Below are 288,358 nucleotides of genomic sequence, written 5' to 3'. Positions count from 1 at the left end.
GAATAAACAAGGATGAAAATGTATACATATTGTGTAATGAGATGCCTAATACGTGAACCTTATTTTGGTAACTGCTGGATGAAACATCTAAGGGTAATTTTTTGTTTACTTCTGTACAAAACATAAAAATCAAATGCTAGGCACTTTCCTGAAGAAAGGATATCAGCATTCGAAAATGCAATGAGTACACAGCCTTTATTAAATTTCCATTGAGGAACGCTTTAAATAAGAAAAATTTAAAAGCACTTTAGTGGATTATACATAGAAAATATTAAAAATCACATGAAAAGAGGGGTATGGGTGTGGTTTGATAACTGACAAAAGTTGGTTTGATGGAACTAGCATTTTTATTTTAAAAAGGTGCTTTCTGTATTTTTTTAGTGACTCAGTTTAGATAACTTTCTTTACCACATAACAGTGATGAATTATGCGAAGAGCAGAGATCCTTTGCAGCCACAGCATCAGACAATAGGAAATGGAATAGGAAGAAGGTCAAGTGCTGCCATATTGAAAGCAGGCACTCTGGATAGTGTGAGTTGCCATTTGCACCCTCTAGTGCCACTTCAAGCCTCTTAAGCGTCCAGGAGAGATGAAGAAGCCAGGAGAAGAATATCCATACATCAAGGTCATGCACCCATACGGTCCCTACATACTGGATCCAGGCAGCAAACCATTATTAGGGTTCACCCTCAGGGTGTCTAGCCCAGGCATTGCTGTAAAAGACCCCAAGCTGACAAGGGGCATAGCTAGTTCAACCTGTTAAGGCTAAGAAGAACCTAGACCTTAACCATCTAAATCTATTACCAGTCAGGCCCTTCACATACATCTATTTAAGTACCATGGCCAAGCAAATTTCACGCCACTACAGGCCAGAGGTAACTTATCACTAATTAAAATGCGTTCTCCTCCACCCAACTCCTAGAAACATTCAATGTAGTTATCTCCAGTGTAGTAGACATATGCACCCCACTCCACAGTAGCAAAAGCACTCTTAGCAACAATACATGGTTTGCAGAAACTCTGAAGAAACTAAAAAAGGATGTTGCTCCCAAGAAAGAGCATGGACAATTCCCCATCCCTTAAATTAGGGCTTACTCTTAGACACAAGGGCACTTACCAGAAATGAATCTTTAATTAAAAGAAACACACTTCTGTCAAAAGTGCCGGATGCCATAAATAGTCCTTAAGAAGTCTGCAAGGAAGTCCACACATTCACCAAACCCCAAATGCAGCCATACCACAGACACAAGAACTCTGTAACTTCCTAGACACCTTTTTCACTACAAAACAAGAAGGTCAAGCATTGCATTGACCGACCTCATATTTTCAAACAACAATGAGCCACAAAAGCAGATACCCACCTGCCACTTCATGTTCATGTACACCAATCCTGAAATTTTCTTTCCATTTGTATGCGTCATTCACAGTTTCACTGTACCGGCCGTGTGTAGTTACACATGCATGGCTTAATCTTTGAGACAAGCATATGCTAGTGGCAGGATCAACCAGGTATACAAACCTGCTGGATGGGGTGGTTAAGAGCCGCGTTCACGTCGTCCGACTGACCTTCGCACTGGAGTTTCTATCACAAACATTTAGAACAAGACAAAATGACTGGGGGATTAGGGTTGGCAGCACCACACATGCAATAGCACAATATGCAGGTGGCACACTAACACATTTAAACAATCCCACAGAGTTGGAGCCAAATATACTTCAGATATTGGAGGAATTAGAACAGTTTTGAGGATGGTCACCAAGTAGAACAAATCTAGCTGGTTCCCACAAGGGCAATGGGCACACGGAATTGACAATATCTGCTCACAACAGAGAATACAATGACACGATGCATCTCTAGAATACCTGGAAATCATTATGACATATGAACCAGAGAAAAGCGTTTTAGTAAATATAAACAGAATAATCATGAATACACACGACCTGGTCAAGATCTAGATGAACTAACCACTCTATTTGATAGGTAGAGTGAAACTGATAAAAGTTATAATAATCCAAAGGTGCCTTAATGAATTCCAGCAGTTTTTGTCCTAGTACCCAATAGAATATTCTAAGAACCTGTAGGGATTTTTAGATCATTGATCCGGGCAGATAAGAAGTAAACATAAAACAACTCAGCTGCCATATGATAAAAGGGGACTGTGTGTGCCAGGTATGGAAACCTACTATCTTGCCTTACAACTACTGCACTTACCACAATGGTGTACAGAATCAGAACATAAAGAAAAGGGCTGTTGAGAGAGCACCAGGGCGGGTCACAACTAAAATACATGTGCCCATCCAGATCGAAAACACTCCACACACAATTTAGCTGATAACACAAAAAATATGGAACTGACTCACTAGAGCAGTCAAAATAAAGACACCTTTATCTGAAGGATGTAAATAATTTAGGCCGATGCTCCCAGAGGCTCTGGCTGCGAACTGGATAGGCTTAGGATACAACTGATCACAGAGATATACAATGGCAAGACATTGTGCACATTTCTAATGCCAAGGACACACTGTTAAATCGATAGCAGGCAATTCCTACTACTACAGGCATAAAATACATGGGAGGAGTTCTGGGAAGGACCCTGGACCAAACAGACTATTGGCACTAACTCTAATATAGAGACCACTGACATCACTCTACCGGGCTATTTGCATGGAACACCCAAACTAGGGACTGAAAATAAAATAAATATGGAACGGAAACTGTAACATTCCTTGGATGGATGCAGAATAGAGGAGTCCTCAAAAATACAGCTCAAAGTATGAAGTAATCCAGGGTTTAGTCTTATTCATATAAAATACCTACACAGAGAATACCTAATGTCAGTAGTCATCAGTAAATTATGTATCACTGACAGAATATCAGAAACAACAATATCGAGATACAGAAATATTGTGTCAAAAATATTGATTACAAATATATTGTATACCTTTACATATAATGGTAAGTACATAAATATGGAAAAAAGATATTGATACAGGGGAGAGTCACATCTTTTATTTGGGCCAGTAAGGGGGTTAGGCTCTCTTGGAAGAAGTTGAGAAGGAGTGTAAGGAGGGTGGATTAGGGATCGCGGACTTTCAACAGTATTTTTGGGCATACCAACGGAAGAATAAGAGGATACTACTTCTTTGGCCAGACAGGTCATCAGTGGGTCTTATGTAAAGTGCCATGCTGAATAAATCACCTGAGGATTTCTTTATGTACAAGTTTGGGACTCCCAATTTTTTTTTAAAGGTGAATCTGAATTGCCTGAGGGCAGTACCCAAAGATTGGTATGGGGTTGCATCATTCCAGGAGATTCCATATTACAGAAAATTGTCACCGGTGTGGGACTCACCTGGGACCCTGGAGTGCCTATTGGATAACTTGGCAAGACCCCTGAGGGAATCCGGAATTATGCACTGGGGACAGTTGCTGGAAGGGGGAAAGGGCCTTTCTTGGGATGCTTGGAAGGATTTGACTATTAAGGCGCTCTCCAAGTTTAAGTTTTATCAGTTAAGCGTTTGGCTTTGAACCCAGGGGTGGACTGAGACTAGCTGAGCTCCATGGATAATGATCTTCAGGATCCCAAGGACAGAAAGAAGGAGGTATCAGGTTGGTACCATCATCAAGTGACAGCTGCAGAAGACAGCATGAAACCTCCTCACTTGGTCTGCAATGGATACTTGCCAAACGCACAATTGGAAGAAATATGGCAAGTATCTATGAGCATGCTTTATTCCATGATTACATCAGCGGCATTAAGGAGAAATCACTTCTTCATTTCACACAGAGCCTACTGGATCCTGTTGAAGCTGGCCAAGATAAGAGGAGACGAGGAATCCAAATGTAAGCAATGTGGAGTCAGGGAAGTGAATGATGTCCATATGTTTGCTAGCTGCCCTGCCTTGGAAGGGTTTTTGTGGAATGTGGATTAGACAATTTCTGATATCTTGGAATTGCACATGGAGGTAAGATTCTCCTTGATCATGTTTGGCATAGTGCAGAGAGAGTCTGGAATTGTGGGCCCCTCGAAATTACAAAGTATACTCATTTTGTACTTCATTCTCCTGGCAAGGAGGGAGATATGTAAAGTGTGGTGTCAACCCTCACCCCTAACTTGGTGGGACTGGCGGAAGTCAGTGAGATATTTTAGAGAATTGGATAATAAGATTAATCAGAGTAAATGCAAGGCATGTGATGGGAAATTTTGGAACTTGTTTGAAATTGGTTGAAGACCATTATGTCTAATGATTATACCTCTTGATCAGTTTTGGCTGGTGCGGTGCCAGTAAGGAGCCTCGGGACACGAAAAAGACTGAAAATCGACCCGACATAAACACAAGGGGTAGATCAAGAGGGTGCTTTTCTGCAGTGATATGAGGACAAAAAATAAAGACACCCGATTCTGAAGAATGTCAAGAATTTAGACAGATGCTCCCAAAACCTATGGCTACAAACTGGATAGACATAGGAATGCAACTGATGGCAGACATATATGATGGTGAGGCATTGCACACACTTCTAAAGGCAAGGACCCACTGTTAAATCTACAGCAATCAATTCCTATTACTAAAGGCTAACTATGGTGGCATAAAATGAATGGGAGAAGCTCGGGGAAGGATCCAGGTTCAAACACACTATTTGCACTACCTCTAGTAGAGAGACCACTGACAGCACTCTATCAGGCTATTTGTGTGGAACTCCCAAACAAGGGACTGAAGAAACAAAATATGGGACAGAAACTGTGGCATCCCTTTGAGAGATGCAAAATGGAAGATTCCTCAAGAATACACCCCAAAGTATCAGGTTGCCCAGGGTTTAGTCTTATTCATATAAAATACCCACACAGAGTATACCTAATGTAAATAGTCCTCAGAAAATTATGGATCACAGACAGAATATTGGAAACTGAAGAACCAGGGCCTTATGGGCCTGGCGGCGCAGGGCACGCCTTAATCTCCTGAGTTCACCTGCTTTGTTGAACAGAGACACAGGACATTCTGTTGAGCGTAGAAGATCAGGTTTATTAGCTGCAGCTAAGTACAGTTGTCCCAGAAGTACACTCAGTATGTTCTTAGGAGACTGCCACTTTACTCCGTAGCGCACAATCTTTTATAGTACATAGATTCACCAAGAACACTCCCAATGCATACAGGGTTATCCAATGAGAAGAGTTCGAAAACAAGATATAACCAATGAGAAAAGTTTGCAAAACAAGATATCAAGTAACCCAAATAAACCTCTCTTACAACTGTTTTGTCACCCCTCCCCACAAGTTAATCAGTGGTAGTGTCTACAACTCAACTTGCAGGTGGCAGGACATTTGTATGCTTTGGAGGACAGTTGTGAAATGAGAGAATACAAGTAGAGAATAGCGAAGGCCAGAAGATAAGATAAAGTCAGGAAAGAATGGTGTCAACCGACAGACAGTTGAGACAGGGTTTAGTCAAACCAGATGAGGATTAGTGGACTCAGCCAGTCCCTGACATCAGTCTCGTAAACAGAGGCAGAAGGTTATTTGACACGTTGCAGTAAGATCAGCAGAAAAACTTCGTTCATTGTGCTGCCTGAGTGAGGGCAACACAAAATGGCGGTGGAACACAACTGAATACAAGCGAGATCGAAAATCGAATTTCCTCAGATCCTCCTTTTGCCATAACTCAGGCAAAACACACAGATTCATGTTAATCTGAATCAATGTCAATAGCCATGAGGTCGTCAAACTGTTGCTGCAACATCATTTTAACCCCTTCCATGCTGGGCGGATTCCCCTGCTGTGCTGATCTTTTCCTGCGCGGGCGTGGTCATGACGGAACGGTTCCGTCATGAGCACAGCTCAACCGTGGCTCATGACGGAACCGTTCCGTCATGAGCACCGAAGGGGTTAATGTTCTCTGTTTTCTGTGACTCAGGTCTTGGGACACACAGAGTGGCACAAAGACCGCAGATGGCGGGGCCACACTGCATACAGAGACAACAGGAAAAAATGATGGCCCAAACCACTACAATGAAGGTTAGTACCTTCCATCCCCATTTAGATAGTAATCCCCAAACCATCTTAATAAAGACCAATCTCCTTCGTCTTGATGAATCGATTCGGAGATCATGTGTAATTTGGAGATGGCTTGGTATACCGTAGGGGCGTCGTCAGGTATATAAATACAACAGCTAGATCCGATCAATTTACAGACTCCACCACGATCTGCAAGAATAACATCTAGTGCAATCCGGTTCTTCAAAGTCATGAGACGATCCACCTGAAGTTCAGCTGTGAGATTACTCAAGGCTCCCACAGTGACATCTATGGTAGTCTCAACAACACGAACCAGCTGTCTCATGTTTCTGCTGTTGGCCATTGGGCCCCAAAAAGGAAGAAATCCTTTGAGGAAATCGCTTCCCTCTTGTCCTGCTGTGTCTTTAGAATCAATATTCCCTCTGCCATATCTGTTTCTATGATGACCTGAAGGAGCAGTGTATGTAGGAGGGAGAAGAAAAGCTATATAGCATGTTCCTGAAAAATACGTTGGTAGCCACGTGTAAGCTCTATCGTGGCAGACAAAATATGTGCCCTGGGATGGCACTAACGGCGGTGAATTCTGAGCCGTGTAGATGTATGTATGGGAACAAAAGCTTTTTCTTTGTCCAGTGTCAGTAGTCTGGCCATTCATTTGTAAACAGAAATTACCTTGATGAGGGATAGTCCAAATTGGTAGAGATTTTCCCTGTTTAGTTTTATCTGTAAGGCTAGTAATGTAACGAGAAAGAAAAACAAAGAGGGGAGTAGAGAGGTACCACTCAACGAGTGGTGGAGGTGGATACTTCCTCCCAGTAAAGCGTACATAAACAAAAAGGATCCACCCGCAGGTACAGTAAATCAAGAGTCTCCCGTTTATACAATATGTATCCCACGGTCGTGGAGAATACACATCAGTTGTTAAAATACCCCTCACACACCAAAAGGGCCCTTGGTGTCATGCTTCATCATAGGGGTCTTCCCGCCCCTCTACGGGACGGGGCGTGCTACAACCTACGTATGCGTGGGAGCACTGTTCTTAATGAGACTACTATGTGTAGTGCAGGGGTGTGTAAGGAAGGGTCAGGAGTGGATGGAGAGTGATTTAAAAAATACCTGGCTCTCTGGACTAGGAAAATTTATTCTGCCGTCTAAGCTGGTATTAGTAAAAAGGTGGGGGGGAGGAGGGTGTATGCCTCAATGAGCTAGGCCTCCTGGTGTCGACATGTTTTGAAGCTTCCCCATGCTTCTTCGTCAGGACCTTAAGGATCCCTTCCTACGACGCACTGTGATGTGTTAAAAATCAAAATAGTGAGTGAAAAAAAAAAAATTCAGAATGGAAGTAAATAGCCTCCAAAAGTTGGTAATGCCCCAATGGGTCTTAGATACTCCTATTAACCTAAAAGGAAAAAAAGGTATAAAAGAGAGCTACACAAGACATTTAATCACGTTGGTAGAAGTTCATTCCGTCGTGTTAGAACAGTGATCTGAAAAAGGAGGTGAACGATGGTCATCTCTTAACGCTATCCATAACGTTATCACGTGATCTGTGATGAAAATACTGTGTGACACACTACATAAAGACATAACACAACAGAACACGCACTCTACTCAGAAAGGAACAAAGTTCCTGCAAGGCAGATATATCAGTGGTTATTTACATGCCAAGCCCAACAAAGCAATAGTAAAACATACTTGCTGCAAAAAGAACAGTATCCTCATGAGCTCAAATACCGAGTGGTAGGAGTGCCAAATAGGCTGCCTGGATGAAGGGAGAGAGGCGACTGTAGTCCAATCATCAATAATAAAAACTCCCAGGATACATCTTCGACCTGCCGGCTATGCCGTACTTACGCCTCCAAGGATCAATGTCCTGCCCAAATAACCACCCCGGTGGGCTCCGTCGATGGAGCTAGACTGGAGATATCGGAGTTTAAGTACCTGCACCAATCAGGGATTACGCGCCAGTGAGCCACGTCTGATAGGCCAATGGAAAGAGGCCCGCTGGCATTGCTTACCAGGACCCGCAGGCACTGCTTAACGGGACCCGGAACCGGAAGGTGGAACGGTCAGGTCACCGTGGTTGAATGGCGAAGGACCCCCAGAGAGAAAGAGGTGTCTATGTTAGATGCCTGTATTGAAATATGACGAAGTTAAAAATGAAAGACTGGTAGGTGATATGTCCGAACCTGCGTGACAGACAGGTTTACTAAAGGGTAGGCACAGTCACCTGGATTGAGGGGGGGGGGGTTAAGATCAAAACCAGCTAGGAAAGGACTCCTCAACCTGATACAATACAAATACACCGGCAGGGCAATGTCTCTAAGTACATGATGACAACCAGCTGGTACACGGCTTAACCAACCAAGAATACATACACATCAGATAGGCTATGCCTACATGAATGAAAAAACCACTTAAGGGGGGTCCTCTGCTGTGGTCTAGGTAGAGTATTCATAGGTGCATGAAAGAGTAAGAAGGAAAATTAACCACACAATTGTAACGGGGTGTTGCTACACTGGTTCAGGACAGGTCCTGGGGGCATATAAAGTAGAAGGAATCGCCTCACTAGGTTAGATGCCCATGGCAAAAAGACAGATAGCTGAACAGTATACAGTCAGGTATTATGTTATCAGACACGGAACTGATTCCATGGTATATCCTCGTTTAATCCATGGATATGAGTCTTTAGACGGAAAACCCATCGTTGTTCTTTCTCGAGGAGGCCATGTTCGTTACCCAATTGTTCTATCACTGTCCATTGTAAATCGTCTATGCCATGTCTATTGGAGATATAGTGATTAGACATTTTGGTAGTGCTCCTACCGCATCTGACATTGCTGCGATGTTCGCCAATACGTACCTTGATTGGTCTGGATGTCATCCCCACATACTCAAGGCCGCAAGGACAGGTGATTAAATAGACAACATTTTTGCTATTACAGTTGGTGAAACTCCTCTGGTCCCACTCATCGCCATTCCGGAATGTAATGTGTTTACTTTTTTTCGTCAGATGACAGGTGCTACAGTTACCACAGGGGTGATGCCCCTGTACTGGGGGTAGTAAACCAACGGGTCTGGGTCGGGACGTGTTCTTGGGTCTCGTATGAACAAGCATGTCTCTCAGGTTGTGACCCCTCTTGTGAGCAAACATAGGTTTAGTTATGTTCAAGCCACAGCAATTAAGAAGACGCCAGTGTTTATTCACTATCTTAGTGATCTGGTTAGAATGTGTATTGTAAGTTGTTACACATATAGGTCTCTCATCGATCTGGTTAACCACTTTATCTTCCAAAAGGGCCTCTCTGTTATTATTCCTCGCTCTCTTCAGGGCCTTATCAACGACTTTCTCAGGGTAATTCCGTTTGATCAGTTTAGTACGTAGTTCAGATGCTTGTTGTTTAAAATCACTTAATTCAGTGCAGTTTCTTCGGAGACGGAGGAACTGACCGTACGGTAAGTTTTCCCTCAGGTGACGGGGGTGGAAACTGTCAAACAAAAGTAAACAATTCTTTGCTGTTGCCTTAAAGTGTGTGGTGGTTTTGAGTTTCCCCTGTTCAGGGTAGATATTAAGGTCCAAGAATACCAGGTTTTGTGCTGACACACTATGTGTAAATTTCAGAAATGCGTTCTGTTGATTGAGCCACAGCATGAATGCCTCAGTTGATTCGATGTCGCCTTCCCACACGACCAGGACATCGTCAATATACCTTTTCCAAACTTTGATGTGGGCAAGGTATGGGTTCATCGTATGCAGGATCCTGTTAGTTTCCAGATGGTGTACATACAAACCTGCTAGACTAGGAGCGAAGGTACTCCCCATGCTGGTACCGTGACGTTGCTCATAAATATCTTCAGCATACATGAAGAAATTACGGGTGAGTGCCAGTGAAACACATTCCATCACTAGATTACGAGGTGTCTGATATTCCCAGGGAGTAGAGAACAATACCTCCTCAATGATTAACAATGTTTCGTCGTGTGGGAGGCTGGTATAAAGGCTCTCCACATCTAGGCCCATGAGCAGGTTTTTAGTGGGGTCAAAATCAATACCCTGCAGAATTTGCAGGACGTTCTTGGTATCACGCAAGTAAGTGCTAGTACTTTGAAGCAATGGTCGAAGGAACGCATCCGCGAACCTAGACAGAGGTTCCAAAATAGAGTTCACACCAGAGACGATGGGTCTGCCTGGGGGGAAGCCAAGTTCTTATGGATTTTTGGTATGGTGTAGAAATAGGGGATCCTGGGACTGGTATTAACCAGAAATTCAGCCTCCTTCTTGGAGATCCAGTCGTTTGCTAAGGCTTCCTCTACCATTGTAACAATACTGACCCTGATCGACTCAGTAGGATCTACCTGTAGGATTCCATAGTTTCTGCGATCATCCAAAAGTTTTCTACATTCAATGTCATAGTTTACAGTGGTTTGCAAAACAATGGCTCCTCTCTCCCTTCATTCAGGCAGCCTATTTGGCACTCCTACCACTCGGTATTTGAGCTCATGAGGATACTGTTCTTTTTGCAGCAAGTATGTTTTACTATTGCTTTGTTGGGCTTGGCATGTAAATAACCACTGATATATCTGCCTTGCAGGAACTTTGTTCCTTTCTGAGTAGAGTGTGTGTTTTCTGTTGTGTTATGTCTTTATGTAGTGTGTCACACAGTATTTTCATCACAGATCACGTGATAACGTTATGGATAGCGTTAAGAGACGACCATCGTTCACCTCCTTTTTCAGATCACTGTTCTAACACGACGAAATGAACTTCTACCAACGTGATTAAATGTCTTGTGTATCTCTCTTTTATACCTTTTTTTCCTTTTAGGTTAATAGGAGTATCTAAGACCCATTGGGGCATTACCAACTTTTGGAGGCTATTTACTTCCATTCTGAATTTTTTTTTTTTCACTCACTATTTTGATTTTTAACACATCACAGTGCGTCGTAGGAAGGGATCCTTAAGGTCCTGACGAAGAAGCATGGGGAAGCTTCGAAACATGTCGACACCAGAAGGCCTAGCTCATTGAGGCATACACCCTCCTCCCCCCCACCTTTTTACTAATACCAGCTTAGACGGCAGAATAAATTTTCCTAGTCCAGAGAGCCAGGTATTTTTTAAATCACTCTCCATCCACTCCTGACCCTTCCTTACACACCCCTGCACTACACATAGTAGTCTCATTAAGAACAGTGCTCCCACGCATACGTAGGTTGTAGCACGCCCCATCCCGTAGAGGGGCGGGAAGACCCCTATGATGAAGCATGACACCAAGGGCCCTTTTGGTGTGTGAGGGGTATTTTAACAACTGATGTGTATTCTCCACGACCGTGGGATACATATTGTATAAACGGGAGACTCTTGATTTACTGTACCTGCGGGTGGATCCTTTTTGTTTATGTACGCTTTACTGGGAGGAAGTATCCACCTCCACCACTCGTTGAGTGGTACCTCTCTACTCCCCTCTTTGTTTTTCTTTCTATGATAGACAGCGTACAGCTGTGGGAGTTTTGTTTCTCCTAAATTCTAGGTGTTCTGGTACCGGTGCTGTAAATGATAGCACTGCGTCCTTCCTTTATTTGAGACCAGAGGCTATCTACCTCTGTTACACATACGTTTTCTGTAGACTACTATATCACTAACATTAGATACATGACATTTCTAGACTGACACACCCTCTCTATTCAGTATTACTACACATACATCTCCGTAATATCAAGATGGCGGACAACATGGGATTGACCTTCGCAGACGACGAAGTGGAAAGGATCCTGGCGGCTATTAACCCCTTTGAAGGATTAAGCAATACCGATCCAGGTCCCAATAATGCTGACTGGGATGAGCTAGCTAATCTGAGGAGTAATCAGATCAGAACTGCTCTACATGGTCTATTGATGACAGAATACCTACGGGCAAATGCAGCCCCCCAAGGTTTGATCGTCCGTAATGAACCCTTTATCTTTCAACAAGATAAGACTTTCAAACGTGACTGTTCACTGATCTTGTGGCATTGCACTCGGGACTGGCTGGTCCTGATTATAAAAACAGCCACCAGGCTTACACAAGAACTTAAAGTTGAGATTGTTAATCTAGAAGTCCGTTTGAAGGCCTACATATCCCCCAGTGTCCTCAAGAAACGTTTGGAGGAACTCAATCAGGAAATGACCGAGTTTGAAATGACATTAAAACAAAGTAAATATAACAAACTCAAGAAGGACACTACACGGTTCAGTCATGAACGAGTGTACCCCTATACACGAGACGACTATGTTCCTAAGAATCAAGACCAGAGTGATGATGGAGACTCCTCTGACACTGGTTCAGATAATTCGAATTCCAGCAGGGGCAGTGGCAAACGTTTCTATAGAGGTAGAGGTAATTACAACCAGCGCCCTTCGTATCAGAGGGGTGGGAGATGGGATGGCTATCAAGGACCCCCAATGTATCCCCCATATGCTTATGGTCCACCCATGATGGGACCCTTTCCACAGTGGATACCTCCCCCTCAAGAATATGAATACAACTATACCCCACAACCTTTTTTAGGGGCACGCCAAGGCCCACGGAGGGCCCGAAACAGAGGAGGGTACAACGTCCATTGGTCTGCACCAGAGACCGAGACCCCTCGAATGTCAACCAGGAGTATGACCAACAACATACCTCCCCAACCATCAACGAGCCGGAAGTAAACCTGGTGGTCAATCTCACCAATGTGGTCCTCACACCGACACAAAGCAGGGTCCTTGAGAGAGGACTGGGCTTTGTACCCACCAATCGGTTGGATAAATTTAAGATCCTCACTGAGATCACCGAGTTCATCCGGAAATTGAAATTGAAAGTGTTTTTTAACAACAACCCATCAACCACTGAGATGGGGAGACAGGATACAGGCCTCCGCAACAAATCCACTTTTGTACCCCCCAATTCCACACTACCGGTGGAGATCCTTGCATTTGAAAAAGCTGTGATGGGGGAAATACAAGATATCCCGACAGTAATTGGTAACACATTTCACAATACATCAAGGGAGGAAAAGGAGGCGATACACGAATTATCTATGAACCAGGACATTACCATCAAACCTGCAGATAAGGGGGGAGCCATTGTTTTGCAAACCACTGTAAACTATGACATTGAATGTAGAAAACTTTTGGATGATCGCAGAAACTATGGAATCCTACAGGTAGATCCTACTGAGTCGATCAGGGTCAGTATTGTTACAATGGTAGAGGAAGCCTTAGCAAACGACTGGATCTCCAAGAAGGAGGCTGAATTTCTGGTTAATACCAGTCCCAGGATCCCCTATTTCTACACCATACCAAAAATCCATAAGAACTTGGCTTCCCCCCCAGGCAGACCCATCGTCTCTGGTGTGAACTCTATTTTGGAACCTCTGTCTAGGTTTGCGGATGCGTTCCTTCGACCATTGGTTCAAAGTACTAGCACTTACTTGCGTGATACCAAGAACGTCCTGCAAATTCTGCAGGGTATTGATTTTGACCCCACTAAAAACCTGCTCATGGGCCTAGATGTGGAGAGCCTTTATACCAGCCTCCCACACGACGAAACATTGTTAATCATTGAGGAGGTATTGTTCTCTACTCCCTGGGAATATCAGACACCTCGTAATCTAGTGATGGAATGTGTTTCACTGGCACTCACCCGTAATTTCTTCATGTATGCTGAAGATATTTATGAGCAACGTCACGGTACCAGCATGGGGAGTACCTTCGCTCCTAGTCTAGCAGGTTTGTATGTACACCATCTGGAAACTAACAGGATCCTGCATACGATGAACCCATACCTTGCCCACATCAAAGTTTGGAAAAGGTATATTGACGATGTCCTGGTCGTGTGGGAAGGCGACATCGAATCAACTGAGGCATTCATGCTGTGGCTCAATCAACAGAACGCATTTCTGAAATTTACACATAGTGTGTCAGCACAAAACCTGGTATTCTTGGACCTTAATATCTACCCTGAACAGGGGAAACTCAAAACCACCACACACTTTAAGGCAACAGCAAAGAATTGTTTACTTTTGTTTGACAGTTTCCACCCCCGTCACCTGAGGGAAAACTTACCGTACGGTCAGTTCCTCCGTCTCCGAAGAAACTGCACTGAATTAAGTGATTTTAAACAACAAGCATCTGAACTACGTACTAAACTGATCAAACGGAATTACCCTGAGAAAGTCGTTGATAAGGCCCTGAAGAGAGCGAGGAATAATAACAGAGAGGCCCTTTTGGAAGATAAAGTGGTTAACCAGATCGATGAGAGACCTATATGTGTAACAACTTACAATACACATTCTAACCAGATCACTAAGATAGTGAATAAACACTGGCGTCTTCTTAATTGCTGTGGCTTGAACATAACTAAACCTATGTTTGCTCACAAGAGGGGTCGCAACCTGAGAGACATGCTTGTTCATACGAGACCCAAGAACACGTCCCGACCCAGACCCGTTGGTTTACTACCCCCAGTACAGGGGCATCACCCCTGTGGTAACTGTAGCACCTGTCATCTGACGAAAAAAAGTAAACACATTACATTCCGGAATGGCGATGAGTGGGACCAGAGGAGTTTCACCAACTGTAATAGCAAAAATGTTGTCTATTTAATCACCTGTCCTTGCGGCCTTGAGTATGTGGGGATGACATCCAGACCAATCAAGGTACGTATTGGCGAACATCGCAGCAATGTCAGATGCGGTAGGAGCACTACCAAAATGTCTAATCACTATATCTCCAATAGACATGGCATAGACGATTTACAATGGACAGTGATAGAACAATTGGGTAACGAACATGGCCTCCTCGAGAAAGAACAACAATGGGTTTTCCGTCTAAAGACTCATATCCATGGATTAAACGAGGATATACCATGGAATCAGTTCCGTGTCTGATAACATAATACCTGACTGTATACTGTTCAGCTATCTGTCTTTTTGCCATGGGCATCTAACCTAGTGAGGCGATTCCTTCTACTTTATATGCCCCCAGGACCTGTCCTGAACCAGTGTAGCAACACCCCGTTACAATTGTGTGGTTAATTTTCCTTCTTACTCTTTCATGCACCTATGAATACTCTACCTAGACCACAGCAGAGGACCCCCCTTAAGTGGCTTTTTCATTCATGTAGGCATTGCCTATCTGATGTGTATGTATTCTTGGTTGGTTAAGCCGTGTACCAGCTGGTTGTCATCATGTACTTAGAGACATTGCCCTGCCGGTGTATTTGTATTGTATCAGGTTGAGGAGTCCTTTCCTAGCTGGTTTTGATCTTAACCCCCCCCCCCCCCTTAATCCAGGTGACTGTGCCTACCCTTTAGTAAACCTGTCTGTCACGCAGGTTCGGACATATCACCTACCAGTCTTTCATTTTTAACTTCGTCATATTTCAATACAGGCATCTAACATAGACACCTCTTTCTCTCTGGGGGTCCTTCGCCATTCAACCACGGTGACCCGACCGTTCCACCTTCCGGTTCCGGGTCCCGTTAAGCAGTGCCTGCGGGTCCTGGTAAGCAATGCCAGCGGGCCTCTTTCCATTGGCCTATCAGACGTGGCTCACTGGCGCGTAATCCCTGATTGGTGCAGGTACTTAAACTCCGATATCTCCAGTCTAGCTCCATCGACGGAGCCGACCGGGGTGGTTATTTGGGCAGGACATTGATCCTTGGAGGCGTAAGTACGGCATAGCCGGCAGGTCGAAGATGTATCCTGGGAGTTTTTATTATTGATGATTGGACTACAGCCTCCTCTCTCCCTTCATTCAGGCAGCCTATTTGGCACTCCTACCACTCGGTATTTGAGCTCATGAGGATACTGTTCTTTTTGCAGCAAGTATGTTTTACTATTGCTTTGTTGGGCTTGGCATGTAAATAACCACTGATATATCTGCCTTGCAGGAACTTTGTTCCTTTCTGAGTAGAGTGTGTGTTTTCTGTTGTGTTATGTCTTTATGTAGTGTGCCACACAGTATTTTCATCACAGATCACGTGATAACGTTATGGATAGCGTTAAGAGACGACCATCGTTCACCTCCTTTTTCAGATCACTGTTCTAACACGACGGAATGAACTTCTACCAACGTGATTAAATGTCTTGTGTATCTCTCTTTTATACCTTTTTTTCCTTTTAGGTTAATAGGAGTATCTAAGACCCATTGGGGCATTACCAACTTTTGGAGGCTATTTACTTCCATTCTGAATTTTTTTTTTTTTCACTCACTATTTAGATTTTTAACACATCACAGTGCGTCGTAGGAAGGGATCCTTAAGGTCCTGACGAAGAAGCATGGGGAAGCTTCGAAACATGTCGACACCAGGAGTCCTAGCTCAATGAGGCATACACCCTCCTCCCCCCCACCTTTTTACTAATACCAGCTTAGACGGCAGAATAAATGTTCCTAGTCCAGAGAGCCAGGTATTTTTTAAATCACTCTCCATCCACTCCTGACCCTTCCTTACACACCCCTGCACTACACATAGTAGTCTCATTAAGAACAGTGCTCCCACGCATAGGTAGGTTGTAGCACGCCCCGTCCCGTAGAGGGGCGGGAAGACCCCTATGATGAAGCATGACACCAAGGGCCCTTTTGGTGTGTGAGGGGTATTTTAACAACTGATGTGTATTCTCCACGACTGTGGGATACATATTGTATAAACGGGAGACTCTTGATTTACTGTACCTGCGGGTAGTAATGTAACGAGTCACGTTCCAATTAGTATATGTTTGTCTCTCGTCAACAGGAACCCTATTATTCTCCACAATCTTAGTCATAGCCACCATTCCCTTTATCAGAGAATTATGACTAAAATCTGGCTTACTACCATAGGAACCAACTGGACGTCTAAATCGGCTCTGATATGCATTTGAAAATATTACAAAATAGGCCCAAGCGGAACCTTCATAAGAAATGGAAGGACTAAATATGGCATCCCTTTATCTGTGGTATGAGGCATAAGTCCACACACCCAACAGTCGGTTGTGTTGACTACCAATTGGTGTTGGTGCAACAATTGGGTAAATGAATTATTAAAATATTCTGTTCTCCTGATTAGTTCATTTTGGGGAAGTGTATATAATTGATGTGGGGAGATAGTAGAATGAAGAGGCAAGGAGATAGAATTAGGGACAACTTTTTGCTGCATAGCATGAATAACCCAACCTACACAAGCCAATAAGATACACACAAATATAGAAACACACAATGTTACGCCACATCGACTGTACAATATTTTACAATATTTCTTTCTCATCTCTTCCTTATTATCCTTCTTTCCTAATTTAACATCCATCCTCTAAAATTGTTGCTCACGGCAAACTTCCTTACTCACTTGGCTGTGATTATTAGCCGTCCAATGACACTGCAAGTCCTGGGGGCCTAGCCATTATACAGGTCACAAACCAAGACTCCTACCGTGACCCTGCAACCTGGACAGATGATAAATGTAGCAGAAGAGTTGGAAATCTCAGGTGTCCTTGACCAATCTAGGTCTTAAATTGTATCTAGTCCTTGTTGGTACAGTCTGGTCTTGAAATAGGGTCTGTGGCTCTGTAGTGTTTAATCGGAGATGGGAAGGTACGGCTTCTTGTAGAATGTCGTCATCTTCTTTCTCCGATCGAGTTCCATCCAGGTGTGCACTACTGAAAGGTATGAATCGGGGGACTTTTTCTCCTTCAGAATCACCTATACCCTTACGAACCCACTGATCAAAAGGCAAGGGCAAGGGCACTTTCTTGCAGTGCACGCCGTGGATCCAGTTCTTTTTCCCTTCAACTTTTACTGCTGTGCGAGTTGTCAGGAGAACTTTTCGAGGCGCCTTCCAGCGAGGTTCCAAATTCTTTGTCCTCTGAAAATTTTTCACACAGACCCAGTCTCCAGGTTGGATAGAATGACCTGGGTCTGTGGAGGCTTCTGGTAAAGCGTTTTGAACCTGTTGGTGAAGAACACGTAATTTAGTGGCGAGGTCATGTAAATAGTCAATCAGCATTGGATACTGTATATCAGAATACTTTCTAGGGTGAGGGACTCCCCATACATTAGCTGGGCACCCGAAAACAATCTCGTATGGGCTGAGTCCCAAACGAGAATGTACAGCTGTTCTAGTGGACAGGAGAGCCAAAGGTAAAGCATCGGGCCAATTAAGACCTGTGCTGGCTTGTACTTTTGCAAGCTTAAGTTTGAGAGTGCCGTTGTAGCACTCTACCAAACTCGCGGACTGAGGATGATTTGCCGCATGAGACTTCTGCCTTATACCAAGACCGGTACACACCTTTTGCATAATTTGGCCTACAAATTCACTTCCATTGTCACTCCAGACAATGCGCGGCAAACCAAACCTAGTGAAGAACTATTTTAGAAGAACCTTGGCAGTGGACAAAGCAGTGTTGTCTTTCAGGGGGTAAGCCTCTATCCATCTGGAAAAGGCACATACCACTACCAAAACATAATTAAGATTGTTACATCGATCCATGTGAATGTAGTCGATTTGCAACACCTCAAAAGGATATGTTGGGGGAGCAAAATGACCTGCCGGAGTTGGGGTTCCTTTTCCCGGATTGTACATCAAGCAAATGATACAATGCTTCACCACATTATCTGCACATTTTGGAATCCCTTCGTTCAACCAGACTGGAACCAGAAGTTTACATATTCCTTTTGCACTGATGTGGGCTGGACCATGCGCCATAGTAACTACAGGCAGTACGTAGGCGTCTGGTAACAGCCAACGCTGGTGTTCTGACAATTCTATCCAACATCCTGTTGCGTCTAACATTCCTGTACTCTCTTTCCACTTTCGCAACTCTTTCTCTGTAGCATCTCCCTAAATCGATCTCACACTTTCTATTGTGTCCTCACACATCCCTCTTTCCCTGACCCAATTCGCAGGGCCCGCAACATACATGCGACTTGTAGCATCTCTGGCTGTCCTTTTTGCTACCTCATCCGCAAAAGCATTTCCGCGACCAACATCATCAGTAATCTTCTTATGGGCACTACATTTCACAATTGCTATCTGGGTAGGCAAAACAAGTGACTCAAGAAGATCAGTTACCAATTGACCATGCTGTATTTTAGTACCGTGGGATTTAAGGAATCCTCTTTCCTTCCACAAACGACCGAAGCTATGCGCCACACCGAACGCATACTGGCTGTCGGTATACACATTCACTCTCTTTCCTTTAGATAACACACACACTCTGGTCAAAGCTATCAGTTCAGCTGCCTGAGCTGAATTATGTCTGATGCGTGCTGTCTCCACGATTGTATACAAGGTGGTAACAGCATAAGCTGAAGTTGTCTCACCATTTGGGAGTTTGAAACAAGACCCATCCACCCATAGGATCCCATCCGGATCCACTAACAGCGTATCTTTCAAATCAATCCTGCCTTTTGTCTCCTCCTCAGTATGGAGAAAACAATCATGTTGTTTCCGAATATCTTTCTCTTCTGGAAGAGGTAACAATGTGGCTGGATTTAAAGTGTTACATCGTTTGATGTGCACGTGACTAGCCAAGAGCGTCAGCTCATATCCAGACAATCGAGCACTTGTAAGATGTTGTGTTTTTATCCTATTTAGCAAGGTATCCACTGCATGTGGTACCATAACAATGAGAGTATTATCTAGCACCACTCCGGCAGACTGACGAATAGAAATCGCTGCTGCTGCTGTAGCTTTGAGACAACTAGGCAATGCCTTGGCTACTGGGTCTAACGTAGCTGAAAAATAGGCACATGGCTGCTGTTTGTCTCCAAATCGTTGTGTTAAGAATGACAACGCACAACCCTCTCTTTCATGGACATAGAGCGTGAAGGGCTTCCTGTAATCTGGAGTACCCAACACAGGAGCAGAACACAGAGCAGTACGTAAATCAGAAAAACTCTTCTGACATTCGTCAGTCCAAGGAAGGGGTTGGGGTGTGTCTTTCAAAGTGAGTGCTAACAGAGGTTTGGCCAACAAAGAAAAATTCGGAATCCATTGTCTACAATAAGAAGTGATGCCCAGAAAGGCGCGCACCTCTCTTTGTGTAGATGGCACAGACAATTGCGCAATTGCTTGAATTCGTTCTGGGGTTAATCGCCTTCCCTCCTTTGATAAGAGATGACCCAAATAGGTAACCTCTCGACGGACATATTGTAGTTTGTAAAGGCGAAACCTTATGATTAAGATCAGACAAGTGACGTAACAGTGCAACAGTCACATTCTTACAGACATCCTCTGAATCAGCAGCAATCAACAAATCATCCATATATTGAATAAGAGTAGCACCTGGGGGCAAAGGAAAAACATCGAGCTGACATTTCAGAGCTTGACTATAAATGGAGGGTCTTTCACAATAGCCTTGGGGTGCGCGCTTGAACCGGAAACTTCGGCCTCCTAGAGAGAAACCAAAAATATCCCTACTCTCTTTGGCAATGGGAATACTGAAGAAAGCATTTTTCAGATCAATAACAGAAAACCAAGCCGCTGAGGCAGGTATCATAGTTAACAGGGCACTGATATCTGGAACAACAGGAAACTGTGGTACAACAATTTTATTGACCTCCCGAAGATCAATCACAAAACGATAAACAGGAGGCTTAGAAGGATCAGTACGTTTAAGAACAGGAAGAATAGGACTATTACATACATTTCCTCTCGTTTCCTCAATCACACCCTTCTGAACCAAATCATAAATGATATCCAAAAGCGCTCTTTCACCTTCATTGGAAATTCTGTATTGAGGAATGCGTGGCAATTTAGCATTGGGCTTGAGAGTAACAACATAAGGCGGGATCTCAAGACAACCAACATCATTTGGACCCGTAGCCCAGAGCGTTGCAGGAAGAGAGAGCAATTCAGGTGGGAATTGATCTTTAGACAAATACATTGAAGAAGTCAATTTCTGCCCTAAAGTAAGATTCACACCAGAAGGAGAACAATATATCCTTGCATGCATTCTTTTCAATAGATCCAAACCCAACAGATTCTCGCCGCAACCAGTCGTTAAAAGAAGAGGAGCTTCCATATCATAAGGGCCAATTGAAATAGGCAAAGGACAGGAGACCGGGTTACGAACTGGGGCGCCAGAAAATCCTACCGATACATTTGTTAAGCCAGACAAAGGTGCCCCAGGGAGTTTAGAGTGAATGATAGAACTTCTCATCGCACCAGTATCTAAAAGAAATGGCTCTGAAACACCCATTGTAGTGACATTGACATAAGGCCCAACCTGATTTACTGGAATCGATACAACTCCCTCACTTTGTCTATGGCTGTCCTAGTTAGCGTGAAGGCTTTCATTTTCACCTTCAACATGATAATCATCATTGTAATACTGTGTAGACTGAGTATTCTGCTGATCGAAGTAGTTCGTAGAATTTGGAGGGAGTAAGGAACGCTGTTCTTGAGGCATCACACTTCGACCTCTACCCCTGTATATTATCTGGAAACCACCACGGCCTCGTGGAGCAGATAGTTCTCCCTTACGTTGCAATAAAACCGGGCAGCTATTCTTAAAATGACCTTCCTCTCTACAATAGGCACATTGGTTAGGACCTAATAAAGGTCGCGGAATAAAGGGCTCAGGCTTTTGATACACCCTCTGAAACTGTGGAGGCTGTTGAAACTGGCGCTGAGTATAACGAGGAGGATAAGCTTGTTGCAGAAGAACCTTCGTTTTTAATTCTTTCGTCTTCTTCTCTTGCTTATCTTCCTCCTCTTTATCCCTGTTCTCATAATATTGAGCAGTAGCCAATATCTGGGCAGAAGAAGAAACAGCCCATGAACTCTCGGAGTCTTTCAACTTATGTGACAGTTCGGGAAGCAAATTAAATACGAATTTATCTACAAATAATCGCTGTCTACCCTCCGTAGTCATATCCTGACCACTGTGATCAATAAACATCTCCTCAAAACGAGTGAAGAAATCAGAGACACTCTCATCTTTCTTCTGCTTACACGCAGCTAATTTATCCCAATTAACTCGCAAGGTGGGCATCATCGTTTTCATTAAAGTAATAATCCTACCAGGGAGTTCTGAAATCAAAACATCAGGCTTAGCACCACCCACTTGGGCTGCATCCGCGGCAGTTATAGAAGCCCAATCGCCACCCAATGCTTGGGCGTGATCCTCTCTACGAATCCAAGCCCATAATGCTTGTGGGACTACATTTCCCATCAACATATCAATATTGGCTAAATTCATAATACAGGCATCAACAGTCTGGGACAACTCCTTATAATAGCCAGCAGGGTTTTTACGGGGATCCGGTAGAGACTGTTTAAGAGCCAAAACTTCAGATCTCTTCCAGGGGACATGTACCCATATGCTCTGGAAGTGCGTGGGAACAGCTGGATTAGCACCTGCTTGTGCAACCGCTTCTCTCCACACTGGAGGAACCTCTCTCATGGGATAATGTTTGGATGTCAGCCTAACAGCAGGATCGGAATCAAAAAAAGTCTGTGAGGAAAATAAGGACCTAAAAGTGACAAGTGTCCTTACGGCATCCTCAACCTTAGAACCCACAATGAGTCCCTTATCGAAATTAGCCTGAACATATAACAAACCCTGAGGAAGTAAACCCAAATCCATATCCTCCCATTCTTTAGCGAGAGTGTCACACAACATTAAATACATATCTCTGCGTGGGCGCTTCCCACTGATGAAAGGTGGTCATGATATCTTTCACACTATACTGGGGACCCTTCTCGATCCATTTGCGAGTGAGAGAGTCCAATATCACCCGTTTGTCGGAACCTGGGAGTTGACTACGAGACTGTCTTCGAGAAAAAGCCGGAGACATATTCAAAGTCTCAAAGAAAGGAGACAGAAACCCAGAGACAGTATCTGTTATTCGTTTGCGCACAGTAGGAGAATTAGACATAAGAACAGGGGACAAGGTATTAGGTGAACTAACAGTTATAAGGGGAGCCGAAGGCAAAGGAGATTGATGTTTAGGAAACGGAGGCAAAGAAGTCGGTGGTGTAAGAGGTGGGGGTGGCACGACCGGAAGGGGCAAATGCGGAAGAGCCGGAGCAGGCGGAGGCGCAACTAATGGCTGAACTGGTTGTAACAATGGGGGTGCATTAGCACCTTGTACATAGGGAGGAGGCAATCTCAATAAGTGAGACATCAAAGGGTCTTCCTCCGGATCCTTACTTTTATCAGAAGGGGAAATAGGTAACACCGGATAGCATTTATCTATCGCCATACGATGCTGTCTCTCTGAAATTTCCATTTCATGATTGATCTCATTATCTTTAAACTGCTGGGCAGCCTGTATAATCGTCATACTTTGTGTTTTCTTATCTCGTTTTGCCTGTTTAATTTCTCTCTGTTTGGCATCCTTACGTCAGAGGCGGAAAGAGTCAAACATTGCAGGCCGGGCTTTTCTTTTAAACAAAATTGCTTCCAAATTATCTAATATATCAGGCTCAAAGCTACCATTCTGTGGCCACTGTAGAACACCATCGTTCTTCGTGTATCGGATCCATGCCTCATTAAAGGCAATGGGGTCAACACCATGTTTAGAATAAAGCTCATAAGTGGGAGTTCCAACCGGAGGAATTGGACAAGTGTCCTCCAGCCGGGAATGCCTATCAGAACCAAAACAACAAAACTTTCTAAACTTACTCAGACCAGGCATCGTTATTTCACTGGACTGTTCACAAACATCAAGGGGTTAAATCAAATAACACAGCACAAACGTATTCACCCCTCGGCTTCGGCTTTTGCAATAGCCGAATCAAAGACCCAAATCAGAACAAAATAGTGGGAGCTACCCACCAATACTTAACTAAGTGTCTTCTTACGCCAACAGAGGCCCGTCTAACGTCTCACGATACCATAAATCACCAAAAGAGGCCAAAGCAAGGCGGCAGTCAGGGCAGCTGTCAGGAAGGAGAAACCGCGCTGAAAAAGACCTTCGGACCACTTCGACATACACGGGTCGCTTGACGTGGTTCGCGATTCCTCCAGAATTTTCTTGCGCGGTTCCTCACGATCCTCGGGCAAAATCGCTACCTCTGAAGCCGCCTCACAGAGGGCACCAATTGAAGAACCAGGGCCTTATGGGCCTGGCGGCGCAGGGCACGCCTTAATCTCCTGAGTTCACCTGCTTTGTTGAACAGAGACACAGGACATTCTGTTGAGCGTAGAAGATCAGGTTTATTAGCTGCAGCTAAGTACAGTTGTCCCAGAAGTACACTCAGTATGTTCTTAGGAGACTGCCACTTTACTCCGTGGCGCACAATCTTTTATAGTACATAGATTCACCAAGAACACTCCCAATGCATACAGGGTTATCCAATGAGAAGAGTTCGAAAACAAGATATAACCAATGAGAAAAGTTTGAAAACAAGATATCAAGTAACCCAAATAAACCTCTCTTCCAACTGTTTTTGTCACCCCTCCCCACAAGTTAATCAGTGGTAGTGTCTACAACTCAACTTGCAGGTGGCAGGACATTTGTATGCTTTGGAGGACAGTTGTGAAATGAGAGAATACAAGTAGAGAATAGCGAAGGCCAGAAGATAAGATAAAGTCAGGAAAGAATGGTGTGAACCGACAGACAGTTGAGACAGGGTTTAGTCAAACAAGACGAGGATTAGTGGACTCAGCCAGTCCCCGACATCAGTCTCGTAAACAGAGGCAGAAGGTTATTTGACACGTTGCAGTAAGATCAGCAGAAAAACTTCGTTCATTGTGCTGCCTGAGTGAGGGCAACACAAAATGGCAGTGGACCACAACTGAATACAAGCGAGATCGAAAATCGAATTTCCTCAAAACAACGATTGAGATACAGAAATATTGTGCCAAAAATATTGATTACAAATATATTATATACCTATACTTATAATGGTAAGTACAAAAATATTGAAAACAAATATCTTTTCTCTCTAATATCGTTGAAAAACATAGATAAATATATATTTTACATTTTTATATATATATATATATATATATATATATATATATATATATATATATGTTGAAAGCAGATTACCCCTAAAGTGGTGCCAGACCGTGACCAAGGGCTGGTCACTATTTTGTTGAAAGCAGATTACCCCTAAAGTGGTCGGCACGCCCAGGATTCACTCCTCTGTACAGGTAGGTAAAGGACAATCCTCCTCAGACCTCAGCCAACGCGTTTCGGGCGATGGAAGCCTTTCATCATGGGCTAACGTGAAGTGATGACAAACGGAAGCAGCTTCCAGCATGATCCCTTTAATTTAAACAATCTGCATGTGAATCATACAATGAAGCATTCTGGGACTGGTAGTGCTAATATTCCACCCTGATGGGCGCCATCAAAGTCACGTAAAAAACAATCATCAAGGGATTAGAGAGTCACTTCAACCCCGCTGTTAATTTCACTCTGTATTTCCTGTTCCACTCAAACTGCTTAATGAAGACAGCAAGCGGACCCGCATGATTCCGAGGGCGGGACTCCTCATGGCAGAAGCAACGTAGGAATCACCTGCTCCGAGACCTGACGGTGCCAGACCGTGACCAAGGGCTGGTCACTATTTTGTTGAAAGCAGATTACCCCTAAAGTGGCACCACCGTCGGAATTTCGAGGGTCCGAGTGTCTCTGGATGAGTTGGCACTCAGAGCAGGTGATTCCTACGTTGCTTCTGCCGTGAGGAGTCCCGCCCTCGGAATCATGCGGGTCCGCTTGCTGTCAAATTATAATATATACAGTATCCCTCTAGAGGATTTAGACTCAGTTCTACCAAGGTATACATGGCATATGCAAGACTGGGACACATAGGACAACAATACAGCCAGTAAGCACATGTCAAATAATATGCGTAATCACTGACAATTTGTATTCCTTTACAGTACCAGTCAGACCAGGATTACAGAAAGTGACTATATGAAAACAACTATAGAAAGCAAGTACTGCCATCAAAATATCGATATACAACAGGTAGACAACATTGCCTTTATCATTTTTCAGACTTAGTATTAATAAAGATATGTTAGTTAAAACCAGTAGAGAGAACAATAATAATTCGTATAGAGTGATAATGTCTTCAGACATACATGAGAACTGTTGTAGAACTGTGGATGTCAGGAATCTATGTCTCTTTTCCTTCTCATTTTTCTACTATTTTCTTGATGATTTTTTCTTATACAATTCAGCGAGAGCAGAAAACTCAGTGGCACAACTGGTATCTTGACAGTATAGAAAACTCTCTTTAGTCATATATATTGGAGATAAATAGTAAATTCTCCTGTGGGATACAGACATGGAAATATTAAGCCATAAACAATAACTTTAACATTATTTAATTCATTTTCAGAAAACCAGTTCCCCATCTTTGTCCATGATAAAAACACGTAGTAACAGGTCCTGAGGAAGATGGCATGTAAAGAAGATTAAGCCATCGAAACGTGCGTCGACCAGTTTGTGTGACACACCCCAGCGTTCAGCACAGCATCAGAGGGTTGAGCGGCTTACCCCTGTTTGGCTTGTTCTGTGCATGCTGGTTGGTTCTGGGGTGGATAGTATGAATGTTATGTATGAGAGTGACATGTATGTAGTATGCTCAGAGGCGTAAATGGTGTGGGGATATCTTTCGAATCAATGTCAAGAATTGTATGTTTTTGATAAAAATGTCTTCTTTTCATTTTGTATTAACTTTGGTTCTCTTATGCCAAAGCATATGTAAAAACTTGCTATACATTTTTGCACAGTGAAAATAGTTTTGTATATACACAAATGAGAAATATTCATTTTTGTATGGTCTGTTTTTTCAAAAATAAGAGATGAATTTTACCCATATGTGAGAATAATGTAAAAAGAAATTAAAAAATGAATAAAATAGAAAAACAAATATACATATAAAGTTGTATTTTTTCCATGCGAACCCACACACATTAAAAGAAATTTAGGTCTAGAGGGATACTGTAGATTATAATTTGTTGTTCCTTGCTCCCCCTGTTCCCTGACCTTAAGTTAATTCATTAGGGGGTTACCTTATCTCATTTGGTCCGCTTGCTGTCTTCATTAATCAGTTTGAGTGGAACAGGAAATGCCGAGTGAAATTAACAGCGGGGTTGAAGTGACTCTCTAATCCCTTGATGATTGTTTTTTACGTGACTTTGATGGCGCCCATCAGGGTGGAATATTAGCACTACCAGTCCCAGAATGCTTCATTGTATGATTCACATGCAGATTGTTTAAATTAAAGGGATCATGCTGGAAACTGCTTCCGTTTGTCATCACTTCACGTTAGCCCATGATGAAGGGCGTCCATCGCCCGAAAGGCTGAGGTCTGAGGAGGATTGTCCTTTACCTACCTGTACAGAGGAGTGAATCCTGGGCGTGCCGACCACTTTAGGGGAAATCTGCTTTCAACAAAAGAGTGACCAGCCCTTGGTCACGGTCTGGCACCACCGTCGGAATTTCGAGGGTCCGAGTGTCTCTGGATGAGTTGGCACTCGGAGCAGGTGATGCCTAGGTTGCTTCTGCCGTGAGGAGTCCCGCCCTCGGAATCATGCGGGTCCGCTTGCTGTCTTCATTAATCAGTTTGAGTGGAACAGGAAATACCGAGTGAAATTAACAGCGGGGTTGAAGTGACTCTCTAATCCCTTGATGATTGTTTTTTACGTGAATTTGATGGCGCCCATCAGGGTGGAATATTAGCACTACCAGTCCCAGAATGCTTCATTGTATGATTCACATGCAGATTGTTTAAATTAAAGGGATCATGCTGGAAACTTCTTCTGTTTATCATCACTTCACGTTAGCCCATGATGAAGGGCGTCCATCGCCCGAAAGGCTGAGGTCTGAGGAGGATTGTCCTTTACCTACCTGTACAGAGGACTGAATACTGGGCGTGCCGGCCACTTTAGGGGTAATCTGCTTTCAACAAAATAGTGACCAGCCCTTGGTCACGGTCTGGCACCACCGTCGGAATTTCGAGGGTCCGAGTGTCTCTGGATGAGTTGGCACTCGGAGCAGGTGATTCCTACGTTGCTTCTGCCGTGAGGAGTCCCGCCCTCAGAATCATGCGGGTCCGCTTGCTGTCTTCATTAATCAGTTTGAGTGGAACAGGAAATACCGAGTGAAATTAACAGCGGGGTTGAAGTGACTCTCTAATCCCTTGATGATTGTTTTTTACGTGACTTTGATGGCGCCCATCAGGGTGGAATATTAGCACTACCAGTCCCAGAATGCTTCATTGTATGATTCACATGCAGATTGTGTAAATTAAAGGGATCATGTTGGAAACTGCTTCCGTTTGTCATCACTTCACGTTAGCCCATGATGAAGGGCGTCCATCGCCCGAAAGGCTGAGGTCTGAGGAGGATTGTCCTTTACCTACCTGTACAGAGGAGTGAATCCTGGGCGTGCCGACCACTTTAGGGGTAATCTGCTTTCAACATATATATATATATATATATATATATATATATATATATATATATATATATAGTTTAAAATATTTAATTTTAAATATTTAATATATAAGATTAACATAACGTAAATTAAATACATTGAATAATATTTAATACTATATATAAATACATACTTATATAAACTCACATATATTTATATATATATATTCACTGAAAAAACCAAAGGTTTCAGGGGCGTTATAGTTAGGAATTGGCATTTAAAAAACCTTAGAAATTCACTGAAAAAACCATAGGTTTCAGGGGCGTTATAGTTAGCTGGACATTTCCCTCGTACAAGACCCTAGAAATTCCCCTGTTATAGTTAGTTCAGCTAACTATAACTCGCGCCCCCGCAATGCACTGCTGATGACGTCACATATTACATCACTCATGACATGGTCAGTGACATCACTGATGACATCACTGATGACATCTCAAATGACATCACTGATGACATCACTGATGATGTCATCCATTGAGTATGTGTTTCTGAACAGTTTTAATATGTTTAATATATATAGGGAAAGGCCGGTGGAAGAATGAGTGGGTGTACAAGTGTGTGAATGTATGATTTTCTAGGTGCGTAACTGACTCTATAAGTGAGTCATTAAATGTATCTTACTGCAGACTAGTGACTAAACTGGGTGAATGTCTGTATCTGTCTATCTGTTGGTGTGTAAACGGCTGCATGGTTTTGTGAATAGCAACATGAGTGTCTCTATGGGTTATTGGTTGGTTGTCTGAGTATCTGTATGGGTGCCTGAGTGTATGTGTGTTTGGGGTGTGTGTGACTGTGCATAGATGTGTGAGTGGGTGATTCTATGGGTGCATGGTTTTAAGAGTGCAACTGTGATGGACTGTATGGTTGGGTGAGTGTATGTAAGGGTGTGTTAGTGATTGAATGTACATCTCAGTTGTACATCTGACAGTAACTACATATGTGAAACACAGTGTATATGTGTATAAGAGTAAATAACTATCTATATGTGAGAGTGTGTGATGCGGGACTGGCTTTATGGATGAGTGTGTGCTTGTACTAGTAATTGAATAAGAGCGTCAACATTTTTTAGTATTTTTATGAGTAAGTGAACTTGAGTGTGTTTAACTGTATAGGTGAGTCAATTGGACTGTGTTTAATTATTTGCACAACTGACTAGGTGTGTCAGTACCTCAATGGATGATTGGCAGTGTGTGAGTGTCTATATATCTGTATAAATGCATATGATAGTCTTGTACGGAGTGACTGTAAGTATGAGTGACTGTACAGGTGAGTGAGTGGAGGTGCATGTAGACCTAAGAGTCAATGACTGGGTATGTAGTTATTGGTATTGGAGTATTTATGGTCTTCAAAATGGCCGTCTGAAATTTTGAGTTGGTGTATCAAAAGTTATATTAGGGTGTGAGAAGGTGTACTAATTTATCACATAGATGACGTCATCAGTGATGTCATCAATGATGTCATTTGATATGTCATCAGTGATGTCATCAGTGATGTCACTGACCATGTCATGAGTGATGTAATATGTGACGTCATCAGCAGTGCATTGCGGGGGCGCGAGTTATAGTTAGCTGAACTAACTATAACAGGGGAATTTCTAAGGTTTTGTACGAGGGAAATGTCCAGCTAACTATAACGCCCCTGAAACCTATGGTTTTTTCAGTGAATTTCTAAGGTTTTTTAAATGCCAATTCCTAACTATAACGCCCCTGAAACCTTTGGTTTTTTCAGTGAATTTCAAAGGTTTTTAAATGCCAATTCCTAACTATAACGTGCATGAAATCTATGTTTTTTTCAGTGAATTTCAAAGGTTTTTTCAATGCTAATTCCTATCTATAACTTATCTTTGAAGATATCATAAAAAGCATTCTTTTTTAAAAGTAGGGTGCACATTAGTTTTGTAGAAAAGCATCTTTGTGATTGGTTAAGAAAAAGCAGTTTCAACGTGGAGTACATATCAAAGGATAAAATTTGCTCAGATCAACCACACCTGCTACTTGGATTTGGAAGGCACTGTTCGAACTTAAAACAATCGTCAACTTTTAACCTGCACGTGTCGTTAAATATTCAAGAAAATGTTACAAAAAAATATTGTTAAGTTTTAAAAAATTGATTAACTTTTAACCTGCACGTGTTGTAGAATGTTCTAGAAAGTGTGTTTATAGAATACATTGCACTTCTGACTTCTATGTGTTGTTGAATATTAAAAAAACGGTTCATATAGAAAATTAAAAAGAAACCAAGAGAGAAGTTTTGAAACCTAAAAGAATCAAGGAGCTATTCTAATTTATTCTGTACATGTATTTATGTGTGCAGCAACAAAATTATAGACACAACAGCACTAGGAAGAGGAAGAAGCAGGGAGTGGGGGGAGGGCGGGAGATGGGCAGAATGGCACACATGCACAATTAAGTACAACACACATATAGACTAACAATGGCCAAAATGAAACACACCAACAAGCAGCACAAGTCACACAACCCGCCAACATCACACCACTGAACGAGCATAGAAGTGAAAACCACGCTGCATTCATACAGGATGTGTACAAAGGCCAGTCGTTGGTGTTGTGGGATGTCTGCGACTGTGGTCATCATGGATGAGATGCCCAGTGTAGGAAGGTGGATATCTGACTATGGTTACCCCCAAATTTTTGCCTAGTGTCTAGCTGGTTTTTCGACTTAGTTGGCCTGAGATCCTGCCATTCAGGATCTCAGCCTGGCTGCTCTCTCTTTAAAATGGACTCCATGTACCCTAGGTACATACCCAATTGGTTGGATCACCCGGTGAGCCCCTGTACCAGTGTACACTAGGTACCCAGGGCATTGGTGTATCTAAGGCCTGCCAGGGGCTGAAGCATGTATTATGCCACCCCAGGCTTGGCCTAACAAATTTGACACAACTGGCTGATCACTCAGCTGGGGTAAGTTGGTGTAACCACCTCTTACTTAGGTGTAGTATACCTATACCTAACCTTAACCCCTTCGCTGCTGCGGACATTCCGCTGCAGCGCTGGGGGGGGCAGGGGGGCAGCGCGGTGGGCCTGTGCTCATGACGGAGCCGCTCCGTCATGAGCCACAGTTGAGCTGTGCTCATGACGGAACGGTTCCGTCATGACTCCGCCCATTTGCGTTGTCGCCCCGCACAGGCGGGGAAACAGCGCCGCGCAGGCGGAGCGGCCGCCAACAGGATTGTCATGACGGAACCGTTCCGTCATGAGCACACGCCAACCGTGGCTCATGACGGAACGGTTCCGTCATGAGCGGGGAAGGGGTTAAATGGGACACATGTTAACCTATAAGTCACTCCTATGGCAGGCCTTAACAATCCTGAAGGCAGAGTGCTTGGTTCCATGTGAGATGGTGCTCTGGCATGAGCTGAGCCTGTCTGCAGTGGTCAGAACAACTTCCTTCTACCGTTTCCAGATATCGTCATACCATATACTCTTAAGTGCATTATGAACCTCGCGGTTAAATGCTATCTTTGGTTTGGCTTTATCAAAACATGTCGAGTAAGGTGTCATACGAATTGGAATACTAACCCCTCGCCAATTCTGGCGACGGGGTTAGCATTCCACCCTTCTAGAGGGACACGACATGTACAGTACCTGAAACCCGGGTAAAATCAGACATAGCCTCAGCTCCACAAAATGGATGCTGCCACCACAGACACAAGTCTGCCCTCCTGCTGCTGGGAGTCCTTCCAGCTTGGGAGACGTGGACAAAGGGTTTCCTGCCAGGGGAGGTGCGAGCACCACCCCAGACAGGATTTTGTGTATTGGTCAGGTAGGGCTTGAAAGAAACCAGACATGCCTGAGGCTCACAAGGAGCCTCGGTGCATATGCCAGTTCAATCCGGTCCTGGGGCACACCAGCCCCGGACCTGGGGCGAGCTGGACAAAGGATTGGGGGTGTAACCACCCCCCTTCCTGGTCCCACCCTTAGGGAGGGACCTAGCAGGTAGTCCGGCCCCTAGAATCCGCTTAAAGGTAGGAGCTGTGTCCTAAGACTTCAGACATCCTGGAATCAACTTAGCTACAAGAAGAAGACGGGAACTTCGACGCTCTGCCGCACAGAGGACTGAAGGAAATCTCCCCTGTGGTCAGGGAGTGACCACCTTGCTAACGCAAGCACCATCCAGCGAATCAACGTCTGCTTTGCCGCCACCTCCCGCCGGAGCCCGAGCCCAGAGACTGACAAGACCTGGACCTCCAGACCTCTCACCGCCCGATCCACAGTCCCTGAAAAGAAGGAACCCGTGGAGGCACCAAGACACGTGGAGCCAGCCATCTTGAAAAGACCACGACAAGCTGCAAGCGCGACAACCGAGGCTCCCTCCAAGTTGTGCTTTGGGTCCTGAGAAGCCCAACACCCGAGCAGCATCTGCACCAAAGGTGAGCCCTCCAGCATCTCCACGATCTGCGTGGGGCCCCTCTGCATTTTGCCACTCAACGCGCCTAACCGGTTGCTGGCCCGTTGGCTAGTGGCCATCTTGGCGACGAACTTCAAGAACTACACCACTGGTCTGGTTGCTCCAGACTGGCCCTTGCTCCCCTCCAAAGGAGCAGTCCCTCTGACCTTGCTGGTCAGAGCCATCAGCCTATTTCGTTTTCCACAACAATTGCTTTGCCAAGGCTTGTTTGCTTCGATCAAGTCGCCGACACCGCCGACAGCGAGAGCCTGCGTGGGACAGCTCGTGACCCGACTCCTGGACGTCGTTGACCTTCAGGGACCACGTGGCTGCAGAGACAAGCTGTACCTTTCCTCCTGTTTGCACCCGACATCGCCTGGTACCCACCTGGTGCCACGCTGGTCACTGGCTAGTGACTGTGAACACTGTCCCCTCTGCTTACAGGTCTTCTACAACTCCGATCCACCCTTGGATCCACCGCTTCTCTTCCGGGCCGACCGCCTGCAGCACCTTTGTCTTCAGGCTCCATTGAACATATAGAAGAAACCCGACGCACTTCGAGACCTATGCACCCGCTTCCTGTGGGTGAGGTAAAGCTGGCACTCCGGTGCCCAAGTGTAGAGTATCATCTCTAGTGTCTGTGTTTCCAATCTTGAGTTCATAGTCCATCCGGAAGATCCTTTTTGCAGTAACTTTGTAACTTTTACGCACCCATTGAAAACCTATGGGAGCTCACGTGTGACTATTTGCTCTGCACACGCAACCCGTGGACCTCCTGGTCACTAACTAAAGTTAGCTCCTTGTAGGCCCAGCGATTCTAGAGGCCCTAGGCCTTTTCCCTTTTCTGTTCGTGGTACTTATACCACTATTTTAGTATATGGTTCGAGTGGCCACCAGGGCCTATCCATATAAAGTGCAACTTCTGTGTATTCTAACGAATTCTTGTTTAACGATTTGTGCTCCTGTGCTCATAAAGAGTCTAGGGGTTACTTTGAGAAATAAATACATATATATTTTGAATATATATCTGTGTGGTGTCCTTTCATTGGTATAAAAGGGGGTTACATTTGGTAAAACAGCCGGCTTAACACGCTTTAACGAGTTTAGCCTCAAAGACTGCTTAGCCTACGCTACCACTAGGGCAGCTAGTCCGAAAAGGTTGACTTACAACCACACCATAAGGGTTGCTTGGCATGGTACAGGGTGGTCACTTTAACTAGTGAACATCATATACCAGGCCAACTTCTCACATTGGTGGCAGCGGTGGGATTTGAGCTTGCTGTGTTTTACCATTGTAATCTCTCGGTTACCAATTGAAAGATCACATAGGTACCTGTAGGTACATATAAAACAAGATAGATATACTTAAGTTCTACTGAACTTAGTTGTTGTAGAGAAAAGGGAGTAGCACACCCTGACTACAACTACTAGATAGGTTTAGTAGGTAAACCCAAGTGTAGGTAGATTGCAACACATCCACCCACACTTAAGAGCAATGGAGGGGGCAGAGGGGTCTAAGGTACCCATCTCTGTCGAGAGTGACCCCCAGAGGGCACCAACTCTCTTTGCTACCCTAAATCAAAATGAGCTCAGGCAGTTGGCAAATATCATGGGCCTTAAACAGCCCAAGAACCCTACTTCTGCTGAACTCAGGGAGCTTTTACAAGCTGATGAAGATCAGAGAGCTCTCAAGAAAACCTCCCAGTTAGGCCCCTTAGGGACTGGAACAGGAGGCCCCCCTTCTGAAGATGCTACTGAGGTACCCCTTTCCAATAGTCACCCCTTAGATGAGATTCATACTACAGAGGATGAAAGTGAGAAGGGTACTGATACAGAAGGTAGTGAGGATGAAGGGAGAACTAGCCCAGTGCCAAGTGTTATACGTGGCCCAGCTAACCTAAGGCTATTGGGAACTGACAATGGGATCATCCCATTGGATCTCCCCAGTGGACTTAACCAGGGGCTTGGGAGGCAAAGGAATCACTCAGGTGAATCTAATGCTTCTCATGCCTCTAGAGGCTCTCAAGGTCACTCCAGGAGAAGGATGACCACCCCTCAGAGGAGGGAGCATGAGGCCAGAATGCAGGAAGCCCAGCTGAGAATCAGGAAGCAGGAGCTAGAGGTAGCCCTGATGGAAGAGAAACTGAACAAGGCTAGGCAACCTAGAGAGAGTGGGTCTATACCCACTGGTGGTAGCACTGTCCCTAGGGACAAAGATAGGGTCTTTGACAATAGGAACCTGTCCAAGGTTGTGCCCCCCTACAAAAGTGGGGATGATATCCACAAGTGGATGACTGCTCTTGAGAGAGCCTGCAAAGTACAGCAGGTTCCTGAAGACCAGTGGGCAGCAATCTTATGGCTCTCCTTTGAAGGTATTGGCAGAGATAGACTCCTCACTGTTAGGGAGGAGGATGTCAGAAACTACAGAGCCCTGAAGAGTGTCCTGGTTGATGGGTTAGGCTTAACCACTGAACAGTAAAGGTTAATGTTCAGAGATACCCAGAAGACACAGACTCAGGACTGGTCTGAATATGTGGAATGTGCCACTAAGGCTTTGGAGGGTTGGTTGCTGGGAAGTAAGGTGTCTGATTATACAGGATTGTACAATTTGATGATGAGAGAGCAGATTTTAAGTAATTGTCAAAACTAGCTTCTCCATCAACACCTGGTAGACTCAGATTTGACCTCTCCCCAAGAATTGGGAAAGAGGGCAGATAAATGGGTCAGGACCAGGATCAGGCCTAAAAACCAGGGTGGTGACCAAAAGAAAGTTACCACCAAGCCTCAAGAGAAGGGTGGGGATAAAGCAAAAGAGAAATCTTCCTCAGGGCCCCAAAACTCCACACAGGGTGGTGGGTCCCAAGCTCCCTCCTCTACCACAGCTAAAATGCCTTACTGCCATGAATGTAAAATTCCTGGGCATTGGAAAACTGACAGCAGTTGCCCAAAGGCTAAAAACAAAACTGTTCCTCCAATTACTCCTGTCACACCACCTATTACTGTCAGCAGTAATCCCCCAGGTGGTGGGAGTGCCCCCAGAAATTTGGGTCTGTTTACTTGGGGAACACGGGGACCCTGGCTTAGCCAATTCCCCTACAGCAACTACTCTTGTCTGTGATGGTGGCATGGGGTTTGCCAACTTCACTGCCTGTCCCAACACTTTGGGTAGGTACAGACAGGAGCCCTACATCAATGGTACAAAAGCTGAGGCCTACAGAGACACTGGAGCTAGCATCACGATGGTGGCCCATTGGCTAGTTCCCTCTGAGCAGCTTTTGCCTGGTTTCTCCTACCAGGTAACAAACATTGATGGCAAACAAAACAGTCATCCCATGGCAGAGGTATGTCTCAGCTGGGGAGGTGTCACTAGCCCTAAAAGGGTGGCAGTGTCCCCAACCTTGCCTGTAGACTGCTTACTGGGGAATGACTTAGAACTCTCAGCTTGGGCTGGAGTTGAACAAGACACCCATTCTAAAATGGTAGGCCTTTCACAAAAGGGTAGTGGGGTTGTGCCATTCACAACCCCTGTCCAAATAGATTTCCTCCCTGGAAAGGTTGGAAGGGCAGTGGTAGCCACAGCCCAGGCACAGACAGACTTCCCTGTAGAGACTGGCAGAGCTGTGACAGTCACAGCTCAAACACAAACTGAGTGCCCCCCTGAAAAGGTTGGCAAGGCTGTAATGGTCTCAGCCTATACTCAGACTGACATAGGTGTAGTGAAGCCTGAAACAATGGATCACTCCACACAAACAGAGAGTAGTGGGGAGGAAGAAAAGTCTCCCTCTCCCCAGACATTAGGAAAAGGACAGCCTCCTCAGGGATCTGACCTCACCCCTTGTGAAGGAACTGCCCCAGAGGTAGCCAGGCCTGGCCTGGCAGAGCCTCTGATGTCAGTGGCCCCTTCCAAGGTGGGACCCAGTCTGGTGCAGGTAGCCTGCCTCTCTCTACCCTGCCTCAGTCAGCCCAGGGCTGCAGAGGTCAGGGAGGCCAGGGGACCCCAAGAGGGCCCCTGTCCACAAGAACCCCCCATCAAAAGAATGAGGATTGCCTGGCTAGTAGCCCTAGCCAGGTGATGGGTAAAAACATTCCTGAGGGATCTCCTTTTCAGGTAGTTAGGGACCTCCCCCAGAGGGATTCTGTTGGGCACAGGCCAACATGGGACCTCAGGGCCCCAAACCTGACCTGTCCCTCCAGTAAGCCCACAAAAGGGACCCAGCCTCCAGCTTTAGGTAGCCAGAGGCTGACCCTGAGAGCACAGTGCAACTCAGCTAAAGAGAGAAAGGCATCCATGGTGGAGGATGATTGGAGGAAGCTGAGGCCTCACCTTGAGGACCCTCACTCCAGTACTCCATCTCCACACCAGCCTTTTACTTTGCAAAGACACACCAAAGGTAGAGATTCCCTATGGTGGAGACCCTATGATACCTTTAGGGTGAGGGATTGCTTAGTGGACCATGAGACAGGGGGTAACCATGCCAGTGCTGGTTCTTCCTTATATGGCCACTTGGGCAATAGAGGCTTACCTGGTCAAGGACAGCCTTATCTCCCTTCGTTTGGGGGGGGGGGGGGTTGTGTAGGAAGGTGGATATCTGACTATGGTTACCCCCAAATTTTTGCCTAGTGTCTAGCTGGTTTTTCGACTTAGTTGGCCTGAGATCCTGCCATTCAGGATCTCAGCCTGGCTGCTCTCTCTTTAAAATGGACTCCATGTACCCTAGGTACATACCCAATTGGTTGGATCACCCTGTGAGCCCCTGTACCAGTGTACACTAGGTACCCAGGGCATTGGTGTATCTAAGGCCTGCCAGGGGCTGAAGCATGTATTATGCCACCCCAGGCTTGGCCTAACAAATTTGACACAACTGGCTGATCACTCAGCTGGGGTAAGTTGGTGTAACCACCTCTTACTTAGGTGTAGTATACCTATACCTAACCTTAAATGGGACACATGTTAACCTATAAGTCACTCCTATGTCAGGCCTTAACAATCCTGAAGGCAGAGTGCTTGGTTCCATGTGAGATGGTGCTCTGGCATGAGCTGAGCCTGTCTGCAGTGGTCGGAACAACTTCCTTCTACCGTTTCCAGATATCGTCATACCATATACTCTTAAGTGCATTATGAACCTCGCGGTTAAATGCTATCTTTGGTTTGGCTTTATCAAAACATGTCGAGTAAGGTGTCATATGAATTGGAATACTAACCCCTCGCCAATTCTGGCGACGGGGTTAGCATTCCACCCTTCTAGAGGGACACGACATGTACAGTACCTGAAACCCGGGTAAAATCAGACATAGCCTCAGCTCCACAAAATGGATGCTGCCACCACAGACACAAGTCTGCCCTCCTGCTGCTGGGAGTCCTTCCAGCTTGGGAGACGTGGACAAAGGGTTTCCTGCCAGGGGAGGTGCGAGCACCACCCCAGACAGGATTTTGTGTATTGGTCAGGTAGGGCTTGAAAGAAACCAGACATGCCTGAGGCTCACAAGGAGCCTCGGTGCATATGCCAGTTCAATCCGGTCCTGGGGCACACCAGCCCCGGACCTGGGGCGAGCTGGACAAAGGATTGGGGGTGTAACCACCCCCCTTCCTGGTCCCACCCTTAGGGAGGGACCTAGCAGGTAGTCCGGCCCCTAGAATCCGCTTAAAGGTAGGAGCTGTGTCCTAAGACTTCAGACATCCTGGAATCAACTTAGCTACAAGAAGAAGACGGGAACTTCGACGCTCTGCCGCACAGAGGACTGAAGGAAATCTCCCCTGTGGTCAGGGAGTGACCACCTTGCTAACGCAAGCACCATCCAGCAAATCAACGTATGCTTTGCCGCCACCTCCTGCCGGAGCCCGAGCCCAGAGACTGACAAGACCTGGACCTCCAGACCTCTCACCGCCCGATCCACAGTCCCTGAAAAGAAGGAACCCGTGGAGGCACCGAGACACGTGGAGCCAGCCTTCTTGAAAAGACCACGACAAGCTGCAAGCGCGACAACCAAGGCTTCCTCCAAGTTGTGCTTTGGGTCCTGAGAAGCCCAACACCCGAGCAGCATCTGCACCAAAGGTGAGCCCTCCAGCATCTCCACGATCTGCGTGGGGCCCCTCTGCATTTTGCCACTCGACGCGCCTAACCGGTTGCTGGCCCGTTGGCTAGTGGCCATCTTGGCGATGAACTTCAAGAACTACACCGCTGGTCTGGTTGCTCCAGACTGGCCCTTGCTCCCCTCCAAAGGAGCAGTCCCTCTGACCTTGCTGGTCAGAGCCATCAGCCTATTTGGTTTTCCACAACAATTGCTTTGCCAAGGCTTGTTTGCTTTGATCAAGTCGCCGACACCGCCGACAGCGAGAGCCTGCGTGGGACAGCTCGTGACCCGACTCCTGGACATCGTCGACCTTCAGGGACCACGTGGCTGCAGAGACAAGCTGTACCTTTCCTCCTGTTTGCACCCGACATCGCCTGGTACCCACCTGGTGCCACGCTGGTCACTGGCTAGTGACTGTGAACACTGTCCCCTCTGCTTACAGGTCTTCTACAACTTCGATCCACCCTTGGATCCACCGCATCTCATCCGGGCTGACCGCCTGCAGCACCTTTGTCTTCAGGCTCCATTGAACATATAGAAGAAACCCGACGCACTTCGGGACCTATGCACCCGCTTCCTGTGGGTGAGGTAAAGCTGGCACTCCGGTGCCCAAGTGTAGAGTATCATCTCTAGTGTCTGTTTTTCCAATCTTGAGTTCATAGTCCATCCGGAAGATCCTTTTTGCAGTAACTTTGTAACTTTTACGCACCCATTGAAAACCTATGGGAGCTCGCGTGTGACTATTTGCTCTGCACACGCAACCCGTGGACCTCCTGGTCACTAACTAAAGTTAGCTCCTTGTAGGCCCAGCGATTCTAGAGGCCCTAGGCCTTTTCCCTTTTCTGTTCGTGGTACTTATACCACTATTTTAGTATATGGTTCGAGTGGCCACCAGGGCCTATCCATATAAAGTGCAACTTCTGTGTATTCTAACGAATTCTTGTTTAACGATTTGTGCTCCTGTGCTCATAAAGAGTCTAGGGGTTACTTTGAGAAATAAATACATATATATTTTGAATATATATCTGTGTGGTGTCCTTTCATTGGTATAAAAGGGGGTTACATTTGGTAAAACAGCCGGCTTAACACGCTTTAACGAGTTTAGCCTCAAAGACTGCTTAGCCTACGCTACCACTAGGGCAGCTAGTCCGAAAAGGTTGACTTACAACCACACCATAAGGGTTGCTTGGCATGGTACAGGGTGGTCACTTTAACTAGTGAACATCATATACCAGGCCAACTTCTCACACCCAGCATGTGGCACATGGTCGAGTTCACTGTGTGTTATGTTGCCAAACGGCTGCACCTCCCTCCCACGAGCCCCCACACTTTTGTACGGTGCGCTGCTGAATCTTGTGCACTCGTACGGCACACCATTGTAATGCCTATTTGCGCATGTCCTGCTACATTCCAACTACAACATCACAGTGCCATTTGGAGGTGGTGCATTCCAGTTTACAACATCAACTGCTGCAGCTCTTGTAGCAGGCCACACCAGAACACAGAGACACACTTACCGCACTTCATGCATACGGACATGTCCGAGACACCCCGTTCCCCTTGCCGGATAGGCACACCCCTGCACTGACCTGTGAACGCCAGACCAGCACACGCCAGTTGTGCATGCAGGAGGATGCGTGCGTAGCTACACATCCAGGCTCACTGCCAACGCTGAGGTGACATCACACTGTGATGTTGCAGGGCTCGTGCCTATCATGCTAAGACAATGACCACAGGGACACACTTACTAAGATGTGGGTTTGGGGGGCATTGGCGGTCCTGGAGTTGTTGAGATGAGTCTTCTGGCCCTCATGGGTATCCCTGTATTATGCTCATTGACTCTATGGTACCTGTGGGTGTTCTGGTGTGGCTCTTGGCTGTGTTCCCTTTCATGGTGCAGGTAGTTGTCCTGTTTAACACCAGCAGAAAGCAGGTGTAAAATTCCTGGTGCTAACGTGTCTTATCGCCGGAATTTGTTTCGCATTGCAATTGGTGTGAAAGTTGTGATGTGATTTTTTTCGTGTGCAGAAAAATATACAAACTGAGCAGTGTATCTCATCAAGATCCAGCACCTGACGCACTATTCCCAATCAATATAAATACAATGAGATTTCTTAATAGATTTTGTGTGTACACTGTAAGTGCAGCCAATACCTCAGTGCAATTCAATACAGGATTTAAATGGGAAAGGTGCACCTCGTGTCTTTTTGCACGGGAACGGCTACTCTCCATTTCATTATCAGCACTTTAACGGAAGTAAAGTTGAGATAAATCTAACACACTATTCAGAAGTTAGTGCAAACTGCAGATATCACCAGTATTCCAGCGATAAGTGCCCCAAAATTTAACACCATGGTGGACTCCATCAAATAACAGTAATAAGAACAAGAAAGAGTCACACTGCAGTTAAGAGAACAACCAAAAACGTTATTAATTTTTTTTTCAATCTTTATTTTTTATAATAATAAATATATAAACAAAAAACTATTTTCAAACTTTATTTTTTTATTAACATATATATGAACAATAAACTAATAAACAAAATGTAACAAAAAAAATTAAAAACAACAAGGCGGAACACTACTTTAGGGACAATGAATGTCGACGACAGACCTGGAAAATAAGAAAGATTGTTAAAAAAAAAACAACATGGTATTCTCAACAAAATACCACAAGAAACAAATCACAGATATATAAAATGCATACAGCTAACAATATTTTATAAGTTTAACTTACAAAAACTGTAAATGTTGCCGCTTTAAAATATTTACCGAATCTGAAGAAAATGTTTTGCAGAAGGCACCACACCGACAACGTTTTTCTTCAGTGGTGAGGAAATGTTTTACTTTTTCCAAGGAGCAAACAAAGACCAATGCCACCTTCGTCACTCGCAAGATTTGCCAAAGAGTTCTGTTACTAGGAGATCCTAACAAAAAATACTCGTGCGGCACAGCAAGTATGATGAAACACCTAAGGACCCTTCATCTAAACAATCTTGCACGAGAAGAGTGCAAACAGATGAGAAACACTCCTGTTCTGTATCTGTAAAAAAGAATCACAAATAAATGTATATTAATAACTTTCACATTTATACTATTCCATTACTGTACAAACACATTTTATATAAAAACTGACTATGAAACTATAGCCCTGAACCACAAGTGTGACGATCATTAAAACACTACATGCATAGTGCATACTAATTTTGAAGCAGTTCATGCCCTAAAGCCTACCTCACTAAAAGACTACATTCTAACTGACTAAATGATTACATTACTATAAGGAGACACACTGGGTGACTCACAGGGTGTTTGCTAGAAGAGTATGAATACTAACTAGGGAATAGAAGGTGTGAAACACAACTGTGTAGGTGACTAGAGGACTGCATCCATACTGCATAGGCATTTATAGCAGTCCATGTGCTAAGGCCTGGCTCACTGCATGACTACTTGGGTACTGACTGAATGATTATCGTACAGCAAGGAGAGTGCCTAGGTGAATTTATAAGTGCTAGGCTTTTCGCACAGGGAATGGTTTAGTACTTGGTACTGAATGGGTCACTAGAGGAGTGCAAAGGCAGTGACAAGTGCTGGACTGTATGGATACTGACTAGGAAATTGAAAGTGTGAAAGGCAAGTGTCTAGGTGGTTGGAAGACTGCATGCATAGTGCATAGGGGTTTGAAGCAGTCCGTGTGCTAAGGCCTGGCTCGGTGTATGAATACTTAGGCACTGACTGAATGATTAGAGTACTGCAAAGATAGTATCTTGGTGAATTTATAAGTGTTTGGGTTTTAGCACAGTGAATGGATTAGTACATGGTGCTTAATGGGTCACTAGAGGACTGCAAAGAGAGTGACAGGGTATATCCTGGAAGTGTATGGATACTGACTAGGGAATTGAAGGTGTGAAAGACAATTGTGTAGGTGGTTAGAGGACTGCATACATAGAGGATAAGGGTTTGAAGCAGTCCATATACTAAGGCCTGGGTCACTGGATGAGTACTTGGGTACTGACTGAATGATTAGAGTACTGCAAGGAGAGTGCCTGGGTGAATTTATTAGGGTTTGGCGCTGTGAATGGATTAGTACATGATGCTGAATGGGTCACTAGAGGAGTGCAACGGCAGTGACAGGGTGTTTGCTGGAAGTGAACGGATACTGACTGGGGAATTGAAGGTGTGAAAGACAAGTGTGTAGGTGGTTAGAGGACTGCATGCATAGTGGATATGGGTTTGACGTAGTCCATGTGCTAAGACCTGGCTCAGTGCATGAATACTTAGGCAGTGACTGAATCATTAGAGTACTGGAAAGAGAGTGTCTAGGTGAATTTATAAGTGTTTGAGTTTTGGCACAGTCAATGGATTAGTACATGCTGTTGAAAGGGTCTCTAGAGGACTGCAAAGGAAGTGACAGGATGTTTCCTGGAAGTGTATGGATACTGACTAGGGAATAGAATGTGTAAAAGACAAGTGTATAGTATGTCAGAACACTTTTATTTGAAGCAATCTATTTGGTACTTAGAAACTGACTAAATAATCAGACTACTTCTAGGACAGTGCTTAGGTAAAACTTTAAAATTTTCAGTTCTGCCACAGTGAACAGAATAGTACATAGTACTGCACCTTAGTGTCAAACCCTGACTCATGTTATCTAACCCTGGGCGTAGTTCACGAAGTAGCACTTCGCGAAGCTACGCAAAGTGCAGTTCGCACTACGCGAGCTATGCGTAGCACTTCGCGAACTGCGTAGTACCTTGTTTGCACTGTGCCAGATGTCATTTTCAATGATTGCACAGTGCGGACAAGCAACCGGCACTGTGCAATCATTGAAAATGGCATCTTGCACAGTGCGAGCTGTAGTTTTCTGCTGCTCGAGTAGATTTTTACTCGAGCGGCAGCTTTCTCAACACGAACTGGTAGTTTCTCATCGCGAGCGGTCGCGAGCATACGCAACCACTCGCAATGAGAAACCTGACCTTCTCGCGTTGGGAATCTCGCCGGGAGGTTTATTTTTCATGCTAGCGATCGCCAACTTGATGTTGCTGATCGCGAACAAGGAAAAAGTCTAGCCGGGATGTCATTTTGCTTGCTCGCGGTCGCCAACTTGACGTTGAGGACCACGAGCAAGCAAAAAATGACCGCAGCACTACGCAACACTACGCTACGCGTGTTCGCACTGTGCTACGTGCAGTTCGCGTAGTGCGAAGTAGCGCGAACTACACAAACTACACGAGCGTAGCGTAGTGCTTTGCCCAGGCTTAATTTTATCAATGCATAAGCAAAGACTAGCTGCTAATGCTACTAAAACTTGACAACATGAGAGGTTTTAAATTAGTTATCTGTCAGCAAATACACGATGTTACCAAATGCTTCTCTCACAGTGGTTCTCAAATGCACACAGACTCACAGTGTAATTCTAGACAACAACCACTATACCTAGGAGTTTACCAAAAATCATTCACTACTGTGGAAGTGGTAAGCGAACTGCACACAATCTTCATATTTCAGGACTGCACTTTTGTGTCAAAGCCTGACTCATTTAATCAAAGCATAAGCAAAGACTGGCTTCTAATGCTACTAAAACTTCACAACATGACCGGGTTTAAAACAGGTATATGTCAGCAAATATACGATGTTACCAAATGCTTCTCTCACAATCCTTACCCAAATGCACACAGACTCACAGTGTGATCTTAGACAAGCAACACTATCCTAGGAGTTTACCAAAACTCATTCACTACTCTGGAAGAGTTAATGGTACTGCACACAATCTACATATTTAAGTACACCACATCAGTGTCAAAGCATGACTCATTTAATCAACGCATAGGCAAAGACTGGATTCTAATCCTACTAAAACTTCACAACATGACAGGTTTTAAAACAGTTATCTGTCAGCAAATACATGATGTTACCAAATGCTTCTCTCACAGTGATCCCAAATACACACTAACTCACAGTGTGATTCTAGACAAGCACCACTATCCCTATGAGTTTACCAAAACTCATTCACTACAGTGCAAGTGGTAAGGGAACTGCACACAATCTACATATTTCACAACTGCAATTTACTGTCAATGCCTCACTCATTTAATGAAAGCATAAGCCATAACTGTCTTCTAATGCTACTAAAACTTGACAACCTGACTGGTTTTAAAACAGTTATCTGTCAGCAAATACACGATATTACCAAATGCTTCTCTCACAGTGGTTCCCAAATGCACACAGACTCACTGTGTGATTCTAGACAAACAACACTATCCCTTGCACTATATCAAAACACATCTAGAAGTAGTACTACATTTTAGTATAGAAACATAACATAACTCATTTCACAAATTCATAAACAATGACTGGTCTCTAATTCTACCAAAATATAAAAACTGCACAGTTATCTGTCTACAAACACATGCAAAACACAAATGCCTCTCACAGAATGGTTTCTACATGCACACACATTGTAGAGAAAAAAAGTACTCCCTACACTTTAGCAGGAAGAATACATTAGTCTGATTAAAATCAAAATAGTCTACATACATCCCCTCACAATTAAATAACTCATCTTTCAAGTTCTTTTGTAGATTAAGGAGTATATCAATCACTCACCATATTTTCTTTTACAGAATCTCTGCACTGTGCACCTCTCAGCAAAAGCAAAGAATGGAAAAGTTTCCCATTCATTTTCCACACATATACATGTAAACATCAAATCACAATCCTTCGCACATAAACTCAAAAACAAACACACATTTCTATTGGTTAAACATTTCAACCCTTTCCAACTGAAATACATTTCAACCCTTCCCCCAATCTGCCTTCTGCCTGTTACCATAGAAACAGGTCATGGAACACTGCACTGAGCTCACAGGTCACAAGTTCAGCTCACAATGTTCCTACACAAGACAGGAAGTGTGCTTGACTTTTCAACATATCAGCTTATCATATATAATGTTCCTTACAATCTGTTTTTGTTAACCAATAACAATCATACCTTTAAAAAACAAAAATATACACCCTACCTTTCAGTGTAGAAAGTTGTTATACAACCAATGATTTCTTGTTGTTTTTCAAAAAACGTTGCCGTGGATCCGCGCACCCACCGCGAGAGAATCCGTGCATCCAACGCAATAGGATGCGCGCACCGTGTGCGCATTTCGCCGCTTTTTTTTTTTTTTAAAAGGGGGGCCACAGGGGGTCCTTCTGGGACCCCCTAAGCAGATCTAGAGGGTCAGAGTATTTCCACTCTGCCCCCTTTATATCTTTTACACACTTATTCCCCTTCCATCTTCAGCCTCGCTTCTACCGAGGCAGAAAATGGCCGCCAACAGTTCCTGGTATCGAATGTAGAGAGACGCTCGACAGCCAATTAGCATTCAGCGCGCGATCGGGAGGGTGCGCGCTTCGTTCGGGGAGGGTGCGCTTACGGTGCGGGTACGGTCCGCGGATCCTCCGCCGCCATAGATATCAGTAACTTTTTTACCCTAATTTTCTCAGGAACTACTGAACAGATTCACACCAAATATGCAAAGGCACGAGTCCGAACTGAGGACTACCTCTTTGCCAAATTTGGTGTCATTCCGTTCAGCGGTTCGGGCTGTAGCTGCGACAACAGATCCTATGGGAAATTGCATGGGGAAAACGTGTTTTGGGACCCCCCTTTTTTCTCGGCCCCCAATTCACGGATCACCGCAAAACTTTCAGGGTAGGAGCGGGGCAGAGCTGGCCAAAAGTTTGGAGAATTTCGCGAAGATTCGTCAATCGGCACTAAAGATATTCCCAATAGAATGTTGCGGATTTCCTATGGAAAATAGGTCCTAACTATCACTATCTACTGGCGACCGCCAGTAGATAATATATATACATATATATATACATATATATATATATATATCTCCAGCTCATAACACCTCGTAATTGCTTTGCGCATAAATGACGAGTGCAGACCTCCAATGGTGCTAATTATTTTTATTTTTCTTAGTCCTCTGCCATAACGCGTTTCGGCCGTTCAGGCGGCCTTGATCACATGACGACGCTCAGCATATTGTCCCGCTATTTAAAGTGCCAATGCATATAGTTCATGAACATAGTAGAAATACTATAGTAATAATACTATACGTTATTGCTTGTACATGTTCTTAATAGACAGCTTTGCATTTCCTACATTTTAGACATGAAATATGTCCACATTTAATAATATAAATATAATTTTTTAGAAATGCACAATCAATGCTGAAAAAACACCTCAAAATTGCGACCTAAATGCCAGGTTGACCCTCTTTATACAGTTCATGAATATTATATTAAGTGAATGGAAAAATGTTAAACGTGCTACAAAGCCGTGAAAATGCTGACTTCAAAAAACCAATAATAAAAAAGAATTTTCTATATATATATGAAACAAAGAAAGAGAAGATTTGTATCATAGCCATATTAAATCCATTATACCTAGTTCTATATGTCGTCTAATTTTCTTCATTGGATTTTACTGTATGGCCATATTCTGACCATATCAGTTGGGGTTGATTCCATGCTGTGCATTTGTACTCGTACCTGGCTAATGCCTATTGGGTATCTCATTGGATTTTATTACTATTCCTATTTTGGATCCACCCACACAAAAGATTAAAGTGACATCGTGCTACAGTACTTTGGATTAAAGTGACTAATGCCCTTAGAGTGCAAATGTACAAAAAAGTCTGAAATTCATAATTTCGCAAATGATCGTAATGTACTGTTAGTATAGACATTGAATTATACCAGTATCTCAGAATTGACCGAATTCCATAGGTCTTGCAGAAAGGCCCTGAAGGAAATTTTGAGGCAATTATGCAGCGACCCGTCTCAAGACCGACGGAATACAAGACAAAAAGATAAAAAGTACCCTATGTCCTAAAAACCATCCATCCGAGACTAGGCCACCTCACAAGAGCTGCCGCATATAGTGTTTAATAAATGAATTCAAGTAGCACTGAGAGGGACCTATCATTTGTCCTCTGTACTAGTATTGTGTAAAAACAATTTCATTTCTTTAGATTCATTCTACTTGTGGTTGAGATATCCCCCGTTACATGCTAGTGAAGACTGAATTGGCTCATTAAAGATAGGTATGAAGATCTTCCGTAATATTGAGCCCTCCTGGTGACATTGAATCAAATTCCAATATGAAACTTGTCTCCAGGCGACGCAGTTTAGCTTTCCTATCCCCCCCTCTTTTTGTTATGGGGATAACTTCAATAGCAAAGTAACTCATATGTCTAGGATTGCTGTCATGAGCCATCTGGAAATGCCTTGTCACAGGGTAGTTCTGATCTTTATTAGTTATTGCCCTGATATGTTGCAAAATGCGTTTAGGGACTGCCAGTTTGGTGCTACCAATATACTTTAAGTGACAGTCATATTCCAAAACATAAACACAATATTCTGTCTTACACGTTAGGTGTTGTTTGATTTCTTTAACGGTTTTGGAAAAAGTAGTGGCACATTTTTTTGTGTTGGTCCCAAACTGGCAGGCTTTACATGACAGACATTTAAAAAAAACTTTTCTTATAGTCAACCACATATCTTTTCGAAAACTCTCATGACTGTTTTTAGCTAACATGTTCCCCATACTCATACATTTTCTGAATGAAATTGCAGGATTGGAAGGCATCAATTCACCTATCACAGGATCATCCTGGATAAAGTGCCAATTGCGTCTAATGATGCTCCTTAGTTCTTTTTCCTGTTTTGAGTATGTTAAAATAAGCCTTACAGGTTGTGGATTTTGCTCTACAGCTGACTGTGATGATTTAGACTTATAGACAAGGAGATCCTCCCTTGCCCTCGCTTGTGATTTTCTCATGGCGGCATCCACAATTTCAGTACTGTAACCCCTGGCTAGAAATCTAGCACGACTTTCCATCTGTTTTGTTCTCGCATCCTCTGGGTTACTGCAGATGCGACGGATACGGAGCATCTCCCCATAGGGGATGCTCTTAATTAAATGAGACGGATGTGCACTCGACGCATGTAAAAGTGTATTACCTGCAGTCGGTTTTCTAAAAAGGATAGTAGCTAAGATATTATTTTCTACTAAAACTTGAACATCTAAAAAGGTCACTGAGTGCCTACTTATGGTAAAAGTGAATTTAAGATTAAAATCATTTTGATTAATTTCATTTATGAATTCCAAGGCACTTTCCTCCCCTCCTCGCCACACAATAAAAGGATCATCAATAAAACGCATCCAGGAAATAACATTGGTGGTATATACACATTCGTATTTTCGCATGAGGACCAGTTCTTCCCACCAGCCCATGAACAGACAGGCATAGCTGGGGGAAAAACTGGCCCCCATCGCGACGCCCTGAATCTGTTGATAAAACTGGCCATTAAAAAGGAATAAGTTGTTCTCCAAGCTGAAAAGCAGCATGTCTAACAGCATTCGGGTGTGTTCTGCATACATCATAGGTCTGGTGTTTAGGAAATACTCCACAGCTCTCAATCCATCCTGGTTTCAAATGCAGGTATAGAGAGAGCATACATCCAATGTTATTAATAATAAATCTTTATCCCAAGACAACTCCTTAATTTTGTTTAAAAAGTCACTTGTGTCCTGGATTTATGACTTTAATTGCTTCATATGTACCTGCAAAAAATAGTCAATGTACCTGGAGAGATTTTCCAGTGGCCCATCACATGCTGCAATGATCGGCCGGCCTGGCGGTGCATCCATGCTTTTGTGAACTTTTGGTATAAAATAAATATATGGCACCAGAGGATGATCTTTCTTGATAAATGTATATTCATCCCAGCTCAAAAGTCCTACACTTTTCCAGGCCAGCAAATTCTTGAACAGAGAGTCTTGAGTGCTTTTATATTTCAATGGAGTACTTTTCCTATAACATTGAGGGTTGTTTAGTTGACTGTATGCTTCCTTTAAATAGTCTTTCATAGGCCAGAGGACAATGTTCCCGCCCTTATCAGAGGTCCGTATTACCACATCCTCCCTTTTTAATTTTGTCATTAGTTGATTATATTTTCTTTCACTGTTGGTATACGTTCTTTTGAATCTGTTGGTGGCGTAGGTCAATTTCTTAATCTGGCCCACCACATGATCACTAAAGGAATCCAGTCCGTCGCGTGTTGCTAGGGGGACAAACTTTGATTTAGTTTTAAAGGGTGTTTCTGGCCTGGTCTGGCCAAATAGGGACATAGTATCCTGACTGTTGAGTTGATCCCCACTCTCAAGTTGACATATATCTCGAAATAAATTGATATCTGCAACCATCAGCCCCGGGGTGTCTTTGTTAAAAACAGTTGCAGCGACTGTGGATTTTGGATCAGTGGATGATCTTTGTAAGTGACATTTTTTAAGTTTGAGTTTAAGTATAAATTGGTAGACATCTGCTCTGGTTCTGGTGTATTGGAAATTAGATTCTGGGCAGAAGGAGAGTCCCAGGGAGAGTAACTGCTTTTCCGCTGTTGACAGGTTGATATTGGATAGGTTTATAATAGTGTTTGCTTCTTGTATTTCCACTACACTGTCAGAGCGTTGTTGTTCATCAATTGAATTGATTAGTTGCGTTTGGCTCTGCCGCGACCCGCTTCCTGAATTCTCCAATTCCTTCGGGCCTGGCGTCTCCCCCTTCTCCTTTGGGATTTTGTTTTGTGACCATTCCTTGGTTGCGTGGCCGCAGGGTATCCCTTCTGCCCTGCTTTAAAATGTCCAGTTCTTCCCCCAATGTAAACTTTATTCCTTGTTCTGCATTTTTTCTGGCATTTTCATTGTCCGAATCACTCTCCGGTGCCGAACTCAACCCCGACTGTGAGGATATTTCAACATGTTGACTATTTGTACTATTTTCCCCCTGCATATGCTTACTGGCTGTTGCTGCCCTTAATGAATCATAGTGACGTGCAAATGTGAAGATTTGACCGTTAGCATAGTCGTCACGGTCTCTCTTGAATTTGTACAATTTGCATATTTTTTTTTTCCTCCTTTTTTGCCAGTCTAGTGGTCATTTCTTCCCTCATTTTTTGTCCTGCCCTGGACTCTCCTTCCTGCTGTTTAATGCTCTCTTCTAGGGACTCAATTTTACTTTGTAATTCAGCCCTATCTATTTCAGCATATTTTACCAGTATTTGTACCAGTATTTTCGATGATTCGAGGTTGCATTCACCCCACTCAGCCATCATCAGGGGGTTCGGCGCCTCGTAGCTGGGTTGCTATCATGATACGCAGCCCCCTAGGAATTCTCCCTGCATCGAGATATCTTTTCAATGAGCGCGCCTCCCACCATTTGGACTGTTCCTGGTGCTTGTATTTCTCCAGCAGCTTGAAATTTTCTTTTAGACCATTCGTCCTGGCATTGGAGTCATTGGATCCCTCTGCTATGGCATTCACTGAATTCGCTATAGAATCTGAAAACATTACATCCGCGGCGAGCTCGCGGTTCCTGAGCGCGTCGGCAGACATTGGACTTGATTTTCAATAGATTTATTGCTCCTAGAATCAATCCCAATGACGTTGCAGAGATAGACTCAAGCAGTGTCCTAGGCTTTCAAGGAGACAAGCACACCTCCCAACCCTCGCTGCACCGTAATAATCGGAATGCGTTAGAGAAAGCGCCAAGACTCCGGAAACACCCCACGTCCTGTACCTGCTCAGCCGAGCGATATCCTCCGGCGGGTGGCGGATTCCTTGCTTGGCGCTCTCACACTTCCTGTTCCTTGATCGATGTGCAGCAGCCGGGGGGCTCCGTCTGTTTTCCTTCCAGAACACTCTTTGGTGCCCCTGGGGTCCCCGCCAAAGCACTATCACGAGCCTGTGATACAGCTGACAGGACACCTTGACGGGCAGACGGACCGCTTGCTACGGAGCCTTCTTCCTGGGAGTGGGTCTGCAGATCGGCAACAGTCTAATGCCGGTAAATATCTCTCCAGCTCGTAACACCTCGTAATTGCTTTGCGCATAAATGACGAGTGCAGACCTCCAATGGTGCTAATTATTTTTATTTTTCTTAGTCCTCTGCCATAACGCGTTTCGGCCGTTCAGGCGGCCTTGATCACATGACGACGCTCAGCATATTGTCCCGCTATTTAAAGTGCCAGTGCATATACTTCATGAACATAGTAGAAATACTATAGTAATAATACTATACGTTATTACAAACCTATTCTCTTAGATGCTTGTATATGTTCTTAATAGACAGCTTTGCATTTCCTACATTTTAGACATGAAATATGTCCACATTTAATAATATAAATATAATTTTTTAGAAATGCACAATCAATGCTGAAAAAACATCTCAAAATTGCGGCCTAAATGCCAGGTTGACCCTCTTTATACAGTTCATGAATATTATATTAAGTGAATGAAAAAATGTTAAACGTGCTACATAACCGTGAAAATGCTGACTTCAAAAAACCAATAATAAAAAAGAATTTTCTATATATATATATATATGAAACAAAGAAAGAGAAGATTTGTATCATAGCCATAGTAAATCCATTATACCTAGTTCTATATGTCGTCTACTTTTCTTCATTGGATTTTACTGTATGGACATATTCTGACCATATAAGTTGGGGTTGATTCCATGCTGTGCATTTGTACTCGTACCTATATTATCTACTGGCGGTCGCCAGTAGATAGTTATAGTTAGGACCGTGTTACCATAGGAAATCCGCAACATTCTATTTGGAATAACTTTGGCGCCGATTGACGAATCCTCGCGAAATTTTCAAAATAGGTGGGGTGCTCCGCTCCGCTCCTTGCATGAAATTCTCGGGGGGATTCGTCAAGCGGGGGCTGAGAAAAAAGGGGGGTCCCCATGCATTTTCCCATAGAACCTTTAGTCCAAGCTACAGCCCGAACGGCTGAACAGAATTTCTTGAAATTTGGCAGAGAGGTAGTCCTCAGGTCAGGGATGTGCCTTTTGCAGGTCTGGTTTAAATGTGTTCGGTATTTCCTGAGAAAATAGCATTTAAATCAATATATATATCTATAGGCGCGCTCCGAGCGCGTACGGTAAGCTTACCGTACGCGTACAATGCCGTGTGCGAGCGCAATTCTGATTGGTGGTTACATGACTGTAAACATTCGAATCGGTCGAAATCAGGAAGTGTCGGCCGCCATTTTGTGTGTCTCACACTGATAAACAAAGGTGGAGAACGTGAAAAGGGGGCAACGAAGAGAGTTGCAGACCCCCTAGCGTTTGTCAGGGGGTCTAAGAAGGACCCAAAAGTATGAAAAATATATTTTATATTTCTAACAAAAAATCGCGGGGTACGCGTACGGTAAGCTTACCGTACGTGCACGGCGGAAAAAAATAATTTAAAAAAAATAGAAAAAAAAATAACATTTAAGTGTTTAGATATTAAAGGGCTCTAAAAAGAGCCGTTGTGTTTATGAAGTGTTTTTTTTGTAGTACCTACAAGTAAGTACCAATGCAGAGTCTAAAGTTCAAGAGGAAGACTCTGTTGCCTTCATCTGTGAAATGAACACCGTCTCCTCTATAAATGCCTTGCATGTTGTAACGCAAGTTGTTGTGGTATATAGAACCCATACCATAGTCTCTGAGGAAAGCAGAAATAGATTTGTTGACGTGCTTTCTTGCTTTGTCAATCTGTGGACAAAATTGGTTGGACCAGTTCCACTTTTGCCTTTGGCATATATTAGAATATACAAAGGCAGTTTGTGGAAAAAGCGCCATCAATTGCACAAAGGTGTCCTTAACAAGCATTTCCAGACCTACCCCAGTTAAAGTGCCTAGGTCATTTCCACCACAGTGCACAATAATAAGGTTAGGCTGCTGGAGGTGTAGAAAAGATTTCACCAAAGGCATTACTTGGTGCCACTTTAACCCTCTCTGACCAATCCATTTAATGTCTACATTTGGCAAAGCAAGGTCTCTCACCATACCTCTTTTTTCTGCATACTTTTCACTCCAGAAGACATAGCTGTGACCTACAATCCACACTGTGAACATCTTCCAAGGAGATCTGGATGCACTCAGGAGGTGTCTTTCAGTAGAATGGCAATATGAAATGAAAGACAGTTGTAAAATGGAGGCATACATATTTTTTTTTAATAAAAATAATTCATTGGCTGATTCAAACTATTTTACAGTTAAAACTAGGCTGCAAGTTTACATTTTTAGAAGCATGTTTTGTATTGGTTCAGAAAAATGTGTGACAAAAGAACATTAGTTTGGATTTGCTGTTAGGTTTGATAGGTCAAGCACTCTTGCTCTTTGGAATAGAAACATTGTGTGCTGAACCTCTGACCTCTTTGCTCACACCAGTGTTCCATGACCTGTTGCTATGGTAGCAGGCAGAAGTCATGTTGGGGGAAGGGTTCATTTGGAAAGGGTTGAAATTTGCAACCAATAGAAATGTGTGTTTCCATTTGAAAAAATGTGGGAAGCACTGAGATTTGTAGATAACATGTATATGTGAGAAAAAATAGAGGGAAACATTGCCATTAACTGGTTCTGCTGAGAGGAGAGAGGTGTACAGCTCTGAGATTCTGGCTCTGATCATCTGCTGTTTGAGTGCCACATTTCTTTCTCAACTAACTAATTATAAAGGTGAGATATGAGTTTGAGAGGGGATGTATGTGGTGAATTTAGATTAAAAAAATAGAACTGTGTTTCTTGTTTAAAAGTTGTGTTTTACATTTTGTGGTTTAGGAGATATTTAATTGTCTTGGACTTGTAAAATATTATGGAGTATGTCTTCACCATAAGTTAAGGTGTACTGGTATCACTGAGGAATACTGTTTTGTGCCTAGAATGAAACCATGAGTCTGTGTGTACAAAGGAATCTGCTCTTTTACGTTTCTGAAAACTGTAAAGAAAATGTGTCAGACTGTTAAAGAATTTATCATTTGCAAAAAAACAGTAGTAAGTGTGCTTTCAAATTGGCAGTCAAATTTAGTTTTCTGCCTAGAATCACAACAAGAGTCTGTGTGCACACAGGAATTGTTGACAGAGATTTATTTCGTGAAACTCTGGTTCTTTTGAAATTGCATTGGGAGGAAAGGGGAAGATTTAATTGTTGTCTGGTTCAGTAAGAATGGTATTTGTAGGAAAGGGACAGCTTTTTTTTTGTAAATGTGATGGTTTGTAATCAGAAAAAATCTGTAACACACAAGTGGGAGGAAAATGCTAACACATTTGAATTTGATATCGTAGATTTTGCATCTAATCATGCAATGGGTGAGCTTGGTCCTACATATACAAAATTCCAATTAACCCTTGCCACACATGTACTTTTACATACATTGCTAGAATGTTTATGCTGTTATGGATGCATCCATGAATTTGTCTGGTGTAAGTGAAAAAACACAGTCTGCAGAAGCAGACTCTTAGCACACACCCAGCTGTTTATCGGGTGGAATCATGCTTAGTATTCACAAGTGAGTGGTGTTTCAGGTAGCAGTGAGTAACACAAATTCATTCAACATCACTAAGGCTGATTTGCTTTGCTGGAGTGTAGTCAGTCAACCAGATTACATATATTCATGGAGTTAAAAAGCTGTTTGGACATGTGCTCTTTTCTGTTTCTGAAAACTGTAATGAAAATGTGTCAGACTGTTAGAGAAATTATCACTTGCAAAAAAAACAGTAGTAAGTGTGCTTTCAAATTGGCAGTCAAATTTCGTTTTCTGCCTAGAATCACAACAAGAGTCTGTGTGCACACAGGAATTGTTGACAGAGATGTATTTCGTGAAACTCTGGTTCTTTTGAAATTTCATTGGGAGGAAAGGGGAAGATTTAATTGTTGTCTGGTTCAGTAAGAATGGCATTTGTAGGAAAGGGACAGCTTTTTTTTGTAAATGTGATGGTTTGTATTCAGAAAAAAAACTGTAACACACAAGTGGGAGGCAAATGCTAACACATTTGAATTTGATATCGTAGATTTTGCATCTAATCATGCAATGGCTGAGCTTGGTGCTACATATACAAAATTCCAATTAACCCTTGCCACACATGTACTTTTACATACATTGCTAGAATGTTTATGCTGTTATGGATGCATCCATGAATTTGTCTGATGTAAGTGAAAAAACACAGTCTGCAGAAGCAGACTCTTAGCACACACCCAGCTGTTTATCTGGTAGAATCATGCTTAGTATTCACAAGTGAGTGGTGTTTCAGGTAGCAGTGAGTAACACAAATTCATTCAACATCACTAAGGCTGATTTGCTTTGCTGGAGTGTAGTCAGTCAACCAGATTACATATATTCATGGAGTTAAAAAGCTGTTTGGACATGTGCTCTTTTCTGTTTCTGAAAACTGTAATGAAAATGTGTCAGACTGTTAGAGAAATTATCACTTGCAAAAAAATCAGTAGTAAGTGTGCTTTCAAATTGGCAGTCAAATTTCGGCCTAGAATCACACCATGAGTCTGTGTGCACACGGGAATTGTTGTCAGAGATTTAATTTGTGTTACTCTGGTTCTTTTAGAATTGCATTCGTAGGAAAGGGGCAGCTTGTTTTCTTCAACTGGGATGGATAGCATTCAGCACAAATCACCATCTCACAGATGAGAGGCAAATGCTAAAACATTTGAAAACAACAGGGTAGATTTTCTTTCACTCCTGCAATGGGTGAGATAGTTCCTACATGTTCAAAACTCCAATTAACCCTTACCACAGGTGATCTTACATACATCTCTGCAGTCTTCTTGCAGTTGTGCAAGCGTCCATTCAGATCTCTCTTGCACCTGACAATACACAGTCTCCAGAAACACACTCTTAGCACACAGGCATCTGCTTCTCCTGCACTCCCATGCTTACTATTCAGCACTGTGTGGTATTTCAGATAGCAGTGTGTAACGCTAACACATTCAACATCACCAAGGCTCATTTCCTTTGCTCTAGTCTAATCACTCACCCAGGTTCCACATGCTCATGGTCTCAAGTAGCTGTTAGGACATGTGCTCTTTTCTGCCGCTCTAAACTATAAGGAAAATGTGTCAGACTGTTATAGTAATTATCACTTGCAAAAAAACAGTAGTAAGTGTGCTTTTGAATTGCAAAACAAATATCTTTTTTTGCCTAGAATCACACCAAGAGTCTGTGTGCACACAGGAATTGTTCTTAGAGATTTAATTTGTGTTGGTTTTATTGTGTTTTTCACTCGTAGGAAAGGGGTAGATAGTATTATAAGATTTGAAAAGCTCATAATAAATATAGTAATATATTTAAATTACATAAAGGTATTTTTTTTAGTTTCTTTCAGGTATTGCTGCAGAGCAGTGAAGCAAATTTAAGATGCCTATAAAATCAAGAAAGAGAAAACAACAGAAAAAACATGTATATTTGAAGACAACTGGAGGACCAAAGTTAGTTGAAGATGCTCATTTTGGAAAAAAGAAAAAGTCTTCTGGTAAGCAGACAAAGGATTTCTTTAAAAATATTTTCAAAAAAAGGAAAAATTAAAAAAATGTGCCCACTGGAAAAAATGTTTCAAGTAGAAAACAACAGGACAAAATTGAGAATTTACGAAATGCTAATGTAGAATCAGAAGCAATAAAGATTGGTTTAAAAAGAAAAACAGCATTTAAAGAGATCCGTAGAAAAATGTTTCAGAGAAGAGTGATGACCAATTTGCTAAAGGATGTGAAAAAATATAAGAAAAAAGCAAAATTTTACAAAAGAAAAAAAGATATTGAAGCCATTGTAGCTAAGGCTTTAGAATTAAAAAGAAAATTATTTTTAATTTTGAACAGGATGCGTACATTAGATAAAATGGTCAATGTAATGAAGTCACAAAGCAAAACGAAAAGAGTAGTGAAAAGAAATAACTTTTGTAAAGTGTTTTTAGGAAAATGGATGCATAGTTCAAGTACTGAACCATTTTTTAATGAAGAGAGTTATTTTCAAAGTAATAGTTTGTTGCATGCAGTTGACACCAGTGGCCGAGCTTATGAAGTGAAAGATGGTTATATAATAGAAAAGGAGAAAATGGTTCCAAGAAATGAGGAAGAAGTGATGGCGGATGAGGTTATGGGGAGACGTCCTAAAGCCCCAGTGTACACTTGGAATTGTAGTAGTATTTGTACTGTGCGACAGGAATCTATTGATAAATTACGTGAGTTTCTAAGAGAATATAGTAAAAAAAAGTGTTAAACAGAAGATTAAGGTGCTTCAAAGACTAGATCCATGCAGAGTGAGAGAGAATACTGGTTTGCAAGGACACTCTCTGGCTTGTCTATCTAGGAAAGTTTGTCAAAGTGTTTTTCACCATTTTAGGATGCTGGCAGTACATCATACTGAAATAAGAAAATTTGTGAGAAGATTGTATTCTGCTAAAAGTCCAGCACTAAAATTAAATGTGTTGAATAGGGCTCTGTTTCGTGGAACTATATCAGATGTTCAGAAGGTTACTGATGAAATTCAGTTTAGTTACTTTGGTCTGGAACAAGAAAGTGCAGATAATGACACAGTTATTGAGGGAAATGTGGAAGAGAATGTAGAACCCTCCGTAAGTAAGAAATTTGAAGATCATATGACAAAATTTGCTATCATCTCTAATGAAACACCAAATATTACTTGTATATGTTGCCGGAGAAGCCATTACAAAAATCAAACAAGGAATGTTGATCTGTATAAAAAAAGTGAAGAAGAAGATAATTATAAGTGGAAGGATTTTGCAACATATATATTTCTTGAAAATTGTTTTGATTTGGGTGAAGATCAGCGTATTTGTAAATACTGTTATAACAAGTTAGAAGAAAATAAAATGCCAGCTAGAGCTGTACATAATAATTTAGAACTGGTTGATATTCCAGCTGAACTTTCTGATTTAAATATGTATGAGTCTATACTCATTCAATGTGTTCATCCGTTCCAGACTATAGTACGTATGGAGCCCAAAACCGGTAAATTACCTCCTTCAGATTTACAGAGAGGTTTAAAAGTAAGAGTGGTCTGCTTGCCGTTGGATTTGAAAAAAAATATGAAAACTATTGATGCAGATACTTTGGAAACTGAACCATTAGTTATTCTGGTTAATGGTGTACCTACAAAGAATAAGAAAATTTGGCAGGAGCTGGTGGATGTACGGAAAGTACAAAGAGCAAATTTATATTTGAAAAGGAATAATAAATGGTATGAATCAATTTATATAAATGAAGATGAAGAAGATGTACTAGGAGACACAGAAACACCAACTGGGCAAATTGAAAAAGTTGACAAGTCAAAAGAAGAAGAAATTTATGAACATTTCAGCATACATCCTCTTCATTCAAAAGAAGTAATGGCAAACACCATTGATCTGTTTCAGATGAAAAAAGCCAAAGGAACTCCCGTGAGTGTATGGGAGGAGAGCTTGGAAGCTCGTTGTTTTCCCCAGCTGTTTCCTACAGGAGAAGGTGGACGATACGATGAACGCCCAGTACAGATTCCTGCTTTTGAGTATCGGACTACAAGATTATATGCAGAAGATCCAAGATTTCGTCAAAGTATTCCATACTTGTTCCATCTGTTATTTTAAAGTGACTTGTCTGCACTATCTTATGCAGTAAATCACATTTTAAAAAGTGGAGTACATCTACATAATGTGTCTGCTAAGGATTTTATGAACAAAGTGCAGCAGCGAGATGATCATTTGGAATCACAATTGATCAATCTGATGGCTTGTCAGCGTGGGGCAAATGAATATTGGTACCGACGCCATGGAGAATTGAAATGTATGTTACGGAATTTAGGAACTCCTACATGGTTCCTTACCCTAAGCTGTGCAGAGTACGCTTGGGATGATTTACTGGATTTTCTACGAGAGGCAAATTCAAACATTAAAAACATTGAATACAAGACAGCAGGAGAACTGTGCTCATTGGATCCGGTTAATGTTTGCAGATATTTCAATCATAGATTTGAGGCTATGATGTCCTTCATCTGCAATAAAAAAAATCCACCTCTTGGAGAAGTTGTGGATTTCTTTTGGAGAAAAGAGTACCAAGCAAGAGGTGCTCCTCATATTCATATGCTGTTGTGGATCAAGGATGCTCCAAAATTTGGAACAGATGCTGGTGAAGCAGTTTTATCTTTCATTGAAGAATATGCAACATGTGCTATACCTAAAAGCACAGAAGAGAAAAAGTTAAAAGAGCAAGTTTTACGTTTCCAAAGTCATCGGTGTGGAAAATACTGTCGACGGAAGTACAAGACCAAAGATAAATTCTACACAAAATGTTGATTTGGATTTCCTAGACCTGTTCTTTCAAAAGGAAGAGTCAACAGTTTTATGTCAGCTGTGCGACATACTATTACAAGAAAATCTCCTAAAAATACATACAACCTAAGAAGAAAAGAAGAGTCAAAATATATAAATGACTACAACCCAGTAATTTTATCCATGTGGAATGCTAACATGGATATTCAGTATGTGGCAGACAATTCTATTGCTGTTGCTCGGTATGTCACATCTTACATCACTAAATCTGAGAAAACGGAATTGAAGGAAATGTGGGAAGAGATTTCTCACGAGAAAACTGTCAGTAAGAAGCTGTACAGTTTCAGTTTAAAGATGTTATCGCATCGAGAAATTGGATCCTACGAATGTTCAGATAGGTTATCATCTGCAAGTCTGTACTCGAAATCAAGAAGAATAATTTGGGTCAGTTTAGGCCTTGCAGCAATGCGAAATCGGGTACTGAAATCTGTTGGAGAAATTGAATATTTGGCCGAGAACAACCCAGAAAGTACAGATATTTTGAAAACAAACATGTTGGACACATATTACCCAAAAAGAAGTCATCATCTTGAGAACATGTGTCTCTATGAAGTGCTGCAGAACTACATTTTTTCACGGAAAGCCACAGAAGACATCAACAATGGAAAATATAAAGTCATTGGTGAGGAAGAATGTTTGGTGAAGCAAACAAAAGGAAGTTTGATTAATCACAGGAAGCTGAGTTGCGACACTACTGACAAAAAGGAATTTTACTACTTGGCACTTTTACAGCTGTTTAAACCATGGCGTTCAGAGGACGAACTACTTGGAGAATTTCAACGCTATGAGGATTCATTTAATGCATGTAAAGATACCATTGAATGCAGTACTTTCAGGAATTATGTCCAAATGTTAAATGAAGAAATTGAACAGGAAGCTACAATTGCAGCTGAAGTAGCTAGAGACAGTTCTCAAGACAGCCAAAGTTCTGGAATGCTCAGTCAAGATCCCCTAGGACAACCAATCGTAGAAAATGAAGCTGCAATAGCTATGACTGAAGTGGAAACGGCTATGAATCAAGCTCAGGAAGATGTAATAGACTTACCAAATTTGGAACAACAACTGAATGAAGAAGAACAACAAATTTATGATGAAGTCAGAAAAAAAATTGATCATGGATTACTACATGAAAATAAAGAGTGCACATGCACATCATTTGAACCAATTAGGTTGTATGTAAGTGGACAAGCTGGAACTGGGAAAAGTTTCTTAATTAAAGTCATCAGAAGCTACCTACAGCAAAAAACAGATTCAACTTTGTCTTGTGTTGTTACTGCTCCAACTGGGTTAGCAGCATAGAACATTATAGGAATTACTCTCCATCGCTTGCTAATGTTACCAGTGGAGCATGAGAACAAAATAGAATATCACAAGCTAACTGGAGAAGCATGCTTGGAAGTTTCAAGAGTGTTGAAGAAGATGCAAGTTCTCATTATTGATGAGGTAAGCATGGTATCAAACTTAATGCTTGCCTTTGTGCATTTAAGAATGCAGCAAATTCTAAAGAGAGACTATGACGTGTTATTTGGTGGAAAACATGTTATAATTTTGGGGATCTTCTACAGCTTACTCCAGTTAAAGGACAACCAGTGTTTAATACTGTGACACATGAGGACACGAAGAAATCATTAGGAAGCATTGGTAATGCGAATATTTGGTCGTTCTTTGAGTACAAAGAACTCACTACCAATATGAGGCAAGCAAACGATGAAGAATATGCAAGTATTCTGAAAGATATCAGAATTGGACTACTCACAGAAGTTGGCAGAAAAGCATTACAGAGTCGGTTGCTACATAATTTATTACCAAATGAAGAAATAGTTGCAGAGAAAATATACAAGAACATTGCAGAAAAAAATACTGTAATCTGCTTAATGCCAACACTACGTGAATGCTCAATATTCAATGAGGAACTTTTAAAATTGGAAAAGGAAGAGATTAAGAAAATGGAAGCAGTGGACAAAATTCAACATGAAAGAATTACTATTACATTAACAGGTGAACTGAAAAATAAATTGGATTCTCTAGAGAAGAACATTTCGAAAACAGCTGGATTAGAAAAAAATCTATATCTTTGCATGAACTGTCGAGTATTTTTAAGGAGAAATTTGGATGTTGAAAAAGGTTTAGTAAATGGAGCTATGGGTAAAGTTGTGGGTTTTGTTAACTACCAGAAAAAAGAAGGAATTGAGTTTTTAAAAATAAAATTTGATCAGATTGAAGAGGTAAAAGACATTAGTCGTTGTTCAGTCCGTTTTTTGCTTGTAAAAGACTTATATGTACGTAGGAAGCAGTTTCCATTTTCTCTAGCATATGCTGTAACTATTCCCAAATCTCAAGGATTAACTGTTGAAAGTGCATTTGTAAACATTGGATCTACTGTGTTCAAAGAAGGTATGGCATATGTTGCTCTGTAACGAGTAAAAACATTATCAGGTTTATTCATGATAGACTTTGATGACACAAAAGTTAGTGCAGATGCAAATTGTGTAAAGGAGTACAATAGATTAAGAAGAACCTATGCTCCTCATTTAGGTCAGTATCCTGTGTTGGAAAAACGTGTTGTTTCTCGGAAAAGGAGATTTGAGAATATCTGTAATGAGGATGTACAGAAGAGAAAAGAAAAAGAGAGTCATGTCATTGCAAGCAAAAAGAAAAAGAACAGTATTGAAGAGGTTGTTGGTTGTCATTTTGAAAATAGCTCTGGTGTCAACTGCTACGCTAATGTAGTGCTGAATGTTGTATTTTATCTTGAAAGTTTGCAAGAGCAGATAATAGAAAATCATGAAAAAAGATTCTGTTCTGTGCTAAGTCTTCTTTATGAGAAGCTGAGTGTTGATAAAGCTAAAATAGAAAGTGCTACTGAAATTAGAAATCTTTTAGATGTATGTTCAGGACAAACACAGTTTTCTCAAAATGTCCAGCAAGATGCACAGGAATTCTTGATGTATATCCTTTTGGTACTGGAAGATGAAGGGATAGAAATTGAAAATGTGTTTGGTCTCTCTTATAAATGGGAACATAGTTGTGAAAACTGTTTCTACACATGCAGCTCTAATGTTGATTCAGAAAGGTTTATCTATTTAACATTGCCAGACACTAAATCAGTGACTTTTAGTAAATTAGTTAAAGATGCCAATCATAGCATGGAATGTTGTGAATGTAAATCTGACATGTTTTCAACCTTACTTTTAAAGAAATATGGACAGTAGGTAATTTTAATGATGCAACGTTGTAGAGCTGATGGTTCAAAATTGGACACTTTAATAAAGAAGTTTACAGGACAGCAATTATCAATTTCTGGAAAAACTTTTGTTACAGTTGCAATAATTTTCCATGATGGGCCTACTGTAACTTCTGGTCATTACACAGTTTTTCTTAAATGTGAAAAAGGCTGGACACTGTGTAATGATTCTCAATTGATTTTCAAGCAACGTTTGCCTTTTGATTTAGCAAATTCCTATTTAATTTTTCTGAAACCAAAATTTTAGACAGAAATTGCAACATCTGTACGAATCATTATTGCAATTTAATTGGATTACCATTGGAAATGTCATCAAAAAAGATTTTAAAAATTACCATTTGGCCTAAAGGAAAGGTAACAATTTGCATTGTGGACTTCTTTGACACAAATTATTTTGGTGATTATGCTTATGCAACAGAATTTTCAGACGATATTTATTGGAATTAGTTATTGTTCTTAGATGATATTTTTATTGCAAATGTTACATTTCTATAAAGGTATGTTTTAGTGAGAAGAGATTCTGGGCTTTTTTTAAACAATCTTTCAGATTGTTTTTTTTTTTTTGCCCGCTGTTAAGTGATGAATGCAATTGCTTTCACGATTTACAGTGAAATGCAATATATTCTGAAAACAGCAAAAAAAAGGGCAAAAAAATGTTTTTTTAAATATGAAAATATGTGTACTTTATTCTAAAATGTATTGTTAAATATTAATACTTTTTTCTTTTTTTCAGATTGACAAAGGAAAAATAGGAAAAAAACAAACCTTCTTTATAGAAAGTTAAATAAATCACTTATTTATAATTAACTTATTTTGATGGGCAGGTAAGTGTGAAATTTCTGGAATTGTCACACATTTACTTTAATGCTCACTTTTTTTCAATTCTCATCTCTATGCTTTTCTCATTTCTGTAGTAGTCCCTCAAGGACCTTGTAGGGTGAAAACATTTTTTTGTTTAAAAAAAAAAAAAAAAAAAAAAATGCGCGTACGGTAAAAAAAAAGTGATTAAAACAATTTAAAAAAAGTTAAGAGGAAAGGTTGGCTCTTAAAAGAACCGTTGTGTTCATACAGGGAAAGAGGAAAGAAAGAATGGGAATACTAACAAGGACCACAGATGTGCTGGTCTATCCTATTGTTTATTAGGGAAACACTCTTTCTCCGCATGAGCAATTAGCCCATAACATCTGGTGCACCTCATTGAAACCCTCCGAAAACGAGGGTTTACATCTAGAGGAGCAGAAGAGGGTGATGCTCCCACCGCAGAGAAAGGGCTGAGCTGAGCTGCCGAAGATGTACTCGGCTGAGCTTCTGCGGGTGTGCTCGTGTGACTTACTGTAGATGTTTCTTCAGTATGTTGAGCATAAGTCCTGGGATGTTTATCCCTAATGTGTCTAACCATAGAGTGATTACCAAAGGAATACTTCTTCCTTGGATTCCCTCTAGATAAGACACGCTCACAAAGTAAGCAGGTGACTAATGGAGCATTGACCTTTTTCTGCCCCTCTGGATATGTAAAATATTCCCATACAAAAGAAGTCTTTTGTTTCCTCCTTCTCTGTCTGATGATGCTGCTACCAGGCTCACTCTCAGAAGAGGACTGCTGCTCTGCCATTTTATCTCAAAGACAATTCAGCTCCTTCTCCTAAGGGATCACAAGCAGTAATGAGGGGAATGGGTGTGGTGTAGGAAGGTTCTAGAACTGAAAGTAGTTTAAACCAATCAAAAGTGTTGTTTCTTGATCACATGACCAACCGTAAGCGCACGTTAAGCTTACCGAGCGCATACGGTAAAAGTACGCATGCGCAAAAGAAAGACACACGCAGCCGCGCCTGCGCATTAGAGGCACGCTCGTCCACTTCCGCGTAACGTGCGCGCTCGCGTTCGCGTAACAAGCATGCGCTTCCGCGTCGCGTAGGAAGTACGGTCGCGGCCGTAAATTGCGTAAGCATGCGTACATGGAGTATAAATATTACGTACACTCACCGTACGTGCGCTTACCGTAAGCTTACGGTAAGCTTACGGTACGCGCACGTTAAAAAACACTATAAAAAAAAAAAAAGGATAAAGGTTTGTTAAAGAGTTTAACTATGTTATACAACTATATCTTACCTTTTTTTTAAAAAAGGTGAAACTTTATATATTGCAGAATGCATTCAATTTATGAATATATATATAGGTAGCATAGTGTTTAAAGGGAAAAAAAGTAAAAAAAAAGATGTAAAAAACCTTGCAAAGTAAAAAAAAACCGATATGTTTCACACACGTTAAATTTAGGAATTAGCATTTAAAAAACTATACAAATTCACTGAAAAAACCATGGGTTTCACACACGTTATAGTTAGGAATTAGCATTTAAAAAACCTTGCAAATTCAATGAAAAAACCATAGGTTTCACATACGTTATAGTTAGCTGGACATTTCTCTCGTAAAAAAACATTGAAATTCCCCCGTTATAGTTAGTTCAGCTAACTATAACTCGCGCGCCCGCAATCCACTGCTGATGACGTCACATATTACATCACTCATGACATGGTCAGTGACATCACTCATGACATCACTGATGACATCTGAAATGACATCACTGATGACATCACTGATGACGTCATCCATGTGATAAATTAGATCATCTTCTCAAACCCTAATATAACCTTTGAAAGACCAACTCAAAATTTCAGAGATCCATTATCAAAACCATACATACTGCAATACCAATAACTACATACCCACTTATTAACTCTTAGGTCTACATACACCTCCACTCATTCACCTGTACAGTCACTCATACTTATAGTCACTCCAAACAAGACTATCATATGCATTTATACACCTATATAAACACTCACACACCACCAATCATCCATAGAGGTACTCTCACACCTAGTCAGTCATGCAAATAATCACACTCCCATTTACTCACCTATGCGGTTATACACACTCAAGATCAATTACTCATAAAAATAGTACCACATTCTTACGCTCTTATAGAATCATTGATACAAGCACACACTCATCCATACAGTCACTCTCACAATCAGAGACTGTCACATCTACCCACTTATATACTCTTACAAGCATATATACTGCCTTTCACATATGTAGTTAGTCACAAATTTACCTCTGAGATATACACTAAATCCCTAACACACCCATACATACACTCACTCAACCATACAGTCCATCACAGATACCCTCTTAAAACCATGCACCCATAGAATCACCCACTCACACATCTATGCATAGAGTCACACACACCCTACGCACACAAACACTCAGGCACCCATACAGATAATGAGACAACCAATCAATAACTCATATAGACACTCATATAGCTACTCATAAAACCATGCAGCCACTTATACACCGACATACAGACACATACAAACATTAACACAGTTTAGTCACTAGTCAGCAGTAAGATACATTTAATGACTCACTTATAGAGTCAGTTACGCACCACAGAAAATCATCCATTTACACACTTGTACACCCACTTATTCTTCAACAGGCCTTTCCCTATATATATTAAACATATTAAAATTGTTCAGAAACACATACTCAATGGATGACGCCATCAGTGATGTCATCAGTGATGTCATTTCAGATGTCATCAGTGATGTCATGAGTGATGTCACTGACCATGTCATGAGTGATGTAATATGTGACGGCATCAGCAGTGGATTGCGGGCGCGCGAGTTATAGTTAGCTGAACTAACTATAACGGGGGAATTTCAATGGTTTTTTATGAGAGAAATGTCCAGGTAACTATAACGTATGTGAAACCTATGGTTTTTTCATTGAATTTGCAAGGTTTTTTAAATGCTAATTCCTAACTATAACGTGTGTGAAACCCATGGTTTTTTCAGTGAATATATATATGTATATCATATAACACTATTAGTAAAAATATATATTTGACATTATTTTACATTTTTTGAGTTATTGTTTTAAATTTACTACTTTTGTGCTGCTCTTTAATTTGTGTTTTTTTTGTTTTTTTTAGGATTTTGATTTTCACTGACTTGCTCTTTCCAAGAGCTGGTGAGCACCAATGGTTCTTAATAATACAGAAGGGGAGTCGAGGAATGTAAAAACATGCTTTGAATCCTTTGTTAACTTTGTTCCTGCTCAACACACGCTCCCTCCACAAACAGGCCGTGGAGATCTGGGACCTACTCAACTCCATCTACCCTGACATCAGCTTCCTCAAAGAAACATGGATGAACTCTACCTGCGCACTGGACATCGCCACTGCCATACCAGACAGCTACAAGATCAGTCACAAGGACCGCATCAACAAACCAGACGGAGGCATCTCCATTGTACACAAAAGCACCATCCACCTCGCCACCCACTCAGACGACCATGCGACCAACATGGAGCATCTCCTCAGATTAACCACCCTCCATGTCACCCTCATCTACAGAGCCCCTGGACCCCATCCACCCTTCAGCAACTCCATCATCGACTTAATTGCACCCCACGCTCTCACCTCCTCAGATTAAATCCTCCTCGGTGACCTCAACTTTCACCTAGACAACCCCAATGACAAAAGCACATCTTCCCTGCTGGAAAACCTTGTCACTGTCGGACTCAGACAACGGGTCACCTCTCCAAACCACTCAACATGACACAAGCTCAACCCTGCCTTCTCTGCCAGCAATAAAGTCTCCTTCAGCCACACCTCCGAGTTGCCTAGGACCGACCCCCGCTGTGTTCGCTTCTCCTTCACCAAATCCATTGTACACCACCACACCCACCACTACCCTCGCAGAAGCTGGAACAAGGTCTCAGAAGAACAGCTCACCACTTCCCTCAGCAAAAACCCAACTTCGACTTCCACAGACGCTAATACCACAGCTCCTAACCTCCACTAATGGATCTCCAACTGCGTCGACAAACTGGTTCCCATCAAGAAATCGCCAGGCAAAGCACACTCCAAAAAAGCCAGCTTGTTCTCTCCCGCACTTCATGAGTCCAGATGCACCTGTAGATGGCTCGAAAACAGATGAAGGAGCAGCAAGACCCCGTAAGACCGTTTAGCCTTCAAAACCGCTGTCACTGCACATCACTAGCTCAACAAAGAAAGTGCCCCTACAAAAAAGGATCAGCACCAAAGCACACACCAGCAAATAACTTTTCGCCGTTGTCAAAGAATTCACCAACCCAGCACAGGGACAGCAGACATCCCACCCTCCCAAGACCTCTGCAACAACCTCAGCACCTTCTTCCACCACAAGAATAAGGAGATCTACAACAGCCTTATTGGCCTCGATACCCAAGACCCTCTCATCCCACTCGCAACCAAAGCACCCAACGACACCAGACCCCAGCAGACCCTGCTCAGCTGGACTCCCCTCACCACTGATGACAAACTTGAGATCTTGAAGAGCATCCACTGAGGGTCACCCTCGGACCCCTGCCCGCACTACATCTTCATCAGAGCCGGCACCACCATCGCCCAAGCTCTGCTGCACCACCAACTGCTCCATCAACTCTGCCACATTCCTGGAAGACTGGAAATACGTAGAGATCAACCTCTTGCTGAAGATACCCTATGCCAACCCGAAGGACCTCAAGAACTTCAGATCCATCTCTCTGCTCTCCTTTCCAGCCAGGTAATCAAGAAGGCCATCTACGCCCAACTTTCCGAGTTCATCGAAGTAAACCACATCCTGGACCTCTCCCAAGAAGGCTTCCGAAGCAATCACAGTACGGAGCCCACCCTCTTCGCCACCACAGACGATGTCCGCACCCTCCTTGACCGAGGTGAAACTGTGGCCCTCATCCTCCTGGACCTGTTGGCCGCCTTCGCCACTGTCTCCCACCGTGTCCTATGCACAAGACACCACAATGCCGGCATCCGCGAAAAAGCCCTGGAATGGTTCCGATCCTTCCTCACAGGCCGAACACAGAGAGTCAGGCTATCACTGTTCCACTCGGAACCCAAAGAGATCAGCTGCGGAGTGCCTTAGGGCTCCTCGTTAAGACACACTCTCTTCGATCTCTACATGACCCCACTTGCAGCCATCATCAGGAACCACAGACTCAACATCGTCTCCTATGCCGATAACATCCAGCTGATGCTCTCACTCTCCAACGAACCCAGAGTCACCAAGAACAACTTCCAGATGGGATGAAGGCTGTTGCCACCTGAATGAGGGACAACTGCCTCAAGCTAAACTCAGAGAAGACTGAAATCCTCATCCTGGGCTCCACCCCCTCTGCCTGAGACGACTCCTGGTGGCCTGCAGATCTTGGATCCTCCCGACAGCCACAGACTACTCACGTAATCTCACCCTCATCTTAGACCTCTCGCTCACCATAAACCGTCAGATCAACTCTGTTTAATCACCCTGCTTCCACATGCTACGCCTGCTCCAAAAGATCTTCAAGAGGATCCCCACAGAGTCCAGAAAGACGGTCACCCACGCACTCATCAGCAGCAGACTCGACTACGGCAATGCACTCTCTGCCGGCATTACTCAGAAACTCCTCAAGAAACTGCATAGCATCCAGAGCACCTCCGCCAGACTAATCCTCTATTTCCCCCACCACAGCCACATCACCAGCCACCTGAGAGACCTCCTCTGGCTCCCAGTCAACAAAAGAATCACCTTCAGGCCTCAGACATGCTTACAGAGCAATACACGTCATGGGACCTGCATGCCTCAACCACCGCCCGCATTCCACCCACCCACCAGAGACCACCGCTCCACCCAACTGACCCTGGCTGTCATCCCATGTATCCACAGCCGGGGGAAGATCCTTCTCCTAGCTCGAAGCAAAGACCTGGAACAGCCTGCCTCTCCACCTAAGGCAATCACTGTCACTTCCTCAATTCAGTAAACGACCTCAAGACCTGTCTCTTCCTCTGAACCACAGTGCTTGCGACAAATCAACAATCCCCCCCCACCCCCAGCACCTTCAACTTAAGACCCTTACGGTTGAGTAGTTGCGCTGTATAAGTCCCTTGATTGATTGATTGATTGATTGAATCGAATATGCACAATTATGAATGTTCTTGTGAAACACGAACAGATTGTTTCTCATTTGGTGCAATGGTATGTGGGCCACTTGGCCGAAATCTGTGTTGTTTAAACTGCAACAAGAGGGATTTGTATTGTACACTTCTGTGTACAGAACATTGGTATATATTGTTTGAAATTGTTTCCTTCTTCTACTCCAATTGTGTGCATTTAGCCACTTGGCAATAATGGGACTGTGTCTGCATTCAATGCTAATAGCATTCATTTTCAAATCACTCCGTTTGCCTTATAATTTAATTTGGCTGTCTATATTTGATATCCGAGTTTTTGCACATTGTTAATTTAATACCATGCAATTAACACATATTAAGTTTGCAAACTGCATTGATTGTGCTAAACAAGAAAATAATTGTTTTGAAAAACTCCTTCTTTCTCTGTGAGAATTGCTGGTAGTATGTTCAACACTTTGTAAAGTTGTTACTATGGGTGATTGGGTACAATATGCAATCAAGGCTGTGACGAAGACATGTTGATGTTGAAAATTCATCTAAAAGTGGAGCACTGTGTGAACTTTTCTTGCCTCATTGATCTGCGAGGCTTGATCTCTTAAAATTCATGAACGGGACCCGCACTCGCTGTTTCGCACCAGCCCCAAGAGGTGGATGGGGATGGGTTGGCTTTGCGGGACACACATGACAGAATATCCAATATCCAGCTCCTGCTGCCATTGTAGTGGAATCACCCATCTGAGGAGAAGGAGGAGGTGAGGTTGTGGCTGCAACTCCCTGTCCCAACATACCGGCAAGGCTGCCTGAAGAGACATGGAGGGAGAGTAGCTTTGTGTGTTAGCGTTGGAGGAAGCACACATTGTGTATGCTCCCCCTCCTCTTTGTTGAGCATGCCTGATAGCTTCACCGCATATATCATGAAATGTCGGCAGGGGTACAGCACCATAAAAGACATAGGGGTCCATTACGATGGCGGGCGGACACCGTAAGGGAGCCAGGGACCGACCGTCAAAGTCGCGGCGGTCCCGCCATGTAAATTAGGATGCGCCCCCCACACTGGCGGGTGCATCCTGGCCCCTTTACATTGCGGGTGGATCTGCTGGCTGCAGACCCACTCTCAGTGTAAATGGACTGGACACGGCATTGCCATGCACTACATGGCAGGCACTATGTGGTGCCTGCCACGTAGTGCATGGCAATGAGGGCGGTACGATAGGTACCCCCCATGTGCACCCCCCCAACACCCTGGGGGCGCGCTACAGGCCCCCAACAGCAAAGACCGCAAGCCTTTCCATGGTGGCAACGCCGCCATGGAAAGGCTCATTTCCGCACTTATCATAATATGGATGGCGGTGTCTCACAGACACCGCCTCCATGTTATGGCCTTTTTCCACCCGGTCGACGAGTCGACCGGCGTAAAACCGGCGGACAGTCTTTCGATCCGCCGGGGTCCCCCCGCCATCGTAATGTGGCGGGGGCGGATGGAAGGCAGGCGGTGGATTTAGGAGGGCGGATCGCCACCGCTATGCGGGTGGTGGCGATCCGCCCGCCATTATAATCGTCCCATAGTGTCTGGAGCGCTGCACTAACTTTCGGAAAGGACTTTTTTAATTTGAGCTCAAATGGCGTCCAGGAGGGGTGTGTAGACGGATGCCTACATTAATTGAAATCGTCTCTGCTACATATTTCACTGAATGTTGGCAGGGGTGCCACAACACAAAAGTGTGTGGAGCGCTAAACTGCATCAATTGAAATTGCACTATGAGTGAGGCATGACGAAGGAGAATTGAGGAGGCCAAAAGTCTCTCTAATGAGAATTATTAAAGTACGAGCGACACCTCTGAAACAGGGACACATGAGAATTTAGGCACAGCCAAAACCCTAATTCAACAATTAAATCTATACAAAAAACTGGTAAGAAAGGAAATTAATAGAACCTGGGAGGAGATGTCGTTAGAGAACTACATTGAAGTGGGAAGGGTCACTCGGGGCCTCAGGATATTGATCAACCCCACTTATCGGAATTCTAATCCCAAACTCTTGGAGTAATGGTCAATGCCAATGGCAGCCACATGCAAGAACATGAGGGCTTATTAGCCAAATATGCCACGCTGGAATTTGATCAAACAATGGACGAAATAGCCAAGTTGAAGGTTATCCTTGAGAAACATTCAGAGCTGGAAGTAAGGCTGGGCAGGTACAAAGAAGAGCTCAAACAGAAGAAGATCACAAATTCTTAAGAGATAAACAAGACTATGCCCAAGGTAGGATTTTGACTTTTGGATGCAAGTTTGATGATGCAATTTGACAATATAAGAAGGTTGGGGCACTGAGGCAGCAGGAGCTCGCTACACCGGAATCAGGACCTGACAAGTATTCATCCGATGCAGATGAACAATACACATCTGGCAAGAATGAATCCTTTTCTTTCACAGCACTAGATGAGTATAGTTTTTTACAGAGGAACCAAACAGGAAGAGGAAGGCCACCCAGAGGAAGAGGAGGAAGCAGTGGAAGAGGGAAGAAAACAAGGAGAGGAGGCAGAAGCATCAAAGGAAACATTGCTGCATGGGAGATTGACAAGGCAAACAAAGAAGAAATGATGGGTGACAGTGCCTTAATTGTTATCAGTCTTTCCTCCCATAACTTGACCTCTCATGAACAATCTGTAATAGAACTTGGATTGACTTTTTGTCCAGCTGCGAAGCTAGACTTCTGCAGAACTAGGATTCACTTATTTCTTTTTCTAAGGAAATTGAAACTGAAGGAAATTTGTCTTCAGAATCCCAAGAACAGACGTCCAGAAAACAGTTCTGCATTAGCCTTGGCTCAGGACACCATCTCCACCAATTCTGATGATCTGATTCTTGGTGATATCAGGGGGCTATCTGCGCTGGTTGAGCTGGAGGATGGGACTACTGATTGAGTCACTGAAAGAGATTTCTTGGAATCTCGCAATTTAGAACATGACAGAATCACCATCACTCCATTCAAACCAAAATCCACATGCAATCTCAATACTCCACATGACACAATTGATACTTTCCATGAAGTGGTGATTAGAGATCTGATCAAAATATCGCAAAAAAACAATGACAATTATGCCTCCAATATAAGTAGATGCGAAAAGAACAATTGATGGACAGAATGCAGAACAATGTCATACATTCACCCCAGTACAGAGATCTGGGCCTAAATCCATAGTTTTTTTGCTCACCCTGCCATTCCAGTTTGGACCTAGCCATATGCAATTCAGTCTTGACCCTGTGCCCAATGGGAACAGTCCAGCCCGAACTGCCAGGCCAGGTCCTCCCTGGACTGGAAGCAAGCATCCTAGGACCGGTTTCAGGGTTTCACCCCTCATCAGCCAGGATAGCTTGACTCCAGTGGCATGGAGAGCATAGCACCCATGTCTGGGCATACCCGTCCCACTTGGGGTGACAAATGCAAAAAGAACAATTGATGGACAGAATGCAGAACAATGTCATACATTCCCCCCAGTACAGAGAACTTGGTCTAAATCCATCGTTTTTTTGCTCACCATGCCATTCTAGTTTGGACCCAGCCATATGCAAATCAGTCTTGGCTCTGTGCCCACAAGGAACAGGGTCAACATTGATTTGCATATGGCTGGGTCCAAACTGGGTGGTGTGGTGAGCAAAAGAATGATGGATTCAACCCAGATCCTTGTGACTGGGGGTGAATTTTTGCATTTCCCAGCATTCCGTCCATCAATTGTTTCTTTTGCATATGTCACCCTAAGTGGGAAGGGTATGCCCAGACGTGGGTCCCGTGCTCACTACACCACTGGATTCAAGCTAGCATGACTGATGAAGGGTGAAGCCCTGAACCCGGTCCCAAGATGCTTGTTTCCGGTTCAGGGAGGACCTGGCTTGGCAGTTCGGGCTGGATTGTTCCCACAAGGAACAGGGTTAAGACTGATTTGCATATGGCTGGGTCCAAAATGGGGTGGTGTGGTGAGCAAAAGAATGATGGATTCAACCCAGATCCTTATGACTGGGGGTGAATGTTTGCATTGTCCAGCATTCCGTCCATCAATTGTTTCTTTTGCACATCCAATATAAGTAGGGCACAAAGGGATGCACTTCGAACCCTACGAGAGACCACAATACTATCATAAAAACCTCAGATAAGGGAGGCAATGTGGTCCTCTGGGACATTAACAAATATACCCAGGAGGCATATAGACAACTTGATCTCAATGGAGACTATGAGAGAACAACATTTGAGGCTTACAATCAGTGTATAGGCACATACTATTCCTTACTTCCAAGATGGAGGGACAGTGGGCTTCTCAACACAGATGACGTTAAGTTTATTTTTGTGAGACATCCAGTGGGCCCTTGTTTCTATATTCTCCCAAAAATACATAAGGACAGGGAAAATCCACCAGGTAGACCCATTGTTTCAGCCACTGAGAGTCTCCTTGAGCACACTTCCATGTAGCTGGGATTTATTTATTTGACCTTATGTCTTAGCTCTTCCATCATATTGCAGGGACAGCCCTGATTTCATCCCTAAGGTCCAGAATATTCCTTGGCAGCCACATTTGCTATTGGTTACCATGGATGTGGCAGCATTATATACTGGAATTGATCATACTTTGGGAATTTAAGCATGTAAATTCTTCTTCAGTGTTAAACCTATTTGAAAGTTTAAACATACTGCAATGTTACTTGAAATGCTAGAATTTTGTCTTAGCAACAACTTTTTTGCTTTTAATGATTTGTGGTTTTGTCATTTCTTCGGCACTGCGATGGGCAGGTGCTTTATGCCGAGCTATACCTGTATCTTCATGGGGTGGTGGGAGGCCAACCATGTTTGGGTGGAGGAGACTGAGAAATGGACAAGGCAAATCACATTATGGACCAGGTACATTGACTACCTTTTTATCATCTGGGAGGGCCCTATATGTGAGCTGGATGAGTTAGTGACACACATTGCACATACTAATTTGAACCTGTCTTTTATCCACAAGGTACACTCCACCAGGATTGATTTTTGGGATGTTTCAGTTGAGATCAGTGAAGGCCAGCTACATACTAAACTGTGTTGCAAAGAGACAGCAGGAAACAGTATTTTACATGCAGGATTTGATCATCCACAGAACCTCAAGTGGAGCATCCCATGTGGGGAGTGGTTACAAGCTACACGCAACTATAGCTCAGATGCAATGTATGAGGAGGAAAAGAGCAGGATGTTCCAAAGGTTCAGAGCAAGAGACTATCCAGCTAAAGTCTTGAGAGCCGCTAGTGAAAAGGCATCACAGGTCACACAGGGCACCATACTCACTAAAAGAAAGAAGAAGGATGAGGGCCAAGATCCAGTTAGACTCATTACGACATTCAATAGTGAGAGCCAGGTCGTTAGAAGGGTAGTCGCCCAACATTGCAACTTATTCAAGAGTGATCCTTTAATAGGCAAGAAGGTTAGCCGATTTCCCCAAATCACGTACCGTAAATCGAAATCTTTACGCGTTATCCTGGTACAAAGCTACACAGGCGCACATAACAGAAGTGAGGGATGGCTACAGGAACAAAAGGTTTTTTTTTTTAAGTGTGGCAGGCGTAAGGGCTGTAAGAAAAGCAGCAACACCAGAACATTCACCACAGCCTCAGGTAAACAGAGATGCATTGACAAATTCATAACTTGTAGGTGTGACTTTTGCATTTATGTTCTTACATGCCCGTGCAGTCTCAGATATGTTGGAAGTACAATTAGCCCCATAAAAAAGAGAATCCATTAAACATTACAGGGCCATAAAGAATCTAGACCACTCCTACCCTGTCGCTAGACATTGGGCGAAAATGCACCAACAAAATGGTTACCTTCTTGTACGGAAGAGACGACTACGGTAGAAGGAATCTGAATATATTGTTCTGCTTGGAATGAAGTTCCCTGGAGGATTGAATGAGAATGAGGAGCTTCATATACACATCGGCTGATGTGGTATTTTACTGAAGTTTTTCCATTTTTCTTCCTCTTACTCCTTTGTCTCTGTACTGAGGTCCCTTTTCCTCCCCCACCTATATCAGGTATTTACCTGTTTATACAAGTCACTAGTCTCCTCCAATTGTTTACAACACATTTTACATATTTTCACGATCCCTTGATCTTTTGAGTGTTACTTCTCACTATGATGATAGGTTCAGTGCCCTTTATCGCTTACCCATGATGGATGGATAGCATCTTCCCCTGCCTCCTCTTTGAGCTTAAAGCGGATACGCTGAATTTGTGCTGCTCTTTAATTTAGGTTTTTTTAGGATTTTAATTTTCACTGACACTGATTTGCTCTAACCAAGAGCTGGTGAGAACCAAGGGCCCTTAATAACACAGAGGGGGAGTCGAGGAATGTAAAACTATGCTTTGAATATGCTCAATTATGAATGTTCTTGTGAAACATGAACGGATTGTTTCTCATTTGGTGCAATAGTATGTGGACCTCTTGGCCGAAATCCATGTGTTGTTTAAACTACAACAAGAGGCATTTATACCGTACACTTCTGTGTACAGAACATTGATTTATATTGTTTGCCAATTGTGTGGATTTAGCCACTTGGCAACAATGGGACCTTATCTGCATTCAATGCTAATAGCATTAATTTTCAAATGACTCTGTTTGCCATATAGTTAAATTTGGCTCTTTATATTTGATATTTGAGTTTTTTCATATTGTTAATGTAATTCCATGCAATTAACACATATTAAATTTGCAAAATGCATTAATTGTGCTAAACAAGAAAATAATTTTTTGTAAAGTTATTTCTATGGGTGATTGGGCACAATATGCAAATGAGGATGTGACGAAGACCTTTTGTGGTTGAAACACGTTGCCGAAAAAATTGCATCTAAAGGTGAAGCACTGTGTGTGAACTCTTTTTGCCTCATTGATCTGTGAGGCTTGTTCTCTACAAATTAGTGAACGGGACCGTACCTGCTGTTTCGCACCAGCCCCGAGAGGTGGATGTGGCCGGGTTGGCTTTGCGGTACACACGTGACCAAATATATATATGTATATATGAGGGTTAGAAAGGAATCCTCTAAAACCTCAGACAATGTATAAAATATTCTGCCATAATACAAAAATAGAGACAACGCATGGGTCGGGGGAAAGAGATAAAATAGTGCCAATCCAAATGCTCACATGGAACATAAATGGGCTTCTTCCAAAGGGGAGGCGGGAAAGCATCCTACAGTATCTAAGGGACTCGTAAGCACACATCATTATTTTACACAAAACCCATTTGATGAGGGTAAAATGCATAGAATTATTTAAGACAAAAAATGGGTACAACATATGACTTGTACAGATCAGAGTTCTAACACTAAAGAAGTGGCTTTCTTGGTAAAAAAGCAAGTAAACGCATCAATCAAAGACAGTGTTATGAATAAATCAGGAAGGTGGATAATTACCAAACAGCAAGTGTATGACTAAACTTGTTCGCTGGTGGGCTATTATGGTCCGAATATTGATAATATTCTGCCCCTAAAAACGATCTTTTTTTATTTGTTAGATTTGACTTTTCCTATGATAATGACCGGAGATTTTAATGTGTTAATAGATAATATCTTGGACAGGTCAGCCAAAAGTAGGTCTCCTCCAAAACGCAAGCATATATCAAAACCATGATGGGACAAATAGGATTTTATGTCAGGACACGGAGGCTAACATTATGCAAAACTCCTTTTCTGCCCTCTCACAGCAGCTACAATACAAAGAATTAAGAACTTTGAGAACTTTCTAATAAGGCATAAAGTCCAGCAACGCACAGCTATCTTCCTTCTTTGTTTCTGCTGCTCACAAGATAAGAACTCTTCATTTAACTTTATCGCATAAACTTTATGATATAGCCTACTAGCCTCCTGTTAACCCCCGCCTCTGTGAAGGGGACATTGTATTAGGCTCATTTATGCTTATTAAGTGTAGCCTGTATGTTTATAATTTGGCATAACTTGCTGTGTGCTTGTGCTGTTATAATTATATTGTTTGTTATATTTTGGCATTCTTATGTTATCCCCTTATGCCCCTGCGCAACCTTCTTTGCTAGCATACCTTTAGAGGCTGCCACTGCTTCGTTTTCATGGGTAATCACCCTGGCTTTTCAGCAGTTGTTCATCTGTTCCAAAGCTGGGGTCCTCTGGACGGCCTTGGCCTCGTGTCCTGTGTGGGCAGCGAAGACACACAGGCCCTGCGGCGGCCACTGCACATCATCTCTGTGTGATTCGGCAGCCCTCTGTGGCTTCAGCCGAATCCCTCCCTTGATTCTTGGGCATCTGGAGCTGCATGTATTTATCTATGTGCTCGCCCCACCAGACCCCACACTTCCTGACTTTTCCAGTGCGGCACGCATTTGTGGGGGCACCAGCATTCCCTTGCTCTTTTTCACCCAACGTGGCATATAAAAAAAGTAAATAACAAAAAAGAAAAGTAGAGAAAAGAAAAGAAAGAGGACAGAAGAGGAAATTAACTTGGCGGTTGACGTGTGCCTCCATTTTAGCAGATTGGGACCACTGTATTGAGGGCAATGGGGTTGGCTATTTTATTGCATTGGCAAATTTGTACTGACGCTTGTTAGCATTGTGGCAGTTGGAGTCTGTTTCTTTGGCCCAGCTGTTTTTTCTCTAATCTGCTGCCTCATCCTCATCCTTTTCATTACCTAAGCAGAGTAACTTAGCTTGGTCTTGGTTTTTTCACCCTGCTTGCTTAGCCCCTTGTCTATTTCTATTTTCTTGCATATCTGGCACTGGCAGAATGACTGAGGAGCAGTTGGATGACAGGATGGAGGGTAAACTAGAGGATATAGTTAATAGGGGCCTTGAGAAAATGAAGGGGTTGCTAGATGACACCATTAATAGGAAGTTGGAGGCTTTTTCTAGGATATGGTTTTATAGGGCACTGAGCAGCCTGAAGGCCCAGGATGGGTAGCTATAACCCAAAGAAAGAGGGCTTAAAGTGATAGCCTGGCTAAAAAGTAAAAAGGTCTACCGGGGAGGATTTGCCACCAGAAGGTGGCAGTGACAAGAACAATGCCTTGGGCACAGTGGATGGGCAAGAGAAAGATCCACATGTTTCCATTTGCATCGACAGCAATGAGGCTTTTTAGACTGAGACTGACCACTCTTATTCTTCTAGTTTTGACTCAGACTCCAACGGCATTGAGGTGAGGAGGAAGGGAACATCAGAGGAGGCATCTAAGGCCTCTGGATCCAAGATGGCCATTGTTGATCCCTTGGGGGAGGATATGTTCGATCCACTCTTAATTAATCACCCCTTGTCCCCTGAATGGGCACTGTTTTAGCATGTTGTTGCATATATTGTTTTCTGGCCCAGAAGGGAGATACCAAAGATCTCATCTGAGATATGAGTGCCCAAGCCTTCCCTCCCTGACAAGATTGCGATGACCTCAGATATGGATGCAAAGCTTGTGTCATTTATTAGCTAAAGTAGCAAGGATTCAAGGAAGGGGCTTGACTAGGGCTTGAAGTCCTGCCAGGACTGTCTGCTAGATGTTAATGGTCCTCTGACCTAAATGTTTGAGGTGGCTGAGGTAGCATATCTCAGCAAGACACTAGTCGACCCCAAGGAACTGCACCAGTGGGCCAAAAGGGCCATCTGTCTCTTGGGGAATGTGAACACGGCTCTCTCCAATGAGAGAAGGAAGTGCATCCTCTTCAATATCGACCCCAAGCCCTTCTTCTCAGGGACACCTCTTTGGGGATGAGTTTTTTAAGGATATGGCCAAGTATGTCGTTTTTAGCTCCATTCAAAAATCATAAAAAGCCATCAAGAGGGTTTTTCAGGACAATGTTTTCAGTCGGGCCGGGACACAGAGGGGTTAGTTCGTCTGACGAGGTCAGGCTTCATCCAGAACCTTCATGGTGCGTGGCAGAAGGTTCACCCAGAGGAGCTTTGGTTTCCACCAGGGCTTGAATCCCCAGAGACAAAGGTTCCTTGGCAGGTCCTCCAGAGAAGATCAAAGACAGGTCTTTCCGCAGGTAAGAGTTTCGAAATACTCTTCAGGTACCCCTATGAAGGGTGTCTGTCATATTCTAGGGCTGCCATGTGGAAACCAGTTGGTAGGAGGACCATTTTCTTAGAACATAGGGGCATATTTAACAGAATTGTGGTTCATGGCAGCGCAGCAAGTTCCCTTGTTGCATTGCCCTGCTTCACAATGAACGGGCAGGAATGCAGGGCAGGAATGCACCGTATTTATCCAATATGGCGCATTCCTGTCTTTTCTCCCTGCACTGGCGCTGTTTTGGCAGCCCACTGCCAACGCAGGCACACTTGCACCATGGTGCACGGGTGCCTGTGTTACATGCAGGATTGTTTATGTGCAGGAAGAGGAACCGTCTTGCACAAAAATAATCCATAGAGGCGTTTCCTGTTTCTATTTGTGCTGCAGAATGCAGTACACATAGAAAGAGGAAAAAACAAGGAGAAATAAAGATATTTCTCCTCGCTACGCTTCACCTGAAGAGGCGTTACTTTTTTGAGCAGTCCTAGGTTTACCAGGTTTGGTGAACCTGGGAATGCGTCCAAAACCATAGGATTGGCATGGAAACACCCACCGCAACGCCCATGGAACATCTCCCTTGGGCAGAGTAATGCAGCACAGCGCTTCGACCTGCATTGCATTTTTCCATATATATGAAGCTATTCAAAGCCAAGCAAAGTTGCCTTGCGTGGCTTCATAAATATGACTTGGGGCTTTGTGCCGTCCACATACCACGTTGCGTGGTGCAAGCGTGACGCAAGGCCCTCATAAATATGCCCCTTAGCGTGATTTAACTGGCATTTTATGAACCTTCCAATGGCAAGTACTGCTGGTCTTGGGTTGTATAACCAAATTGCAATCTATCAGATTTTCAGAACTCATGATTCGAAGGTGTAGTAAGTTTTTCAAAGATTCCATTGTGTGCGGGTAAAAAAAGAAAATCAAATTTTCTGGGATTCGGAGCACAAGCAACTTTGCCAACTACGGCAACCGGGTTAATATTTTAAATTATTTTTTTTGTACAGATTTCCACAAAATGGCCGAATGTCGTGCTTCATTCCTAGTTATCTCTCAATATGCAGTCATCAAATATTAAACTTCAAATACGCCCTCGGGATAGTGCCAGTGCAGAGTACATCTACCCGGAGGTTAGTGCACACACATTTTAATTGCTGATACTGCCTAACAAAGTATGAGTGCTTGTCAAGTAAGGAACATAGTTTGCACTGTGTATTTTGGCAGTCAAGAAATAGCGTGATTTAGCTGAAAATATCAGCTTTAAAATGTGCAAAGCCCTGATCCAAGAAGGCTATTTTTTTAAAGATTATCGAGGCTTGACAGGGGGCCTCTGCCTACCCTGGATTGCACACACAACTATGCACCATTCAACATGCCTGTTGCACACCCTCCTGTGCAGCAATCAAAGCTTATCAGAAAAAAATCAATCTTCCCAATCGGCCTAATTTAAATTCATTGTTTTGTGCCTGAGGCCCCAGTTTGCAGTTGGACAGGTTTTAATTTTAATCAGATGTAACCCATTCCCCTCCATTTCCTCAAAGAAAGGAGAATGCATTGGGTTTTGGAATGACTTATGCATGAAGCGCGCCACAGTGCCTTGCATTGTGTTTGCCAGTGGTTCATCAATACTGTTAAACAATTCACTGGACACCCACAGGTATAGTTTTGTTTACACGCCTAAAGGGAAGCTAAAGAGAGCTGCCTCAATAGGCTGTTGTGAAACAGTGCGTCGAGCTGTCAATAAGCCTCTTGCTGCGGGTAATGAAAGCATAGAAATCCAAAAGCTTGGTGCAGCAGCTGTGCCATATGGGCAGCTTTCAGCATCCAAATGGGTTGGTGAACAACAAAAAGAGAAGAGTGACAACTGTCAGGCCGCCTGCCTCACAACCTGGTAACACCAACATGCTCACCATGTAGCAAACTGCATAATGATGGCTGCACCATTGTTTTAGCTAAAGTTCCAATATGTGTGTCTGCTCCCATGACTCTAGCTCAGATATCAAACAGATTTCATTATTACCACTACATTCCCCAGTCTGCCTCTGTGATGTTGACTACAATGTACATCTTTTAGAAGTTTGTTTTGAGCTTGTTTTGCATTATCCGTGCATTTATATGGGACTTGTGTTTATTTTTCCCCCTCAAAATACATCTTTTGAAAAAAGAAACAAAAATATATCAATCTACATCTATGGAAAAATGCTGTCATTGGTGTATGCAGTAATAATGTGCCAGTCCACAATGATAGAGATGAATGAATAAAAGTGCATGATGCTTTTATTGGTATAGTTTTATGTCCCACTGTTGGATTAAAGATCCGGGTGGTGGCTGGCGAAATTTGCAAGTGGTGTGGCATAAACACAGGTCCCAAACTGCAGTGAGCAAGTTTCCCCAGAGAAATTGGTTAAAAGGCCCCAGGCTTAAGGCATTTCTGAAGAGGTACTGTACAAATATTGAAACACGTGAGAGTTTGACCTTCCTTTTTTGCACCAGTAAAGTCATAGCCACATAAATTATGCAGCCGGGAGGACCAAATTATGTGGCAGAGTTGACTAAATTATGCTGCAATAAAAGGCAAATTGTGCGGTACAATGCAGTACATTTTGTGGTAGTATTATGTCAATATTCAGGCATTCTTGTAATTTATACTCTTGTTACCACTGTCTGGGCATAAGTTTCACCTCATTAGCACTAATTTTACTCCTGAATTTATCAATGTTGCTACTGAACCTGTATGAAATTGCCCCGCGACACGTTTGATCTAAGAACAATTTTTTTTGTTACAGTCTGCATATTATGCAGCAGATGACGGAATACTTGGCAAATGTGTCAAATTCATATTTATGCAGAAAAACACCTCAAAATCTCATAATTCATGTGGCTCTGATAGTATTATATTGCTAAGCAACCATCAAGGGGCCTATTTATGAGTGGTTTGCACCGGCCTTGCATCACGTAGTTTGACGCAACACAAGCGCAAGCAGTAAATCATATTTTAAAAACAGTGCATTTGTAAAAATGCATTGTTTTTTTAGGTATGTGTGGGGCAAAAGCTGCACTGAATCAATCGGCCTCAATCAGAAATGCATATATGCAGTGTAGGCATGCCCCCGCAAAATCAAATGCAACCGTAACACAGTAGTATTTATGAGAATAGCACTGCATCGCGCTTCATGGAGTAAAGCAAGACAAAGCTAGAAATGCACCAGAATGGCATCGCATTGGCAAACCAGGCGTAGTAAATGACCCATTGACTGTAGTATAAAATCCTCAACATCACAGCTCATTTTGGCAAGCTCAGCTACACCACGGAGGTAGTCATACTGCAATTACGAGTACGAGACCACCACCACGTAGACAGCGAAGAAGGAAGGAACATATTTTACGTCAATGGGTATCCCTCATCGACCTAAAGGATGAGGAGGTCATACAGTTTTACAGGTTGAAAAGGGACTGTATCATGGAATTGCTGGAGAAGATAGGGCAAAGTTTCCACACAGCAAACTACAAGGATCCCTACCATTCCAGCACATGTCAAAATGATCCCTGTGCTACACATCTTGGTCTCTGGATCATTCCAAACTACAGCCACAAGATTGGCAGGCATATCACACAAAGCATTATCTGCCTTTGTCCCATCTGTGTTGGATGCCATATATAAACTGACGCCACATCACTTCTCTTCCACAAAACTAATCAACAGCAATTGCAGATGAAGCAAGGTATCTACAATGTTGCAGAATCCCCCCATGTGCTTGGTGCCATAGATTGCACACATAAGCAGTTTGTACCATCCGCTGCCACTGCTCACTTATAGAGGAACCGTAAACATAATTATTCAATAAATGTCCAGGCAATAGTGGACCATCAGGGACTCTACGCAAACATGCTTGCTAAATTCTCTGGAAGTGCCCATGATGACTACATTTTCCGCCACAGTCTCATCAATGAGCAGTTTAAGAATGGCCATTATGGAAATGGCCTACACATTGGTAAGTAAAGCAGAATTATCAATACTTTGCCTATTTTTAAATGAATGCTGAATACCCATCTCTGTGTTTGGATCATGTGTGACATGCATGTAGTGGTAGTATGTCAATGAAACATGTAGCCAATGATGTCCCAATGTGTGAAGACTTCACCGATTCAGAATTCGAAGGGTGAAAACAAGTATAGTGCTAGGTGTTGCGATCTGTCATACTGCGTGAGTTGGCAGAACCACATGTAGTATAATTGCGTTGACAGCAAATGACAAAGCATGTGCCCCACAATTATTTTGAAGCTAACTTTAAAGGAACAACCTAAAATATGTGTGCAATGGATGTGTGCAATGGTGTATCAGGGTGGGAATATATGTTAAATCTCTTGATTTCAAAATGTTGTAGCCAAAATCTTCACATCTAAAGTATCTTTTTCATATGTGGCAGTATAGCTGTTGGCTGATGAATTTCATAGGATCACGAATGTGAAAGGACCATCAAATATCAATGAGTGTCACACACTGAAAGTGTTGGATCAAATAATGTACCAAATATGTACTCTAGGTACATAAGTCACTCTATAAGAACAAATGGCAGGTATACGCCAGCCATTACAACATTTAAAGTAATATAATACACATTCATAATATGGCACAATGACAGTCCTCATCAATGTAATAGAGCATTACATACATTTCACAAGTTGCCTTCATTTTCTGCATCTCAATTAATCAAAGTAATTGTCACACATTGCTTACATAGGCCAATACAGAAGTCATACACTACGAATAAACCTAGGTCAAATAGTGGTGAAGGAAAAGTAGCATAGTGTAATTATCACAAACAGATCTACATACTTGTGATCAAGAAATGGTGTAAGGACCACGGCCTTTAAGTACTGATTCATCAACACTGAAGTCTCACATACATACATTTTCTAACAAAAACTTTACTGTACAGGCCTGTTGGGCCGAGTCAGTATTTCGAAAATAATTAGGTATCATACAGAAAAGGGCCACATTTCTATTGCTATGTGTCAGTCCAAGTTTGTCCAGACAACTTGCCACGGTGAAAACAATACCTAAAGAATGATTATTTCAAAATGAAATATCCATTTCAGATGCCAAACAATGGAAACCATTGATAAGCAGCTGGACATGCACATTTACAAGTAACTATGTAAGGCCATGGCAGACCATGTAGGCAACCAACCACATTATAGTTGAAAATATGTCAAATGTATTTGTGAGTGTCAAATCTACAGTCACTATTCCAGTCATAGATCTCAATATGTCTGCAAAAGACTCACATCTAAAGTTGAAGACATTGTACACACATAGTCTCCAATTTACATTTAGCAGATACAAATTGATGAATTTGCTTATCTTCCCAATCTTCTGTCTAAACATGTTAGCTCTCATGTTGATGATTCGTATCCCTTCCATGCTGTACAGTATATAACAATATTCAAATACTTAGCAACAAACATGTGTAAAGCAATGTTCAACAGTAACTAAAACATATCAGTGTCACTTAAAATGAAATGTGTTCCATAATGCCTACGTACAAATTATACATAGGTAGTTATGTTAAATGCAAAAAGAATACAATCATTGACTTGTGATGCTGTCTGTTTTCACGTGAACAGGGATATGGTTTGCAGCCATGGCTTATGACCTCATTCACTAATCCACAGACAGATGGGCAGAAGAAGTAAAGACAGATGGGCAGAAGAAGTACAACGTAGCTCTGTCCAAAACCTACAATGTGATGGAATGTATGTTTGGGGTGCTAAAGTCTGCTTTAGATGCCTCTACAAGTCAGCTGGCAGACTGCTCTATCCACCTGCCATTGTGCTCTATGCACCTACCATTGTGCAAAATAAGATTATTTTGTGTAATTTGGACCAATGTCCCATGGGACTACGAGGGGGCAATTCCACATGCGCATGAAGAGGCAGAAGACTCTGAGGTAGAGATTGCCTACACAATAGCAGGTCGTCGGAGACGGAACAAAATTGTTGAGAAACATTTTTCACAGTAAAATGGAAATGATGTCAATAATGACAAAAACGATGACAGCTTCTCATCCAATAAATATTTCTTTAAGCCATCTATTGTGTGGTGTATGTGTGAATGTCAATGTACCAATCTAGTGATTCACATCTTGTCAACTAGATGTAGGCCTCAACTTGTTTAATTTGTATTTGTTAGCTGTTGATGAACATAGGGGCATATCCCCAACTCAGAACAAATCAAAGCAGCAAGTCAACTGTATTGCTGTGTTTAGATGCATCAACGTGTGTTAAATGTAGCACTCAGTTTTTCATGAATCACAAATTTCCTAATAAGTCAGTTCCTGAGCCAGTCTTCAAATTGATGTGTGTTTCACATGTGGACTAGCATGCAGAGTGACAGCAAATTGCTGCTACATATGTTGCAGCAGATACCATCACAGATCATGGGAGACATCTGTCATGGCCAAAGGACTAGTCCCAGGTATAGAGGTCAAAATGTAGTTTGTTAAAAAATGCATTCATGCATGTTTGGGGATCAGCAAAACAGCACACATGTGACACCTTTCCAGCACTGATTGATGTAAATACTACACTTGCCCACACTTGATACAATACACATTTACTCTGCTTTGCACAGCAATGCAAAGATGCTCAAAAGCCCGTAACAAAACAAAATAAACTGCTGAAGAAGCAATGTATGGCATTTTTCAGAAAAGTAAGACAAGGGAGATGTTTGCCAACCATCACATTACGCTAGGAAGACAGAGATGGCAAATGTGTGAAGCGTGTCTGTCAAAATGCAAGCACAAGTGGCTGTGGACATACAAAGTTTAATTAAATATGGTGCAATGGTGGTGTTGGGTGGGAATTTTCCCCTACATGGTAAGAGTTGTATACCCCTGGCTTGAGTGCCCAACTGTATTGTGTGGATCTCTAATGCTGGTATATTCCCATTGGGGAGCATTGAACATATGCAAGTGTACAATGACATAGGCCAGTGTCATAGATTGCACTGGTTGGACCAGGAGGGACACCCAAAGATCTACCCTCATAATTGTTGTATGCTACTGCCTTTGCCAGGAATAAAACAGAGCATACATGGGGGTGGTAGCATACTCTGTAGAGATCAGTAGACGTGAACATGAGCATTCAACATTGTGAGTAACTGCCTTGAGGCCTACTGGCTAAGTCACCTCTTCTAAAGTTCTGCTGCTGTGTGTTTCACTCACCCCTGCCAAACATCAGATTGATCTGGAAGTGTGTGCAGGATAAAATCATGGTCCGAATACATGTGATGGTGTAAGACATACACACCAAATAGTTTGAAATGTAGAAAAGTGTGCACATGATTAATGTGTGTGTGCTGGTAGTGTGTGTTCAAAGTGACACACTCTAGTATAGCACAAAGGAACTGTTGTACTGAACAGTGTGCGCAGACTGAGTGTGTATGCCGCATCTCAGTATGAAGGTGATTCATGATACATGTGGATTACAGTACTGGTCACTGAATGTCCTGTGACTGTACAGTGAGTGAAGAGATGCCTGCATCACTATGTAACATGGATTACCTTGGGTTATTTTGTGGGTAAAACATGGCTGCCTGGGGAAAAGATGAGGATTACTGGAATTTCACCAAAAGCTGTAAGCTGGGTGGGACATACACTGGAGTATGGGAGAGCCAGCCTGTCTCTGTGCTTCCACAAGTGTGTGTTGCATCTGTAATACATCACAAGGAAGGGGCATTGACACATCACAGGAAGAGAGAGATTGGGCTGAATAGGGAACCTAAAAGACTGGGGCATCGGGCCCAGGATCAACCTTTTAATGCACATATGACTGTGGCTGACATCCAGGTGTGTACGCTGGTAATACATATGAAAATTGATGTGGGAGAAATCAACTCCAGAGTCCTGCCTAGCTGTGCTGCCCCCTGCCTGCTATTCCCTTGGATTTGTGATAATGTCTACACATTCATCCCTTGAACCCAGGACCTTGAAGACTTCTAACCTCCATGCTTCAGCATGTGAACTCTGCCATCTGTCAGTCTGCCTTGACAAGTGGTGCCATCCCAGTCCTGAACTCATGGAAGTGGGCCTAAGATGTAAGCTCCAGCAGAAGCCATGCTTCATCTGTAGATCAGGTGCATCGCTTCTGTTGCGTGGGTCGAAACTAGTGCATTGCCTCTGTTGAACGAGTCGGAACCGGCACATCGCCCCAGTTGCACAGGTCGGAACCAGCACTTTGCCACCATTGCATGGGCCTTAGCTTAGCTACATAAGTGCAACTGCACAGTGCATAACACAATGTATATTTGTGCAGCACTGCATCAGAAAAATCAACAAAAATGTCAATAACATGGTGTTACACCCGGGAAATGATGGAATGGGTGTGGCAGGCTGCATACTAGGAAATGTGAAAGTTACTTTCACTTTCTGTTACTGTCTGTTGACTGGAACTTGTTTTCGGAGTGGAGAGAGTGTTTTGCCGAGATTTGGCTATTTGTGCTGCAGTAGGTCTTTGGTCTGTCCCTGTTTTCTCTATATTGTGTGCTTTTTATGTCTTCGTGTTGTAAGTTGTAATTGTCTTTGTATTGTCGGTGTTTATCCTTTTTGAGTTTTTTGTAATTTAAGCCTAGTTTGTTGTTTAAAGCGTGTTATTATTTGATTTAGGGTGTTAAGGAGGGATAGGGCCATGCATGGGAAGGGTGAAGGGAAAGATTATTCTGAGAGTGAGGTTGGTGGCTTGATATCACTGTTGATGCACTACCTGCCACAGATGGTGGCTTCTGGGGGTAGGGTGAGCCAAGGATTCCCACCAAAGGATTGAAAAGGCAGATGGGGGAGGTTGCGGTGACACATGGCCCAGGTGTTTGGAGATGATTGGACTGTTTTGCAGCTCAAGCCCTGTTGGGCAGATGTGGCATCCCTAGAGGAAGATGCTGCGGACCTGCTGGGTTTGAAGGTTTGAGGCCTCTTAGCTATGCATTTATGTACCATCAGCATGTAGTATTGTTGCTATATTAGCCATGCTTAAATTATAACACAAAATTGGCTGCAATGTGTGGAGGCCTTGTGGCACACAAGGCAAGAGAGAGTGACACCAAGTGGCAGAATCATCAAAGGGTCACACTAAGCAGCACACCTGGTATAAAATCTGGCTTACGTTTTATGAAGCAAAGACTCATGGGACTAAGTAATGGCAAGCAGTCCTTTCCCTAATTGAGGGTCACTATTGACCAATAACCTTCCCTTATGAATGTATTGACATGTCAGTTAATGGTACACATGATGTATTCTGTTTTGGCTCACTCTGCTGACATTGATACTGCACACTACGCCAGAAAAACTGCCCCTACGGCTAGATTTATGTTACATATCACCATCCACACTGCACAGCGTATACGGTATGTCTGTGTGTCAAGGCTAATAGGTATGCACCAATTTTCACATTTATTAGTATCACGCACAGCAAGTCACCCAAAGTGAAAGGGCAGGAATGCATCAGCTTTAACTTTTATGGTGCATTCCTATTCTTTCCCATTGCATTAACACATGTGTGTGCCTGGTGCCAATTGTTGCACCCTTGTGCCATGGTGCAAGGGGGCCGATGAGGATGCTGGCCAGAAGACCTAAAGCATCACATGCCTGAAGCATGATTCTGGCATGTGATGTGAGATATCTCTGACCTTACCTCCTGCCAGATCTGCCCTGCAAGGTAACTAGCTGCATTCCATGTTTTGACAATGTATACATGTATGTAATGGTGTTGAAATGTGCCATTACACTGGGATGACATAGTGCTTAATTTTGAATTTGAACTGTGTGTGGTTGCACCATTTACACTGCAATTTCTAAATCAATGTCTTGCAGGTGGACATGTGTCATTCACCTGAGGAGAAGTGGACAGTTTCTGTGAAGCTAATGTGAAAAGTAAGTGTAATGAGTACATGGCAGTTGCTCTGTGACATCAGTGTGTGATCTATGATAGTTGTAACAATGTGATGTATATGAGGAGGTATTAATCACCTAGAAATAAATGACATTCAGTGTGCAAACACAACAGCCTGTGTCTACAGAATCATTTGGAATTAATGGGGAGGCATGTTATTGTGAATGTAGTGTCAACTAAGGGTGGGCGGACAACTCCGTTTCCCCCATGGAATGTGCAGAGATTTGCCCCTTCCACCTTCCGCGATGTAGACGGAGAAACAAGGCAAATCTCCGCACACTCGGGCGGAACGGAGTTGGCCTCCCGCCCGTAGTATTAACACTTTAAAAAACATTATAAATAACATTTTAAAGAACCTTACCTTATCGGCGGCGTCCCCGGGCTTCCCTCGGTCTCCATCGCGTCTTCTACTGGGAACTGCGCGGGCGCCGGCGCATGCGCAGTTCCCAGAAGAAGACGCGATGGAGACAGAGGGAAGCCCAGGGACGCTGCTGATAAGGTAAGGGTATTTAAAATGTTATTTATAATGTTTTTTAAAGTTTTTTAATACTGCGGATGCGGGCGGGAGGCGGGCAGCGCATAACAGAGCTATGCGGAGAGTGTGGAGATTGGTTCCATCTCCGTGCCTCTCCGCGTAGACCCCATACGCAAATTACGCCCACCATTAGTGTCAACAGAGGCAGGGCCACTTTATTAATTCAATTATGCAGCTGTGGCAATTTTTGCATATTAATAGATTTGACACAATTGCAACATTATCCATCATCTGGCACAAATTCTGCAGATGTAAATAAAAAAAGTATTCGCATGGATTAACATATCAATGGCAGCCTCATGGGCAGTATATCCCCTATGCGGCCTTTCTGTGAACCAGTTATACAATGCACGATGTGAAGCCAGGTTGCTGCACTGTGTAAAAGTTAAAATACAGGAATGCACAGTGATACCAGGATACAGCGCAACACTGTGCTTTCCTACTGGTGGTGTACTTTTGCCTGGATAGAACCAAAGCAGGCACCCTTGCATCATGGTGCAAGGGGCCCTGCATTGTGGGCAGAATAGTTATTGGGCAGATGAGTACTCCTACCTGAATAAAAACACTACAGAAAAGTCAAAATCTTAAGTTGATCCTGTTGTTTGTACACCGGTATACCTGAAGCATTATGTCCAGGGAAATAAATGATGCTAAATTGGTGAGTGTTATAATTAAAGTTTTGTGGCAGTGAGACACCCACCCTCTATCCATGGACTTGCTCACTGATACAGAGTAAGGCAAGCCAGCAATGTGTGCTGCCTTGCGTAACTCCAGATTGCTTACGAAATGTAGAGTTACAGCAGCTAGACTAGCTTACCTTAGCACCTCACGTAGCTTTTGACAAAACGTTACCCTCTTGCACGATGCAGGACCAACAAAAAAGTGAACATATCTGGGACGTGTCTAGATGTTGCCATTGACACATCTGAATGAGTGTGAATCACTGGTATGAGTAATATGCATGTTATTAAATTGTGACTAAATAGCTATATTGTACACCTTCACTTACCTCACTTGGGTCATTTTGTCATATTGTATTAGGAGATGTATTTGTACTGAAGGTATAATGTACATAAATGTATCTCAATATTTGGTGTAGGTGTGGACTGGCACTTATGATTGTATGTCAATGTCATTCACAATTTGGTAAATGTCCTGTACATTTGCAACTTGAGCTATTATGTGTGCACATTTACTCCCTAGATAACATGACAGCAAACATGGTCAAGAGCTTTGAGGGGCAGGCTATGCCCACGTCCACAAGATTGCCCATGCCTATAAAAAAATGGGTTTTATATTTGAGAAGGCACAGGTGAGTGGAATATGGGGATCATGAAGCAGGTCCGGCCCACAGAAGACCCCTGCGTCAAAAGTTTCTCAGGATGGCAAGCAGCAGCAGGGCAGCGCACAGTCAACTCAAGGACCTTCAAGGGAATCAACCAGGCCAGCCACAGGGAAAAAGAAGACCAGACGTGCTGCATCTTCCACCTTCCACTATACGTTGGTGAAAATGCTGTAACGAATGGACAGGAGGATGGCTCGCATTGAGATGAAGCAGGCGAACATTCGTGAAATCTTATTGATATGCCAGGTGGCACTGGAGCAGACTGCAACACAGATATGACTCTCTCACCCTCATAAGATTCTATTCCAAGTTATTTTTATTGTTGATTTTTTAAAAATATTTTTAGTAGATATAGTGATAGTTAGGGTTTAGTGTAGGCTTAGTTTAGATAACCGTTAGATAATTAAGTAGCTTTTAAATAGTCGTTTTTTAGTGTGCTCTTAGTATGGAAGGCTTAGTATGGTAAGTGGGTGGAGTGGTTGATGTTTTGTGTGTAGGATAAGAAAAAAAGATTATCCCAAAATATGTATTTGTTTAGGCTTATATCTGTAGTTATTGTATGCTTAGGATGTAGATAGTTGGTGTTTGTATTGTACTGAGCTATGTGTATATAGGGAGGGTGATGTTTAACTTGTTGTGTGTGAATAGTGGATAAAATAAGTTATGAGTTAGATAAGTTACCATAGGTTAGTGTTAAGGGTAGTGTAGGATAGGTAGGGTTAGTTAGTTTTTATAGCTAGTACTTTTTCAAGATTAATACATTTATCATTGATCTATAGTTGGATGTTATTTATTTGTCAAATGCTGGTACTATTGTATTAGGCGAGTCGAGTACATGATGGACAAATTGTCCTGAGTTTATTGTTGGTATATGTTGCTTTGTCAGAGGCCTCTGATTTGAGTTCTGTATGGAACCATTTCCATACTTTAGACACTGAAATTGGGACTCAGAAAGTGAGATTACACACTGCATAACACAGGAAGTCTCCTACTGTCGCATCATGTGTAAAAGGGAGTGGGTAGGTAAGTGTTTAATTTGACTTTTTGTTACAGAATGCCGCTCCCTGCCTGCATTGTGACCTAAAATGCTACATAGCACTAATGCTAACACCCTTGTACCAATGTGCAAGGAGGTCTGCCTTGTTGTGTGGATTTTAAATGTGCAGCAACGTCCGTCATTATTTTAATTTATCATGCAACTCACTTACAAAAACAACAAAAATGTTTTCACATATGTCTCCCTTTAACCCTTTCCCTGAGGAGGTGTAGCATTAATATAGGTTCACTAGTCTTCCACGTATGCTAAACATTTATGTACAAATGATTTGAGATGTGGATGCACTCACAGTCAACACATACGGGGCCTCTCTATGGCAGAGTAACATGAGTCATCTATTTTGGCCTGTGTTGAGTTACAGTATAGACAGGGGAGGCAAGGTGCACTTGCATGTCTTGTTCACCGTCATTTACAGTATTGGCTTTCCCTTGTGCATCCTTCTGTGGTACAAGTACAATTCTAATCCATAAGGACTATGGGCATGGCTATCTGGCTAGCATTGGTACAATCATCCAGAGTTTTGTATTATTGATTATGTTTTTTGCAAGCAGTGATGTTTTCATATTTGGAAATGATATTGTAATATTTACATTGCAACACTGATGTTGACATTTGTTACAGTGTTTCGACCTCACATGCCTAACACATCCCATTTATAGGTAGTAGTTTTGTGTGTACTTTGTCAGAACTTTCTCACTGTGTGGCCATCAAGTAAATGCATCTTGTTGATACACCCTGACATGACATTGATAAGGTGCACATTGCTAATCATAACATTGCGAAGGGTGCAATTGGTGTATGGGCACATTCAAAAAGCAGCATGAGCAATTAAGTTGCGCTCTCTCCTCTTCAGCTTAACAAAAGTGACATTGGGGGTTATAGTTACAATATGTTTGTAAACCTTTGAGGAACAACAATAGAAATCTCAATATGCTTTCACAAAATCATATTTATTTTCTTCCAAAGGTTCCTAGCCTCACTTTACAACAGGTGAGTAGGTTTATTCTTAGAAAGTTTTTCAAACACATCAAATCAAATAGGTATTGTGTGTAAAAAAGCTTCATTTACACACGTTACATCACATTTACATGTGTGTAGTGAGATCAATGGGGAGGAAAACATTGCCATTATCAGGTATTGTATAGGAGTTCGGGGTGCAAATGGACAAACAATGGTTTGGTGGATAGCCATCAAAGCAACAATGTTGCTATTGAGGGCACTCATTGCCATGAAGGAGCCTATCTTGGCCTCCAGGGACTGGATGGATGTATTAATGCCCCCCAGCTGCCTGACCTCTTCACCAAAGTCACATGTAGAAGGCGTGTTTTGCTGTTCCTTCTCCAGCATGACACCAGCGATGTCAGCTAGGGTCTCATCAATCCCATGGAGACAAGAATAGGTGTCTGTGATAGCTGTTATCAACCCCCTTATTAAGGCTAAGACACCGCCGGACTCCTTCAAGAGTGCTCACTATGGTCTCCATACCCAACCGGAGCTCATCTGCTGCTGGACTACCACTTCTACCACTCGCCATTGAAAAGCAACTAGGGGGGTCCTCAGTGTCTCAGTGTGTGTTGGTTCATCAAGAGACCGAACAACGTTGTCTTCCCTTGCCAGTTCCAGAGGAACATTGTCAAAGGTGTCTTCATCCATGGGGGAAGGTTTTGCATTAATAAAAGGCTGCTCTCCAGGAGGTGTTTATTGTCCCTCTGGAAAAAATAGAAATATGTTTAGAGGATTCCATGATTGATTATGATAAGTGATTTCTGTAATATTAGGACAGTATTTTCTTAACTTTCAAGCACACAGGGACATGTGGAACATGTGTTTCTACAAGTGTATCTGGGAATCCTGAACTCAGTCTTTCACACTGCACTACACACAAAGCTACCTTGCTGTACTCTTTTGCATGCAATTTGTGCATTATGGGGCCCTTGGATAAATCTTTCACTAACATCCACACTACACAGCAAGACACTTTTCTGCAGTGCATGTAAGGGGAAGGGATTTACCATGCCATAATTCACATTTTTCTAGAGAATCCTGTGGTTTTCTGGCACACATACAGTTAACTCGAAGAACCAAAGAGCATCTCTGAAGTTGATAGCCTCCTTCATAACTGGTAGCATGCAAAAGCTCATGCTCACTTTATTCCATTAGAAATGAAGAATCTACAGAGTCTGCCAAATCTCTTCACAATAGCCCACTCTCTCGAACATGTGCATGACTCTGGCAATCATCATTCAGACCCAGGAACTGTGCATCATCTCTTACACTAAAGACACCCAGATCATACATTAACTCTCAGGAGACACCAACACTATCAATTGTAGTTACGTTATGCCATTGAGCAACATGGGTACCTGTATGTGAGATTAGTTGCTCATACTCAACCCGACAAAATAGAAGTGATGACATTCTGCAACATGTACTCACCCCGGTTGCCCACATGATTAGGCCCAACACCCTCATCCTCCAACCACCCCAGACACCTGTTCATCACCATGGACAACAGCCTCACCATGAGACTTCAAATTGCCATAATCACCTCCTCATGCTTTTACTTTATTTACATGGTCAGACATTTCTTCATATGGCTCCCTCCTGACAACTGTACGACTATCACCCAGGCCATCATCACAGGTTGACTGTAGTACACCAACGACCTATACTAAAGCATCTCTAAACACTTGCTATACCAGAGGTAAACTATCCAACACATCGCTGCAGGACTATTACTCAGTCTACTTTGTGGCACCTACATCACACATCACCTCAGAAGATTACCTTGCTTCACCAAGACACACTGGCAGTTCGAGATGCTCAGGCACACCTACAAGCACTATACTACCAGGGACCCACCTAACTCACACACCATCTACGCTTCCAGCAACCAATAATGAACCGCTGATCTGCATCATCTGCACTCAACCACACCCCCAATATCCATATGATCATGCCAGGAGGTAGGGTGGTCTCATACATGGCAGCCCACACCTTCGACAACCTCCCCCAGCAAATCTGGTCAGCTGCATCAAATATTGATTTGTACTTGTAACTGTACGCTTGGCTCTTTGAGTGATACTACTTGCAGAGCCAAACCGGTGTCACCATGGTTCTCTGATGAACTTAGATCACTCAGAAGAGAGGGTCCCAGACAGGAACGCAGATGGCGGTTGGACCCTTGTGCTAGGAAAATTCATGCAGAAAGCTCTGCTACAGATGTATAAACTTGCCATCTTTCAAGCTAAATCTCACTTCCTCACCAACAAGATCCTCGCAGCAAACAATTCTTCTAGCATGCTTTTCAAAGTGATCAAGGAGAGCTCCGAACTTTCAGGGACACAGTTGTTGTCCCCATTTCAAGACCTCTCTGACAGAACAGCTGCCTATTTCCTTGACAAGGTCCTTAAAATCTTTTGGGAGCTTGACCATATGGAAACGGAAGAACCTAAGGTCGAGGAGGTCGCTCAGAACCAAGTGATAGGGATTACTCCTTTCACTGTTGCAGCTTTTCCACAGATCACTGTTCAACAAACCCTGGCTCTCCTCATGAGCCTTAAATCTGGCTCTCCCTCAGACCCCTGTATGCCCCTCACTCGTAAATTGGTCCCTAATCCGATTGCAGACTTCCTGTGTAAGGTGTTTAAAAACATTCTCCAATCCGGCTTCTATCTGGACACTTGGAAGGAGGCCATTGTTATGCCACTTCTCAAGAAACCCAATGCTGATCCCTCTGAATTGAAGAATTTTCGCCCCATTTCACTTCTCCCTGCCTCCGCAAAAATCCTAGAGAAATTTGTCAAAACACAGAGTTGATTAACTATTTTGAATCTCATGAGATCTTAGATCAGTCTCAAAATGATTTCCATGCCGATCACAGCACTGAGTCCACCCTTATTTCTGCCACTGATCACATCCGTATGCAGGTAGACCAGGGTATCTCGATAGTGCCGATTATGCTCGATCTGTCAGCTGCTTTTGACACCGTTTCTTCTTCTCAGATGGTCCAAGGTTTGCGGGAGGTGGAAGCCTCGGGAAAGGCCTTGCAGATTCTCCACTCCTTCCCGACAGGGAGAACGAATATCGTTAGCTGCGGGGTTTCAGATCTAAGGCCTTCAGCCTACCCTGTGGCGTTCCCCAGGGCTCATCTCTGAGCCCTACCCTCTTTAATGTTTTTGTGACCCGCTGGCTAAGTTGGTAAGATCTTTTTGGTTCCAGGTGATTTCTTATGCGGACGACACACAGATCATTGTTTCTATCTCCAATGATCTACGGTTGGTAGCAGACAAATCACTGCATGGCCAGCACTATTAGGTGGATGCAGAATAACTCCATTAAGATCAACGCAGAGAAAACTGAAGTCCCAGTTTTTGTTCCGCAGACCTCAATCTGGTCGAATGCCTGGTGGCCAGCAGATTGCGGTCCCCTCCCTGTTCCGGCTAGGACAGTTAAAAACCTGGGGGTCATTTTTGACGAGGGTTTGACCTTCGATTCTCAGGTCAGCCACACTGTTAGCACCTGCTCCTATATTCTGAAAACTTTCAGAAAGGTGCTCCCGTATATTCCAGCAGTATTGCACCGACTCACCATCATTGCACTAGTCACCTCCCGGCTCGACTACTGCAATACCTTGTAACATAATATCAGCATGGCCTCCCTGAATATGCTTCAGGTAGTCCAAAACGCGGCAGCCAGGCTGATCCTTATTATCCCTAAACGGTAGTTAGCAAGGAAGGGGCTTCGTACTCTGCAAGCGCATTTCTTTTAAAGTCCTGGGTACGGTCTACAAGGCCTTGCACAGCAAAGGCTCGCAGCAGCTGAAAACCATGTTTAAATGGTACATTCTTGGGAACACTTCGAGATCTTCCTCTCGGAGAACACTGATCTCTCCAAAATTACGCATGGCCAGATTGGGCGGACGCTCCTTCTCTGTGGCGGCCGCAAAAAACTCTGGAATACCCTGCCCTCCTCTATCTCTCATTCGGAATCGCTCACGGTGTTTAGAAAGGTGTAGACGACATGGCTTTTCTCAACATAGTCGGCAGCTCTGCATTCTCCTTTCTCTCCTCGACTGCCCAGCTCCTTGCCACCTACGGTATTAGTGCACTTTATAAATCCTCATCTTAACCTATCCTATCCAGTGCATCCACCTGCTCAGCACCTGGAGACCCTCTTGGGTGACATATTGAACCTCTACAAAGACCCATTAACAGAGTTTACATTACAGTACAGATTTGGCTACCTAGCCCCAACACAAGCACAGTTGTGTCATGCTGCAAGGGGGCCTGCATTGGCACTAGCATATCTGCAAAGTTTCCAAGGTCCATGCATGTTGTGCTGCTCCAGTTCAGGTTTTCAACTTTGTATTCTGTTACTTGTAGTCCTGTTTTGTGAAGGCATAAATGACGCTACAAGTCCCAGAATTGAGAGACAATATGGAGCAGCACATCACTCATGGACCTGGGAAACTTGGCAGTGCCGGACTGGGCTGGTAAAATGTATACTACCCAAGGAAAGGACAGTTATGTGAAGGATGAATTGACATGTGGGGCATTCCTGCCATTTTTCTTTCATGCAGCACAGAACAGCAAAGTGTGTTGCTGCATTGACATCCATGACAGTTTGCTAATATACGGTCCCTTGTTTCAACTCACCCTATAGTTCTTCCTGGTTCTCCACTTCAGCACTGTCCTGCCCTTCCACTTCAGGTGCCAGCTCTGTCAGAATGAGGGATGCCACCTGCTCCACCTTTGGATCCAACTCCTCCTGGACACCAGGTCCTCCTCCAGTACTCATGGCTGCCTTAAGGTTTCTGGACAGTTTTCCTTTGGTCCTGCGCTTGTAATCATGCCACCTCTTGCTGCACTCCAGAATGGTCCTCTTTGTTTGTGCTATGCAGTTGATTTTGTCCACTATCTATTGCCAAATGGCATCTTTCCTCCCTAATGGCAATTTCGAGGTGACAAATTGGAGAAGTTCATTTTTTATCACCTCACATATTAAAATCTGGTTCTCCTCCTCACTGAAGTTTGACTTCCTCTTCCTCTGGGATGATGGGATGTCTTCTGGGTTGGGGTTGTTACCCTCCGGGCTCCCTGAGGATCCTTCCATGCTTCTCGGTATTGTGGAGAATTGCTGGGTTGACTGTGTTGCTTTATCAAGCGCTCCTGCTATGCAAAGCATTCCTGCATGATGAAATACTGATTTGCGGCATGTAGAGGTGCTTTCCGACACGCAAATCAGCTTTGCACGACGTAGGGAGTACTTGTGTTGTGGCACCTTGCACCATTCCTGACACGGTTGCCTCAGAATTTGTGCCACATCTTTACAATAAATATGGTGTAACCATGGGGCACGGATATGCCGCAACACAGTGCAGATTTAGCTGCCGCAATGCAGCGCTGCGTCAGAACTCATAAATATGCCCCCAAGTGTGTAAAAATTGTATAAATTTAGAGAATTTAAATTAAGGCAAATGAGCCAGAAAAATGGAAGAAAAATAAAAATAAAAAAAGTAAAAAGTCACGGTGAGCTGAAGAGGAATTTAACGTTTTGTCTTGTGCCCAACTTCCTTTCACCTACCCAATCAACAACGTGGCTCGGTTTAAAATAGACAAGCAATTATAAGTAATCTGGATTATTAATGTGAAGGGGCCAGTGATACACCCACCAACCTGTAAAGAGAGGAAGGGGCTGTCGTCAGGAGCACTCTAGGATGAGAGGCATCTTGGGGACAGACACAGACAGAGATCCTGCAGCAGTAAAGATAGAAAGGTTTAACCGGAGGGACTGCAAGAGACAACCTGCCAACCAGCTCAAATCGCAAGACATTTAGCCAGAGATATACAGAAACCACAATAGACAGATAGTGGCAAATGTATATAAATATTGATGCGGCAGTAGACACCAAAGCATGGCAAAATATAGTCACCAGGAGTAAGAAAGAGGTAGATAGTGGAAGCATGCATGATGGCGAATGACAGGGACTCCCAGAGTGGAAATGAGACACGCATACACTGTCCCAGCAATTGTGTGAGTAAAACACGAAGACAATAAATGATGCTGTCGAAGCAGAAGGTCACACGAGAACCCCCGGATGCAGGGTGGAGTGAGAGGCGCGCCAGCGAGGAGTACTGAGACCGCCAGGATTCTGTCCTGCATTAGGTGAGGAAACCTCCATGCACATATATATTTAGTAAGCCTTTGTAAATACTCTAATTTGTGGTAAACAGAGGTGGAGCGGTCACAGACAGAGAAAAAGACTGCTGCTGGGGCAGGAATTTTCTAGATTTTATTTCTAAGCTCCCTCAATGAGGCTGTCTCATGTTTCTTCCCTATTAAATCTCCCCAAAAGTGACAGTCACAGGTTGTTCCTTGAGTGACAGCCTCTATATCTTTGGAAGTTTCAATTGTCTCTAATATGTCTTCTAGTGACTATCTCCTGAGTCTTCAGTGAGGCTGGAGACTTTGACATACGCACAAGAGAAAGTCTTTCCAGACTTCACAGTTCAAGATGACTCTGGCAGAGAGTGCCCCAACAGTGCACCTCACTCAACTCCACTCTACTTTCAGAGCCTTTCAGAGCGCTGAGACCCAGTGGATGAGGAAGAGGAGATCCCTCTCTGAAACCAAATGAAAATGACAATCAATTAAATGTTCACAGAGCTCTGCAAGAGACTGAACGTGGAGGACTAGGTCCAGTTGTAACTCACTATGAAATATGAAGATGAGGTGAGCAGCCGCATCCCGACAAATGAGCTCCCCCACCAATAGCCAGCACAAACCTAACAGAAATCACTTCACAATCGGGATGTACCCAAAGGGAGCCAACAAGGAATTCACACTGTAACAGTGTGTGATCCCACTATGTCGGTCAACCATCCCTCTCCAGTCCAGCACAGCCCAGACCAGATCTTCCCATACTCAAATATTGTTGTGAGGGGGACGATAGGACATGGGCTGGTAACTTACAGTGCCTGTTCCACGGTCCTCCACTCTCCGACGTATGCGACTTGGACCCAATGGAAAGGAAAGAGTTAACATTAACTAACGCCTCCTCACAGGAAGAAGGGTGTTCTCCATGGCAGGACGGCAAATGGATGATATCGACGAGGGCTGAAGAGGAGGGGCCTTCAGGACGTAGGATGAGGGAATCCCAGGAAGCCGTGGGAGGAAACCCGGAAGGCACCGAGTGTTGGAGGAGCCCAGCTGCGAAGGAGAACGAAGACTCCAAGCAGACGGAAGAAAAGAGCCAAGCTAACGCTCCGAGAGAGGACGAGGACGCCGGCGAAGACGACAATGCCGACGACTGGTGCTGGGACTGGTGGACGCCCGCCCCGGTGATTGCCTTCAAGCCGCCGCTACTCAGGAGAGTTGCGGCAGTTGCAGTAGGTGACTCGGGCGGGGTAGGGAACCTAAGGGTTCGGCCTGGAATACCCACAATAGGGGAGGAGGATAGGGGTCACGAAGGGACAGCTTACAGAGAGTGGGCACTACTTCAATGTTTTTCCTCACGCCTGGATTATCCATAACCTCCAGAAAGGTAGGCTGAGACATGCTTTGGGGGGATATAATCACCTTCTGAAACCATGCATGGTGATCTATACCTTATTTCGTTTTATTCTTGTTTTTGCACGGTACACGGCCTATTCCCTGGGACTAAGGGATAGGCAAAACAGGGCAAAGAGGAAGGGAGAAGATAAAGCGGCACCGTATTCTTAGTCTTTTTGACCAGCACATTCATAAGCCCTTTTTATCACTTCTATATCCCTGCACTTTTGGTGTGGTGACGGAACCTTCACTAGAAGCCCAAGCAGAGGGTGAACATACTTACCGCTGCTTTCTTCTTTTTTTCAGAGACTCCAGGGGACGTCGACCTTACAGCCTGACAGAAGATACCTGGAGAACAAAGAGAAGGAGAGGAGTGTCTGTTTGGAACCTCATGGAAAACCCTTACCATTTCTGTTCTGAAGTATTGCTTTGTATCATTACAGTAAAACTACGCCAAGATTGAGCCGCACATCAAGCCTCCTAGCTTCTGTTTCCGCCCATCCCTCCCACAATTGTCTACCTTGATTCACACATCTCCGTCTGTCACAAAGGGGTCTATTTACCACATACTCAGGCAACACAGCACAGCAACTAAAACTGATGCGCTGCATTGTGCAAGGAGGAGAGAGCAGAAAAGCACCATATCTACGAAGCTAGGGCACTCTACTCATCTCTCCCAAGCTCCGGCACACAATCAGGCTGCCGGGCACCCCGCACACACATTTACACCATAGTGCCAAGGTGTCTGCGTGACTTTAGTAAAGGTTTTGAACTGGAAGAATACTCTTCTAGTCAAACCACTATGCATAGACTAACTTTAAACTTTTTCCTACTTTGTATGGGTGGTGTACAGTGCAGCACACATGCAAAGTCAGAAAGGAAAGGAGAAATAAAAGCATTTCTCCTTGATAGCACCAATTTCAAAAGGTTATTACTTTTTGATGCATAACCCAGTTTACTTTCCTTTGGTAGATAGGGTTTTGTGTCAAAAACCATGGGTGGCTGTTTTGGAGCGCCCATTCAACATCCATGGATTGTCCCCTTGGCGCTAAGTAATGCAAAGCAGCTCAAGGCACTGCTTTGAGCTACTTTCAAGTAAATTTCCAGCACAAAACAAGTTTTGCTCTGGAAAGTGAATTGAAATAAAAATATTTCGTGTTGATTTGCGTCACTTTTGTGATGCAAATACAGCACAAAAGCTTAGTAAATATACCACAAAGTTTCTAACTCATATTATTTATATCCCAACCCCTATTAATGTAGAAACAGACAATTTTCTGGGAATTTTCTCAGTTGACATAAAACCTTACCCTTGACGTTTTCAGGACATTGTACATTGGTTACAGGTCACATTACACTTTGCCTACGCACTTTGGGGCAGATTTACAACCCCCCTGTGCCACCAGTATGTCACTTTTTGTGACGTACTGAAGGTGCATTTCACTTCTCCATATTTACAAGGAGAGGAAAAGCCACCCTGCGTGACTGTTCGTCTCCTTGTAAATATAGCCCCCTCACACGCAGCACTTTGCGTGAAAGGGGCGTTCCATGGGTGTTGCTGTGGCTGTTCCCACGCAAAACCCATGGAACGAGACACATTTCCAGATTGACGAGCAATCGTAAATCTGGAAATGCATGTCAATGTTACGCCTCGGCGAGGCGCAACGATGAGCAATGTTTTCATTTCTCCTCGTTTTTTCCTCTTTCAAAGCGTGCTGCATTCTACAGCACGCATTGAAAGAGGAAAAGGCCTGTAGGGATTGTTTTTGTGCAGGAAGGTGCCCCTTCCTGCACAAAAACAATCTCCCCATGACGCAGGCATCCTTGCACCATGGTATAAGGGTGCCTATGCCTATGCCGGCGCATGGCTGCAGTTTGTGCGCCAGCACACATGAGAGCACAGGAATGCGACATATTATTGTAAATATGTTGCAATCCTGTGCTTTGGAAGTGCCGCAGAACTTCCTTGTAGATCTGCCCCCCAAAATGTAATTTTCTACTTATTTGGTTGACAATGCACCCATTACTACTCTGAACAGTCTGTCCTCCAAGAAGGCACTGAACAAATTAATAGTCTCCTCCGACAAAGAGTCACTTCAAATAGCCCCCTCGGAAGGATTTGTTGGTCAAGAGTATCTAAGGTGCAGAAGAATTAATAAAGCACCCTTTCCCTGATCCACCTTCTCTTACTACTAATTTAGCAGTCTCTGCTACATGACTTTTCCAATGAACCAATTTAAGATTATCCAAGATCTCTTCACTTCCCAATCATTCTTGCAGCTGTTTGCAGATTATGGATTTTAATTTTCTAGACACAAATGTAAGCTTTGCCATCGGTCTGTAGTTCACTTGCTCTGGATAATTTCTTCAGCACAGGTTTTACCCAGCCATCGTTGTTCTTCAGGAAGCATCCCTCTATTAAAGAGCGATAGCAAAAGTCAGGATATTCAGTGCTTTTAGCCAGCATATGCCACATTAACCGATGAGCCCATCGGAGGATGTATTTGGGTTGCTGACAATTTGTGCAGAGTAGCCCAAGTGTGACACAGTTGTGACAGCTCCCAAGCAGGTTCATTAACATGTATATTGCCTTGCTATAGCCAAACTCTGGCACAGCATGGTGTACTGGATTCAGGGGCATATTTATTAAGGTATTATGCAACTCACCTTGCTGGGCTGCGCTGTGTGATGGGGAAAGTGCAGGAATGCACTGTACTTTACAATATACGGCGCAATCCTGTCATTTCCCAGCACTGGCGCACAATGTGCTGCCTAGCGCCAACTCCGGCACCCTTGTAGCATGGTTCAAAGGGCCTGCATTGTAAAAGCAGGATTGTTGGTGTGCAGGAGGGGGGACCTTCCGGCACAAAAACAATCCCCAGAGGCATTTTCCTCAAAGTGAGCTGCGGAATGGATTGTTTGGTGCCCCCTGAGTTTCTGTCAAGGATAAGGGGGTCACACATACAGTCCAATGAGGATTTGTCTTTCTGAGCAGTTGCTCATGGTTAATGTGTCTTAAAGTGTGGAAAATGCTTTATAGAGAAGCAGTTGTTGCTAGCATCTGAAGAAGGATGCAAAGTTTTTGGATCAAACCTGGCTAATTGTTTCATTTGTGGTATTATGAGAGCTGATTTATGGAGGTGATAATGTGTTGCAAGAATATTTTTGCATGCTTGTTCTCTTGCTATTTAGTAGGGTGGTAATGGGTTGTGTTGTTTTTTGTACATTTGTGTTTTGCCCAGTGTTTTTTGTCTTGTTTTATTGGATTGCATTATTGTTGTGCCGTATTGTGGCTGTTGTGTTGCATTCCATTTTGTTATGTTGTACCCTATTATTCCTTTTTCAGTTTCATCAAATACTTCTATGTTTCCAGCCAAAAGCAGCACACTCCTGTATAGTTCCCGTGGCAAACCACCAATTGCCCCTGTCTGCGGTGTTAAAATAAAACACCCGGCTCGACCTCTTCAACTATTTAAGAGACCAGCCAGCCCACAAACCCACAAACAGTGGAACAGACCTTTCTCAAAATGGTACTCTCCAAGCTCACTTTATGTGATAGCCTGCAAAGATTCTGGATGCCATTTTGGCGGTAACAGACAATCCTGGTTTCTCCAAAATAAAAGTGCTAAATCTGACAGTGATATCACTGGTGGGATTTCCTTAGACACATGGGGGCATATTATCAAGCACGGCGTTAAAATTATCGCCGGTTTAGCGGCAGAAAACTGCCGCTAAAGCGGCGATAATGGGCTTGATAATATGCCGCAGAGAGTTCCAATAGAAGCCCATGTTGACACCAGAACATGGGCTTCTATGGGAATTCTCAAGGGCGTATTATCAAGCCCATTATCGCCGCTTTAGCGGCAGTTTTCTGCCGCTAAAGCGGCGATCATTTTAACGCCGTTTCTTGATAATGTGCCCCATGGCTAGTACGTTGGAATCCCACGGATGTAGTCTCCTCTTGTTTTAACACAACGCAGAGAAATCTGTTAGCACCTAAATCTAATTTAGTGCCATTGTCATCAAAATGTCACTGAACAGCCTTTGTTATTTTCAACAACATTGTAGCCACCTTATCTTGGTACACCCTTGATTCAGGGCTTCAAAGAGCATTGTAAGATATATTTTTAACAGATGCCAATAACTTTGGATGTCATATCTTTTTAAACTATCGACCACATTAGTTGGCACATCGCAGACATTCCAGAAGTTGCAGTCCATGTATCTAGTTTTCTATCTGATATACACCGTGACCCTGATTCACAAAGGCAAACTGAGAGGAAAGTCGAACTTTACGACTTTCGGTATTTACAAAGGACATTTACGAGTAGTAAATGCGCTTTGCGAATACCAAAAGTCATAAAGTCGACTTTCCTCTCACTTTACCTTTGTGAATTGGGGCCAGTGTGTCCCATGTTCCATTGGATTGTTAGCAGCCCTTAAAATTACTTTGGGGAGCTATTTTTGAAAGGTATGTGAAGGTCCCCAAAAGTAGTTAAGGCTAATGATCCACAGTGGACACAGAAGCAGAGAAATCTCAAATTCCTTGTGCTGACTCACAAAGCAATGTTCAGCTGTAAACCGATGTTTAATGCGAAAAATCGCTCAGTTCATGTCTGATGTCAAAAAGAGTATACCTAGAGGGAGTAAATGCATTTATCTGCTGAGTAGATGTGCACCACGACAACGTACAATTACAAAGCAGTAAAACAGTGGGAAGGAGCTTTACCATGGGAAAACCTGTTTTCCATGTGGAGAAAAAAATTAAAAGAAAAACTATGTGTGTTTCACCGGAGGGCTGCCTTTGCTCAAAGCACAATTGTACCCTGCAAACAATGATGCATTGGGAAATTGCTGTTTATAGAGATGTTACATGACATTGCCAGTAGCATTCTTAGAAACTTGTGACTGATGCAACTTTCCAGGCGTGCTACCAATGATTGTGATTTCCACCTGTTCATCTTCGTATTTTAACAAGTACAGGCTTACTACTTTTTGGAATTGGGCCACTAGCCTCTGAAGTGAACAACCGGAACAATCGGCGAAACTATTTTGTAATTTTTTTCTGTTTCTTCGCCGGAGAAAAGTCATATTGCACTTCCCTTACGGAAATATATTGGCTCTCAGATGCATACTATTAAAACCTATTTGAGGATTCTAAGACCAAACTACGCATACCTACTTAAAACTCCATTTATGCCAGTTGGTCAAGGATTCTTGTAACATAATAGAGGCTTATGATCCATGCAGCGGCGGCCAGCACAGGTAAACACGGTGGGGGGGGGGGGGGGGGGGGGGAGGGCGACGCAGGCAGGGAGGGGGGGGAAGTCGACAGCTGACAGAATAGGTATAATTAAATAAATAAATAACATCTATTCCGTTGTCTGTCGGCTTCGCCCCTGCTGCGCCCTGTCCCGCCCTACCACCCACCGTGCTTACCTGTGCCGGCCGCCGCTGGATCCATGATAGATGAGTCATCCATGGTAGATGAGTAGATACATTTAGACCAATAAGGCGATAACAACATCTCCACACATACTAGGTGGGGAGGGTTGCATTTTCTTGCTTAAGTGTTTGTTTCACAGTCCAATAAATATACAGAACTGAGCTCTCCGGACAAAGATCATATGTTGTGAAGGTTTATGCATTTGGATTTGTCTTGAGAAGGAATTCCCAATTTAAATTAAACCTCTATATTTTATGCAACCATGTGGCTGACACGTTTTGATTTATCACAGAAACTATGACACATAGGGCCTAATTTATAGTTTGGCAGAGAGGGTACTGAACTCCAATAGCAACTGAGCACCTTGTCCACCACACCCTTGGTCCACCTGCCTCAATTAGTGATTGAAGATCATCACTTTTCCATTAACGGAGCCCCATTGGCTCCGCCAATTGAGAACTTTGTCCAACAGCTTGGAGGAGTTGGGGGCTGTCAAAAGAAGGACATGACACCACCTGCCCTATTTTGGGTGAACAGCATAATGTATTTTTTTCTGTCCCTCACCACCAGGAAAAGCATGGACAGAAACAAAAACAGTAACGACCACCAACCCTTGGACAAAACTCCCATAGTGTGGGAATGATAATTTGTTTTGTTTTTCAAAAGCAAAATCACACTTTGTGAGTTTGTTTTTGAACAACAAAAGAATGTTGGGTTAATGGGCATCAGAATAATAGTGGCAGTCCACCGAACATCTTGTACATTGAAAGGAACTACTGTGATGGCTGCTCCTTTCAATGTACAGAGATGACTTCTGGTCTGGCAGTCACCTCTAAATTTGACAAATTGTAGTTAGGCAGAGGTAATATCCTCCTTCATCGTGAGAGATGGAGTGCCATCTGTCAAACTATAAATCAGGTCCATATAAAGTTTATACAAACAGGGTTATAGCTTGCAATTTCCTTCAATAAACTGTCATCTGTTTGCAGAAAAAACCTATTAATTAACAGAGCATCAGATCAGAAGTACATAGAGCAGGCTGCTAGTTTTATAGGGCTATGACCTAGCCGTAGTCCAGATGAAAATGATTTTAAAATACACTAAAATTTGCTACGCTTCTATCTTCGTTTAAAGTCATTCAAATAAACAGCTCTTGAGAAGTGGATACCTCATATAACCATGTGTCTACATCTTTTTTTACTGATTCTGTACATCAGTTCTTTCATGGCTATGTTTCCTGAATCTGCACAGACTCAAACCATCCACTTTGTCCTTCCCTCTTCTTCTCTCTTTCCTCTCTGTCTGCTTTTTTGATCAATGCCTACCTGATAGCACAGCGGTCTGGTTTGCTAAAGACATATTGAGGATATTCAGAAAGCTTCCTTGAGAATGCATTCCTCTGTTGCTTACTGGCTTTGTGGTTTGTAACTCACATTTTCTGGCTTTCAATTTGCTGGATTTATTTGTTTTAGGCTGTCTAGGTTGTGAGTTTATCCCTCCCTAAGAGCAGAGACTTTTCACTCCTGCTCCCCTTGTATGCTTCCATGAATGTGCCTTTCTGTAAGCAGATTTGTAAATCTTGTTCTTGTGTTGTCACATTTGCTGTCCATTTAAAGACAGAGGTCAAATGTCAGCCTCTGTCATCCAAGGGAGCTTGGTGTTTACTTTTCTTTCTCAGACTTCAAAGTGAGAGGATTTATGTGACAATCTTGTTGGATACCTGGGGTAGGGCATTTTTTTTCTAGCACGCAGCAACATTTAAATGAACTGTGCAAGAATTTCAGAATACATCAGTATTATGAACGCACAAATGAAGCAAATATTTTGTTAATTCTGAAGTGTGTTGGAAACAAATACTTCCATATGATCAAAACAAATCAGTACACTAGGTGATACCATTTCAACATATTATCGTTTGTGCGCTGTATAGTTTTATGGTAAAACTGTATATCATCCAGCGGCTCCCCGATAACAATGCCCCCTCTTTGAAACTGCCTCCAGTCTTGCCCTGCCAAACTTTACCTTCTCAGAACTTTTTCCTAGGGTAACCACCATGCATGCCAAATACCTCCTTGTGTCCGACCCGCTCTCCATCGCGGTCGGCCATATTTTTCAACTTAGATCCGGTGTCACAGGACTAGATGTCCGCGGTTGGCACTTTGATATTTTAGGCGCTAGTTTTTACAAAAACCTTTACAAATTCATAACTCCCTTTTCTACTAATTTCATTTGAAAATGTGTTGTCTGTAACAGCAGTGTGCTACTAAACCATGCATACTCCATTCTGCTCCACTCCACTTTACTCTGCACCACTTCACGCCCCTGCACTCTACTCTGCACCACTCCACTTTACACCACTCCATGCCACTGCACTATACACCACTTTACTCTATGCCTCTCAACTCTACTCTATGCCCTGGCATTCTATGCCAATCGACTGTATGCCACTCTTATCAACTCTGCTCCACTGCACTCTATGCCACTGCACTCTACACAACTTTACTCTATACCATTACACTCCACACCACTTCACTCTACTCTGAAATCATTTACTCTATCTCACAGCACTGTATGCCACCGCACTCTATGCCACTGCACTCTACCCTGCACAACTCCACCCTACACCACTTCACTCTATTCTGAAACAATCTACTCTAAGCCACTGCACTGTCTGCCACAGCACTCTATGCCTCTGCACTCTACCCTGCACCACTTCACTCCACACCACTACATTCTACTCTGAAAAAAATCGACTCTATGCCACTGCACTCTTCGCCAATGCACTCTACACAACTGCACTCTATGTCACCACACTCTATGCCACTGAACTCTACTCTGCACCACTGTACTCTACGCAAATCTATGCTAATGTGCTCTACACCACTCTACACCCCTGCACTCTACGACACTCTAATCTGCAACACTGCACTCTCCGCAACTGAACGCTAGGTCACTCTACTCTGCACTACTGCAATCTGTCAATGCACTCTACGCCACTCTACACTGCATCACTTCGCTCTACGCCACTACATTCTGCATCATTTCACTCTCAGCCACTGCACTCTATGCCAAACCATTCTGCATCACTCTATGCCACAGCAATCTCTGCCACTCTTCATGCCACTCTACTCTACCCTACACCACTGTACTCTACACCACTGCACTCTATGCCACTGTACTCTGCATCACTACATTCTGCATGCTGCACTCTACTATGTACGTCTCTAATCAACACCAGTACATTCTATGAGGCTGCATTGAACGCCACTGAATTTGATGATGCTGCATTTTACACCACTGCTCTCTACGTCACTATGTTCTGCAACACTCTACTTGAATGCACTCTACACCAGTCCACTCTACTCTATACCACTCCATGCCGATGCACTCTACTCTATGCCACTGCAGTCTATGTCACTGCACTGTACTCTGCACCACTGTACTATATGCCACTCTATACCACTGCACTCTACGGCACTCTACTCTGCAATACTCCACTCTACTCCACTCTACTCTGCGCTACTGAATTCTATGCCAATGCACTGCATGCCACTGCACTCTATGCCACTCAACTCTCCTTCACTCCACTATATGCCACTGCAATTTGTAGCGCTCCTCAACACCACTGCACTCTATGCCACTGCACTCTACAGAACTATATTCTACTCTGCACCACTTTACTCAGCACCACTCTACCCCACTGCAGTATGTACCACTCTACTCTGCACCACTGCACTCTAAGCCACTCTAGTCTATGCCACTCTACTCTATTCTGCACCATTCGACTCTGGACAACTGCACTCTACCCCACTGCATTCTATTATGCAACACTCTAATCTATGCTGCTGCATTCTGTGACACTCTACTCTGCAACCCTCTATGCCAATGGACTGTCCACCAGTCCACTCTACTCTACTCCACAGTGCACCACTCTACACAACTACACTCTATGCTCTCCAATGCACAACACTCTATGCCACTCCAGTCTGCAACACTTTACTCCCTCTTCATCATTACACTCTACAACACTCCACACTACTCTATGCCACTAACTTTCAGGCCATGCTGAAAATCATTCACGTTGGTGTTCAACATGGCTAAAACACATTGACATAGCCAATGGCTCTTGCATAGGCGAGACCTATTGGCTTTGCCAATGCTTGTTGCATCTTGCTTCTCTCACAAATTGGGTTCCTGACTCTTCCATCTTGATGTTTTACCCCATTTGCTTTGCCTTGCATCCTGCATCTCTGTGCCAACTTACTGTTTTTGTTTCCTCCTACCTTCATTTTTGTTCTTCCACTGCTTTTCTCTGTTTGCTTCTCTCGAGCATCACAACAGATGTTTGCTTCTTTTGCTACTTTATTAAATTTATATACTGTTAGAGCAGCCCAAAGAATGCTTCAAAGTGCTTTAAAGAGTGAGATTCCAAAAGTGGGTTGAGGGGTGATCTACTGAGAAGAGAGTCAAACTATGAGGCAAAATTGGCTTGAAAGACAGCGTACCAGTTGTGCTAGAACAATTTTTGGAGTGGGGTTGCTGCCATCAATGTTACATCACTAAAGTCATAGGGATTGTGAAAAATTCAAGTGCCACGCAAAGAACAAATTTAGCAAACAAGCCATGCCATTTCAGCAGGAGAGTGATAAAGGTGTAGTATTAAGCCGTGGGTGCAGTTTGGTGAACACTGTTGCAAATATATTACTAAAACAAGGTGTGGTAGCACATTGTCATTTACAGACAATACTTTTTCCATTGGAACGGTAATAAAATTAGCACTGACATGTAGTTTTACTAATAAAACTATACAGGGCACAAACGATAAAGTATACAAATTGTGTTTCAACAAATAGCTTTCATTTGATGATCACCAAGTAAAGCGTCTTGATTTGTTTTCATCATATTAAAATCTTTGTTTACATACCACTTAAGAATTATAAAAATGTGCTTCACTTGTGCTTTCCTAACTGATATATTTTAAAATATTTTTACAGTTCATTTACAGGAATTTAATTGTTGTGTGTTACAAAAAGGCTGACATCCTACAGCTTTTCCTTGCACACCCGCATCATTGTCAGATAGTTCATCTTACAAAATACCCTAACTTTGCAGTTGGAAAAAAAAAGAAACACCAATCTACATATTAAAAGAATAAGCAGAAATTTGAGAAACAACATACCCTGGCATTTGAACTCTGTCTTTCAACACATAACAAATGTGGCAAGATAAAAACAAAATGTAAGTAATCTTTAATGCTCGTTCACCTTCTGAACACCAGCACGTTTATGATAGGGTGCTGCAGAACCCCCCCCTCATACTTACAGCGCCTATGCGGCAGGCTGAAGGTCAATTGGAAGAGGTTGAGAAATTGTTCCTATGGAGGTGTGAAAGAAGTAAATTCTAGACAAATAACCCTTGATCAAGACATGATCTGCCAACACTGCACTTGTACCTTGCTAGGTGTACTTCGAGACTGTTTTGAGGGGCAACCCTAGACGTCTGGTTGGTTGGCAATGTTCCGATTGGCGGAGTTTGAGTATCAAGAGCCTAACACATGAAGCAGATGATCTTGAATGCTTTGACTGGAAGCCAATGAAGCATCATCATCACTGGGGTGTTGTCTATAGTGCAATTTACTCTGAGGATTAAGTGATCTGTGAAGTTCTGAACATGAACACTCTGGGTATAACCATCATTTTGGTAAATATGCAACTGCATATTCCCAGTGAGTGATTTGTCAAAGAATAGATGGGGGTGCCCAAAGCTCTGCTCAAAAGCCCGCAGCCAGTGCTAATAAATGTCGGTGTGCCGAATTCCAAGGCTTTTTAGTCTGGAATCCATCTCATGCCTCTTTAATCCACTACCAGACACTCTCTGCCCTTTTATCCTGGAGCTCCTTCCGTTTTTACACTTTTTTCCCTCTCTCGCTCACATGGAAATCTCTGCTGTGGAAAGATAAGTGTCGGTCTCCGATAAAGAGTGTCAGTGGGATCCACAAGCAACCACTGGCTCAAATTAAGCACTGATTCCTTTGTAGAATTTTATGCCAGAGATTACCGTAGCAAGGACTGGATACACTTTGAGATGGGAAAGTTATATTCTTGTTCCAGCTTCTCACTTTTGTGATCAGTATCCCTGTGGTTGTTTCCGCCTACCCCACCTCCATTTTCTCTGAATGCCTTGAGTACTATTTTGCCCCCATGCTGTTCTTTCAGTGTCAGTTGCACATCTCTAGCCTCTCGGTTCCTTTTGTTCCCCAGTTTGATCTACTCATGGTTTCCAAAACTATCATTGCACCAGCAAGAAAAAAGCATTGCTTAAATTAAACACTTTCAAATATATTCAGACATCTTGCAAATGACAGACTGGCATGCTTTGCCTCTGCTTGTTTCCACTGAATGCTGCGAAAATGCGATGATATTTCATCAAGCTTTTCGGAGAAGGGTTTTCGCGTATCTGAGTCACATATGCATTTAAGTTAAGAGAGGTGTTCACTTGAGTTGGATATGAAAGGGATGGATTTTGGACATTTGCACAATGAATTGTCTGCAGGGGGATGTTTATTGCAATTAAGATGGAGAGCACATACAGGCTATTTATGAATTCCAGACGACTTAAAACAAGAATACTTAGCATAATCTCCATTTGCCTTTGAACTGTGACTACAACAAATGTTTCACTGTCAGAAATGTATCAGATGGCATGGGCACCGTGTTTGCAGTCTAGTGCTTTTTTGTGACAACATAACCCCTTCGCTGCGCGTTGGCCAACGGCCGTCGCGAGCACCACCTTGGTAGTGCTGTGCACGTCCGATGGCCGACGCGGCACCGCGTTTAAGCGGATAATGCACTCTAGGGCCCTGATTTAGGTACTTGTCACACAACATGACGCTGTAACCAAAGTTGCTGAATTGCGTTATGTGACAGGGAGAGAGGTGGAAAGCACCATATCTACTGAGATATGGCACTCTACTACCCTCTCCATAGCGACGGGGCAAAATGTTGCTGTTGAGCGCCACACACAAATCTTTGCACCATAGTGCGAAGGTGTCTACGTGAGTCTACTTTAGGTTTTTTACTGGAAGGGTACCCATGCAGTTCAAAATACTATGTATGGACGAAATGTAAAGGTTTTTCTTCTTTGTATGTTTGCTGATCAGTGCAGGATACATGCAAAGTCAGAAAAAAAGGAGTCATGAAAGAATTTCTCCTTTTAACGCCTGTTTCAAGTGGTGTTCCTTTTTGACACAAAACCCTGTCTCCATTAGTAGGTAGAGTTTTGCCTCAAAATCATGAGTGGTAGCATAGGAATGCCCATGTACCACCCATAGAATGCCCCTTTGAGGCCAAGTAACGCAAGGCAGTGCTTAATGCTGATTTGCTTTACTTTTTCTTATAAACCAGAGAAAATACCAGTTTGCTTTGGTTTTTAAATCCCCAAAAATATTTAGTGTTGGGTTTGTGTTAAAAAAGTAATCTTTCTAAATCTGGGCCATGGTGTTGTACTCTTGGCTTGTGTCAAGTGAACCAAGACTAAACCACCTAAGAGCGATGATGGGCTGGACTGACCATGCTACCTTTCCGGCATTTCCCTGGTAGACCACAGGCCTGGCTCTGCTTTCATGAAAATCAATTTATACAGCACGATGAGTTGTCAGGACACAACTTTGCTCCCATGTTTTCATTTTTGACAAGGCCTCCTGCAGTGTGGGGCAGTTTTGAGCAATAAAGCCAGGGCTCATTTTGATTTCCAGTCCAGCCCTGTTGTAAAGCCCTGGAACCACACTGTCACTGATGGTTTGGAGAAAATTGGTCACCCAGATGAAGTGCAGTTGAAACAACCTTTCAAAAAGGTAATAGGCCTAGCTTTTTTGTTACACGTACACAAGTATGCGCAAATAGAAAACAATACAGGTACCAGTGCTCATGCAAACTGCCAGAACTCTATTTGCGTGGCCGTGGGGCAGACCTCTCTGTAGCCTCTTCGCTGATCAGACATTAACTCAGGGGCTAACTGAACCCCTTCCGTATTGCCTACCCTCATGTCACTACACAACAAGTCAAGAAGAGGCTCACAGTCTTCCTCTACTTCCTCTGCCACAGCCGTCACATTTACACTGTAATCTCTCCAGCGGTAAGGTTTCAACTTGTTCACATGGGTTTACTTTTGGCACATGTGTCCCCCAAGTAGAGAACCTCAGAAATCTTCTGAACTATCTTGTATGCCGCACACCATTTGTCATCCAAAGCTTTTGGACAAACAGGCTGCAGCACCTGACCTTGCAATACCCTGTCAGTGAAGCTTGCTGGTCTTACCACTCCTTCATTAGCACAAGGTTGTCCTGAAGGTCTTCCTTTGCCTGACTCCTGTATTGCGTCATCAACTTCCTGAGGCCAATCACATAGTCCACCATATCCTTCTCTGGAGCCTCTACGGTGAGTGTACCCCACACATTGTGTCCATACAGAAACTCAACGGGACTGAACCCTACCCTCTTCTGTCTAATCTCTCGGTAAGCAAAACAAAGACATGGCAGGAGAAGATCCCACATCCTCCTGAGGTTCTCTGGCAGAGTTCCCATTATGTTCTTCAGTTCCTTGTTAAACCGCTCTGCCAAACCATTAGTGTGGGTGGTAAGCCATGGAAAAGTGGTATGCCACACCAGCTTGCTCCCACATCTCTCTCATGTAAGAGGAGATGAAATTGGTTCCCCGGTCTGAAAAATACTGTTCTCATAAATCCAACCCTAGAAAAGATCCCCGGTAGTACGATCACTACCACCTATGCAGTTACGATCCTCAGTGGTACAGCTTCAGGATAGGGGGAGGCATGAGCCACCACATTCAAAATATACTTGTTGCCTGGCTGTGAGGGGGGTCAAATGGACACATTATGTCTATTCCCACCTGCTCAAATGGAACACCTACAACTGGTAGAAGCACTAACAGTGCCTTTGTCCTCCCTCCTGTCTTACCACTCATCTGACAAGAGGAACATGTTCCTTAGAACCTCTCTGTGTCTATGTGTATCCCTGTCCAACAGAACTTATGATTCAGCCTCAACCTGGTTTTTCTAATGCCTAAGTGTCCTGCCAAGGACACTTCATGGGCAAGTGACAATAGGAAATTCCTGTGCACTAATGAAACTAATAGCCTCCTGCTAGTTTCTGGCTTTTGATTCATCGCATACTCTGAAGTAGGACACCCTCCAAGTGCATATAGTGTTTCCCGATCACTCCTTTGTTTTTTTCTTACAAAGTTCCACAAGCATAGGGCGCTCTTCTTGTGCCTTGCAGAAATCTTCTTGGGTAGGCCCACCAGAAGCTAGCAAACCCTATAGCTCTGGAAGCACCCCAGACCCCAGCAAATGGTCTGCTTCAGGAGCCTCATTCTCCTCTCCCTTTGGAGAATAAGTGATGACCTCTCCAAGGTGATGATGTGATCCAAGCCATAAAGGCTCCTAGTCCTGGCATCAAGCCAGGGCAATCAAGTCATTGCCCAAGAGACATCCAGAACCTTGCTTTTTCCTTACCCCAGCATCAAACAAGCCCGTCTTGCCAATCTCAACCCTGGGAAGCGGATACTTCATACCGTATTCACAGGCTATCAAACCTGTATCCATGGTACCCGGGAGCATATTCTATGGCTTAAGGTACTTCTTCCTAACCATAGTGAGGAAGGCTCATGTGTCCCTTAGGGTAGTCACTTTCTACCTAGTGATACTAACTTCTTGTGCAAAGCCCATCGTGTTAGGATGAATGTACTTTAGAGCATCTGGCTCCCTCTCCATAGCTACTAGGTAGGCTCCTTCACCCATTTGTATCATGCTTGCTGTCACAGGTCCTGGTGGCCCACTGTCTTTCACCTGACAATCCCTCTTGAAGTGTCCCACTTGGTGGCACTTATAGCAAGTCATCATCTTGGACTTGGAAGAACTTCCCTGTCCTCCCGCCTCATAATACTCCTTTCTGGACACACCATTACCATTTCTATTTTGCTTGGGCCCTCCTCAAATCCTATGGGTATTACCCTTGTCCTTGTCCTCGGATTTCGAACAGGTCTGTGGGGAGTTCATCTTCCCCTTTTACTTAGTAGTGTGCTGCACTAGGCCCTTGTGAACCCTGTTAGCTAACCACTTGTCAGCCAGCACTGCAATCTTCACTGAATTCCTCTCTGTCAAAATAGGCAGGTATTTCCGAAGTGGGGTAGAACACTCCTCCTTATGTCGCCTTGTGACTATCAACTGGTTGCGGGAATGAAATTCCTTGGTCTCCATCCCTCTCACCCACTCATTCCAATCATGCGATATTCCATGAACCCAAGTCTCAAATGAAACACCAGCCACTCCCTTGCTGTCCCAAATATCTGAGGGTACTGAACTGGCTTCAGTCCAGACCATCTAATCAGAGCCTCCTTCATTCGCTTGTAGCCCAAAGACATCCTCAGACGGCTGTCCCCGTCCAATGACATTAAGGCAACTGCCTTAGACACATCATTCAAGGCCTGGAACTTAAAAGTGACCTCAAAGCTCACAAACCATTCCAATAGGTCCTGACCTTTCACATACAAATGCACAAAATCTCTTGAAGCCTTAGCCACAACCTGGCCTGAACTGGATTTAGAGTCCTTTATCCCAAATGGAATTGTCATTGCTGACATCCTAAGTTTCTTTCTATAAAGGTCTATTGTTTCCCTCTCCAGCTCTCTTTCCTTTTCTTTTCCTTTTCCTTCTGCTTCTCCTCTCTCTCTGTTTCTCTTCCCTCTCTCGCTATTTCATGTCCAGAACCCATTCTTCATGTTTCTCCCGCCTCCTCTTGTTCCAGATGAGCTAGCCTTGGATCCTTCCTCTGAAACTCTTTGGCCTTCTCTTTTTCCTCAGTCCTCAGTTTTAGTCTTCTGAAGAGCCAGCTGCAAGGTCATGGTCTCTGCCACTCAACCCACGCAAGGGATTTAGGCCCAGATGTACGAAGCCATCTAGCATTTCTTAACGGGCTATTTTGGCCTGTTAAGAATTGCTAAGTGGCCTTTTCAGATGGTCAAAGGGCCAAAATTGGTCGCAATTTATGATTTCTACACTGTAGAAATTGAAAATTGCGACCGTAATTTAGGAATCGCAAATAGGGATTACCTTTTTGCGATTCCTAAAGCACATGTATAGTGCATCTGCTAAATGCGAATTGAGCATTTAGGAAATGTAATTATCATTGACTTCGAATCAATGGTAGCCATGTGCAAAATTTTTTAAAAAGCATTCAAAAAGCATTTTTTAATGTGACATGAAGCGCACATATGCCCCTAGGGCATATGTGCACTTACAGGTGCTTTAGGAAATTCGTGGGTGCCTCCAGGGGGGCCTTAAGCCCAAAGGCACCCTTAGCTTTGCATTTCTCAAATTGCGATTTCCCATTAGGAAATCGTAGTTTAAGAAATGCAAACGATTTCCTATTCCGGTGGAATGCAATGGCATTTCCTATTTGCGATTTCCTAATAGCAATTCCTAATCTGTGGGAATCACTATTAGGGAATCGCAAATTTTATACATATCCTTTTTCATTTCTTATAAAGCGATTCATACAGAGTTTTTATCTAATAAATGTAAACAGAAATCTTAGTCCATCTGGCCTTTACTCCTGGAACTGGTGACAGTGGTACCCTTGATATTCGATGTGCTGTACACACCTGGTGCATTCTGGGATCTAAAGATGGTGAGTGTCTTGGTGAAACTCTGGAAAATGCATTAGGGGACACACTCTGTGTGTGTCTTTGATTGACCTGTCCTAAGGGCATCCTAGACCTGAATCCACAATGCTCTTTACATGGGGTCCTTACATGGTTCCCTCCCCAGAGTCAACTACAGCCTCTTCCCTTTCAGTGTCTCAAACTGGTCCTAATAGAATTAGTAAGAACTCCTCTGTTCCTTCCCCTGGAACCCTCCATCCTCTTTTCCTACTTAAATCCTTCATCTGATATGGACATGGAGCTGAGGTCTATTCCCAACCTTGGGTGTGCCATTGTCTATATGTGCTGACTTTGTTCGTAAAAATTAGACTTATTGTACTGCTGACGTATATTGGAAATGGGCAATGCCACACCTGTAGTCAAGGCTTCTAAACATTAAGCGCCAAACTGTGTGTCGCCAATTGTCAGAACCCTGTTCAGAGGGGCACAGGAAGAGACGGAGCTACTGATCCAAACTGTAGAGGTTAAGGGCCTTTTGCTCCTGGTGGTGGGGTGGCCCAACATACTGTGCATCCTGAGCAACTGGGCCAAGTATGCCTTCAGCCCTTGATTCTAAGTGGTAGCACTTGTCAAGCAGTCCAAGGCTTCTCCGGGTGGGAGGGAGGTCGGGGGTTGATACAAGGGGGTGAATACAGGCTCAATACTCAAAATACTTTCAATAGCAGCAATACATGATTGCCCAGTCAAGTACTTGCATTTACAAGAGTATTTACCAAGACAAAGTAAAATATGGCATGCACAAACAATACACTCAGTCTTCTGAGGTCAGGGCTCTAGTGTTTCATTCGATGGTTCCTGCATCCCACTCTCCTTTCGCTAGTGGTTGTGGTTATTCCCCATTAACTAGAGGTGACATTCAGGTTAAGCCCTATTAGTAGTCCGTGTCTCAGGAGTCCCAATCTGACTCTAAGACCTGCACAACTGGAGTCTCCATTAGTGCCCCGGTCACGGGCACAGAGGCTGAAGCAGCTGTCTATGGTGGGTTTCACTCAGGCCCTGCAGAGGCAGACGTTGGATGTCCTCGACTTTCTCACACACAGTTCTGCGGGGATATCATCCAATAGCTCTCATTACTCATCAAATGGCCATAAGTTTCCATGGATTCCCCCCACTGGTAGTGGGGGTAAATTTGATGCTCCTAGTGCAGATCCTCAGATGGGGCTCGAGCCTGCCTGGGTTACCGCAGAGGACTCTTCCTCGCTATGAGGGCCTCAACTAGACCATGCCCTTGCCTTTTTCTCTGACATACGGTGTCACCGTCTTCACTCTGCAAATGGATGACAACCCAATCAGCACAGCAGTAATCTTCACGGCGACCCCGTCTGGCATACGGGAGAGCAGACTTCAACCCGCACATGGGCTACGGCCCAATTTGCACTACGGTAATCCTCGCAGTAACCCCACCTGGCAAACAGGGTCATTTTCTTCCATCTGCACATAGGCTACGACCCGATTGATGCAGAAGCTATCTCATCACACCTCGCTTAAGAGATCCATTCGCCAGGACCTCCCAGTGGACCTAGCCTCCTCTAGCGCTCTCCTCATCCTCACAGGGCCCACTGTTCTTGGCAGGCAGGCAGGCAGGCATTGCTGCTCCAGGCTCCAGGGGAAGGTGGGCATGAATTGTCTGGGTGATTGCCTCTCACCCAGCTGGGAGACTGAAAGTCTTTAGCCCTTTAGCATTTAGTCCTGGTCACAGGCAAGGGTCTTGCAGAGCTTCTCCTCCTCGCATAGCCCAACTAGCTGCTTTACTGTTGAACATTTTGAGGGACTTTCCCTTCCCTTCTTACAGCCCATTTCCAGGCACCAAATCTATTTTAGGGACAAAGTCTTTTGAAGTTTATTTTGGGGATCTGCTTGCTTTTAAAGGGCCCTCTCCTCTGACCTGCCCTACCTCCAGAAAGCAGTCTAACACAGCAGGAGCGACTGAAACTCTGATAGCTCTGCAACACAGGCAATGGGAGTAACTAGAGGTTCAGAAAGGCAATCAAACACAGTGACATGCATATCATAATGGTTATCTCAAGACCTCAGCCTACTCTTGATGGTCATTATATCAGTGTCAGCTCCTTTCTGCGATGTGCCCAGGCGCTTTCCAGTAACCACTTCTGAATCAAAGAGCACCCTTTGAAGTATACTCAAGAGCCTGGCACTCCCTGCCTCCATTGTGTCCCACCCAGCTCAAAGGAATGCAGCAGCCCCCAAATCTGTCTGAGGGGGGATTCCCCGACCTCCTCATGCTCCTCCAGTCAGCCCTATGGCTTCTAAAATGGAAACCAGAATCTTTCAAGTATTGTGTCATTTGCTAGCACACCCAACGCATGTATATAATGCATGCACTGCACAGTACTACATGCTAACCTGATGCCTGTAGGTCTCACTCCAGTGACACAGGGAAAAAGGTGTGTTCACATTTGTCGATCACTATACGGTATACTGCCACCACTGCACTCCTGCCGCTTAACTTCTGCCAAAGCAGTAGCCTTCACAACTATGAGGGAAGAAATGTGGGCACTACTCCTGGTCTAAGAAGAGCACAACCTATGAGACATGCCTATGTCATGTATGATATGTGTTCACCCATGACAACAAAAATCAGCACCAGGGAGCCAGGCATCATTGCACTTGGAGGCACGCAGGCCAGGGGTACACGTCCATCACCATGCAAAGGACTTTTCCATCCCAACACAAACATAATTACAGGTACACATACAGATACAGCAATACATATAGGTGTCCGTGAATTCAGATGACACATGCACACAGAGAAAAACTACAGTCAGGCACACAGAACACATGCTACACAGAGCTTGGTACAGATGTGGTATGTAGTAAGGCCTTTGAAGTTAAGAGATTCTGCGGTTGCTTCATTTTCTGAAAAATAATGGATCCATTTTCCACGTAATCCATCATCTGCTACATAATCTGCAGATTTTATCAAACATTTTTGTTTCTAGCTGGTAGGGATCACAAGTTATGAAAACAATGGGAACATGTGTTCTCATGCAGTGGAAAGCATTTTGCAAAGTTGACTGGTTATCTTCTGGTTGCGTATTGCTGCATTGGGTTGTTAAATTGATATTAATGAGGTGAAATATTTGCCCATGAGTTACAATGACAAAACAATGAGTGACACTATCACAAAGCGTGTCGCATTGCGCTGCGTAGTTTGCCATTTTTTGCTGCATAATTTAGTCAATCCTTTAGCATAATGTAGTCCTCCCTGCCACATAATTTCAGTGGGCTTGAATATAAGTAATAGCAAAGTATAACAAAAAATGGCACACAGTTTGGTAGGTTGTTGTGTAATTCACATTTCTTCAAATTACAAGTGTCCTTAAATAATAATAAATACATGACAGGTAAAGGGACTATTCCCTCCATGAGCGAAAAGTTCTGTGTGGGAGGATGAAAATGGCCTGTATGGCTGGGGGTAGGTGGGGTGAGAATAATCTGCATAGCTATGGGTGTTTGTGATAGTTATTGGCATGGTAGGAGGCTTGAATCTGTGGGCGTACATGACTGGAGAGTGAGTATCTTTCTTTCAATGACTTACATATCTTGAGGAGGAAGGCGGAGATAGGTGAGCTTGTCCTGACAACACTCACTAAGTACGCTTTAAATGCTTAATTTTACTAATCACTGCCATACCTAACTGAACTAGGATCTTACATTGCTGGAACTGATGGATGAGTGAGTGTGTGTGTGTGTGTGGCTAGTTCACTTCTATGCATCTAATTGACTTACCACCCCTGAGAACAATAATTTGTAAAAGAAAAGCCCATGGTTGGAGCATAGTGCCCTTGATGATACAGAGACGCAAAAAAATTAACTTTTTCATATTTTTTAACACAAACAAATAATCTTTTTCATATTTTTAAAGGATTCACCTATTGATAATATACTGATTAGAAGTCTGTGCTAAGTTTTTCAATGCTGTGTATAAGTTTCAAGGAAGACGAGTGTGTTCTGGTGTCCAAGACAAACAATAATTAATGGTAAATATGATGGTTCAATCAGAATAAAAACTCATTAACATAAGCATAAATGCATGTGTTTAATCCACACTCACTATGAGACGTTTGTTGTATTTTATTGTACTGTACCTATTGGCATGCTCGTAAGGTTCTCTGATTTGCATCAAGATTCATTGGTTACTTCTTTGGGGCTGCAAGGTTGAGCAGGGACTTGGTTTATGATTGGCATGTGTGGAGGTGTTGGGTGACGTTTGTGAGGTCTGGAGATGCAGTGACATCACTGTTCTTTATTATGAAGTGCCAAGTAGCATATGAATAGACACATTTGGTCATGTTGACCATTTTTAGGGTTCATTATAACGTTGAAGTTATAAACGTCGAGAAAGTCAGGCTTAAAGGGCCATATGTAGGTAAGTGAAAATTACAGATTCATAAATACCGAATTTTACCGAATCGGTATTTAGAAATCGGTATTTCGTATGTACCTAATTTTTCGGTAAATATTAACGATTCTGTAAAATTCGGAAAATGGTTACCGAATCCACAATACCGACCGGCATTCCTGAATCGGTATTTACCGAATCGGTATATACCGATTCGGTATTTACCGAATCGGTATTTACCGAATCGGATTTTCAACAACACATCAATTGAGGAATCAGCCAATCATGTGCAACCAACACCCCTCCCAACCAGGAAGTGGCCCCACCCAGGCAGGTGCACACAATCAGAACCCTCTGAAGAGGCTGGGAGTGCTGAGGAGTGCAACAGAGCCAGTGCCTGAACATTGTTAACTGATCCTGCACAATGGCCAGCCAGGACACAGATGGAGGTGAAAGGAAGAGGAAAATGAAATTCAGCCAGAAGGAATTGCAGGTACTTGTGGAGGAGGTGGTGAAGCAGCACAATAAGCTTTTTGGAAAGCAGTCCCTGCGAGTTGCAGAGTCGGAAAAAAGAAGGATCTGGCAAGGAATCCAGTCGCAGGTAAATGCCATTGGAGTGACCCCCCGGGACATTGATGTGCTGAAGAAGCGGTGGTATGACATCCGGATCATCACCAAGAGGAAGATGGCTGATCTTACAAAACAGGCCAGCCAGACAGGAGGAGGAAGGAACAGGGCACCTGCCCTGACAGAACTGGAGCAGCTCGTGGAGTCCACGATACAGCCTGAAAGTGTCGTTTGGATTGGTGATGCAGACAGCTCAGCCAGCGCTGCTACCAAAAAAGGTAAGAAGCATGCGCAGCATTGTGCCCCCCCCCTTCCCCTATCCCAAATCCCCAATTGGGCAATGTGATTCCCACTCCAGTGCAGGTTTTTGTTCAGACCAGCAATGCATTATGGGTGATGTAGTCAGGGAAACCCCTATCATGACAGGAATCGCACCGAACAACAAGGCATGTGACACACATCTGCGATAATCAGGCACCGGACAATGAGATAGTGTTACAGAAATGAATTATGATGTGAGCAATGTAGGGCTGCAGGTACACTGAGCTAATGTAAAGTTTCTGTTCACAGGCAACACATCACGCAGGACTGCTCAGGAGAAGGGAGAGAGGGCACCCCGGAAGCACATCACTGAGAAGGCCACCACGAGTGCAGGGCACACAACACCACCAATGCCAGCCTCACCACCACAGCCAGCCCCACCACCACAGCCAGCCTCACCACCACAGCCAGCATCACCACCACAGCCAGCATCGCCACTACTGCTAGCCTCACCAGCATCAACACCACCTGCAGTGGTGAGACCTAGGAGGCGTGCTGTTGCCAGACTGCATGTGTCCGAGTCCTCCTCAGAAGACTCGAGGGGGGATGAATCAACCACTGTGCCACTGGATGATAGCAATGCTGGTGTGCTGTCCACCGTTGAGGGAGCACACACAGGTGCCAGACGCCGCCGCAGGGCTCGTGTGAGCAGTCCACCTCCACAGGGTGAGAGCCATGGTGTCTTCGGAGGGCTGGAGGCAACCATGGTCGAGGTGCAGCGCCTACAAGGCAAGGCAATACAGTCGGTACAACGACAAATGAAGTGCCTCAATGATAAAATGAGCAACATTGACAGGGGCATTTCCTCAATGGCTGAGGGCATGAGGGAGATGGCTGCGGGCATGCGGGACATGTCCCAGTCTGTGATGCTGCTGTGCAGTAAAATGGAGGAGGACAGAGCAACACGGCAAAGGGGAGGCAGAAAATGGAGCACCATACGAGGGCAGTGAACCGACTGGCTACTGCCACTACTCTGCTCTGCAGTCACTCCGTGGCCATGCAGGAGGGGCTTGCGCACTGCAGCACTGATGTATCTAGGGGGCTGGTTAAGGTGACCACTGCTCTTGAGGTGCTGCTGACGAGCTAGTCTGCCAATACTGGTGCTGTGGATGTTGTGGACAGCGAGGACACGACTAGTCGGAGCAGCATTACCCCCCCTGTCACAGACACACGGAGGAGCAGCAGACGGCATGGGGCTGCCACTGGTCCCACAGCCAGTGAGGACAGTCAGTCACTGGCATCCCACACTGTAGTGCGTGGCCGCAGACGCTGATGCAGGCCACACTGCCAGGACAGCGTTGGGTGAAGTAACCCCTGACTTCCTACAATGGATGTCACTAATTTGAAAGCCCAGTTTGGCTGTTTGTGTTGTGGCGTAGTGTCCACAAATTAAAACAACGTCATTGCATCCAACAACTGGCTGTGTCTCCTTACTTACTTAGAAATAGTTGCATGTGATCTCTGCCCGTCTCTCTCTCCCATCTGTTGCTGCTGGCACTCCTGCTGCGTTGGGCTCTGGCTGTGCAAATTCATCATCATCCTCCTCAAAATCTGTTATTTCCACTTCTGTACCTTTCTTTGTGGCAAGGTTGTGCAGCATTGCACAAGTAGCAATGATCTTGCAGCAGATGATGGGTGTGTACTGGCGCGCGCCTCCGCTCTTGTGGAGGCTGCGGAACCTGCTTTTCAATAGTCCAAACGTGCGCTCCACCACGTTGCGTGTTGATTTGTGTGCCACATTGTATCGTCTCTCACTCAGGGTTGATGGGTGTAGGTAGGGAGTGAGGATGAATGACCGCACGGCATATGCACTATCGCCTAGGTGAGAAAGAGGGTGACATTAGTCACATACACCAATACACATTCATCTGCGGTAAGTATAAGGGAGTGTCACAGTGATTTACCTAGCAGGTATCCTTCTCCAAATTCTCCCGCAACCAGGCGTGTGTAGATCCCACTGTTCTGGAAGATTTAGGAGTCGTGGGTGCTCCCAGGAAATTTGGCTACGATGTCAGTAATTATGTTGGCAGCATCGCAGATTACCTGCACATTTAGGGAGTGGGTGGACTTTCTGTTCCTGTAGATATACTCAGTGGCTGCTGGTGGGCAGATTGGAATGTGTGTGCCATCGATGCAGCCTATGACATGCGGGAACTGTGCCATCTGGTAGAAGTCTGTCTTGGTTTTCAGCAGTTCAGCCTGTGTGTTTGGGAAGCTAATGTAGTGTTGCATTCTCTGCATCATGGCATCCAGGAACTTCCTGAAGAAACAGGACAGGCAACTCTGGGATACCCCGCCTACAGCAGCTATCACCCCCTGGTAACTGCCAGATGTGAGTAGATGGAGGCTACACAGCACCTGCACATGTGGTGGTATGGCGTGCGCCCTTGTTGGATGGTCCAGGAGTGGGTGCAAGTCCCTTATCAGGTCCATGATGGTTTGGGGGTGTAGCCTGTACCTTTCATGTATCTCAGCCTCATTCTGTTGGAAGAGTGTGATGCGCTGTCTGTAAATGCGCTCCTCCCATCTCCAAATCCTCATTCCTGCTGCCTGTAGACGTAGGCGCCTTGCAATCACATAGAAAGCCGCCATGGTGATCACGCTGTTGCATTTTGGGATTGCTTATATGCACTGTAGCTGATTACCACCTGCTTTCACTCAGTGTTAAATACCGACTCTTAAATACCGAATTTCATGCAATTCGGTAATACCGAATTTACCTACATCTCTTTTCTCGTTTTACCATTTTCTATTTACCGATTCGGTAAATAAGAATTCGGTAATTCCGATTCGGTAATTTAGAATTCGGTGAAGATGAATCAGTATTTACCGATTCATAATTACCGAATCCTGCTTTTTGGCCTCCTACATCTCAATCGCCTAAATACCGGTTAGTAACGTGATAGTTACCGAATTTCGGCCGTTACCGACCGGTATTTAGCTACCTACATATGGCCCTTAGTGCTTTCCAGAATTCAAGATGATTGAATATTACTCTTATTCTTGCACAGAGTAGGTACCATATCTTAGTTCTTAAGACTGAAAAGAAATTTCTCCCAGTAGGTGAGTTTAAGCAAGGAGCAGATAGGAGTACAGCCAGCCTAGATCAAAAGCTCTGGATTTGTGGTAGTAGGAGTTTTTGATGGAGGAAGAAAGGAAATGAGGAACCAATAGAATGTTGAGTTATGTCCATTGCTTTAAAAATGATAGGTCTAACCACGGATAGCCATGATATAGACTGAAGTGCGTGTGTAATGTGAAACCAGATATTAAGGTTACAATTTTGTCTCACAGCTGCATTGTGGATTCTCTGCAGCTTCCACGTCACTTGGTTAGCTGCTCAGTGGCCTGTACCACTAGCATAGTCAAGATGGGAGTGTCCTATGTTTGTACCTGTTGGTGGAATCTTAAGTACGGTTAGCTTCAACCTAGACATCTCACCATGGAACGTAACTCCTTGTTAACTTAATTCGCTTGAGGAATCAGGGAGAGAATCCTGCCCGTGATCATACCAAGATTTTTTGGGGAGTGATGGGTTACAAGTAGGCTATCCTGTTTTAGGTTTACACCTATAATAACTGATAAAACCCAACTGAAAGGGAAACATCCATCATCGTGCACACATATACACACTGAAAAACACCTGCACATCCACAAACTCCCACTAATCAACTTGACACACTAAGCTGTGGCATGAACATGATTATTTACAACTATCTCCTCCCTACATAGGATTTCAAAACATCAACTGGGAACACTAACACGCGGGAGAGCGAGTGGTTCATTACAGGCCTCAAACACTGCAAGGAAACTATGTGACCAGTACCAGTGTCCCTTTTTCTTCTATACCTCTTCCTCTTCCTTGTTCTTGTGAGGCTACCACATAATCTAATGACCGATCAATCAGTTAGCGACAGATTCACGCAGCCTGTACATCATTTTGGCTTGTGTGCTCATTGCGAAATATGAGCCACTAATAAGAAAATCACTCCACATTCAAAGTTGTCACCACTGATTAGATCTGTCACCGGTTCCCTTAATTGGTCCAGAAAAAAACCCTGTTCCCACAGTTGGATATTACAACATTGACACATTTGGGTGTCAGATCGAGGGCTGAGGAAAAAACAAAATCCATCCAATATGGCCACCACGATGTGACTTTGTGCCATACCACTCACTGGTTTAGTCTACTGTGTGACACTCGAGGATGGGTTACGAATCGTACCTTCGCGATGTAGGCCGTTTTTCCCTCACCCATCCTTGGGCTGTTTCTAGTGCGGCTCTGTAAATCTTGAGGAACTCCTCTTTGAGAATGATATTGTTGTTTTTGGCCAATAATATCGATTTCACCAGCCTTTTTTGGCACTTACGAGCACCCGTAGAGGCTGTACCACAGTACCCCTCGGACGGGCACTATATGACATGCCTCTACCCGTCACTACGGCATCCACAGGCAATCGGAGGAGGGTAGGTCCAGGGATAATGTCCCGTCTCCACCAAGTAAGTGCTTGTTTGTACTTCAAATTTAGATTGCACTTTGTATATGGATCCGACAACCGTCTTGCCTTTCTCAACTCTTTGACACTCCACATGTTTCTCTCTCCCCTTGCACTACCTACCAGTTGTTCCACAGTTACACTGGGACCCTCTGCCTTACGAAAGGGGCTATTACCTGAACACCTTTGGGTAAGGCCGTTAGGCATATAAGCATTTAAATATAATCTGTATCAACCCGTAATACTCAACGTCTTTTCCACTGCTATAATCACTACACTACCTGTAATGTTTTAAGTACGACCACACTATAATGTTGAATGTCGAAGATTACTAATTTGTGAGTGCTTACTTTAATTTTACTTTTGATATTGTGCTCCACTATTTATGGAGTATGAACGAATGATAAGTTTGGATTGTGCAGCGTCTCTTCCCTCTAAAACATTGTTATGCTGCTCGCTGAAATTTGCTTTGTGTTTTTTCCTTTCTCCCCCTGGTGGAATCTGTTTGCTGCAACTATACAGGTGCAGTATTATACTTTACTAGTGGCCACCCTTTAATTGGAGGGGGCCCTTTTGCATAATAAAGGTTAGTATTTCCCAGTATTTGGTCCTGATGAAATGCCAACTGACCCTCCGGGCAATTTAGGCATGAAACATGTCGACCCCACCGTACCACTATATTCTGTAGCTATCAAGGTACATTTCTACTGGAGGATACCACCTCTGATTTTACTTAGTAAAGGTACCTTCATCCCATAAAAACATTCCTTTTGGTAACTTAGTCTATTTTATATAAACCCCCGCCACCACCCTGTTTTCTGCACAGTTCCCTCATGCATTCACCTGATTACGGATCAAAAGAGCACCCTATGATGTAGCATGACACCCTAACAGGTGCGTGAAGTAACTAAGATCTGACCATTCGGATCACTTGTGATCCAGCTGGTTGGCTCTGTGATTCCATCACTCTGTGATTCCTCCTCTGATGAGGGAGTACTTTCCCTTAATGGTAAGTTACCTGGTTTCTAGTAGGAGCATGGGTGTAGGACCTCATTAAATATTGGGCTCTTCATCCCTCTGTTGATGAAATACATACACAAACTAAACCATTATAAGATAGGAAAGTGGGCAAGAATGAGTTGTTTTTATTTCTTCCTGAAGGGGACAACATATTGTACCTTTGTTTTGCCAGGTAGCAGCACCAAAGACCGGTCTTAGATTATTCTGCTTGGGTTTTGTTGATCCAGGATGTCACTAAATTATTGTTTTTACTTCATTTGTTTCTTTCCGTGTTGTGTTATTGGATTAAAGGTATAGAGTTTAGAAGCATGCTCTAGGTCCGATCTAATTATTTAATACACCATAGAGAATCAGGAAATATTCCAATCATATTTGATCTTTTGGCAGTGCTTAATTCATTCACTAATTGGTGAAATGACTGGCTCATAAGAATCTCGCCAGTATGTACTATCACATTTACCCACAGACAGAGAATGAGCAAAATCCTTTCATACATTAGCCTCCTTTTATACCAAGTCAGTATTGATAGCAGGTGAACTTTAAAATGTATTTTTTATTTTTCAAAACATGTAAATTTTTTTAAGGATCTTCACCACCGGATTATCAGCCTAGAAGTGGTTTAGTTCTGAGATTGCTTGCACATAACCATGATTTTAATGTTGGATCACTATAAACCTCCAACATCAATCAGATGCAGACCTGCAAACTCACATGGTGCTACTGGTTCCCTTCACACGGTCACCCGGTGACGAGCCAATAACACACAGAGACATGGAAGGCGAGCTGTAAACAGTTGCACTGAGTGGGTTTCCAGCTCATTTTCGGAAGCTCTAAGCAGCTGATGTCCATTGGGGAGCGGGGGGTGAAAATTCACCTGGACATCAGTGGCACACTCAGCAAGCTTTTGTTTTTTTGGAGCAGGTAGATTGCTGGAGGCAGGCCAGCCAACTTGCAAAAAAAATTTAGGAGCATATTGACTAGGACAGCGATAAATAAACGCAAAGCGCGCTTAGCGCTTGTTTATTTATCGTCGTCTATCGCAGGAATTTAACGCCCTGGTAACGCATTTTTAACAACGCTTTACTCCAGGACGATAATATTCCAGGGAAATGGGCCAAGTTGCACCCAAAACGGAGATAGCCTTGGTGATACGACCCTGTGGTCGTATCACCATAATCCACCTCTCATGTTAGCTATGCCTTAGTCAGGAATTTAGCAGATGTTAAATTCCTGCAATAAGGCATAGTTAACGGGATTTAAAATATCGCTACCCCTCGTTGATGATATCACGAAGCTGGGGTAGCGATATTTTCCCATGGTTTTTTTGTTAGGCACGTCTCCTTTGCATCTCATTAGAGATGCAAAGCGAGGCGTGAACAATACAGGAGCTGAATCAAGGAAACACGCGCTAGCGTGTCCTTGCAAATAATGCGATATAATTATCGCCCCTTTTCGGCTGAAAACGGCCGCAAAAGCGGCGATAATTATGTCACCAGCCCTTCATGATATGCCCCTCACTGTGTTAGAAGGATCGAGACCTTGAAGGGGGCGGGGCCTGGAGTTGGAGCTACCTAGGAGGCACTCTGCCACTCACCCCCACCAACCCTGATGCCAAAAAACATTAGAACAAAAGCTTGCTGAGGCTGCCCCCAACATCCTGGAGTGTTTTCACACCCTTTAATGAATTTCGGCTGCCCAAGCCTCCAAAAACGAGCTGAAAACAACTCTGTATAGTGATTTTCAGCAAGTTTTTCCAGTCACCGTGTGAGATCGTCTCCTCACCGGGTGACCGTGTGGAGGAAGCCGATATCGTGGGACACACGGTTGCACCGTGCGAGTTGGCAGGTCTGTGGAGGGAGTGGGCAGAGGTGTCTCTCATGCAGTTCTCATCATACAGCACCGCTCCGTCCAAGACTTCACCTCCCTCCTCACACAGTCAATTTTTTAAATGGCGATCAGTAAGATGCGCATGTGTAAGACCCTCACACACAGGGGCTGCATAGGTACAAGGGGAAACTGAGATGAATACGGGCGCTCAATTAGGAATGCACAGCGAAGAACTGCTCGAGGAGGGAGTATATGAGTGTCAGTGGACTGATGAAATAGACGAGCGTTAGCTCTTCTTGAGAACTGGCAGCCTAAAGGAGACTGCGCCAGTATGGGTCCATGGGACCTGCACAGGCTGGCGAAAGAGCCAGGCTATGCAGGGGTAAACAGAAGTCGTTTCCAGGCTTGCATGTCTAGCAAGATATTGGTTGGATAGGCACTGAACCCCACCTCCGTGCAAGGTGATTCAATGAACATATGGTTTGCTGGATTCAGGGTGAGCGTCTTGTCGCACTTTCCCTCAGGCACTGGAGAGTCGTCATGCTCCGTTTGTGCGGGGCAGCCTGATAGAAAGCACAAGTAAACTGATCCTGGAGAGAGGGGGGATAGGAAGTAAGAAGAACGCTCTTCTGCGTGCAGGTAGCATGACGGGAAACAATGAGGAACTTTAAGGGCTGCAGATCAAGGACTCGTTGGGGTGTAAGTGAGGGATAGAGAAGCAAAAATAAAACATACAGAGAGCCTAGACTTGCAGAAGGACAGAGGAAATATAACTGAGGGGAACTGGGTTATAAATGAGAGACATTGTGGCATTAGTGAGGGTCACTGAAACACGAATAAAAGAAGAAACTGAGTGGGTAAATGTTAGACATAAGGGTGCACACATGAGAGACCTAGGACGCACAAATGACGGCCCCTTGGGGATACCCTAGGAAAACTCGGGAACTCTAACGAGGGACATTGTGTAGAACATACGAGAAATACTGTATGGAGAAGAGAGACACACTAAAGGGTGTTATGCAGAAAAATGTTCCTCTCATGTGGACAGAGCATGGGTTTATTCCCCACTGTAGTCCGACCCCCTGCAGACAGTGCTCTTCTCGTTAATATCACACACGGCGCGCCTCTATGCGACCCCTGCCTCTTTAAAATACCTTATGCTGTTGTATTTCCAGTGTCAAGCTGTGTGCTGAAGAGACTACTCATCCTGTACACCAACCAATACAGGCTTTTCCGAAAAACATGTCACTTATTTATGCCCACACCGGCAACTATAGTGTCAAATAGAGATTAAATACAGTTATATAGATTTGATATTATTTACTTTTGAGAATGCAACTACATGTTGTCTGAGGAAGCCATTGACGGCCCAACATTGCACAACACGTGCACTGGACACTAAACATGTATTCAATAAGAGAAAAAAGTTCACCCCGAGGTCACACGGTGCCATCTTGTGGCCATCTTGGGCATTGACTCGCTACTTAACAATTGTAATAGCAACATGGTTCTTTACCACAACAAACTGTCCTAGGTACTATGGGGCAGATTTATCAACGACTTGCGTCGCCTTTGCGCCATGCAATGGGATGCAAGGGCGACTCAACTGCTAAGTCATATTTATCAAGCCATGCCTGGCCACCTTGCAAGGCCCTATCTTGAAAAATCTAGAGTAATGCAACGCAGCGCAAATCGCTGCGTTGCGTTACTCTGCCCCAGGGATGCATTCCATGGGTGGAGAGTGGGTGTTCCCATGCATCCACCCATGGATTTTGGTGCATTCCCAGATTTACCATTACTGGTAGAACTGGGAATGCGTCAAAATCGTACACCCCCTCAGGTGAGGCTTAATGAGGAGAAATGTCTATACTTTCCTTATTTTCTTCCTCTTTCTGTGCCTGCATTCTGCAGCACACATAGAAAGAGGAAAATGCCTCAGAGGATTGTTTTTGTGCAGCACAAAAACAATCCTGTCTGCAACGAGCAACCCTTGCACCACGGCTCAAGAATGCCAGCATAGGTGCTAGGCAGCACATTGTGTGCCATTGCAAGGAAAGGTCAGCAATGCACCGTACAATGTTAAATATGGCGCATCCCTGCCCTTTCTCGTTCATCGAGAACAGCGCAGCAAGGTGGCTTGCTGGCATGCGTGAAACAGTGCTAAATCTGCCCCTAAGTGCCAACAAAAGTGAATTCACTTGAAAATCTCTTGCAATATTTTGGTATGAGAAGTGTATGTGGCCCATAAAGGCAGTAGGATGTGTTGCATCCATGAGAAGACAGATTTAAGAGCACGTCCAACTAAAACAGTGAGGTACCGATTCCTAAAATGTGATAGTTCTGCACTTATAGGAGTACTCCATACTACTATTTGTAATTCCCAACATTGCCTGGAAAGCCATAAAATGTGGAAGGTTCCAGCTGTGCTATAGCCATTAACGCGTGATATTTTTACATATTGCTGGTCAGTTTTGGGGACAGGTAGACCTGTTGTGCAACCACACATTTGAGAAAAAAAAATAAAAATCCTCACGCAGAAAACGTTTTTTCATTTTTCCCATCAAGAAGCCCCTTCACATGTGCTCTACTACCTCTCAGAATCTGAAGATGTTCTGTCCAGTGGCGTAGCTAGGCCTTGTGCTGCCCGTGGGTCTCTGCTATTGGTGCCCGCAGCAGCCGAATGTAAGGGGGGTGGGTGGGTGCAGGCGGTTCCTGCGTTTGCCCCCCGACGTCCGCAGGTAAGAGCGGGGTAGGGACGCCGCCGCCCCTAAAAATCATGCCGCCTGGGACGGGGCGGGCCGCCACCCCCTTGCTACACCACTGCTGTCCCCCTTCCTACTTTGAAGTTGGTTTACTCCAGCACATTTCTGGAGTATATCTCTGGCCCTTTCTAAGGTGGGAGAGGAGTGTGTGTATTCCCTCAAGCTCACAACTTTGTGGGCATTTACAAACTCAAGGCAAACTATTCCTTGGTCTGTCAGCTCCCCGTAACTTGCATGTGTTTTACAACTGTACAGATGTATGCAGTAACAGTATAGAATTACACAGAATTTACATCTACCATGGACAACCTTTTGTCGTTACCTCACGAGCATAAATGTATCCATTTTCGTGTGTCAAAGTACATTTGTGGTCGAATATGGCTTGCTGAATAAGATGAGCAAGAATGGCTTCGGAGGTAAGTGACCGTTTTCAAATTCTGTACAACCAGCCACAACAGGATTTATTATCTTCACTTAATTTCTTTTAAATTATTCATCGTGTTTTGGTTAAATTCATATGGAACAAGCGCAAGCCCCGCATTGCTTTAGCTCGGTTACAGCAATCCAAGGACCTTGGTGGGGTCAATTTTCCTAACATCCGAGCATATCATTCCGCCTTTACGCTGAAACATATTTGGTGCTCCCTTTCAGACAACTACACAGAACCTTCCACTGTTTGGGGTCAATTAGAGCATGCACAATTCTCTCCTTTTACTTTTAAAGAGGTGATTCATATCACTCAACCCCCACGAGGTCTAATTTCCCCTTTGCTTACCCAATTATTAGTAAGCCCTTACTTACCTCCTCAAATACCATCTCTGACATTATTTTGCAAACCCCAATATGGTATAATACTAACCTTAAATTAAAGAACAGGATTCTTGGGTGGAAAGAATAGATCAACAAAGGCATTATCACCATCAGACAACTTGTTTTTAATAACAATTTATTGTCCTTTTCCGAGATACAAGAAAAATTTCATACATACAACAAATATGCTCCACAATTTGAACTTCTTAGGCCTCTCCTAAACACATTTATTTCTCAGTATTCTCTTCCAGCTATGGATACACTACCTACCTCCTCCTCAATTGATTTTTCAACTCAACTGAAGGCTTCAACCATGTACAAGTTATTGATTTGTTCTTCTAATTCTGCATCAAAACACGAAGTTGAACTCTTATGGGAATCAGACTTGCACCAGGAATTTTCAGCGCACATCTGGAAATCAATATGGACCAAGATTCATACTTCGTCTTCATCTGCAAGTACGACGCAAACATTGTATTATTTTTACAACAGACTATTTATTACACGTACAACTTTATATAAATTTAAAGTCTCCTCTACTGCTAAATGTTCGTCATGTACACATGATAAAAGCGACCTTTTTCATATGTTTTTTGAATGCCCTCTTGTTAAAAAAATTTGGTTAAAAATTTGGCACACGATCAATGATATCCTATTGGTGTCCCTCCCTTTTGATTTTGTTTATGTATTTTTGGGACGCGCCTCCCCATGCTGGGCTTCGCAACGTTTGGTTGGACAACTCCTTGATTAAATGATCGCCTTAGCTTTTCAAATCATCACCTCTAATTGGAAAGATACAGAAAACATTTCATTTAAGGAATGGTGGAACTTATTGTGTCATCATCATCGGTTAGATCGTGCCCATGCTACATCTATTCCATTAAAAATTAAAAAAGAGTTATTATGGCTACCTCTTACTTCATTTTTATCTAGGAATATGGACAGATCAGTTTCAAAAGTTTGAAATTTCGAACCTCCGTAAATTATAACTGTTTTCCTTTTTTATAATTGTTCATTTTATTGCATAGTTGACAACTCCCGCCCTTTCAATCTGCTAGTGCATATTTTTCCTTCTCTTTTCTTTTCTTCACTTCTCCTTTTTCTCTTCTCCTCTTTTCTTTCTCTCTTTCTTTCTTTATTTCTATAAGATACATTTTTTTAAATGCATTTGTTTTAGCCATCTACTTTATATTAACAATTCAGGTTTTCTTGTATACTTTCTCATAATAGTAGATATGTTTTATTTGTCAATCTCTATAGTTTAATTTTCCTTCCTTGTTATCAGGTTGCTACATTGTTCATTTTACTTATTTGTACACTTACTTGGATTGTTTTACTGATCATTATGATTGTTTCTTGTAATTGCACACTGTTATTCTTATTTTCAATAAAGCATTTTAAAAAAAAAAGGATATATTATCTTGACGGGTGCTTCTAAGTATTGCGTAAACTTAAAAGTGGTAGCAACTAATATGCTAGACCATTTAAGGTATCATCCTTGTCAGATGATCATTTTCCTAAAACAAACTGCACAGTCATAAAGAAGACTATGCCCCCTCGAGTCAAATGATATTAGAAGTGTTCTGCTCCTCAATGAAACCCTACATTTAACTTTCAGGCAGCCTATGTTTCTCCTATCTCTCACACAATCATTGCACGAGTAGAATTGTGTGATTAATTATTTTCAAAGCCAAAATTATTGTCAGGTACAGTTGGTTCTTCCACAACAAATCGATGTTAACAGACACTTGGTGGCCACAGGGCAAAGCAGGGGCTACTGGACCACAACTCTGGTGGTTTGGCTTGTTTGGCTCTGGTGTCCTTTGGTCTGTCCAACTATGTCTTTTCAAACTGGGTCAAGTACAACACATCCTTATTTGATTCTCAGGGTAGCGTGAGTGAGCAGTCAAGGGCTTGTCATGGAGGTAATGTGGGATAGAGAGACACAGAAATTAAGCAGTCAAACAATAGACACAATAATTCACTATCCAGCTCACTGCTTCTCATATTAAAAAAGAAGTGCTTTACTCTCACATCAACGCGAAATACAAGACTCACTAATGGTGGTTCAGCTATGCGACTTTACAAAACATCATTAAACATAACTACCGTTTTCGAGGCCAGGGGGTGCCCACGCAAGCACTATAAGATCTGGAAACGATGGGCAGACTACCGTGGAATTGGGCTGGAACCCCCCGTAGAGAGGGAGATCGATCCATAGGGGCAGCTGTACACGGCCGTTGGGGCCCTGGGGGGGCAGCGCGGGGGCGTGCAAGATGCGTGGGGAGAGCGGGATGGACAGAAGGGGGAGAGTAAGGCTAGTTGGAGGAAGTGCGATCATTGGGTGTTGGGGGGGAGGGGGGGAGTTGGGAAGGGGGGTTGAGGTTTTTTTTTTTTTAATATACAATTGTCTATTGCCTGTATGTACATGTATGAAGGATATGGCAGACGTCTCTGGGTTACAGGGCTCTGCATGGCGATGGCTAAATTGACACAATAAAAATTTGTTTTTAAAAAAAAAAACATAACTACACGATTTTAACAATGCTCTAAAGGAAACTCACACCAGACTATACAGTTCTAACAGCACTTAAAAGAATAATGGAGAGCAATCAGCCACAGGTGGACCCGACAATTTGGCTTTGTGAGCAACTAGTCTGTTCAGTAACCTGTTCAGTTCATATCCTATCTTGATCAATCCGAGTTCTCAATGTCAACTGTTGCTAATCTCTTTAACATGCAAAATTGCAAAATTATCTTTCTGAGTCCAAGGCATAGTTCCTCAGTTTCTTGATTACGATTTTGTGTCACCTGTTTGGTTAGATACAGTCTGGTGCAAGATTTGGTGGTACATCCCACAAGGTTGCACAGTCACCATCGCTGTCAGTGAGGGGAGGGGGAAGGATTGCAGGCAGTAGCCCCATTTCTCAGGTCTTGACACTTTACAGAACAGCATGACAACCCTCTATAGCAGTCACTCATCTTCCTTAGTCATTACTTCCAAGCTGGTCGGGTTCCTACACTACAACAGTAAAGTCAGGCCTCGTACGACTTGCAGCATGTCAAAGGCAAAGGCAGGACAAGTCCCTCAGGTAATGTAGGGGTGATGCCGAATAGAATGCGGTTGCTTGGGGTTGATGATGTTTTATGTAGATTGCCACATAAACCACACAGCAAGACTGTGAGACTCTTCATAGTTTGGATCAGCACCAGTTACACTCCTGTTAGCAGTTTCCTCTTCTGGGCACCCTACATTCCAAGGGCACAGCGGAACTTCTGCTACTGGGACAGTCGCTCCTCTTGCAGGGCCAGGCACACTCCTCTTTGAGCAGGCAGGTGGTCTTCTAGGTGCAAGCAGATTCACAGCTCTCTAGCGAGTTGCACAAAGTTCAGATGATGCACCTTCATCTCTGGGAGACTGCTGCTGGACATACACCAGCCGTGGATTACAGTAGCTCTCTGAGTAATCTACAGAACAGTCCCTTCCTTGGTCACGAAGAACCTGGAACTGGAACCAATTGGGATGGTTTGGGTCCCATCTTTATAATGAGTTTCTGGACAGGTGATGTTGATACATTGTGCAAAGTCTTGCACCAAGTTTGGACAGATTCCTTTTAAAATGTTGTTTTCTGGCTGCAGTGCAGCCATAGTCTTTGTGAAAGATGATGGGTCACACAGTAGGCAGTGTTGATGGTGACTCCAAGCAGTACTATGCCAAAACATGGGCACAATGAAGTGTGAAACCCCTGCACCTAATTTGTCATCAGCCTTCCTTAAGCAGCACTCAGGGAGAGACCAAGGGACAACCTCTGCCTGGAAACTCCACTCCCTCTAACAACAGAGTCTGCTGTCTCACCCACATCCTCCAACCATTAACTAAATGGAGGTGCTCAAGAAGGACCAATAAGCAATCCCCTGCTAAAGGTACTCATATATTTTCTAAGGGCATCCCTGTTTCCATTATCCCACACTTCAGTGTCTATGGCTCCTCCCTTCAGCTGCTGTAAAGCAGGCAATACATGTCCACTGTCTGATGAAGCTTTTCTCTAACCTCTATTGTATGCCATGTAAAACCAAGAGCAAACCAAAATGGATCTTGCTGGTGTCCCCAACCAAACATTCACAACCATAAGCAGTCCTGCTACCATATACACATCACATACACACACTCGATCTGCACACAGGACATCAGTGCAAGAGTACGACTGGGGTGTCACTCCAGGTATCGGAATAGTTTCTGGACCTCAAAATCATCATGGACAGGCCTAGCCCTCAATTTGAATGACGTATTTGCTTGTTGATTGGCCGAAGTACAATTAGAATACTTGTTTCACATGCAGTTGGGTCAATCATGACAGGAGTACCCTGCCTTTTACTATGAAGGTGACATTCCTATCCCATGAAAATGCTGAAAACTGAAAATGATTACCATGGGAAATTGTGAAGTAGGAAGGTAGTGACAGCAAAAGGGTGGTACAGGAGTGACAGACGAAGTCACAGTCCTCCTATGATTTACAAATGCACATGTATTGTATTTATAAATTCTGCCTCCAATGGTAGACAAGGGGAATTTCTGTACCAAAGCGTTTACGGTTTATTTGTCACAAACAGACCACACTGTATAAACATTGCTGCAATGTCCCACTTTCGTTCATACTAACATCCAGCCAGATCTTGTGAAAAGAATCTCAGTCCTGGTTCTGGCATAAAAGCATAACACATTTCACAACTTCAACTCCATATTTCCACTGTACAATTTGTGGTTTAGGTCAGAATTAGAACCCTGGTCTGCAGGTCTCAAGGTCAAAATGACATTCAATTTTTAATACTAATTTCAGTGTCTTGGTTTGGGAGAAAAGGCACATATTATTACATGTTCTTCCATTCCTCTCTTCTACCATAGAAAGTGATTTCTTCCAACATTTGTCAGAAAGCGCGTTTCAAGGATGACAACTAAGTAGAAGACTTACAAATCTACCAATATAAGTCTGAATCTCAGAAATGTATTTGAAAAAGAGACATTTGGGACAAATGAACAAATGTATGGCCAGCTCTAAGCATATTTCCTCCTTCTCTATATATTATATTCTAATCTCCCATTCCTGCACCCTCCAAAAAAAGACACAGATGGCCATCTGTATTGTTGGTTTTGATATGAACTGAGCAGGACAATTTTAATTTCTCACCCACCCACCCAAGACCTCTCGTGGGCCAGATACTTTTTGCACCTTCGCCCAGTCAAGACTTGTACCTTCTCAATAAGTTTTTTTATGGAGTTCAAAATTCTCCAGCAGGGCAGGCTTGGAAGCTGGAGCCAACGAAGTCCTCTTGAAACAGACTTCTTTGTTTGAGGGTGCCATGATCTCCCACTGATGCACTGAAGGCCTTGGAAGTGATTCCAGCAGACACCACGAGCAGGGTCCAGTCCAGGTCCAGTTAATACTGGCTACCTTGGCACTCCAAGAAAAGGGCCTTTTGCAACCTGTTGTGTCCTGTAGTCACACTGGAGGTCAGCCAACTGATCCTTGCAGTCCACTTCTCAGTGCTGGTACAAGTGGGGGCAGGTTCAGACCTTCGGATCTCTACACAGCACTTTTCTGCTCGTCCATAGGTCCAGATGTTTTCTGATGAGCAGTGGGCGAGGAGCCACTTTTGTAGGATTTACTAGACAGTGAGAGGGGTGACTCGTGGACACTCTCTAACCAATAAGAAAAAGGTTCCAGTGGGCAACCTTCATACTTTTGTAGCGCATCCTGTTTGCCTTCCTGCAAACTATCCCACGGTGCACTATTTTGAGGCAAATCGGATGTAGCAGTACCCTTCTACTCTAGTAGGCTTCTATTATGCCAGTCAGGGGTGTGTTTATGGAAATGGTCTGTCCCCTCCTACTCAACTACATCTAACTTACTCTGGGACCTGCTCCACCTCCCACTGTGCTTCTGTCATGCTGGCTACAGATGGCCAAGGGAACAAAGGCTTCTCTTCCACAGGTCTTCCATTACACATAATTGTCAATAGGTAGGCCTCACCATTGTCCCGTTCAACTTAATGAACTTGCTTAGCCATTGCCCCTGCCATGAGAGTAGTTTTCACATCGGTTTAAGTGGAAGCATTGACATAGTCCATTTGCTGTCAGGCTCATGCTAATTACCCTACTGACAGTTTAGGCAGCCAAAGTCTAATGTTTTAAAATTTACTTTTCCTAAATATTTACAACTAATATGACTTCATCAATGAACTGGATTGTTAATAAACATTAAAAAGTATTATTGAATCATCAGTGTAACTTATCCCAAGTTATAGATAGCAGAATTATTATTTTATCTGAACTTTAGTTTTCTCATCAGACAGCTACATCCCTTTACAGTGAAAATAGCTTTTGTGGGCTAGTCATTGTAGGTACCTGCCAACATTAATTTATTTCTTGTACTACTTTTAAATATTAGGCACCATATCATACGATCTATAAGGCCTACTTTGTGATGAAGTATTTAATATTTTAAAAAGTAGGGTTTGTTCCTCTCAAAAAGGATCATGTTGATAGTTTTGCCTAATGGTTGAAAAGTTGCAGCAGTCAGGCAGGTTGACCTGAAGCCATGTTTTCTTTGTCAGTCTAGTGGGTGACACAGCATGTGCTGCAGTCACATGGTGACATTTAACTTTCCATCCCATTGTACATTTTTCTACACCATATTCTATAGCCTTGCTGGGAAGTTAAATATTTCTATTGGGATATAATCAATGTTGTCATGTTTTAGGAGACAGAACAAAATACACTGGGGGCTAGACAGCAGTGCCCCAATCTGCAGAGTCCAAAAACTAGTAATACCAATCAGCAAAAAAAAGGTGGGGATCACAAAAAAAGAGGAATTTCCTCACATCTGTGTACCTCCAAGTAACTGATCAAGAGCAAGACAAATATTCTTTCTGGCCAGAAAGGACAGACAGTACTGTTTTCAAATGAAAGGTTTTTATTATAACTGAAACATTAAGAAGGCCTCAATGTATGTTAAACAATCACTTTATATTCTTTAAAGGTTCAGGCCATGTGGATGCAGAAGGACATACCTCACTGTAAGTTGCAACTAGCAACAAAAGAAGGTACATCTGGGGGGTCTTTTCAATCCCACACACACCCTGACTATATGTCCCTCCTGAATTTGTGTCCCTTTCTGCACAAAAACAAGCCTTGGCATAGCCAATAGGTCTCGCCTTTGGGGCCTTATAAGTGTTTGGCCATCAATCAATCAATCAATCAATCAATCAGTACATTTATAGAGCGCACTACTCACCCGCGAGGGTTTCAAGGTGCTGAGGGTGGGGGGGGAGGGGTGCTGCTACTGCTCGAACAGCCAGGTCTTGAGGTGTCTCCTGAAGGTGAGAAGGTCTTGGGTCAGTCGGAGGTGGGTGGGGAGGGAGTTCCAGGTCTTGGCGGCGAGGCAGGAGAAAGATCTGCCACCTGTTGTTCTTCTGGTGCGAGGTACGTTGGCGAGGGCGAGGCTGGCTGAGCGGAGTTGGCGAGTCGGGGCATAGAACAAGAGGCGTTTGTTGAGGTATTCGGGTCCGGCGTTGTGGATCGCTTTGTGTGCGTGGGTGAGGAGCTTGAACGTGATCCTCTTGTTGACGGCGAGCCAGTGCAGGTCTCTCAGGTGGGCGGTGATGTGGCTATGGCAGGGGATGTCCAGGATGAGGCGTGCGGAGGCATTCTGTATGCATTGCAGTCTTTTCTGTAGCTTGGCCGTTGTCCATGCATAGAGTGCGTTGCCATAGTCGAGCCGGCTTGAGACGAGGGCTTGGGTGACAGTCCTTCTTGTTACCGTAGTGATCCATTTGAAGATCTTTCGTAGCATGCGGAGGGATTTTGAAGCAGGAGGAGGAGATGGCGTTGACTTGTTTGGTCATAGTGAGCGATGAGTCCAGGACGAACCCTATGTTGCGTGCGTGGTCGGTGGGTGTCGGTGCTGTGCCCAGGGCGTCGGGCCACCAGGAGTCGTTCCAGGAGGAGGGGGATGGTCCAAGGATGAGGACCTCCGTCTTGTCTGTGTTCAGTTTCAGGTGGCTGATCTTCATCTATTCGGCGACGGCCCTCATTCCTTCTTGGAAGTTGGATTTGGCGGTGACTGGGTCTCTGGTCAGGGAGAGGATCAGCTGGGTGTTGTCGGCGTAGGAGATGATGTTGAGGTCGTGTGCGCGGACAATGTCGGCGAGGGGGCTCATGTAGATGTTGAAGAGAGTCGGGCTGAATGATGAGCCTTGGGGTACGCCGCAGAGGATCTTGGTGGCCTCTGAGTGGAACGGGGGTAGGCGGACTCTCTGGGTTCTGTCAGTGAGGAAGGAGGAGATCCAGTCCAGGGCCTTTCCCTGGATCCCTGTGTTGTGGAGACGTGTTTTTAGGGAGCGGTGGCAGACCGTGTCGAAGGCAGCTGAGAGGTCTAGGAGGATGAGGGCTGTGGTTTCTCCGTTGTCGAGCAGGGTTCTGATGTCGTCGGTGGCGGCGATGAGGGCGGTCTCGGTGCTGTGGTTGCTGCGGAAGCCAGACTGGGACGGGTCGAGGGAGCCGTTGGTTTCGAGGAAGTTGGTCAGTTGCTTGTTGACTGCTTTCTCGGTGACCTTCGCTGGGAAGGGAAGCAGGGAGATGGGCGGGAAATTCTTGAGGTCCTTGGGGTCTGCTGTCGGCTTCTTAAGGAGGGCATTGATTTCAGCGTGTTTCCAACTCTCAGGGAAGGTGGCAGATTCGAAGGAGCTGTTGATGATGTCTCGGAGGTGGGGTGCGATGATGGTGTCTGCTTTGTTGAAGATGTGGTGAGGGCAGGGGTCGGATGGAGAGCCGGAGTGGATGGTGTTCATGATCTGGGTGACGTCTTCGGTGTTGACGGGGGTCCAGCGACTGAGGAGGGCGGTGGTGGGCGTTGGTTCTGCGGCTGGTGGAGGCGTCTGGTTTGCAAAGTTGTTGTGTATGTCGGCAATCTTGCGGTGGAAGAAGGCTGCAAGGGAGTCCTGTGAGGGGGGGATGTCGTTGGAGTTGGAGCTTGGGTTGGAGATTTCCTTCACAATGCTGAAGAGCTCCTTGCTATTGTGTGCGTTGTTGTCGATGCGCTCTCTGAAGGCCGTTCTCTTGGCGATGCGGATGAGCTGGTGGTGTTTGCGTGTTTTCCGCAGTCTGTTCTTGGTGCCAGGCTTTCTCTAGAGTTCGGCGGGTTTTTTTGGAGTCCTTGAGGTCTGCGGTGAACCAGGTGGTTCTCCTGCTGTTGTGCTTGTTCGGAGGGTTCTTGAAAGGGGCGGCGGTGTTGGCGCAGTTGATGATCCACTGTGTGAGGGTTCGGGCGGCAGTGTTGGTGTCCAAGGCGTTGGCCGGGGGGCCATGGGAGAGGGTGGCGGTCAGTTGGTCAGTGGTGACTTTGCTCCAGCATCTTCGGGGGATCTGCGGCGGTTGGATGTGTGCGGTGAGTTTCTTGTAGGAGAAGTGGATGCATCGGTGGTCGGTCCAGTGGAGAGTGGTGGTGTGGCTGACCGTGACATTGGTGCTGGCGGAGAAGATGGGGTCCAGCGTATGGCCTGCGTGGTGTGTCGGGGTGTTCACTAGTTTCTTCAGTCCGAAGTTGGAGAGGTTGTCGAGCAGGGTGGTGATGTTGTTGTCGTTGTTGTTCTCCAGTTGGAAGTTCAGGTCCCCCAGGAGGATGTAGTCTGTGGTGGCGAAGACGTGCGTGCTGACAAAGTCGGCGATGGATTTGTTGAATTGTGGGCGTGGACCCGGTGGTCTGTAGATGAGTGTTCCTCTGAGGGTGGTCTTGGGGTCGGTGTGGATCTGGAAGTGTAGGTGCTCGGCGGTGCTGAGAGTTTCTTCGGTGCTGGACGTGACTCTGAGGGTGTTCCTGTGGACGGTGGCGATTCCTCCTCCAGGCTTGTTGGTACGGTCCCTCCGGATGATTTTGTAGCCGTCCGGGATGGCAATGGCGATGTCAGGGGCCGAGGAGGCGTTCATCCAGGTTTCCATCAGGAACGCGACGTCCGGGGCTGTTGAGTTGAGGAGGTCCCAGAGTTCGATGGCGTGCTTGTGTAAGGAGCGGGTGTTGAGTAGGATGCACTTGAGGTCGTTGTTGTTTCCTGGCCTGGTGTGGGAGGCAGTGGTTCGGGTCCTGGTGTAGCAGCAGTTTCGGCAGAAGAATGGTCCGTGAGTGCGCTTTGGGGTGGCTTGGTAGCAGGCAGTCGAGCGTCCGGTGTTGAGTGAGAGGAGGGTGGCGGTGTCGAAGGTCCGTCGTGCGTGGTGGGCCTGTCAGGAGCCAGGGGTTCTGGCGCTGGGCGCGGTCCAGGCGCGGACGGGTGCAGACGGGCTTGCCTCTGGTGCGCCACGCAGCGGCCTGCATTAAGAAGGGGTGGAGGGAGGGAGGAGCAGCTGGGAGGCGGGTAGCGGGAGCCAATGGGAGGGAGGGGGGCGGGACCACAGGAGACGCAACGGCGTGAAAGAGCGGGAAGCGGGCGGAAGGGAAAGGACGGCGAAAAAAGCAAAAAAGACAAGGAGGCAACTTTATTCACTCGGGGGGGGAAGCAGAGGGGAGCAGAGGCAGCACAACGGGGGATCACAGAAAATGGAAAGAAAGCGAGGTAGACAGGGACACAACGCAATCAGATGGACAGAAAACAAGCACAGATGAGCAGAGAGAGTAAAAGCAGACAGAACACAATCGGATGGACAGAGCAAGCACAAATGAGCAAAAAAAGAGACAAAGAAGACAGAAAAAGGCAGAGCAATACTTACAATACTTACAGCCCACCACTGGGCCACCAGGGATGAGGCGCAGGCGGGAGCCTGCGGGTGGAGGAGGGCCTCGAACTTCCAGCAGTAGCAGCAGTAGCGAGAGGCAGGGACACGGCACCAGCAGGGTGTGCTGATGCGGCGGGGGAGCGGCCCGGCCTGAAACAGGGTCAAGGGACATGCAGCACATTATCACCCACCGGGCAGATTTCTGTAATGGAACTAGTACTTATATAAAGTGCTTTGATACCTTAATTCGCGCTACATAATGCAAAAAATAAAATGAAAGAAGTGCTTGCAGATTTCTGAGATGGGGGGGCGAAAAGATGCACTCTATAGAGTTACGCTGTGCCTACCTGCTGTAGATGTTTGTTTTTTCTCAACAACAGTTAGGGTAAAATGCTGATTGCCAACCTTCTTCTGTTTTGTTTAACCAGAAGCATGATCATCCGGTCAACAAATGGTTAAGCATCACGATGTAGCTATTTACTGAAACTCCACAAGGATCGTTTCCTTCCTACCTAAGACATGAGTGGTCTTTAAGGAGCTTTAACTACTGTAGCAGCTGCTTGTTGCCTTCCAGGGTAGGCTTGTTGGCCAAGGCCTGCTCATTAGACGGTTCTGAAAATTCCACTGAAAAGTAAGATGCCACCGTAATTGATTTCGTTTCTGTTCCTTTGTGTTTCAGAGAAAATGAAAGCACACTCTTGTGGAGGTGGGGCGGATGGGACGCACCTTCTAATGAAAGCGGCAAGGTCTGGAAACGAAACCTGACCCAAAACAGATGGCAGCCTGCGCGCCGCTGCTGCTGGCTTCTATTATATAATGCCAGTACCAAATCAGTACCAAATCAGAAAGCGAGCATAGTATAGAAATACAGGAGCTGAATTAAAAGGAGGCGAAAGTGAGTTATCCCAGTGTGCAAGTGAAGGTGGGGCTGGAGTATGCTGCATCTTGGTGCCGAGTAACAGATGTTTATTGCCAACCAAATGAATGTTAATTAGTCCTCCGGCCTCTAGTAGGATGAAAGGCTGAGCAGACGCGCTGGGGTTCGAACCTGTGGTTGTGAGGTCAAACGTAAGATTAATAGTGTGCTTGCCTTAAAGTTAAGATTGCATTATATAATGCCAGTACCAAATCAGAAAGCGAGCACAGTAGAGAAAATCAGGAGCCATGTGTGTAAGCAGAGTCTTCGCTACCTCCGCCTTGGCCACCACTGTCTAAACACGATTCTGCTGCCTTCCGCCTTCTACCAGTCAACAGCAATAAGCCTAGCATGACAGCGAATGCACACGTTTCTCATTACAAACAGAGCATTGGCAGGGCTGAGCGTGTGCATGTGGCATGTGAAGGGAGGGTTGGTTAAAAAGAATGGCACGAGAGAGAAGTGGGAGTGAGCATGGCAGCGTGGCGAATGCGCTAATTAAAAACAGATGGTGACATGACCCCTAACAGATGTACCCCCTGCTCGTAACTGCAAGCCGTAGGCCGTGTGCGGATACATTTACTGGGAAAGGTGGGACATGCAGCCGCCTTTGCCCAATTGCGTGCTGTCTTTTTTAAAAAGACACACGCAAAGACCTATTGAAATAATGCAGAAAAAAAAAACACACACGAGCGTGTGAAAAGTCCAGAGTGATTCCAAGAGGTCGTTTTCCTAGTGCAGCGCATGCGTGCTGCGCTAGGCTTGACCTGACGATCCTGCCTACAACACAGGCACCCTTTCACCATGGTGCAAGGGTGCCTGCTTTGGCACTGGGCTGCCAAAACTGCACCATCACAAGGGGAAAGGGCAGGAGTGTGTTGTACTCGATAAATACAGCGCATTCCTGCCCTTTCCCTGTGACACCTTGCTGTGCTGTCCTGTACCACTAAACTAGTAAAAATGGGCCTTTGTCCTTAAACATTTTACTCTGGTGTAACTTTCATTGCTCTCACGATTGCCTTATCACAATAAATAGCCACTTTCAGATATGGCACTTAAAAAAAAAGGGTGGCTATGGGAAGAAGTAGCAAAATATTATTGCCACAGGGGAAATTTGTGAAATTCTCAAATTGCTAGATATGCAGAATTTGTTAAAATTCTCCAGTGTTGCATCACCCGATGTGGTTCAGTTCTGCTGAAAATATGTTGAAGTGAGATATTTTTTGCTGGAATTTGTCTCCTGCTGGTCTGCTGCAAATCTTCTTTATGCAAGGTGCGCATTTGAATAAAAATGTTACATAAAATAGCTGTAAACCACACTTTGTTACCATTTCATGAAAGTTTAATTTAATTCTGCGAAATGTCACAAAATATGCACGCATTTTTGCACATCCCTAAAAAACAGAGCTGCTAAATGTCAACACAAATTTGAAACTTATGCAAAAGAAAGCCCAGAAAATCATAGACCAAAATATAACGTTCAGTTACATGATACAATTGTGGGCATTGACAAAATAGAGTAGTCTAATCATCTTTTTATGCGACAGCACAATCGCCATGCACTATGATTTAACTTCTCTGGGGAGAGGATGTTCTCTAAGGGCTAGGGCGGTTGAGCTAAAATCTGGGGAACTGGGTTAGAGTCTCGGCAATGACGCTGAACATCCTGTTATTCTGGGCAAATCACTTAATCACCAGGTGCCTAACAAAAAACAAGCATTGGCATAGCCAATAGGTCTCGCTTTCTGGACCTTCTGTGTTTAGCCTGAATTTTTGGCTGTGTTGCAGAGCATTGTGGCTGCTGTGCATCATGTTGAAAAGTCATAATAAAAAGTGTTAATCTTTCACGGTCTGTAATGGTATAAGTCATCCTTTTTGCTGTAATGACTGCTCCTGATGATTTCAACACGTTCTACATTATAAACAGTTGCGTTATTTGTAGATTTATCTAAAAAGTAATTTCTAAAACGCCCCCCCCCCCTCCTAAATCAAAATGTTCACCAACTCTCTGCAGCCCTCGGAGTTGGATCATTTGCCTGAAAAGTGGCGGCTATTTTCTGTGTGCCTGACGATATTTTTTTATATCCGAGCATTTACAAGTATAAATCCGTGCATGTTTTTCAAATCCATGCCACTAAACAGTGTTGGACTATAATGCTATAATGAAATTATCCCAAACCGGGCATCCCTCAGTGCTGACCCAGGAGAGGGGTCACCCAGTGCAGAGAACACAAATACTTCAAGTAGGTACCGATGGATGTGTAGGTAGGTGTAGGTGCGAACATGTAGGTAGGTGTAGGTACCAATGAATGCAGGTACCAATGAATGTGCAGGTAGGCGGGCAGTACTGTTCCCACAAAGCAGAGCACACTCGAACATATTTTAAAATCATGTACTTCGGAATCATGCCCTGCCTCTTCTGATGGTGGCTGCGCTTGTCAGAAAGCCTGTCATCAGCACATGCCTTGGTGACATAGAGGAGGTAAATAAAGCCATGTGACTGACGCTCTTTATTTCTGTCAGCCTACTTTGTTGTGCCACTGTGCAGATTTCGTGATCACAAATCCTGCCCATGCCAGTCAGCGGGCGGCTGATACATGTGGCTGCAGGCGAGGGAAAGGCAGCAACAGTTGATCCTGTGAATTGTTGCGCCCTTTCATCCACTTTACGATGTAAATGTAGGTGGCGCCAGTTTGTATTGAAGGAATCGCTCTGCAGGATATCGCGACCTGTGTTTAAGATAAGGTATGCTGTTTGTGGGGGTGGGGGGGTGTGTTAGCAGTACGGCTAAAGCAAAATTGAAGGTTTGGTGTTATATTTCTGAGGTTGAAATGCTATGTTATAAATATTCCTGTAATAAATTTTGTTAACGTTTTTTCACCTCAACATATAAAGCGCTTTGTTAACGTTGTTTCAGCTCAACACATAAAGTGCTTTGTTAACGTTGTTTCAGCTCAACACATAAAGTGCTTTGTGAACGTATAGCGCTTCGTTAACGTTGTTGTCTGCCTCCAATTCTTAAGTAAGGAACTGTTAAAGCTGAACATAATTCTGGTTTATTTCACCGGCATTAAAGAAAAATTTAAAGTGCTTTGTTAACGTAAAGCACTTTGTTAACGTTGTTGTCTGAGTACAATTCTTAAGCAAAGAACTGTTAAAGTTGAACACAGTTCTGGTTTATTTCACCACCATTAAAAACTGCACGCATTCCAAATCGTAATCGATTTTCGAACTCGGGACATTGATTGCCAACACATTAAGATATTCCCCTTCTTACAACCCCTCAGCCCTCTCTGATGTCGCTCTCTTTTCAGCCATTTTGCGCTCCTGCTCCGTGTGACAGACTGTGTCTGTCTGTATGTGCACCTTCATGTCTTCGATGGTTAGAAGTGTCAGGTGTGTCCTTTAAGGTCGAGTGAGGTGCTATACGAAAAATGTATTAAACCGTGTGAGAAATAATGTGGCAACTGGTTCGCACAGACAACAAAGAATATCATGGCTAGCCAAATACATGGTACAGCGGGGTTGCCTCTCCTTGTATCTGCACCTTACACTGACACTATCAGGATACTAGTTTGGTTGATCCTGTGAATTGTTGCATCCTTTCATCCACTTTAATATGTAAATTTAGGTGGCCCCAGTTTGTATTGAAGGAATCGCTCTGCAGGATATCGCGACCTGTGTTTAAGATAAGGTATGCTGTTTGAGGGGGTGGGGGGGTGTTAGCAGTAAGAGTAATGCAAAATCGCTAAAAGAGGCGGCAGCAGGGGGAGGGGAGACAGGAGGGGGCGATATCATGACCTATGTTCAAGATAAGGTATGCATTTTGAGGGTGGGTGTTAGCAGTAAGAGTAATGCAAAATTGAAGGTTTAGTGTTATATTTCTGAGGTTGAAATGCTATGTTATAAATTTTCTTGTAATACACATAAACACATAAAGCGCTTTGTTAACGTTGTTTCAGCTCAACACATAAAGCACTTGGTTAATGTTGTTTCAGCTCCACACATAAAGCGCTTTGTTAACGTAAAGCGCTTTGTTAACGTTATTGTTTGCCTACAATTTTAAAGCAAACAACTGTTAAAGCTGAACACAGTTCTGGTTTCTTTCACCGGCATTAAATAAAAACCATCGCGCACGCAAAGAACTGTTAAAGCTGAAGACAGTTCTGGTTTCTTTCACCGGCATTAAAGAAGAAAAACAAACGTGCGCGCAAAGAACTGTTAAAGCTGAATACTGTTCGGGTTTCTTTCACCGGCATTAAAGAAAAAACAAATGCGCGCGCAAAGAACTGTGAAAGCTGAAGACAGTTCGGGTTTCTTTCACCGCCATTAAAGAAAACAAACACGCGCGCGCGACTCGCGCTAAGGACGGAGGCAGCAGGGGGAGGGAAGACAGGAGGGGGCCTGTGCCTGTTTCCCTTCCGGGAACGAGCAGGGGCACCATATGTTTTAATTACAAACATATTGTGTCAAAGCTCGCTCCCGCAAGGGAATCGCCAGACGTGCACGCGTTGCCATTAAAAGCAATGCAACACGTGCACGTTATTGGCTGAAAAGGCGCATCGATGGCTAAAGGTCTTTCTCCATCGCAGCGCATGCTGCGTAGGCGAGACCTAATGAATGTGGCCTTGTGTAAGGCAACTGGTGCTCATGTAAAGCTCTCTGATACTTTCGGGTCAAGTTCGAGCTATATAAAACTCAGCAAAATAACAAAGAAAAAAAACCTTAAGGCCCCTGCGGGCCAAGCAGAGCTAGGGAGCCCCCACTGCTCAAACCCAGATGTAGCTGGGGTCTTCTGGCTCTGTGAACTGGATAGCCTAATTGACGTGTTAGGATAAGTTCCTCAGAAAACATTGGAGGCCGCCACAATAATTACTGCCACATGCTGACGTTGGTGGTAAAATGATCAAAAAGTTGTTTGAATGCCGATTGAGGAGCTAATAATGTAAACGTAAAGGAGATAGAGTAAGGCATGAGGCATGCGAGAAAGAAAAAGTCGATCAATGGAAATTTGAAGATATATAAAAGTACAAAAAATGAGGCCAGTTCCACATCTAACAAATAACCCAGTCCCAATCAAAATTACACTAATAATCTCAGGACATTATTTCAGATAAAAGGAGCGCATTCAGATCTTATTTTTCTTACAGCAAAGAACACATTAAGAAATATATAAAATTAAAAATGCTATTTTCAAGGTGGTGTGATGAAAAAGTAACATCTTCGAAGCACGTCTGAATAATAATTAATGACATATATAGAAATCTAACAATAAACATGTCAGCTCCCTGCCGGTGCATACAGTCTATAAGAAAGAAAAGAAAAACGTTGCTGCTAAGTGGCCCAAATTCATTATTATATAAACTATGCTAAAATGGATTGAGTGCTTTTGACCATATGGAGGCTAGGCAGGAATGAATAATGATGAGCCAGATTCCTTCTAAATTCGATGGACAATTGAAAAACAAACCATAATTGTTATGAGGAAGCAAACTTAAACTAGGTCAAATCAGCCACTTAAAATGTCCAACAAGTACCGCCAATTAAATGTAAGTTTTTAAGGAGGAAATGTGGTCTAAAGGCCATAGTTGACAACTGTGCAACTGGTGTACCAGGTTTGAGTCTCGGCGCCAGTGTAACATCCTGTGATTTTGGGCAAATCTCTAAGGGGCAGATTTACTAACATTTGAGGCAGTCCAACGCAGCAAGACAACTTGCCGCACTGCATCAAATGAAAACAACAGGAATGTGCCATATCTGCTAACATATGGCCCATTCCTGCTCCTTCTCTGCGCCAATAGTGCAAGGGTGCCTGCGTTGCAGGCAGGATTGTTTTTGTACATGAAGGCACACCTTCCTGCACAAAATGAGTCTTTTTCTTCGTTATATGGGTACTACAGAATGCAACACACATAAAAAGTATTAAAAGACAAGGAGAAATACACATATTTGTCCTTGCTACACCTACCCTGGGAAGGCGTAGCATTTTTACACATTTCCAGGTTTACTATGGTTAGTAAATCTAGAAATGTGCCAGAACCCATGGGTTAATACGTAGGACCACCCACACTGCACCCATGAAACACCTCCCAGAGCAGAGTAACACAAAGGCAGTAACTTGCACTGCCTAGCGTTAGTCCAGATTTACTGTGTCACGCACAGCCACGCAACGTGGCTGTGCGCGGCATAGTAAATCTCACTTACGGGCTTGTGTTACCCTTGCATCACCTTGCATGACGTAAGCGCTATGCAAGCCCTTAGTAAACCTGGGCCTTAATCTTCTAGTATAGGTGAATAATCTCACCTTGTGTATTTTAATCTGGTACTCTTGGGCAGAGTTAGCGCTATATAGACCTGCAAAAAAGGCAATTAAAAATATGTTACATGACTTAGAAATTATGTTTGCATGCTGCTGGAAATGCATGTGTTCCAAAAAAACACTGGACCTGGTTTAGATTAAAAAATTTCCCTGAACAATATTTATCTTCAGGTGCTAATAAAAAAAGGAGGATAACGACCCTGAAAGGACAAAAGACAGGGTGGGAGGACCTGCCAACCCATCCTAACACTTTTGGCAGATCTTTATCACTGTTCTCACAAAAGGACATATATAAGGAAAAGGAAAAAACGTGATGCTGAGTCTGTACATTGTTGTTAGGGGCATATTTATTGGCCTGGTCGACCACTATGCGAACAATTTTTTTAATCTCTTTTTATGTGTATGAATTATTGTGATGTACTTTTATGATTTTAATTAATCGATTAAAGTGGTTCTGTCTGTCTGTCTGTCATATATAAATGTACAATTGCCAATTTTTACACACCTATCAGTGGTCAGGAGAAATATCCTAAGGAAGCAAATTTTAATGTTTTCCAAACGGCAGAAAGAGATCATAAGGGAGATCTAAACATAGAAAGAGATAATTCAAAATATAGGCCATCTTCTGGCCATGGACAGACATGCTTATTGCCAACAGAGACTGAAGACTAGGGGCCAGATTTATCAAGATTCACATAGTGCTGTATTGCACAGCGCTGCGTGAGAATGAATTGTGCTGCGTTACACCGCTTTCCTGCGTCATGGATGCACCGTATTCAACATTTGGCGTACCATGACACAAGGCAAAATAATGTGTCATGCAGCATGATGGAAATTATAATTGCGTTGCAGAGGCTCATAATGCAACAACTACCTACATGACACAAAGCGGCTTTGCCTGCCGAAAGACACCTTTACGCGCCACACATCAGCATTATGTCAGGCAGTAGTGTAATGGGTCACACAAAAGCATAAATAATAGTGGCGCAATTGTTTGTACCAACACCAAACTATCTTGCACCATGGACACCTTCCTGCGTAATGCAGGACTAATGTAATACTTAGTTAAATATGGACCCCAGTTTGAATAAAAATAGATCTCTATAAATTTGGGATTAGAGTGTCATTCATTCCTGAACTTTCACCTATGTACTGCGGTCTATGCATATCTAATATGTGTGTGTCAACATGTTATGTATACAACAATGCTTTAGTACAAAATGAAGTTGTGAAACCATCCCACATGCCCTTACTGGTGAAGGAGCCGGGTTCCACGTTCTAGACTTACACTTGAAACCCTGGTCGATGGCTCTTTGGTGCCTGCTTAAAATTGTCGAGGGGAGAAAATCGGTATGCCAATTATACATTACCATTCCAATTGCTTATATTATATATGAACACAGACTCCAAATCCAAAGTTTAGGGAGTTTATCAGAAAGCTAAGAAAAGTTGAACATACAAACACCTCAAGACGAGGGTGTAAAAATACATGGGTACTAATACAAAGCCAAACCTACGAGCAAAATTTAGACAGTGCAACATACAAAGGATGACCTGTTCCAATATCATTATGCAAAAGATCACTGCACCAGCATCAATAGTTGTCTTCATTGGAGGTTTGTGAGTAAAAAGAATTAGTTTGTCCCTACTCTACCACTATCGTGACATCCCTGCTTAGCATTCCCCAGGCAAGTTCAGGAAAAAGGTGTCAGCTTGTAAAGGCTTCCTAAGAAGTGCACTCACGTTGAATGGGTCAAGTAGCATGAAGCTACGGAGCTCTTTCGAAGATGCTATCTCCTCTCCAGTCATGGCGTCATGGCAGAAGTCCTCCGGACTCTGTCCCTAACTCCAATACAAAAATCATAGGTCACACCCATCATCACATCATGCGATCATCCCTTCCAGCTGAAAACCTCCTCGTAGGTAATTTCCATTCAGTAACGATGCTCCCAGGCTCTTGCTCGATGACCTTGATTCCCAGGCCTTCTCCAGTGAAAAAGAACACCGTCCCACATTCTCAGTACCACTTTTTCAAATGTATCCTCTCCTCCCAGAGGCTAGCTCCTAAAATAAAATCGTTATTCTAACTAACAACAATGAATTTCTCAACCTGCAACAGAAATGTGAGAAAGAGAAGACTCTGCATGCATGAATTTTACAAGCAACTCATATAAAGAGTCAGGGAGAAATACACATGAGGCCTACGAAATTCAGCTAACATAAGAAATAATATGAAACTGCATTGAGCATACATATGTATGATCATTGTTACAGTGCACATTTATATCAATGCCCTACAAAGCAAATGAATTTATCGCTCGTTAGTCACATGTAAAACTCGGCACATTAAGGCTTTCATCACACAGCACGTGATTGTAATGTTGATTTCTCCACATTGTACGAAAATCATGGCTATCACTTCACTTTAAACGTTATTATATTACACATTCTAATAACAAAATGTTAACACAGCAAAGGAATATATGTGGGTGCGAACTACCTTGGATTACAATGCACTCCTACAAATGAAAGAGCACCATCACGCTCTATCACAGATGACCTTTGCCTACACCTACAATACAATAGTTCAATGTTTACATGTTTGCATATATGGTTGTCAAATACCTCTGTAGAAGGAAATGTAAATAATGAGTGATATAAAAAATTTAAGCTCACCTACATCAAATACAGTCTCTGAAGAATGCTAACATATCCCACTTCTTTTCCAGAGAAATGTACTACCGCTCCTGTACAAAAGCCTGTCCATGAGGACCAACCTTTCCTCAACACCCCCCTACACCCCATGTACGAAGGCACTTTCAACCAACTCCTGGACACTATAGACATGTCAGCAAGGACTCTGATAACCCCCAAGTCATGTTAGAACAGAAAGTGGTAGAAGTCGAGCAGGGAATGGAAGAAGAAGTCAAGTTGGGGATGGAGACCATATTAGGCAGCCTTGAAGGAGTCCGGTGGTGTATCAGCCTCAAAAGGGGTTGGCTGAGGCATTATGAGATATCCATTCTTGGCTCCATGGACTTGATGACTCCTTAGCTGATATTGCTGATGTACTGATGTTGAGGGAGAAAGAAGATGAGCCTTCCACATCCAACACCAGTGATATTGCCAACCAGTTCAGAGCCATCAATTCTTCTACCCAGTCCATGGAAAAAGGATTGGAGTCCTTTATCAATCGATTAGAGTCCAAGATGGACTCCTTCATCGCAGCAACTAGTACCCTTAACAGCAACATCATTGCTGTATTGGCGAACCAGAAAGCCCTTGCCAGGGACTACCATGCAGCCTTAGTGGCATTCAATAATATTCTTGGGAAAGTGTGCCTTACATCTTCACCCTCTGATGTATGTGCAACGGAGGCGAGAAACATCACTCCTCAGCCTCCTCTTTCACCCCAACTGCAAAAACAGGAGACTGAACATTTATCAGAGGAAGAACAGGTACAGTTCCAAAGTATAAGAACTCTAATTTCCTGTTGAGCATTAGTGAGTGTATTCTGGCCAGTTATCAATTTTTACATGTGTTTGACATCATGCCACCTTCTTTGCTAACAACTATAGTCCTCTATTAGTGACATGCAGTTGATCTTGGTCAACTGATCTTCTCATAAAGCATTCCTTTTTGCTAATATTAATGCACCTTTAACTTTTGTAGCTCTAACTGTTAGCTCCTTTCTTTTGCACTATGTAATTTATGTTATGATTTTTGGCTTTCCTCTTCTACAACAAACGTACTTGTACATCTGTACCCCGGGAAAAAAGTGAAACACAGCAACATTGAGTAAAAAGCGAATTTGTCATAACATGACAACAGTGCTTATGTCTTTCTACAGTTATGTGATGGGTAAGTTAAGAGTCATTACAAGATGCTGTAATGTCTTATGAAAAAGGAGACTCTGCACTCTACCCTGGTACCCATGATTCAGCCACATTTAACAATATTGTGTACATATATCAGCTCCAAGGGTCACTTCCATGTGAGATCCAACTTAATTTATGATCATACATATTAAGTGTTGGTGTTAACCACTAAATTCACACAGCTCAAAGCTATGAAAATGTTGTGCCATATGTCAAATGACAATGGCTTTCTGTGGTGCTGGTAATTTGCTTTTAAGGTGTCAAACAAGCCAAACATTGTGCAAGTTGTATAGCATGATGCACACCTCCTTCGTGTGAACACACTATATATTCTTCATGGCCCTATCCAAAATATCTGAGAAGGATAAATGTTACAAAATGTTGACTGTGTAATAGTGTAGTACAGAGCAAATCTCAATTTGTCATCACTTTCTCAATGGGTACAATTATGGTCCAATAGTTGTAGTAATTACTATCAGCCCTGTAGACGTGTGTATTTTAGGTAAACACACAAAATACCAATGTCACAAAAAAATATTGTGCACATAAAATCTATCAACATCTTCAGGAATAACATAGATAATGTCAAACCCTTGATAGCAAAGAAAAATATCAACTACGAAGGTTGGTCTTCCATGTGGCCAATATACAGTGTGACAAGGTCCTTTTCTTACATTGTAAAGAAAAGCCATCTGCTCTACCAATCACAAAATGGCAGACTAAACTGTTGGACTCCAATATGATGTAAACAGTGCCTGTTATTCAAACAACTTTCAGGGTGCAATATAACCAAGCGGGACAGAATGAATTATATCTAGGAAAAGTGGTTGAATGTACTCAGTTTTTCCAATTCTTATGTTGCAAGGCTGTGCATCTTGGATCTGATGTGCTCCCCACGCACCAGTTAGTTCATGGAATATTAACTATGCTAATGAGGCAGAGCATAAACCGAGTTGTGCATGCCAAAATCTTGCCTATGAGCATCTAAAGAAATTGGAAAAACAGAGTGCATTCGACAACTTTTTCTAGATTTAATTCATTCTGTCCTGCTTAGTTATATTGCACCTGAAAGTTGTTTAAATAGGAATCACTCATTACATCATATTGGAGGCCACCTGGAAAAATCGAGATATATTCTGTTCATCAGCAGGAGTCATCCAGTGAACGTCAATTCACCAAAATGCCAGGGGTAGCGGAAGTGAAATTACAGGTCATATGACTCCTGAAGATATTACAGAAAGTGATGCCCCACTGATTTTGACCATGGTGATATCACAGGAAGTGAAATTTCATGACCTCTGTCCTGCTACAACATCACAGGAAGTGACATCCCCGGAGTTAAGAAAAATAGCAATAACTGCCAGAGGTACAACTGTCAGCTACAAAGGTATATAGCCTTCATATGCATGCACCAGCCATCAATTCTCAGGAACAGCCATGAATCCTGGTGGGTCCATACTTTTGAGAACAATAAAATTAGAACAATTGATTCAGTAATAAAAACATCTGATTTTCAGTGCAATATACACAAAAAGGTGAAGATGTGCCTTATACATGTGTGTGATGTTATGTAATGGTGAGAACCAAACACCCAGACACAGCACTAAATTCACAGGTATCATTCCAAATAATGGCCCAGGGTGCAACCATCAGATTCCCTGGCACACTTTGAACTACCCAAGATTAAATTATCCATGATACAAAACAAATACAAAAGAACAAGCATCATTTTAAAAAGCACAGCTTCATGTAACTAGACACAGCTTCGACTGCTTTAGCTCTGGTAGACTAATAAACAGGCAGAACGCCAGATGAGCCCGGGCAAAGTAGTAAATAGGTATAGCACCAAATTCTCAGGCAACAAGCCAAACATCAGGATAAAAGTAAAATATGCCAGGTCACATGATATTCCTAGTTACAGGCATCATACGCCCCTGCCAGCCAAGACTAGCCCATGCTGAGGTAGCTCTTCATTATGCTCAGATACAGTCTCAAATGTCCAGGTTTGCTTTCCCTTGCACAGGTGTATCCTCAAAAGCATGTCCAGTCTCACTCTTCCACAACTGTATGCTCAGCAATAACTACAGGACACAGTTAAGTATATTGGATTATTTTGACATTTTCACAGGCATGAGCAATTAAACAGTGTATCACTGCCCTATGTAGGAATTCAGGACTCTATGCCATAGACCATTAGGAAGACAAACCCAAACCATTTTCTTTCAGTAAAACAACCTGTTGGATTAGGGAATAAAGTTGTGTTTTTCCAGTAGCATGAAATCCAAAGCTGTCATGTTCCATAGGTAAATTAAAGAACCCGGGGTTATTTATTAGATGGACGGATTTCTGGCACTAGTAATTCTGTATTCCCTACACCATCTAACTCGTACCAAGGTCCTAAAGAGAGAGGCCACATACCTGATGTTTAATGACCTAGAAGTGGTCTACAGGAAGGAACAATTCCATGGACTCTCCTTTGCGGTTTCTTCCAGTGGTGCCACTGACTCACCCAGCCACCACACCTTCCCCATACTTATTTCCACGAATAGGATAGAAGTATAAGCACTGCAACCTCTTTCTTCATCCTCCATTCTACACCCTTCCTTCCCTCATGCTCTTCACCTTTTACTTCTTCTCATTCCCTCTATTTTAGTAAATGAATGCCTCTTCAATGTCTAGGCCTCTCCAGTGACCCAAGTACACAAGTACAATAAAGTGAAAAGATGGCTGTACTACTGGGGCACTCACATTCCAAGACTACACCTGGGATTAGGGATCAGACAGAGTACCACAGATAGAGGATACACATAGTTTGTGTTAGAGGTGTAATGAAGTCTGCTATAGAAGAAACACTCAGAAACTCTACTTGACCTTGCTAGAATAAATTGGTCTGATTCTCGCGCACCAACGTGGTCCAGGAACAAGATGAACAGTTTCACCATCAGGTCATTGGGTACATTTGGTAACCATTTATTGACTAACTGAAAGGAGGCCAACAAGTAGTTTAAAATTGGATAGTGTTCCATCTTCCCTGGGCCCTATTTGCACAACACAGGCTCACTGCAACATTCACCATAATAAAACACAACAGTGACATTAGCAGACTCACCCTCAGTGGGCATGTGACCTGATAGCACAAGTAAATTGCAAGGTTGTTTCACCTCATGCTCCTCCTCTGTCTAAAACTACACTCCTGCAAAGTACAAAAAAGAAATCAAAACTTCACTGTCTTTATTTGTTTTAAAACATGCGTCCCATACATTTCCTCTTTAGCAAACATTAATCACCAAGTCCATTCCGATCCTGGCTGCAGAACTGAAACCAGGGGTCGCAAGGGTAGAGCCAGGGGTCGCAAAGGGCAAGCTAGGGGTCGCAGCTACAACCCCTGGAGACCCCTTAATGACGTTCATGACTCATCCATATTCAACCGCCCACGACAAACAATTATTCATGGAGCATTATTTTCTTTTTGATGAAAGGATGCAAGTTACATTTCTGCTTCATGCATTATTAAAGACTGTTCATTACCCACTTCTTTGATCATGATTTTGAGGGTTTTGTATTATTGGGTTTCATGTTTGCAAATCCCTGCATTTTGGTTTTTATAATTGTTGGGGTTATCATTTTTTATTAGCTCTGTTTGAGCAGTGCCTTCGTGTTTTTTTAGTAGTAAGCATGGGGTTCACAGGATGATTTAGTGCACAGAGCCATGTATTTCTTTGATTTTTATTTTCGACTCAACTTGCGGTCACGTGTTTCAAACATACAAAGAATACATTGGGGCATATTTACAATAACTGGCGCATCCCTGCATATCAGCAGGGATGCGCCAGTTATTGTGCGCCACTGCTCCGCCACCATGGATGCGCCGCATTTATAATGCGGCGCACCATGGGGCAAAAACGGCACAGATGCGTGACGCATCTGTGCCGTAAAAGTGGCGCATTGCTGCTCCAGCAATGCTCTGGGGGGCCCTATCTTGCTAATGCCGCGTCAATCCCTAAGCCTGTTTCAAGCAGGCGCAGGGTTTTGATGCAGCATGGGCCTAAAACTGACTGAGTGAAATCTTGTAGATTTCACTCAGCCACTTTTAGGAGGCATTCCTGCGCCGGAACACCATCCCCTGCGCAGGAACGCCTACATGTGGCGCAGGGCTTTACAACGTGACGCATCTCCCAGATGCGTCACGTTGTAAGTACCCCGCACCATGGTGCAGGATTTGCGCCACTGCTGCGTCACAAAAGTGACGCAACGGCGGCGTAAATTAGCCGCAAGGGGCTTGTAAATCTGCCCCATTGTCAATAGGCAGTAGCTTTGAGCTTTGTCGATCCAGTACATGGTGCATCATAACATGCAGATCAGCACATGGTACAGTAGCTCAGTAATGGAATGGTAGGAGGGTGTTTGGGAACAGATCCTGTGGAATCAAGCTGAGGGCAGGCAATACAGGAGACTCAGAGCGGAGCGCTCATTGTGCAGGTAATCCGCGTAACACCTGTACAGTTCAACTTGAGGCGTCTACTTCTGAGTTCAGGAGACAATCTCGCAGGGGTTTCCAAAACATCTTTAGGCCTAGAGGTGAGGGGTTGTAGTTGTACAAAGTCTTCACTACTTTTGTCGCAATGCGACATGGTTTTGAGCCAGGCAGAGACTGTGGGGACATGTTTACTGCCCCAGTTCAGAGCCAGTACCCGTTTTGTGGTTAATAATGCCACAGATATAAATTTGCGTGTAGCTTTGGGGATGTCGTAGGTGTACCCTAGTAGTGCCATCACAGAGTCAGGCATAATTGTGGTGTATATCATCGCAGAGACGTTTTAATGATTAGGCAAAGTGGGCTCTGGCCCAGGGGCCCCAGCCTTTCAAGGGGCCCCTGGAAGACTGGGGCCTTTAAGTAAACTGCCAACAACTGTTCCAATGCCGGCCCCGGAACCAGCCACCAAACTGTTCTGCAGAGATCCTTGGTCTAATGACCTTGAATAATTCTAAAAACATAGTGGCATATCCTCAAGGACCGGCGATAATTATCGCTAAGCGCACTTAGCGCTAGGATAATTATTGCCGGGTAACGTGGAATTTTATCGCTGAGACAGCGTGCTATTAGCAACGCTTATCTCAAAAGCGATAAAATTCCAAGCGCTAACTGCCAAATGAAAGATTATCGCTGGTAATCCAGCGATAATCTCACAAAGTTTGGCGATAGCTTGATTATAGGGCAATGCATACTTAGCCATTATATCCACCTTACATAGGATATCAGGGCTAAATCAGTCTTGAAGCAGGCGTAAGGAAAGTAGCGATAACAGAGGACATCGCTACTTTTCTTATCGCTATGCCTGTTAGCGTGCCCATTGATAATTGGAGAAATGTCGCTTAGCAACATTTCTCCAGTTATGTCAGGGCAGGAACGCCCACTTTGCATCTCATTAGAGATGCAAAGCTGGGCGTTAAGTAAACAAGCGATAATGCAAGGATTCACGCGATAGCGTGACCTTGCTGATTAGGCGATAAAATTATAGCCGCTTTTCACCCGAAAACGGACGCAAAAGCGGCGATAATTTTATATCGCCTCCTTGATGATATGTCCCATATTGTTTTAATAACGGTTTTCTTTAATTTATTTTGAATGAGGGTGATGTGTCTATAAGAGACATTTTGCAGAAAAATATGTGTTTTTCAACACCATGCAGCATCCATAAACAAAGTTTCTTTTAGATCAAAACAGGACCTCATATATGAACAAAGATTATTAAAAAAGAAAAAGATTAAGATATAAGCAAAGATTATTTGCAATAATATTATTGACCTGCTACTGTATTCTAATATTGAAACCACATGTCAGTGTCCCTGAATATTAGATGTAAACACATTTAGAATTTCAGCCAGTGTGCCTGTGCACTGTCAGAGACCTGGTCAAAGAGGGCATGACAGAGCTGAAACTGGATCCTAAATTCAAAGCAATTCCGAACAGCAGCCCCCAAATTACTTTTGGCCCAGGGCCCCTGAAATCCTTAAGATGTCCCTGTATCATCGTGGAAAGGAGAGAGAATATAGTGGTCCAATAACGACCTTTGACGGGGCATGATCAGGTTAAATGTGCAAAACCAGCATCTGGAGGAAGACACTTGGGGCACTGAGATGAGCGGGCAGGTTCAAATTGTGCAATATCTGTAGGAGAGATGTATGCCCAGTGCAGAAACATAAAATGTATAAGTTTGTGTTTGTGGTTGACAGATAAAAGTTTTGTTTGGGAGCAGCAGTAGGACCACATTTTGTCGAGAGAGGAAATTGCCCAAGTCGGAACTCCTGGTCTCCCTAACGCGCTTGGTGGAATCTGATTTCATAGCCAAGAAGGTGCGCTAAAGCTTGGAGATTAGGGGGTCCATTACGATGGCAACGGCAAATGGGACCAGCCGCAAGAGGTGCGGCGGTCCCGCAATGGCAATTAGGATGCCACCGCCACGGTGGTGGTGGCATTCCGCATATATTGTATTGCGGCGGGCAGTGCTGTAAGCAGCACCCACCACAATGCAATATATGCACCGCGCTGTGCCTGCCACCTTGTCCATGCCAATGTTGGGGGGGTACCATAGGTACCCCCCAAGTGCAGCCCCCCACTCCCCTGGGGGCCCACAACGGGCCCCAGAAGCGAAAACCGCATGCCTTTCCATGGCGGACTCTCCGCCGTGGAAAGGCATTGAATATGACGCATGCTAATATGGATGGCAGTGCCTGCAAGGCACCTCCACAATATTATGGGCCTTTTCCGCCCGGTAGGCAATCGGGACGATTGCCTACCGGCGGAAAAGCGGTGGACTGTCTTTCCACTCACCGCGGTACCCCCGCCATGCTAATGTGGCAGGTGGTAAAAGGCCGTCCGTGGGGTGTGTTGGCGGGCGGATCGCAACAACCGGTTGGGCAGTGGCGATCCGCCCGCCATACTAATGGGCCCCTAAGTGTCCGCCGTCTGCTTCAGATATGATGAGCGGTAATGGTGGGAAGTCGTGCGAGGCGAGAGGGTATGTGGATATGCAGGAGCTTAGGGTATTAGTGAAAAATGATCCATATAGGAGCTGTTCTGAAAGTGGACATCATCAGCATGCATGAGGACATGGCCATCAGGGAACACATTTCTCCTGGTATAGACATCATGATTCAGTAGGGTGCTCTGTATCAGCTTCTCATGCAGAAGGGGAAGCCAGGGATTGTCAGTCAGTGAAAGAGTAGGAGAGTAAAGAGTACCCCGCCTGGTATGCAGCGAAGTTCCCGCCAAGCCCAGCAGGTGGTGGATTAGGTTTGAATTTCTGAGGGATCCATAGGGATGCCCTTATGTAGTATAGATGAAAATGGGAGTTGTTCGAGTTGATCCCTCTCCGGTTTGAGATAAGTGATGCAGACTGGCATTGTGCAGCAAGACAACAGAAATGGAAGTGTGGAACCCCAAAACCTCTGCACTCATAAGGGAGAGTCAAGGTGCCCCATTGGATCTGAGGTTTGTGTCCGGCCCATATGAGCCACAAGAGGAGGCTACGGAGGGTGATAAAGAAGTGTTGTGTGAGTAGTATTGGGATATTTATAAATAAATACAGAAAGCAGTGAAAGATGACCATTTTAATTATCGCTACTCACCCTGCCATGCAAAGTGGACGTTGTATCCAGCCTTCCACCTGGGTCGACAGCTTGTCGACTGCTGGTCCATAATTGAGGCAAAGAATCTGATCATTGTTGGAGTGCAAGAGTATGCCTAGGAATTTGGTGGAGTCCGTGGTCCATGATAAGGGCTATTCCACATCTACGGGGTGAGAGCTCTCAGTTAACAGGAAGAGTTCAGACATAGCCTAGTTTATTTGGAGGCTCGAAAGACTACCGAAATGTATAATCTCACGAATCAAAGGGGGAGATTATCAGAGTGATGTCCCACAAACAATAATATGTAATCTGCATACAGGGATAGTAGGAGAGGACCATGTGTGAGTTGAAGGCCGCAATGCAGGTGCCACTCCGGAAGGTAGCGAACCAATGGGTCCATTGGAAATATGAACAGGAGAGGGGAGAGGGGGCAACCCTGTCTAGTCCCTCTGGTGACAGTGAAACAGTTGGTGAGGGAGCAGTTCACCCTAAGGCATGCCACTTGGTTAGCATAAAGTATCATAACTGAGGAGATAAAGATATGGAGGAGACCTAATTTTGTCAGTGTCGCTCACAGGATTGACCGCTCCAGGGAGTCGAATGCCATCTAGGGTCTAACAAGACCACTACTGCAGGGATGGTCGGGTAATCTTATTCAGTACCGCAAATAAATATTGTCCTCATATTAAGGGAGGTGGACCTGTGGGGGACAAAGCCTAATTAAACAGGGAAGATAATTTGTTCCATTAGCAGGGAGAGATGGGTGGGGAGAACTATGGCAAATATTTTATTGTCCAAGTTTAGGAGGGAGAGTGGCTGATAGGAGGAGCATAAGTCCTTGGCGGGTTTCAGGAGAAGTATAAGCACCAGCTCATGAAGTGTGGGAGGCAGGGAGCCAGTGTCCAGGGCCTCTGTGTACATGGCGAGTAAATGTGGGGTAATTTGATGTTTATACGCCTTGTAAAATGTGCTGGTAAGGCCATCAAGATATACTTTCCTCATATGTTATGGGCTTGCTCAGAAAACTTTGTTGGCCATCAGTCACCCATACCATGGCGATCTTGGCAACTTATGTTGCCATCTCGGACTCGGCATCTGAAGAGCGTGAAGTGTACAAGTGTTCGTAGTAGCCCTTGAAATCAGATAATATGCCATCATTGTCAGTGATCCTGGTCCCATTGGTGGTGTGGAGTTCGAAAACATACACACTGAGATGATTGGGGTGAAGGGTGAAGCATGCCTGCAAGTGTGCAGTCCAGTCATTCCCCTTCCCCATAACTTCTAGCAGCAGCATGTTTTCCATGTACATCACTTCCCTGTCCACAAAATAGATGAACTCAGTCAGCAAGACCGAATGCTTGTGTAATTGGGGGATGCAGCCTGGGCAAGAGTCAGCTTGGTCAAGGTCGCGCAGTGCAGATTCAATTTGGGTCAGTTGGGCACGTATGTCAAATTCCCGCATGTTTGGACATGCAGTATCCCCGGATGTAGGCCTTAAAATCTTCCCAAAGAGTGGCCTGGATCAACACAGTGCTCATATTCAAGGCAAAATATTAAATAATGGCGTACTATAATTCAGTGCAGAAGGCCTGATCATGTAGGGCCTTGCCTGGAAACCTACAAGAGTATTGCAGCCTACCCCCGCCAGGAATACCCAGCCTCAGAAGCACCGGACAGTGGTCTGAAAGGGTTTGCGGCAAATGCCTGACGTCGGCAGCCCAAAGCGAGACTTTGGCATATAAGAGCTAATAGTTGAGTCGCGTCCACACACCATGGGGAGCAGAGTAGAAGGTATAGTCAGGTAAGGTGGGGTGGTATGCACACCAGACATTGCTGAGGGCATAGGTTTCAAAAATATGATGAAGGACCGCCCTGGTGTTTAGCTTACCACTCTGATGTTTACTGATGGAATCTAATTAGATTGAAGTCTCCCCCTATTATTACCAGAGCCACTTCTGCCAGACACATATGGGTGAATATGTTGTTTGTAAATTTCGGGCGAGTCGACGTTTGGGGCAAAAAATTTACCAGTAACACACACCTGTCCACCAAGGTGCTGGTCAATAGAATATAGTGGCCCTCTGGGTCTGAGTGACTGCTGAGAGGCGAAAGGGGTCACTCTTATGTATGTGAATAAAAACTCCTCTGGAATATGTGCTTCAGCTAAAGAAGTAACTATGTGTACCCCAAGTGGACGCAAATGTGTGGGAGTCTCTAGGTGGGAGAGGTGTCTCTTACAGAGAAGCTATTTAACACCATGGCAGAATAGGTATGAGAGGACCAGCTTGCCCTTACATGGGTTCCACAAATATTCCAAGTGATGAGAGGGACGTCTACCACCCTTCCCCAAGTGACAGGTGTAGACATTTAGAACAGTTGTATGTAATAGTACGTACCATGTCAATATGTAGCATATCAAATACCCAAAATGCAATGAATAACAGACATAACTACAACATACTTTAGTAACTCATTCCATACCCCCCACCCACACCAGACAATAAGGCATCCAGTGAATCCCTAAAGAAAGAACCACAAAGCTAAACAATCCCAGTTGTAACAGGTCAGTATTCGCCATTGGGGGGAGGCAATGCCTCGGACGACGTGGACCGAATGATGATGGATCCTTGCAAATGTAAGTTTGGAGCATGGGCTGGAGGGTATTCTTGAGAGGCAGTGGAGGCAGAAATCTAACGTTGATGAAGGAGCCCCCCATTGCCAGCACCATCTAGGGCACCTGTGCAAGTATGACCATTGAGGAGAGGAGAGCCACAGAAAGCAGTGAGGCACAATGGTCAGTGTCAAACAGGGGGGTATAGCGCTGAGGAGGATGGGGGACTCGTGCATTCCGCAGTGAACTTCCTAGAGGTACACACGTCTCCAGCATGGTGTTTACAGGAGTCTATTTCCTCTTCTGGGGTGTTGAAGAAGCGAGGTTTCCCATTGACCTCAACAAGCAGCCGTGCCGGTATAGCAGTGCATATATGAGGCCCGACTTGCGTAATGAATGTTTGACATAGGTATATTTATATCACGCCTCTTGTTCAATGATGGTAAAGTCCGGAAAGAATGAAATGATGGACCCCTGATATTGCATGGGGCCATTATCATGGGCCAGTTGGAGGACAGTGTCCCTGTCTCTATAATTCAGGAGATATGCTAGGAGCGGATGTAGGGGTGCCCCCACCAGGGGGCGTGGGCAAGGAAGCAATGTGCATGCTCCACTGCAAACGTAGATGTGAAGTTGGCATGGTCAAAGAGTTCAGTGAGTAACTATTCCACAAATGCTTCTGGGCATCCCATTTTTGTCACCTCTGCAATGCCCAGAATGTGGACATTTTTCCTGCAGGAGTGTGCCTCCAGATCCTTGTTCTTGATGGCTACTGTCTTGAGTATATGCTCCAGTTTTTCCAGGTGCTCTACCGTGGATGCAGCACTGTCCTCCTGACCCGAGACACGCTCCTTAGCAATGTCTAATCTGATGTTTAGACAATCCAGACATTCCCCCATACAATCAATTTGGCTGGTAAGAGCATCGATACGGGCATCTATGGAACAGAACCCAGCTCTGAGCTCGGCCATTATGGCAGCAGTGCCTGCCACACCTTCGGAGCCCGCCTCCTTGTCTGGTGGCTCATCTGTGTCAGATTGGGAGCCTCGTCAGAGCTCAGGTTTGGATTGTTCAAAATTATTTTGCTTTGCTTCAGGTCTCTTCTACCCAGAATGAGGATCAGTTATAGCTAGAAATGGGGTGGTCTGATCTGGTGAATGGAATGGGTGTTGGACCTGGGGTCATGGACGTGAAAGGTGGCTGCACAGCGCTCTCAGTAGGTCGTGCAGGCCCACAGATCTCTTGTAGAAACCACTGAGGCGATGGAGCACGTAAGGTTCAGAAGGCTGTGAATGTGGGTTGCCAATAACTGCTAAATGTCAGTTCAGGAGAGATCAGCTTTAGAGCTCACATGGGCTACGTGCAGGCCTAGATGGTGTAGTGTCAGTATATCAAGTGAAAGGCAGATTCTGTGTGGTGGCACTACACTGATCACTGCTGCATGTGCCCACATCTCTCAGAGCATTAGATCTGCCAGTACTCCCCATCAAAAAACGCTGTTCCCCCAGGGAAGTTGGAAAATAAAGCAGAGTAGGACCCGAAGGTAGCCAGCATGCACTCAATCGGGGGGACATAAGCGTTGGTATACCGGCAATGGTAGGATACCCAAGGTGACTGATGACATCTGTTGATGATAGCAGAAAGGGAGAGTCCATTCTAGCAGGGTGCTGGGGAGGAAGGCTGGGTTTAGCCGGCCATACATGAGGGTTGGGTTCCAAGAGCCTTGGCTCGCCTGGATCCGGCGGTGAAGAGTCAACGCTGGGACCAGGTCCAGGCAGCCAGGTAAGCAATATATAGAGGGTTTGTGACCCCTGCGGACTCCACGCATCATGTGCTTTAGAGTTATCTTCAGGATGGGGTTCTCGATGAGCGGCAGGCCATGCCCGCAAGATAGCGGTTGGGCAGGGGGATAATGATGCGGTCAGTGAGGCCAGACCGCAGCTAGGAGAGCACAGCTGAGAGTCCACAGGTCTGCCTAATTCAGGGCAAGGGGTAGGGCCCACATTCCTGGTGAGACTCTGCAGTCTCAGCCCCAGGCTCGCCGGTGGCCCCTGTTGATGTGGGACCTCCAAGGCAGTGCTGGGCAGTGCGGGCCCTATGCAGGTATGTCAGGCATGTGAGCGAGTTCAGGGCGATCCATGCTTTCTAACGGACCACAGCCACCGGAGCTTCACAGGCAGTTGGCCATCTTGCTCCCTTCCGCAGCCACGCTCCCGTCACCTGCGTTGTTTACGAAGGGTTTGTTGATGACCAGTTTGCATAGAGGTACATTTTGTTTTCTTTACGGATAATGTAACAGGCGACTAAGCTGCCGACAACGGTGTTAATTCATTGTGTTCCACATTTGATTTAGCTTTCATTTCTGCACATATTGTAAGTGGAGTGTTTGGCTATGTTTGGTCATACTTATTTTGGTTTTACATTTGTTTTGGGAGTTACCTCTCAAGCCCCCAAAGCAAGACATAGTGGACTATGTACTTGGTCTCCGCTCCAGGATGGCTGAGTACATGAAAAAGGCAAACAAAAACCTTGAGACTAGCCAGGAACTGCAAAAAGCCTGGCATGACCAAAAGGTTGTACTGACTGTTTACCAGCCAGGACAGAAAGTGTGGGTGTTGGAGCCTGTGGCCCCAGCAGCCCTCCAGGACAAATGGAGTGGCCCCCATACCATAGTTGAACAGAAAGGGGAGGTTACCTACTTGGTAGACCTTGGAACCCCTAGGAGTCCCCATAGGGTACTGCATGTCAACAGACTTAAACCATATGTTGACAGGGCAGACATGGGCTTGCTCATGGCTACTGATGAAGGACAGGAGGAAGAGAGTGACCCACTCCCTGACCTGCTTTCTCAGAACCCTGATGATGGGTCAGTAGATCGTGTAGCCTTGGCAGGCAGCCTCACTGCCCAGCAGCAAACTGACTGCAGAAATCTCCTCAGCCAGTTTAGACATATGTTTTCTCTGACTCCCAGTCAGACCACCTATTGCACTCATGAAGTGGACACTGAGGACAGTCTACCTGTGAAGAATAAGATCTACAGGCAACCTGACCATGTCAGGGACTGTATAAGGATAGAAGTCCAAAAGATGTTGGATCTAGGTGTGATTGAACCTCAGTTAGCCCTTGGGCTAGCCCAGTATTCCTGGTACCAAAACCTCACACCAGTGGCTGAAAAAGAGAGATGAGGTTTTGTGTAGACTACAGGGGTCTCAATGCAGTCACTAGGACTGATGCCCATCCCATCCCTAGGGAAGATGAGCTAATAGATACTTTGGCCTCAGCCAAGTTTCTAAGCACATTTGACCTAACAGCTGGCTACTGGCAGGTCAGACTAGCTGATGATGCAAAGCCAAAGACAGCATTTTCTACCCCTAGTTGGCACTACCAATTTGTGGTAATGCCCTTTGGCTTGAAGAATGCACCTGCCACTTTCCAAAGGAAGGTGAATCAAGTCCTTACAGGCTTGGAAGACTTTAGTGCAGCATATCTAGATGATATTGCTGTCTTTAGCTCCACCTGGGAGGATCACCTGGTCCACCTGAGGAATGTTTTGGAGGCCCTGCAAAGGGCAGGCCTCACTATCAAGGCTACTAAGTGCCAGATAGGGCAGAGTCAGGTTGTGTACCTGGGCCACCTTGTAGGTGGAGGCCAGGTTCAACCATTGCAGAGCAAAATCCAAACCATAATGGAATGGATTGCTCCAAGTACCCAGACTCAGGTGAGAGCCTTCTTAGGCCTGACTGGGTACTATAGGAGATTTGCCAAAGGGTATGGATCAATAGTGACACCCTTGAATGACTTAACTTCTAAAAAGATGCCCAAAAAGGTTCAGTGAACAGCTAGCTGTCAAAAGGCATTTGATGACCTGAAGCAGGCCATGTGCACTGCTCCCATTCTGCAGAGTCCTGACTACTCCAAGAAGTTCATTGTCCAAACAGATGCCTCTGAATTGGGGGTAGGGGCTGTACTGTCACAATTGAATGATGAAGGTCAGGATCAGCCAGTAGCTTTCATAAGCAGAAGGCTGACCCCTAGAAAGAAACGTTGGTCAGCCATTGAGAGGGAGGACTTTGCTGTGGTTTGGGCTCTGAAGACGTTGAGGCCATACTTGTTTGGTACTCACTTCCTTGTTCAGACAGACCATAAGCCCCTCTTATGGCTAAAACAAATGAAGGGTGAATACCCCAAACTGCTTAGGTGGTCCATTTCCCTACAGGGGATGGACTTTACAGTGGAACATAGACCTGGGAGTAACCATGCAAATGCAGATGGACTCTCTAGGTATTTCCATTTAGAACATGAACACTCAACTGTTCAAGGTTAGTTTAATGTCCCTGCGTTTGGGGTGGGGGGTTGTGTAGGAGAGTAGGATCTGCTTCACATGGGTACCCCCACTTTTTGCTGGTGTTTCACTTTTTTTCGACCTTAGTCTGGCTGTGGCCCTGCTAATCAGGCCCACATCCTAGCTGCTTCCTCTCTAAATTGGTTTGCATGTACATTAGGTACATATCTAATTGGATTCTGGAGTGCATTATAAGCCCCGAGTATATGGTATACTATGTACCTAGGGCATAGGTACATCAGAGGCCTACCAGGGGCTGCAGCATATATTATGCCACCCCTGGGAAGCACTCCAAAATGGCACCACAGGACTGCTACTGCAGCCTGGGTAAGGGTGTGCTTGCACCCCTTACTGTGGTATAGGCTACCTATATCACTACCCTTATACAGACACATATAAACCTATAAGCCACTCCTATGGCAGGCCTTGACAATCCTGAAGGCAGAGTGCTTGGTTTTATGTGAGAGGGTGCCTGGGCATGAGCTGAGCCCCTCTGCAGCTTTCGGAAATGCTTCCTTATGGCTGTTCTGTGATACAGCCATACCATATACTCTTAAGTGCATTATAATCTCGCGGTAAATGCTAACTTTGAGATGGCTGCATCAAGACATGTCGTGTTTGGTGTCAAATGCTTTGGAATACTACCCCCCCCCACCAGTTCTGGCGGCGGGGGTAGCATTCCACTCTTCTAGAGGGAGAGACATGTTCACACTGGCTAAACCCGGTAGGACTTTCCTGAGCCCTGGCATCACAAAATGGATGCCTCTGCCACAGACACGGGTCTGGCCTCCTGCTGCTGACCGAAACTCCGGCAGGGGAGGCCTGGACAATAGGTTTCCTGTCGAAAGGAGGCACTCTCTGGTGCTTTGAAGTCCTGCACTGGGGGCATGTTTGCTGTCCCTGTGCATAGCCCACTTCAAACCGGTTGCAGGGGCTACCTGCCCCTGCTCTGGTGCGAAACTGGACAAAGGAAATGGGTGTAACCACCCCTCCTTCCAAGCCCACCCATAGGTGGGGCCTTAGAGTTAGTCCATCCCCTAAACTTACTGTAAGTATAGGAATCCAGTCCCTAGGACTTTAGATTACCCTGGACTAAACTCTGCAACATACATCCTGGACCTTTGACGTTCTATCCTGACTAGAAGACTGAAGAAATCTCCCTTGGGGTCAAGGAGTGACTGCCCTGCTTGGCAGGCACCAAAGAAGCAACTGACCGGTCTGCATCACTGAAGCTCCTGCTGGACACCGAAGTCTTGGCATCACCAGCGGTGGATTTCCAGACTTCCCCGAGGCTACCCTGAGTCCACAGCAAAGCTCAGGACCGTGGCTATCATGGGTGATGGGGAACCATGACCCCTGGACACCATGAACTTTTTCAGCAACACTTTCTTCCTGGTCCTCCTCGAAGTTGTGCTTTGGGCTCCAAGTAGCCCCAGCCTTGAGCACCTCCTGCACCGAACATTGTTGGCCTCCACTCCACGAGTGACCCGTGGGCCAGCTTCAAGTGCGACCGCTTGAGGCTCCTTCATGATCACTAGCCCATTGGCTAGCAGGTCCCCATGAAGGCGACTCCTTTTCTACTTGGGCTTTCCTGGTTGCTCCAGATGTGCCCTGACTTACCCTTGCTGGGTGAGTCCCAAAGACCTTGCGGGTCTGCACCGCAGTCCTTTCTCTGAATTCCAGTGACTTGCCGTTGCCAAGGCTTGTTGGGTCCATTCTGGTCGCCGACACCGCAGCACTTGCCAGACTTTGTGGGACAGCTCGAATCCGGCTCGTGGGCGTCGTCAACACCTCCTGGACCTCGTGGCTGAAGAGTCAAGACACCCATCAACTCACCTGAAGCACCCGACATCTGTGGGCATTGATCCATCCTGCCCTTGGTCACTGGCTAGTGACCCAGACTCTGTCCCCTCTGCTTTCAGGTTCCTTCCATCCTAGATCCAGGCTTGGATCTCTTCGGACACTTCTCCTCTTCACGGCAGCTGCAGTTCTATGCAGGCTTCCATTGAAATCGACGACGCGACCTGACACCAAAAGACACCTATGCACCCGGCTTCCCTGGGTGAGGTAACTCGAGTACTCCGGTGCTCCCTGTGGGTGCTAGCCCTAGAACTTCTTAAGTCCAAAAGGGTTTAGTCCTGACTCGATTAGAAGTGTCCCTAATCTTTAAATTTTCAACCGCGACATTGCCCATAGAAGATAACAGGAACCCGTGGTTGTGTTTACACACTGCATACAGTCCCCGTGGGTCACCTGTGTCACTACCTTGGGTAGTTCCTTGGGGTCCCAGCGATTCTACAGGCTCTAGGCCTAGTGTCTATTCCAGTCATGGTTCTTATACCACTTTTTTGGTATATGGTTTGGTACGCCCCTAGGGCCCAAACGTGTATTTGTGCTATTACCGATAATTGCTTACTTGGAAACTAAGGACTTCGAACTCCAGTCTCGTAAAGAGACTAGAGTGGTGTGTTTTATCTTAAATACATATATTTTGAATAAATACCTGGTGTGGTTGTCTTTACATTTGATCATTCAAGAGATTATAGACTGGTAAAACAAGCTGCTTTACATTCCTTCAAGCCTGAAGGCTGCTCTCCATAGCTACCACTAGGATAGCTTTCAATAAAGGTTGTCTTTAACCTGTAACCATAAGGGGTTGTTTGGACTGATACAAGGTGCCCACTAGAACTAGTGGACAGCATATATCAGGCCAACTTCTCACAGGGGGCCAGAGGTGAAGCAAGGCAAAGCGTTCCGCTGGGTCCAGCACATCACCAGAGGGGCTGCCAGCGCCTGCACCTGCTGCAGCAGTGGAGGTGAGTGTGCCTGTTGTGCCCACACCCCTTCCCATTGATCCAAAGTCAGGCAAGCCATTTAGGATCCCCAAGAAGTGGAAGGGCACCCCTCCACAATCTCCCAGCCACACCGTGACTCCTGTCTGCATGACTCCACCTCCACGTGCCACTACACCACCTGATCCAAGCAGCCCTCCGGCTTGCCAAGCCACTGATAGCTCTACCTCAGCTGTTCCGCACTCTCCCCCGTCAAGTGCCCGACAGTCCCAGAGACACAGCCAGCTCCCAGTACGCCTGAAAGGCAAGTCTGAGTGTTAGTCACACTCACACACCTGTGTCTCACACAGGTGGGCCTGTACTGCACATTGTTTCCCCCTGACTGTGTTGCTGACCATGGCAAGGTACAGTCGCACACATTCCCTGTGCAGCTTCTCATGGACTCAGTCTGCACCATGGACTGACCACTGGCCCTGTTGCTCTTTGCTGTGTTGGACCCTTCCCTGTGCAGCTTCTCATGGACTCAGGCTGCACCCTGGACTGGCCACGGCCCCTGTTGCTCTTTGCTGTGTTGGACCCTTCCCTGTGCAGCTTCTCATGGACTCAGTCTGCACCCTGGACTGGCCACTGGCCCTGTTGCTCTTTGCTGTGTTGGACACTTCCCTGTGCAGTTTCTCATGGACTCAGTCTGCACTTTGTCCTGCCCACTGGCCTTGTAATTCACTGCTGTGTGCCCCCTGCCTGTGCAGCTTCTCATGGACTCAGTCTGCACTTTGTCCTGCCCACTTGCCATGTCGTTCACTGCTGTGTGCCCCCTGCCTGTGCAGCTTCTCATGGACTCAGTCTGCACTTTGTCCTGCCCACTGGCCTTGTTGTTCGCTGCTGTGTGCCCCCTGCCTGTGCAGCTTCTCATGGACATGCTCTGCATCTTGTGCCTTGCTCTTCTTTTCACATGGTACCTATCTGTGCAATATGTGAATAAAGACAGTTGCTCTTGTTGTCTATTTTGTCAGTGTCCTTGCTGAATAAAGTTATTTTGCTGTGTGTAAATGGTTTACTGTGCCACATGGTCTGTGTGGCACTTCCAAATGGTCAATGTTTGGGTTCACTTACTCTCTTTTTTTCAGGGGTGACAGGGTATTCATTTCTTCTTGACCCAGATACTTGTGATGGCAATGGTGTAAATTCCGGATGGTTAGCAGTAGTCATTTACTTGATTAGTTCATGTTGGCTCTATTGTACACATGTCGGGGGGAGGGGGTCACTGCCAGCAGAGTGTGTTTCTGTAAACAGTATTGCACGCAGGCTCTCCAGGGTCATCATGTATGTGTGTTCTTCCTTTATGTGTGCCCAGTGGTGTATGTGTGTGGTCATCTTGTGATGGCCAGTCATCCTAGTCCCATGGCTTACCTTCCATTTGTGCTCTTGGATGGCCAGGTAGTGTGCAGTGTGAAGGGGGTGAGTTTGTGGGGAGTGTTGATGTGTACATGCCTCTGCAATGTCAACTACACACATGTGTCACCCAGGAGTTGTGTGCCTGTTGTTTTGATTGTTCATCCCTGTGGATGTGGTTGTATGCCCATGTGTGAGTTGTATGTTGTGCACTGTGAAGTGTGTTTGTGTGTCCTTGCAGTTCTGTCTGACTCCTACTTGTTGTTTTTGTCACTTGTGAGTATGCAGAGAGTGTTACTGGAAAGTCAGTGTTGTGTTTTGTTGCACATCCATGTGTCTGGTGGCTGTTTGTGGGGACTGTGCAGACCTGCAGCTCCACACTGCCATTGTGGTTGTGTTTTCTCATGCCTTGCTGTCACATGGTACCTTCTTGCCTCCAGTGTGGCATGTTGTGTGTGTTGTCATGCCATCCCCTATCTGTGCTTCAGCTGCCTACCCATTGTGGATCTGCACTCCCTCTCTTTGTGTATGGTACACTCCTGACATGTCCCCTACTGACATGCAGTACACTTCACTTTGGTGTGAGCTGTCCCCTTGGTTTGTATGTGTGTGTGCCTCCCCATGACTTCATTTGTGACACTGTGCTTTGTGGTGCAGTTCTTTGTCCAGGGTCAATGTGTCACTCAGGGCATTTCCCCAATGGGTCATGTGTGATGTTCTGGTGCTGTTTGTCAGTAATGGTTGCTCCTATGCAGTTCAACTGTGTGTGCTGACCAGTCCTGTGGTCAAGTTGTTTCCACCTTTGTGTACCAGACTTGTGCATCTATTGGGTGTTGTGTTGGATGTATGTGTGTTGTTTGTGTTTTTGCTTCACTTCCTGGGTGTGCAGTTGTCTTTGTGTTGTGCTGTATGGTGTTGTGTGGGTTGCTGTTCTGTCACTGATGTCTGTGGGTGTCTGGTATGCTTGGTGTGCACACACCGCTTGTTGTGCATGCAGTGCTGTGTGTGTATGTTGCCTTGTGATTGCCTGGTGTTCATCCCCTGATGTCATGCTGTGTTTGCTATGTGATTGTTCTGCCTGTGCATCTGTTGTTTGTTTGTTGTGGCTGTGTTGTTCTGTGATGGTGCACTTATTGTGTGTGTTGTGGTATGTTGTCTGTGCATTGTTCCTGGGTGATGAGGTTGTGCACTCCTGTTGTGTCTGCTCCCATTGCCTTTCCTCAGTTTAGCTGCACAGGGCATGTTGTTGTTGTGGGTCTGTGTGTGTTTCTGTTGGGCTATGTGTTTGTCTGTTGTATTTGTTTCCACATTTGTGGTGGCATTACTGTGTGTGTGTGTGTGTATGTGATGTCTGTGGCTGAGCCCAGGGTGTGTGGTTGTTTGTGTGTGTATTGTCTGTCAAGTATTGCCAACCTTCAGTGTGTTTGGCACTGGTGTTGTGTGCTGCTGGTGTGAGGGGGTATGAGTGTAGATTCTTACTGGTGATTGTCAGCCCTGAGGTGTGTAGATGGACCCTGTGTGTAGTGCTGTTGGTGTGCTCCTGTGGGGTAGGTGTATGTATGTGTGACTGTGCAGGCTGTGTGTTCATTTGGATGTTAATTCCTTGTATGTGTTCATTTGTTGCTTGTCCTCATTGATATTTCCCTGAGTGTGGTGTTGTGTGTGTTTCCCTGGCCCTGTGCTACTGTGGTGTGTGTTCCTGTGCAGCCACTCCTGCATTGTGTGTCTCCATGATTGTCTGTTGTGTGGTGCAGGGTGTGTATTGCCCTGGCTTGTTGTTGTGCATGGGGTGCACAGGAGGGGCACATGGCATGTGCCTTCATTGGGTGTGCTAGTGTGTGGTGGGAGTGGGTGTGGCCCTGTGGTCTTTCTGCCCTGCCCATGCCTGGCACAGGCCCTGCCTTCTGCATTGTGCGCATGTATTTGCTTGTGTTCGCTGCTGCGGTGACGTGACCGGGACATTGCTGCATGGTGGCGGTAGCTGTGTGTTCAGGATGCAGTGGGGTGACTTTGTGGCAGGTCGGTGATGTGCGGGTGCCCTTGTAGATGTGTCCCTGTCCCCCCTAGGGTGTCTGGTGTGGATTTGGACCCTGTGTCAGGCTGTGTGTTGTGTGTTGTTGCGTACCTGCGGCGGCATCCGCGGCGGTCCATGCGTTCCTGGTGATGTAGCAGGTACAACACCGGAAAGACGTGTAGAGCTGGGTCCATGGCGGTCGTGACCGGGACTCTGGTTTTGCGCTCCGCTGTCGAGCTTCCGCCATCTCTGGTTGGGCGGTGTCTCCGCTGCAGTGCGTCTGCTTGCTTGAGTCATCCTAATTTGTGGAGTGGGGCGGATGTCATTCCACACGGCGGTGAGTCTCCATTGGCTCCCACTGCCGCGAATCGGCCTATGTTTGTCCATAGTAATTTGGCGGGCGTGATGTCCGCTGCTGGCAGGCGGAAAAAGGCATTTTTCCACACCGCCAGCGCCGCTGTGGTCCCACCACCCTACATCCTAATGGACCCCTATATTTGGTGTTATACCTGCTTTTGTTCATTTGATTTTTTTCCAGTGCCTTTAGTGGGTTCCCCCTGGTGCTCTTGCTGGTTGGCAGTGCATTGCTTCTTTTCTGCCTGCTACGTAATGGCTGCCCATCCAGTGGTTCAGCATAGTCCCCTACAATTACGGCTGTACCATGAACGAATGCAGCAGCTTTTTGGATGCTTACCGGTAGCCACTTTGGGCTGCAGTTATCGGCTCAACTTCCGATACGCCTACTTCACCTGTGTGCAACCTGTGCTCTACTGTCTCCGGTGCCCCTTTAATTGGGCCCTGGATATATGCCTCTCCAATACATCTCTTGTGGACCTGGATTATGAACCTTTGGTGGGTCCGTTGTTGTCCCATGACGAGGACTGTTCTGTCGACGACGGCTTGATGTATGCCGCTACTCTTGGAGTTTTGGCTGGTTTGAGTACCTGTGCTTCTGCGCAGAACCTCTTACAGCAGAGTTTCATCGAATTTCACGTAGGTCGTGCTCTAATGCTCCTCGACGCACAGGATCATGAGGAGCACATCTGTTCGTTCGCGTTGCTTGACTGGATAGCAACCCTCTTTGGAGGAAGGAGTACAGATGCTGTTTTGGAATTGATCACCATCTACAGTACACATGATCTTTTTGCTTTTGTTGGACAGTCATAGTCTGACTTGGGGAACCACCTATAAGGCGTTTTTTTGATATTTTTAGCCGCAACGTCTGAAAGCTTTTCCATACATTTTGACTTTTCAATCAAATTAAAATATATATATATATATATCCTCACCCACTTCATTCCTCCTGCACAATGTTGAAAGCTCAGAATTTTGATTTTGAGCTATTTCAATTCAATATTATGCATACATACATGGGTGCATACATAGGTACACAGATATTCATTCTGAGGAACATCGTCACTTTGTACTATGCAAGCTTGCAAAATGAGGTTACTTACTTTGGACCACGTTATTTTAGATTGCACAACACACATTAAAACTATGGAAAATCTTCATATTATGGCAAAGCACGGAGGCCAATATTATAGATGTTCAAAGCTCATCTATTACTCTCTGTACAGCATTTTACACAGGTTTCAAATAAAAAACTTTTAAATGTAGAATCACTTGACCAATCTGCTGCCTTCATAATTCTACTTAGACTGCTGTCTGCCAAAAAAGCTTTACTTGCCATAGCCCCTCTTACAGAGTGCACTCCAAAAACACTCACATCAATTCCTGCCATCGTCATTACCTCTTTAATCCACCTTGCCAGAGTAGGTGCAGACACTGCCTAAAGTGCCTAGAAGAAATCAGCAATTGAGAGCATCCCTGTTCTGTCAGTCCCATAGTCCTTTTCTCATACTGTCTCAGACTTCGCCCACACACAAATGGCAATGTCTCTCCATCCTTGGGTAAAAATTGTCCGTGACATACTTTTGTACCTTTCCATAACTCTAAACACAGACCCTCAGGCTGAAGACTCCTAGAGGTCACCTCCAAGGCTCTTATATCAGAAACTCTCCTAATAGACGCCAAACACAGTAAAACCACCATCTTCCAAGATGACAACTTTATCAGCATTAACTCATTTCTTCCCCATCTTCCCACTTCTTTCAACACCTGCAACATATCCCATAAAGAAGCACACCTCGCCATAGGAGATAACTCAAATCAAACGCTCTTAATCATCATTTTCACCAATACTTGTTGTCCTACCAGGATACTATCCACCAACTGATAACCTGCTGAAATTGCTGACATGCTCAAATTCACCGAACTGTAAGCCAAACCTTTCTTAAACAATTCTGTTGAATAATTCACAACTTCCATTACAGGTATTGAAACGGGACCCTAAGCCCTTGCAGCACTGCAACTATTTCATCTTTTCCATACCTTCATTGTTCCTGGTACCCAGGACTACGTAAAGGTTCTGAAGCCTCTTCTGATAACCCAGACACGTGCCATACTCTCCTGAAATCATCCAACCCATCAGCATCAACTGTCCTTCTTCTATGATCTCATGGCAACTTCCCTTGTCATCCACCAGCAACTGCAGAAAATGTGGTAACAACACCGATCGTCTATCAACAGACTCATCATATTCAAAACCACACCTGTGACTGCCAAAACGGAGTGATCAACACCAACTCCGCTCTCTCTCTCCTGACCTTCATGAGCAGCCTCTAAATCAAAGAGAAAGTAGGAAATACATAAAAGCTTCCTCTCCCCCATTCTTGAAGAAATGCATCTACACCGTTTGCTTCCAGATCCTGTCTCCAACTGTAGAAACTGCACATTCAAACTGTCTGCAAACAGATCCAACTCCTATCCAGACTCAGGAACACCTCCCTGTTCAACCTACAATTGCTCACATCCCTTAGATTCCTTGAATTCCAGTTCGCCTGTACATTGTCCTTCCCTGGAATATGCTGAGCCTGTACCATAATATCCCTGTCCAAGCAGAAACTTTAAAAATCCTTTGCCAACTCTAATAAAATCCTAGACCAAGGACCCCTCAACTTGTTGACACACCGTACCACTGACACATTGCCCATTTTCAGCAGAACACAACATTTCACCTGATCCTTCACAGAACTCCTCACTGTGAATGACCCCACCAGCAATTCCAAACAATTGATATGCATCTCTCACTCTGAGACCGACCAATGCCCTCCTGTTGTCACTAAACCGCACCTGCCCTTCAACCGTACAAACTTGCATCTGATTTCATGCTTCCATATTCTTAAACCACCAATTCACCTTCTGCATTGCCTCCTGAGTCATATTTATCATCTGAGAATACTTAGCTATCATGCATAAATGATAACCTTTCAGTCTTTGAAGTGCCCTGTCATGCAGGGGTGCAGGGAAGTTTGCCTGAATTGACGCTGATAAAAGTCCTAAAAACCTCGCCATCTGACGCAAAGAGATCCAATCTGATTGCTTCACTCTCTTCAACTCCTTGTGTATCTTCTTCACTTACTTCATAGGTAATTTCAACACTCCATTATATTTAGGGTTAATTTTTATGTATACAAGTTGATGTGTCTTGGATTACTATACTCAACTGTGATCATACATTCCCAGATTAAAGCTATTTGCTTTGCTCATTACTGATGCATTGTACAGGAACCAATCCACACATTTTTACTATAATATTTTATAATTTCACTCATATACATATAAATGCACGGGTCTTAACATACCTAGCACATTTATTATTTGACATTCACAAAAACATGTTTTCATCTTTCTTGTCATTAACTATACTTGTCTATTGGCAGTGCACAATTAGAAAAAGGCTGTACGTTTATTTTTTAATGCATTATGAAAAACAGTTGAAGGCAAGGTTGCCTCTTCTGGCATGGCCTGCCATTAAGTGCGCAATGTCTGATTGTGAATCTTCATCCTCATCATCCTGATCTATTCTTGGACATTGAAGTCCCATTGTACATTAGTTTTCACACACGTTGTGCAATATACACACCCAAGAATAAGTTTACACACCATTGGTGGTGTATAGAGCTGCCTTCCACCTGATTGATCCAGGCAACGAAAACGAGATCTCAGTACCTCAAATATCCTTTCCGCAACACTGGAGGTTTTCCTTTTATGCCAGTCAAAGGCTTTATTTCGATAAATCAAATCATAAAAGCATCACATTAACCCAAAAAGACATTTATACAAAAACAAATTTAATTTAACCGTTAATTATGGACATTTTTTCCAAAACATATCAAAGAGAATAAAAACAAAGTTAAAAATTTAAGATTTAAAGTTGATCCTTCAATTAAAAAGCAAATTAAACATTAGATGCTAGCCTTTTGGCTCTAATGGACCATGTTCACGATAGAAATTTTGAAAGACCACAAACGTACAATGTCCGGGTGTCCGATGTTAGAATACGGAGTGCCTCACTTGAGTGCCTAGTGCCCATACACCGACATATAGGTTTGAGCCACACTTGCCTTGGGCGCACATAGGCCGGACAGACAAACAGAATATGCGGTACAGTCTCTACACTAATTTGACAAAAGGGACAAAAAGGACTTGTCTGGGACGGGGGCTTCCAATGGGCAGTTAAAGCGCGCACTGGAAGAGACCCTACCCTAAATCTAAAATATAGGGCCCTATCATGGAATTTCCATACCAGATCTAGGTAGAGTTCCCGAGATGGAACATCCTTATGTCTTAGGAACTCTTCCGTTAGCCTGCCAAGAGTTGGGTCAGTACTAACTCTATTGGTAATCCAGTTCCAATAGAGGGTCTTTATCGTCGCTTTCGGGGGAGAGGACCGACTATTCCAGGCTTCACTAAGACCTAGCTTACCAAGGAGATGTTTAACATCTTTGAGCCATTTTATTTTATGCCATCCCACCATTGACATTACTTCCGCTAGGCCCTTCACATACTTGGCAAGTTCAGGGACTCGCTACAGTCTAGCCCATAGAAGCAACGGCCGGAGTTTTGCCAGATCATTGATGGGTTGGCAACCTAGGTCAAGCAACAGGGGTATCATTGGGGTACTCTGCGGAAGTGACATAATGCCCCTCAAAAATTTATTCTCAGAACTTGTCAATAGATCTGTGTTAGATGTGCCCCAAAGCTCTGCACCGTAGAGGGCAGAACTAACACCCTTAGCCTTATAAATGTCAATAACAGGTGCAATAGGTTGGGTCGTGGCAGATCGCTGCTCCTTATACAGCGCCCCTGTAACCCTCTTATGTTTTAGCAGCATTTTATGGAGAGGAGGGGTCCACTGCATGGTATCTGAGATACGGATACCTAAATAATCGAATACAGTGACCCTCTCCAGGGATACATTGTTAAGTACGGGGTGTCGCCCAAGTTTTTTCAGGGGATTTAGCACCAGAAACTTGGTCTTGTCAGTATTTATGACAAGGCCACGTTGGTCACAAAAGGCCTGAAAATTATCTACTAGGCCTTGGAGGCCTACCGGAGTCTTTGATATTAGGAGCGTGTCATCGGCGAATAAGAGGGTGGGGATTCGCTCCCCTGCCAGGGATGGTGCATCTGATGGTTTTTCGAATAGATGCTCAACAACCCCATTCATATATAGTGAGAAAAGGGTTGGAGCAAGATCACATCCCTGGCGGACCCCTCTCCCCACCGGTATCCTGTTCGTTTTCTGCCCCTCGGTGCCCCACCTCACTTGCGCGAAGTTACCTTCATGTAGCCTCACTAGAATAGACAAGATATTAGGTGGAATCCCCATATCTGCCAGCACACTCCATAGTTGTCCTCTGGGCACACGGTCAAAGGCAGTCTTTAAGTCGATGAATGCAAGATAAAGACTGCCTTTGCCTATGATAACCACTTTCCAATAAATCGACAATAACCTGAAAGCCTGCTCTATAGTGCCGGGGCCAGCCCTAAAACCCGCTTGATAATCAGAGAGAATCTCATTATCATTAGCCCATTGAAAGATTCTCTCAAGCAGCACCTTCCCCACAACCTTCTGGGTCGAATCTAATAAGCTTATAGGGCGATAATTGGCTGGGTCCTCCCTCTGGCCCTTTTTAAAAATGGAGACGACCTCAGCCCCCTTCCAGGATTCGGGGATAGCGGCACCTTTATCAATTGCGGTGAGTAGGGTATGAATAAGCTTCCCCCATTCCGGCAGATTAGATCGAAACAGATCCCCAGGGATGCCATCAGGGCCAGCTGCATTTTGGGGGACAATGCAGCTAATCGCGTATTCAACCTCCTTAACTGTAAATGGGAATAAGGTGTTTTCTTCAGGTAGTATTAGGGAGCTGCAAGGAGCGGAAGTAATAGCGATTCCTAGCTGACAAGAATACAGGCTTGAAAAATGATTACATTTGTTAAGTTAGTGTGAACACAGTTAAAAGTATGCCTGTTTTGAACATATGGCTGTATGAAAAGGTTTTTATCTGCTTTACATAAAATACTAATCAACATACATAGTTGCATTTCATTAAGTGACTTGATTATGTTAAGCATTTTTAAAATATGAAAACATAGGGATACTGAGATTTAGGCAATAATGAGTTAGAGTTCTGAAACAAATGGCATTTAGTAGTTTATATATTTTGGTTACATAAATAGCCACATTCTGAGTGGCACGTCCATTGCTTTGTTTTATATGTGCATACATTACCAGAAAATCTTTATAGTAGGTTAAGTACACATATGTGGTCACACTGATTTTATTTATTTGGAACCATAGACCATTAATAACCATGCTGCATATTCCTCCACATAACCTATACAGAGAACATGCCTCCCACAATTTAGGACATTTCTTGTGGATACAATTTGATGTTTCATGGAGTAGTAGTCATCTAAACACATGTCCCCATCAATATTTTTATGTGTCTATGTGTATATGTTTATTATTAGGTTAGGAGCATGGTTTGCCATGACATACAGGTTAGGATTTATTGTTTTACAAGTACATGCTAGTTTTTCGATCAGTCACACAAGTGTGAGGATTTATTATGGCCTAAGTGAACCTGTGCTTTGCCCTAGTTAGGACTCAGGCAAATCCAATCTGTAGGGTGCCTTCTGTGTATTTGTCACTTTCACACAAGGCAGTCTCATTATGTGTAGTTACATTCAATTTCAGGATGTTAGAATTTCCATGGATGGATCATGGCAATTCAGATGCATTAAGTGAAAGTACTGCTCACATTGCCATGCTGACAGAAGCTATTGACTCAATAACTGTGTTGCATGTTGAGGATCCCAAATGCAGACATACAATTGAGCACAGATTTTGTACTCCTAGTTATTTTGTATGCCTAAATATACTACCATCTGCTGCACACCTCGTAAGATGTTCAAGGAATCCAGACTTTTTTTCATTGGCATTCCTACGTGGTCCCCCACTGGAGACCACTGTGTATTTGTGCTTCTCGCTTATTCTATTGATAAAGGTTGTGTGTATTGTGCATATATCTCCCGGTAGGAGATATTGGATTGTGTTAGTGAGTGTTATTAATAAATACATATTTATTATAACTACACTGTGTGGTTCTTTTTCACTTAACCCATACCATAACATTAAGTGCTAGTAAAACAGGCTGCTTTTACACTCCTTCTGGACTAAGCCTGAAAGCTGTTCTCCACAACTACCACTTAGAGAGCTTTATAAAGTTGCATAAGACTTCTAAAATCACCATAGGGGTTACCTGGATTAGTGCAGGGTGCAAAACCAGTCCCAGGCTGCTTGTTTCCGATCCAGGGAGGACCTGGCTTGGCAATTCAGGCTGGACTGTTCCCATGAGGCACAGGGTCAAGACTGATTTGCATATGGCTGGGTCCAAACTGGGATGGCATGGTGAGCAAATGAATGATGGATTTAACCTAGATCTCTTGACTGGGGTGAATGTTTGATTTGCCCTGCATTCCGTCCATCATCTGGGTGTATTTTGCTTTCTCACCTAAGTGCGCTGAGTATGCCCAGATGTGGGTCCCGGGCTCACTGTTCCACTGGATTCTAACTAGCCTGGCTGATAAAGGGTGATGCCCCGAAACAGGTCCCAGGATGCTGCTTTCCGGTCTAGGGAGGACCTGGCTGGGCAGTTCGGGCTGGACTGTTCCCATGAGGAACAGGGTCAAGACTGATTTGCATATGGATGGGTCCAAACTGTTTTGGCATGGTGAGCAAAAGAATTATGGATTTAACCCAGATCTCTTGACTGGGGGTGAATGTTTGATTTGCTCTGCATTGCATCCATCATCTGTGTGTCTTACACTTACATAAGCACCATATACTAAGCAAGCCTCCTACAAGGAGTTTCTGCCCCATAACACAGGCACCCTTGCAGTCTGGTGCAAGGAGGCTGTGTTGTTGGTAGACTGCATGGGGTGCATCAGCAACAGTTAGTGAAGGAATGCCCATTACTGTGCAGGTATGTGTCCTCTCTTACTTTGACATCACACAGGAGAACTACCTTGTTGGTTGTGCTGCATTGCATGTGACAGTAGTAAACTTGACGCCCAATGATAGACAATTGGCTACCTGATTTGTTTCAATGCACCCACTATGGGCCCGATTACGATTTGGGTACTCTGAGGACCGCCAGGCTCGTGGTGGCATGGCAGTCCAGCCACCACCGCACCAGCAGTCCGACCATCCCATTACGACTTGGGTGGTTGGACTGCCCTGGGACCACTGCCACCTCCGGCAGGGAACCGCCATTTCCTGGATGTGGCATGGTGCTCAGAGGCCAGAATAAGCTTGGTGGGACCGCCATGGTCCCGTCAAGCATATTATGAGTTTCTTCTCCACCAGGGTTTACATGCGGTTTCTCCTCCATGTAAACCTTGAAGGAGAGGAAACACAGGGGGCCCTACAGGGCCCCCTGTATCTCCTTCACTTGTGCATGCACACAGGGGGGGCATAATATATGCCTCCTGTGTGCATGCACAAAAGACTTTTGAGTCCATGCCATGCAGGAACGTTGGGGCTGATTATGATGGCGGAAGGACCGCCACCGCAGACAACGTGGCAACGGCCGGCCCTGCTTCCATCGAACGGATATTTCTCACCACCAGATCAGGATAGCGGTGGGAACATGAATGCATCCACAGCAGACTCAAAGACCGTCCCCCACCAGCAATCATCCTGATTGCCTGGCGGACGGCCCAGGGAGCCCAAAATGGTGGCGGTGCCTAGCAGGCACCGTCCACCATATTAGGATGCAGGCAAACACCGGCCATTCCATGACGGCGATGCCGCTACGGAAAGGCATACGGAGTTCTGCTACGGGGCCCGTTGCGGGCCCCCGGGGGTGTGGGGTGCTAGGGGGCTGCACTTGGGGGGGTACCTATGGTATCCCCCTACATTGCCATGCTCAAGGTGGCAGGCACCGCGCGGTGCCTGCCACATTGTGCATGGCAATGCAAAACATGGTTGTTTAACATTGCGTACGGTGCTGCAGCCACCAGCACCATCCGCAATGTTAAACTACCAGGATGTGCCCGCCAGTGTGGCGGGTGCATCCTAATACAGCGGGTGGGACCGGCGCACCTATGGCAGATGGTCCCAGCTCTGCAGGGATGGCGATCAGACGTAAGTCTGCCCGCCATCCTAATAGACCCCTTTGTGAGGCGTTTCCATTGCAGTGCCTTTTTCACTGCGGCCTTTATCTGAGGCACCACCCTGGGAACTCCACTCTGCACAGCCCGCCCGCCAGACTACAAATAACTTGTAATCTGGTGGGCGGCGGTGAGTCTCAGAGGTGCAGGACACAGCGGTGGATTACCGCCTGCCCCGCACTGCCAAAACTCATAATCGGACCCTGAGTGTGCATTCAACTACCTTTTTATGCTAAATTAGGGTAATATAGCATGTATTTGAGAAAAAGGCAGGATTCATTATTTGTGTTCTTTTACTTTCCAATCAGTAGCCTATTTCTATATGTTTCATTCTCAAAACATTCATTAATGGTACTGCGCCTGAATATACAGGCATCATGGACACTTCCTGGGTACTTTACTAGGACATTAGTAAGCAGTCCACAATTGCCTGCACATTGATGGATTAATTGTGCTTGTGAGTTCTAAAAATGAGCGTAGTAGTTGAAGGTGGCACCTATTGCACATGAGTGCAATCTATAGCACCAAGCACGAGGAAATCCAGTAATGTCATAAAAAACTTGCTTTGTAGCCAATCAATATTAGCTGTTTTTTGGTACTGTGGTATAAGTTTGATGATGGCATCCAACACAGATGGCAGAAATGCAGAAAAGGCACTCTAAAAAATGCCAACCAACACTGAAGTTGTGTTATGGAATGACCCAGAGCCGAACAGGTGTAGGACGGCCATCAGTTTGACAAATGGTGGGATGGATGGGATTGGCCCTTCTAGTTGCTGGATAAAGACTTGACAAGGTTTACTGCAACAACTCCAGGATGCTCTCTTTCTTCAGTCTTATAACTGGATCCCCTCCTCCTCCCTGAGTTCAATGAGGGTGATCCTTTGTTTGAATATGCATGCCTTCCTTCTTCGTTGTCACTGTTGTCATCTTGCACTAACTTTCAATTGCAAAATAACTACATCCATGGTGTGGATGAGCCTGCCAAAAAGTATTGTAGTGGGGATCTTTTTACACTGATGTCCTTGAATCATTGGCTGCACCTGCATTGGCGAGGTGCAGCATTCTGATGTATTTCCATTGCCGTGTTACACGGCATGATGATGTGTCATGCAGTGGTATATCGATTAATCCCACTGCATTAAGGTTGTCTTGACTTTTGAGTGGTAATGCCTACGTTGCATTAATTAATTCCTGTGTGCATAGGCTGACACAGTGCAGCACTTGCACAAAGCAAGTCTCTAAAAATGACACAAGAACCCTCCTGTGTAACCTGATAATTCTGACTTAAGGCTTGCATCACCCTTGGTCCCCTGAGTGACACAAAGATATTGCTTTGATACATCTGGGTTATGCATTTTATTCTGCAGTATATACAATATACCATAAGGGTAGACCACTTCTAAGTGTCATCCTCCAAAATACAATGGCTCCATAATCCTATCAGGTCATGCCAAGATAATGCTCATGTTTATCCACCCAGACCAGATAGACACTGGAGATTAAGGGATGACGTACTAAGGTACATGATGATTAAAGAGGAAACGCAGTCTTCTGCCAGCAAATCACATTGACAGTGACCAGGAGAGGTCAGTGGGATGCTCTTAGCACAGTGATGCGAGGCCATCTGGATCCTCAGAAGAAGAGAAAAACATGACTAGGCGATTGCTGTGGGGGGGGGGGGGGGACATACCTTATCCTCATCCTCGCTGTCCTCTCTATTTCACAACCCACCTGGTGCCCAGGAGCAGCTGGTGCCTGCCCTCATCTCTCATTCTCTAGCCTGAACTTTCCAGATAGGAAGGGGATATGGAATTTAATCAGATGGAGACCGTAATTCTAAGTACAGCCCTGCTTAATAAGGAACCGAACAGTTATGTGAATCTGTTTTTCACCTGGGCAATTTTACTCAAGTGCAAACCAGATAAAGAGGACTGTCTGCACTACTCTTCTCTGTCCTGTGCCATCCTCTACCCTAGCAATGAATTCTTACCACTGCTGCATTACAGTTCAATTGGTACCAAATTAACTCTTTTGCTTCATTTTCGTACTGAATAGTGACGCAAAAAGCAGCACATGACTCCTGATTAAGTACAGGATCTTTTCGGACCCCGTACCTAAACGTTACGCAGACTGTTGCTTCGATTGAAATGCCATTTTAAGGCTGGCGTTAGCCCCGACCATTTGGGTTTTACTAAAATATGTATAACATACTTATATTAGGGGCTTTCAGACACCTCTTGTCATTCATTGGTCTATTGTTGTGTCTTTCACATTTTGCTTCCTCACACTACAGTATACAGCATGGGGCAGTGTATCAGCCTACTTCAATCACTGGTTAACTTCACTTTGAGTGAATGCATTTTGCTCTTTCGCAAGGAGCACATCCTCACACAAAGTAGTTCTCTTTAGTCCCAGTGTTTTAGTATTTACTCCATAATTATTTTAATGTTCATTTGTGTTTAGACCCTAATGTGATACCTGGGTCCTTCTGATTTTAACACAGAGCACATTAGATCCTTATCAGATCCCATCACCTGCCAATATTAACCATAATAAAGTGCATTTTAGGTTCTTCCTGGACCTGCACCTGGTCCTGGTCCAGGAGTAAGATAAAGTACAGTCATCTGTTTAATATGTTCAGAAATCCATTACCATTTTAAACAATTCAAATTAAGGCAATAAAACCAGGGTAAGATGAATAGAAAAATGCTGTCCGCAGTATGTGCCGCATTAAATTTAAAAAACGAGATACAGCGAAAACAATGGGGGCATGAGTGTCATACTTTAAGACTCTAAATTCCACGGCACAATGCACAAAGCCTAAGTTCCTGCATAGTTGGATAGGCCAGCGCTGCTGAGGTAGTGTGTAAGCGGGGCAGAAGAAGAGAACATGTAGCTCTGTCTCTTCCTTACAATTACAGGCAGGGCATCCACCAGAATGGGTCTTGGACCATTCGTTTGTAAAGGCATGGAGCGGTAGAGTCCCTAGTCTAAACTGCACATACAGTTTCCTAGCCAAATTTGGTTGGATGTCATCCAGGAAAGATTCCATACTATACTCGTCTTTGATTTGATTTGCATAAAATCGGCTGTCAAATGGCCGCAAGATGAGCTTTCCTGAGTGACTGTAAGTTTATATGTTCTGTAGGATCTTACCAATTCCAATCGTGAAATCAAAGGGCATGATTCCTCAGGTGATCTCCATAGATCTAGTTTGGCCAATTTGATACAAAGGCCCCTTGTGTACTTAAGCTATGGTATTTGTAAGGTTCCAGGTAAACTCAGGAGCTCTTTAAACTCAGATCGATAGGCGGATAATTCCGGGGTCACCCATAACCACTGCCAGAAGGATACGGGTCTAAGGGCGATCTCTTCGCTAATGGGCCTAATGCCCAAGTCCAAACGTAAAGGGGTGAGGGGGTGCTGGTGGGGAGAACTAACAACTGCCTCATAAAGTTGTTCTCTACCTTGTCCAAACTAAAAGTAGAGCAGTGCCCCCACAATTCTGCCCCATACAATGTAGCACCCCTTGCTTGTGTCTTATAGATTTCAACTAGTGGCCCGCTGATTTAAATGTAGAAGTTCTATATAGTTTCATGAGCCCTCCCACTGTCTGAGCTAGCTTAAGGCTTGCTTTGGTAATCTGCGGCCCCCATTCCAGATGCTCTGTCAAAGTAACGCCTAACTAGTAGAAAACCAACACTCTTTCAAGCAAGGTGCCTTTCAAAGATGGATTGGAGCGAGACTTGTTGGCAGGATTGAAGACCATATATTTGGTCTTCAGTGTATTAATCTCCAGCCCCCTATTCTTACAAAAGGCATCAAAGCTATCAAGAATGCGCTGGATTCCCATGAGCGACTTTGAGAGTAGAAGGGTGTCATCAGCTAACATCATCGCTGGGACATTACCATAGGCTAGCCTAGGGGCATCGTTGTCCTTGACCTTTCTAAGTTGGTCAATGAGTCCATTGATGAATAGACAGAATAAAGTGGGTGCGAGCACGCAGCCCTGTCGTACCCCTTAGTTAACAGAAAAGTGGGGGGTTAATTTGCCATATTTCCTGTACCTCATTTGGGCAAAGGTTTCTGCATGAAGCCTCACTAAAATGCTAAGGAGATAAGATGGAATTCCTAGATGTCTAAGTACCTTCCATAGTTTTTCCCTAGGTACAAGATCAAAGGCCGACTTCAGATCTACAAATATTAAATAGAGACTGTCACCCTCTATTGTCACTGTTTTCCAGAAAAGAAGTTGTGGTCTAAGGGGCCGATTCCGATCCGGGTCGGAGGGGCACCAAACGCGATCCGGCCGGAAAAACTACAAGCCGTACGCGTGTTTATCGACGACTCGTACAGCTGTACGAGCGAGCAAGTACGATGCGAGCTACGTAAAATTCACCGACCGAGTCGTTTCCGTGTCCGAACCGCTCCGTACGTCTTGGCCGTAAGCTAACCATGGTGTGCAATGGATGCGATTTACGACCGAGCCAGTACGATGAACGCGTCGGACAGCCGGCTCACAAAACGTCTGGGACGTTGCCTTTGGGGGTCCACGTTGGCCCCCCTGTCACCTGCAGCCCTACGACTTGGACACAGGGGGAGACCCAAGGGTCTCCCCAACACAGGCATGTATGGTGTGGATGGCACCGACGCGTACCCACTGTAGGGGCGCCCTTGCGCGAGACGTACCCATTCAGTCAATGGGAGCCCATGTACTCGTCGTACGACTGGCTCCCATTTACTTCTATGGGAGTCCGACCGAACCGAGTCTGGCAGCATACGGCCGCATCGTACTCACTCGGTCAGACTGCAGGACTCCGGCTCGGTTGGAAAACACTCCGGATCAGGCTCGGTCGGAGTGCTTTCCCACCCGGATCGGAATCGGCCCCTAAATATCTAGTCGATGGTAGAGGTGTTTTTTCTGAAGCCGGCTTGGTAGGGACTCAGGATCTCTTCTTCTTCCATCCATACCTCTGACTTTTGACGATTTCCCACCCAGCCTACTATATGGTCCATTAAGATTTCACCTGACCTGCTGTAATCAAACTGCCTATGCTTTGCTGGCCAGAACAGTCATTTGTTCCTGAGGTTAAGTTGTGATTCCCTCTGGTTGGTTCTAATTTCGGGGATTCCTGCCAGTATTATAATGTACGGGTAACAAGCAGAGGGTAAATTTATGGTCCGCAGATTTGCTGTTTCAGGCCTATCAACAATGCGTTCTACCCTCGCCCACCCACTCACATTTCCACTAGGCCCATGTAGAGGGGAGGCTATTTTTGTCCATGCCCCTTGTAGAGGGAGCTACGTTTTTGCCACCATTCTCATGATTAGTACTCGTGCATGCCTGGTGATTAATGACATTCAGGTGCGTTATCTCTTAAGTTGTGGTGGGACCAGCATTGGTCTGTGCACCCAACCCGTCCGGAGATATTAGGTTGAGAGTGTCCACCTGACAGCCAGAGTCAATCCCCCTTGCTATTGTGTGGGTTGAGTTTGTGTTAGAATTTGTTTGTCTACTTCCCCCAGTGTTACCAATTTATCTAGGCGAATAAGTAAGGGGGCCAGTTCTTCTCTTACAATAGCTCTTAGTTGCTTCTTCAAGTCATTCAGGAGATTCAGTGCCCAGGTAGGATGATTCATATCAACTCTAGTGGGTGGTAGGCTGTTTGAATTTTGGTCCTGCTTCTCACCCTCCTCTATACAGGATATTGTTCCTCACGCAGCTTCTTTCCTTTGGGGCCCGCCTCAAGCGTTTGTTTGCACTTCTCATTCTTTGGGATGGTAGTGGTATTCCTGCCTCTACGTGCAGCTTTTTTTGGTGGGATTTCTAGGGGTGGTGGTGTCGTTAGTACATCTAAAAGGACTTGAGTGGCGGTTTGCTGAGTGGATAAGTCGGGATCTGGAATACATAAGTCAGGGGTAAGTGACAGACACCTCGCCGTAAGCTCAATTTCTGTGTTAACCACCCCTATAGCCCTCTGTAACATCTTATCGATCGAAGTTGGTGGGAGCGTAGATACACTGATAGCTTTTGGTTTTGGCAGGCATGTGCGCTTCCCCATTGTGCAACCTGTTTCAGCAAAACCCCAACCGTTCCTCTAACAACACCCTCACACAGGACTTCTTTTGGAATATAGCGTATAAGATCAACTATACGAGTATTTAGAGGTGGTTAAAAAATAGTCCAGCTACAAAATACAACAGGGAGGAGGACAACCTAGTATTTGACAACCAACAAATATATAACTATACAGTTCTTTGAGTCTCCGTAGGGCTTATGTAGTGATCCAGTTATAAGCAACCCAATCTGTGGTGATCATTTAGAGATTAAATGTCACAGTCAGACCCCCGATCTAAGCAGGTTTGTACTTAAAAGTCCCAAATGTTCACATATTAGGAAAAAGGAAAAATAAACGTAGGGCCAAACAATCTAGTAGTCCCACTCTGAGTTTTTCCCCTCTTATGTTCAATATATTCAAAGGCGGTTCTGACCAGATGGCTGCAATAGATGCTTTGAGGTGAATACCAGTTCAAAACGATGAGCCAGTACAAGATCATTAAGTCAGGAGGCTTACCCGTTAGGTCAGTCACAGTAGGATAAAACCAAGAGGGGTGGCCCTGCCCTGCCTCTGCCTGTCGCTGACGGGCACAGACAGGCCCGCCCTTGACCCAGGCTTTGCCTGGGCACGCCAGCGCGCATCCCGCGCCATGGGAAGCCTTGCCCGCTTTTGAGCACCTCCTGGCACGAATCACTGCAAAACAAAAACCGGCCCTGGCAAAGTGCTCGGCTGGCCCCCGGGGAGGGGTGGGGGGTTGCAGGTGCAGCCGAGCTGTTTGCCATGGCCGGTTTTGGCTGATTTTGTTACAGGGACCGATATTCCAGCTATGGTGCAAAAATCGGCCCTGTAACAAAACCTGCCCCCCAGGGGCCCAAAACCAGCCCCCACCCTGGCGGCTCACCGGGGAAATGCCCAGTGCCCGCTACAGCCAGTTCGGCCCTGGAGGTGGCGGCTGACAGCCAAATGAAAACAAGAATGCATCCCGTGCTCGGTCGGTGAATTTCACGTAGCTCGCATCGTACTTGCTCGCTTTTGAGCGCCTCCTGGCGTGAATCACCGCGTTGGCGCCTCCCCGGTGCTTGGAATTATGGGGTATGGAGTCCCCCTCATGGCAGCAGCAGGGTGGTGGCGGCTGGCAGCAAAATAAAAACAAGATGGACTCCCGCGCTGCAGGAAGCCCTGCCCGCTTTTGAGTGCCTCCTGGTGCGAATCACCGCGTTGACGCCAACCCGGCGCTTGGGATTATGGGGTATGGAGCCCCCCTCATGGCAGCAGCAGGGTGGTGGCAGCTGGCAGCAAAATAAAAACAAAACAGGCTCCCGCACCGCGGGAAGCCCTGCCCGCTTTTGAGCACCTCCAGGCGCGAATCACCACGTTGGCGCTTACCCGGCGCTTGGAATTATGGGGTATGGAGTCCCCCTCACATCAGCAGCAGGGTGGTGGCAGCTGGTGGCACAATGAAAACAAGACGGGCTCCCGTGCCGCGGGAATCCCTGCCGGCCTTTGAGCTCCTTCTGGCGCGAATCACCGTGTTGGCGCCTTCCCGGCTCTTGGAATTATGGGGTATGGAGTCCCCCTCATGGCAGCAGCAGGGTGTTGGCGGCTGTCGGCAGAATGAAAACAAAAAGGGCTCCCAAACCATGGGAAGCCCTGCCCACTTCTTTCTTTCTAACTTTCCTTCTTTCCTGCTTTCTTTAAACCTTGCCTTCTTTCTTGCTGTCTTTCCTTCTTTCCTGTCTTCTTTCTTGCCTTATTTATTTTATTCTTTCCTTCCTCTTTCTATCTTTCTTTTCTTCTTTCTTTCTTTCATTCATTCTTTCTTGGCCTTTTTCATTCTATCTTTCCTTCCTTCCTGCCTTCTTTCATTCTTGCCTTCTTTCTCTCTATATTTGCTTATTTCCTGCCTTCCTTCATTCTTGCCGTCTTTCTTTCATCGTGCCTTTTTCTATGTTTCCTTCTATCCTTCTTTTTCCTGTTTTTTCTCTCTGTTTCTTTCTTCTTTCATTCTCTCTTTCTTTCTCTTTCCTTCTGCATTTCACTCCTTTCTTCTCTTTGTTCTTTCTATCTTCCCCTATTTCTTTCTTTCTCTGTCCTACTTTCTTTCTCTTTCTCACTTTCTTTCTTTCTCTTTCCTTCTTTCTTTCCCTTTTTTCTTTCACATTCCTTCTTTTTTCCTCTTTTTCTATATTTCTTTCTCTCTTTCTTTTTCTTTCTTTCCCTTTCTTTCTTTTGTTCTTTTGTTCTAATTCCTTATCTCTTTTTCCTCTTTCCTCCTTTCCTTCTCTTCCCCTACTTTCCTTTTTCTCTTTCTCTTTTTTATTCTCTGTTTCATTCTCCTTTTTGTTCTCTTTTTCTTTCTCTTTTTCTTCCTTTCTTTCTTTCATTCTCTTTCCTTCTTATATTCTCTTTTTCTTTCTTTCTCTTTCTTTGTTTCTTTCTTTCTCTTTCTATTTCCTTTTTTCTTTCCTTCTTTCTTTTTCTTTTTTCTTTCCTTCTTTCTTTCTCTTTCTTTTTTCCTTTTTTCTTTCTTTCTTTCTTTCTTTTTCATTCTTTCGTTTTCTTTCTTTCTTGCATTCTCTTTTGTCTTTCTTTCTTTCTTTCTTTCTTTCTTTCTTTCTTTCTTTCTTTCTTTCTTTCTTTCTTTCTTTTTTTTTTTTCAAAAGCAAGAGACTTGCATCCAATGCCAGAGTGATTTACTGTTTTAGGTTTGTGTAAGCCAAGTCCTTTTGAGTGTATTCAAATTATATATATAACATAGTTGCCTTCAGGGGTGTCAGCTAGACTTTGTAGTTTGTGTCAATCTTATAAATCAGACCACTTCAGCCACTGGATGACTTCACTATGAGTTACAGCGTGCTTCCCCTTCACAAAGAACACATCCACTCACAAAGTAGTTCCCTTCAGGGTCAGGGAGTTCTAGTGTAATGTGTATTTTTTTTTACCCAAAAAATATTTCTTTTCCTGTAGCAAATTATTTTTTAGACTGAGGGCCAGGCATATTCCCAAATATAAAAGCTTTGCAAAAACCATGACAAAACAAGAATTGTCAGAAGGCTGGCGGCCAACGCTAGAACTTTTGGCTTTATCAATGCTTGTTTCCCATCAAGGGCACATTGGCAGCTCGTGCCCTAATTAAAAGAAGTGATTTTAATCTGTTGCACATTAGGGCACACTCCACCAAACCTGAGCACCGATTGTTTGTGCACAGAGATCAGAGAGAAGCATGCAAGGGAACAATGGCCAATGTGGCCTGAAACGTGGTGCACAGCCTTGTTAGTCCTTATTACCTCAAAAAGCCTTACTGTAATGTGAAGACAGGACCATTCCCAAGCCCCTGATGTGTAGACACACTTCTCAGTACAGGTAACCCAGGAACTTTGTTCCCTTGTCAGGAGCAGTCTCTTTTTATAGCCTGTGTTTGAGTTAAATCTCGGTTAATCCAGCACAGTCCATGCTAGATCGTTTACTGTGTGTTGTTTTTCAAAGTAATGTGTTGTAATTTTAGTATTAGATGTACAACATCTAATGGTGCTTTTAAGCTCGATAATGTGTGTTTTACTTTCCTAGTCGTCATGCCTATATATTGTTTCCAGCAAGGGCATTTGATCAGGTAAATCACGTATTCAGAATTGCAATTGGTGTGTCCTTTGTTCCGAAGGGTATTGTAGACCCAATCCACGCTTTTTGTATATTTTGTCAAGTGACATACATCACATGAGCCACATCTTGTGTCTCCAATAGTGGGGGGCAATGCCCTGAGATCTTTTGTGTTGGTTGTTTTTTTAACATTGGGTCTGGTGTGCACCAGGATGTCTCTCAAATTTGCACTTCGCTTGACGAAGAATAAAGGTTTTTCTATGGCGAGTCCATTTGAATTCAGTATGAGCCAGTTTATTGGTATTAGCTGTTTAATCTGGTATGAAGCTGTATTAAAGTAGTTGCACTGACTGGTTTAGTCAAAGGGACTTTTTCTGCCTTCTTCAGTAGATTGTCCCTGTTGGTATTGATAGCTCTTTCCTTTGCTTTCATGACCACCCTATCCGGGTATCCTCTTCTGCATAGTTTCTCTGTTAGGAGCTCCGCTCCGTTCTGTCCGTGTAGTTCCGTCTCAGTTGGAAGAATTGCCCCACCTATAGGTTCTCCCTCAGGGATTTGGGATGAAAACTCTCGATAGCAAGTAGGGGGTTCTTGTCCATAGGTTTGTGGTAGACCCGGGTGGCAAGTTTCCCGTCTTTGGGTTCTATCACCAAATCAAGGAATGGTATTTCTGTGTTTGTCTCAGTGGATGTGAAATGTAGTAGAGGGTTGCGGCTGTTAAACCACTCTGGACCGACTCCACATCTCCTCTCCAAACAACGAGGACGTCATCAATAAATCTTCCTCAGAGCCTGATGTTATCTGCCCATGGGTTGCCCCCATTGTAGATGCTGGTGTTTTCAAATGCTCCTACGAATAAACCTGGAAGACTTGGGGCGAAAGTACTACCCATGGAAGTCCCATGGGTCTGTAGATATAGAGTACACTCAAACTCAAAGAAGTTCCTTGTCAATGTGATCTCTGCCAATTTAATGATGAATGCTCTTGGGATTAAGTAAAGCCATTCAACTTCAAACAAAATATCTTCCAAAACCCTCAATGTTTCTCTTTGAGGGATGTTAGTATACAGGGCCTCAATGTCCAGGCCCAGTAGGAACTCATTGTGGGGATCGAAGTCAAAGTCCTTTATGAGGTTCAGAACATCGCATGTGTCCTGCAGATATGCTTGCATCTTTTGCACTAAGGGTTTGAGATAGAAATCACAAAATTGTGAAAGGAGTTCTAGGATGGAACCAATCCCTGATACGATGGGTCTTCCTGGGGGGGACGTGTGGGTTTATGTATCTTGGGAAGTATGTAAAAATATGGTGTAATCGGTTGATCTTTGTTAAAAAAATCTGCTTCCTGTTTGGATATCAAATTGTTGGCTAAGCCCTCTTCTACTATGGATGAGATCTCCTTGGCAATTTCCATGGTGGGGGTCCCTTCTCAAGATTCTGTAGTTTCTTTCATCAGATAAGAGGCGCTGACGTGGTGCAAGATTGACGCAAACCTTAAGTCAGATTTTTGAAGCCAGGCAAAGGCACTTTGCATAGCTTTGAAGGACTTCAAAAATCTTGAGGAATGCAAATAGCACAAATCACTGCCTTGCATTACTCTGCGAAAGGGAGGTATTCCATGGGCATTACGTAGGTTTTCGAATGCAACTACCATGGTTTTAAGCACATTTCCAGATTTACCAATCGTGGAAAACCTGGGAATGCGCCATAAAGATGTGCCTCCCCAGCAGAGCGTAACAAGAAGAAATATCTTTATTTATCCTCGTTACGTCCTCTTTCTACATGTACTGCATTCTTCAGCACATATAGACAGAAGCGTATGCCTCTAAGGATTGTTTTTGTGCAGGAAGGTCCGTATTCCCGGACTAAAACAATCCTGCATGCAATGCAGGCACCCTTAAGGGTGCCTGAATCGGCGCTAGTCAGCCCATTGTGTGCCAGCACAGGGGGAAAGGACAGGAATGCGCTGCATGCCTTAAATATGGTGCATTCCTGCTCTTTCCCAGTGATGCAGTGCAGCGCTGCAAGGTGACTTGCTGCACAGCACTGCACCACTTTGCCATAAATATGGGCGTAGGTCCAAATGTAGAAGTGTTGATCAGGCGAAGGTGCCAAAAAGTATTGGGCCATCAAGAAGACTTCACTGTGCACAAAATTTGAATTTTCACACTCAAAGCTTTTCCCGACAAAACTAGCGTCTTCAATGGGATCACGTCCTGCACCTATCCAATGTCATGGACCCCTCCTCGGAAACGGGCTGCTGACTTGCCCCATTGATTTTTTACTTCTAGAAAAAAGACTAAACTCCAAGGTAAAACCACAAATCAGGGCAAACCTAGTTGCTGTATCCAACCTAAGCGCCATTGTTGTTGCCTGAAATCATGCCTAGGCCCTGGTCTACCGTAACCAGTTAGCCAGCATTGTCGCTTAGTACTTTTTTGGCTCTATTTTCATTTAACACTTTGAAATTTCATTTCTCTGCTTCCTGATATTGGATTTTAGTTGTTTTGGTGTCATTGCATTCATTAAATTAATCTCTATTTTTAAAAATTTGGTATTGGATTTTTATTCTGTTGTATTTTTTACTTTTAACTGTTCTGATGCTTCTAAATACTTCACACATTTGTTAATCCTGTCTGCTCTGTGCTATAGCTACTCAGAGTTAAGCTCAAGTGTAAATCAACAAAACCTGTAACTGGACGTAACAAGATAGGGACCATTTTACTTATGATGGATTGTCATGCACCACAATTAATAATTCACCTCCTCACACTCTGTATATACTTAAGGTTTTATTAATCTGCTGTCTTTTAAATAAGTAACAACGCTGCATGGATATTGCACCTTTATAAAATAACAAATGTATCTAGTTTCAGTCTGCATCCCCTCCTCCTTTGAGCTATGGTTAGGCCTCGGCTTTGACTCGAAACAACCTCGAAGTCAAAACTTCCTTCTCAGACCAATTACCAAAGATCATGGTTAGAAGGGAAAGCATATAGTCACACTTTGGATTGAGCTTGGTGGTTCCAATCAATAGCTTGGCAGTCAGGTTGACAGCATTGAAGCAGCAAGCGTGAGTGTAAAAGTGGAAGGTTGAGTGACAGCATTTACAAAGCACCCACATCCTGATAGGATCTTCTGGAACTGGTCTATGACAAAAGTAGCTCCTTTATAAATACGCAGCTCAATTTACAGCTTGATTCAAACCTGAGTCCGACTAACCCAGGACTTTCCGAAGGTATTGAAGTCTTTGCTTATGCATTCCTTGGCTTCTCTGATAAGTATGCTCATCATGTAGCAAGTCTCTGAGAGTGGTTTTGATTTACTTTGTGTAAAATAAACAACTTCTCTATTTGATCTGGACTGAGACTAGAAACTCTTTTCATCCAGTTTATGCCATTACATTATATATTTTTTGGGCAACCAGTACACTTGACAGGTGTGAATTGGCAACCAGTAGGTGAAAACCCCTGCCACACTCTGTCAAAATTCTTCCCATCCTCTGAAAGTTAATAGTTACCACTAATGCAGATACTATGTTCAATATTCAATCAATCAATCATCCAATCAATTAGTAGATTTGTAGAGAGCTTCTTGTCACCCGTGAGGGAATCCATGCACTGGCAGGGTCCAGCTGATTAGCCGAATAGTCAGGTCTTCAGGGACTTTCAGAGATCTGGAAGAGATGAAGAGGTCAGTAGATTAAATGGTAGCTCATTCTATGTCTTCACTGCTAGGTAGGATAAGGAGTGACCTGCAACGTTGGATGCAGGGCTGAGGGTTAGAGAAAGGGAAGTTGAGCGGAGGTGTCTGGTGGGCTGATGGAAGTTCAGGTGGTGGTTCAAGTAGGCGGGCCCACAGATGTGTAGGGCATTGTATGCATGGGTCAGGAGCTTGAACTGGCATCTTTTCTGTACAGGGAGCTAGTGGAGGTCCCTAAGGTAGGGCATAATGTGGGTTTATCTAGGGAGATCAAAGACAAGTCTGGCTGTGGTCTTCTGTATTGTCTGTATTCGTCGGAGGAGGTGAGCTGCGATCCTTGCGTGAAGAGCATTGCCATAGTCCAGTCGGCTGGAAATGAGGGCCTGGGTGATGGTGCATCTTGAACTTTGGGGTAGCCACTTGACTATCTTATGAAGCATGTCGAAGATGAAGCAGGAGACCTGAAGTTGACCTGAGTCATCATGGTTAGATTGCTGTCCAGAATGATGCTAGGTTCCTAGCATGGTCAGTGGGGGTAGGAGTAGGTCCAAGTTCTGAGGGCCATCAGGATGCATCCCACAGGGAGCTTTTTTTCCCGAAAACCATACATCTTTCTTGTCCATGTTGAGTTTCAGGGAGATCTCCTTCATACAGTAGCTGATGTCCGTCATGCTGCTGTGGAAGTTCATGTTGGTGGTGTCTTCGGGTAGAGAGAGGATGAGTTGTGTGTTCTCGGCATAGGATGTGATGCTCAATTTGTGGATTTTGGAGATGCTGGCCAGAGGTGTCATATAAGAGTCGAAGAGGGTGTGGCTGAGCGAGGATCCTAGAGGTCCTCCATATATGATTTTTGTGGTTTCAGAGGTGAAGGCAGACTTTTTGTGTTCTTCCGGAGAAGAAAGACTCGCTCCTTCTGAGAGCAGCTCCTTGGATGCCTATGTTATGCAGCCTTGTGATGAGTGTGTCGTGGGAGACCGATTCAAAGGCTGTTGAGTAGTCTAGGAGGATCAGAGATGCAGTCACTCCTCGATCGAGTAGGGCTCACATGTTGTCGGTAGCCAGTGATGAGGACTGTCTGTGCTGTGGTTGCTGCAGAATCTGAATTGGGAGGAGTAGAGTTGGAGGTTATATTCCAGATGTGAGGAGAGTTGTTGGTTGATGGCGTTTTCTAATACTTTTTTAAAATGTTTACTTATTCAGTGATTACACAGTATATAATACAACAGAATGTCGTACATGTTAGCATCACAGAAAACAAGGCAATACAACTAAATACAGCCATGAGTTCAAAGGGAACATGCAATACAATAGGTCACCATTGGAGGCCAAGGCCCCCTACCTCGGGCAGCTCTGAAGAATTCCCAACCATGTGTGTTAAAAGTGCAGCCTGCGAATCGCAAGTGTATTGTACTGTGAGAATATGTTGCCAGAGCTGGATAAAAAGCAATTTTAGTGCATGAACTAAGGAAAACTCAAGCAATAAATCAAAAAGCAACAACAGTGGTAGCAGCAGACCAGCAAGTGTTTGTCCTCCTTGGGACGGGAAACAGTCAAAATATTGAATTTTGAATATCGAGTGGACAAAATATTGAGTTTAAAATATCGAGTGGACAGAATATCGACTGTCAAAAATATAGTGGTACAGAATATCGATATGCAGATAAGAAATATCGTTTGTCATAATATCGAAGTTAATAATATTATCGGTCAAAATATCACTGTTAAAATTATCCAATTTTTTTAGTGTGTTAAATGTTAGTATATGTGTTAAAAGCATATATTATCTTTGTAATGTATGTTTAAATGTAATGTTAAATTATTTTTGGTATTTTAGTTCTGTAGCGGGTTGTGGGTTTATAGGGGAATAGGGTGGGAAGTAATTTAATAATATTATATTAATTAAGATAATTAATTAATTAATTAATTATATTTAAATTTTTGCGTAATGTTATTCCGTAGTGGGTTGTGGGTTTATAGGGGAATAGGGTGGGAAGTAATGTAATTTAAAATAATTAATTAATAAAATAATTAATTAATATTTTCGTCTTTAATAATTTATAATGTTGTGTTAATAAATTATTAATCAATTATAAATTTATTGTTAATAATTAATAATGCATTGATGGTAATTTATGTTATTGTTAATTGTTATTATTAGTTAATGAATTCATTTTAATTTATTAATATTTTACAATATTGGTGGGGCCGTTTATAGGGGAATATGGTGGGAGGTAAAAAACTATTTTTTTAAATAATTAATTGTTAATTAATATTAATTATATTGCAGGAGTGGGAATACTAAATGAATCCCCTACGCTATCTAACACTTTCCCTACTGTTATACTTGGTGGAGTGGGAATAGTAAACTATTCCCACCCGCTATCCAAGACTTTCCCTACTGTTGCACTCGCTGGAGTGGGAATAGTAATTTTTACCCACCCGCTAGCCAACACTTTCCCTACTGTTGCACTCGGTAGAGTGGGAATAGTCATTTTTACACACCCGCTATCCAACACTTTCCCTACTGTTACACTCGTCGGAGAGGGAATAGTAATTTTTACCTACCCGTTATCCAACACTTTCCCTACTGTTACACTTGCTGGAGTGGGAATAGTAATTTTTACCCTCCCACTATCCAACACTTTCCCTACTGTTGCACTCACTGGAGTGGGAATAGTAATTTTTACCCACCCACTATCCAACACTTTCCCTACTGTTGCACTCGGTGGAGTGGGAATAGTCATTTTTACACACCCACTATCCAACACTTTCCCTACTGTTACACATGTTGAAGTGGGAATAGTAATTTTTACCCTCCCACTATCCAACACTTTCCCTACTGTTGCACTCACTGGAGTGGGAATAGTAATTTTTACCCTCCCGCTATCCAACACTTTCCCTACTGTTACACTTGGTGGAGTTGGAATAGTTAATTATTCCCACATGCTATCCAACACTTTCCCTACTGTTGCACTTGCTGGAGTGGGAATAGTAATTTTTACCCACCCGTTATGCAACACTTTCCCTACTATTGCACTCACTGGAGTGGGAATAGTAATTTTTACCCTAACGCTATCCAACACTTTCCCTACTGTTACACTTGGTGGAGTGGGAATAGAAAATTATTCCCACACGCTATCCAACACTTTCCCTACTGTTGCACTTGCTGGAGTGGGAATAGTCATTTTTACCCACCCACTATCCAACACTTTCCCTACTGTTGCACTCACTGGTGTGGGAATAGTAATTTTTACACTCCCGCTATCCAACACTTTCCCTACTGTTACACTTGGTGGTGTGGGAATAGTAAATTATAACCACTCGCTATGCAACACTTTCCCTACTATTGCACTTTCTGGAGTGGGAATAGTAATTTTTACCCACCTGCTATGCAACACTTTCCCTACTGTTACACTCGTCGGAGAGGGAATAGTAATTTTTACCTACCCGTTATCCAACACTTTCCCTACTGTTACACTTGTTGGAGTGAGAATAGTAATTTTTATCCTCCCACTATCCAACACTTTCCCTACTGTTGCACTCACTGCAGTGGGAATAGTAATTTTTACCCACCCACTATCCAACACTTTCCCTACTATTGCACTCGGTGGAGTGGGTATAGTAATTTTTACACACCCACGATCCATAACTTTCTCTACTGTTACACTCGTTGGAATGGGAAAAGTAATTGTATCCTCTACGCTATGCAATGTTTTCCCTACTGTTATAATTAATGTAGTGTGAAATATATATATTTTTAAATAATCATTTTTAATAATTTAATTTATTATATATAACATTAATTTGTATATTTATATTACAGGTTTATTTACATAAATATTTATTTATAATTTAAATTATGCTTTTAACATTTGATAATTACATTTAATAATTAGTTATTAATACTATTAAGTTAATATATATAAATAAGTTTTTTACACAAAAATTGTTGCGAACCTCCGCTCTCCTTCCTATCGACGCCGGTGCCTGCCTCAGTCGCAACTCCGTTTTAAGTATTTCAATGTGGATATAATCCAAGCAATCTCAATGAATAATCTAGCGGCACACCCAGGACAAAACAATAAGTTTTATTATTGTTTCAAACGAACAGAACTACGCGTTTCGGCGAACCCTTTGTCAAGTTGGTGACCTCTGCCCAAATTCCCTTAGAAATACAGGTCAAGGTTAATGAATAGTGAGAAAATACTATCGAGATCAAACACTTCAATTGCGTACATTCTCGTAATGTTGATCAAATTAACACATTGTAGTATTATAATCATATAGTTATTCACAAGTCCATCAAATAAAGGAAAATAATCAATTAACATTTTCATCTAATGTCTCACTGATAACTCGAACTCATGTACCCCGAGTACACTAAAAGATAGATAGTGAAAAAATACTTCAGAACTCCCCAATTTCACCATTTCAAATGTGTGAGTTTGCAAGATTCACGACAAATCCAGGTAATTTCTAAAACATGATGCTGATTCTAAAGCTAGGCATTCAATTATAAATTTGTCCGACAGTGTGAGATTATAATATTGTCTATTAACCATATGCTACAATGTCTCGCTGATAGCCCAATTTCATACATACACCTGGTGAACGAAACCCAATATACACCATTAACGTATATCTAATACACTGTATAGACATTCATCATAAATCCCATGCATTTCGATTAAATTAGGACAGGTCACAATATCGATAGTCCCTACTTACTTAGGTGGGCTTGGGTCCAATCTCAACCTGGTGTTATGGTGCTTAAATACATAATGGGTAATGTACCCCCACGATATTTTGGAGACAATTTCATTATAATGGCGAATATGCCTATACCTAGTGGGTAATGTACCCCAACTCTATACACAAATTACTTTCATCAAGTTCATCATAGCCTCAACGGCATCATTATCTCATGATCAAATAGATATATACAAATAACATCAGGAGTAAATGGAAAATTCATTATAGCAATAACTTTTTCTACCACTTGCTAGCAAACGGGGAAAGAAAAGGGGATATTGCGGGGCAGGGCCATCAGCTGTTCGTGCTAAGGATTTTAAGAAATAAAATCTATTTCAATACCTACACCCAGTGAAGATAGAAAAAGAAATCAATAAGATAAAACTAAATGTCACCTGAGGATTAGGACAACCTATCATAAAGCTAAAACTAGCTCGAAACAACAAAATATATCAACCTGATATAATCTCAGGTCATTCTTATACTTTGCCATATCCTCAGGTATTAAAAGAAAGGTGTAAAAATGTTATATGAATGTCGGGACACGTTCAAGGGAAAAGACTACTAAATCCCAATATGAGTGGCCAGTTCTTCCCCATAGTTCATCCCATTGGGAATCTTGGTGTTGAGTTCAATGATGTACTTCGACTCAGTGATTCTCAGAAGTTTTTCGCGATCTCCCCCTCTTTGGAGGGGTAAGATTCTGTCAATGCCATAGAACTTGACCAATTTGGCATTACTCTGATGTTTCTCTTGGTAATGCCTCGCAACGGGGTAATTAAGATCAATATTGGTCACCGCTCGCATGTGTTGTAAGATGCGGGTCTTTAGCTGTAGTTTCGTGCTGCCCACATAATTCAAACCGCAGGGGCATTCCAGGACATAGATAGTATAGTCACTGGTGCAGGTTATAAATTTATTAATCTTTTTTCTCTTTTTTCCTGCGGTGTAATTGTCTCGATTTTTACTGTGCTCACATGCTTTACACGAGCCACATTTCTTAAAGCCCCTGGCACTTCCCAGCCATGTAGTATTATCAGCGGTGTTCTGATAGCTGTGCACAAGTTGATCTTTGAGTGATTTAGACTTTTTATATGTTATTAGGGGCACAGGACCTATCTCAGTACCAATGATAGGGTCTGATTGAAGTAATCCCCAGTGTTTCTTCATCAGATATCTTAGAGTGTTCGACCTGCTGTTGTAGGTGGTGATTAGCCTGGGGATGACAGTCCCTTTCTCTTTCTCCCCTTTCCTTCGTGAAGAGAACAGTGCCTCATTCCGTGATATATTATCAACTTTTTTAGCAGCTATTGAGATCACCTTAGGCAAATAGCCTCTTTGTTCGAATCTCTTTTCCATGGTGTGTTTTTCTTTCGCAAAACCACTTTCAGTATTGCAGTTCCTTCGAGCCCGAAGGAACTCTCCAAAGGGAATGCTATTACGGAGTGGTGTGGGGTGATTGCTGTTTGCATGTAATAGGGTATTCCCTGAGGTTTCTTTACGGAACAGAGTAGTGACAATTCGATTGTTTTCTATATTGATAGCAATATCCAGAAATTCACAATGTGAGGTACTGATGGAATGTGTGAAGGACAAATTAAGATTATTGTCCCCCAATTTATTGATAAATTCCTTAGCCAGATCTAGGGGACCATCCCAAATCAGGAACAGGTCATCAATATACCTGATCCAGATTGGGATGTGTTGTACATATTGTTCATTTTCATCTACCCATACAATACACTCCTCCCACCACCCTAGAAAAAGATTCGCTAGGCTGGGCGCGAAAGATGTTCCCATCGCCGTACCTGTCTTTTGGCGAAACAATGTCTTACCAAAAATAAACATGTTTTTCTCCAAACAGAAAAGCATCATTTTTTCCAACATTTGGGTATGTTCCCATAATGATATGTGTCTTTGTTTCAAAAAATACATGCACGCCTCCACACCCTTTTGCTGATCTATAGATGTGTATAGAGAACACACGTCAAGTGCTATCATATGATAGTTGCTTTCCCATGTAATGTCGTGTATTCTGCGTAGAAAATCCGTACTGTCTCTGCAATATGATCGTAGTTTATTCACATGTGGTGCAAGAAAGAGATCTAGATAAATCGCGGTGTTTTCCAATAGTCCTCCATTCGATGAAACGATCGGTCTTCCCGGTGGTCTAGTAGGATGTTTGTGGACCTTTGGTAATAGATAAAAGCAAGGAATACGTGGATTATCAGTTTTCAAGAAAGACCACTCATCCGTAGATAGGAGTCCATCCCTCCGCCAACTCTCCAATAATAGGTGGTATTCGGTGATAGATGCTTTATAGATCCCCCAGTTTATTTCCTCATAGCATGCAACGTCGTTTAGTTGTCTAAACGCTTCCTGGTTATGCTGGGCAATGTCCATTACGACTATATTACCACCCTTATCCGAGGGTTTTATTATTATACTTGTGTCATTTGCGAGGGCTCTCAGGGCCTTCCTTTGGATTGTTGTTAAATTATCACCTTTTCTCTTTTTCCCTTGTTCCTTCAGTTTATTAATTTCCCAAATCATGGTTTGGTTAAAAGTTTCAATGTTATCATGTGGAACGTTGGGATTGAATTTGGACTTTGGTCTTAGGTCCGTGCAGTATGTGGCATCTGGTCTACAACCTGCCGTCATAAGTATTTTGCTTTTCTCCTTTACTGATAGGTCCGTGACATCATCTTCCATTTGCTGTATATTCAGAATAAGATTCGCATCTTCCACATTCAAATTGAAATCTTCTTCCCCTAGAGTACAGCCCATTTTCAATGTTTTTGATTTGATGTTGGTTTTGTAGATTTTCATTAGCTTTAGCTTACGAATAAATAGGAACAGATCGATTCGTGTATCAACAAAGTTTATGTCCGTTGTAGGGCAAAAAGATAGCCCTAGTTGTAGTAACGCAACTTCTTCCGCTGTAATATTTCTTGAAGACAAGTTAATTATTGATTTGTTGATCTGCTCATCTGCGTCAGTGGGTAAAAAAATGGATTTATTTCTACCTCCACGTCTGTTTATTATTCGTAGTCTTTTCTTGTTCCTGCTCCTCTCCCTCTTTTTGCGCCTCTTCCTCTTCCCCTTCCTCTCTTGGTTTGCGGTCTTTCTTCCTGGTCCTTCCTCTGTTTCAAAATTTGAAACTCGTGCAAGAAGGTTAGGGGACGCACTCCTAAAGGGATATTTTGAGCTTCTGTGTCCGAGCTTAATTCCGAGCTAGAGCCCGTTGATACCAGTTCTTGTTGCCTTTGCCGTTGGATAGTTTGTAAATTCCTTTGTGCCCAATCAAAACGTTTCGCATATGTTAGGATACGACCATCAGCATAATCCTTTTTGTCACGTAGGAATTTTCTCTGTTTTTTGGCTTTTATGGTGTCTTCATAGGTCTTTAGTTTATCAATTAGTTGTTTTTGAAAATCAATGACTGTTTTGTCAGTATTCAATTTCTCCAGTTCGATTCTAAGTTCTGATAGTTCTTTTCTTGTAGTCTCCAAATCAATTTTGGCGTATTTTACCAGCATCTCTAACATGCCTTTGCACGTTTTAGCCATGAACGACGACCATTCCTTCAACAGTTCCGGATTTGGATTCTCATAAGTTGGAATTATGGCAATTCTGAGTCCTCTAGGCACTCTATTTACTTCTATATAATTCGTTAATGAGGTGATTTCCCACCATTTGTTTATTTCTCTTTTTGATAGTTTCTCAAGTTGAAATAATTTTTGCTTTAAGGTAAATTCCGCTGTGTTCCCGCTGATACCTGTTGTAGATGGGATAGTGCTGTCATCTAGACCTTCATCAAATAGGGATAATGCCTCATTCCTTCTTAGTGTCTCCCACTCATTCATAATTCGATAGATAGAAGGTCAATATTCAACGTGTCCTACGGCATCCAGCGCGATACATCCACGCGGGTGCTGCGTCTGCTTCCAATTAGTCACTATTCAGGTAGCGTCAGCAAAATCAGGGAAAATAGGACAGGGAAACTATCACAAGACCCACCCTCCGGTGCGAATTATCGATGCCTCCCCGCCTGTTCCCACAGATGCTCGCTTACCCTTAGTAACGCGATGATTCTCAAAGCGGCGGGAGCAGTTCCAATTCAGTTTTTTACACAAAAATTGTTGCGAACCTCCGCTCTCCTTCCTATCGACGCCGGTGCCTGCCTCAGTCGCAACTCCGTTTTAAGTATTTCAATGTGGATATAATCCAAGCAATCTCAATGAATAATCCAGCGGCACACCCAGGACAAAACAATAAGTTTTATTATTGTTTCAAACGAACAGAACTACGTGTTTCGGCGAAGCCTTTGTCAAGTTGGTGACCTCTGCCCAAATTCCCTTAGAAATACAGGTCAAGGTTAATGAATAGTGAGAAAATACTATCGAGATCAAACACTTCAATTGCGTACATTCTCGTAATGTTGATCAAATTAACACATTGTAATATTATAATCATATAGTTATTCACAAGTCCATCAAATAAAGGAAAATAATCAATTAACATTTTCATCTAATGTCTCACTGATAACTCGAACTCATGTACCCCGAGTACACTAAAAGATAGATAGTGAAAAAATACTTCAGAACTCCCCAATTTCACCATTTCAAATGTGTGAGTTTGCAAGATTCACGACAAATCCAGGTAATTTCTAAAACATGATGCTGATTCTAAAGCTAGGCATTCAATTATAAATTTGTCCGACAGTGTGAGATTATAATATTGTCGATTAACCATATGCTACAATGTCTTGCTGATAGCCCAATTTCATACATACACCTGGTGAACGAAACCCAATATACACCATTAACGTATATCTAATACACTGTATAGACATTCATCATAAATCCCATGCATTTCGATTAAATTAGGACAGGTCACAATATCGATAGTCCCTACTTACTTAGGTGGGCTTGGGTCCAATCTCAACCTGGTGTTATGGTGCTTAAATACATAACGGGTAGTTCTGTTCGTTTGAAACAATAATAAAACTTATTGTTTTGTCCTGGGTGTGCCGCTGGATTATTCATTGAGATTGCTTGGATTATATCCACATTGAAATATATAAATAAGTATACATGTTTAAAAATTTTTATTACATTTATAATTTAATAATTTTTATATTTTGTAAATAATTCTAACTATGTTTTATTTAATTATATTTATAATTTAATTAATTGTATATTATTTTTAAGACATTAAAAAAAAACGATATTTGATACAACTATAGTTTTAACTTCGATATTTTGGTACTTACCTTTATAAAGATAGGAAGTCAAGATTGTGTCCAACGATATTCTGGTACCTCGATATTTTGACTGATGATATTATGTCAGTGATCCCCCGGGACATCCGCCTGTGAGAAGGACGGAGGCAGAAGCAGGGATATAGGGTGATCCGATGTGAGCCGAGCACCCCCCCCCCTTCGTAGGGGGGCCATGGGAGGTGGGAAATAGATGGCCCAGGATATTCAGAGCCAATCCCCATGATGACTACCTTACCCCATCTCCCACACAGCAGCAGAAGCAGTTGTAGACATATACACATATTTATTCACCCCTGCCCATGGGCATATACATATCTGCACATACTCACTCCCTCACATATGAACCCACTCACCCACCCATGCAGTCACAAACACAGACCCACCTACACACCATTCAGGGGTCTGGGAAACCCGTCCATGAGGTCCCCGAGGATACAGCTGAGCCCGCAACGGGTGAGGGATCAGAGGGTGTAGATTGCAGTGACTCCTCGGCTAACAGACCATCCAACATGTCACTCAATGGCTCCTGATGATACCCACCATCATCTACATTCGGAGCATAGACGTCCAGAACGCATACTTCCACACCATCCAGTAGACCATGCATGAGGAGATTGAATGAATTAAAAAGTTTATAAAGTGCCTGAATCACCCCGCAGGGATATTTCTGTGCTGTGTAGCATTGGTCCAGTCTATCGGTTGTGGAACAGTTCCTTTTCAGAGATTTTCTAAAAGTAAGGATATCGGTACAGTTGCGGAGATAGGGAGGTAAGGAGTTCCAATATAGGTGAGCCAAATAAAAAAAAGGTCCTGCCACCGATACGAGACTTCCTAAAACGGGGGTAGATGAGGAGGGATTTGTCTCCTGAGCGTAAGGATCTGCATGGTTGATAAGGGAGGAGTTTTTCTGTTAAATAGCTTGGTTCTTTGTTGTTTAGAGCTTTAAATACAATGAAGCAGATCTTAAACGTAATTCTTTGACGTATTGGAAGCCAGTGTAGCCTATTCTGTACTAAATGGGCTGCAGTATTCTGGACCACTTGAAGTTTATTCATTAAAGCTTCATATGTGGCCGCTAATAGTGCATTACAATAGTTCAGGTGACTTATGACTAGCGCCTGATTCAATGTTTTCCATACCTCCATAGGAATGAACTGGAATACTCCCCGCAAGAGACTCACATGTGAAAACAGGTACCGATGGAAGCTCCTACTTGAGCTTTCATTGTGAGACATTGACCCAGTCGGACACCTAAGTTTTTAACCAGCATCTTAGGTACCAGAGCTGTGCCTAGATTAGAAGGCAACCACTCCGCAGACCAGAGCTTTTGGGCATTGTTGAAAAGCATAATCTCTGTCTTTTCAGCATTTAGTTGGAGAAAATGTTCTGTCATCCAATCTGAGACCACTTTAATGCCTGCCATAAAGCAGGATTTAGTAAAAAAGTAAAAATGTCACTGTTGTCGAAGGATAGAAGAAGTTGAGTGTCATCTGCACATGAAAAAGCAGTAAACCCAAACTTTTAAATGGTTTTAGCAAGGGGAGCCACGTACACATTGAACAGGGTGGGGCTGAGGCAAGAGCCCTGCGGTACGCCTTTGGTAAGCTCAATTGTGCGAGAGCGGAAGTGACCCGAATTAATGGTCTGCATGCGTTGACTTACAAAACTGGAAAACCACTGTAGCGCATGCCCAGCGATTCCCATCTCTTCCAATCTATGGGGTAATCGCAGATGTGACACAGTGTCACAGGCTGCCGATAGATCTAATAGTGCCAATATTATAGCCTGATTGTTATCCAGTGAAAGCCTGATGTAATCTGTCACTGCTATAAGTGCAGATTTGGTACTGTGCTTAGGTCTGAAACCGGACTGAGAAGGGTCCAGGCAGCCTCAGCTCTCTATATGTTTCATAAGTATTTTGTTAACATATCCTTCTAAGAGTTTACTCATTAGTGGGAGAAGAGAAATTGGTTGATAATTCAACAGATCGGATGGAGGGAGGCCAGCCTTTTTGCAAATCGGAAGTATCTGTGCTGTTTTCCATACGCATGGAAGATATCCTTCAATCCGCGATTGATTTAAAATAGCGCTGATGGATTGGACCAGTTGCGTAGCTAGCAGCGCAAATATTTTTGCTGGTAAAATATCGAGAGGTGACCCGGATTTAGCCACTTTTAGCATTTCCGGCATCATATGTTTCGGGATAGGGGTAACATTTTCCAAAAGAAAAGTATTCATGGTAAAAGATGAGGTGAAACTAGGTGTGGCTTTCAGAGTATCTGTGGTCTTGGGAAATTTATCACATATTTTGTTAATAATCAGCAAAGGTATCACATAATACTTGAGAAGGGGGGATGGTGTTAGCACAGGCGGTGGGATGTGTAAGGGATTTTAGGACTATATAAAGTTCTCTAGTGGAATTACCTGCCTGGCTTATTTGGACGGCGATATGGGCTTTCCAGCCTTTTTTTTATATTCTTATGATAAAGTGCTAGTGCATTTTTTAAAATGTCCTTCTTGTCTAGTTTATGAGACTGTCGCCAAGATTTCTCTAAGAACCTTGCTTTCTCTTTACGCAGTTCAGGTGAGTACCAGGCTGCATGAGGCCTCTGCCTGTCTTTGTGTTGTTGTTTTAGAGGGGCGAGAGTATCTATAGCTGCTTTTATAATGCCATGCAGTTCCTCTAATTTAGAGTTGATATCTCCTGACTCTCCCATGATAGGGGCCTTAAATTCCTGCATAAAGGTATCTTGGGTAATTTTATGCCATTGTCTCCTAACATTGTGAGAGGACTTATTAATGATAGAGGTTACATTAGTATCAAGGATTTGAAAATTAATCATGGAGTGATCAGACCATACAACAGTGCAGGGAGCTTCTGTATGTATGCGGGGAGAGTTGGTCCAAATAAGATGCAGTGTATGGCCCGATAAATGGGTAGGGCCTCTATTAGTCACTTCCAGTCCTAGAGAGGCTAAATCTGCGAGGAACTGAGCAGCGTTTACATTGGAACTATTTTCTCAGTGAATGTTAAAATCGCCTAAAGGCATAAACTGTTTGGAGAAAATAACATGAATAGCTATTCGTTCCATGAGTTTAGCTGTACAATCTGAGTGTGGCCCTAGTGGGCGATACACCAGGGCACCTTTCCAGCAGTCCTGAGGCGCGAGCTCGATTTTAAAGATACAAATCTCAAACTTTTCATGTGAGCTCTTCTCAATTATAGGTATATTTAAGGACTCTTTATAGATAATGGCAATGCCTCCGCCTGATCTGAACTCCCTGTCCAAATTTAAAATATGGTAGTTCCCAGGGAGAGCCAGGACAATGGAGGGAGTGGAGGCCTGTTTGAGCCAAGTCTGGGTGAGAAATCCAAAATCAGGGGCTTCCTCAGGAATCAAGTCCCATAGGTCAAAGGCATGTCCAGGCAAGGATCTCACATTGCTTAAGAATCATTTCCAACCATGGATGGAGATGGGTGACGGGAAGTGAGCAGGAAGTGAGGACTTGGACAATATTGGCTTCCGATCTGCATAGGATGAAGTAACCTGTGTTACCACCTCTTGATCTAATAAAGGGCTCTGAAAATGGCAATATATACATGAAAGGGACCTTCAAAGATGGCAAAGGGATTGGCTATATATATGTTTGTTACCCAGGAATCTGATGTCTCTAAATGTTTCTGCTGAATAAACACATCTAGATGTTGAAGTGGTGGCTAACATAAAAGATGCATGGGTCCTTGCTACTGGCGACGGCTGTGCGCGGACAGGCGCAGATGGGCTTGAATTTTGCGTGTTATCGGCGCACCCATTGCTCGCCTCAGTTGCGCATCAACAAAGGCAAACTGGATAAATAGGAGATCAGGTGTACAACTAGACCGTGAACTCCCACTTGCTCCCACCGAAACCAGAAGAGGATGAATGCCGCTCACGCTCGCACTCTCCACTCAAACGGTAACATCGCAGTCAACCAGAGAGCGGGCAGGAGTGGAGCAATAGCAGAAGGAAGCTGGGCATGGCACGAGGTAAGAATATATGCGCTAAGCATGTAAGCGCTAAAACACCATTAAAGTGACTAAAAGCTAAGCTAAAACAAACAAGCACTAAATAAAATTCAATAAACCAACCACTGGCTACTGGCCTGGACATTCCTCCCCTCTATGTCTGCTGTATAGCCACGAAACCAGAAGGTAACCTGCAGAGCCACCCAGGTGACTACCACACAGGCATAGGTGGAATATGTGGCAGAGTATATCTGACCCCTCCAAGTCTTGTGGACAGTGTGAACCTCACTCTCCGGTAATGGGTGTCCTGCAACATTGCTATATGCACACTATGACTGTGAAGATAAGTCTTCACCCTGTATATTTTCACATAAGAGTTGAGCCCACAAACATTCCATGTTATGTATTTAAAGTGTGCTATCACCCTGCCTCATACCCCCTCCGCCACTGCCAAATATTCAAAGAAACCATGAGCAAAGCCCCCTCACCCACGGTGTAAACACAGAAAATTAACTTGTGCCTCTCAAATCATTGCAACTCGCTAAAACCCACCCTATAAAATAATCAACTCATATTCTACATCTGTCCCTGCACAAGACGGGGGGGGAGAAAAAGGGAACTGGAGATAATGAAACTGAGAAAAAGGGGGATTAATCAAATAAAGCCACTAAATACATCACCCAAAACTTACTAAACACATGACACCCCTCCCCCCACATCAGGCAAAGAAGGGGGTGCTGTTGCCAGTCGCAGCTGCAGCAGCACCTGTCAACATACCACCATACCCGGCTGCTTCTACTAGCACCGACTGTTCTTCACTCGGCGGTCATGCCACCGCAAAGCCACTCCAAACTCAATGGCTGTCACTCAATAAACACACACTCTACCATGTCAACTGTCCAACACACAGTAAGGGGGGTGGCCTTGCCCGAGTGTCTCACACCCATCTCACGCACTTACTCAATAGCACATTACTAGTACGCGAGAGGGTGCATAACTGAAGTTGCATGTGTTATGCTGCAGCTCTTGCCCTGCAGCATCATACTGCATTGTTATGACCATCTCAGCAGTCCACACCATAGTGCCCACCAGCCTCCCAGATTCCTCTGGACTCCCCACTCATCAGAGTCTCATCCACAAAATCAACTTCACTATCTTCAGAGTTGGGGGCAACCACCACGTTGATGAGCACCCTCGCCTCCTCGTGTTCAGATCTCTGCCATTCAGGGTCCAGAGAAAGCACCCTCACCATCTCACATTCCGATCTCAGACATTTCAGGTCCAGGGTACCACCTTGGCAGACCACCACTCATTGGGGAAGACCAGGATGTTTGCCCACCTTGCCCTCTACATCTCCCTGCTGGCCGTGGGATCCGGGATTCTGGGGCGCAGTCGGTTGCAGCTTGTGGGTGCCAGAATTCCGCCAGCTACTCGCACCTCAAGCCACACCCAGGTGGCCTCCGGAGTAGTGAAGAAATGTGCATGGTCAGCATGAAGCACTTTCAATTTGGCCGGGTAGAGAAGCATATATTGGAGACCCATTGCCTTCAGCTTTTGTTTAACCCCTGAAGGATGTTCGCACCTGCTGCACCAGGTGAGTGCAATCAGGCAAAATGTGGCTCACGTGGTTGTTGAACATGGGATCTCCATCCTACTGGACCGCTCGAAGAATGGCGTCCCAGTCCCTGTAGTTGAGGATTTTGGCAATGATGGTGTGTGGCAGATCCCCCACTGGCAGATTGCACCTACTGGACCGACCCTCTGAATCTTTGGCCCTGTGCTCAAGGCCAGCGTTTTAGCTAAAAGGTCAGTCAGCGCAGCCTTCAAGGGAGAGACCTCGCCCTGCATCTCGGACACAGTTGCTCAATAGGCAAGCATCACTTTTCTACTGTGCACAGGTCAACTCTTAGGAGTCCAACATCCAACGAAACAGCGTCTATGTTGGCCTGCACTGCAGCGCTGGACGCCTCTATAGCAGACAGTATTTGCACACCAGTAGTACCATGCGGTGCCTCTTGGTCCATCAGTGGCTCCCTGTGAGGAGTATCCTCTCTCATAGGTGCCCCAGGGGTCATAAATTGATCCACCTTAGTCTGTTGCACTTCTCTGTGCTGTCTGTCCTCCCTGATGATGTAGACGTACCAGGCAGGGAATAGAGAAGGAGGGTGGGAGCCACAGAAGTTGCACTCTTCTATGTCCCTGAGGGCGGCAGTCCAGTCTCTGGTGCCGCAAGGCCTCCCACCTCCTACAAAATCTCAAACAGCCAGATGTGTAGAATAAACAGGAACCCTGACTGAAGGTCTATGAGGGCAGGACAAATGCCCAGCAACTGAGGCTCAACACAGCACAATACCTGGATCAACCAGCTGCAGGTGGATGGCTCCAAGGCTTCCCGGCATTCCAGTGGCAACCAGCCCCACAATCCGTCGACCCTCAGCAGGATATCAGGTGCCTTCAGGCGACTGGTGAAATCCTGCAAACCATATACACTGAAGGACCGATAAACCGGTGGAGTTCAGCCACACAGGAAATAGAGGACCCAGGAGGCAAAAGACTGGCCAGTCATTGGGTACCAGGTGGGTCGCGAAGCACAATGCATGTTCCAGAAGAGGGGTGTAAACAGAGAGCCACATCACCTATGGACCAGTCACCATTCACAGGTTATGGGCTGCCCAGAATCTCTTCAGTCATCAGCTGTTGGCAGGGGAGCATGCATATCTTCAAGTGTGGGCATATGAACGTCCGCCGCATCGGATATTCACACCCAGCTCCAACACTGCAGACCCATGTGTCTCTCCCCCAGCCATGATTTAGATGGAGGTGAAGGGCCATGTAGAGCCAGCAATGCCTTCGCTCTGCCAAGAGGCCTCTGTAGAGCCCACGCAGTGCTCGGGGAGCATCCTCAGAGTCCGGTGCACACTCTTGCGGACCCAGGCTGTGACAAACAAGCATGCACTCACTCCCATGATAAAGTCTTGTGTGCTGCCCTCCACATCAGGGCCAAGGTCGACTGCAGGCTTGTCCCACATTCACAGCCGCTCGGGCCTCCTGGTCTCAAATCAGTAGGGCCTTGGTACAGCACTCGGTGACAGAAGACCTCCCAGGAGACCAGGAGAGGCAAGCAAGCCCACAGCACTGTCCCTGCTCCAGAACTCATGCTCCGTATCAGGGTCTCCCACGTAGAAGTCCAGTCAAGCCATAACGGGGAGCTCCCTTGGGCAGAGGCAATCAGGTAGCTGGGCATATCCAGAAGGCACGGGCCTGTCTGCCTAACACACCACCCGCGTTGTTAGCTGTGATGCCGCGCATTCCCCACAAGACAGCAGGACCACGTTGGGCAGGTTCAATCTATCCGGTGGCTTGTAGAGCACAACTATTCTCCCATAAGGGTCTCAAAGCACTGGGAGGGAGAACTGCTGGTCTGTGGACGGTGCTTAGCTTCAGTTGAAGAGTCAGGTCTTAAGGATATACTGCAGGCCTCAGCCATAAGAACCACTCTGGTACCAGCGACTAGACAAAGGGGCAGCGCACAGGTTTCAGTTTCGTTTGTGCTACCCTCGGGCAGGGCAGGCAGGATGATGAGCGCTTTCGGGCAAGTAGTGGCGGAATGGGTAGAATTTAAGCAGGATTAGCCTTGGTCCAACTGCAGAGCTCATTAGAGCTTGTCAGATACGGTCCACATCTGGGCCACACCCCTCTTTTTTCTAATACTTTGGCAAGGAACATGAGCAAGGATATCGGTCGGTACTTGTTGAGTTTGCTGGAGTCTACTTATGGTTTCTGAAGTGTTGCCTTCTGCATGTATCCAGTCCTCGGGGAAGGTGGCCGTGGCAATTGAGGTGATGAACAAGGCGGTGAGTGTGTGGCTGACTGGCTTCGCCTAGATTGAAGATGAGGTGATGGAGGCTGTGTCCTGTAGGGCTAGCTGGCTCCATTCAGTTAGTCAGATGTCTGTGGTGGTAGCCGGTTGTTGTGTTGCTTGAGGAAGTTGGTGTCCTTGGGCTAGGGTTTGAAGTTTCTGTAGAGTTTGGCTATCTTGTCTTGGAAGAAGTTTGCATGGTTTTCACAGAGTTCCTGTGAGGGGGAATGTTGTTTGTTGCATCTGAGGGGTTGGAGAATTATTTGAGGATGTTGCAGCATTCTTTTCTGTTAATGGAGCTTAATTCGATGGGTGAGGCTAAAGCCTTTTTCTTGGATTCTCTCAACTGTCTCTGGTAGAGGTTGAGGGCTGTCTTGAAGGCGGTCTTGTTGGTCGTGTCCTTGCTGGTGTGCCATCTCCTTTCCAGTTGTTTACAGTGTAGTTTAGCCGTTCTGAGGACTTCAGCTTACCGGCTAGCCTGCTTGGTGGACCCTCTGTGGGTGTTGTTGCTGTTGGGAGTGACGCTGTCGGCACATTTGGTGATCCAGTTGTTGAAATTTCTGACATTCTGGTCTAGGTTGTTGGAGGTGATGGGGTTTGGTAGTTTTGATGGCACTGATCCATGTTTTCTTTGAGACTTTTCGTCAGCTGTGGTGGGGAGCATTGGGCAGATTGGGGGCAAAGGTGTGTGAGCTGGTGATGTTGAAGTGGACGATGGAGTGGTCGATCCAGTTGAATTCTGTGGTGTGGCTGTACCTAATGCGGTCGCTGGAGGTAAAGATGGGGCCTAGCGTGTGGCCTGCAGTGTGCGTGGGGTCGTGTACGAGTTGTGTGAGTCCGATGTTGTTCATGCAGTCAAGGAGGTTTTTAGTGTTGATGTCATTGAGGTTGTCATGATGGACGTTGAGGTTGCCGAGGAAAATGTAGTTGTTGGTGTCTATGTCGAGGGGGGTGATGAAGATGGAGATGAAGTTGCAGAAGGCTGGATGTGGTCCTTGAGGACAGTAGGCAAGAGTGCCCCTGATGGTGGTTTTTCTGCCTGTTTGGAGTTGGAATTTGAGGTGTTCCAATGGCCTGAGTGATGTTGTCATTTGTGGTGGTGCATTGGATGGATTCCTTGTGTATAATAGCGATCCCTCCACCAGGCTTGTTGATGCAGTCTTGGTGGGTGATCTTGTATCCTTTGGGTATTGCGGTGGCGATGTCGAGTGAGGAAATGGGGTTGAGCCAGGTCTCAGTGAGGAAGAAGACGTCAGATGTGAGGGCAGGGATAAGGTCCAAAATCTCAGTCATGTATTTGCATAGTGAGAGTGTGCTGAGAAGGACGCATGCTTGCCGTTGGCAGGCATTCAGCCTGTGGCCTGCATTAAGGTCCTGGGGTGGGTGGGGCTTGTTTTGTTGGGAAGAACTGTGAGCGTAAAAACCCAGGACAGAAAACACAGGCAGCAGCGGTGTTACTTGATCAAATGGCAGCAACTGAATTAGGCTGCAACAAGCAGGAACTGGAGGCCAGAGGCAAGTAGCAGTCTAGGTGGTTCTTCTTGGAATGGCTTTTCAAAGTGCTTATTTCTCCTCACTTTCTACATTTATCACCATTTTTATTTAATTTATTTAAGTCCTGGTTGTCCTGGTTTGCATATTTTTCAGAAAAATGTCAATAAACAATATTTACATTGTGGAGTTCCCTTAACCCCTTCGGCGCGGATTTCTGCGCTGTGCTGAAGATTCTGTGCGCGGGCGGGGCAATGACGGAGCAGTTCCGCCATGCGCACAGCGCAACCGAAGCGCATGACGGAACCGCTCCGTCATGCGCATCGAAAGGGTTAAATGTTTCTTTTGAAATATTATATTAGAAAACCCTATCATGTTTCACGCTTGTATTCACTTTTTCGATAGTCATAAAACATTATTCTATCATTTTCTTGCTGTTTAAACTGTTTTTTTACTACACAGCAAGGAATAATCTTTTTACAACTGGGCACATGTCCAAGGTGATTATGTGCAATTTCCCATTTTGATACCATTCAATGTTGAAATGCACCTATAGAAATGTAATCTATTGTCTTGGTGTCCCGCGCTAAATACATGAATTGAGCATAATGGAATCATTTTCGAATCCATTAAGGAGTAGCACCCCTTCAAAATCTTTGGCAGTCTGGAGAAGTTGGCAAAGTTATTGGCAATGTTTTGCTTCAAAACTGCCAAGTGTTTTTCTCAGGTATGTTATTATGACGTGAATGGGAACAGAGGTTGTAAATGCAGGCAGAGACTGCTGGTAACCAGTCTGAATAATTCTATGAGAGCGTTTATTATTGGATCAGGGTACCCAATCCATCTGTGAAAGCAGACCCATAGCCTGCAGCGCACCAGTAAACCAGTGAAGAAGGACCAGTCTACCCCTGAATACAGGTGAGCCACACAATTTCAACACATTACAGGCACTTGGTTTCTTTTTCTCAACACTTATTCAAAGGATTGAGCAATGTGCTCTTGGCTGCATTTGTTACAGGGAATTAGAGGTGGGGGAGCCATCAAATTAACAGGGTGGACCAAGCCAGTGCTGAGCCAAGAGTCTAGCTTGGCTCTTAAAGTTTGTGTTCACGCTAAACCCTGAAAATGTTTGCCATTTAAATTATATAGCAAATATTGTGTTATTCATGATGAAGTCTTGTCAAAATTCAAAAAAGTAAATTTCTTTAACATGTGGAAGCTTTGACATTCATACTAGGGGTGGACAGAACTTGCATAGTTGCACCTGCGGAGATACATAAAAACTTAGCGAGATTCCGCGGAGTTCCACCAACGGGCGCAAATATGCATGTCTCGCTGCTTGCGCTGCAATTCTGCACCAGTAGCACAAGCAGCTCTGAAAAATCTGAGATAATGACTCAATGGGTAGCGCACGAGTGCGCAGCCATTCAAGCTGATTTTGCCACTGCTCCAGCAGTGAATGTACATGAGAGGCAGCAAATTTACTTGAGAAGCAGCCCTCGGACCAGGACCACTTGCATTAGAAAATGGCACCAGGGGATACCAAATCTTGCTTGGGCTCACATTTCTGGAGCCTCATGGAAAAAATTCTGCCCCACTGGAATTGGTGGAATCTGCCCAGAACTCCTTGTTACAAGAGTAACGCAGAGTTGCCAAATCCCACCGATTCCGCACCCCTAATGAATACATCACATTATAGCACTGCACTGAGAAGAACCGATTTGAAAGTGATAGATTTCTAACATGAACTTGAAACCATTCTGCCTCTGTCTCTGGCCCCATTCTGTCGACAGTGTCAGTAGTGAACTATGAAGCATGACAGCTGTCACATGAGTGCTTTATGTGGACCAGATTCATATAGAAAGTGCAACATCATAGTCCACTAAACTTAACACAATGGGTGCTTTCATATGCAATACTAATCCCTAGCGGTGAGGGCTTCCAACTGGTGTGCACAGGACAGGATTATTGCTATATCAATTCAATGTTATTAATCCAATCAATCACGCTCAACCTTCTGTAGCCCACCGCTGCAGGACCACTTTGCAGGACCACCATTGCTTTCATATGCAATGTTGAAGAGTGTCTGTAAAATAGAATATTTAGTTAAGAGGAGAAGACACAATGAATGCAGGTTTTCTGGTTTCACCTTATAGAAATTAGCTACTAAATGCATATCTATTTGTCTCTCCTTTTTACCTCAAATGCTTATGGTTTGTTTTTTTACCTCTTTGTGCATGAGGGCAGAGTGAGGGCAAAAAGCCACATGGAAGCTTGTCCCATTACGGGCTCGCGGTTCCAACAGGACCTCCAACTGAGCTCGAGCCGGGCTTAAAAGCTTGGGCCTGACTCGAGATTTCAGAGGCTCGACCACCTCGACAGGGAATTTATTGAAGAATGAATGCAGGATTGAAGAGAGGAAAAGGGAGATAGGAGAGAATGTGGCGTTCCTACCAGAGCTGCGGACTTTGGTACTGAGGAATCAGATTCGAGTAATTGCCTCAGCTCAATATCCAGTGATTTTGTGCAAATCACTTAATTTCCCTGTGCCTAAAAAATGAATGACATTGCGCTCATGTAAAGCGTTCTAATACCGTTGGGGTTGAGTTTGTGCTATATAAAGCTATAAAAAAGGAAGCAGAGGAGCCAACATAAAAGATGATTTTTCATGCATCTTCTGCAAATATTTAAGCCTAACATCTTTTATTGCCCTGAAGAGGACAAAGCCAAGTGAAAATGGGAACCAAATGACGCCTATCGCGCACTTGTGCAAACAACAATTTGAGACTTGCCCAAAACAGAATAGAAGAACTAAATTAAGCATCGAGCGTTGTTATAAAAAGATTGTACACTTGGGCAAAAATTGAGAAATTGGAATATGGATCAATTAATGAAGTGTCACAAAACGATATTTTGCTTATAAGCCATATTATGTGTCAAATGGAGATTCTAGAAAGATGCTAACCGTTTAATGCCTTATTTTGTTAATAGGGAAATAATACATACTTTGTTACACTATTTCTGCTACGCAATTAGTTCAAATTAAGGTGATTTTTCCACAAGCTCAGTCTTTTCTTTCATTTTCCAAAGTAAAGAAAAAATGTTTTCTCAATTTCTAATTAATTAAACACAGAAAAAATGCCATGCCATGCCTTTGGGTCATGGTTTGTTCTGGTGCAACTGCAAATGGTAAAAAAATAGTGGGAGTACAGTACAGTTTTTGTTAGGAGTCTGTCGCTGTTACTGCCGTGTGAAGGAGTTGTCGTTTACCAAGGCCCCCTAGACTTGATTCCATTGCATACTCCTTTCTTACACCACCCTAACCTTCTACCTCTTTATACACTTTTGCCTCCCCGTATTGTATCACTGTACCTCTTTTCATATTATTTCCTCCCTCTTTCTTTCTTTTCTGGCTTGCTATCTTGCTCTAGGTCAAACGGCTGCTGAAGAAAAATGTGCCACAGTTGCCAAAACAGAGTTTCAGTGCCCACCACCTGCACAAATTAAGCAGTATATCAGCCCTGTTTTTGGGACTGTTCCTGTTACATGTCCCTTGGTGTTGGAGACACACCATGGACTGTTACTATTTAAACAATACAAATGAAATGAGCAAAGACAAATAAAGAATGTCTGAAGCAGGCGGACTCCGAGTGCTTGTTGTTGTCTGTCCTGGGATTCAGGTGGGACTCGTACAACCTGCTAACCGTCTTGGAACACTACTACACCTTGGAGTTCAATTACACTTGGCATTCAGTATTCCACTGGCAGGGTTCATATCGCCGCTGAGACTTGTAAAACAGGTTAAAGTTTGCTGTTGCTGTTCTGTTTTTTGCAAGGCCACCTGGAGCACATGTTAATCGTGCTCTGGGGAGAGGCCATATCCTCGGCCCTCCAGGCTATAAACAAGGTGGTGCACGGTGGCCCTCTTTATGTGAAATAAGATACTCACGCAATTGGAAATCGTTCTTTCAAGTGCATTTCTCTTTTCAAATGTTGTTCAATGTATTGTGTCTAAATTGGGTTCATTGACCCTTGGCTTCAAGGTTCTGTTAGAATATTATAGTGTGTTAGAAAGTTATACTTGGAAGCACTGGTCAGTTGATGTGGAGGCTGGCTAGGGAAAAGCCATGTTGAGGCAGACTGGGGGAAAAAACTACATAAGCCTTCAGGAGAGCTGTAAATCTTTATTTACCACAGTTTTTGGCGACGAGGATGGGCCATACTAAATTTAATGTGGAAACATTTCCGAGTCTTAATTGCTGAAACCTTGTCTTATGGAAATTGAAGGCAAGATTTAGAAGAGGGTGGTAACAGAGAACCCAAAGATGTGGAACATTCAGCTGCACCTGTGCCAGTATAGATGCCCAACTTATAGAACCATAGCTAGTAGACGTTCTGCTGGCTGGGACACGTCCTTTTCTGCCATGCGTGCCCCCATTGTGTAGTACTGACTCCACCAAGTATAGTTTTGGTTCAGCCACCTTTAGTATTGTGACAGGTCCAGCACCATGTTTGGCAGAGGTAGCATTGATACAAGAGCTAGGCACTGTAAAAACCACCATAGAAATGGCGTTGAACTTTCACAAAAGTATTTTATCCCTAGTATACTGGAAAGGCTCCAGAGATGAAATATGTGATCATTGACAATGTACACCCTCTTTTGTGATACATATCCAGGGTCCACATTAGTTGAGGTAAAATCCACCATCCTACACAAAATTTGGTGAAGTTTCTGCCAAAAGTTTCTCCCACACAGATGCGCATACCACTGCTGAGCCAGTCACTTTGACCAAGATACGGTCAACCCCAAAAAAGTGGCAGATTTTACACAGTCAATAAAATTATAATAACTCAATACTATTATTATTTTATTTTTTCCTGCTGCGCCAGTGCGGCAGCTTGGTGGAGTGGGGCTGCTCTGCTCTCAGAGCAGGAGAGGAGTAGTAAGCACTCTCAAAGTGCGCATTAATGTTTGGCTGTACGTCTCGGACCATGGCGCTCAGACCAATCACAATGCTGCATTGCAGCATTGTGATTGGCTCAGGGGAGCCTGGGTGCTTCCTGTTCTGGTAGAGATAGAGACCAGGAGGAAAAACGCAGCGAGGAGGAGAGACATGGCAAAGTGGTAAATGGAATTTACTTTTTCTTTCCTCCATCTCACCCCCTGCCACGGGGTACCACCCCCGCCACCCCCAATCTGTGCCAGCCGTGGCTGTATGTGAAATCGGAATTACTTGGTCCTCCATGTTGAGAACAATTTCGGACAAGAGAGCTGGTAATCCCAAAGGTCTCAGAGAGCAGAGCAGGCTGTGAGCAGGCAGCAGGGGAACCTTCAGGGAACTCCTGCGCTGTAGCAGACAGTCGGACTGGGGCATGGCAGTGCTTCAACTCCATTCCGACCCAAACTTGATGTTACTAACTGGATTCTCCAGACAGAAAATCATGCCTGGAATACCTGCACCAGGTAAATCCATTTCTTCTGACCTAATTTTGCTGGTGTTAGGACTCTAGGCACTTTACCACTGCTAACAAATGCTAAAGTGTTTGTGCTCTCTCCTCTAAATATTGTAATATTGGCTTATACCAGACTGGCATATTTAATTTACATATAAGTTCCCAGTAACGTGGCACTACATATGCCCAGGGCAGGGCCTCTGAATTAAGCTGGAGCACTTATTGTGTAACTCACTTAAGTAGCCCTTAAAACATGTCTCAGGCCTGCCATTGCACAGCCTGTGTGTGCAGTTTTAAACTGCCCTTTCAAACTAGCAAAATCAACCTTTAGCCAGGCCCAAACCTTCCTTTTTAATAAATATAAGTCACCCCTGGGGTAGGTCCTGGACAACCCAGGGGGCAGGGTGCAATGTATTTAAAAAGACGGACATGTACTTTTGAGCTTTCCATGTCCTGGTAGTGAAAAACTCTTCAATTTGCTTTTCACTACTACAAGGCCGATCTCTCCCATAGGATAACATTAGAGTTGCCTTATCACATTTTATAAGTGTAAAATCCAATTGGGAAGAGATAATCAGTTCATGTTTGGTGTCTCTGGAATCACAATTTTAAACCCTAACTTATGGTGCAGTTGGATTTTTAATTGCACTTCTTAAAATACCACTTTTAAAATGTTGACATTTTGTTACCTTAGCCGTTTAGTGCCTGTAACCTCTCTCTTGTCATATGGCTGGGTGTAGCTGGCTGTTATGCTTCGTGTATTCCTCCTAAACAGCCATACACAATAGAGAGCTTAGGTGAGCCTAGATAGGCCATCGCTGGCAGGATGGGCGGGAAGAGTTGAGCACAGCCCACTTACACTTGAATAGGTTGTTTCCTGCCTCCATGGTAAGGGGCCCATTATGATGTCGGGTGGATCGCCACCGCCCGAACGGCGGTGGCGATCCGCCAGACATCTTTGCCCGCCCGCCCTTCAATTACCCCCCGCCATATTACAATGGCGGAGGGTACAGCGGCAGATGAAATGACCGTCCGCCACTTTACTGCAGGCAGGCAATCGTTACAATTGCCCGCCATGCAGTCCTGGGCCTTAATATGGTGGCGGTGCCTAGCAGGCACCACCCGCCATATTAGGATATGTGCGGATTTTGCCCTTTCCATGGCGGCAATGCCGCCATGGAAAGGCATGCGGGCTTTGGCTGTTGGGGCCCATTGCGGGCCCCCTGGGTGTTGGGGGGGTGGGGGTGCACATGGCCCCCCTGCATTGGCATACTCAAGGTGGCAGGCACCACGCGGTGCCTGTCATATTGTGCATGTCAATGCGCAACATGCATATTCAACATTGTGGCGGGTGCTGCTTACAGCACCGCCCGCCACAAGGTTGAATATCCGGGATGCGACCACCAGGGTGGCGGTCGCATCCTAATTGCTAATGCGGGACCGCCGCACCCCTGGCGGTCGGTCCCATTTACCGGTTGTCCTCCCACCATCGCAATAGGCCCCTAAGGGTCAGTTGGTGCTGTAAGCCTGTTGGTGCTATTTTCACTAAAAACTTTCAAATTCAATATCTCTGGTTCTACTAATTGGATTTTTGTCATCTTGACCTTGTTTTATTAATTAAATTAAGGTTATGTTTCTAACCTAGTGTAGGATTCTTTTTGTGTGGTGTTTTCACAGTTTTACTGTTCGGAGTGTTGCACAAATACTTTACACATTGCCTCTGAGTTAAGCATGAATGCTCTCTGCCAAGCTAACCGAGGGTTGAGCACAGGTTGATTTTGGATTTACTTGTGACTTCACCCTGAGAAGAATTGTAGTTGCTGCTTGAGAAGGGATTCACCCCTCTCAACCATTAACACAATTTCTTACACCATGTCTCTTGTGATTGGTGATTGGGCAGAACGGTATCCCTCCACCAGCTCCATTGTCGAACCCTAAATTAGGGGTGGGCAGTTGCCAAGGGTTCACTTAGTTTTGCCCACTCCACGCTCCAAGCAGAGAGCAGAGCTTGGCAAAAACTCTGCTAACCGCAGAGTACCGAGTTTTCCTCCCAACCGTATTCCTTTCACCAGCCCTGCCAAACCACAACATCAAAGCTGTGCTTTGACCTTATAGTATCGAGCGTTTGGATTGGTTATGGAAGGCTGGTCCAAGTGTGGCAGTCAATGGCTTGTTTCCTGGCGTCCAGATCCGGGATGGTGGCACTGAAGCCCAGGCTCTTTGGGGGAGGAGGAACCAGTTAAGGGGGGCAGCAACAAGACTCCTGTAGCTGCCGACCTGGGCACCATATCATGCCTGCAGACAACATCAGGCAGTTTTGGAAGCGTAGCGCCAAGCTGCCCGGGAGGTTAGAGAGAGCAATGGTGGCCTAGTGTGAGAAATACGGCCCATGGGGAGAAAGGAAGAGGCTGACAGTTTTCATTTTTTTTGGGTCGCGTGTCGCGGAGAGGGACACTGACCAGTGTGTAGGTGGGTGATTTCGGGAAGAGGTCCTGGACCATAAGCTTTTTATTACAGACCATATACATACAGATGGCGGTAAATTGCTTGCAGCAATAAAAAACGGAATAATGTTATGTTGTGTCACACACCGTTGTGTTGCCTCTATTGGGCACTGACATGGCCACTGACACTACCTGGAATGCACATTGTACCTCAATTCGGGGTCTCGTTACAGGAAGGAGGTTAGTAGAGACTTGCGTGTTGCGAGTAGTTTGATTTTAGTAGGTAGAGGGCAGAGTATTTCAGGTTTGTTTTTGTTGTTATGGTGTTGCTGTGTTATGTTGCTGGCACATGATGCAGGGCTAGGGGAGGCCACAGGAGTTTACAAGTTTTCGTGCCAGCAGCATCAATCACACCTGTTTGAAATTGAGAAGGGAGCATTGGATCTGGTGTTTTTGTGTTTGAGTTGGTGCCAAGATATTGAGTGAGGGAGCTGGCATGTTTGTCTGAAGGTCACACATGATATGATCTGGACGCTAGAGGGGGGCTTCTTTTCACATGTTTTAATCTCGATGCTCTTTCCACTGCTGCTTACGATTCTCAGCCTCTCTGTGCTGATGTCGCCTTCCTTAAGTCTTCTGTGTCATTCTGAGGCACTTCAGGCTCTAGTGAACGTTTCTGCTCCAATGAATGCTCTGATGTTCTCAGCTCTCAGTGAAAACAGTGGGGCTGATTTATCAAACTTTTGAGCAGAGCAGCAAGCCACCTTGCTGCACTGCATGAAAGGGATTGGGGAGTCGATCGCACCGTATTGAACATTATACAGTGCAAACCTGTCCTTTCTTTGTGCTGGTGCACAAACTGTTGCCTAGTGCCAATGCAGGCACCCTTATGCTGAGGTGCAAGGGTGCCTGTTTTGCAAGGGTGTCTGTGTTACAGACAGGATTGTTTTTGTGTTGGAAGGGGCACCTTCCTACACACAAAACAAACCTCTGAGACTATTTCCTCTTTCTATGTGTGCGGCCGAATGGGTGTAGCATGTTGATGCATTCCCAGGTCTACTAGTAATGGTAAATCACAGAATGCGCCAAAATCCATTGATGATTCGTTGGAACACCCACGCTTCATCCATGGAATGCCTCCCTGGGGCAGAGCAATGCAGTGATTTGCGCTGTATTGCATTGCTCTCCAGACATTCAGCTACACCTGTGCAAGGATTGTTAAGACCCTGAAAATCATAAAACATTGAGAGCTCTCCTTTCAAGCAGTATTGCCTGCCATGCAGGAAGATCTTGTGGCTCTCCTCTAGAGGCCTGTTTACATTCTAGAAGTGGCCCACTCTGCCCACTCTGGCCCACTCTGGCCCACTCTGGCCCACTCTGCCCTGATCATACTACCAGACTCCCCTGTACCTCATTCAAACTATACTGGCAATATTTGGTGACTTTAGGGGTCTATACAATCCTTGCACATGTATAGCTGAATCGAGCCCATTGGTGCCTTGAGTTTTTGATTAGTGCCCTTCTTCTATTTTCTAAGCCCCATGTATTCTTAGAGTCTTGATGATGATCCCTCTATCTGTCTACAGGATCGAAAAGTTGTAAATTAGTTCTACGGACCCAATTTGATTGTACATAAGAATAAAATGGGCTGCATTGTTCTTACTTGATATACACTCTTGATCGCATATTGGCATACATTTGTATTACTTGCATGAGAGCACCGAGCACGTTTCTCACCACACACCCACTGTGCCGCTAGATTGTTTTTAATGTTGTTTATATACACTTGAATAAATTGATAATTTAATGTATTTGTACATTGATTGTGATATCTATGGTCTTGGAAACACTGTTCTTTTACATATAAGCTTACCCAAGGTCCCAGGCAACGCCCAGCCTCCTTATTTGCCTATAACGAACTGTATTAAGGTGACATATTCATAATAGTGACTTAAAATCCAACTTTACCATTCAAGAGGATTTTAAATTAGAATACTTTAGAGACCAAACCTAACATTCCCATCTGCTCCCAATTGAAAGTTATCACTTATGAAATGTAATAAGGTAACACAATGTTATCCATGGGAAAGGCAGGCCTTGCAGTAGTGAAAACCGACTTTAAGAATTGTTCCCTATTAGGACATGTAAAAGTTACAAATATATATTTAACTTGCACAGTGCCCTAGAGGCTGTTTAGGGCCTACCCGAGGGGTAGCTTATATGTATTAAATGGGAAGGTTTAGGTCTGACAAAAGTTCTATTTTGCCAGGTCAGAATGACAGTTTAAAACTGCACACCTAGACTGCAATGGCAGTCCTGAGGAATGTTTAAAGGCCTACTTGAGTGGGTGGCACAATCAGTGTACAGACCTACTATTAGCATTTAATTTATAGGCCCTAGGTACAGGTAGTACCACTTTACTAGGGACGTACAGGTAAATGAAATGTGCTAATTGGGTGTAAACCAATTTAACCATGTTTAAAGGAGAAAGCATAAGCACTTTAGCTCTAGTTAGCAGTGCTGAAATGTGCAGAGTCCTAAGGCCAACATCCTAAGGCTGACAGGTCTAGCGTTGAACACTTCCAGTGGTCTTTCCGCAGTAATTCTTCTGAGTGCTCACTAAACTGCTGGGGTACTTGATTTGGCATAACTTCTGCAGAGGGGTGATGCTCCATGCACTCCAGCTTCCCTCGGAGCAGGAAGACCTAGGGCATGTAACATTGAACATTATTACTTGGTGGCTCAACTACAATTACTATCACATTGGCTGGTGGGTCGTTTCCTTGACGACACAAGCTCGACCAACCCCCACTCTCCCGAGGGGAACTCCTACAGTTACTAAACCCTAAGTCCCAACCCTCTCAAGATTTCCCCTCCTTCTCTGACTAAGTGATCATTTCTTGTCTTGCGAAGGAAATCAGACTCACCAATCAGTTCCCCTTTTACACCTCTGCTATCCCATTGCTTAAGATCCAAACTCAGAGAGGCCACATCTCTGGACACCAGCTGCGGGCCTGGGCACAGGTCGGACTTTCCACTGTGTGAGACCTGTTTCAGAAAGGACAGCTCATGACTTTCCAGATGCTGACTGATCAATATGGGCCCTCAGGATGCCTAGGTAGCCCAGGAAGAAGAACTCACCACACAACAATTCATGCAATCATTGCAACCATGGGCAGCAGCTGCAAACAGATTAGCTGGCTTACTAAGGCCCTAATTGCCCATACCCAAACTACGTTACAGTACCTGAGGGACACATGGGAGATGGAATTCCGCAGACAGTTCCACAATGAAGAATGGGAAAAGTCGCTGGCATACCCGAGGAGAGTGTTGCTGAATGCCTGCCAGAAATTGATTAAATTCTATATATTCCACAGGGCATACCTCTCCGCTATGTGGCTTGCCTACATATTCCCTGGTACTCCAGACAATTGAGCAAGAAGTGGCTCCCTGGAAGCAGTCCTGAAACACATTCTTTGCGGACTCACTGGAGCACTGTTCAGTCACAGTTTGAATGAGTAACAACAGTAGCAAGCATTACGTCCTGGGAGGCACGGGCCTTAGTTATATACAAGAGGCTCCGCAAATATAAAACCCTGGCACACTTCCTGGTTTTTGCCATTCTCCTAGCTCAAAAAAACATAAAGATGCGATGGAAAATCCCACTCACACCAACTTTAGAGCTGTGGCTAGGCACATTTTCTCACAGGGCGAAAGATGATGCAGTGGCTTTGTACAGGGAGGACACCAGAGGACTGCGCCAGCACCCCATGGCCAATAGAAGGGAGAAGTTGGTCTCTCAACTAATTGACCCATTCCAAGAAACCAACTCGGCCCCTTCTTTCACCAACCCCTGATTTCACCCTTGGGACAGAGGTAATAGCCTGAAAACCGCCAGCTCTCCCATACCAGGCATTATCTCGGGTTACGGGTATCCACCAGAAATACTTGCATAGTGACCCCACATTGACACACCAAGGTTCATCTCTGACAGTTGTACCAGGGCCACCCCATCACCTCTTCTTACACTGCCCATGTGTGCCGGCGTTCCCTACCGGCTCAATGGCGCCACGCCATGTAGGTGAACATTATTATATACGCACCTCTGTTGTATCATTGCCTACGCCGTATACTTTTCAATTATAAATGCTCTAACCATATTTGCGAATTTGGAATTATGATGAGTACACTGCACTACCGAGTGCCATAACGTTTCCTATTTCGCTAAAACTCAATAAAAAAAGAAATGAAAAAAAGTGGTGTATATAGAAAAGAGGCTTTAACTTGGGTTAGGCATGGCGGTGCAAACTTGTGCAATATATTTTCACATATATTCACTTTAAGTGCAATGATCTATTTCCTACCACAATGACAATGTCTATAACTCCTTTCTATGTTTTTCATATGAGTCACATGCTCCTGCCCTACTTACAGCGACAACTTTTTCTCTGCTAACCTTGGTACATATTTTTATCACACTGATATGCCATTTCCAAACATTTTGGGATGTGATAGCCTTTAACATACTACGGCAAGATTTCAAAGTGACAAATTTGTCCTTGTTGTCTAAAGTTTTCATTTCAAAAAGTCAAGGCTTTTGAAGAAGGAATCCTTTCATGTGAAGGCTTTTAAAGAAGTGCTTGAATGTTTTTCTTTTACAGCGATTCACATCAAGCGCATCCTTTTTAAAGAAGTACCATTTCTCAAGGACAATTAATACAACCATGACAGAAAACAAAAGAAAATGAAAGTGGGCACAGTTACATTTTGTAATTCGTTTTCTATTTCCAGTAAACTTTTTTACACATAATAATGTTTCCCGTTTTTGAGACTGAAGCTGTCCATGTAGTTTAGCCACTAAAACCTTTAATGGACTTTTCCACCAATTAAAATCTAACAAAAAATATGAATGCATTCTTTTTTTTAATTTTTTAAAAAAATGTTTAAATGTGAATTCATTCTACAACACAAATAGAAAGAGGAAAATGCCTCAAGGAATTGTTTTTGTGCAGGTAGGTACCCCTTCCTGCTCAAACCAATCCTGCTTCCAACGCAGGCAGGGTGCCTGCTGTGGCACCAGGCAGCACATTGTACACCAGCGCTGGGAAAAGGCTGGAATGCGCAGCATTGTGATAAATATGGCACAACCCTGCCCTTTACCTGCAACGCACCGCAGCACAGTGACTTGCTGCGCTGCATTACTTTTTGATAAACATGGCTCTAAGAAGGATTTATTGGAGAATTGATAATTCCAGGTCCCATTCCCCCATTAATTCCTCATTTTCCACCAGATTTTCCCATGGACATTCCCTGTGAAAATATAAAGATCTGTGGAATCACCATCGATCATGCGATTCCCATTGGAGCGTTACCGGCCCAAACGGAAATGAGAGGGCATTGGTAGTGAGGGAGTAAATCAGTCAACAAGGCCAGCAGCAGGAGAATGCCATCAGATCATGTATAATTAAGAGTTCTTTGGGGCATATTATCTAGAAACGGCGTTAAAATTATCGCCGCTTTAGCGGCAGAAAACTGCTGCTAAAGCGGCGATAGGTTTGCCAACTTCAGTGCAAGTCAGTGAGAATGTAAAAAATTCAGAATATTGAAAATAAACTCAGCATAAGGAAAATGGTAAAAAACTGAACAATTGTGAAAAGCTTCTAGATAATACAGTAAGAACAGCTAAACCGATTCAAAAGCAATATGAAGCTTAAAGGTTTGACTGGTGAACTAAGATATCTAACAATTGTGTTTCTCTTGAAGTGCTCGAAATTCAGCCGTAAAGAAGGTTCAAGTGCTGAAGTAATGAGTTCTCATGAGGGCCATCATGCTGGTCAAATGGGTCAAAATTGGGTCTTGACGACCGATGCTAGAAGCAAGGTGAAGGAATTTTCCTGATATCGTGTCTTGATTACTTGGGGGCTTGTTTATGAGCCCTTCCGTCACTTTTGCGCCACCGGTGCGTCACTTTTTGTGACGCGCCAGTGGCGTAAAAAGTGAGCCTTGTTGCACCATGTTTACAAAGTGACGCATCTACCTAGATGCGTCACTTTGTAAACCCCCGAGTCACATTATACCCGCGCCAGGTATAATGTATGCGGGGGGGCGTTCCCCCGTAAGTAAGCCTCAGAGAAGTGATGCAGTGAAATCTACCAGATTTTACTGTGCCACTTCTAGGGTGCAAATGCATCAATATCTTACGCCTGCCTCACAACAGGCGTAAGACTGACGCAGGCCCTTTCACATGGGGCTTGCCCCATGTGAAAGGACACATTGATGGAGTTGCGTCACTTTTGTGACACACTCCAGCAATGCGTCACTTTTGCGCTATACAGACACGTCAGAAATACTGACGTATCTGTAACTCCTTGTACCGTGATGCGTCATACAGTAAATATGACACATCAGTTATGCTGCAAGGAGGGCGCACTGAGAAGTGACGTATCGCTGCTTTCACGCAGCAATGCGTCACTTCTCATAAATGAGGCCATTGGTCTTTTGATGAAGTTGTGAAGTTTTTCTCTCAGCATCTAGAAAAGCGGGTGTCAAAACTGGGCTCTATGACCAGGACTTTAAGTGCTCGGCACTGGCAGTTCTAACATGCGGGTGTGGAGACGGGTCCCTATCCGGCTCTCCCTTTTTGCCCTCAGCATCAGCTTTTTGAGTTAACTTCAAAAAGACTCTTTCTTTCACAGTCTCACCATTTCAGAACTGAAGGATTTTCATATTATATACAAGGAAGCAATAGTTGTTGCTTATGCAACTAATAACCATTGACAAAGCCAATAGTCTTGACTTGTTTTAGGTGTAATGTTACTTGTTGGATTATATAAGTGGAAGCAATGACATTAGCAGCAAAATACCAGCGGGGCTGCTAATTATCCAAAGCACAGATTTTTAGCATGCATGGTTTTAAGCCACACCCTAAATTACATCGGCCACGCCCCTTTGAGAGACCCCCCCCATCAGTTTTTTTCACCCACTTAAGGCCCTGTCTATGACTGAAATCATGCAGATGGGAGCAGACGGTGAAAGACTGTAAAGAGCTTTAGGATCAAGTTATTTACCGATGCCGGTAAAGCCTGTTGCCATCTTGATGTCCCTTTATTGACATGGAATATACTTCTCTTGAAATCTGTAATTGACGGTATGCAGATGTTGTTTCCATTAAATCAGACAGTAACCTTCAGACACTACTCTTTCCTGATTGTTCTGTACACATCCAGGCATACACCTCTGATCAAACATGATTTCAGCTTCAAGAAGTGGGGGTTACAGAAGACAAGGGTGTTTTAGGATGATGTCTTCTCTAATCCTGGTAGGATATGTGTCCATCCATAACTCTAGTGTCGACGAGAACAAGTCCTTCCCCTCTTTCTTTCCTGTTCCTGCCAGCAGGAAACACTTTAAGATGCATAACTGATCCATGGTCTTCAGACCTCATCTTGAGGTTATCTATGGAAAAGCTCTTTGCTTCTTACTTCAATATTAAGTTGTAAGTGCACCTATCCTAAGATGCTTCTAAATAGACTTCACTTTTACACATTCTTAACAATTTAAGGGCTAGCTTCTTATTCTATTCTCTCCACTGTACCTAACTCAATATTTAAGAAATCAGTGACATTGTGGCCTAGACTCTGTTCATGTCTCACCTTTGGCTCATGTCAGATGGGGTTTTGGCAGCAAGAGATGTGACATGGTTCAGTCTAGCTGCAGGTAAAGACTGCCAACATAAACAAACAAGCATTGGCATAGCCAATAGGTCTCGCCTTTGGGACCGTATAAGTGTTTAGCCATGCAACAGTTGCATAACTAAATACTTATAAGGTCCCAAAAGCGAGACCTATTGGCTATGCCAAGCGGCCGTGCGGCCGCGAAAGTGATCGCGATCAAACATCAAAGTGTGCGGCCGCGAAAGTGAAAGTAATCGCTGTCAAGCGCGGCGCGCGCGCCCGCGCACATGCACTGTAACTCTTGGCTGACCTGGTAGCACTTTTTGGAGCCCTCTCAATAAGTCTCGCCAGACCAGCGCATGCGCTGGGTCAGGCGAGACCTAAAAAAGCAACACCCTTGTGTGTGACATAGGACCTAACTGTGGCTCTCACAGTCCCTTCGTAGCATCGTAACACTCTGCTTACTTCTACCGCATGTCAAAGCCCTCCCTGATGAAAGGAAACGCTTTGCTTTTCAAAGAATCTCACAATTGGAAGCCCATGTTCTGGAGGGGTGGTACTCGAGTTGGTTTTACAGAGTCAAGAGCATGGGGTCTTTTACTAGGAAAGATTAAGGGTTACTAGTAAATATTAGACCACTAGATATTACAAAGTATAGTCAGCAGGAAGAAGAGCAGTGAGGCTAAGTGGTGGTGGAGAGGACTTTCTGGAGGGTCTTGGGATTTTGAAATTTGCACACTCTTGCTGAGATTGGCTGCCAGATCTCGCTGGCCTCCAACGCTTTGACCTGCAGACCCTTGATGTGTGGGAGCTAACAACCTCAAGGGGATTGTGACGACCGGAGAACATTGTACACTTTCTCGGGAATTTTATTACAATAAAAATGCCACAACTTTAAGAGGAGAGCAGGAAGAAGAGCAACATGCCTAGGAGGTGGCACAGGCAGCTTTGACAGTGATTTGGAAATTTGACATTTGCACACCGCTGCATTGATTGGTTATTTGGCCTCTCTGGTCTCTGCCTCTCGTCTTGTCCGCCCTTTTTCAGCACTCGAGCTAACGCGAGCAAGGTGATTGTCACAGTTGGAGAACATTGTGTGCTTTCACGTGCAAGAGGCACATCACACTTTAAGAGACACTCAGGAGGAAGAGAAGCAAGACTAAGCTGTGAGAAGAGTGTTTGTTGGTGAATTACTTTTTTGAAATTTGCATGCCCTTGCCATGATTGGATGCCAGGTCTCTTTGAGCTCTAACTCTTTGACCTGCTGGCCGTTGAAGTGCTAACATGCTCCAGGCGATTGTGACTATTTGGGAGTATTGTGCACTTTACCATGCATCTAATGGCAAACAAATATGTTGCACTTTTGCATTACTGAGAGTGCAGCTTAGAGCGCACAGGTCCAACAAGATGAGTGCTCCCTTCTGGCTCTTAAACAGAGGTACTATGAGGGTAAAACGAGGTTGGCACGCTGCTAGCATGTAGACTACATCACCAGAAGGTTGAGCTCATGTCGCTAAGATCAGGTTGGGTAATCAACTACAAAAAAAGCCAAATATCAGGCCTTTCATGATTATTATCAAGCCTTGTATGCACAAGATATAATCCCTCAAGAGGTGATAAACACTTATCTCCCAGACTGTGACTAGGACCCCATCCACCCACATCATGCTGAACTCCTCGACACCCCTATTCCTTCCTAGTCTACAAGACTGACTGTCATCACTGTTCAACTCCTTTACCCAGGACACAGTGCCTATTCCCACCATGGTGGCTGCTGAGATCATCCTCATCCCCAAACCAGGGAAGAACCACATGCTGTGCTCCTCCTATCACCCCAGAGCCCTCCTGAAAACTGACGCCAAGATTTTTACGAAGATTTTGGCCAATAGATTGGACTAATACCTACCCAGCCTCATTGATCTTGACCAGGTAGGTATAATCCGCACAAACAGGGAGCAGATAAAAAACGTAGGGTTGTCCACCTGTTTGAGAAAAGCCATTGATACAACACCCCCCGCCTGCCTTCTCCTGCTTGATGTGGAGAAGGCCTTTGACAGAGTGAGCTGGGCATTTCTTCAAGAGGTGTTGTGCAAAATAGGCTTAGGGGCCGGCGATGATTCTAATATCCTGGTGTCTTATGTGGGCCCAGCTGCCACTGTTTGTGTTAAAGGGAGTGCTACAAACTCTATCCACTGTCAGGGATGCCCACTGTCACCTTTCGTCTTTGCCCTAGCAACTGAGCCACTTGCCGTCACTGTTCGCCGAACTGTGGATATAGCTGACATATCTTTTGGAAGACAACTCCATAAATTGTGCCCCTTTATGGATGCCCTCTGGCTTGCTCTCATGCAACTCGTCACTTTCCTACCAGCAGTTGTGAGGTGACTCTCTGCTTTTGAGGGCGTATCAGGTTTTAAGATCAATATGACCACATAATAAGCCTTAAACCTCACCATACCTTCCCTGGACATCCCCGCTCGTCAAGGGCTTACCCCAGTTTGCTGGGACCCCTGCACAATTTGATACCTGGGCCTTAACCTAATTCCGCACTGCCCTCCTGGACACAAGCTCACTGGACAGAATACTGCTGATCCATAGTGGAGGACCTTCTGCAGTGGAAACCATTACCCATCTCATGTCTGGGCTACATTAGTGTCATAAAAATGAACATCCTTCCCAGGATCACATATCTCTTTAAATCCTTACCCATGCCCATCCCCCTAATGATACATTGCACCTACAGCATGGCATCCACTCCTTTATCTGGGATGGTAAGCTACACAGGCCCTCTAACTCTTTGCTCATGCTACCCAGAGATAGGAGAGTCTAGCATGCCCTAGCCTCCTCGAATATTATTGGGCTGCCAACTGTCAATATATGAAGAGCTATCGACAGCTGACTAGATATTAAGCACTTCAGTCTTAAAGTCCCATAAGTATCAAGTCCTGTGCCAGTCGCCTCTGAGACCTGCTGTGGTTAGGTCCCACTGGAAATCCAGAGACAAAATTTCAATGAAAGGTGGAGGCAGCACCAGGGATGAAGTCACAAATCAGCCAGTATTGTCTTTTTCAAAACTCTTTATTCTTCTTCGTCTAAAAACACAGGACAACAGCCAACGTGTTTCGTTCCTGTTATAGGAACTTCATCAGGATAGTATACTAAACATGGGTTACTATGTTGGTCTTCCTCCCCCGCCTTCTTGACTTTGGAACAGGACTATCTATTGTAGCCGAAGTATGGCTTGTGCTTTATGATAAGACTTTGGTGCCAATTACGATCCTGGAAAAACCGGGTACGAACTGTCGGACGGAGCAAATTCTCCGTCCGACGCGTACCCGGTCGTCAAAATGTACAAACATGGAATTACGATTCGCACGGGAACACCATTTCCGTACGAATCGTAAAAAACCCCGACCGAACAAAATAAACCTACAAATGGGATCCGGGAAAGCGCCGACCTGACGTCGGGACGCTCGCAGCCTGCCATTCACGAACCAGGAATTACGATTCGCACCGACGTCATCCCGCACGGTGAATATTTTCCGGCAGCCAAAAACTGCCGGGAAATCAGGACGAGGCGAACAAGGACTACCAGTACGCGACGGACAGACAGGATGACGTGAACAAGGAGGACCAGTACGCGACGGACACACAGGACGACGCGAACAAGGAGGACCAGTACGCAACGGACACACAGGACGACGCGAACAAGGAGGACCAGTACGCGACGGACACACAGGACGACGCGAACAAGGAGGACCCGTACGCGACGGACAGACATGGACCCGAACCAACGTGTCATCCCGGCACTCATAGCAGTCGACCTCCTCTACAGGTTCGGACGCAGACGCCGCAGAAGGTCAGAACAACTAAGGGAGGGGGGAAAGTGGGGTGGGGTGGGGGTGGCAGGACCAGGGCAGGCCACAAACCCCCCACCAAAGTCACACAGCACACATGCCCTGACATACCTGACTCCCATGCCCTGGTCACTACGAGGGGGTGGGGGCGTGTCCAGCTAAGCCAGCGACCGCCACAACGGAAGTGCATCACGACGCGAACCGGCAACACAACCAGACAGGTACGTCCCGTACCCACGCCTGAAGAGCGTGGGTACGAGTCGTACCACGCCCACACCCACGTCACCCCAACAATGGCGGGACGGCTCGTACCCACGTGGCAAAGGCCTGGGTACGGGCCGCACAAGCATCACATAGCGTGGGGATGGATATGTACGGACCCTACCCCCACCCGCGTACGTATGGAGCGTACCCCCACCCCAACAGTGTAAGTACGACCCCCACCCCGTATGCATGGAGCGTACCCCCACCCCAACAGTGTAAGTATGACCCGTACCACCACCCGCGTACGTATGGAGCGTACCCCCACCCCAACAGTGTAAGTACGACCCGTACCCACACCCGCGTACATATGGAGCGTACCCCCACCCCAACAGTGTAAGTACGACCCGTACCCTCACCTCGAATGCATGGAGCGTACCCCCACCCCAACAGTGTAAGTACGAACCATACCCTCACCCCGTAAGCATGGAGCGTACCCCCACCCCAACAGTGTAAGTACGACCCGTACCACCACCCGCGTACGTATGGAGCGTACCCCCACCCCAACAGTGTAAGTACGACCCGTACCCACACCCGCGTACGTATGGAGCGTACCCCCACCCCAACAGTGTAAGTACGACTCGTACCCTCACCTCGAATGCATGGAGCGTACCCCCACCCCAACAGTGTAAGTACGACCCGTACCCTCACCCGCGTACGTATGGAGCGTACCCCCACCCCAACAGTGTAAGTACGACCCGTACCCACACCCGCATAAGTATGGAGCGTACCCCCACCCCAACAGTGTAAGTACGACCCGTACCCTCACCTCGAATGCATGGAGCGTACCCCCACCCCAACAGTGTAAGTTCGGAACTGTACCCTCACCTCGAATGCATGGAGCGTACCCCCACCCCAACAGTGTAAGTACGACCCGTACCCTCACCCGCGTACGTATGGAGCATACCCCCACCCCAACAGTGTAAGTACGACCCGTACCCACACCTGCGTAAGTATGGAGCGTACCCCCACCCCAACAGTGTAAGTACGACCCGTACCCTCACCTCGAATGCATGGAGCGTACCCCCACCCCAACAGTGTAAGTACGACACGTACCCCCACCTCGAATGCATGGAGCGTACCCACATCCGTGCATGTCATGAGCGTACATATTGTGAAATTGGAGAGGTGGGTGCAGAGTCCTCCCAGCAGTGCCCTGAGACGGGAGGGGTGGGTGCAGAGTCCTCCCAGCAGTGCCCTGAGACAGGAGGGGTGGGTGCAGAGTCCTCCCAGCAGTGCCCTGAGACAGGAGGGGTGGGGGCCTATCACTCCCAGCAGTGCCCTGAGACAGGAGGGGTGGGTGCAGAGTCCTCCCAGCAGTGCCCTGAGACAGGAGGGGTGGGGGCCTATCACTCCCAGCAGTCCCTGAGACAGGAGGGATGGGTGCAGAGTCCTCCCAGCAGTGCCCTGAGACAGGAGGGGTGGGGGCCTATCACTCCCAGCAGTGCCCTGAGACAGGAGGGGTGGGTGTCTAACACTCCCAGCAGTGCCCAGAGACAGGAGGGGTGGGTGCAGAGTCCTCCCAGCAGTGCCCTGAGACAGGAGGGGTGGGTGCAGAGTCCTCCCAGCAGTGCCCTGACACAGGAGGGGTGTGTGCAGAGTCCTCCCAGCAGTGCCCTGAGACAGGAGGGGTGGGTGCAGAGTCCTCCCAGCAGTGCCCTGAGATAGGAGGGGTGGGTGCAGAGTCCTCCAGCAGTGCCCTGAGACAGGAGGGGTGGGTGCAGAGTCCTCCCAGCAGTGCCCTGAGACAGGAGTTGTGGGGGCCTATCACTCCCAGCAGTGCCCTGAGACAGGAGGGGTGGGTGCAGAGTCCTCCCAGCAGTGCCCTGAGACAGGAGGGGTGGGTGCAGAGTCCTCCCAGCAGTGCCCTGAGACAGGAGGGGTGGGGGCCTATCACTCCCAGCAGTGCCCTGAGACAGGAGGGGTGGGTGCAGAGTCCTCCCAGCAGTGCCCTGAGACAGGAGGGGTGGGGGCCTATCACTCCCAGCAGTGCCCTGAGACAGGAGGGGTGGGTGCCTAACACTCCCAGCAGTGCCCAGAGACAGGAGGGGTGGGTGCAGAGTCCTCCCAGCAGTGCCCTGAGACAGGAGGGGTGGGTGCAGAGTCCTCCCAGCAGTGCCCTGACACAGGAGGGGTGTGTGCAGAGTCCTCCCAGCAGTGCCCTGAGACAGGAGGGGTGGGTGCAGAGTCCTCCCAGCAGTGCCCTGAGACAGGAGGGGTGGGGGCCTATCACTCCCAGCAGTGCCCATGGAACGCAAAGGGTGGAGTAGCCACAGATACCATGCCCACAAATGTCAGTCAGGTGCACACAGACCCTGCAGTACATGTACCACATGTGTGCGAGGCTGGGAGTATACGCATGCATAGCGCAGAAAAGAAAACATGTACACATGAAGTCATGTCAATAGGCCACATACACAAGTACAATGACTACCAAGGATGCCACGAATGATGCAGGGGGAGACATTGCTCAGCATGCATGTGCAAAGGTGAAGGACTAGGTCACACACCCAGCTAATGGACACACAGCTCTGTGCTAAAGTCAGGGGACACCCTGCAGGGAAGAAGTCAGGGTACACAGAGGAAGGAATACACCTTGGGACAATTGCAACATGCAGCAACTGCATAAATTAATGGAGAAAGGTAGCTAACACCGTGTGAGGCCCACAGATCCCAGGGTCCCCCCTATGAGCAGCACACTACTACATTTCCCACACACCCAACACATGACCAACACCCACAACCATGTAGCATCCCCACCAACAGCAATGCCAGCAATGCAGGAGTGTTCCAAGGGAAAAAATAAATAGCTTTATTCAGCATGAGCTAAAAACTAGTATGACGTAAGTCCAATATTAACAAAGGCCATAGGCCAGTCCAGGAGTCCCAGCTGGATGGGGGACACAGTGGGATGCGTGTCCCCTAGCTTGCCTGCACAGTTACAATCCGTTGTCTTCCACAGGGGTGAGGGCATCATGTGGGGGTGAGGAAACAGGCACCGCAGGGACAGGAGGGTGAAGGGTAGGCGTCGTGGGTGCAGGGATGGAGGACTCCACCACAGGGGATGGGGCAGGGCCAAAGGCGGAGGCCAGGATCTCGCTGCACACCTTAGCAAGGTCCTCCAGGGACTCCCCTGCACCCGAAGGAACCACAGGCCCCAAGGAGGGGGGGGGTCAGAGGGATGGGTCGCAGCGCCACTGGGGGAGGATGTGGACAGGGGGGGGACTCAAGCACCCTGACCGGGGACCTCCTTGACCGCTTGCGGGGTGGTGTCAATGTGGGGCTCAGGGACAGAGCGGCCATGAAGGAGTCCTTGGGGGAGATGTGGCCAGGAGAGCTGAGGGGAGGGGATTTGGAGGGAGTGGATTGGGTGGAATGCGGACTCCCACTCTGGCTGCGTGTCACACGTTTGCCCCCCGACCCAGTGGGTGTGCCTACTGCACCCTGTGTGTGCGTGTCAGGAGGTGTGCGGCGGACCTTCCCTGCTGGTGTGGTGCCTGTGTCTGTTGTGGTGGGTGCATGCTTACGTCTGGGTGTATGTGGGACAGGCATGGGAGTGGGAATTGTGGAAGGAGCAGGGGTAGGGGGTGGGACGTAGCGCTGCAGGAGACCCACTGCTGCAGTCAGTGTGGAGTCTATGGACCTCAGCAAGTTGCGTTGGTCAGCCTGCGATGAATGAATGCCCTCCAAGTATGCCTCCATGTTGTTGAGGACCTGGCTGTGGCCATGGAGGACATTAAGGATCGCAGTGTGACCAATCTGCAACTGCCACTGGATGTCCACAGACTCAGCATTGGCGGCAGCAGTGGAGACAGGGGCAGGGGGTGCGGTGCCTGGCAGGAAGGAGACATGTGGGGACCGGGCACGTTGGGAAGGGACACGGGCATGTGGGAGGCGGCTGATGCCAATGGAGGGGGCGGTGCCAGATGTAGGGCTGCTGTCAGATGGTGGTGCAGCCACCGCCCACTCGGAGTGATCATCCTCGGACCCGTCAGCTTCATACTCTGTTGTGCCAGTCGACAGGTCCCCGGGTTCACTCTCCACCGCCTCAGTCCCGCTTGAAGTGCCAGCCCCGATGTCACCGCTGGCACTGGTGCTCGGTCCCTCCGCGCCGTCTGTGTCCATGTCTCCCTCCGTGTCCCCCGACGATGCTGTGGGCAGGGTGAAGAGACAGAAAGTAATCATACACCTGTATACATATGTCACATGAGTCAAATCTACGTAGGTTACAGTGCATAGCCTGAAACAAAGGAAGAGTTACTTCTACAAAACAAGGTACATATGTAGGGCATGCAAGACACAGTTTTCTGACCCACCATGCCATGGAAAAACTATGGAGAGCATGACACAATAGCAAATGAGATGATATGGAAATTTGACTGAGGAGCAAGGCCCTGGGGACAATCCAGCACTGCATCTGCACCACACAGCGTGGCAGCAAATAGGGATGAGCAGGGACCATAGGCAGGAACTAGAGGCACATGCAGCATAGGTAATACTGATCACATGCCCACCCTGACTGGCACACTGCACCTTGAGTGTATGTCCAGCCAAACATCACACACTGGCCAGTCCTAGCAAGGAGATATCAGGTCTTGACATGTCGGACATGCCCGCACCACCCACCCCCTACATGAGACAAATCTATGGAGACACAGGAAGCACGTACATCTCTTAGTCAGGGTGAAATACACATGTGATGCAAAACTTCTATATTGCACACAAACTACCCAAGGTGCGGCTGTGCAAATTATCATGTACAAATGGGCAGCATCAGATGATTGCAACAAGACACAAAGGCAATGGCCACCGTGAGTATGTAATAGGAAAATCAGGTCAGGCTGTACAGTGGACACTTGTAATACATGGCACGTCAATATACATGTTGCCAGGGGACAATGGCACAGAGCACAACCTATGCTGTAGACCCAGAGATTGTCGACATTCTCGGATTACACACATGATACCTAGGAAAAGATGCCCCTGGGGACAGTAGTGGCCACACAACTCCATGCTCCTGAATGGGAATGACTGCAACACACGCTAACATCCCTGCACTATGCCTAACGCACACTCATGCACATCATGTCACAGGCCACCACATGGGACATGCCTGCTGGAAGGCCTGGCACTCGAGAGATTAACTCCCATGTCTGGACTCAGCATTAGTGCCAACTGACATGGAACCCACAAGTCCAGAACTGGACAGGGCACAGGCAAGGTCACAAAACCTGTTACATACCACCCCCACACATGATGCTGCAGGCATTGTACACTTGGAGAAGGTGTCAGGCTACATAACCTTGTGATGGAGTGACTACACACAGACCAGGGAACACATTGCAAGGAGGGGAAGGGAGGCAGGAGAGCACTGCAATACTGTGGGGAACAGGATCTGCACAGCACCATAAACCCTGGAAGTGTATCCATGGAACATTGCACTTACAAATGCTGGTGAAACACAACAAACACACACATGTACCTACCCCCTTCCGGCTGCTGCATCTCCTGTAGACGCCTGTCCAAGTCAGGAAAGACCACCCCCAGCACACGTTTCTGGATGTGGGAGAGACGGCGGCGCCCGCGGTTCTTGTGGCTCTCAGGTGAGTCCCCCAGCAGGACCCGTGCGATCCTCCGCATCCAGCACCGGATATCCTGCCAGCGTTTCCTCACCTGGGACAGGCGCCGCTTCCGACCATCCGCACTCCTCACGGCGCTGACGGCGTCCAGCCATATCTGCCCCTTGGCAGAGGCGTCTACCTGTGAGGATGAACAAGTGACACTACATCAATACACCTTGCACATGTCACGGGGACACAGATTAGAACACATTTGCTGTTTACAACAAGGCATAGTGTGCATGCAACGCATTGCAACTTTGTCATAGGGACATGATCCTGTGGGGGGAAGGCCAATAGCTGTACGTGCCATTAAACGGACACAGGTGGAATTAGGGCAACTACACAATCAATGAGCCTGGCTCACACTGTGCATCACACCCACCCCTCCTGTCTCAGGGCACTGCTGGGAGGACTCTGCACCCACCCCTCCTGTCTCAGGGCACTGCTGGGAGGACTCTGCACCCACCCCTCCTGTCTCAGGGCACTGCTGGGAGGACTCTGCACCCACCCCTCCAGTCTCAGGGCACTGCTGGGAGTGATAGGCCCCCACCCCTCCTGTCTCAGGGCACTGCTGGGAGGACTCTGCACCCACCCCTCCTGTCTCAGGGCACTGCTGGGAGTGATAGGCCCCCACCCCTCCTGTCTCAGGGCACTGCTGGGAGGACTCTGCACCCACCCCTCCTGTCTCAGGGCACTGCTGGGAGTGATAGGCCCCCACCCCTCCTGTCTCAGGGCACTGCTGGGAGTGATAGGCCCCCACCCCTCCTGTCTCAGGGCACTGCTGGGAGGACTCTGCACCCACCCCTCCTGTCTCAGGGCACTGCTGGGAGTGATAGGCCCCCACCCCTCCTGTCTCAGGGCACTGCTGGGAGTGATAGGCCCCCACTCCTCCTGTCTCAGGGCACTGCTGGGAGGACTCTGCACCCACCCCTCCTGTCTCAGGGCACTGCTGGGAGTGATAGGCCCCCACCCCTCCTGTCTCAGGGCACTGCTGGGAGTGATAGACCCCCACCCCTCCTGTCTCAGGGCACTGCTGGGAGGACTCTGCACCTACCCCTCCTGTCTCAGGGCACTGCTGGGAGGACTCTGCACCCACCCCTCCTGTCTCAGGGCACTGCTGGGAGTGATAGGCCCCCACCCCTCCTGTCTCAGGGCACTGCTGGGAGTGATAGGCCCCCACCCCTCCTGTCTCAGGGCACTGCTGGGAGTGATAGGCCCCCACCCCTCCTGTCTCAGGGCACTGCTGGGAGGACTCTGCACCCACCCCTCCTGTCTCAGGGCACTGCTGGGAGTGATAGGCCCCCACCCCTCCTGTCTCAGGGCACTGCTGGGAGTGATAGGCCCCCACTCCTCCTGTCTCAGGGCACTGCTGGGAGGACTCTGCACCCACCCCTCCTGTCTCAGGGCACTGCTGGGAGTGATAGGTCCCCACCCCTCCTGTCTCAGGGCACTGCTGGGAGTGATAGACCCCCACCCCTCCTGTCTCAGGGCACTGCTGGGAGGACTCTGCACCTACCCCTCCTGTCTCAGGGCACTGCTGGGAGGACTCTGCACCCACCCCTCCTGTCTCAGGGCACTGCTGGGAGTGATAGGCCCCCACCCCTCCTGTCTCAGGGCACTGCTGGGAGTGATAGGCCCCCACCCCTCCTGTCTCAGGGCACTGCTGGGAGGACTCTGCACCCACCCCTCCTGTCTCAGGGCACTGCTGGGAGGACTCTGCACCCACCCCTCCTGTCTCTGGGCACTGCTGGGAGGACTCTGCACCCACCCCTCCTGTCTCTGGGCACTGCTGGGGGGAGTCTGCACCCACCCCTCCTGTCTCTGGGCACTGCTGGGAGGACTCTGCACCCACCCCTCCTGTCTCTGGGCACTGCTGGGAGGACTCTGCACCCACCCCTCCTGTCTCTGGGCACTGCTGGGAGGACTCTGCACCCACCTCTCCTGTCTCTGGGCACTGCTGGGGGGAGTCTGCACCCACCCCTCCTGCCTCTGGGCACTGCTGGGAGGACTCTGCACCCACCCCTCCTGTCTCTGGGCACTGCTGGGGGGAGTCTGCCCCCACCCCTCCTGTCTCTGGGCACTGCTGGGAGGACTCTGCACCCACCCCTCCTGTCTCTGGGCACTGCTGGGAGGACTCTGCACCCACCCCTCCTGTCTCTGGGCACTGCTGGGAGACATCAGGCATTCCCCTCCTGGGACCCCCCCTACAGTACATAGCATGTGTGTCACACCTGGACACAATGGCAGAAGTCACAGTCACAAAAAAGGGACACAGTCTGTGGCAGTGGACACTGCACTCACCTGATAACCTGGTCGCCCATACAGCATCGGGTACCGTGGGAGGATCACATCCACCAAAGCCATGTTCTCCTCCAGGGTGAATGGCTGTGACCTCTCCACAGCCCTTGACATGGTTCCAGGGAATCAGTAGCAGCAGCTGGGTCGTGGAATACAGAGATGTGCAGGCAAGTGCTCCCTCATGGGACCTGGCTGCCTTATATCTGCCTTGCTGGCCCATCTCATGCACAGGAGTACAGAGTGATTGGTCACTCACATTTGCATCCTATGTTTCCTCCAATCCCTTCAAACCTAGCAGTCTGTGGGTTCTCTATCGGTTTCATTCTCCTGCATGATGTCAGCCCCACAAACACATTGCAACAAAGTAGAAGAATTCCAACTGACTTCTGCTGTGCACCTTCCAGAACAAATTCGAAATTTGAACTTGGTCTCCATGACAACCAGCATGCATGTGGGCCTTAATACTTGTCCCTCATGTGTCCCCTATGTAATTTGGAGCGTCACACACAGGTACGGTGCGTTTCGGGGCCCTAGGGCACCCCAAATGCATTGCAACGGCCCGTACACGCGTGCCTACGTTCACTATCACTATGGGTGTCCTCGCGTATGCGTACTCGTAGTGGTACGGGCCGTACACACGCCTGTACGCTCCCTATCACTATGGGTGTCCTCGCGTATGCGTACTCGTAGTGGTACGGGCCGTACACACGCCAGTACGCTCCCTATCACTATGGGTGTCCTCGCGTATGCGTACTCGTAGTGGTACGGGCCGTACACACGCCTGTACGCTCCCTATCACTATGGGTGTCCTCGCGTATGCGTACTCGTAGTGGTACGGGCCGTACACACGCCTGTACGCTCCCTATCACTATGGGTGTCCTCGCGTATGCGTACTCGTAGTGGTACGGGCCGTACACACGCCAGTACGCTCCCTATCACTATGGGTGTCCTCGCGTATGCGTACTCGTAGTGGTACGGGCCGTACACACGCCTGTACGCTCCCTATCACTATAGGTGTCCTCGCGTATGCGTACTCGTAGTGGTACGGGCCGTACACACGCCTGTACGCTCCCTATCACTATGGGTGTCCTCGCGTATGCGTACTCGTAGTGATAGTGAGCGTACATGCGTGTGTACGGTCCGTACCACTACGAGTACGCATACGTGAGGACACCCATAGTGATAGGGAGCGTACAGGCGTGTGTACGGCGCGTACCACTACGAGTACGCATACGCGATGACACCCATAGTGATAGGGAGCGTACAGGCGTGTGTACGGCCCGTACCACTACGAGTACGCATACGCGAGGACACCCATAGTGATAGGGAGCGTACAGGCGTGCGTACGGCCCTACCACTATGGGAGTTCTTGCGTATGCGTACTCGTAGTGGTACGGACCGTACAAATGCCTGTACGCTCGCCATCACGATGGGTACACATACGGCAGCACTCCCATAGTGATATGGGAATGTACACAGGCCCTCTTAGCAGCAGTACGGCTGTTTTCACACATCACAGTGGTGATAGGCGGCACACAGGTAGGAATAGGGCGGACATACTTGTCCATGGATGGACATACTTGTCCATGGATGGACATACTTGTCCAGGAATGGACATCAAGGCATCGTCTGTGCATTACTACATGTGTGGGGCACAGGTGTGACAGGCTGTGATGTGGAACATCACTCCTGAGTGGAGAAGGCACCAGATGTATGATGAGATGTGCACAGATGTACTGTGTGACGGTGCAATGTGTGCCAGGCATGCCCTTGACTCCTTTGACATGTGTGCATGTCGTACTGCACACTTGGGGTGAGCGTCACTGCCATGGCACGGACACCAACACACGGAAGTGTCCCCTGATGCCCGGTACAGGGGTTACCACACCTGCCTTGTCACTACCCACGGTGCACAATGTGACAATGTCATGTATGTGTGGGGGCTTCCCATCAGGTTGATGTTGGAGCACCCTCAAAAGCTGCAGCTGTTGCAGCAACCAACATGTGTCTGTGTGTCGATTGACATTGCACACTGTTCCGCACACCATGCCACATGTGGTATCGGATGTGAGGTGCGTATGTATGCATGGGACACAGATTAGCGTGACAAGGACATGTCTGCATCGTCACAATGATTGTGTGGTGAGTCATGACATGTGCACCTTCATGGCAAGGTGTGTGGGCTGTCCTAGTCTAATGTCATGTGACCTGTGGCTCTAGTGTTCCGCTACCAGTCTCTGCAATCGGCATCCTACTTCTGCTGATGTGTGGGCGTATGTCACTCCTGTCTTGCGTCTGGCTGTTCACTTGCACTGGGACACAGCTATTTCCATGGCATGGCACGGGGAGGTTCTCAATCTCCGTGTGTAGCTGGGTCTTGGTAGGAGTGTCACCTGGCAGCCATACGTGTCCTGGGCATGTAGCACATACCTGACTCCCTATGTAGCATATGTGTATTGACAGATTAACATGTGCTCAGTACATATGAATTGTTGTCGTAGTGCACTCACTCTTCCTTGTCACTTCCTAATTCCTGCAGAGCGCCGCCTCTTGCCCGACCAATTCCGGACTTGGCTGCCATGCGGGAGAATGACAGCATCCGTTGCTACTGCTTCCCCCAACCGTTGATTCTGGAGTTGACCGCGAGACTGGCACCACACCTGCAACCGCAGCACAGGTATCCTACGGCACTGACACCCCAGCTGAAGGTAATGGCTGCCCTACATTTTCTTGCCACGGGTACCTTTCAATATACCATAGCTCATGTTGGTGGCATGTCCCAGAGCATGTTCTGCCGTGTGCTGCATGATTTCTTAGAGGCCATGTTGATTCACCTGGATGACTTCATCAAGTTCCCAACCCCTGAACAGTTGACTGCGGTCAAGCGTGGATTCTATGCCCTGGGAGGGATGCCCCATGTCATTGGGTCCATAGATGGTACACATGTAGCTTTGGTACCACCACACGCACGGGAGGTAGCGTACCGCAATCGGAAGCACTACCACTCCATCAATGCCCTTGTGGTGTGTCAGTCCAACATGGTGATTTCACATGTCTGTGCTCGTTTTCCAGGATCAGCACACGATGCCTACATCATGAGGCGTAGCAGGATGCCTGAAATGATGATGCAGCTGCGCAACGAAAGAGCATGTGTTGTTGGTGGGTACAGTCTGTCTGTCCTGTATTTTGCATTGCCTACCAGCACGACCGCTTCACCAGTTCTAACGATGTCCATGTGCTTCCCATGTAGGGGACGCTGGCTATCCCAACATGCCTTGGCTGCTCACACCTCTCCGCAACCCCATCACGCCGGCCCAGCTCCGCTACAACACCGCCCATGGTCGGACAAGGCGAGTGACAGAGAGGACGTTTGGCCTGCTGAAGAGCCGCTTTCGGTGCCTCCACAAGACCGGCGGCGCCCTCCCATATGCCCCTGCGAAGGTCTGCAAAATCTTCATGGTCTGCTGTATGCTGCACAACATGGCAGTTGAGAAAGCTGTGCCACTCATCCTGGATCAACATGACGAGGACCATCCACCCATGGAGGACGAAGGTCTTGGAAATGGGGCTAGTGATGTGGAGGATGTGGAGCCGCAAGAGGACATCCGGACTCGGCTCATACGCGACTTCTTTGCTTAGTGGTGAGTACCAGTGTCTGAGTGTGCACGCATTGGTCCCCGTGTGGCATGTGTTGTGATGTGTGTGTCCACCTGCATGTATGGCACGTGAGTCAGAGGTGTGTGTGGGTGTGTCACTGGAGTGATGGTGCCAGTGATGGTTGTATTTCCCCAGTCATAATTGTGACCTAGAATGTTGTCATCCATACATGTGTCGAGTAAATGCACATGCAAGTGGCTGTTCTTTTTGTGGCTGACTTCTTGTGTGTCTCTCTTCCCCAGATACTTGCGCATGCCGTCTGCTGGTTGCATTGTTGTGGCACTGCTATTCCTCATGGACACGTAATCGTGGGCTGACTCAGCGTTACAGGCACGGACACGTTTGGAAGTCTCCATAGGGTAAGGGATGCATCAGGGGTGTATTGGGTGTGGCAGTTGTTCACGATGTATGCACACTGCCCCTGTCGATGTTTGGTTCCTCTGCAGCCATGTAGCATCACCATGGGACACGACATGCAGCTGTGTACACCTGAATAGATGGTCTGACTGGTTGACAGTCATCAGTGATGGGATAGTGGATTGTGATGATGGCATCAATGTGTGTGACACTGCCCTCGGACACATACGGTTAGCATTGGCTTGACATGGTGTGGGACTTCAGCGGATCAATGGTGTATGGCAGGCTCTCCGTGAGCAGCTGTGGGTGTTTAGCTGTTAGCCGACAATTGTGTGCCAGTTCCATGGCTAACACGCATTAGTGCTGCAGAAGGGGGGTGCCAGTGTTGGACCCACATGTTACTCCACAAGATGTGTTCATGTGTACTTCAAGTTGCCTCTGCAATCCCAAAAACATGACTAATAAAGGTGTCCCTATGCCTCCAAGGTGCCTCTTCTCAGTCAATGCTGGTGTGTTGCCACGGTGCATCCAGCATGTCTGGCATGGTTTTCCCTGATTGTGGCTATGTGTCAATGTGTCGAGTAGCAAGATGCAAGCTGTGTGTGTGGGCTGAGACTGTGTTTTAGCCATGATGTCCATGACTGTGTGGGTATTGTGACATGTGCCATCCCCATGCATCCAACATTGGCCAGGCCCCCATTCTCTGCATCCACCGGACTCAAGCTTGCAGGACATGGTTCTGCCACCTGTCTACACATACCTGCGTGCCCCCCAGGACACTCCACATGATCCCTGACCTCTGCGCATGACTGTTGCTGTACTCAATGTGTCTGTCAGCACGGTTGTGCGGCCACCCCCTCAGCTGGTTGGGCCCATCACGGGTGTGTATGGTGCTCCATGTCTGTCTTGCCTAATACACTGTGACCCGTGTGTCCTGTGCCAGACTCAGGCCCCAGGGTGTGGATGGTTGAAGTCAAAAGAGAACTCTGGCATGTTTAGACTTTACAACACACATGTAAGGTAATAATGCAACCAGCAGGCATCTTCTCTTCATAGTGTGATTTATTATTTGGGGGGGGGTGGGGATAAAGTGAGGGGCTTTCCGGGAGTTTGGAATCCAAAGTTCAGTAGGGGAATTGGTGTCCTTGCCATTGGAAATCCACAGAGTCCATGCCACAGTCTTTGTCAACATTGGTCAGACAGTGACCAGCAGGGCCATGTGGCAGAGAATGTCTCTTGATGCTGTGATGCTGTTGCTCCAGTGGGCCAGGTGCCAGGCCAGGTGTCCTGGGAGATGGTGATGTTGCGCCGACCCTCACGGTCTTTTCCGTGGACGACCCGCCCTCCTGCGGGGACCCTCAGAAGCAGGCCGTGACGACGTCTGGGATGCTCCATCGGATGTTTCCTCCTCCCCCTCCTGCTCCCTCCCTGTGGGTGGTGATGTTCTCCGCCTTCTGGCACAGGGAGGGTCGGCCATGTTGTCGGCCATCCGACGGAGTGTATTGTGAATCCCCTGGAACACCGTCACTTGCTCAGCCTGTCTGTCCTACATCCGTCCTTGGTGTCGCTGTAGACAGGCATGTTGCTGGGCCTGCTGGGTCTTTATCTCATCGAGGGTCCCCTTGATCTCATTGAGGGTGGACACAACCTGGGCCATGCCCGTGGTGTCCTGCCGGTATGTGTCCATGATGTTACGGACATGGGCAAATACTGGTTCCCCAGCCAACTGGTCAGGCTCGCGCCTCCGCTGTCCTCCACTCCCACCACCCCTGCCCACTTGCACCTGGCCTGCCCTTGTGGGTACATCGGGTCTCCGGGACCCCTGAGGGGTGGCATTGGCGTTGTCGCCTGCCTCCTCCTGGGTGCCCGGGACACCGTGTCCCTCCTGGCCAGCCTGGCTGCTTTGTGGTGGTGGGGCAGGGATCCTGGGTGTCTCCTGGGATGTGGCAGGAGTGGGGGTGGTGGTTGGCACAGTTGTACCTGACGCAGGTGCTGCAGATGGTTGGACACCAGAGGGGCCAGGTTGGTCGGGGTCGTCCACAGAGTGGTGAGAGTCGTCGCTGCCGGTGGGATCGGGCTCCCGCAGATCCGGGTCCTGTGAGTCTTCCCCCCCAGTGTTGGGGGGTGAACCACGACGTTGACCTGTGTGTGAGAGAGACAATGTTAATTTTGGTCCATGCAACATCCATGTTTCATCAGTTTCAAAGTTGGCACATTTCCTCTTGGAATTATGATCTGTCTTGCATTCCACTCACAGTGCACTTGTGCATGGGTGTGTCCCTTGGGCACCACTTTGGCCCCTTTAACTATGTGTGGCACAGTCTTACTTGCTGCATCAAGTGTGACTGCAGTCAGCAGTGGAGTGGGCAGGTGTGGCGAGTCATGCATTGGCGCCTTCCGTGTAGCACTGTACATGTGCACATGGAGTGGATCCACACACTTATATGATGCAGGTAGCTGTCGTTGTGCTCGTGCACAGGTTGTGACATGGCCCTGTGTTTTGCCATGGAGAAGAGGGGGGGTTCTGGCACTGGCCACCCTTGGCTACATGCACGCAGTCTACCTGCTGACGAGCAGACATTCCCACACACCACACGGCTGATTTGCTCTCCCTGTATCTCCCTCCCTCTCTGTCCCCCTCTCCCTCCCTCTCTGTCCCCCTCTCCCTCCTTCTCTGTCCCCCTCTCCCTCCCTCTCTGTCCTCTCCCTCCCTCTGTGTGTCAGCCTCCTCCCTCTGTCCGTCTCCCCGTGTCTCCCTCCCTCTCTGTCCCCCTCTCCCTCCCTCTCTGTCCCCCTCTCCCACCCTCTCTGTCCCCCTCTCCCTCCCTCTGTGTGTCAGCCTCCTCCCTCTGTCCGTCTTCCCGTGTCTCCCTCCCTCTCTGTCCCCCTCTCCCTCCCTCTGTGTGTCACCCTCTGTCACCTCAGCCCAGCTTCCTAGGCACACACTTTTTGCAGATCTTTGAACGGCCCTTGGCTTGTTGATGTGAGTTTGTTTCTGATCTCCAGGCACCCATTGGGTGTAGTGTCTGTGTGTGCGCTGCTGGTGTGGTGGTGTGTGCTGCCACTCTTTCACATTGTTGGCTGTTCATTAGCTGCTGTCATGTGCTAAACAGTGCCTTCACCCCCATGTGTTGATGCAAGGCGTCCGCCATTTGCTGGCAAGTCTTTCCTGTGTGGGGACACACTGTTTGTCTGTCTGTGACCTAGGCCATATGGGCAGAGGGCATTGTTGTCTGCTTCTGAGTTGCACTATGTGAATTTTGGGGCCCACCCTCCCGCCATCCGGGTTACCGTGTCATGTGTTGGTGTCTTCTGTGGCCTGTGACTTGACATTGTCCAGCTGGGTGCATGGGGCATGGTGGCGGCAGTGGCATGTGCGTGTTCATGGAGTGTGGTTGAGTCATGCGATAGCTTGGGGTGGTTGCGTGCCTGTTTGTGAGTTTGGTTGTGCATGACGTTCCCCCCATGTGAGGTGCGTTGTTTGTGTACTCACCCGGGTCTCGGAGTCCTCCTACTCCTTCGACTGCCTCCACCGGCAGTATGGCCATCACCCTCTCCTCCCAGGGCTGGTAGTGTACGGGTCTGCGGGAGGGCCCTCCTCCAGTGGCGTTGGCCTGGTTGTGTTCCTCCAGCATCTTGGCTCGGACCCTCCTCCGCAGATCGTACCACCTGGATTGGCATTCCTGCCTGGTCCTTCTGGTGTCCGCAACAGTATTCACAGCATCGATGATGGTCTGCCACATGGCTGTTTTTGCTGCCATGCTGGTGTTTCTGACCAATGTTCCAAAGAGCTGTGGCTCGACTCTGAGGATTTCATCGACAAGAACCTCCAACTCTCGGTTACTGAACTTTGGATTCTTGGTAGTGGGCATGGTGAGGGGTGTGGGTGTGGATGGTGGGGGGGGTGTGGATGGTGGGGGGGGTGTGTGGATGGTTGTGGGTGTGTGGGTGTGGTTGTGCAGGTGTGTGTGTGTGTGAATGTGATGAGGGGGTGTTTGTGAAGGTGGTTGTGTGAAGGTGTGCAAGTGTAAGGTGTGGTGAAGCTTGTAGTATGGTGCTGTAGGTTGTCTGTGGTGTCTGGCAGCAGTGAGTCTGTTGCAAAGGCTCATGGTTTGTGTGTGTTGGCCCTTTTTATTGGTCCATTGGTGGGTGTGGCTGTGTTTGAAGTTTGGGTGGGTGTGTTATAAGGAGTGGTGGTGTATTGGGCCTCTGTTTGTTTGTGGCAGTTGCAGGTCAGTGAATGTGTTATTTTAGTGGTTGTTGGACATGTTTAGTGGCTTTGTGCCATTCGAATGGTGTCTTCTTGTGTTGTTTTGGTTTGTCCTGGTTGTGTACGTGCATTTTGAGCGTGTGTATGGTGTGTACATGGGCCATGTGGTTGTACGGTGCTGTCCTTGTGTGTGGCTTGGTACGACTCGTGCATGCGGTTGTGATGTTGGGGCCTGGGGTGCGCTCCGTACTTAGGAGGTTGTGTTGGGGGTGCGACTGGAACGTACTGGGGTGTACATAGACGGTGGTACGACACGTACAGGGGTGGGGGTACGACTCAAACGTACTGGGGTGTAGGTACACGGGGGTACGACACGTACAGGGGTGGGGGTAGGACTCGAACGTACAGGGGTGTAGGTACACGGGGGTACGACACGTACAGGGGTGGGGGTACGACTCGAACGTACTGGGGTGTACATAGACGGTGGTACGACACGTACAGGGGTGGGGGTACGACTCAAACGTACTGGGGTGTAGGTACACGGGGGTACGACACGTACAGGGGTGGGGGTAGGACTCGAACGTACAGGGGTGTAGGTACACGGGGGTACGACACGTACAGGGGTGGGGGTACGACTCGAATGTACTGGGGTGTACATAGACGGTGGTACGACACGTACAGGGGTGGGGGTCCGACTCGAACGTACTGGGGTGTAGGTACACGGGGGTACGACATGTACAGGGGTGGGGGTAGGAGTCGAACGTACAGGGGTGTAGGTACACGGGGGTACGACACGTACAGGGGTGGGGGTACGACTCGAACGTACTGGGGTGTACATAGACGGTGGTACGACACGTACAGGGGTGGGGGTAGGACTCGAACGTACAGGGGTGTAGGTACACGGGGGTACAACACGTACAGGGGTGGGGGTAGGACTCGAACGTACTGGGGTGTAGGTACACGGGGGTACGACACGTACAGGGGTGGGGGTAGGACACGAACGTACTGGGGTGTACATAGACGGTGGTACGACACGTACAGGGGTGGGGGTAGGACTCGAACGTACAGGGGTGTAGGTACACGGGGGTACGACACGTACAGGGGTGGGGGTAGGACTCGAACGTACTGGGGTGTAGGTACACGGGGGTACGACACGTACAGGGGTGGGGGTATGACTCGAACGTACTGGGGTGTACATAGACGGTGGTACGACACGTACAGGGGTGGGGGTAGGACTCGAACGTACAGGGGTGTAGGTACACGGGGGTACGACACGTACAGGGGTGGGGGTAGGACTCGAACGTACTGGGGTGTACATAGACGGTGGTACGACACGTACAGGGGTGGGGGTAGGACTCGAACGTACTGGGGTGTAGGTACACGGGGGTACGACACGTACAGGGGTGGGGGTAGGACTCAAACGTACTGGGGTGTAGGTACACGGGGGTACGACACGTACAGGGGTGGGGGTACGACTCGAACGTACTGGGGTGTACATAGACGGTGGTACGACACGTACAGGGGTGGGGGTAGGACTCGAACGTACAGGGGTGTAGGTACACGGGGGTACAACACGTACAGGGGTGGGGGTAGGACTCGAACGTACAGGGGTGTAGGTACACGGGCGTACGACACGTACAGGGGTGGGGGTAGGACTCGAACGTACTGGGGTGTACATAGACGGTGGTACGACACGTACAGGGGTGGGGGTACGACTCGAACGTACTGGGGTGTACATAGACGGTGGTACGACACGTACAGGGGTGGGGGTAGGACTCGAACGTACTGGGGTGTACATAGACGGTGGTACGACACGTACAGGGGTGGGGGTAGGACTCGAACGTACTGGGGTGTACATAGATGGTGGTACGACACGTACAGGGGTGGGGGTACGACTCGAACGTACAGGGGTGTACATACACGGGTGGGGGTGTACATACATGGGGGGTACGTGTCGGACGTACGGAGGCGGGGGGGAGTGTTGGGCGCGTATGCGGGCACATGTCTCCATGGTTGCTATGGGAGTTCGGTGCGGACGGTGTTTTTTCCATACGGTTGTGAGATCGGACGCACGGGATGGATCGTGATTCCTCGGTCGGACTTCACCTTTCACATTTGTACGGTAAATAGTCCGAGGACGTGTCCGACACATTTTCCGACCCGAGGACGTGTGGGAAATCATTCCCGATGCGGTTCGTATGGACTTTTTACCATGCGAATCGTGATTGCCAGTTCGTACGGCACTTGTACGATTCGTACGGTAAAAAGACCGGATACGAGTCGCACGGGGAATTTTTTTACCGGATCGTAATTGGCACCAGTATATGCATCCTCCATCCGGACTTCCCTCCGGCCCTTTACTCTCCCTAACCGGGTGGCCGGGGGAGGGGGCTTGAAACTTATGCAACCTCTTCACAAGAGGTGATATTAAGCCCTTTGACCAATGTAAATCTGACTTCCGCCTCCCTTAATAGGTGCAGCTACGCTAATGCCAGTTGCACCTCTGGGCACTTCACTCCCTCAATTTCAGGGCTTATACCCCTTTTGAGAAGCAGATCAGGGCATAAAAGGGCTCTAAGAGACTAATCTCTCGCACCTACCTCAGCACTCCATGCACCCACACCCACACACATTGTTATGTTATGTTACACCATATTTATAAAGTGCACGTACAACAAAAAGCTTTCATGGCGCTAAGAGCAGAGAGGCAGAAAAGGCCCAGAGCATAGCTGTAAGCCTGTCTAAAGAGCCACCTTTTAAACAAAGTCCTGAAGCTCGCATAGGAAGTTCGTGGCTTTGATGTTTAAGGAAAAGGAATTCCATACATTTGAAGCAATCACTGCAAACCTCGTTCCACCCAATTTCTTCCTGTTGAATTTGGGAACCTCTAGTAGATGAAGTTGGGCTGAATTAAGATTACGTTTGGGAATGTAAATCCGGATTCTAGAGCTCACAAAAGTTGGACCTTTGCTGCCTCGGGCTTTGAAAATGATGCACTAAATTTTGAAGAGGTTTCTCTGAGCAACTGGGAGCCAATGTAATTTTGCCATCAAAGGTTTGAAGTGGCAGTGTCAATGATTTGAAAACACAATTACCCCATTTGAGCAGCGATTATGTGCCAAAAGCAGGTATTTACAACAACTGAAAAGGAACGTTAAAAGTCTCAGTACCTCTAATGCAAGCTTGTCCGTGCTGCCACCAGCTTTGGGCTTGAAGCTCTTACTAACTCCGCCTACCTGCTGTCTGATAGTCTCCCTCGGCCAATGCAAGCCTAAGCCAGCTCGCCTGAGTGAGCGTGTAGACCAATGATTTAAAAATGCAATTTGCCCCTATCTGAGCAGTGCTTATGTGCAAAAAGCAGGTATTTGCAACAACAAGTAAAAGGAAAGTCTCAGTGCTACTAAAGCAAGCGTGTCCGCGCTGCAGCTAGCTTTAGGAGGGCTTGAGTTCTTATTGACTCCGCCCACCTGCTGACCGATTGGTCCCCTCCAGCCAATGCAAGCCCAAGTCAGCACATCCGAGTGAGGCCGAAGACCAACAGTTTAAAAACACCATGTGTCCCTATCTGAGCAGCGTTTATATGCAAAAAGCAGGTATGTGCAACAAGTGAAAGGAAAGCTATAAGTCTCAGTGCCTCTAATAACTCTCATACCAAACACATTAGCAAACAATCACCATGGACTTCTATACCCATTCTCTTTCCTATTGGACCACTCTGGTCAACCTCTCCCTCAGTCAAGGCTCCCTTCCTGTTTCCTTCAAAAATGGACAGGTCACCCCTCTGCTTAAAAAACCCACCGCTGATGCGAACGACCTCAACAACTACCGTCCCATCACTAACCTACCCTTTCTTGCGAAAATCACAGAAAAATGTGTAGCGAAACAACTCTCTCGCCATATCAAGGACAATGATCTTCTTGACACTTTCCAGTCCGGCTTCATTCAAAACTGCAGCACTGAAACAACCCTGCTGCTAGTGATTGATTACGCGCTGCGGATACTCGATTCAGGGGAGTCTTGTCTTCTAATTCTTCTTGACCTTTCTGCAGCCTTTGACACAATCAATCACAACACTCTCCTTAACACTCTTCAACAGAGAATGGGCAAAGAGGGCACTGTGCTCAAATGGTTTGCCTCCTTCCTCTCTGATAGATCCCAAATGATCAAAATAGCGAACAGCCTTTCATCTCCTTTAGCGGTCAGCCAAGGTGTCCCTCAAGGCTCTATACTTGCACCCACACTATTCAATCTCTATTTAGAACCTTTGGGAAATCTCCTGAGTAAATCCGGGATCCATTATCATCTATATGCGGACGACACTCAAATCTATCTTAAGGTGGCCTCCACTCACGATCTCTCCTTCCTAAGCTCTACTCTCGACTCCATTCAAAACTGGATGTTAACTCATCAACTGATCCTGAATCCCTCCAAAACTGAATTCCTCCTCCTCTCCTCATCACTTTCTCCTCCCCCAGTGCAATCATCGATGGATCAGACTAATCTACTGAACAATAAACCCATCATTGTCGAGAGCGCAAAATCCCTTGGTGTCATACTTGACAAAAACTCAATCTACACTCCCACATCGATTCCATTGCAAAGTCTGCCCAATACCAACTGCGACTTCTTTGGGGGATTTGTCGCTTCTTCCCGGAGCACGACCTTAAAACCCTGGTCCAATTGCTGGTTCTCTCCAGATTGGACTACTGCAATTCTCTTCTTACTGGCCTCCCCAAAACCCACCTGTCCCCCCTAAAGTCCGTTCTCCATTCAGCAGCTCGTTTCATTTATGGGGCCAAAAGAAGCGACCACATCACACCCATTTTATCCACCCTCCGTTGGCTTCCCATAGAGGCAAGATCTATCTACAAGACTGCCTGTATCACCCACAAAGCCTTGCACTCCTCCTCCCCTCGCTACCTGGCGAATAAACTGAAACTCTCCGGAGGCTCCAGACCTTCACGTAATGCAGAAAATGTATTGCTTGAACCTCCCACTTTCAAGAAGGAAAGATCGATGGCCCAATCCTTTTCAGGTAATGCGGTGAGAATCTGGAACTCACTTCCGCCTCATCTCCGGACCACCACCTCTTCTCAGGCCTTCAAATCTGACCTCAAAGCTCTCCTCCTTCAAAGACACTTTCAAATTTAATTTACGCCCTCTATTTTCTGAAGGAAGTCCTGCCGTTATAGGAAATTCTGTTCTCCATGCCTATAGAAGTGCCTTCCCAGTGTGTTTTTGTGTGTTGAGTGTCTGCCATTTAGTGCAGTAGTATACCTCTACTTGTACTTTGTACTCTTGTATAACATGCAGACGTCTCCTTTCCTTTATAACGTATCGTTTGCTACCTCTTGTATTTTGTTTGCTTTTGATACTTGCACAACGGCCACCACTGCCTCATGTAACGTAACTTTTATTTTAGTGTTTTGAGTGTCTGCCATTTATTGACCTCTGTGTACTTTGTATGCTCTTGTAACCTGCACACGTCACTTTTTTCCTTTTGTAACGTATCGTTTGCTCCCTCTTGTATTTTGTTTGCTCCTGATACTTGCACAAATGCCACTATTGCCTCATGAAACGTAACGTTTGATTTTGTAACATGCTCACTTGTAATTTTTCTCCTTATGTATCATTACTGCTCCTATTGTGAAGCGCTCTGACACCTTCGGGTAAAGTCCGCGCTATATAAAAACGCATTAAATAAAATAAATAAATAAAATCCCAAACACAATGGGAAACTCTCTAGCAGGCCATACCCAAGACATAAATAAGCATCTCTCAACAAGAGACAGCCTATAAACTCATGGTCCAGCGGTACTACACTCCAACATGCCTTCATACCATTTATCCCACAGCCTCTGCCCTCTGTTGGCGTTGCAAAAAGGAACTAGAGAACTTCTGCCACATCTGGCGGTCCTGCTCCTTCAACATTACATACCCGAAGGAAATTCTAGGATGCATCAAGGGCACGGTGGTTTTCCCATTCCCGTTTTCATACGCAACGGTTATGCTGGGCATCCGCCCCCTTGATTTGGAGGCAATGACACTTGCCGATTGGAGACTCATTAGCCACATGTTGGGTGTTGCCAAACATTTGATTGCACTTGCATGGAAAAAAGCTACAGCCCCCACCCCCATTGCACTGTGGTTCACACACCTTTGGCAAATTATGTCAATGGAGCAGCTATCCCACAAATTGACCCACACTGAGGTCAAATTCACATCCACTGCTGATTACCTATCTCTCTCGCCTCAAATTCACATGTTTCACACTGTCGAAACGTAGAGCACTGCAGCTTTATGACTAGTCAGCTTGTCTGCTGCTTCGGCACCAACGGCGATGCTCAACCCTTATCTGGAGAGCCTGCCCCTCTGATCACAGTCTCAATGTCCCCGCGACACCGTAGGGACTCCTCATGAACTACTCTGTAACACTATACAGTATCTGGGATCACCTGGAGCACATACCGACCCTAGAACGTTTTGGCATGTTTGTATGAATGTTTTTGAGTTGATGGCATGTTCCTTGACATGGGACACTCCTGACTGGGGCACCCTCCACCAGGGTCGCTCCACATTGTACTTTGACATCTTCCCATTTTTGGGAAATAGAAATGCTTATAAGTTAGGCTCTTTCTGTGCAACTTATGTCATTTTGAATGCATGTCTTTGTTTCCTTTGTAAAAACCTATAATAAACAGATTTCAAGCAAAAAGCAATATGGCGCACTTTAGAAGAAGATCTGGAAGATGACCATTGAGCCTAATAGATGTAGAGGTGGCTTTGAGGGTGAATTGGGATTTTTGCATGCATTAACTTGATTTGCCTTATCCAGTTTGGTCTCCATCACCTTGCACTGTCTGCCTTTTGCATATGTTAGCTTATGCCTTCAAGGTGATTGCCAATGTGGGAAAATATTGTGTATATTAGTGGGCATTTTATTGTAAGAAGCATGTCGCCCTTAAGAGAGAAACAGGAAGAAGAGCTAAAAGACTAAGTGGTGGTGGAGGTGTCTATGTAGGCAATTTGGGATATTGAAATGTGCAAACCGCTGCTCTACTGGATGGCAGGCTTCTATGGTGTCTGCCAACACTCTTAAGTGCACCCGCTAACATACTCAAATTGATAGTGACTATTGGAGAACATTGTGCACTTTGGAATTCATTTCTTTCAGAAAGACCATCACACTTTAAGAGGGACCGGAACAGAAAGAATAGTAGTGAGCCTCTGTGATGAAAGTGGCTTTAGGAGGGATTTAGGATTTTTATATTTGCACATTCCTGCCCCGGTTGGCTGTCAGGCATCTCTGTTCTAAATCACCTTGACCTGGTTGCCCCTTTGAGTGCAGAGGGGGACATGGAGCATCAGTGATGCATCCCTGCGTGAAGCTCATAAACCCAACACCAACACATTTACAGGCCAAAGTTTGAAGACATGGTACAGAACCCCATGGTGTTTTTTTTTCTGTATCTAATGGAGGTGGGCTAAGGAAAAGAAGTACACTATATGAATAGGACAGTTTACCCCGCACACTTTTAGTCCGCATGCTATTACCCTGCAGTTTTTACACCGTAAAATCTTTTCCAACGCAGTTCTTTACAATGCAATCCATTACAATGCAATCCCCATTTGATAGAACGTCTTGGCGAGGCCCAGTACATATCAACTATCGATTTAATCAAGGGCTACTGGCAGATCCCCCTTAACCCTAAGGATCAGGAGAAAAACGCTTTTTCCACCCCTGACGGTTTTTTCCAGTTTACAGTCCTACCTTTCGGGTTACATGGGGCCCCTGCCAGTTTTCCGAGACTGATGGACACTCTCTTAGCTCCTCATCTAACATACTTCTCTGCCTACTTAGATGACATAGTTGTGTACAGCAAGACGTGGGATGACCATATGACTCATCTAGGGTCTATTCTCTCCGAGCTAAGAGCCGCCCACTTACACATAAATGCAAAAAAGTCCAGGTTTGCCTTTCAGAAGGTGAAGTACCTAGGGTATTTGCTGGGGAAAGGCATGATAGAACCCCAAACAGAAAAAGTGAGGGCTATTCAGGACACCCCTTTTCCTACTTCCAAATGTGACCTTCGGGCTTTTTTGGGCCTGGTCGGATATTACCGACGTTTCATTTCACACTTTGTGGACATAGCCGCTCCTCTTACAGATCTTCTAATAAAATTGGCCACAGCCTCCCAAATCCGCACCCCCTCAGAGAAAGAGCCTTCCAGACCATGAAAACGGCTCTGACCACCTCACCTGTATTGCTGACACCTGACTTCCGAAAACCTTTTATACTCCAGACAGATGCTTTCGGGGTTGGTATCGGTGCGGTCCTGTCCCAACATGACAATGAGGGATTGGAAAGGCCTGTTCTATACATCAGCAGGAAGCTCTTCCCTAGAGAACCGGTCTACCCTACCATTGAGAGGAAGGGTTTAGCAGTGCGATGGAGTATAGACAAACTGCGCTATTACCTCGAAGGTCGCCCTTTTGTGTTATACACTGATCACGCTCCTTTGACTTGGTTTCAGCGTAACAAGGGATGCAATGACCAGGTACTCCGGTGGTTTCTAGTGCTCCAACCGTTCCAATTTGAGGTCCATCACCGTAAAGGCTCAGAGCAGGGCAATGCTGATTTCCTGTCCCATTTTCCTCTTTCCCCCGATCGGGGAAAGCCTGGGGGAAGGGTGTGTCAGGGGGCTCCCGGGGTGACTGACTCAGAGGCTCTCATTGACTCAGATGTCCTGCTGCTACAGGTACAAGAGCACGGCGGGCCCTTTAATTCCCCATGGACTCCCCGAAGGGAAGAACCTGCGTGCATGATGTCTACTCCAGAACACCAATCAGCGAGCAGCTGTGGGGAGAAGAAGGAAGTGCCCGGTCATCCTGGCGCGCACACCGAGGAGCGAAAGGAAGTAGCCGCGGAGGAGAAGACGCTAGAAGAAGACGCTGGGGACGTCACAAAGGCAGCTACGACCAAGGTTCCTGCCCGTGGTGAGTTACCAGGAGGAGTATGGCACCGCGATTCGCCCCGCCACGCTCCAGGAGGAGGGTGTCTGGAGCAGGTACGCTACCGCATACGGGGGCTCACACAGTCACGGGGAGGGTACGGGTAGTTTGTGGGTGGTCACCGCACAGCAGTTCTTCTCTGCTCTCCACCTTTCCGTTTTGCCGCTGGTGATCCCTCAAGCTCCCCATCCCTGTGTTTTCAAGATTGAACAACGTCCACTGATCCGTAGCCTATTTTTCTTTCATTTCCTGCCATGTCCTGGACAACCCCGGAGGAGAACTAGGAAGCTCCTACCTCCCGACATTCCTGGAACCGGTGAAGAGGAACCGCTCCTGGAACTTGACTCCCTTGGGACTCTTTCTTTTTTTTTGTTTCTGTGAATAAACGAACCCCAACTTAAGTGTTAAAACGCCTCCTCGCTTCCTTTGGGGACACAAGCCTACCTTTCCCCCTTGCATCCAAAACCATTACAATGCAACTATTTTACCTCCATGGGGGAGTTACTTTGGGGAATGCGTTGTAATAGTTTGTGGTGTAAAGCCCTCTGTTGTACAAGATTTTGCGATGTAAAAAACGTGGAGTAATGGCAAAAATATCATGGGTCAAAAATATCGACAGACCAAATATTGTGGTCAAGAATATCGATTTTGGGTAAGTAATATCAATGTCCAAAATATCGAAGTGTTTAATATTGTTTGCAAAAATATAGATGTTAAAAATATCGTTTTTTTAAATTAATGTTATGTATTTTAGTATATATTTTATATGTGTGTGATGCATGTATTTTTTTATATAAGAATTGTTTGTATTTTTAACATTTGTGTTAACATTTTAGTAGTTATTAAATAGTTTTTGTTTTCATTTTGGGTTTTTAGTTCCGTAGCGGGTTGTGGGTCTTTAGGGGATTAGGGAGGGAAGTAATTTAATTATAGTAAATTTATTGAATAATTTGTATTTATTAATATTTGAATAATTGAGATGTTATAGTGTTAAATGTGTAAATACATTTTTTATTAATTATTTAATAATTAGTTGTTAATGAATTTTAATTAATTATTGTCAATTAATCATGTTAATTGTGTAATTATTATAGGTGTGTGTTGTGGTATTTATAGGTGAAAATGGTGGGAAGGGTGGGAAGTAATTTATTTTTAATTGATTCATTAATAACTATTTGTTAATCATTTTGAATTAATTAATTAGTAATTAATGATGGTAATTGTGTGATTAATTTTATGTGTGTGTTGTGGTGTTTAGAGGTGTAACTGCTGGGAAGTAATTTATTTTTAATTGATGAATTAATAATTAGTTGTTAATTAAAATTAATTAATTAGTAATTCATTGTGGTAATTGTGTAATTTATTTTAGGTGTGTGTTGTGCATATTATAGTGTTATAGAATGCGCATTCAATGAATGTTTTTTTTTTTTATTAATTTAGAATTATTAAAATTATTATTAATAAATGTTAAATATGGAAATACATTTAAAAAAATGTTGAAGTCTTTTTTTTATTGGTGTGGGGTTATAGGTTGTAAATAAAATAAATACATTTATGCTTTGAAAAAAATGTGTTTGTTAATATTTGCTTCTTTTGAATAAATCTTGTTTATATAGGTCTTTATTAATTTATTTTAGATAATAGTTGTACCTTTTTATTATATGTAATTAATATATTTAACATTTATGTTTAATGTATTTAATTTGATATGTTTAAAATATTGTTTATTTACTTGTAATAATATTTAAATGTTTTCATTTGTTTAAATGTTATTATAAATTTTTGTTTCTCTGCTCTCCAACACTTTCCTCACTGTTGCACTCACTTGAGTGGGAATAGTAATTTTCACCCATCCGCCATCCAGCACTTTCCCTACTGTTGCACTCATTGGAGAAGGAATAGTAATTTTACCCCTCCGCTATCCAACACTTTCCCTACTGTTGCACTTACTGGAGTGGGAATAGTAATTTTTACCCCTTCACCATCCAGCACTTTTCCTACTGTTGCACTTATTTGAGTGGGAACAGTAATTTATACACCTTCTCTATCCAGCACTTCCCCTACTGTTGCAGTCACTGGTGTGGAAACAGTAATTGTTATCCCTCCTCCATCCAGCACTTTCCCTACGGTTGCAATTATTGGAGTGGGAATAGTAATTTTTACTCCTCCGCAATGCAGCACTTCCCTACTTTTGCACTCACTGGAGTGGGAATAATAATTTTCACCCTTCCGCTATCCAGCACTTTCCCTACTGTTGCACTCAGTGGAGTGGGAAAAGTAATTTTTACCCCTCCACTATCCAACACTTTCCCTACTGTTCCACTCACTGGAGTGGGAATAGTAATTTGTACCCCTCCGCTATCCAAAATGTTCCCTACTGTTACACTCTTTTGAGTTGGAATAGTAATTGTTATGCCTCCACTATCCAATACTTTCCCTACTGGTGCACTTACTGGAGTGGGAATAGTAATCTTTACCCCTCCGCTATCCAATACTTTCCTTACCATTGCGCTCACTGGAGTGGGAAAAATCATTTTTACCCCTCTGCTACCCAGCTCTTTCCCTGCTGTTGCACTCACTGGAGTGGGAATCGTAATTTTTACCCCTCAACTATCCAATACTGTCTCTACTGCTGCACTCACTGTAGTGGGAATAGTAATTTTGACTCCCCCGCTAACCAACGATTTCCCTACTATTGTACTCACTGGAGTTGGAATAGTAAATTGAATTATTCCGCTTTCTAAAATTTTCCCTACTGTTGTATTTATTGTATTGCGAAATGTACGTTAATTTTTTTTTTTAATAGTTAACTGTTTTAATTATTTATAAAGTGGTTATTTTTTAATTTTAAATTATTGACATATGTATATATTTTATTTTTATATAATTTAAACATTTAATAATTAAATAAAGATAATAGTTAATAAATTATTTTAAGTAAATATATGTATATGTATAAATGGGGGCGCTAGGTGGCGCACAAGCGGAATGGCCGCTCTTGAGTGAGGCTCCCGCTGTCCGGCGTTATTATCCGAAAAGAATCCTACAAGATGGGGCTAAATTGACACGAAAATTGTCTGCATCTACTGCTGAGTGCTACGGGTCTCATCGACCAGGATTTGAAACGTGGAGGCCGCTCCGATCCTGCTACTTTGACAGCTTGGAGCTGTGACCGTCCAGGGGCTAGCAGAGAGACGCGTGTGGTCTGCGGCGCTGGCAGATACGCGGGCGCCGTGGCTTCACACGTGGTTTCCAGGCCACATCTGGGTGCCCCGGTGACACCGCCGAAACAGTGAGTACAGCCGGGAATATCAGAGGCTGGACATTGGACTATGTGCGGGGGCGAGGAAGTCTCCTAGCAGGAGTGCGAGGCGGCAGATCGGTCTGACTGTAGATGTGGCTGACGATCCGTGTGGGGGCGCGCCGTGCGGGTGGCAGATCGGCCATTAGCGGCGGCGCCATTATCCTGCATTCCCCGGCTGGGACTGTTGGCTGCCATTTGAAAACGAGCAGGGGGACGACAGGGCAACCGCAATGTAACAGGAAGTGCAAATGAATTAATGCAGAGTGCACTCCTCTGAAAGAGCTGCGGAGGAAGCGATATCGCTGTGCTGGACAAAGTGCAGTGCGTGCACCATAATTGTGGGCGGGTGCCATTGCCTTCCTCATTGTGCTCAACCAACGTTTGCGACACGCACCGGATTGTTGGGCCAATGCATAAGGACAAGCGGACTGTACGGGGGGCGCGCCGTGCTGGGGGCGGATCGGCTTTCAGCAGCGGTGCTATCTTCTTGCATTTTGTGCCGGTCTGTCGGCTGCCACGCAAAACGCCCGCACTGCACCGGACATTATCTTTATTTGAGTACTGGCCCCCAATAAATCTTGGGAGTTTAATGGAGGGAGCGATGTTCCTATAATCCATAAGGCGTGTGCTGAATCAATAGAGCATGCGTGGGTGCCACTGTATTCTTAAGTATTGACAGTCAGGTTGCTGAGGGCAACTGCGCTACCAAACTAGTTAACAGAGAAAGAAGATTGTAAGGTAGATGCGCTGCGGAGGTGGTGGATGTGATATCATTGGCTGCGACGCCGGCTTGCTCCTGGGTGTCGGGATAGCGGATTACCCCGACAATAACCACATAGTGGCAAGGCTTGCCTGGCGGTGTTCAAGTGGATAGCCTTCACCATATCCTGGAGGTGTTATAGCGGAGGTGATGCTGCAGTGCTGCTCAGCAATAGCCACTGATCTATTTGCAAGTTATGGTCAACGGGTTCCCGAGCACCATAATGGATGGAGTTGAGAGGTGGTGCTGATAGACCTTGCGCCTGGAGAACCTGGGTACTCGTGAGGTGGCTGAGGACGGCGGTGCGTAATCCTTAGGGGTGGGAAAATAATTATTGCACTGATCTCCCTGCTACAAAAGTCGAGAGACCGGGGCCCCTTTCCCCCCATGGTATTCTGGGGATTAACCCATTGCCGAACCCCTGCGCTATGGGCCATTACATGCAATGGGGAAGCCAGACACCAAACAACCTCGCCTTCAATTTGAAACTAAGAAAACCACGCGGTCCCAACAGCTGGATATGGATGTAGGCGCTGAATCCGCGCCATCCGAGGCCTCCGCACCGACAAATGAAGACGTGAAGGTGCTCATGCTCGAGGTACGACAAGGGCTAGCTATGCTAGCAGACAAAATGGATGCTATGAATTCTCGCATGGACAATATTGTGCACAAAATTGAAAAGCATGATGAGCGTATCACCGAAACCGAGCGTCGCATATCGGATACTGAGAACGCCACTGCACAACTCCAAAGCACGGTGACCCAAATGGACAAGCTCTTAAAAATAATAGCCGCCAAGAATGAGGATATAGAAGCGAGAAGCCGCAGGAATAATACACGTGTCCTAGGGATACCTGAGAGTACCAACACGGGAAGAATAGAGACCTACATAGAGAAGTTGCTGTTGGAGGTTGTGGGGTGGAGATACTCTCCTCGCACTTTGTAGTTGAGCAGGCACACAGGGCGCTGGGCCCCCGCCCTCCTCCGGGGAGCGCACCACGCCCCATTATAGCCCGTCTTTTAAATTACAGGGACCGGGATGCTGCTCACCAGGCTGCCAATGAGAAGAAACAACTACACTATGAAGGAGTGCCGTTTACCATCTACCCTGACTTCACAGCCACTGTACAAGAGGACAGGCGGCGCTTTCTCCCTGTGAAGCAAAAGCTACAACAAGCACAGATAGAATATGCTTTACTCTACCCGGCACGCCTGTGGATTACATACCAAAGCAAGCAAATGATCTTCCACAAACCTCAGCAAGTTGAAGAATTCCTGAAACGCCTCAAAAAACAACCTGCAAAAATCGCCCAGCCCAGAAAGACCTGATGAAGCTGATTGAACACTTTGAAAGAGATGGGCGCATGTACCATATCCTTTTTGTGGTGACATTGGGCATCCCGGGTGTATGTGGGAAGGGGTTAGAGTTATGCATTGAGACATCATACTGCAGTGGACGGGCAGCGAGATGCTGGACATATCTAGTAGTATAACGCATGCCCATAAGGTATCATACGCCGGACACCCTTTGACCCTGGTAGAGGCGGACAAGTCCAACTAGTTGTCACAGGGTAGGAGGGGGACTGGGTGAGCCACCTAGGCGTGTACCCCACACGGGAGAACCCCTGTTATATTACGCAAAATGCTTAGTTTGTTGGAAGGTTCATATAATGATGAAGCTCATGTTGTGTTGGAAATAAGGGAGGTGGGAGGGTTGAGATTCTCTGGTATGATTGGGATGCCACAGTGGGAGGGGGTGGGGGGGAAGTTGGTTGTTTTAGCTGAGGTTTATAGCTACACTCAGAAATACTGGCAGACACATCGGAGCGGACACATACTCCATATGACACACATGCGTCGAAAGGCCACAGACCCCATATCTCATGAGTGCATCAGGTGATACTCCACATGTGCCCCATCTGGGGGTCCTATCGTGGAACGTTATGGGGCTAGGGGACCCACGCAAGCGAAGACAGATACTCGCGTATCTAGATCGCCACCATATACATGTGGCTATGCTGCAGAAAACTCATATGAGTCCCCAAGTAACCCCTACTTTTGCCAGCAAATGGGCGGATCATAGGACTTTTGCATCATACTCTACATAGGCGAGAGGCACTGCGATCCTGAAAAAGAAGAACACGCCGTTCGCCCCCATTGGCACACTCATAGACCCACAGGGAAGATACATTTTAATGTGGGGACGCTTGGGTGCGGAGACGGTCACACTGGTAAGCTGCTATGGCCCCAATGTAGACACACCTGAGTTTTTCACCACCCTATGGGGTAAGATACTGGAAGTGGGATCTACACAGCTTATTTGGGGTGGGGATTTCAATGTGGCCATCAACCCTGCCATGGACAGGTCAAACACAGCTTCACACCACTATACAAAAACACAAGCTACATTGCAGGAGATTATGCAAGAGGGGTATTTAGTGGATGCATGGTGTCATCATCACCCGGAGACACGGGAGGAAACTCACAGTAATACTTACATGGCTACTTGGGCTCGCATAGACTACTGCCTGCTCTCGAAAGAGTTAGGTCCTTCAATAACTGCAGTTACGCACCTAGCAAAAACATTCTCAGATTACTCACCAGTTCAGCTTGTGATCCTACCACCAGGCTATAACACGCCCAGACGACACTGGTGACTGCAACCTACAACCCTATTAGATGCAGTCTTTCAAGCGGAATTAGGCGAGGAAATTAGCGACTTCTTTCAAAGAAACAAGGGTTCGGTCGACTCAATAGAGATCTTATGGGACGCCTTTAAGGTCACTATCAGGGGGTTTTGTATCTCAAAAAGCTTTGGGGTCCTTAAAGACCTGCTAAGAACGCTACATAAATTGGAGCAAGAACTTAAAACGCTAGAAACTGAAATGGCGGAGGATGGCGGGACACAACTTAAACTTGACTTTCATGAGAAATTGGCCGAATATACAGAGACTGCAACGCGGGAATTCAACTTCAGGTGGAAATATTGGAAAGCCAGAAAGTACGGGGAGGGCGAGCGACCTGGGAGAGCCTTAGCGGACATGATCAGGAGACCCAGGGGGCCCCAACACGTCTTGGAAATCAAAGGGCCCGATGGGGAGACGCACAGAGACACAGCCAGCATGCTGACATGCTTCACAGCACATTACTCCACGCTATACACAACCCAACGTCGTGACCAATTGGACCTCAATGGCTTTCTGGGTGATGTGGTGCTGGGCTGGCTTGAGGATCACCAGAGGGAATTTCTCAGCGCCCCGTTCGAACTTGACGAAATTCGGGAGGCCATAATGCAATAAAAATCTAGTAAAGCCCCGGGTCTTGACGGCCTACCTGCCGAATTTTACAAAACCTACATAGACATTATGGCCCCAGTGTTGAAAGGAGTTTATGAAGAATCCATGGAAGGTGGTATCCTTCCTTCCTCCATGAGAGAAGCACTGATAACATCCCTCCTCAAGCCTGGCAAAGACCCTAATTCGTGTGACTCCTACAGGCCCTAATCTTTGTTGAATTGTGACGCGAATATATATGCTAAAGTTATAGCCAACAGATTAATACTACTGATAGACAAACTGGTATTGCCTGATCAATCAGGATTTGTGCCGGGCCGTGCCACCACGCATAACCTTCGCACCCTTTTTTCCGTCCTGCAGAATGTCGCTCCGGAGCTTCCTTTGGCGGCAGTGTTTTTAGATGCCTCAAAGGCATTTGATTCCATAGAATGGGATTACCTCATTGGTATACTGCACCGTATGGGATTTCCAACAATATTCGTGTCCTGGATACAATTGCTATACCAGCGCCCTACAGCCCGAGTGCTCATAAATGGCCACACCTCTATGGCGATCCCTATTTCGAGAGGCACTAGACAGGGATGCCCGTTGTCGCCCTTGTTATTTGCCCTTGCGATTGAGCCATTAGCAAGTCGACTGCGGCAGCATCACCGGGAACGTGCGCTACGCTGCCCACTAAGACACATACTAATATCCCTATATGCGGACGATATAACACTGTATGTCAGAGACCCGCAGACAAACCTCAATCCATTGCTGCGAGAATTTATAGTGTTTGGGCACCTTTCTGGTGTCCACATTAATTGGGCTAAGTCGCAAGTGTGGCCTCTTACACCAGCGGCGGTGAGGCTCTCACTTGACTACCCTTTGGAATGGTGCGACACTGACTTGCGATATCTGGGGATCCAAATTGGGGGCAATAAAGACGAGATACTTCGCCTTAATTATGGCACAGCAATGGAGCGTCTGGAGCGAAATGTCATGCGGTGGATAGCACTGCCACTGTCGATGGCTGGAAGGGCATCTCTGATAAAATGATAATACTCCCGCAATTTTTATATTTTTTCATGAATATCCCATACCACCCTGGACGTCATTTTTTCATGACTCTTCAGACAGTGTTATTCCGATTAATTTGGGGGGGTTAGCAACCTCGTTTACAGTGGACTGTACTTACGAGACCTTATGCGCAGGGTGGGTTTGATATACCAGATTTTGAGTTGTATTTTGAATGTGCACAAGCGCATTATGCGTACTTTTGGATCCATCCCCCCGATACATGCCCCAAATAGCGGCAGAACATTGGCTGGCAGACCCTCTCCCATTAGATGGGATGCTTCACACACCAACCCCTGCCAGGAATGTGCCATATACAACAATCACTAGTACGGTTGCCGCATGGCATAAAATTGGTAAGCGACTTAACGCCGCGTTCCTTTATACACTGTTACTACCTCTTTCCTACCACCCTCAAATGCCGTTACTCCAGGAAACAGGGTTCCGTAAATTATGTGGCACGCTACTACATGGGGGGATCTTTATCTTCATGGGAAATTTCGTTCCTCTGACCAATTCTTCCAACAAGAGACTCACACCCCGTTAGATACATTTTTATATACGCGACAGGGAATGCGAGCCATTGACCCGGGTTTTACGCAGGAGCCTGCGTTGGTAGAGCCGCTGCATCGTATGCTGCGCGCTGAGAGTCCAGGGCATCTGGTATCCACACTCTATCATAATATACATATCCTGCAACCAGGGCCTACACACACGGCATTAGTGCACTGGAACGCAGACCTAGGCATTAACATCTCACCCGAGCAGTGGAAATACTGCTGTCTGCAAACTGCGCGTGTTTCCGCTAGTTGCAGATTGCGTATTATGCATTATAAGTATATCCAGCACATATATTACACTCCTTTCAAATTATACCGCTTCAAATTGAGAGACACAGACAATTGTGACAGGTGTGGAGGCCCAGGGGCTGGTTTTCTGCACCTGGCATGGGAATGCCCTCAGGTGTTGTCGTACTGGGTGAAAGTATTTGAGGCATTGGCGCAAATGACATCCTTGGCACTGGAATGCAGTCCACTCACGGCGCTGCTTGGGTACACAGAGAAGCTCCCCAACTCTTGTCGCCGGTATGTTACACTTGCACTGTTATTAGCAAAGCGTAGGGTGGCATGCAATTGGGGCAGGGGCCGCGCCCCTAAATTCAAAGAATGGTTAGATGATCTGATATACAGCCAAGATCAAGGTGCTATATATGCTGAAACATTACCTCGCAAATCCCGACCCAAAGACATATGGGGACCCCTTAAGCATTATCTCCTACTTCACACTGCCGAAGATAACACAAACGCGTTGATAGGGGAGGAGGCGAGATGAGGATGCAACTTTAGCATACGATGTGAATAAGGTAATATGTGTTGATTAGATTCATGAGCTGTGATCTGTGGAACGGTGGATATATATTTGGCTACTTGTAATGCTGGGTAATTTGGCCACCTGTGGATGATGCTAGATATTGGTGACATGATGAGATGATCCCTTTTGACGGGTTATGAGGATGAGTTGTGTAATGGCCCACGCAGGCGACCGCCTGCGGCATAGGCCTCGATGGACGATGAGCATAACTGATGGACCTAAACCCCAACACTGCTTCATCATAATATGTGGACTGTGCATGATGTACAAATATGATCTAATTGTGTATTTTTTTATGTATGGGATTTGTGAACTGCTGATGTGCTGCATGCATTATATGTTGTTCTTATTTGTCTTGGTAACAACATCACAAACTTAATAAAAACAAGTTTAAAAAAATATATATATGTATATGTATAAATTATTATGTTTGTGTTTTTATTTAAATTAAGTTTATTTGTTATATTTAAGTAAAATGTATATTAAACTTAATTGATCTTGTTAAAAATAATATTAATATTTCATATATTTCATATATTTTATTTTATGTTATATATATTTTTAAATCAATATTTTGTACATCTATATTTTTTACTTCAATATTTTTGATTCAATATTTTTGTACTTACCTGTTTAAGTATAGGGTCGATATTTTAGCATTCTATATTTTTTCATATTTTTTCTATATTTTTTCATCAATATTTTTGTCATCAATATTTTTTACATTGATATTTTGTCAGTGATCTGTAACCAGTGGGGGCTATCTCTACCTGTTTAATTAGAAACTTTAAACCTGATTTAGACTTTGGTGGACGGCGTACTTTACGCTCACCAAACCATGGGGTCTATTACGACGTCTAAAGGGACCGCCCGCCATAGGTGCGGCGGTCCCGCCATTCAGATCAGGATGCGCCCGCAACACTGGCAGGCGCATCCTGCATTTTGTACATTGCAGCAGGCGGTGCTGTAAGCAGCACCCGCCGCAATGTACAAAATGCATGTAGTGCATTTGCATGCACAACGTGGCAGGCACCGTGCGGTGCCTGCCACCTTGTGCATGCAAATGCAGGGGGGTATCATAGGTACCCCCCATGTGCACCCCCCAACACCCTGGGGGCCCGCAACGGGTCCCCAAATGCAGAAAGGCTGATCTCCGCCATCACATAATAAGGATGGCGGTGTCTTGCAGACACCGCCACCATATTATACACGTTTTCTGTCCGGTTGACTCGCCAACGGGAGGAAAAGCGGCGGACGGTCTTCCCGTCCGCCACGGACCCCCCAGCCATCCTAATATGGCGGGGGGTCATTCTGGCATGGATGGCGGGCGGATCGCCCCCGCCAGGCCGGCGGTGGGTACCGCCAGCCCGGCGGGGGCAAACCGCCCGCCACCCTAACAGGCCCCCAAGGGTCCTCCCCCCGACCAAATTTAGAGATGTCTGCTGACTCCAAAGACTGCTGTCATGGAGGTTCCCGTCAATTTATTCAATGTATGATGGACATCAAGATTACAGCACCATCCGTTAAACTTTCAACATGCTTTTGTATTTTCAGAAACAAAATCCCAAAGCTGCATCCTTTTTGTTGGAAGCCTTACCTAGACAGGGACAAGAATGTGTTGCAATTCTGAACATAAAGAGAAGGGTAAAAACAAATAAATTAAACAGATCCAGAGACAGAGATTCTGAACCCAATTCCGTCACGTCGTAATTTGAAAGGGATAAGTACATCGGGGCAGATTTACAAGCCCCTTGTGTCATTTTGGCGACGCTGTTGCATCACTTTTTGTGACGTAGCGGCTGCGTAAAAATGCAGCCCATTTACAACGTGAAGCATCTAGGGAGATGCATCACGTTGTAAAGCCCTGTGTCACATTATGCCTGCATCAGGTACAATGTATGCAGGGTTGGGCGTTCCTACGCAAAAAAAGCCTCGTAGAAGTGACGCAGTGAAATCTACAAGATTGCACTGCACCACTTTAAGGATACCACTGCGTCAAAACCTTATGCCTGCTTGGAGCAGGCATAAGGAGTGACGCAGCACAGTGAGGATAGGCATCCCCATGCATTGCTGGAGTTGAGTCGTGCTTGCGACACGACTGCAGCAATGCATGACTTTTGAGCCAACAGATGCGTCAGAATTTCTGACGCATCTGTCAATCCTTGCACCATTGCGCGCCGTATTGTAAATACAGCGTATCCGTGGTGGCGCAAGGGTTTCTCAGGGTGGCGCAGGGAAAGTGACACATCTCTATAGATGCGTCACTTTTTTGTAAATCTGCCCCATCATGTATAAAATTAGTAGGGTTTGAGGTGACTAAAGAAGTTAAAGAAATAACACGGCTAGTCTTTAATTCAAGTTTGATGAAACTGAAGCTCATAAAAGCTCAACAAAATCTATCTTCAGTAGACTTACATTTGGTATTATAAGAAAAATTGATGTCTTTAGCAGAATGTCCCCCTACTTGTGCCGTGTTCGAGGCTTCTTCTTGTGACAGACCTAACTATTTGTGTTATTGACGCCACGATTGGCTTCCTACCTGTTACTCACTGGTTTTAACCTATCTTAATTGTTTTTAACTGTCGTTTTACTGTTGACTTTGCTTGCACTCTCATGCCATCTTCAGTGGAGGGAAAGCTTCCACCCTGTCCTCCACGGCTTTCGTGCTGCTAGAGCGGAGGGCGTTGCAACGCTGACCTCACTTCCGGTAGGCTAGAAGGTGGGCACTCACTTCCGGTGGTTGGCAGTTTAGCCTCTCTGCCGTATTAGACTACTTCAGGGCAGGATGGTGCGGCCGCGCAGCAGACGCAGGTAGTGGGCGTGCGGCTGGTGCACCAAAGGCGCAAAAAAGGCAAGCCCGTCTGCACCGTCTGCGCCTGGACCGGGCCCAGGGCCAGAAACCCTGGTCTGTCAAAACTTGAGCCTCTGAGGTACACAGGTAAGGAACTTCAGGATCTCGCACATGCTAAAGCGAACTGCTGTATCCTTCAACTAAGTAAAGATCTGCCACATGATAAGATAGACTGTCCATGTGGTTTTTCACTCCCAGAGTCAGATCCCTTGCTAAACACAAGTATGAAATAGAAGACATGATATACCTATATAAATTAGATGTTCTGTTCATCACAGAAACATGGGCTGATGCAGCCTCGGACCCAGACTTTGTTATAGCAGCCCCTAAGGGAGTTCTTCCTTTTAGAGTAGACAGGCCTATCAAGAGAGGGGGTGGAGTGGCTGTTATCTACAGGGAGCAGTTCGAAGCCACCTTTTCCCCAGGCCCCTCCCCCTATTATGAAGCACTCCATTTCCTAATTCAACTAAATGCAAGAAAAACCATTAGGGGCATACTACTCTATGCCTCCCCAGGCTCTAGAAGTACTTTCATTCATAATCTAGACGTACTCATGGAAACCATTCTCGCCAGCAATGTGTTTACTATTCTGGGCGATTTTAATGTTTACTTAAAGGATACTGGAGACAAAGAGACAGTCTCTTTGCTAGAGATTCTAGGGGCATTGGGCCTATCTCAGATGGTGCACATGCCCACCCATGAGGCAGGACACACACTTGATGGTATTTTTACTTCTGTACAGGGACTAACAGTATAAGAGATTCTCCCGCTGACGTGGTCAGACCACTCTTTAATCTGGTTTGACTTTTCAGTCCCAAAAGTCCAGAAGGGAGGGGTGACCAAAACCCACTCATTAACCTATACTACCTGGAACAAGGTGGACAAAGCCATTCTCCAAACCCATCTGGCTAGGACATGACCACTTCAAAATGTCCCCCCAGATTTAGAAGTCACCAAATGAGGCCATTAAGGCCACGGTACCCACTGGCAAAACCTCAGGGAATTGTAACACTTCTTCGGCTCCCTTGTTCACTGACGTCCTGCGTCAAGAACGACAAAAGTGTCGTAGAGTCAAAAGACGTTAGAGAGTTAAATATGACACAGCGGACAAAGGCATATATAAATCAGCACTAACTCAATATAAAAATCTGCTGATGTTGGAAAAAAAGGACTTTTTTACTAAGTAGATTGAGAGAGCCAAGAATACGCCCAGAGAATTATTCGGGGTAGTAGAAAACTGTTGTCTCTACCTAAGGAATAAATGCATCAAGGGCAACCAAAGTTTTTGTGATATCATTGCAGTAGCTTTCAAAAACAAAGTCAACGATATTTATGATGCCTTTGAAGCAACCCCCACTCGCAGTCCCACTGAAACACCTCTAATCTCAGAACCTAAGGGAAAGAGTTTTCACTGCTTCTCACAGATTTTCTCAGAGGTAGTGGAAAAACACATCAGAGAAATTAAATATGGATCCCCACTTGACCCCTGCCCACCCGCATTTCTGTAAAATATAGCGGAGAAGGTTAGCCCTATGCTCACAGATTTCCATAACATGTTCACCTCTGGTATCTTCCCGGCTCCCTGGAAAGATACATCAATACTCGCACTGATAAAAAAAAGCAATCTGGATGTGTCTAACCCTAATAGCTACCGCCCGATAACTCGGCTGCCGCTCCCAGCCAAAATAGTAGAGAAAATTATGAACAAACAGTTAGCCCACTTCATACACAAAAACGACCTACTTGATCACTCCCAGTTTGGTTTTCGACATGAGTACAGTACTGAAACGGCATTAATCAAAGCCACCGAGGAGATCAGGACTGTGATGGACAGAGGGGGCACGGCCGCCTTCGTCCTTCTCGATCTGTCGGCAGCGTTTGACAATGTGGATCACAATCTTCTGCAGCAGCGCCTGGAAATGTTGGGGTCAGGGGTATGGCACTGGCCCTGCTTTCCTCCTTTCTGAAGGAAAGGAGACAAACAGTGACATTGAACAAGTATAAATCGGATCCCTACGTCCTCCCAGGCGGAATTCCACAGGGCTCATTGCTTAGTCCATCTCTTTTTAACATGTATGTATATGAACTTGCACCTCTGATCCGAGAGTTCTGTTTCAGTTTCACCTCTTACATTGATCACACCTAGATAGTGGTGGCAGTGTATAAAGACCAAGCCTCCCCTACATCAGAGTTTCAGAACAGTATGAGTGAAATAAACAGATGGATGGGAAAGCACTGTCTCAAGCTTAATTCTGGGAAGATCAAGGTAGTAATCTTTGGCAACCTGGAACCCAGATGGGACGACCTTTGGTGGCCGGCGGAGATGGGTGAACCGCCAAAACCAGCTCAGAAGGCAAACAACCTGGGGGTGCTGATTGATTACAAACTAATCCTATTGCACCAGACCAATGCTATTGTCTATCTGCCTCCTACTTTCTGATTAAGAAACTCAAGATGATCCTACCTTACATCCCCACAGACTCTAGAAGGACGGTTGTAACCACACTAATACGGTCAAAACTGGACTACTGTAATGGACTCTATCTGAATAAGAAGAAACAATACCAAAAAAAGCACAGGACGGTACAAAATGCAGCCGCTAGACTTCTTCTGAATGTCCCTAAGCACGAATCAGTAGCCAAGGAAATTCAAAGTTTCCACTGGCTCTGGGTGGCGCAACAAATTAAATTTAAGTCATTATGTCTAGCATACAAGGCGCTGAGCCACACAGGACCACTATCTCTTAGAAATCTCTTTTCCTGATATGTACCGACCAGACAACTACGTTCCACAGGCGCTAGACTTATGAAAGTTCCAAGGATCTGGACCTCAAGCTGGGGAGGCCGAAGCCTATCGTATGGCACTGCACAACTAGGGAACATGCTTCCAATGGAGCTCAGAAGCGCAAGCTCACTCACCACCGTTAGAAAAAGGCTAAAAACTTGGCTATTTCAGAACTAGACACTCCGTCTGGGCTAACCGCAGTCTTAGCGCCAAGACACCTCTGGGTATACGTGCGCTCAATACATTTTATTAACATAACATAACTGATCATGGAAAGAGAATCATAGGTTTCATGTATAGATACATCATAAGAATAACTGCTGAAAGAAGGGCTCAACAAGCTAACAGCTCTGGCCCCATCAAGGTCTGGCTGATAAAATGTTGAATCTCCAAATGAAATTTGGAAATGTTGGCACTTCCAATCATTATAATAAGGGAGACCTAAAATGACAAGTTCTGCTAGTGACCTTTAAAATAATTTTGTTTCTGCAAGGCATTCTTGGCATCATGAATCGTTCTATTCTTGTGTAGAAAGTACATGGTCTTTCATGGCAGGTATCTGAATCTGGGTTCCATGATATATTAAAAGAGCACATTATTGTGAACATCCAACAGACGTGGTTACTCTTAGGTTACTCCCCAACGGATCTATTGGCCTGATTCACAAAGGTCAACTTATGCTTTTTTGTGAGTTTACGGTTTTTTGCAATTCACAAAGGAATTTTTGCGCGTACTATCTTTTAAGACTGCGAGATGTCCTTCCGAGTGGCGGAGGCTCCGCACATAAAAAGATAGGCAGTCCTAATGATACAACTGGCAAAATTCCTTTGAATGTCAAAAAATCCTAACCTTCCCTTTGAGAATCAGGGCCTATGTGTTTAACAGACATGCTTACTGTGGTAAGTGTGGTCGTCTATCTGGAGGTCAAGTTATGCTTATATCTACGGATTTAAAGGGTATTTGTACAGAAATAGGAATGATATATTGGTGGGTTTCAACTGTTTACACGAAGATTAATGAAGATTGTGAAGATATTTTATCTGTATGCTATAAAATCTTGGACATATTTACAAGAAAAAGGCGTAGCGCTGTGCCGCAAGCAAATTTTCTGCGCTGAGACGGGTTATTGTCTAACTGCAGGATGGGCTGTATTTACAAGAAAACCGTTCATTCCTGTACTCACCCCAGCGCCGGTACAAAAACACCAGCCATGTGCCAAAGCAAACACCCTTGCACCGTGGTGCATCGGTGACTGCATTGCAGAGATGATTGTCATTGTGCAGGAAGGGATATCTTCCTGCACAAAAACTACCATTAATGATGTTTTGCTATATCTATCTGTGCTGCGCAGCACACACAGAAAGAGCAAACACGAGGAGAAAGAAAAGTATTTCTCTTCGTTGCGCCACCCTTACGCCTCCCTTGTGGAGGAATACATTTTTGGCTCTGCTTCAGATTTACTATTCCTTGTAAATCTGGGTTGTGTCAAAAAGCCATGGGTGTTGCTGGGAATGACCACAGCAACACCCCTTGCACGCCCCTTTAACCCTTTCGATGCGCATGACGGAGCGGTTCCGTCATGCGCGTCGGTCGCGCTGTGCGTATGACGGAACCGCTCCGTCACGGCCCCGCCCGCTCAATAGAACCTTCAGCACGGCGCGGTAATCCGCGCCACGCTGAAGGGGTTAATGCAGAAAAGTGGCTTAGCGCTGCTTTGTATATATGGAGCAGGACACGGCACCACCAGAGCGTCGCAAAAAGAGATGCTCCGGTGGCACAGGAGCCTTGTAAATGAGGCCCTAGATATTTCAATCAGAAATTAATTTGAAAAGTGAGCAACATGCTCCAGATTTAAAAGAAGATTTTAATTTGTGAAGAAATACATTGTTGTTATTTAGCTCGGTCGTAGGAGAGGATTTCAATTTAAATGTAAATGGAGTTTCTATTGAAAACTTATTGGGTGCATTGAGTAGCCTCTAAGTTTGCATTGCCATTGCAGGATTTAATAAAAGGTTTATGGATAATCCTGTATTGTATGTAGACCTTTAAATATGATATGGTGAAAGGCATTATAGATAATCTATTTATCTCATTGGACTATTTGTCAAAAGAAAGCGATCATTATGTATTATTTGTTGAGTTTAGAATTCATTCTTCTGTAGTTTGAGACTTCATCCCAAATTGTCCAGTAGAATAACCAGACATTTAAAAACGTATTTGGCAGAGGCTGTAAAAATATTAGGAAATTTCAGGTTGTTGGGAGGACTGGTATGAATTTATTCTTGCCAAAATAACATAGTTTCAGTAATAATTTGAGATCCAAAAATAATTTAAAGCTTTGAACGGATAACACATGCTTTGTGGCTTAAGTTGGAATGTAACAATTCACAGACGAAACAAGGAAGGCACTTCATAAATGTAGAAAGGAATAAACTGACCTTAATCTTTATTTATATAAGGATGCAAAAAACCAACATGGGACTCTTCTGAGAAACAATAGACATTTGACTAGAAACTAGGATTGGCAGAAAATGCTGGAAACTATTAATAATGGTGATAGTCATGCTTCTGGTCATTAGGCTAAGTGGAGCAAAAAATAGAAACTGCAGGACTTTATTATTCACAAGATATTGTGGGTGAAGCATTTAACTAGGATCTATTTAATGGTGCTCATGAACTAGGCACCAGTTCAAATGATGTTGTAGATGAAGAGCTATTGAGTGCAGCGATGAATGAAAATATACAAAATGCTGTAAGATTTTCTTATCAAAGTTTAACGGGATGTTGTCAAACAGATACGTATACTTGGACAACATAGACATCTTAGCTAGGTTTATCCATCTGTGCAGAGTGAGAGGAAAGTTCTGCCATCTCTTAATAGCAGTGCCCAACTCTTTGCAGACTTTCACCATGTTCACTATTGGTATTTTCCCTGGTCCTACGTTGTATTTAGCCCCAAGTATCTTATCGCTCTTGTGCATTGTATACCTTCATGACTCTGGTTCCTCACCATTGTCTCTGTTTTTGACTCATTAACCTTATAACCAGAAAATTCCCCAAATTGTCTTAGCTGCGGAATAGCAGAGGATGTGTCTGAGATATAAACCATTAAGTCAACCGTATACAAGGCTTTTTTTTCTGGAGAAGGGGCCTAACGTGATTGGTTATTGTGAGAAGGTGGCCTGGAATATGCTGTCCACTAATTAAAGTGGGCACCCTGTACCAGTCCACATGACCCTTATGATGTATGAGGTCAGAGATAACCTTTAGAAAGCTATCCTAGTGGTAGCTGTGGAGAGCAGCCTTCAGGCTTAATCTCGAAGGAATGTAAAGCAGCTTGTTTTACCAGAATATCACCTAATGAATGACTAAATGAAAGGAAAACCACACAGTAGTTATATAAAAAATATGCATTTATTAATATAACACTCTACTAGTCTCTACACAAGATTAGAGCACAAAGCACATACTACTGAATGAACAGAACATTTGTAAGTAGCACAATACACAGCGGGCTCCAGGGGGAGACCGAACCATATACAAAAACAATGGTATAACATTTATGACTTGACTAGGCACAGTGCCTAGAGCACGTAAAATCGTCAGGACCCCAAGGATCTACCCAAGGCAGTGACACAGGGAGCCAACGGAGGACGGGTGCAGTGAGGAAACACGACCGCGTGCTCTGTACAACTCTTTGGGAAAGTCGGGGTTGCAAAGATATAGTTTAAGGACACTTCTATGAGGACTTCGAGCAAACCCTTTGGAACATAAGAGGTTCTAGAGCCAACCCACCAGTGAGTACTGAGGTACCCGTGTTACCTATCCTAGAGGAGCCGGGTGCATAGGGGTCAAGGTGTTGTCCGAAACCTTCATCATTTTCAATGGAGAGCTGCAAAGAAGTCCTGCTGCCGGGAAGGCGAAGAGTGTCCAGTGGAATCCAAGCCTGGATTCTAGGTGAGAGGAACCTGAAAACAGAGGGCATAGAGTCTGGGTCACTACAGGTGACCAGGGGCTCGGTAGTCGAATGCCCACCGATGTTGGGTGCTTCAGGTGGGAAGAAGGGATGCTTGACTCTGCAGCCACGGGGACCAGGAGATGTCAAGGATGACCAGGATCTGGAGGTTAGCTTTCCCACGAAGGATGTCGAGTGCTGATGGGTCGATGTCCGGCTGGAGCACCAACAAGCCTTGGCAAATGCAACCCATGCAGGGGGGGCAAGGGGAATACCAGTGTGCTCTGATATGTGGCCTGATTAACAGCAGGTCCCTGATAAAGCATTATCAGGAGATTACTAACCTGCTGGAAGATTTGGATCTAGATTTTCTATTTATTACAGAAACTTGGATAAACCAAGATTCCTTAGTGGAGATTGGATTTGCGTGTCCAGCAGGCTATAAAATCCTCCATAAACCACGCTTAACGGGGAGAGGAGGAGGGGTAGGGATAATTTTTAAAGAGAAATGGGACTGTGCCCCATTACAGATAAATGAGATAGCTGGGTATGGACTTTTGGGCTTTACTCTGCAGGAGCCTAAAGGGAGAGTGCTGACAGGCCAGGTTTGCTATAGACCCCCGGGCTTAGATCCCCAACATCAGGCATTACTTGATACCATTGTCGCCTTAGCACTGACACACTCCAGATTGCTACTTTTAGGAGACTTCAATCTTTGGGATACTGGGAGCCTGGGGAACCATCTGCAAGCCCTGAGCCAAACCTGTGAGAATTGTGGCCTACACCAGCCTATTCAAGAGCCAACCCACCAGGGAGGGCAAATGCTCAATTTAGCCTTTGCTATACAGTCTGAGTCAGAGGTGCTTAATATATCACCGCTAAGCTGGACCGATCATTTTTTGATACAGTTTAGGATAAATATACCTAGAGCTACATTGGTTGGGAAAGACCAAACTACCTTCCGGTGGGGGAGAGACTGGGCGAAACTTTCAAAAGAAGGCCCAGTCCCTCTCTTTCCTAAACAGACTCTGTTTAATCCGGATGAGGCAGTAGAGGAGAACTATAATAGATATAGTAATTTCATCAACAATGTTCTTGATGGATGTATCCCCAGGAAAAAGCTTAAGGTTAGGAGATCACCTTCGGCCCCCTGGTTTAGCGAGGAGCTGAGATTTTCGGCTCGCTGACAGGCCGAGAGAAGGTGGCGCAGGCGTATTCAGAAATAGACAAAAAAGCTTCAAAATCAGCACAAGCTCAATACAAGCAGGCCATTAGGGGGGCTAAGTCACAATTTTACGCTAGCTCCATCCTACAGGCGCCCAATGGCACAAAGGCCCTCTTTAATATCGTGAGGGACCTTAGTAATCCTGGGTGCATGGCTAATAGAGTTCAGGCATCACAAAATCTTTGCGACGAAGTTGCTACTTTCTTCGTTGACAAGGTTGCCGAAATTGTGGGAGGGTTTGACCAGGGTACCATTGGAACATTGTTGACCGACAAGGAAGTCAGAACTGATATATCTCTTGAATATTTTCAACCCCTCACTGAGGATCTCTTTAATAGCAAAGCCCGGGAGATATCATCCGGATCGCCCTTGATCCCCTTCCTCATAAGATCTGGAAGGAGTATGGCCCTGACTTATTTCCGGGTTTGCGGCAAATATGCTGCCAATCCCTGAATGAAAGAGTGGTGCCAGAATGCTGGAAGCAGGCGACAGTTACCCCTTTGCTGAAGAAGCCGACCTTAGATCCAACAATGCCAGCTAATTGTCGCCCCATATCTCGCCTGCCGTTTCCCATTAAAATTCTGGAAAAGATGGTTAGTAAGTCCCTGTCATGTTATCTGGAAGAAAAACATCTTTTGGACAGGGACCAGTTTGGATTTCGACCGGGGCACGGGACGGAAACCGCTTTAACAACCATGCTGGATAAACTTCGAATGCGAGCCCACAGTGGGAATTCTTCAGTGTTGGTGTTACTGGATATGTCGGCCGCATTCGACACGGTTAGCAATGCGGTATTTGTAGCAAGATTGAAAGGACTGGGGGTGAAGGGATGTGCCCTGAAATGGCTACAATCCTATCTGGCAGATCGACAGAAGGTGGTTACTATGACGCCATTTGCTTCCCCCTGGGCCCCGGTCTGCTATGGAGTACCCCAGGGCTCGGCAATCAGCCCGATTCTTTTTAACATTTACTTAGGCCCCTTGATCCCTAATATAAAATCTTATGGGATCGACGTGGTCAATTATGCCGATGATATCCAACTGCTATTCTCCATCGAAGGAAAGCATGCATTGCCTATGAGCTCCTTTCAGGCATGTATGGGGAGGGTCTCAGACTGGCTGAAAGCTAACTCCCTACAGCTCAACGCCGGCAAAACAGAGCTACTGTATTGCTCTGCAGCAAAAATGTCTAAACACCTAATGGGTGAATTTAGGTTTAGTCCAGAGGATGCCCCCATAGGGGCAGCAAAAACGGTTCGTAACTTGGGGGTCATGGTGGATGAGGACCTTCAGATGCAAACCCAGGCCAACAAAACAATCAGCACCTGTTTTGCCCTGATGAGAGCTCTTCGTCAAATTCTTCCTCTATTACCAAGCGAGGCTAGACCCTTAGTGGTCCGAAGCATAATTCTGAGTAGACTGGACTATTGCAACTCCTTGTATTTGGGTGCTCTCTAATACATCCTGCAGGGGTTGCAAAGAGTCCAGTCTATGGCAGCTAAATCGGCTCTTAAGAGACAGCGCGGCTCCTCCGCAACGCTGGCACTGAGGGACTTACATTGGCTGTCTATCAAAGACAGAATTAGTTTCAAGTCTCTGTGTATGGTCTATAAAGCACTACACAATATAGGCCCGCTACCTATACGAGAGCGATTCTCCTGGTACGAGCCTAAAAGACTCCTCCGGTCCACCAGCCAAAGCCTGGTGTCCATCGCTAGAGTAAAACTGGCAAGGATGGGAGATAGGGCTTTTGGAACGGCAGCAGCACGTCTCTGGAATGAGATCCCCCAAAACCTTAGACAAGCTGATTCTGTGTTGGACTTTAGGAGGAACCTTAAGACCTGGCTATTTGCCAGGAATAGGTAGCAACATTCCTGATCAGTGGTTCAGTCGTTCTGCTCGCTGCATGTCATCATGGTCTCTAAGCGCCAGAATACCCGTTAGGTGATAGCTGCGCTATATAAAAGTCTATACAATACAATACAATACAAGGACAAACAGGTTAAAGTGTGGACCAGTAAGTAACCGGGGGACTCTCCAAGCAATGGAGAGTCAGGGCACATTTGGAGCAACCGGGGAAGCCCAAGAACAAACAAGGTGACCCTCGCCAGGACCCACAGGGCTACGGATCAGGGATCGTGAGGAGACCTCAAGTGAGTCTGCAAAGCATCATCCCATGGAGCACTCAGTGCGAGGAGGCCGGATTTCTTTGGTGCAAATACTGCTCGGGGTCAGGACTACATGGAGTCCACTGCACAAGCTTGGGAATCGCCAACAAGCATATGCACTTGCAAATGCAGCTGGTGCACAGGGGTTCAGGTCCCCACGAGGCATACTGGTCTCAGAATCGCTAAGAGGGCAGATAGACCTCAGGGACCTTCAGAAACCCACCTGCTGTGTTGCTGAAATCTTCAGAATCCTCAGGAGTTCGGGAGATGCAAGCAGGTCAGATGCGCTTAGGTGCCCGCTAGTGCAGGGGAGTAACTCCTTTACTCCAAGGGAGATTCTTTGGTCGTCCAGCGTCGTGCAGACAGTCGAAGTACTTGGTTTCTTCTTAGTTAAATCTTGTGCAGGTAAAATCTAAGGTCATGTAGCCAGGTAAACCACTTTATACCCACGGGAAAGGGTTGGACAGATTCAGGGGACCCTCCTAGGGGAGGGGCAGGACAGAGGGGTGGCTACACCCATGTCCTTTGTCCAGTTTTGCACCAGAGCAGGAGCCAATGGCTCCCAGAACTGGTT

The sequence above is a fragment of the Triturus cristatus genome, chromosome 11, assembly GCF_964204655.1.
Source record: "Triturus cristatus chromosome 11, aTriCri1.1, whole genome shotgun sequence".
NCBI classification, from domain to species: domain Eukaryota; kingdom Metazoa; phylum Chordata; class Amphibia; order Caudata; family Salamandridae; genus Triturus; species Triturus cristatus.
The sequence above is the reverse complement of the archived record's forward strand: the minus strand, read 5'-3'. Positions refer to the sequence as shown.